At 42.5% G+C, this 236,951-nt stretch overlaps 9 protein-coding genes, 1 long non-coding RNA gene and 3 other non-coding genes across 30 annotated transcripts; 8 read left to right on the plus strand and 5 right to left on the minus strand.

Annotated features, from left to right (window-relative positions):
- Positions 1-14,605: 14,605 nt before the first annotated feature.
- On the plus strand, positions 14,606-25,276 carry LOC133261812 (T-cell surface glycoprotein CD3 epsilon chain). The gene is made up of 8 exons (XM_061440482.1): positions 14,606-14,706; positions 14,819-14,927; positions 17,023-17,040; positions 21,804-21,821; positions 22,247-22,468; positions 23,308-23,475; positions 23,819-23,865; positions 24,606-25,276. The coding sequence occupies exons 2-8, from the start codon at positions 14,879-14,881 to the stop codon at positions 24,660-24,662; spliced, it is 579 nt and encodes a 192-aa protein (XP_061296466.1). The 5' UTR covers positions 14,606-14,706; positions 14,819-14,878; the 3' UTR covers positions 24,663-25,276.
- Positions 25,277-28,693: 3,417 nt separating this feature from the next.
- LOC133261815 (T-cell surface glycoprotein CD3 delta chain) lies at positions 28,694-33,835 on the minus strand. Its single transcript, XM_061440485.1, has 5 exons — positions 33,639-33,835; positions 31,680-31,889; positions 31,128-31,259; positions 30,814-30,857; positions 28,694-30,578 (listed from the first exon to the last, which is right to left on the minus strand). Exons 1-5 carry the CDS (start codon positions 33,691-33,693, stop codon positions 30,513-30,515), a joined length of 507 nt encoding a protein of 168 aa, XP_061296469.1. The 5' UTR covers positions 33,694-33,835; the 3' UTR covers positions 28,694-30,512.
- Positions 33,836-35,678: 1,843 nt separating this feature from the next.
- Positions 35,679-47,448, plus strand: LOC133261814 (T-cell surface glycoprotein CD3 gamma chain). Its single transcript, XM_061440484.1, has 7 exons — positions 35,679-35,813; positions 39,243-39,266; positions 39,968-40,183; positions 40,735-40,866; positions 41,962-42,005; positions 42,786-42,853; positions 46,674-47,448. The coding sequence occupies exons 1-6, from the start codon at positions 35,753-35,755 to the stop codon at positions 42,834-42,836; spliced, it is 528 nt and encodes a 175-aa protein (XP_061296468.1). The 5' UTR covers positions 35,679-35,752; the 3' UTR covers positions 42,837-42,853; positions 46,674-47,448.
- Positions 47,449-49,896: 2,448 nt separating this feature from the next.
- On the plus strand, positions 49,897-92,789 carry UBE4A (ubiquitination factor E4A). Of its 2 annotated transcripts, XM_061440473.1 has the most exons (21): positions 49,897-50,001; positions 59,974-60,135; positions 64,583-64,756; positions 65,367-65,479; positions 66,927-67,079; positions 67,578-67,737; positions 67,957-68,159; positions 68,494-68,685; positions 69,628-69,961; positions 71,017-71,137; positions 72,907-73,211; positions 74,768-74,900; positions 76,232-76,419; positions 78,590-78,690; positions 78,800-78,913; positions 80,383-80,557; positions 86,006-86,186; positions 86,663-86,810; positions 87,902-88,059; positions 88,607-88,666; positions 89,791-89,879. In XM_061440473.1, the coding sequence occupies exons 2-20, from the start codon at positions 60,015-60,017 to the stop codon at positions 88,653-88,655; spliced, it is 3,123 nt and encodes a 1,040-aa protein (XP_061296457.1). In that variant the 5' UTR covers positions 49,897-50,001; positions 59,974-60,014; the 3' UTR covers positions 88,656-88,666; positions 89,791-89,879. The 2 variants fall into 2 exon arrangements, with proteins under 2 accessions (XP_061296457.1, XP_061296456.1); XM_061440472.1 differs by lacking the exon at positions 88,607-88,666 and having other exon boundaries at positions 89,791-92,789.
- LOC133227216 (U6 spliceosomal RNA) lies at positions 56,566-56,672 on the minus strand. Its single transcript, XR_009729768.1, has one exon. It is a non-coding gene; the product is annotated as a U6 spliceosomal RNA (small nuclear RNA).
- Positions 92,790-94,801: 2,012 nt separating the features above from the next.
- Positions 94,802-103,336, plus strand: ATP5MG (ATP synthase membrane subunit g). Its single transcript, XM_061440487.1, has 3 exons — positions 94,802-95,336; positions 101,569-101,729; positions 103,134-103,336. Exons 1-3 carry the CDS (start codon positions 95,285-95,287, stop codon positions 103,230-103,232), a joined length of 312 nt encoding a protein of 103 aa, XP_061296471.1. The 5' UTR covers positions 94,802-95,284; the 3' UTR covers positions 103,233-103,336.
- A 3,062-nt stretch (positions 103,337-106,398) lies between these two features.
- LOC133261817 (uncharacterized) lies at positions 106,399-121,249 on the plus strand. The gene is made up of 4 exons (XR_009741142.1): positions 106,399-113,935; positions 114,628-114,732; positions 116,171-116,293; positions 120,504-121,249. It is a non-coding gene; the product is annotated as an uncharacterized LOC133261817 (long non-coding RNA).
- A 4,171-nt stretch (positions 121,250-125,420) lies between these two features.
- Positions 125,421-203,541, plus strand: KMT2A (lysine methyltransferase 2A). 11 transcript variants are annotated; one of them, XM_061440467.1, is made up of 38 exons: positions 125,421-126,100; positions 128,198-128,296; positions 151,136-151,205; positions 154,035-156,688; positions 157,979-158,156; positions 159,009-159,243; positions 160,753-160,817; positions 161,450-161,827; positions 162,153-162,226; positions 163,203-163,334; positions 164,467-164,580; positions 168,252-168,398; positions 168,781-168,876; positions 169,084-169,204; positions 170,713-170,835; positions 171,268-171,452; positions 173,779-173,952; positions 174,631-174,741; positions 175,041-175,114; positions 175,717-175,910; positions 176,265-176,371; positions 177,215-177,352; positions 178,370-178,528; positions 178,779-178,896; positions 179,016-179,094; positions 180,154-180,314; positions 181,540-181,725; positions 181,939-184,757; positions 185,328-186,175; positions 186,855-186,935; positions 187,833-187,897; positions 189,137-189,307; positions 190,218-190,292; positions 195,660-195,838; positions 195,995-196,098; positions 197,403-197,486; positions 197,961-198,090; positions 198,554-203,541. In XM_061440467.1, the coding sequence occupies exons 1-38, from the start codon at positions 125,669-125,671 to the stop codon at positions 198,827-198,829; spliced, it is 11,436 nt and encodes a 3,811-aa protein (XP_061296451.1). In that variant the 5' UTR covers positions 125,421-125,668; the 3' UTR covers positions 198,830-203,541. The 11 variants fall into 11 exon arrangements, with proteins under 11 accessions (XP_061296451.1, XP_061296445.1, XP_061296446.1 ...); XM_061440469.1 differs by having other exon boundaries at positions 125,423-126,100; positions 154,035-154,358; positions 156,552-156,688; positions 181,939-186,175; XM_061440461.1 differs by having other exon boundaries at positions 125,422-126,100; positions 175,720-175,910; positions 181,939-186,175.
- On the minus strand, positions 146,701-146,774 carry TRNAE-UUC (transfer RNA glutamic acid (anticodon UUC)). The gene has a single exon. It is a non-coding gene; the product is annotated as a tRNA-Glu (tRNA).
- LOC133227236 (small nucleolar RNA SNORA70) lies at positions 169,886-170,019 on the minus strand. The gene has a single exon (XR_009729786.1). It is a non-coding gene; the product is annotated as a small nucleolar RNA SNORA70 (small nucleolar RNA).
- A 98-nt stretch (positions 203,542-203,639) lies between the features above and the next one.
- On the plus strand, positions 203,640-208,580 carry TTC36 (tetratricopeptide repeat domain 36). Its single transcript, XM_061440483.1, has 3 exons — positions 203,640-204,339; positions 205,285-205,473; positions 208,253-208,580. Exons 1-3 carry the CDS (start codon positions 204,225-204,227, stop codon positions 208,513-208,515), a joined length of 567 nt encoding a protein of 188 aa, XP_061296467.1. The 5' UTR covers positions 203,640-204,224; the 3' UTR covers positions 208,516-208,580.
- TMEM25 (transmembrane protein 25) lies at positions 208,539-213,238 on the plus strand. Of its 5 annotated transcripts, XM_061440474.1 has the most exons (9): positions 208,539-208,799; positions 209,347-209,440; positions 209,682-209,993; positions 210,423-210,713; positions 210,916-211,047; positions 211,348-211,378; positions 211,532-211,632; positions 211,772-211,858; positions 211,998-213,238. In XM_061440474.1, the coding sequence occupies exons 1-9, from the start codon at positions 208,539-208,541 to the stop codon at positions 212,069-212,071; spliced, it is 1,383 nt and encodes a 460-aa protein (XP_061296458.1). In that variant the 3' UTR covers positions 212,072-213,238. The 5 variants fall into 5 exon arrangements, with proteins under 5 accessions (XP_061296458.1, XP_061296460.1, XP_061296461.1 ...); XM_061440475.1 differs by lacking the exon at positions 208,539-208,799 and having other exon boundaries at positions 208,806-209,440; positions 209,665-209,993; XM_061440476.1 differs by lacking the exons at positions 211,772-211,858; positions 211,998-213,238 and having other exon boundaries at positions 211,503-211,632.
- Positions 213,239-215,526: 2,288 nt separating this feature from the next.
- Positions 215,527-229,823, minus strand: IFT46 (intraflagellar transport 46). 3 transcript variants are annotated; one of them, XR_009741141.1, is made up of 13 exons: positions 229,663-229,823; positions 228,638-228,734; positions 227,925-228,004; positions 224,648-224,778; positions 223,034-223,108; positions 222,784-222,877; positions 222,256-222,384; positions 221,055-221,176; positions 220,623-220,689; positions 217,221-217,281; positions 216,852-216,937; positions 215,851-216,147; positions 215,527-215,667 (listed from the first exon to the last, which is right to left on the minus strand). XR_009741141.1 is itself a non-coding variant. In XM_061440481.1 (12 exons), the coding sequence occupies exons 3-12, from the start codon at positions 227,967-227,969 to the stop codon at positions 215,608-215,610; spliced, it is 870 nt and encodes a 289-aa protein (XP_061296465.1). In that variant the 5' UTR covers positions 227,970-228,004; positions 228,638-228,734; positions 229,663-229,823; the 3' UTR covers positions 215,527-215,607. The 3 variants fall into 3 exon arrangements, 2 of the variants coding, with proteins under 2 accessions (XP_061296465.1, XP_061296464.1); XM_061440481.1 differs by lacking the exon at positions 215,851-216,147; XM_061440480.1 differs by lacking the exon at positions 215,527-215,667 and having other exon boundaries at positions 215,669-216,147.
- Positions 229,824-236,951: the final 7,128 nt, after the last annotated feature.

A 236,951-nucleotide genomic window follows, 5' to 3' on the forward strand; every position in this document is an offset into this window, starting at 1 on the left:
TTTTACAAATAAATGGGGTTAAACATGACAAAGTTAACACACATGTGGTACTTATCCCCTTTAACTTCTGAAACCCTGCTAAAATGGCATATACCCATAAAAAACAAGGAGAATATGAAGATAACAGCAGATAGGAAGTGGAACAAAAGTTCAGAAGCTGAAAAACCAGTAAATGGGTGGCCAATCACTTATCATGCCACCCCCAAAATTAAATTTCTTCCAGAGTATTGGAAGAAATAAAATACTACTTAAGTCATTCATTGAGGCCAGCATAACCCCCATACAAAAATCAAAGACACTATAACAAATAAATTTCAAGCCTAATTCACTAATGAAAATAGAGGAAAAATCCCAAACAAAATATTAGCAAATTGAATCGAACCAAGTTTTAAAAAAGAAGAAGAGGGAGAAAGAGGGAGGGAAGGAGGAAGGAAGGAACCACTACAAAATAGAATTTATCTAGTCATATGGGCAGACCATTCAAGATGGCTATTCTCTTGCTCTCTGTACATCTGTTCGACCAGTCCCTGCTTCACTGTCATGACTATCCAATCCTCTTAATTATAGGGCTTAACTAGTCCCTGGTAACTGAGCCCACCTAGTGTCAGTCTCCCTATAAATGGTGGCCTCCTTCTCCCACAACTCCGCTCACCCCTGCAGGAGTAAAAACTGCTGTGTTCTCACCACTTGCTGCACATGGTGGGATGTGGCCCCACGTCTGTTTTCATAAGCTCCCCTGTCCAATACACCCCTGATGTCTCTGTCACTGTCTCCAGGCTTTCTTTGGTCTCAAGGCCAGGCAACTACAAGGTTTATCAGCCTGTGGGGTACAGCCCAACATGAGTTATATAACAATGGCTTAATGTTAGAAAATCTACAAATGTAATTCACCATATAAACAGGTTAAGAGAAAAACCACATGAGCAGCTCAATAGAAGCAGAAAAAGCGTAAATAAAATCCCATGTCTGTGCAGGATAAAAACTCTTCGTAAACTGGAACAAGATAGGAATTCCTTAACCTGATAAACAGTAACTACTAAAATCCTTCAGCAAATATTATCCTAACAGCAGATTCATTTCCAAATTAAGACCTGAGAAGAATGCCCAGTGTCCCTATTTTTATTTCATGTTGTATCAGAGACCCTACCCAGCACAGTACAACAAGGAAAACAAATTAGAAGCTTACAGAGCAAAAAAAAAAGAACTAAGCTGTAATTGTTTGAAGATGACACAATTTTCCATAATACCAAAACAAAATATAAACAAATGATTAGGAATAACAGAATTTAGAAATGAAATAGATATAAGATTAATATACATACTATTAGGAAACACTTCTATACCCCAACAATTAACAAAAAACAGCTTAAAAAAGACTTTATAATCTCTAAAAATATTGAATACTATATTGTACGCCTGAAACTATTATTTTAAATCAACTACACTTCAATTTTAAAAAAGATACCACTTACCATAGTCTCAGAGTATATTCAACAAAAAGCTAACTCCCCAAAAAATATAACCTAGATAGAGGAAATTATAAAACATTCTTAAGAGGCATTTTGGGGCTTCCCTGGTGGCTCAGCAGTAAAGAATATGCCTGGAACACAGGAGACATGGGTTTGATCCCTAGGTTGGGAAGAATCCCTAGAGAAGGAAATGTATTCACTCATCCACTTCAGTATTCTTGCCTGGGAAATCCCATGGACAAGTGAGACTGGTGGGCTACAGTCTATGGGGTTGTAAGAGTTGGCCATGCCTTAGCAACTAAACCACCACCACCAAGAGACATTTCAAAATAAATAAATGGAAAGCTATACCATGTTCATGTATTCAAAGACTTAATATTATAAAAATACCAATTCTCCCCAAATTGATCTACAAATCTATTTCATTTTCTAACAAAATTCTGGACGGATTTTTCATGAAACTATTAATGACTCCAAATTTATATGAAAAAGTAAAAGGCCCCAAACAAGACACTTATGAAAAGAACAGAGCTTAGAGCTTACTCTATCAGATGCCAGGATTTTAATAAAGTTATAAAAAGTAAGATAATGTGGTTGGAGAAATGTCAAAACCACAATGAGATATCACCTCACATCCGTTAGGATGGCTATCATCAGAAAGACCACAGGTGACAAATGTTGGAGAGGATGTGGAGAAAAAAGAACTCTTTTACACCGTTGGTGGGAATATATATTGGTGCAGCCACTGTGGGGAAACGTATGGAGGTTCCTCAAAAAACTAAAAATAAAACTACAATATAATCCAGAAATTCTACTCCTGGGTATATATTAAAGAAAATTAAAACATTAATTTGAAAAGATACATACACCCAGTGTTCATAGCAGCATTATTTACAATAGCCAAGATAAGGAAGCAACCTAAGCGTCCATCAATGGATGAATGGATAAAAGAGACGTAACATATGTACACAATGGAATACTATGCTAAGTCACTGCAGTCGTGTCTGACTCTGTGCGACCCCATAGACAGCAGCCCACCAGGCTCCCCCGTCCCTGGGATTCTCCAGGCAAGAACACTAGAGTGGATTGCCATTTCCTTCTCCAATGCATGAAAGTGAAAAGTGAAAGGGAAGTCACTCAGTCGTGTCCGACTCTGAGCGACCCCATAGACTGCAGCCTACCAGACTCCCCCGTCCCTGGGATTTTCCAGGCAAGAGTACTGGAGTGGGGTGCCATTGCCTTCTCCAAATGGAATACTACTCAGACATAAAAAAGGATGAAATTTTGCCATTTGCAACAACATGGATGGACATGGAGGGTATTATCCTCAATGAAAAAAGTCAGAGAAAGACGAATAATGTATGTTATCACTTATATGTGGAATCTAAAAACTAAAACAAACTAGTGAATATAACAAACAAGGAACAGGCTCACAGATATAGAAAACAAACTAGTGGCTACTAGGGAGGAAGGGGAAGGGTAGAGAGGCATGAAATGGATAGGGGATAAAGAAGTACAAACTACTACGTGTAAAGTACGTAAGCCACAAGGATATACCGCAGGACGTAGGGCATGCAGCCAGTATTTTATAATAACTGTGAATGGAGTATAACCTTTAAAAATTGTGAATCACTATGTTGCACACCTAAAGTTTATGCAATATTGTTAGTCAACTCTACCTCAATTTTTAAAAAGAGAGAAAACAATAAAGATGATGTGGTATTCATGTGGGGATGGAAAAATTAACCGGTGAAACAATCATAGGCCATTAGTTAGACCTTTACACATATGAAACTTTGGAATATAATACAGGTAACATGTCAAAAAAGTGGGGAAAGGTCAGACTATTAAAAACATGGAGCTTGGGCTTCTCTGGTGGTCCAGTGGTTAAGAATCTGCCTTTCAATCCAAGGGAAACCAGTTCAGTCCCTTGTCTGGGAAGATCTCACACTGACGCAGGGCAACTAAGCCCATGCACCACAACTATGGAGCCTATGGGCCCTAGAACCTGTATTTTGCAATAAGAGAAGCCACCACACTGAGAAGCCTGAGCACCGCAACTAGAGAGTAGCCCCCACTCACCACAACTAGAGAAAGCCTGCATGAAGCAATGACAACCCAGCACAGCCAAAATAAATCAATCAAGACATTTTTTAAAAATATGGAGCTTGGGACTTCACTGGTGGTCCAGTGCTAAGACTTGGTAATTCTAATGCAGAGGACTGGGGTTCAATCAGAGAAGTCAGAGTATTCAGAAATAAAGGAAAACAGTCAAGCAAAACAATGATAGTTTAGCCATTAAACAAAGTCAAGGACCTTTAGCTCCTCTTCAAGGGCTATAGATAATATTCTGTACCGTATCCTTTGAGCTGTTTTGCAGATACTGAAACCCCCACCAGGTGGAAAGAGTTAACCGTATGTTAACCACAGCACATAGACCCCAGACTGGTTGAAACCAGAAGGTTGATGATGTTGACTCCTAGTAACCTCACCACCAGCAAAACAGAAGAATATCTACAACCTGATCACATACCCGACAATCTCCCTCCCTCACCTTGTCTTTTAAAACCTTTCCCTGAAAGCCATCAGGGAGTTCAGGTCTTTTAAGCATTAGCTGCCTGACTTCTTGCTTGACCCTGTACAATAAACAGTGTACTGTACTTCACTACAACTCAGTGTCAATAGGCTGGCTTCACTCAGCATGGGCGAGCAGACACAAGTTTGATTCAGTAACACTAAGACCTTTGTTACACCAGCTGCCTACCTATTCCTTCAACAAAGTGTTGGACAGGGAAACACTATTTTACAGGACACAGTATTTTACAGTGGTCTAGAAGAGAGAAGAAAAGTAAATGGCAATTATAATGAGTGCTGTGTTGAGGAGTATTGCCTAACCTAATTTTTTGTTTGGGGTTCAGGGCACACTTCCCAGAGGCTGATGCATCTTGTTGAAATCTGAAGCCTGAGTATGAGCTGACCTAGATGAGGGTGAATTTCCTAGGCAGAAAACCCAAGAGTACATAGTGGCTTGGAAGTAAGAAAAATAAAAAGCATGAAGTGGTTAGGCATCTATTAATAATTTAGTACAGCAAAAGCATGAAAAAGGAGAAAGAAATAGAGGGCTAGATAAAGCTGGAAAGAGAATCAGGGACAAAATTCCTTTCCCACTCTCAGCACCATCCCAGGGCTTTATAATTATCCTGAGAATGATGGGTGTTTCGAACTTCAGGAAGCAGTGTGACAAAATCACACTTTTTAGTATGTTTTAACTTCACTCTCACTGTCTTACAGAGAATGGATTAGTGGGATCAAGCATGGAGGCAGAAAGACCACCATTGCAATAACTGAGTGAGACTCAAAAGATTAATCCAATCCTCCTCCTCCTGTTCCCCAGCCTGAAGGGTTCTCTAGACTGGCCATGAAAGGGGGCCACTGCATGACTTCAAAAGCATAGACAATAAAAGTGAAACAGATAAATTGGACTATATCAAAATTTAAAGCTGTGCATCCAGTTTCACAATAGCACAAAAAGGCAGCATATGGAATGGGAGAAAATATTTGTAAATCCTATGTCTGATAAGGGATTAACATCTAGAATATATAAACAACTATAGCTTTTTTAAAAAGCCCAATTAAAGAATGAGCAAACAGACCTCCCTGGTGGTCCATTGGTTAAGAATTGCCTGGCAATGCAGGAAACACAATTTCAATCCCTAGTCCGGGAAGATCCCACATGTCACAGAGCAACTACGTCCGTGCACCACAACTATTGCACTTGTGCTCTAGAGCCCGGGAGCCACAACTGCTGAGCCCATGTGTCATAGCTACTGAAGCCTGCATGCCCTAGAGTCGGTGCTCTGCAGCAAGAGAACCCACAGCAATGAGAAGCCGGAATACCAAAACTACAGAGTAGCCCCCACTTGCCACAGCTAGAGAAAGCCTGCACAGCAACAGACCCAGCACAGCCAAAAATAAATAAATAAAATTTATAATAAAATAGCTTTTTAAAAATGAGCAAAGGATTTGAATGGACATTTTTCCCAAGAAGATATAAAATGGCCAACAAGCCCGTGAAAAAATACTCAACATCACTAATTATCAAGGAAAGGTAAATCAAAACTACAATGAGATACCACTTCATACCCTATTGCCTTAATGGTCTGGGAACAAGTGACGAGAATGAAGACAGAACATGAAATCTGGTGCAATGATTCAGGGGACCTGCAGCCTCTCTTGGACAGAGGTGCAGAGCCCACTCTGAGTCCAGCTTTTATTCCTAAATGCAGACTACAAGAATTTCTTTAATCTTATCTTTCTCAAGACATACGCTGTTTTAATCATGTACTCCTTAATGTCATGGATTACACTGACATAGTCCAGATCTCCTTGGTTTTTACCCTAGGCTGTTCCCTTCCAGGCTAGTCTCAGGAGCAATCAGCAAGTGTGTAGGCAGCGTTCATGCCTGGCGCTGACCTGGTGTTCCAAAGTCCATACTTTCATGATCCCAGTCATACTCCCTTCTGGATCTGGCCTTGAGGTTTGTAACAAGGCTATTATTCTAAGAAAAACATGAAAGATAATCATTAGCATAGTTTCTTAATGGATGCTGTTTTTCCAGATTCTACTTCTATGGAATTTCTCAAGGCTGGGAAAGTACATTATTAGGAATTCCCACTACAATAGACATTAGGTTGACTATTATCAAAAGAAGAGAAAGCAAGTGCTGATAAATATGTGGAGAAATTGGAAGCTTATGCACTGTTGGAGAGAATGTAAAATGGTGCAACTGCTGGGGAAAATAATATATGAGGTCTTCAAAAATATTAAATACATAATTACCATATGATCCATCGATTCCACTTCTAGGTACAGACACAAAAGAATTGAAAGCAGTGTCTTGAAGAGAGATTTGAATACCCATGTTAACAGCAGCATCATTCGTAGTAGCCAAAAGGGTGAAAGCAAGCCAAGAGACCATCAGCAGATGAATAGATACACAAAACATGGTACATACATAGAATAATTATTCAGTCCAAATCTTGAGGACATTATGCTAATGAATTAAGCTAGTTCCAAAGAATCAAATACTATGTGATTTCACCTAAATGAGAAAGTCAAATTCATAGAGACAGACAACAGAATGGTGGTTGTCATGGGCTGACGAGAGAAGGAAATGGGGAGTTGTTGTTTAATGAATATAGAGTTTCTGTTTTGCAAGACGAAAAGACTTTGGGGGAGAAGGAAACGGCAACCCACTCCAGAATTCTTGCCTGGAGAATCCCAGGGATGGGGGAGTCTGGTGGGCTGCCATCTATGGGGTCGCACAGAGTCGGACACGACTGAAGCAACTTAGCAGCAATATAAAATTAAAAAGTTAAAAAAAATAAATGGTAAATTGCATTGGAATAAAAGAAACTTGCATTTTAGCAACAAAGAAAGAAATATATGAATACATATTTTAAGATATGTTGTGTTTTAAAAAGAAAATACAAAAGAATAAAGGGAGAAAGGTGGTGTCATGGCTAAGAATCCACCTGCTATTATGGGAGATGCAAGAGACGAGGGTTCCACCCCTGGGTCAGGAAGATCCTGGAGGAGGAAATGGCACCCTACTTCAGTATGCTTGCCTGGAGAATTCCATGGACAGAGGAGCCTGGCAGGTTACAGTCCCCGGGGTAGCAAAGTTTCAGACATGACTGAGCACAGCACATACATAAAGGGATAAATAGTGACAGCCGTGGGTGACAGAGATCTGAAAAGTCCTCTAAGAAGATATTTGAATAACAGCTAATGATGAAAAAGACCTAGTATACACACACACACACACACACACCATGGAGATTATTACAAAAAAAGGGAAGTTTTGCAATAAATATGTAAGTGTTCCCTCATTCATTTAGGAAGCATTTACATAATAACTCCTAGATGCTGTAATTCAAATAATACAGTAAATTCTTGAAGCTCTTATTGTGTCTTGGTCTAATGAGCATTCTTATCAAGCTTTAATATTAACAGCAGTACCGGGAGCTGCGAGTTGAGTTGGGTGCAGCAGTTTTTCTTCATTAAGAACAAGTCTCCTGCTCATTAGGAAGAGGTAGGTGGTTGCCTCTGTTCCACTCCTGTTTTTTTCTGTATCTTTCTGCTGCTTGTCCTTATTATGCAGAGACTTATATAATCTTTGTGAAACTTTTTCTGTGCCCAGTCACCTCACTGATGGGACACCTCTGCCCTTTGCACTCTTTTCATACCTTTTCCACCTCCTGCACATTTTGAATTGTATGCAGTTCCTGCAATTTCAATAGTCTTTCTTGTATACTTTCAGTTTCCTGTAGAATGTACCTCATTAACTTGTCTTTTCCTCAATGTCATCATCTGTTTTTATGTTATGACCTATTTTTAAACAACCTTTTAATTTTAGAGTAGTTTTAGATTGACAAAAAGTTGTGAAGGTAATAAAGAGAGTACTTATATAACCCACAACAATTTCCCTCATATAATTAGCATATTGCATTGTTCAGTTCAACTCAGTTCAGTTCAGTTGCTCAGTCGTGTCCAACTCTTTGCGACCCCATGAATCACAGCACACCAGGCCTCCCTGTCCATCACCAACTCCGAGTTCACTCAAACTCATGTCCATCGAGTTGGTAATGCCATCCAGCCATCTCATTCTCTGTTGTCCCCTTTTCCTCCTTCCCCCAATCCCTCCCAGCATCAGGGTCTTTTCCAATGAGTCAACTCTTCGCATGAGGTGGCCAAAGTATTGGAGTTTCAGCTTTAGCATTGTACAATATGTTAATTATAGGGGAACAAAAAAAAGAAAAAAAAAAAAGAAAAGACTTTGGGGACTGGTTGTACAATACAAATGTACTTAACACTACTGAACTGTTCACTTAAAAGTAGCTAAGATGGGGACTTCCCTGGTAGTCCAGTAGGTTACGACTGCATTTCAGTGCTTCCACTGAAAGGGGTATGGATTCAGTCTCTGGTCAGGGAACTAAGATCACGCATGCCTCATCCCCAACCCCCCAAAAAAGTTAAGATGGTAAATTTTATGTTATGTATGTTTACCATAAATTTTTAAATTAATCCTCAAAAATAAAAAATGAGAACACTGCTTAGGGACTGCGAATTTGCTAGAACAGAGATGGAGACCATTTGGGAAGCCAGAGGGAAGAACAGACCTAAGAGACTCCCAGGAAACAGAGTGGAGTCCTAGACCAGTCTAGTGGCTGTGGTGCAGACTGAGTGAGGGCAAAGTTCAGAAAAGTAGAGACATTTCATTCCGAGCATCCAGTTCAGTTCAGTCGCTCAGTCGTGCCCGACTCTTTGCGACTGCATGGACTGCAGCACACCAGGCCTCCCTGTCCATCACCAACTCCCAGAGTTTACTCAAACTCATGACCATTGAGTTGGTGATGCCATCCAACCATCTCATCCTCTGTCGTCCCCTTCTCCTCCCACCTTCAATCTTTCCCAGCATCATTTCAAATGAGTCAGCTCTTCGCATGAGGTGGCCAAAGTATTGGAGTTTCAGCTTCAGCATCAGTCCTTCCAATGAATATTCAGGACTGATCTCCTTTAGGATGGACTGGTTGGATCTCCTTGCAGTCCAAGGGACTGTCAAGAGTCTTCTCCAACACCACAGTTCAAAAGTATCAATTCTTCAGCACTCAGCTTTCTTTATAGTCCAACTCTCAAACCCATACATTACTACTGGAAAAACATTAGCCTTGACTAGACAGACCTTTGTTGGCAAAGTAATGCCTCTGCTTTTTAATATGCTGTCTAAGGTGGTCATAACTTTTCTTCCAAGGAGTAAGTGTCTTTTAATTTCATGGCTGCAGTCACCATCTGCAGTGATTTTGGAGCATTCATGTGACCACATTGCTGATTTCCTAGTCAACTGTTGCCTCCTTCTGTTCAGTTTGAGAGGGAACTGGAGACTGGGTTCTATAAACACAGATGGAAGAAAGCTCTTAAATGGTGACTCTCAATTAAGATGGTACTGTTCTCTAGAGGGTATTTTGGAAATGTGTGTGGTTGTTTGTGTGGGATGCTAGAGGCCTTTAGCCAACCAAATGCTGGCATCTTGCCGTGCAGAGAACAGGTCAGCAAAACAAAAAAATTGTCCTACATATGACTTTCCAATGGCCCAAGGGATGTAGCAGTTGGCAGTAGGCAAAAAAATAATTCACTCTCCCAGCAGGATAAATTTCTCCTTACCATCAGGAGGAGTCAGGGCTGCAGGGAGCAGGGAGAATACATGTAGAAACCGAGGGCTCACAGCCTGAGAAGGCCATGCCAACAAGGGGCTCAGGCTCCCCACTATGTCTTCCCTTAGATTAGCAGAAGTGCTATTAACATCTAAGGCCAGGAGCAGTCTAGAATGAGTAACAAAGAAGGGAGATTATGATGATCAGATGGGGCCCCTAGAACAGCTGTAGTGGGGACCTAACTCTTCTTTCACAAGCTTCTCCAGAAAAAGAGATCAACCAGAATCCTGAAAACATTGATTAAAGAATGGCGTGAAGTTATTATACAGCAAGTGGATAAGCAGGCCGAGGGGTGACCTGCATGGATGCCGCGTGATGCTGCCCACATTCCCGCTTGAGGACCACTTACTCACCCATCTGCTGGGATTGTGTCCTCTGAGAGCTCACAGCAGAGCCCTCTCACAGGCCTTGTTCTCAGCGGAAGCAGCTGCAACACCCGAGTTCACACCTCTCTGGAAATAATTCATACTGAAAACTAGATGATATGCCTATGGCCTCAATTCAGGACTGCTCTAATGGGTCACACTGTTAACAAGTCCAAGCTTGTACCTCTCATTGCATGCATGCTAAGTCACTTCCAACTCTCTGCAACCCTATGGACTGTAGGTTTCTCTGTCCATGGGCTTCTCCAGGCAAGAATATGGATTGGGTTGCCATGCCTTCCTCCAAGGGATCTTCCTGACCCAGGGACTGAACCCACATCTCTTAGGTCTCCTACATTGGCAAGCAGGTTCTTTACCACTAGTGCCACCTCATGTGTGTGTGTGTTAGTTGCTTAGTTGTGTCCAACTCTTTGCGACTCCATGGACTGTAGCTGCCAGGTTCCTCTGTCCATGAAATTCTCCAGGCAAGACTACTGGAGTGGGTTGCCATTTCTTTCTCCAAGGGAACTTCCCGACTCAGGGATTGAACCTGGTTCTCCCGCATTGCAGGCAGATTCTTTACCATCTGAGCCACCACAGAGATACCAGAAAGCCACCTCATGACAGACCAATAAATCGAGAGAGGAGTTATGGAGGCAAGGAATAGCTATTTCATTGGAAAAGCCATAAGACTGAGAAGATGGCAGGTTAGCATCCCAAAGAACCATCTTCCCAAAGGGGAGAATGTAAAGTTCTGGTTCCAGCCAGAGTCAGGAGAGATTGTGTTAATTTCTTCCTTCCTGCAGTCATTCACAGGTGAACCTGGTCAGGATGTTTCCTATGAGCTGAACAAAGGTATTTCATGTTAACTCTCATTACCTGGGAGCCAGGGTTCCCAGCGATGAGCCATTATGTATAATTTAACTTATAGGTAACATTCCTTTAGTGATTAACTCATTATAGAATTGAGGCTCTTCCCTATTACAACACAATCTTAGCCTGGTATCTCCCCTTGGTTTGGCTGAACTCTCATTGTAGTTCCCCTTCTCCCTTGGCCAACCCCACTTCCTTCCCTGACCAGAGCTGTTCCTGTGCTTCCCTCTGTGAGCCACCTGCACACAAATCTCCATCTCAGTTTGTTTCCCAGAGAACCCAAATGATGACAGCTCACATTTAGAGATAAGAAGGTAACCACCAGAAAAACAGTTTACAAAGTTGAAAGTGGTTTTCTCTAGGGAGAGGAATAGGGCCAAGACAAGGTGAGTCAGGAGACGGTTGTATGTACTCTTCTGTGCTCTTCCTTCGTCCGTAACATGCATATATTACTTCCACAATTAATTTTTTCATTTAAAAGTTTTTAAAGAATTTGATGCTGTCATCCTCCTGTTTTAAACTCTTCGATCACTTCCCGTTACCCTTAAAATAATCCTTAAGAATCTTTTGGGATGAATTGGGAGAGTAGCATTGATATATATACACTATTGTATGTAAAATAGATAGCTAGTGGGAAGCTGCTGTAGAGCACAGGGCAGCCTGGCACTCTGTGATGACCTAGAGGGGTGGGATGGGAGGTGGGAGGGAGGCCCCAGAGGGAGGGGATGTATGTATACATATAGCTGATTCACTTAGTTGTACGGCAGAAACTAACACAATATTGTAAGCGATCATCCTCCAGTTAAAAATTTTTTAAAAAAGAATCTTTAACAAGGCTTGCAAATTCCTCTCCATCTGGCCCCTGCCGAGTTTCCAGTTCCATTTCTTACCTTCTGCTACTTGCCTTTCTGAGTTTCCGGTTTCTTGAATGGGTCTCTCTTCCTCATTCCCAGGCCCCAGACATGCTGCTCCCTCTTGTCTGGAATACTTTCCTTGTCCTCCCCCATTCCTGGTTCACTCCAGGCCTCCAGCAGGTTTCAGCTTAGATGCCGCCCTCAGAAGGGAGACCTTCCCTACCCCCAGACTACATTAGGCCTTCCTTCTATCACTCCCACAGCCCCTGTATTTCCTCTTTCTCAGCATCAATCTCCGAAATAATCGGCTTAAGTCCATATTTCCTTTCATCTTCCATGAGGCCTATCTATCTTGTGACTGTTCTATTACTAGCACCCAGCACATACTATAGCCAAGTAGATATCAAATATTTACTAATTCAATGAATATCACCAAAATATTTTTGAGGACCCCAACTCTGTAATCTGTGACAACTTAGATAACCTATCTGAGCCTCAGTTTACTCAAGCATAAAATGAGGATGAAAATCATACCTGTCTTAGAGGGTCATTTTTCGCTTGTGTTGAGGCCACACCCTAACCCTAATGTCTACCTTGTTGTTGTTTAGTTGATAAGTCACATCCGACCCTTGGCGACCCCATGGACTATAGCTGGCCAGGCTCCTCTGTCCATGGGAATTCCCAGGCAAGAATACTAGAATGGGTTGCCAATTCTTTCTTCAAGAGTTCTTTCCGACCCAGGGATGGAACCCACATCTTCTGTATTGGCAAGCAGATTCTTTACCACTAAGCCATCAGGGAAACCCTGATATCTACTCCAGAAGTTTGTTTTTTGTTTGTTTGTGTTTGTTTGCTTTGGGGCCATGCCACTCAGGATGTGGAATCTTAGCTCCTGACCAGGGATCTATCCTGTGCCCCTGAATTGGGAGTACAGAGTCTTAACCACTGGACTGCCAAGGAAGTCCTTAGAGAACTGTTGGTTAAAGCCCTTAGCACAGTGCCTGGCACCGTAACCATTTGATTGATGCATACTCAAAAATTAAGAAAGACCATAACCAATCTCAAAGAAAGGCAATGCCAAAGAATGCTCAAACTACCGCACAATTGCACTCCTCTCACACACTAGTAAAGTAATGCTCAAAATTCTCCAAGCCAGGCTTCAGCAATCTGTGAACCGTGAACTTCCTGATGTTCAAGCTGGTTTTAGAAAAGGCAGAGGAACCAGAGATCAAATTGCCAACATCTCTGGATCATGGAAAAAGCAAGACAGTTCCAGAGAAACATCTATTTCTGCTTTATTGACTATGCCAAAGCCTTTGACTGTGTGGATCACAATAAACTGTGGGAAATCCTGAAAGAGATGGGAATACCAGACCACCTGACCTGCCTCTTGAGAAATTTGTACGCAGGTCAGGAAGCAACAGTTCGAACTGGACATGGAACAACAGACTGGTTCCAAATAGGAAAAGGAGTACGTCAAGGCTGTATATTGTCACCTGCTTATCTAACTTTTATGCAGAGTACATAATGAGAAACGCTGGGCTGGAAGAAACACAAGCTGGAATCAAGATTGCTGGGAGAAATATCAATAACCTCAGATATGCAGATGACACCACCCTTATGGCAGAAAGTGAAGAGGAACTCAAAAGCCTCTTGATGAAAGTGAAAGAGGAGAGTGAAAAAGTTGGCTTAAAGCTCAACATTCAGAAAACGAAGATCATGGCATCCGGTCCCATCACTTCATGGGAAATAGATGGGGAAACAGTGGAAACAGTGTCAGACTTAATTTTTCTGGGCTCCAAAATCACTGCAGATGGTGACTGCAGCCATGAAATTAAAAGACGCTTACTCCTTGGAAGGAAAGTTATGACCAACCTAGATAGCATATTCAAAAGCAGAGACATTACTTTGCCAACAAAGGTCCATCTAGTCAAGGCTATGGTTTTTCCTGTGGTCATGTATGGATGTGAGAGCTGGACTGTGAAGAAGGCTGAGTGCCAAAGAATTGATGCTTTTGAACTGTGGTGTTGGAGAAGACTCTTGAGAGTCCCTTGGACTGCAAGGAGATCCAACCAGTCCATTCTGAAGGAGATCAGCCCTGGGATTTCTTTGGAAGGAATGATGCTAAAGCTGAAACTCCAGTACTTTGGCCACCTCATGCGAAGAGTTGACTCATTGGAAAAGACTCTGATGCTGGGAGGGATTTGGGGGCAAGAGGAGAAGGGGACGACAGAGGATGAGATGGCTGGATGGCATCACTGACTCGATGGACGTGAGTCTGAGTGAACTCCGAGAGTTGGTGCTGGACAGGGAGGCCTGGCGTGCTGCGATTCATGGGGTCGCAAAGAGTCGGACATGACTGAGCGACTGATCTGATCTGATCTGATAACCGTTTATACTCACATCAGCAGATTCTAAGACTGTCACTCTTTACCCTTTCCAATGCCGAATATTACATTTAAAAAATATTTTTGTAAATATTACAGGCAAAAAAAGAATGGCATCTCATGGTTTTAAATCAACATATATTTTCAAACCAACACCTTGGCCCAAGCCACGTATGCCATAAAGAAAGCAACTCTTTGGTGCTCCTCTCTCTTCCTGTCACAGCTTGTGTGGTGAGGAGGGGTATCTGAGAAGGGAGCCCCCAGTGTGCCAAGGCCTGGGCAGCTGAGTTGCAGGTATTTTTTCACAGCACCTCAGGTCTCCCTCATCCAGTGGGAGGACACGGGGCCCAACTCTCCCCAGCCAACCCAGGTGGCTGCCTCCGTCTCAAACGTAGAACCCTTCAGGCCCAGAGGCCCCTTCACACTTCCTGTGTGGAGTTCAGAAACCCGCCTCCCCTCCCAGCCGTAGGTGCCTGCTTCAGAAAATGGTGAGTCTCTCTCTTACAAAGCCCCCTTTTTCATCCCAGCATTGGGAGCAATGGCCCCAGGGTCCTCAACTCCAGCAGGGGTTTTGAAAAAGTCCTCTGGTTTCTTTTTCAGAAGTTGTGAGCCAACTGGCCTCCGCCATCTTAGGTAGAGTGAGCGTCCAGTGAGGGAAGGATGCAGTCGGGGAATCTCTGGCGAGCTCTGGGACTCTGCCTCTTATTAGGTGAGTAGGATGGAATGAAAAGATGGGTGTTTCTCCAGACCATGGAAGGCTCACTGCCTAACCTGGTACTGCCCAGGATATCAAGGAGCCTCATTTTCTAGAAAATGTAAGGAAATGTTTGTGCAGTGTTAGCACAGGGAACGAGGGCTAGGCTAGTGTGTTCCCAGAAGACCTTTCAGAGAACAGCTAAAGGAAAGCAGTTGAGGTGATCATATCTACTGAAAGCAAGGAGATCTTTGTGCCTCCGAGAAAAACCTCGTTCTGTCAGTGAACAGCCCAGCCCTTGTGAACTAACACAAAGGAGGTTAGAGGAGTTAGCCTTCACTGTTTATTGCGAGGAGAATAGATAGTTGATCCCAAACTCTGCACCAACTATACAGCAAGCTTAGTATCTGAGACAATGAAGCACTTCATAATTTCCAGTCCTTTTCAGTTGACCAAGTGCTTTCGATTACTTTAGTCCTGTTGGAAGGAAGGTGGAATATAAATTGATAAGTAACTAAGAGGCTTTCCATAGCTCATATCAGACAAAGATTTTTTTTCTTTTAAGGTTGCTGTAGTAAACAGCACTCAGTAAGAGTGCCAGATACCATGCTACAAAAAAGGTCTTCACCTGTGTTAACTACTTTAATCTTTACCTCCACCTTGGAAGGTAAACGTTATATGTATCCTGTTTCAGTGGTCCCCAGCCTTTTTGGCACCAGGGACCAGTCTCGTAGAAGATGATTTTGCCACGGACTGGGGTGGGGGGTTCATTTCAGTATGTTTCAAGCACACCTCATTTATTGTGCAGTTTGTTTCTAATCTAATGCTGCCACTGATCTGACGAAGGTACCCATCTGTGGCCCAGAGGCTGGGGACCTCCGCCCTATTTTACAGATGTGAAAAACTAGTACTCAAAGAAGTTCAATAGCTTGTTTAAAACCACAGTTAGTAAGTGCTGAAGCTGATCTGGGAACTCAGAACTGCCTACAACCTGCGCTCTTAATGATGGCACGATGTGAGGCCAAATAGCTCATGAGGGTTTTATTTTAGAAATCTAGAAAACACTATCACAGCTGGGGCTTGCATCTCAGAGCTATAGCCATGGCGTCTCCACTTCCTGCTTCATCTTGGGTTTCTCTAGCTTGAGCGTGCACACGAGTCACCGGGGAATCTTGTTAAATTTCAACTTCTGCTTCAGTGGGTCTGGAGTGGGGCTGCCCTTCTGCCTTTATAATGAGCTCTCTGGCTCATTTGTCTCCTACCAGGGAACATGTGGAGTGTCAAGGGGCAGAGTGTGATTCCTCAAGGCATTGGGTTACAGCCCCATAGTATATACTGTGCTCTGCAGAGGGAGAGAGAGGGAATACCAAAGACCCAACCACCCCTAGAGGTTTGGCCTCATGAGAATGTGCCCAGGCTGCTCTGGTTATGGTGAGTGGGAGGGGTGTTTCATCCAATATACAGGCTGTTGATAAAATAGGTACACATGAAACTTGAAGGCGATGTCAGGGAAACTGGTCATTACAGAGAATCCGGATTACTGCTGAGTGCAGGGACTCTGGAGGACCCAGTGGAAATATGATCGGACTCTTCAATGCACAGGCGCTAGCTAATGAGTAATTGGTTTCAAGTATTCTCATCTCTGTCTCAAGTAGAAAACAAATGGAAAAACCGAACTATCAGACTAGCAGGAGTCAGAGACGGAACAAGAATCTCAATCTTTGCACCTAACCCAGAGCTTGTTTTTCTTCCACAGTCAAGAGATTTCTTTTTAAAATGGAGGCTCGGCTGCAAAACTCTCCCGCTATTTCTCCGTCTCCCCAGAAGCACCCCTCAACATTTTCTAACATCTGTTTGTCAAATGCTGTGTGTTCATGTTTAACGCTAGGTGCTTCCTTCTTCTGTCTCATCCCAAACGGACCAGAAACCCCGGGTCAGTACCCAGAAGTCCATATCACTCACTGGGTATAGGCTTAACTGTGATCCAGAAATGGGTGGGAAGGACTGCAGATGCTCAGAAATGGTCAGACTAGACTATAGAACTTTCTCTGCTTGGAATTTCAGTCACTCACAACATTTACTAACTCTTTTCTTCTTATTTATTTTCTAGTTGGTGCTTGGGCACAAGGTGAGTTATGCTTTTTCTTTCCTTGTTATCAAATCAGCCCATCTGTTTTATATTTATGAATGTTTTCACTAGACCTCCTACAGAGACCAATAAAAGGGGTTTCTCTCATCTTCTCCTTTGCCTTTTCGCCATAAGTCTAGGGATAGTTCTAGCCAAGAGGAGGAATACAACAGAGATCATAGGAAATAATGAGTGTTAACTATTCAGAAGAAAAGAATTGAGCCAACTAAAACAATGCCAAGTTTTTGTTTCCTATTTGATGTGAGTTTTTTTGTGGAGGATTTGTGGCTTGAATGCATGCCTAGAGATGCACTAAATAGGCCTCTGGGGCAGCATTTGAGTCCACATTCAGTATTACATGTCCAGGGACTTCCCAGTGGTCTAATGGTTAAGACTCTGCACTTCCAATGTGTGGGGGGCATAGGTTCCATTCCTGGTCAGGGCAATAAGATTCCACATGCTGTGGGGTATGACCAAAAAGTAAAAAAAAAAAAAAAAAAGAAGAAGAATGACACGTCCAAATACTCTGAAAGTGTGTGTGTGTGTGCATGTGTGTTCATGTGTGCACATGCATATGAGTGTGCCTGGCCTGGACTTACCTCCTCAGTCATAGCAGAGAGGCAGGAATATCCCAGTATTGGAAGGCTTTCTCTTCAGTCAGCTCCTCCAAATTGAGTGAACCAATTTTGTGTTAAAAGGCAGGCACTGGGCCAGTCTCCATTACGTAGCCTTAATCTGCCTAAATTGTAGTGTCCTTAGAATCCTTTTTAAAAAATATATCATGGAGAATGTGTTAATGTTACCTTACTGACAGATGGGATATGTTGAGAGCCCTGATAAACTCCAGAAAAACTAATCTCTTCTGCATGCTATTGGTCATTTGGGGTTGGTTTTTGTTTATCGTTTAATTTATGCCCAATACAGATCTTCCTTTTTTGCTAGCTTTATTGGAATACAGTTGACATATAACATGGTATAAGTTTAAGGGGTACAATGTAATAATTTTATGCTTGCCTGCTAAGTCACTTCAGTCATGTCCAACTCTTTGCAACGCTAAGGACTGTAGCCTGCCAGGCTCCTCTATCCATGGGATTCTCCAGGCAAGAATTCTGGAGTGGGTTGCCATTTCCTCCTCAAGGGGATCTTCCTGACCCAGGAACAGAACCCATATCTCTATGTCTTCTGTATTGGCAGGTGGGTTCTTTACCACTAGTGCCAATTGTATTTTTAATTTTATAAATATATTTTTATATTTATGTATCGAATAGACATTATATTCAAAATGATTACTTAGGACCCTTTTTTTATAACTAATTAGCCACCAGGTTTTTTTAATGTAGAATATGAAAGAGTTTTTCCATATGCAGCCATGGAAAATTTAAATGTCCATTGTTTTCTGAAGATTGAGGGAAGAGTCCTAACCCAAGGTGGAAGGGTCTGATCTTATTAGCTGATAGAAGTGTTCCGAATAGTTTCTTTTTCAGATTCAGAAGAAATTGGTAAGAGGATTTTCGCTCTGTACAACTTCCTTTCAAATGTGGATCAAAATGATCATGACATGTCACAGTAATAAATACTAAGAGCCAGAACCATTAGAGAGAAAATATAATTATCTTTCAATAGAATCTGTATGAGATGTGCCTATGTTTGTTGCTAACTGTCAGGTCCGATTACAGCTGAGTGATGTGTATTCCTGAGCATCCATTCAGGAAAGAATATATATGCGGGTGTGGGTTGGAATTTTTGTGTATATCATGAATTCATTGAAGGCCAAAACAACACCTTATTTACTTGGCCAGATACACATGGGCTTCCCAGGTGGCTCAAACGGTAAAGAAACCACCTGCAATGCAGGAGACCTGGTTTTGATCCCTGGGTCAGGAAGATTCCCCTGGAGAAGGGCATGGTAACCCACTCCAGTATTCTTGCCTGGAGAATCCCATGGACAGAGGAGCCCAGTGGGCTACAGTCCATGGGATCACAGAGTCGGACACGACTGAGCCACTAACACTTTACTTTTACTTCTAATACACATGGTAGGTGCTCAATGTGTGTGTGTGTGTGTGTGTGTGTGAACAGGTGCTCAATACCTGTTTTTTAAATGAATAAATGATCATGCATATGACTGCATCACTAATTCCTTCCCCCTCAAGAAGCTGAAGGTCTTTGGAATTCCCTGGAAGTCCAGCAGTTAGAACTTCATACTTTCACTGTTGAGGGCCTGGGTTCAATCCCTGGTCAAGGAACTAAGATCCCACAAGCCACATGGTTCGGCAAAAAAAAAAAAAAAAGAAAGCTGATGGTCTTATTTGAAAGATAAATAATTGATAATGTAGTCTGTTTCCTGCTATGAGTAAAGAGTAAAATAAAATATAAAGAGAAGAGCGGCCAACTCTACAAAGGATATAGTTGGGAAAAGCTCCCCAGGGGAGGTGATTCTTGAGTTGAGTTTTAAAGAGTAACCTTATTTATGAGGAACAATATCTCAGGCAGTGAAGAAGGTTGTGGAGTGTGAAGCTAAGAGTCTAACTCTGAAACTAGAGCATCATAGCCTGGCTCAACTTCTTACTTGCTGAGTGTCTGAATAATTTTCTTAACTTCTCTGTGCCATAGCATTATTACATGTGAAATATAAATAATAATGATACCTAGCTTGTGAAGTTGTTATGAGGATTGATTGATTTACTTAGAATATCATCTGATGGGCGGAAAGCAGTTGGTAGAGTTTAGCTATCATTATACGGGAAATATGCAGACTAAATAATAAGCATTATAGTTTACTAAGTATACATGTTCTAGGTATTGCCCTTAATATTCTACCTGAATTTTGTCACATAATTCTCCTAACATCCTCACTCTACAGATAAGAAAACCAAGACTTAGAAAATAAATATATTGTCCAATCAGAGATATAAATATAAATGCATATTTATCTGATGCTGAAATTCATTTTTTTTTTAAATATTTATTTGGCTACACCAGGCCTTACTTGCAGTTTGTGGGATCTAGTTCCCTGACCAGGGGTCTAACCCAGCCCCCTGCACAGGGAGCACAGAGTCTTAGCCACTGGACCACCAGGAAAGTCCCTGAAACTCATTCTTTTAATCATTATGAACATGTACAAAATTTTTGTGAGCATATGTCCTGTTTCTAAGTATAGACATCTAAGGGAATTTCCTGGTGGTCCAGTGGTTAAGACTCTGTGCTTCCACTGCAGGGACCATGGGTTCGATCCCTGGTTGAGGAACTGAAATCCCACATGCCATGGAGCACAGCCAAATAATAATAATAAAACAAGTGCTTCTAAGCATAGACATCTACGCCCTCGTATGAGATTGTATTGGTCTGCGCTTCACTACTGAATTTATGCCAAAAAGAGTTGTGAGCAATTTCTTTCACATTGCTTTTCCAAACAAACATACCATGCAGAGTGAAACTTCTATTTACTTCTATATTATTTTATGATTTCTAGTTTAATATTTCTAAGAAATATCAATGCTGAAAAATTATTTCCAAGTCAAAATATTACAGATGATCTACTGTCATTATACTCAACTCCCCATTATTAGTAGATAGGTAAACCTGCAGAATGACTTTACATTCCATATGATCTCAGCTGGAGTGCTGACTAAGCAAGTGGGTCAGTACTCTGCTCTGTTCTCCATTAGCAGGACCCCCAGAAGGAAAGAAAGAAAGTAAAAAACATTTTTCTTGAGCATCTGCAATGCACCATCCATTTTCGGTTTCATAATCCATTTAGTTCTCACAAATACCTTGTGAGGTAGATGTTTTATCTGTTTCCCAGATGAAGAAACTGAAGCTCAGAGAAGTTAAATGATTTTCCCTTGGTCACACAGCCTAAAGCAGATCTGGGATTCAAACATAGGGTTTCTGACTCAGTCCAGCGTTCTGTCCCCATAGCACACTGTAGCAAAACACCCCCAACAGAGAGAGCGGTACCTCTGAGCGTCACGCTCTGCTCTTCCAACTGTTATATATTCAGGCTCAAGCATAGCCCAGTGCTGCCTAGGGTCCCAGCCACAGGTCTTCCAGGAAACCAGGGTCTCCCCATCCCTATTTCCTAGGGCAAAATTACCTACTCTGGGGAATTTGGCTGGATCCCCAAATTTTATTAGTGGATTTCAGTTGTCCACACCAATAGTTCCAACATATATAACTAAGAGTTGATTGCACTGAGATATAATTTAAAATACTGTCACTTTTTATTAGAAGAATTATTTCTTTAAAATGTATACAGAACTTCACATAGTTTAAGGGTAATAACATGAAAGTGGCATGGAATAAGAAGAAAGATATTTGATCTCTACTATGAGGGTTTCTGTTAGTTATAAGAAAGAACTTCTGAATAACGAAAAACAGATGAGTATAAGAATCAGTGATTCAAAGAAATGAAGGTCTTCATCTCTGAGAAGGATATGATATCCTTTTCATATCTATCTGGAATATGGCCCTTGCTAATGCAAGAGAATAAGTTTGAAGACGTCTAGAATTTTTCAGCTTTAGGATTCTAAGACTTTTTGAGCTTTACATGCTGATACATTCTCTGTTTGATACACCTGAGTTGTGTCTATGAGCATATCTCTTAGGCCAGGTACATAACTCATCTTCAAGACATGGGGCTCCCAAAAAATTCTCTGGGAATTCTTAGAGACAGTGTCTAACTCCACTCAAAATTTTTTACCCACAATTTAAACTTCAACCAAGGTTATTTTCTTACCATTCTTTCCTTTTTTCATTTTCAGATGCTGATGAACAGAAACGTAAGTTTTTCAGTCTCTTACGCCTGCCCTATCAATGATGCAGATCTGTGGTTGGGAAGAAGCACCTGATTGAGGGAGATTAACCCCAAGAACTGAGGCCCTCCCAACATTTCTAACTCCCCATTTTAGAAACATTACAAATAAGGACTTCTATAGATTTTCTTTATTTTCACCCTCTCCTTCCAAGTCCCCATGTCCATGCCTAAACTCTGAAGTCATCTTCAGGAGGTTCTCTAGGGCCCCTTCTCCTGCGTCTCTCCTCTTTCATATCCTTTAGCCAACAGAGTCGCCTTTTGACAAGAAAATCTGAGATCTAGGATGTCAGATGACTTTCTGCATTTGGTTGCTTCTTTGGCTACTAACTTGCCTTAAATGTTACTGGTTTCTCTTTTTAAATTTCCCTTCTCTTCTCTCCCATTCCCCAGCATATGAAGTCTCCATCTCTGGAAACACTGTTGAGCTGACATGCCCTAGAGAGTTTGAAGGTGAAATACATTGGAAACAAAATGATGAACAAATGAAAGGCTATACTGGGAAACAGCTGTTACTGGAAAACTTTTCAGAAACGGATAACAGTGGTTATTATCAGTGCTACATGTCCGAAGGCAACAAGGAGGCCGCACACACGCTGTACCTGAAAGCAAGAGGTAATACAGGTCTTCAGAGCAAGCTCTACTAGACTCTTCAGGGAGGATATTTTAAAATCGCATTCTCAGGATTTCCCCTTACCCAACTTACAGTTCCCTGGCAACTTTGTGCTTCCCCTGTACTCAATCCAAGACTATCTGGGGCCACACATCATCAGTGTTTTCTGAAATATAGATTAAACATCAATATAGGGCTGATAGGGTAACCTTAGCACTAGATCCAAAACAACTTCCCAAGAGACAGGACTGGGTATCCTGTCTGCATTACATCCTGTCCAGAAAATATGGAACCCCAATATTATCTGATGCTTTATCCAGACATGAATTCTTCAGGATTTGCAAAAAGGACTCAAAGCTACTCTATGAAAATGTCATAAACTAAGGCATAATCATAAACAATAATGACAGCTAACAATCAATGAATGCTTACTAAGTTTCAAGCACTATATCAAACACTTGCCTGGGCATTTCATATAATCCTCTTACCAAGTATATGGGTTCAGTGCTATTTTACTTCCATTTTATATATGAGGAAACAGAAGCTTTGCAGGTTCAACACACATTTCCAAATTCTCACAACTAGTGAGTCATGTAGCTGGGCTTTGAACCCAGGACTGTCTGACTGACTCCAGAGTCTCTACCCATGAACACCACACTTCGTTTGTTGTTATAAAGGTGCTGAAGCAGCCTGGGGGCAGAGGGAGGGGTGTCTGGCCACGGCAGGTACGTGAGTACTAAAGGTCGAGAACGAGCTTCATTTGTTCCTTCCTCATCTCCGGTGTCCTGTGTCTTCCTTTCTGGGGGATTTCTCTTCTTCTCCCCCGACCCCTGCCTCACAGTGTGTCAGAACTGCATGGAGGTGAATCTGATGGAGGTGGCCACAATCATCGTGGTTGACATCTGTGTCACTCTGGGCTTGCTGCTGCTGGTGTATTACTGGAGCAAGAGCCGAAAGGCCAAAGCCTCGCCTATGACGAGAGGAGCGGGTGCTGGCGGTAGGCCTCGGGGTAAGATCACGGAGGAGATGCCCACCAAGGAGGGGATGTCTGGCCTGGACCAGGTCAAGACAGCTTCTCTAGAACAGTCATGGTATGGCCAAGATCTTGACACAGAATGTCCCATCTCAGATTACTCAGAAACCATGGAAGGACCTTGAGCAGAGGTCACAAAATGATAAGAACTGTGTAGGGTCATCAGAGATGGGATGGAAAAAAGGCAAAGAAAAATAGCAGCTGGAGCAGAAAAAACTGAGAAGTAGAGGGGAGTTCGCCATCCTGGATTTGGGTCTCATTTTCACGAGATTGGTGTGTCCTCTTGGAAATGAATCGTTTTCCCTTCCCTCCTTTGCAGGACAAAACAAGGGGAGGCCACCCCCTGTACCCAATCCAGACTATGAGGTAATGAGGGACACAGTGGGGGAGGGGAATTTCTAGGGGAGAAAGGGACAGGTGGGACTGTCCACCTGGCCTGTCAGACACTTCAAGGCCCCTCCTTCAGGGCTCCAGGACAACCCACAATGTGCCCGCCTCTATCATGGTAGAACGCGGTCATCTCAAAGGCTGCAGGGTTCCCACAGCCACAAGCAGTGGGGGTGGCGGTGTCACTCCTCTTTCTCTGGTTTATTCATTAATTAGCTCAGGAGCAGCCATGGGGAATACCATACACCCAACTCAAACACCATAAACTCGTGACTGCCATCCCACCAGCATGTACCTACCAGCTGATCTGGCAAGTAAAGAGTTACTGCCTGACACGGCAGAGAATCACCAGGACTGTTCTAATTGATCGGTGTGTATGCACCACCAATGGTTAAATATTTTGCATGTCACACCTGGAAAAACTCAACAAATATTTACTGAGCACCAGTCAAGCATGTGGCATTTACTTTTGCATGAGTGACTTCACTTAATTCTGACAAAAGCCCTAAGAAGTGGTCCTTTAGTTTCCCATTTTTGAGATGGGAAAACTAAGGTTCACAGGAGGTGACCAGATCAATTCTCTTACCAGTTGAGCCCACCTCCTGCCTCCTAGCCTAGGATCTTCCCATTGCTCTAAAGCTAATTCTGCAGAAGCCCTTCTTTCTCAGGAATGACTTCCTCCCACCCTGCTGACCACCCGCTCTCTATTCCACCTCTAGCCCATCCGGAAAGGCCAGCGGGACCTGTATGCTGGCCTGAATCAGAGAGGCGTCTGACAACTCCTGACACCATCTCCCACTGACCCAGGTCTGCCTCCTCTCCAGGCCTGCCACTCCCTGTTTGTTCCCTGGGCAAATCTTGGACCCCGCAGGAGAACTGTTCCTCTGCCTTGTGGGAAGCTTCCACCCTCAGCCTTGTCCCCACGGCCTCCTTCCTGCCTTCTCTGCTGGCGCCCAGTCCAAGGATATTGCTGCCTTATTATCCTTTGAAACATCACAACTACTCACCCCTTCACACCTGGTTGGCCTTCTTGTCAGGATATTTATTTCCGTTCTTCACCCCACCCTGCCCCCATTTGTTCCTTCCCCAGTGGATATTACTATTCCCCTTGGTTCCCTCTTTCTCTTGCAGAGAAATTGCCCCATCCCTAACTATTCCACCTACCTTTCTCTGTTTCTAGCTCTCTGTTTGGAAACCCTTGGTGGGAATGGACTGGGTAAATGCTGGCAGAGGTCCTGCCCTGTTCACAGACCCCAACCCAGAGCTCGTTCTGTGCCCCCTCCCTCCCTGTCTCCACTGCAGACTCCTAGATGGTCATTTGTAGCTCCATGAATGTGCTAAATTCCTTGTCAGCTGAGAAAGAAAAGAAATAAAGTGTATTTGGCTGAAAGAGTTGCTGTCCCTCTTTTCTGGGAAGCCCTCAGGCTGTCTTGTTTCCTGAACAACACAGGTCCTCCCTACCTTTGACTGTATTCCTAGCTATGACCTCAAATGCAAGTACTACCTGTTTCCACAACTGGAACAGGCCTTACCTGAAGCTCTCTTTGAAAAGGGCATCAGGGAATAAATCAAAGAGGGGCAGGGGGTGGGGGTGGATATAGCGAAAGGGAAGGAGGCAGAGAGGAAAGAAATGAAGATGGAAAAGAAAAAGAAGGGAGGGAGGGAAGGGAAGGAGGGAAGAGAGAAAGAAAGAAAGACAGGGAGAAAAATAATCATTTGACTAATCCCTTTTGGAGAAAAACAGCAAGAATAACAAAGAGTGCCTGATGAATGCTCCGTTCAGAAAACGGGTGAGACAGAAATAAAGGTCTTAAAAGGCAGATGAAGGCAGCGGAAAGAAAAGAGGAGGTGAAGGGGTGTGTGTCAGCGGGTGTTGGGATGTGGGGGAGGGGAATACAGATTTCCACGCTGCCTCGAGAAGGAAGCCCCTCCGAGGAGAGGAGGAGCCGCCCGGGTGCTGGGGGAGGGGAGGGAGGAGGTGGAGGTGCGGCAGAGCAGGGATCTCTGCCTCTGCTGCAAGAAGTAGTGCAAGGCAGCCAGAAGCCGGCTGTGGTCTAGCCGCCCGGATGTGGGCTGCGCTCTGAGTGAGGGTGATGGGAGCAGAGCAGCAGGGCCCATGTGGGAGGGCTTCCTTTTCGACCTCCCAGGGCACATGCTCAGCTTGCAAAGGGCCTTCACAGGAGCACTGAGGCTCTCTCAGCCCAGTTCAAATCAGCCGGCTTTCTGCACTCAGAAAACCCTGCTGACCACAGGACTATTTAAGAGTGTGACCACGACTCAGAAAAGTCCTCTGTGGTTTGCAGACCCCCATATACTGTACACATTCACCCTCGGTCTTGTGGCTGCTGTTTCTGTTTACTGGCCTGCGTTGAAGTTACGTCTGTCCTTGTAAGCAGCACTTAGGCTCAAAAGGAATCTCCATGACGTTGACCGTGACTAGCTGCTGATCAGCAGGCTGGTCCAAGGGTGGTAGTTCTGTCCCAGGTGCATATGATGGTGCCCACCAAGGGAGGTGTGGCTCAGCATAGTGAATGCAATAATAGCGAACATTTAGGAAGCATTTCCTCTGCTCTAGGAGAAGGCAATGGCACCCCACTCCAGTACTCTTGCCTGGAAAATCCCATGGACAGAGGAGCCTGGTAGGCTGCAGTCCATGAGGTCGCAGAGTCGAATAGGACTGAGCAGCTTCACTTTCACTTTTCACTTTCATGCATTGGAGAAGGTAATGGCAACCCACTCCAGTGTTCTTGCCTGGAGAATCCCAGGGGCAGGGGAGCCTGGTGGGCTGCCGTCCATGGGGTCACACAGAGTCAGGCACGACTGAACTGACTTAGCAGCAGCAGCAGCAGAAATTGTGCTTGAGGGCTTCTCTGGTGTCTCAGTGGAAAAGAATCCACCTGCCAATGTGGGAGACTTAGGTTCGATCCCTGGGTCAGGAAGATCCCCTGGAGAAGGAAATGGCAACCCACTCAGGTATTCTTGCCTGGAAAATCCCATGGACAGAAGAGCTTGACAGGCTACAGTCCATGGAGTCACGAAAGAGTTGGGCACGACTTAGTGACGAAACAACAACAACAGAAATCGTGCTTAGCACTCTATAAGAGTTACCTTGTTTCATCCTGTGACAACTGAGAAGATAGATGTTGTCTTTATTTTACAGATGAGGATATGGGGCTCAAAGAGGTGAAGTTACTCACCCAAAGTGCATAGTCAGTCAGGGACAGAGCTGGAATTAGCAACCCAGGCTGTCCAACTCCTATGCTTCCAACAGGTACCCAGTGCTGACTGTGATCATTAGAAACACTTTCCATTTTCCTGACTTAAAAATTCTGTATTGAATTGCTTAGGTATTCCTCCTATGAGCGCTTTTCTAATCATTCATGTGACAGACCAGCACTCTGCTAAGTACTAAAAGGAAACAAATGGATTCTGTTTTTAGGGAGTTTACAATTATGTAAGAGAGGCCAACTATGCAAAAAACAACAGAACAAATGTGAGTTTGCATAGGAGTACTACAGATGGTATTATCAGTGTTCCTAAGAAGTACTGGGAGAATCGAGGTGGTCGGCGAAAGCTCCACAGAGAGGGGGAGACTTGAGCTGGGTCTTGAAGGGAAGGATAGATAGAATCTGAAGACAAAAGAGAAGGTATTCCACCCACTAGGAAGAAATAGAGAACCGAAATAGCCCTTTAGCTAGTAAATAAATTGAATTAAGATTAAAACACTTAAGGATAAATCTGACCAAAAAACGTGTTCACGGGGGCTTCCCTGGTGGCTCAGTGGTAAAGAATCAGCCTGCCAATGCAGGAGACAGGGCTTCGATCCCTGATCCAGGAAGATTCCGTGTGCCTCGGAGCAACAAAGCCCGTCCACCACAACTCTTGAGCCTGTGCTTTAGAGCCCAGGAGCCGCAGCTACAGAGCCCACGTGCTGCAGCTACTGAAGTCTTCACGCCCTACAGCCTGTGCTCCTCAACGAGAGAAGCCACTGCAACTAGAGTAGCCCCTGCTCAACATAACTAGAGAACTAGAGAAAAGCCCCTGCAGCAACAAAGAGCCAGGTCAGCCAAAAAAAATAAAATTATTTTTAAAAAGGAGATCTGCCTTCTAATTTATAAAAAAGATGTGTTCATGGATTGGAAGACTCCATATCACTAGGATATCTGTTCGCACCAAACTGATCAATAAATTTGAACCAATCCTGATCAAATTCTCAGTAGGCATTCTGTAGTAACTGAGAAGCCAATTCATATGGGACTGAAAAGAGAAGAGTTAGACTACTTTCTTTAAAAATTTTATCCCAGCCATTCCACTCTTGAGTACTTATCCAATAGAAATAAGAGTGTATGTCCTTGTATGTATGACCTATATAATGACTTATATATGAATGTTCATAGAAACTTAATTGTTATAGCCAAAACAAAGAACCACTCAAAAGACAATCAAGGGGTGAATGGATAAACAGCTTGTGGTATATCCATTCAATGGAATACTACTAACATTAGAAAGGAATGAGCTATTAATAGATGCAACAAGATGATGAACCTCAAAATAATTGTGCTGAATGTAAGGAGCCAGACCAAAAAGGGGTATATATTATATTATTTCACTTAACATAAAACTCTAGAAAATTGGAAACTGACCTATATGACAGAAAGCTATTCAGTAGTTGCCTGGAGGATAAACGGCTAAGGGAAAATCTGCATGCAAAAGGTCACCAGAAAACTGTCTAGAGTGTTGAGTAGGTTCATACTTACCAAGCATGATGATGTTTCACAAATGTATACGTATGCCAAAGCTTATGAAATTTCACACTTTAAATATATGTAGTTTATTCATCGCACTTTACTTCAATAAAGCTATGTTTTAAAAGCACACAAAAAGGGAGGGAGCTGAAGGGACCCAAGTTTCCAGAAGGGCTCAGGTGAATGTCAGTGTTTCTCAACCCTGTCTTCACATTTGAATCACCTGAGGCACAATATAATCAGACTGTCTGAGGGTGGCACACAGGCATCAGGACTTCGAAAGCTCCCCAGGAGATCCAATGTCCAGCAAATGTTGAGAACTGGTGAGTAATAGAGGGGGGATGTAAGGGTATATGAGGCGCATAGGGTCAGAGGAGGTGTGCAGTGCATGGGAAGGACATGAGCATCGGTGCAGTGCAAGCCATGGAAGCCTTGCCCAGGGAGGACAGATCCTGTGTAAAAGAGGGATCTAGGGCTAGGACTTCAGCAGAGGGTATAAAGGGAAGGAATAACTCATAACCATGAATGAAGCATGTGTAAATTGGAAGTTCATTCAGTCTCTAACAAAGTCAGAGTTTGTATGTATGTCAAGGAGATAGGGAAGAATTATCCAGATCTCTGGCTATGTGGTTGTTAATAATTTTCTCTTTTGGGAACCCTGGCCTAAGAAACCCCCGCTCTCATTAAACTGCCCTGAAGTTCCTTGAATTACTCTTATACAGAGAATAGAAAGAGGGTTTCCCACCCATGGTAGACAGGAAAGGGCATAAAGGACACAAAAGAAGAAGTGGCTTCAATTCTTCCCTAAACCAGAGAGTCTTTGAATTGGAGCTGCTTCAGAATTACCTGGGGACCCAAGCATGTTCCCAAGTGGGACCCAAGTGTGTATTTTTGATTTTTTTGATTTTTTTTCAAGTTGTGCTTACAATTTTTTTTTTTTTGGCTTTGCAGTATGCAGGATCTTAGTTCCCAGCCAGGGATTGAACCCAGGCCCCCTGCATTGGAAGTGCAGAATCTTAACCACTGGACTGCCAGGGAAGGCACTGTATTTTTAAAATAAATCCCAAAGTTTCAGAACAACTACTAACCCAATGGCTAAAGATGACATCTATTGAAAATATCCCAATTCCCCACCCAGTCTCAGACTCCAGCTTTCCAAGTGGGTGGAAAAAGATCATATGTTTTAACTGATGAAGAGTTTCTGATGCCAGTTTATTATGCAGAAGGCAAGGTGGAGCAGGGACAGGTTCTGGGGAAAGAAAACAGAATGGTACCTTCTATACAGGGAAATGGGTACTAAAGAGGCCTTGACTGAAACTTCCTCATAGTTGGTAGCCACAAGTCCACATGGGGTCATAAAGCCCCTTAGCAGAAGTGGGACTTTGTCATACACATTCTCAGAGCCTTGATTAGGAGTGATTCTCCAGGGCCCTCGATGTCTCTGCTACCTCTGCTTGTGATGTCATGGAAACTTCTATGTGGCCTGTGTGTACATAAAGACAGCAGCCTGTCCTCGCCTGTGGTGAGGAAGTCAAAGCTGTAGAAGGATTGTAACAGGGGACTAGAGCCAAGAGAGTGCAGCAGGGCTGGTCCTGCATCCAGGGAGCCCACCAGTGGGACAGAAACACCAGTGGGTCAGGATATGGTGAGAGGTCACCCATCACACAGTCCATGGGGGGCAGAGGACGCAAGTCATGAAAGAAGGACACAGGTGGGCAGTGAGGGCAAGGGCCCAGCCAGGTCAGGGCCACTCCCACGGCATGCCCAGGAACCTTCAAAAATCCAGGCGCCTGCTAAGCAGAGGAGGACATCTTTCTTGGCTGAGCAAGGAGAGAAGGTCCAGTTGATAACTGATGGGCCTAGAAGCCACCAACATCAGGTTCATTTGTTCCGAGCCCACTTATCACCAAGACGACTGTACTGAGCATCATTGCGCTCTCGAAGGGGCTAAGAGATGAGAAGGGGGAACAGGGAGGCAGGGTCAGAACTCTCCCATGGGGAATCCCAGCAGACCCCAGAGATGAGAGCTCCTGGGACTCCCCAGTGATGAATTCCCCACTAGGACCTTCTCTCTCTCTCTCTCTCTCACACACACACACACACACACGTTAAACTTAGTGTCAGGCTCTCCATCCCCACTCACTCCTACCCCCATTCTCATCTTTCTCCCCTCAGGGCTCACCTGGTAGAGTTGGTCATTCCCCATCAGAGCTTGAGTGTCAGCAGCTAGAAGAACCAGAGAAAAAGGGTCAGCAAAAGCCAAAGAGGTGGCACAGGGAGGCCCATGAATGCTGCCGGGGGACTGCAGCTACAAACACCCTCAGAAGTCTGCATGAGCTTTGTGGGTACCCAAGTGCTGTCAGTAACCAGTTGTAGAAATCCTTAGGAGATTGCAATGGTGACGCCCAGATGAGGCACAACCCAATGCCAGCCCCATTCCTTAGCAGGTATACACACACAACCACAACATATACATGCTCAGTCCCTTCCACCTACCCCTGGAGAATCTTCCAGTCTCATGTCCAGCAAAGCAGTAGACACCCAAAGCAAGGAGCACAGTGGCAATGATGTCGGTGATGATCATGCCTGCCAGGGTGGCTGTGTCCAGCTCCACACAGTTCTGGCACACTGTGGGGGAAGGGAGGCCAGAAGAGAAGGGGAGGGTCTTCAAGATCAGGGAACCATGCCTCTTAGGGCAGCCCTAGGAGCTCTCATGTCAAGACCCAAACTTGGAAAAAGAGCCTTGCTCCATCCACTTTTAACCTTCAGTCCAAGAAGTAGTCTCAGGTTTGTAGGAACTTTAAAAAGGCAGTAGGCCAACCACGCTCCAGACTAAGCCCCTACTGCTTGGGTCACAAGACTACTATTGCTCTTTTACCATTAAGCTCTTTCCCACTCAAGGCTTCAAAATCTGGTTCATATCCTTACAAGAGCAAGCCAGTTTGTTGAGAGCACAGATGGGTACACTGGAGCTCCCTCCAGCAAGGAAGTTCCCATGTCCAGAAGCCCCCACCTATTCCACCCCCAAAGGATCCTGGAAGCACATACTTCGATAGTATACTTGCAGAATAAGTTGTTGGGTGTTTTCACCACACTGATACATTCCTCTTGGGTCCTGGATACGTTTTCCTAAGTCCCGAGTTTTATTATTGCCTGACACCTCTTGTCCTTCTGTTCCTTGTAGCAATGTGATGCTGGAATTGCATTCCAACATTACTTTGTCCTCAGGTTCCAGCACTTTTAGAATGCGGGGATTCACTAAGAAAAAAAAAAAAAAAAAAATACCACGACTGGAGCCAGCTCTTTAGTCTGCACCAGACCACTGTTCTGCTGAGGCTCATTACTTAAGAAGGACCACTATCCAAGTCTAGAACAGTTCGAGGTTTCTGCTGAGAGAGACGGAAGTCACAAGAGAAAGGCTTCAGCAGGCACCCCACAAACTGCCAAGGCCAAGAAGGACACAGAGGGGGGTGGTAGGGAGGTCCAAGAGGGAGGGGACATATATATGCATATAGGTGATTCTCTTCATCGTACAACAGAAACTAAGACAGCATTGTAAAGAAATTATCCTCCATTTAAAAAAAGAGAGAAGGACATGATGTAATCCAAACAGAGGACAGGCCCTGATGAACACAGAGCAAAAAAGGAAATCATGGAGTCGGGTTAATCCAAAACCTTCATGGAAATGTGTTCAGATCATTGAATAGAAGTAGCAAGGGAGCCCAGAATGCTAAAACACCCAAGAGATATTGAAAGGCAGAAGAATGGTTCTCAATTGGAGATGTCCACATTATTTTTCTCTAAGAAAACCTCTAATTCTACTTCCCAGTCACCTGCCACACTCCAACATCAACTTCTCATATTCTTTCCCTCCTCCTCACTCATGGTCAACCACTGCCCAGAGAATGGTACTACCAAAGCCTTTCCCAGGGCCAGTGATGGCTGGGGATAGGAGCGAAGCTAATATGAATTACCACTCCAGTGGTCCAAAAGGGGACCTAAGGCAAATCCCATGTAAAGATTTTTAGTTGTTCTGTCTATGCCTGGGGGAGAGGGTCAGAAAAAAATTTTTTTTATTGAATCCTTTCTTGGGGCTCCACACAAGTCAAGTCTTGTGGGGAGTTTAAGGGCTGGATGTATGCACAGCATCTTTTTAGGACCGCTGAATTGCTATGACTGAGAATATCTCCACAGCCCACAGAGGCACTGGAATGTGTATCTCCAATCCCAGGGAAAAGTGGAATCTACATTGTCCCTGAGATTCATAGTCAGTTACCAATTTGGATAGAAGAGCATCTTTTAGAAAATCCCCCACAGAGCCATTCCTTGTGCCTGTCAAGAAAGCATGCATATATTCTCAGGGAGACACACGAACATCAGATGTTCCACATCATACACTCATGTCTTCCTTGGGGATCCATTTCCAGTGGAAATCCTGGATCTCCCAAAGAAGCTGACTACTAAGGTAACCACTCATCCCGGTTTGCCTGGAACTGAGGGAATTCCTGGAACATCAGACTATCAGTTTTAAAACCATGCAAACTGGGCTGAGTGCATCATGCTATCACCCCAAATCCGCCCTCACTCCTGCTCAGCCGCAATTAAACTTCTCTCTTATAGCATTCCCCTGAGTGCTGGGCCATGGCCCCAGGTGGTGATGTATGGTGTCCACATGACCTGGAGTCCTGGACCCCGGAGGCTATCTACCCTAGACGGAACAAAGCTCCCAGTACCAGCCCTAGGCTCAGGTGCACATCTGCTACAAAACTTCCTATAGACCTCTGGCCTGAGGTCTTCAGAGAGACATTGAAGGCCAAGATGCCGTCCTAGTTAGTCAGTCAAAGCCAAAAGAGCCTGTGCTTCCCAGACCCTGTGTTACATCCCAACACGGCCCTCCTTGACAACACCGGAGTACTGAGGCGCTTTCGAATGGACCTCATTCCAGGTGGTAATGTCCCTCTCAGGTCCCTTCCCCACGATGCCCCGGTGCACTCGGAGAAGCCTTACCTTGGGAGAGAAGGGCAGCCAGTATCAGGCAAGAGAGAAACCTGCTGTGCTCCATCTCCCAGCAGAATTCATCCAGGAGACAGACACAGGTCACAGACTATCAGCCGGGGTTAAAGCCGCCTTTCCCCAACTGACTCATGGGTACCCGGAAAAAGTAAAGGGTGGGGGAGGAACTAGAAAACGCCTATTTCTCTGTCTGCTCTTGGTGACAGGAGCGGCTGGGGTAGAGGTAGGCTGGGGGTGGGGTAGGAAAGAAGCAGCTGCAAATCACTCTCTCTCAGAGTATGGAGTGTGGGGGTGGGGTAGAAGCTGGAAGCAGAGGCTATGGAAAAGGATGCTGGGACTTCTAGGAAGTAGAAGGAGATTCAGGGTGTCCTTTCTTGAGTTGCTGACGAAAAATAAGAAACTAAGTTCCTGCCGTCTATGGAGTCGCACAGAGTCGGACACGACTGAAGCGACTTAGCAGCAGCGGCAGCAGCAAGTTCCTGTCAGCAACATCATTACATTTACTCACCATCTGAAAACTGCCACTTCTCAAAACCCTTGAAAGAAGATGTGAATCCCATTCTATAAGCCAGACCAGCTAGGTTTCTTCCTTTTCTGATCTTTCCTGGGACCCTGCCCAAGCTCCTTCTTGGGCCTCCTGAGGTACCAGACTAAGTAGCTTCTTATCAGCGGGAGGTTGGCCTTTGGGGGCCCCCTAATGAGAGATTTGCATTCTGGCTCCAATACTGTCTACCTGCTGCATCTGCGCCAGTCACAGAATTCTCCAGAGACTAATTCCCTCAGTATCATGAAAAGAATTCAAACAGAATCTTTTATTGTGCCTGACACTTCATAGGACTTCCCTGTAGCTCAAACTGTAAAGAATCTGCCTGCAATGCAGGAGGCCTGGGTTCGATCCCTGGGTCGGGAAGATCCTCCGGAGAAGGGAATGGCAATCCATTGCAGTATTCTTGCTTGGAGAACCTCATAGACAGAGAAGCATGGAGGACAACAGTTCGTGGGGTTGCAAAGAGTCGGACATGACTGAGCAACTAACCACTTAATACTGACACTTCACATGTGCTAAGTAAGAGTTATTAATAACAATATGATTGGGACTTCCCTTATGGTCCAGTGGCTAAGACTCCCAATGCAGGGGCCCTGGGTTCGGTCCCTGGTCAGGAAACTAAATCCCACACACCACAGCTAAGAGTTCACATGCCACAAAGAAGACCAAAGATTCCACGTGCTGCAACTAAGATCTGCACAACCAAATAAATAAATAAATATTAAAAATAATAATAGCAATATGATTAACTCTCAGGCACAACTGAGCTTCCCCAGGAGACAAATGGACTTTTTCCCTTTGGGATATGGAGATCCAAAACTGCTGCAGTTAGATCATTCTTTACCCAAGGGTAGAGATTGTACATGCCTTGCTGGCTTTTGTTTTCCAAACACCTGACAAGAGCTCTGTATGTTTTCCTTGATTCACTGGCTAACTGGCTGAGGGGCCTGAGATCCTGGGAATTCAGCTGAGGCCCCTGTCCCTGGAAATGCATTTCCTGTCCTGGAGGAATAATCCTACCTATTCCCTTCCAGGCAGGCACCACTTTGATGATCTCATCTTCAAAGAGCAGTGGAAAAAAATCCCTGGACTGAGGTGGCTCTCTGTTCAGAGCTCCAGCCCTAAGCACCTAAGGGTTCACAGCTATGTTCATCAGTTCTAACAACAGCTATCAATAGGCAACAACTGGCTGAGCTCCGAGTAACAGATGATGGCGGAAGTGTTTATCCTCCTCATGAAGAAAGGGGCCCAGGACACCTTCCACCCCGCACCCAAGGGCGCTTTCTGTATAAGCTGAGTCTCTAAGATGGAAATCCAGCACTCTGTCCCGCTCCCTCTCCTCCACCTCCCACGCTCCTCTCCCCAACGGAAAGTCAGAGGCATCTGCACCTGCAGCCCTCCTGAGCCCTGCCCCCACCCACTGCCCACATTAGCAGCCCAGGGTGGAGGCTCACAGGGGCCCCAGCCCTAAGGATGCTGGGCGGGGCCAGGCTAGCTGCTAGCACAGGCTGACTGGCTGCTGGCTGCTGCAGGCCGCTCAGTGCTTCTGCGGAGAACAGAGATGGATATGGAGCAGGGGAAGCGTCTGGCTGGCCTCATCCTGGCTGTCTTTCTTCTTCAAGGTAAGGGTCCGCTAGGGGGTCTGACAGCCTGGAGAAGGGCTCAAGGGAAGAAGCCCATCACCAGGGGGACAAGAGTATTGGGATCCCCTAACCTTGAGATGTCACCCTAAAGTTCAAAGAAGGAAGGGCAAAAATGAAGTTTCTCTGCTAGAGAGAAGCAGTGTTCCATGGGAGAGGTGGAGTGCTTGTCTCTTAAGAAATCAAAACAGAGGACTTAACTGACTTGAGAGAGGACCCGGATGCCACCATCTTAGGTTTGAATGTAGCCCAAAGGGCACAGGCCAGGAGCCTGAAGAGAAACAGTTTGTATTCCTTAACTCAGAGCTCCGGCTAGGAGTAGACTTATAGAGCCTTCACTTACTCGGTTGGTCAGCTGGTCAACAAATATGTGTGAGGTCAATCCTAGTATGTATCAGGCTAGGAGAACATAAAGGTAAATAATAACCTTCTGCCCCCCATGAGCTCATAGTCTGATTGCAGTGATAAGTTTAAACATTTCCAGACTGAGTATAACGCACAGTATAGGGTACTTGTATGAATATTCTTTTGGAAATACAGTAGGAAGTGGATGAACTGGCTCGATGCCTGGAATATGGACTCTAGACATTGAAAGTTGTTGACATCATTCAAGTATTATGCGACATGTGAGGAAGAGGAGGCCGAAGATGGAACTGTGAGGATATCGCTGTTAAGGAAAGTTAGAGGAAAAAAATGTCAGGAAAGAGATAAAGGAATGATCAAAGAGGTGAAATAATCAGGTGAGTGAAATTCCATAGAAACAAAGGGAGTAGAGAACTTCCAGGAGAGAATCACCAAAAGTATGAAATGCTAAAGATACATCCACTGATAGAAGAATATATTTAAAAGTTTAAGTCTGTGGGAGTTGGCAAAACAAAGGTCATGGATGACTTAAAAGAGTTTAAGTGAGGTAGTGTGAGTCACACAGAGTCGGACACGACTGAAGCGACTTAGCAGCAGCAGTGTGAGTGGAAGCCAAGTGGAAATGAGTAGAAAGTGGAGGGCAAGGGGGGGAAAGAGCAGCAAGTGTAAAATGTTCTTTAAAGAAGTTTGGATGAGAAGGCTGGAGAGGTTGAGTGGTAAGTGGAGAAGTAGCAGACTCTAAGAAGAAATGTGTGTGTGTGTGAAAGAAACTTGAGCACATTTCCAAGCTAAAGGAGAAGACAGTGAGTAGAGGGAGGCCCTGGAACTGATACTGAAGGCTGCAGTCAAGAGTGGGATCAAGGGCACAGAGCACAAGGCAATCTCCGCCTCTGAGACTAGAAGAGAGGAAGCGCAGATGGCTCCAGCCTTAGAGACGCTTGTGGATGGAAAAGAAGCTGAAGAAGAAAGAGCCATTATGGCATCCATGTTTTCAGTGAACTAAGTGGGCAGCAGTGTAACCCGCTAAAATTGAGCTGGGTGATGACTGAGTGGGGGACTAGAAGAGATGTTGGAGTTTAGACTTATTTCTGAGAGGAATAGAGAAAGAGCCAACTGAAGACAACACAGAGTTAGGGGCAGTGTTGAAAGCTTGTGTAGCAGCTATTTCTGTAGAGCAAAAAAAAGGCTTGGACTGAGCCATAGAAACCTGAGTTCTGTGTGCAGCTCAGTCACCAATGAGCCAGGTGAACTTGGCAATGCCTCCTCCTCTGGGCTCAGTTCTCTCAGCCATCAACCTAGGAAATTTAGCTACATGAGTTCTCAAGTCCTAGAAGAACTAGAATTCAGATAATCAAAATTTTAAATGTCAGCAATCAATCGTACTGTCTTTTCTATGGTATCAGGATTAGAATGAGAGGACTCTTTGTTTCTCTCACAGTGACCAGGTTGCTGGGGAGAAGAGCTAGTTAGAAATCTGCTTAATTCTTTGCCTTGCTTTTTTTTTTTTTTTTCATTTATCCATTCATACTTTCATTCAAAATATAGAATGCTCCTACCATGTTTCAGGCACTGTGCTAAGCGGTATTCAGAAACAGTTCAGTTCAACTCTGTGTGAAGTTCTAAGACTGCTATCTTCTCTGTCAAGCTTTCCCTGTCCCTCACCCTTGGCCAAAATCAATAGTTTCTACCCCCTTCCATGTGCATTTATACAAGTACTAAATGATAATTTATAAGTACTACTACATTTATTACATTTGTGGGTTATTTTCCACTTCATTGTAAACTCTTTAGAAGCAACAACTAATATTTGTATCACCACCCTTTTCTTCCATAATCCTTATTCATGTCAGGCACATAATAGTGATCGGTAAGTGTTTGGATTAAATCCAACTGAATTGAACTCCAGTGTTGGCTCTCTATAGTATGTCTAGCATGCAACTCTACTATTCTGAGTTTTGAGACAGATTTGAGGGCTATTTAGTGGCTAACTCCTTCAGGACATTGAGGATTTACACACACACACACACACACACAAAAATGGATCACCAAAGCTGAACATTATAGAAGTAATTCTGCTCTAAAAGACTTTAGCTAGTATACACTCAATCTTTTCCAAGGCTTTAGCTGCTAAAGGAGCAGAGCATCCCACGCTGTACAGGCAATACCCTTACATATAGTGCAATACAATCGCGCAGTGCTCATCATCCAGAGTTGGGATCAGACCCCAAAGGTAAAGGGCACAGTCCCCAAAAAGACTACCCTCACTTTAAAAGGCAGGCACTGGTTCAGGGATCCTCAGACCACCCACACTTCTGATGAACTGCCTACAAATCTGGAGAATTCCCAAGAACCCCCTCAGAATTTGCTAGAACAGCTCACAGAACTCAGGAAAGTCCTATACTCACTAGTACAGTTTCATTATTAAAAAAAAAAATTAGATCTAGACAAATAAAGAGACACATAGAGTGAAGTCTGGGGTTCCTGAACACAGAGGTTCCATGCTTTTTCCTTCCAGAATTAAAATACATCAACCTCCTGGCATGTTGATATGTTTACCAACTAGGAAGTGCCACTAAGTTTTTCTTGGGATTTCATCACATAGGCATGATTGATTGAATCATTGATCATGTGACTGAACTCAATATCCACTCCCTCCTCCACCTCCTAGAGCTCAAAGTCCCAATTCTCTAAACACATGTTTGGTCTTGACCTGTCTCATCCTGAGTCATCTCTTTAACATAAATTCATGTGTGATCCAAGGGTCCACCAAGAATCACAAAGGCAATCCTATCATTCATAAAATTCCAAGGGTTGAGAAACTCCCTCCAAGAAGCCCAGAACAAAGACTAGACAAATTCCTTATTATACAACACCCTAAATTCAGTTTGGTGGTTTAGGCTACCATCCAGGGAAATAAGTATAGATACTGTCACTCACATAGATTAGGCTCTCTCTCTTCATCTTGGCCTCAAATGACTGTGGAAATGATACATCAGGAGATCTGAAGGACTCCATGCCCAGCTGATCCTCTGTCTTCTGTCTCTACAGGTACTATGGCCCATGTGAAAGAAGGTAGGGGAAATGTCTTCTTTCTATCATCAAACTGGGGAAATTCATGGAAATATGGCCTCTCACAACAGCAGTCCTATAGGAGCAAGTGAACAGCTTAGAAGGGATGGGATGATAAAGGATAGAGAGCAAACCCTTCCATTGTTAACCAAATCAGTGGCCAGTCTTGATCTCCCTGGGTTTCCTAGAGCTAAACAATTAATTGTCTGGTGCTTGGAGGAGAAACGGGTCCCTAGCAGCTAGGCATTACTCAAAGCACCACCTACGAATCAACAGCATTGGCTTCACCTGGGAGCGTGTTAGAAATGCCAACTCTCGATGCTTTCCCCGGAGAAGGCAATGGCACCCCACTCCAGTACTCTTGCCTGGAAAATCCCATGGATGGAGGGGCCTGGTGGGCTGCAGTCCGTGGGGTCGCTAGGAGTCGGACACGACTGAGCGACTTCACTTTCACTTTTCACTTTCATTCATTGGAGAAAGAAATGGCAACCCACTCCAGTGTTCTTGCCTGGAGAATCCCAGGGATGGGGGAGCCTGGTGGGCTGCCGTCTATGGGGTCGCACAGAGTCAGACACGACTGAAGCGACTTAGCAGCACTATTGAATAGAACCTGGAATTCTAACCAGATTCCCATGTGAATCATGTGTGCCCCGAGACAAGGAGAATTTCAGAGGCAAGATCTTAACAGGCATTTCCTTTTTCAGTAAAAGTGGATGACAATCGAGAAGATGGTTCCGTAATTCTGATTTGTGTCACGAATGACACAACGATCACATGGCTTAAAGATGTGGAACAAATAGGTTCTGGAGACACAAAGAAAAATACTTGGAATCTTGGAAGCAGTACCAAAGACCCTCGAGGAATATATAAATGTGAAGGATCAAATAACCAATCAAAATCACTCCAAATATATTATAGAAGTACGTATCCCCTTTGGTTTGCTTATGTGAAATTAAGCAGTACTGGGTGCTCTGGTGAGCTTCTTGTCTGGGGTGGGTATAGACATAGATGCTAAACAGTAATGTAAGAATCAGCTTTCTTAAGCTCAGCTTACTTTTAATTTAACAAAGCAGTTCCTCCAACATTTTGAAAAAGCGTAGCCTGTCTTATAAAGCCTGGCTCACCTGTATGTAGGCCCCACTGCTTGGAGGAGTCAGCAGTTTATATAAACCAAGTTAAGATAGGTAAAGGAGACAGGGGAGATTACAAGTTGAGCGACTGTAGCATGGAGAATGGGATATGGTCTTCCTTTTATTTCAATAGTTGCTGGTAGTAAAACCACATGGATTTCCCCTGGACTCCTGCACAATAGAGGAACATGAAAAAGCATTGAGTTCTTAGTCCAAGGATCTTCCAGGCAATATCCTTGCCATACCACCCACAGAGAGGCCTGCTGCCCTGGACAGAAATATTATCTCAAGAGAAAAAAATCCAGAGTTGAAGGAATTCTTGTCCTTCCCTCTCCCCACAGTGTGTCAGAACTGCATTGAACTGAATCCATCTACTGTGGCTGGCTTTATCTTCACTGAAATCGTCAGCATTTTCCTCCTTGCTGTTGGGGTCTATTTCATTGCTGGACAGGAAGGAGTTCGCCAGTCAAGAGGTAAAAGAATGTTCTCAGGGACTTCCCTGGTGGTCCAGTAGCTAAGACTCTGAGCTCCCAGAGTTTGATCCACAGTCAGGCAACTAGATCCCATATGCCACAAGTAAGACCTGGCGCAGTCAAATACATCAAAAAACAAAACAAAATAATGTTCTTAGATGAAAGCTGAGGCTATCTGGGACCCTCAGCCTCCTTCCTACCAAAAGAGACCCAATAGAAGAGGCTGGGTTGGCAAGTGTTGCTGATGAGCATGGTCCAGTGAGGCTCTGACTCTGAAGGCAGGAGGAAAAGGACACTTGGTGTTTTCATAGCATATTTGCCTGTTTCAAGATACAACTCTATCTGACTTCTCCTCTGTACTTTTAAAAAAATTACTCATTGTTTACTTAATTTTATCTATTTATTTTTGGCTGTGGGTCTTCATTGCTGCATGCAGGCTTTTGGTAGTTGTGGCAGGCAGGGCTGCTCTTCGTTGCAGTGCGAGGCCTTCTCATTGCAGTGGCTTCTCTAGCTGCAGAGCATGGGCTCTGGGCACAGAGGCTCAGTAGTTGCGGCTCACAGGCTTAGTTGCTCAGTGGCATGTGTGATCTTCCCAGACCAGGGATCAAAACTGTGTCCCCTGCACTTACAGATGGATTCTTAACCACTGGACGACCAGGGAAGTCCCTGTCCTCTGTACTTTAAAAAAATCTCTTTATATAAGTAAAATCTGCATTCACAAAAGTGCATGAATCACATATATACAGCTCAAAATTTTTTTTAACAAAGCAAACACACACATGCATTCAGCACCAAGTTAAAGAAAGTAAATTAATCCTTGGGGTCACTTCCAGCCTCTACCTAGTCCCCAAAGCAACCATTCTCCTGACTTCTAACAACATTGACTCATTCTCCCTGGTTTTGATCCTTATGTAAATAGACTCACACATTAAGTACTCTTGTGTGTGGCTTCTTTCACTCAACAATATGCTTGTGAGATCCATCCATAATGTGGTGTGTAGATGTAGTTCACAAATTCTTGTTGCTATTCAGTACTCCAGTTTATTATTCATTCTGTCTTGTTTATGTGTACATTTTGTTTATTTTTTTGTGCAGCTTCAGACAAGCAGACGCTGTTGAACAATGACCAGCTCTACCAGGTACATGAATATGAAATGAAAGAGACAGTGCTAGTTAGTAGTGGTAAAATTTTGGAACGGGGGTGGGGTGGGCAAGTTATTTGGAAGTTACTATGTACACAAAAACTGCTTAGGACATAACAGACAATGGCATCGTTATCCCTTTGGGTAGAATGGACGAAACAAAGAGAATGGTCCGGAGAGACTGAGGTAAGGATCTAGTGAGAAAAGCTGAAGAACATACTGAGAGGGCCACACAGAGAAGCCAGATGCAGCGCCTTCCTCCATCCTTGTCCTCTTCTGCCCCCAGGACCATGAAGAAACCACTCCAAAACCTTGAACTTAAGCACTCAATAAGTATGCATCAGTAGAAAACAAAGTTATGGTTACCAGGGAGTAAAGTGGGGAGGAATAAACTGGAATATTGGGATTGACATTTACACACTGCCATATCTAAAATAGACAACTAATAAGAACTTGCTGTATAGCACAGGGAACTCCACTCAGTACTCTGTGATGGCCAAATGGGAAAGAATCTTAAAAAAAGAGAAGTGGATATATGCATAACTGACTCACTTTGCTGATACCTGAAACTAACACAACATTGTAAATCAACTATATTCTAATAAAACTTAAATATTAAAAAAATGACAAAAAGCACAAATATGTATACCTGAAGAACGGTGAAAAAAATTAGACATTGGAAGTAAAAGCTAAAAAATTTTATAAAATTTTTTAAATTAAAAAATAAATACATATCAAATTAATTCATAGAGGATGATGATAAAATGTCCTTTGTAGCCCCTTAAGGAACGGGAAGATGACCAATACAGCCACCTGAGGAAGAACTGAACCCAAGACTCAGAGAGGTATGTCTTTCTACACTAATTCTAAGGAAGTACCTTTGCATTACCTGCCCTCCCAACTACTGCCAAGCCTATCTCCTTTCCCCAAGCAGCTATAAGGACGGGAGGGTAGGGATAGTTGACTGATCATTCGGAGGGGGAGGGGGATGACTCTCCTGTGCATTGTAGGATTTATAGCAGCATCCCTGGCCTCTCTCCACCAGATGCCAGTAGCACCCCCAAGTCCTGACAACAAAAATATCTCCACATACTGCAAATATCCCCTCGGGAACAAAGTCGCCCTTAGTTAAGAATCTCTGATCTATAATTCTCAAGCCATTACTAAGCATAGTAGAAAACTTTTGTATACATATATATAAATAATATGTTTGTGCTGTGTGTGCTTATTTGCTCAGTCGTGTCCAACTTTTTGTAACCCCATAGACTGTAGCCCACCTGGCTTCTCTGTCCAACGGGATTCTCCAGACAAGAATACTGGAGTGGGTTGCCATGCCCTCCTCCAGGGGATCTTCCCAACCCAGGGATTGAACCCAGATCTCCCACATTGCAGGCAGATTCTTTACCATCTGAGCCACCAGGGAAGCCCAAGTAATAACCTATAACAGAAAATAATTTCAAAAGTAATATTTGTGTATGTGTATAACTGAATCACCTTGCTGTGCACCTGAAACGTTGTAAGGCAACTATACTTCAATAAAATATATATATATATTAGGGGGAAAAAAAGAATCACTGACCTATATTAATCTTCCAATCAATCAGAAGTTCTGATTCAATCAAACAGAAACTTCAATCAGGGAAACAGGGCCCAAGCAATATTTGATTTTCTGAACCAATTGCATTTTTTTTAAATCCAGGTGTTTTCCCTTCTATCCAGTTCTCAGAAACAAAGCAATACATTTTGGAGCAATCCTAGCAGAGAAATTTTCAGCCCTAAATCTAGACTTCCCAAAGGTGACTAATGGAGAAGAAAGGCCATCAGAGCAAATTTGGGTTTCTCTCAAAGTAAAAGCAAAATTTGTATTAACTGGGTAACTGGGTGCCTGGAGAAGGCAGCAGAGGATGAGATGGTTAAATAGCATCTCCAATTCAATGGACATGAACTTGAGCAAACTTGGAGATGGTGGAGGACAGCGAAGCCTGCCTTGCTGCAGTCCATAGGGTTGCAAAGAGTCAGACACAGCTCAGTGACTGAACTCATATGGTGTTTCAGGAGCGCCACCTATTGGAAGTAATTTTTCTAGAAAAGGAAAATGAAAAGGGCAAACAACCTCCTTTATTTGAATATCTTTTTTTACACTTTTATTTACTTTCAGTGTAAGTCATAATTCACATTGTTTAAATACGCAGTGAAAGGTCTCCCTCTCACTCCCTACCCAGCCATCCAGTTGCCTTCTCCAGAGGCAAACAATAATACTAGTTTCCAGAAATTAGTGTGGACCTAACAGAAACAGAAGATATTAAGAAGAGGTGGCAAGAATACACAGAAGAACTATACAAAAAAGATCTTCATGATTCAGATAACCACAATGGTTTGATCACTCACCTAGAGCCAGACATCTTGGAATGTGAAGTCAAGTGGTCCTAAGGAAGCATCACTATGAACAAAGCTAGTGGAGGTGATGGAATTCCAGTTGAGCTATTTCAAATCCTAGAAGATAATGCTGTTAAAGTACTGCACTCAATATACCAAGAAATATGGAAAACTCAGCAGTGGTCACAGGACTGGAAAAGATCAGTGTTCATTCCAATCCTAAAGAAAGGCAATGCCAAAGAATGTTCAAACTACCGCACAACTGCACTCATTTCATATGCTATTGAAGTAATGTTCAAAATTCTCCAAGCAAGGCTTCAATTGTACATGAACTGAGAACTTCCAGATGTTCAAGCTGGATTTAGAAAAGGCAGAGGAAACAGAGATCAAATTGCCAGCTTCCATTGGATCATAGAAAAAGCAAGAGAGTTCCAGAAAATAAAACATCTACTTCTGCTTCATGGACTATGCTAAAGCCTTTGACTGTGTGGATCACAACAAACTGTGGAAAACTCTTCAAGAGATGGGAATACCAGACGACCTTACCTGCCTCCTGCAAAACCTGTATGCAGGTCAAGAAGCAACAGTTAGAACCAGACATGGAACAAAGGACTGGTTCAAAATTGGGAAGGAGTTCGTCAAGGCTATATATTGTCACCCTGCTTATTTAATTTCTATGCAGAGTACATCATATGAAAAGCTGGGCTGGATGAAGTACAAGCTGGAATCACCATTGCAAGGAGATATCCATAACCTCAGATATGCAGATGACACCACCCTTACGGCAGAAAGCAAAGAGGAATTGAAGAGCCTCTTGATGAAAGTGAAAGAGGAGAGCAAAAAAAACTGGCTTAGAACTCAACATTCAAAAAATTAAGATCATGGCATCCAATTCCATCACTTCATGGCAAATAGATGGAGAAACAATGGAAACAGTGATAGACTTTATTTTCTTGGGCTCCAAAATCACTGCAGATGGTGACTGCAGCCATGAAATTAAAAGACACTTGCTCCTTAGAAGGAAAGCTATGACAAACCTAGACAGCATATTTAAAAGCAGAGACAAAGCAAAGACCTTTACCAACAAAGGTCTAGCAAATCTATGGTTTTTCCAGTAGTCAAGTATGGATGTGAGAGTTGGACCGTAAAGAAGGCTGAGCACCAAAGAATTGATGCTTTTGAACTGGTGTTGGAGAAGACTCTTGAGAGTCCCCTGGACTGCAAGGAGATCAAACCAGTCAATCTTAAAGGAAATCAATCCTGAATATTCATTGCAAGGACTGATGCTGAAGCTGAAGCTCCAGTACTTTGGCCACCTGATGCAAAAAGCCGACTCATTAGAAAAAACCCTATTCTGGGAAAGATTGAAGGCAGGAGGAAGAGATGATAGAGGATGAGATGGTTGGATGGCATCATGGAATCAATAGACATGATTTTGAACAAGCTCTGAGAGATGGTGAAGGACAGGGAAGCCTGGCGTGCTGCAGTCCATGGAGTTGCAAAGAGTCAGACATGACTGAGCGACTGAACAATAACAATACAGTCTTACAAGATATATAAAATACTCTATGTTGGAGATATTCTAGGCATATATAAGCAAATGCCAAGTGCGCATTATTCTCCCCATATTTTTCACACAAATGTTGTCTTATACATCTTGCACTTCTCAAGATTTTATTCTACTCAATAAAATCTGAAGACTACTTCATACCAACATATAAAGGAGCTCCTTTTTAAAAAATATAGCCACTTTGTACAGATCCCCTATAATTTTCTCAACTAGTCCTCTACTGATGGACGTTTAAGTTGGTTCTTTTGCTCTTACAATGCCACAATGACTGTAGAAATGTCATTTTTAAAAATTGTAGTAGTCATAGTTGCTCAGTCATGTCCAACTCATGATCCCATGGACTCTAGCCCTCCAGGCTCCTCTGTCCATGGATTCTCCAGGCAAGAATACTGGAGTAGGTAGCCATTCCCTTCTCCAGGGTATCTTCCAGACCCAGGGATCAAATTGGGTCTCCTGCTTTGCAGGCAGACTGCCATCTGAGCCACCAAGGAAGCTCTTAAAAATTGTACTGAGGTATAATTTTCATGCTATAAAATCACTCACCTTACATGATTTCACCTGTTCCAAGTAATTTTTAGCAAATTTTCCCAGTTGTACAACCATCACCATAATCCAGATTTAGACCATTTCCATCAGTCTCTTAAGGTTTCTTGTGCTGTTTTTGTGGGCTTCCCTCACAGCTCAGTCAGCAATCACTAATCTCTTTTCTGTCTCTTTAGATTTGCCTTTTCTGGAAAAATGGAATCATACGATACACTGTTCTGGACATTCTCGTGCCAAGTCTTCATGTGGACATATGTTTTCATTTCTCTGGATTGCTACCTAGGAGTGAAGGATTGCTGGGTGGTATGGTAAATTTATCTATAACAGTTTAAGAAACTGCCAAAGTGTTTGCCAAACTGGCTGTTTCATTTTACATTCCCACCAGCGATAAGTGATTGGGGTTCCTCTTTCTCCTCATCCTCACAAATGTTTGTTACTATCTTTTTTAGTATAGCCATTCTAGGGGATGTAAAACAGTATCTTATTATGGCTTTAATTTACATTCTCTAATGACTAACAATGTTGAACATCTTTTCATGTGCTTATTGGCTATTCTCATCATATCTTTAGGGAAGCGTGTATTCAAAACTTTTAAAATTCAGTTATTTGTTTTTCTTCTTACTATTGAATTGTAAAAGTTTTTATATATTTTCAAATACAAGTCTTTTAACAGATATATGATTTGCAAATATATCTACCAGTCTATGACTCATCTTTTCATTTTCTTAATGGTGTCTTTTGAAATGCAAATGTTTTTAATTTTGCTGAAATCTGTTTTACCCTTTTTTTTTTTCTTTTATGGATTGTGTGCTTGGTGTCATGTCTAAGAAATCCTTGCCAAACCCAAGATCACAAAGATGTTTTTATAGTTTTAGTTCTAACAATAAATATTATGTTGAACATTAAGACTATTTGTAACAAATACAAATAAATGCAATTGCAGGACCATAATGTATTTTCACCTGTCATTTAATGAAATAGTACCAAATTGCACTTCACAGAGCTTGGACCAATACATAATTCTAAAGAGTTCCTATTGTTTCATACACAATCCAAAAATGCACTACTAAGCTTTTTCAACTTTGTAAATAAGATGAGTTAAAATGGTATCTTGGCTTAATTTTAATTTGCATTTTTCTAATTAAAAATGGGAGTGAATCATTTGCTTTTCCTGCTCATGAAATATAGGCTCATATCCTTTGATCGTCTTATTGACTTGCAACAATCCTTTACATATTTGGGAAACTAGACCTTTTGTTTACAATATTAGTTGCAAAAATTTTCACAGTGTTGTTATTTGGGTTTTGACTTTACATATGGTTGGTTTTCTACACACGTTTTACAAACATTTGCATGTAGTAGAATTCACTGTTCTTTTATGGCTTCTAGGTTGTTTCATATTTTAAAATGCCTTCTCCCATTCTAAGAATATTCTTTTAAAACTTTTCTTCCATTAATTCCTCTAGCATTTTCCAGGTTTATATATTTAAATCTCTGATCCATCTTAGACTAATTTAATCCAAGGTGTAAAGGTCTAATATATTGGCTAACTTTTAAATCACACAGCTACCCACTTACTCTGGAACTATTTATTGAAAAATCCATCTTGTGCACATTGATTTTAAATGCTCCACTCTCACCAGATTGTAAGCTCCAAAAAGGAAGACTTGTTTTTTTTCCTTCCACTACTGTAGCTTGAGAAGCTAAAACGATGCTAGAACATAATAGGCACTCTAAGATTCCTCAACATTTGGTGTGTACATGTTCATGTCTCTGTGTGTGTGTGTGTGTTAAAATAAAGTAAAACATCATTTTAACCATTTTTAAGTGTACTATTCAATGGCATTAAGTACATTCAAAATGTTGTGCAGCCATCAGCACTCTCATTTTCATAACTTTTTCATTATACTGAAGAAACACTCTACCTATTAAAAGATAATTCCCTATTCCTCCCTCTCCCCAGTCCCTGATAACCTCTATTTAACTTTCTGTCTTTATGAATTTGCCTACTCTAGGTACCACACATAAGTAGAGGCATATAGTATTTGTCCTTTTGTGTCTGGCTTATTTCACTTAGCATGATGTTCTCAAGGTTCATTCATGTTGTAGCATGTATCAGAATTTCCTTCCCTTTTAAGGTTTAATAATTATCACATGTATGTATGTGCCATATTCTGTATGTGCATTCCTCTGTCAATGGAAATTTGGGTTGTTTCCACCTTCTGCCACCCACTCCAGTGTTCTTGCCTGGAGAATCCCAGGGACGGGGGAGCCTGGTGGGCTGCTGTCTATGGGGTCACACAGAGTTGGACACGACTGAAGCGACTTAGCAGCAGCAGCAGCACCTTCTGCCTAATACAAATGATGTTGCTATGAACAGTGCTGTACAAATAACTATTTGTTTGTTTATAAATAAAAAAAACTATTTATTTGTATTTAGCCAGAAGTAGAATTGCAGCATCACATGATAATTCTGTTTAACTCTTTAAGGAACACCAAACTTTTTCTGAAGTACTCCAGTAGTTTACATTCACAAGGGTCCCTCTCTCACCACGTCCTCACCAAGACTTATTTTCTTTTTATTTTTTCACAATCACCTTCCTAAGAGGGATGAGGTGGTACTTCATTGTAGTCTTGACTTGCACTTCTCTAATGATTAGTGACATTGAGCACCTCTTCATGGGCTTATTGGCTATTTGCATATCTTCTATATAATAATATTTATTCAAGCCCATTGTCCATTCTTTAATCAAGTTGTTTGAGGTTTTATTGTTGAGTTATATTCTTTTTAATATAACTGGATATAATTTTTTAAATCAGTAATGTGATTTACAGATACTTTCCATCACTCTAGGTATTGTCTTTTCACTTGCACTTGAAAAGTATGCTCCATTTTTTCCCTCTGTGTAACTTCAAAGTACCCTTGAGGATCTGCATCCTCTTCACCTGACAAACAGGAAAACTGCAACTCAATCAAAGCATATTTGAACACGCTGCCTGGCACCTAATAAGAGCTCACAAGTTTCAGTTAATGCTACTGTTGCTTCACAGACAAAAATGATCTATGAAGAATCATAGAAGGTGTTTCAGTAAGGCATATCGGTGGGAAAAATAGCAGAAGTCCGTAGAAGCCTTAGCAGCGCCAGGGTTCACCACCTCATAGCTATTGCCGATACATAGGTTTTCCAGGCCCGTTTACTCCTACCAACCTCCAAAACACCCCTCTGCCAGCTCAACGCGACCCGCCCCGAACATAACTAACCCCAAGGCCGCTTCCGGCCGCTTCCGCCCGGCAGCAGCCAGTTAGTGCATGCGCTGTGGGAATGTTTGCGCGCCCGCTCCCAGCACAGGGCGACACACCCAGCTTCCGGCGCCCGGATGAGATTGCACAAGGCTTGGCGCCTAATCATGACGTCAGCTCCGGTTGCCTTGCTGAATCGGAAGTGGGAGCTCTTCGGCCGCTGAGACTCTGTTGTGTCGTCGCTGCTGGCCTTTCAGGCTTTGGTAAGAGAGGGTATAGCTGGAGGGGAGGGGATCGTTGAGTCTGCAGTGGGACTTTTTTTTTCTCCTAGTCGGATACCAGTCCAAATCTCTGCACGCTTACCTCCTCCAAATTCTGTCCTTTCCTGAACACTGGCTCTCCTTCATGAACTTCGACCCTGTCTGGTTTGGGAACCCCTTACAGTGCTCCTGTTTCTGGCATTTCTGCCCCTCGTTGCCATTCCGCTCCTGGAAAAGGCCAGAATCCTGGCCTTGCATTATCTTTGGCGTTCTTTCTCTAGAACGTGCGCCTAGTGGGTAGGTCTCCCTGTGCGCCGCGAATCCCTTATGGAACCTGGGGGGATAAAATATAAAGAGTAGACAACAGATACCCTGGTACCAAAGAAGAGAAAATTAAACTTGGGTACCTGTAGTCAAACCAGTTGAATCCATATGGCAAGGTGTTGACATTTGTTAAGGCAAGTGATCATTCACCCCTCAAAACTCTCCTGTTACTCTGCTTCTTGCTTCCTCAACATTTGGGTTTAGAGGACACTGCTAAAATTAAGTAACCGAGCGCAGAAGCTTATATTTGATGGGTATTCTCTTTGGAATCAGCTTTTCACTCCAAGAATAAGGATATGTATGTTTAGTCTCACTGCCATAGGCTGTTTTGGTCTCACATGGGAGCCCTCATAGAAAATGGGACCCAGGGCCTTCCCTGGTGATCCAGCGGCTAAGACTCTGTGCTCCCAATGCAGGGGGCCAGGGTTCAATCCCTGGTCAGGGAACTTGATCCTATATGCTGCAGCTAAGGCCAGGAACAGCCAAATAAATAAATAAGATAAATAAATATTTTTTAAAAATGGAAGGAATGCTGTCTGCTTTGTGAGTTGATGAGATCCTTCTAGTTTGATGTAACGGAAGGATCTGTTGGCACGTAGAGGCCTGAAAGGATTATTGGGTGGAGCATGTAACGGTGAAATCATTTTTACAATTTCTTCTTCGGTTTGATCTATGTATTACTCGGGGCTTCCCAAGTGGTGCCGTGGTAAAGAATCCACCTGCTAATGCAGGCAGGCTCAGGAGACTCGGGTTCCATCCGTGCCTTGGGAAGGTCCGCTGGGGTAGGAAATGGCAACCCACTCCAGTATTCTTGCCTGGAAAATTCCATGGACAGAGGATCTGGATGGGCTACAGGCCACGGGGTCCCAGAGTGAGACACAGCTGGGCAGCCGTGCGATTGCATGCACACACACGTATTACTCGCCAGGAAAGAAACCTTGTGGAGTATGATTTAAAAAAGCTTGATTTTGACAGTCTCATTTTTGTGAAGTATTCCAAGTATTTCTGTTTAAAAGCAATACCAAATTTGATGTTAAAACATTTATGTGGTCATCTCTTTAAAGGCTGACAGTGCCCCCTTGAGAGGATTAGCCATATTCTTTATAAACAAAAGATTAACTCAGGCGAGGGCAAAAAGATTATATAGGACTGGAGGTAGACAACTTTTATAAATGTAGAGCCTTGCAGCACATCTATCAGAAATGTGTTTTTAAAGGGGATGTATTGGGGGAATTCCCTGGCAGTCCCGTGGTTAGGACTCTGCACTTTCATTGCCAAGGGCCCAGATTCAATCCCTGGTTGGAGAATCAAGATCCTGCAAGCCTCACGGCCAAAAGTAAATAAATAAATAAAGAGGATGTATTTTTAAAATCAAATCCAAAAACTTCTAAGAATTGGTAGATGTGTCATGCCAAAGGCTGACGACAAGATAGTGCTTTATCTTTGTATGGTAGTTGAAAGGAGATTATAAATTCCCAGTGATATTGAATATTAAACAATATCAAGGTTCCATTTTATCAGACCTTTCTTTTGGAGTGGGTCACATCTGGGTGCTCTTTTTACATTTGTGAGATCCTTGACCAAATCTAAACTGACATCCCTACAAAGGTTCCATCAAATGATCAGTCCTCCCTTTTCGTGTAAAACTTTCCTGGTTGCACAGTTAGCTCTTTTTCCATGAAAATAGTTGTTGCACAGATTTGAAGTACATATGAGAAAGATGAGCTTAATGAGGTAGGCAAAGCTCTTTTTATCTTTCATCATGGATGACAGCAGAGATTTATTTCCATTCTCTGTTCTACACGTGCTGAGATAACAAAGGGCCACAAGTGCCTGGCCTGATACCTTGACCTTCCACTGCAACCCAAGACAAACAGTAAAACCCTTACCTTAAAGTAGGATTATGGGTGCTGCTATTGATTACAAGAAGGTCAGGAGTAATTACATGTAAGATTGACTCATTTGATGCATGTTTGGGATTTTGTGTTTATGGAATATACCAGACACAAGAAAAAAATAATTAGGTATGAGCCTGTACTCAGCTTGCTTACCTTCTAGTAAAAAAGAAGATCTACATTAGAAATACAATGTAGAAAGTTATAAGTCCTGTTGATATAGATAAAATGTCATGGGAAGCTAATTTTTGTGGACCATTTTAAGTCTTTATGGAATTTGTTGCAGTATTGCTTCTGTTTTATATTTTGTTTTTTACTGTGAGGCATGTGGGATCTTAGCTCCCAGACCAGGGAGGACAAGGAATTGAACCTACACCCCCTGCATTGGGAGGTGAAGTCCTAACCACTGGGTTACCAGGGAAGTCTTAAGCTAGCTTTATGTAATGTGACAGTGTAGTATTGAGAAAGGAGGAAATAATGCCATTTATGATGATAAATCCTCTTTATGTCTCTTGATAGTCTTAGAGCCCATATGTGTCCTACATGCTAATTCTTGGCTTTTGATTTCCTTCCTTTCTGCATGGTGCAGATGATGCATCTCCTTTGTACTAATCTGAACTCTTTTCAGTTGTATTTTTAAAAACCCATTTGAACTGGCTCCCACAGTGTAGGGAAATCTACTGGCTTTTTTATACCTGAGAAGGCTCTCTTTCCATCTCACATGTCTTTTCCTGCATGTTGGTTTAGTTTTAGGCTAGGCCTTCTCTAGATGGTGGAAAGACAGCAACTCCAGGTTCCTGTCTTACGGCCTAGCAACCTAAGCAGGAAAAATAAAAAGAGTTCCCTTTTCTGTTGATTTAGCCAAAGGTCTGAAGCTAGTGTTCATTGATTCTTTTAGGTTGGTGCAAAAGTAATTGCAGTTTCTGCATTGTTGAAGTTTACCATTTGATATTGGAATACATTCTTAAATATGGTTATGTGATACATCATTTTAATGTGCATTTCTCCCTTAATTTTTTTTGCTAATGACTTATTACTTGCTATTTATTTATATTTATTTTAGACTATGTAAATGATGTTAGACAAAAGCAAATTCGAGCGATTTTCTTATGCGAGTTCAAAATGGGTTGTAAAGCAGTGGAGACAACTCGAAACATCAAACTCATTTGGCCCAGGAACTAATAAATGTACAATGCAGTGGTGGTTCAAGTTTTGCAAAGGAGTTGAGAGCCTTGAAGATGAGCGTAGTGGCCAGCCGTCAGAAGTTACAGCAACCTATTGAGAGGATGATCAAAGCTGATACTCTTACAACTACATGTTTTAAGAAGTTGCCACAGAACTCAGTGCTGACCATTCTGTGGTCATTCAGCATTTGAAACGAATTGGAAAGTTGAAAAGTTTCATGAGCTGACCACAAATCAAAAAAGTCGTCCTTTTGGAATGTCGTCTTCTCTTATTCTATGCAACAACAACGAACCATTTCTCGATCAGATTGTGACATGCAACAAAAAGTGGATTTTATATGACAACCAGTGACATCCAACTCGGGTTGCACTGAGAGGAAGCACCAGAGCACTTCCCAAAGCCAAACCTGCACCCAAAAAAAGGTCATGGTCACTGTTTTGTGGTCTGCTACCAGCCTGATCCACTACAGCTTTCTAAATTCCAGAGAAACCATTATATCTGAGAAGTATGCTCAGCAGATCGATGAGATACACCAAAACCTGCAATGCCTGCGTCAACAGAAAAGGCCCAGTTCTCCACAACAGCTCCCAACAACACATCACATAACCAACGATTCGAAAGTTAAATGAATTGGGCTATGAAGTTTTTGTTTTGTTTTTTTTAATTGAAGGATAATTGCTTTACAGAATTGTGTTGTTTTCTGTCAAACCTTAACGTGAATCAGCCATAGGTATGCATATGTCCCCTCCCTCTTAAACCTCCCTCCCATCTCCCTTCCCATCCCACCCCTCTAGGTTGATGCAGAGCCCCTGTTTGAGTTCCCTGAGACATACAGCAAATTCCCATTGGCTATCTATTTTACGTATGGTAATGTAAGTTTCCATGTTACTCTCTCCTCCCCTCTCCCCATGTCCATAAGTCTGTTCTCTATGTCTGTTTCTCCATTGCTGCCCTGCAAATAAATCTTTGGTACCATCCTTCTGCTGCTGCTGCTGCTAAGTCGCTTCAGTCATGTCCGACTCTGTGCAACCCCATAGACAGCCTCCCACCAGGCTCCCCCGTCCCTGGGATTCTCCAGGCAAGAACACTGGAGTGGGTTGCCATTTCCTTCTCCAATGCATGAAAGTGAAAAGTGAAAGTGAAGTCACTCAGTCATGTCCGACTCTTGTTGACTCCATGGACTGCAGCCTACCAGGCTCCTCCATCCATGGGATTTTCCAGGCAAGAGTACTGGAGTGGGGTGCCATTGCCTTCTCCGACCATCCTTCTAGATTCCATATATATGCATTAGTAAACAGTACTTATCTTTCTTTTTCTGATTTACTTCACTCTGTATAATAGGCTCTAGGTTCATTCACCTCATTAGAACTGACTCAAATGTGTTCTTTTTTATGCCCGAGTAATAGTCCATTGTGTATATGTATCACAACTTCTTTATCCATTCATCTGTCAGTGGACATCTAGGTTGCTTCCGTGTTCTAGCTATTGTAAATAGTGCTGCAGTGAACATTGGGGTACATGTGTCTTTTTCACTTTTGGTCTCCTCAGGGTGTATGCCTAGGAGTGGGAGTGCTGGGTCATAGGGTAGTTTTATTCCTAGTTTTTTAAGGAATCTCCATACTGTCTTCTGTAGTAGCTGTATCAATTTACATTCCCACCACAGTGCAAGAAGTTTTGCCTCATCCACCATATTCACCTGACCTCACACCAACCTACTAGCACTTCTTCAAGCATCTCGACAACTTTTTTTTTTTTTTAAACTTTACAAATTGTATTAGTTTTGCCAAATATCAAAATGAATCTGCCATAGGTATACATATGTTCCCCATCCTGAACCCTCCTCCCTCCTCCCTCCCCATACCATCCCTCTGGGTCGTCCCAGTGCACCAGCCCCAAGCATCCAGTATCGTGCATCGAACCTGGACTGGCAACTCGTTTCATACATGATATTATACATGTTTCAATGCCATTCTCCCAAATCTTCCCACCCTCTCCCTCTCCCACAGAGTCCATAAGACTGTTCTATACATCAGTGTCTCTTTTGCTGTCTCGTACACAGGGTTATTGTTAGCATCTTTCTAAATTCCATATATATCCATTAGTATACTGTATTGGTGTTTTTCTTTCTGGCTTACTTCACTCTGTATAATAGGCTCCAGTTTCATCCACCTCATTAGAACTGATTCAAATGTATTCTTTTTAATGGCTGAGTAATACTCCATTGTGTATATGTACCACAGCTTTCTTTATCCATTCATCTGCTAATGGACATCTAGGTTGCTTCCATGTCCTGGCTATTATAAATAGTGCTGCGATGAACTTTGGGGTACACGTGTCTCTTTCCCTTCGGGTTTCCTCAGTGTGTACGCCCAGCAGTGGGATTGCTGGATCATAAGGCAATTCTATTTCCAGTTTTCTAAGGAATCTCCACACTGTTCTCCATAGTGGCTGTACTAGTTTGCATTCCCACCAACAGTGTAAAAGGGTTCCCTTTTCTCCACACCCTCTCCAGCATTTATTGCTTGTAGACTTTTGGATCACAGCCATTCTGACTGGTGTGAAATGGTACCTCATAGTGGTTTTGATTTGCATTTCTCTGATAATGAGTGATGTTGAACATCTTATCATGTGTTTGTTAGCCATCTGTATGTCTTCTTTGGAGAAATGTCTATTTAGTTCTTTGGCCCATTTTTTGATTGGGTCGTTTATTTTTCTGGAGTTGAGCTGTAGGAGTTGCTTGTATATTTTTGAGATTAGTTGTTTGTCAGTTGCTTCATTTGCTATTTTCTCCCATTCTGAAGGCTGTCTTTTCACCTTGCTAATAGTTTCCTTTGATGTGCAGAAGCTTTTAAGTTTAATTAGGTCCCATTTGTTTATTTTTGCTTTTATTTCCAATATTCTGGGAGGTGGGTCATAGAGGATCCTGCTGTGATGTATGTCAGAGAGTGTTTTGCCTATGTTCTCCTCTAGGAGTTTTATAGTTTCTGGTCTTACGTTTAGATCTTTAATCCATTTTGAGTTTATTTTTGTGTATGGTGTTAGAAAGTGTTCTGGTTTCATTCTTTTACAAGTGGTTGACCAGATTTCCTAGCACCACTTGTTAAAGAGATTGTCTTTAATCCATTGTATATTCTTGCCTCCTTTGTCAAAGATAAGGTGTCCAAAAAATATGGAACGCTTCACAAATTTGCATGTCATCCTTACGCAGGGGCCATGTTAATCTTCTCTGTATCACTCCAATTTTAGTATATGTGCTGCCGAAGCGAGCACTCGACAACTTTTTGCAAGGAAAACATTTCCACAACCTGCAGGATGCAGAAAATGCTTCCCAAGAGTTCATCGAATCCTGAAGCATTTATGCCACAGGGACAAACATTTATTTCTTGTTGGCAAAAATGTGTTGATTGTAATGGTTCCTATTTTAATTAATAAAGATGTATTAGAGCCTAGTTATAATGATACAAAATTCATGGTCTGAAACCTCAATTACCTTTGCACCAATCTAATAACAGGCCTTGCTAGAGAATCAGTGCCCACTCCTGAATCAGTCCCTTTGGCTAGAGACTGCTGTATTCTTTTTGGCCAAGCCAGATTCATATGCCCATTCCTAGAGCTAATGGGCGAGCTCATCCCTTCTGAACACATGGACTGGGAGCAGAGTGGATCCTCAAAGGAAAACTGGGGGTGTCATGTTGAAAAGAAATTGATATTTTGGAGACAGAAAAATAAAAAGAGCTCACTACACTTTTTGCATTCTTCTGGGTACCTCAGGATAGAGGTAGGGTGGTGGTCAGCTAACAGTGACACAATTCTTGGTGCTTCTATGTGAATTAAGGGAAATAAGTAAGGGCAGTGCCAAAGAATGTTCAAACTACCATACAGTTGCGCTCATTTCACATGCTAGCAAGGTAATGCTCAAATCCTTCAAGCTAGGCTTCCACAGTACGTGAGCTGAGAACTTCCAGAAGTACAAGCTGGATTTAGAAAAGGCAGAGGAAACAGAGATCAAATTGCCAACTTCCTTTGGATCATAGAAGAAGCAAGGGAATTCCAGAAAAACATCTGTTTCATTGACTGTGCTAAAGCCTTTGACTGTGGATCACAACTGTGGAAAACTCTTCAAGAGATGGGAATACCAGACCACCTTACCTGTCTCGTGCAAAACCTGTGTGCAGGTCAAGAAGCAACAGTTAGAACTGTCATGAAACAAAGGACTGGTTCAAAATTGGGAAAGGAATACGTCAAAGCTGTATATTGTCACCCTGCTTATTTTACTGCTATGCAGAGTACATCATGGGAATCGCCAGGCTGGATGAAGCACAAGTTGGGATCAAGATTGCTGGGAGAAATATCAGGAACCTCAGATATGCAGATGACACCACCCAAGGGCAGAAAGCGAAGAAGAATTGAAGAGCATCTTGATTAAGGTGAACAAAGAGGGTAAAAAAGCTGGCTTAAAACTCAGCATTCAAAAAACAAAGATCATGGCGTCTGATCCCATTACTTCATGGCAAATAGATGAGGGAAAATTGGAAACAGTGACAGATTTTATTTTCCTGGGCTCCAAAATCACTGCAGATGGTGACTGCAGCCATGAAATTAAAAGACACTTGCTCCTTGGAAGAAAAGCTATGACAAACCTAGACAGCATATTAAAAAACAGAGATATCACTTTGCTGACAAAGGTCCATATATTCAAAGCTGTGATTATTCCAGTAGCAATGTATGGATGTGAGAGTTAGACTGTAAAGAAGGCTGAGCGCCAAAGAATTGATGTTTTCAAACTGTGGTCCTGGAGAAGATTGAGGGTTCCTTGGATAGGAGGGAGATAAACCAGGCAATCTTAAAGGAGATCATCCCTGAATTTTCATTGGAAGGGCTGATGCTGAAGCTGAAACTCCAATACTTTGGCCACCTGTTGGAAAAAATCAACTCATTGGAAAACACCCTGTTGCTGGGAAAGGTTAAGAACAGGAGGATAAGGGGGCAACAGAGGATGATCTGGATGGATGGCATCACGGAATCAATGGACATGAGTTTGAGCAAACACCGGGAGATAGTGATGAACAGGGAAGCCTGGTGTGCTGCAGTCCCTGGAGTCACAGAGTCAGACACAACCTAGCGACTGAACAACACTGCAGTGTTTAAAGGGAAGGAAAGACCTCGCAAGGATTGTTAACTCCAATTTTATGCTGTCTTTCTTTTTTGCATGATTAAGCTCAACTAAACTATACATAATAAAAAGTAAAATATATAGAGCAACATCTAACCTTTGAGTTCTTTGAAGTAGTCAAGACTAGCAGCATGCTGAGACGAGACTAGACTGTCATTACAGCTCAGTAACCATTAGCTTTTAGGCAGAAAGCTCAACAGAGGAGCACGAAGCAACAGGTAGAGATGCCTCAGCACTGTCCAAAAAAAAAAGTGTTACAGTCTCTCTCCAAAAAAGAGTAACTTTTCAACTTGTATTAGCTTTTGTTAGTGTGATTCCGTAAGGAGTCTTACCTCAATTAAAGGTAAACCAAATGTTCTTTTTGCCTCCTGCCTTGTATCCCTGACCCCACTCCTTCTAAGAACCTCTGTCCTTGTAGCAGTTCAGCATCCTCGTGAGCAGAATATTCATACCCTTTGTCTCTTCTCACCCTTTTCAGGGTTGTATTTCTATGCTGTGGGCTTAAAATTTCAAAAGGGGAGAAAGCCTTTCAGGGAGCTCTGCTCATCCCATTATACCCCTGAGTCCCCTTGGCGCTTGGATGAGGAAATTTTATCAGAAGAGTGCAAATGCAGGCTCAGTCAGCTCCTCTAAATACCTTTGAGGTATATATCTATTTCATATTACACAGCAGGAATTGTGTTTCTTCAGTATTGTCAAAACCATATAAACAGGGAAGGTTAAATGTAGAATTAAGCAAAGACCATTTAGTTCTTGGAGGAAGAAACATCAGTAGTCATAAGCCAGGAAGTAGAGATGGATTGTTTAATATAGATTTAAAACCCATGGTATGCTGCTAATCTGATTCCTATCCTGGTTTGCAATTCCACTTCTGACATATAGGCTTCCATTTAGTTTCTGTGTAGCTGAGGAGTTCCTGGCTCCAACCCTTAAGTCACAGAAGCCTGAGCAAGCACAAGCACCACTTTATGCTCATGCTGAATGAGAACTAGTCAACCAGCCTAGAGATTTATGGGAAATTTTTGTCATGTTTAAGTGCTACTTTGTTGTTACAACTAGTAGCTCAGTTTCCTCTTTGACTTTAATAATCCTCTCTATTTAACCTATTTTTTTTTAAAGGTATAGCAAATAGAACATGTCAACAGATAAATGCATTCCTGAGCATCTTTTAAGTTTCTTGGTTTTAGCCACCCCCAAATCAGGCCAGCTTGTCCAGTTGGTCGGTTTGTAACCATTTTGCCAAAAATGCCTTGAATCTTGGAACAAAAGTTGGCAAGTCTTACCCAAAGCCTTTTAAAATGTACCATAGTCAAGGAATGGGAAAAGAAACAACAATGATTTTATCACAACTGTTGTGTTATCTGCCCTTCCACGTCTTAATACCTGTCCTTTCTATAGCCCCTCCCCCTAGGTCTGGATGGAGGATACTTTAAAGTGAAATGACAGACCAGGAGAATAACAACAACATCTCAAGTAACCCCTTTGCTGCTCTTTTTGGCTCCTTGGCTGATGCCAAACAGTTTGCAGCAATCCAAAAAGAGCAGCTGAAGCAGCAGTCTGGTAAGTGGAGGAGCCAGTAGCAGTGGATGAGATGACCTAGAATGGGGTCTTCCCAAATTAAATATCCTTTGGGTCCTTAATTGCAACTGGAATTTATATTTAGGGCAGAAGTTGGCATTTTGTTCATATTTGTTGTTTGTTTGGTTTGGGGGACTTCTCCTTGTCCTATCCCTGGCTTAAAAAGACCAGAGAACAGGTGGTTCTGGAATAACAGATGCCCATCATGCTCCCAAAGCTGTCAAGCTTTCTTGTTTTACAAATCACCTAGCGAAAGATTCTTAACAAAGATGCTAAATTTTTTTTAACATAAGAAACAGGTTATAGTTGTAGGTGTGGGAAACAAGTCACATGCAGCTGTAGACAGCAGGTGTGTTAAAGGAAGACTTAGAGCCTTCTAGCCTATAGAGAAATGAGGTTTGTTCTTAAGCCCAGTGCTTCAGAGTCTATCTCAAGTAAAATGCTTTTTCATTACACTTTCATAGCTTACTGCTTTTAGAACAGACTTGTAGGAAGATCTGATCCTTACCCTTCATGTGAAAAAAATTAGGACAATATCTCACTAATCAGAAAAGTGATTTTCCTCATCTGGGACCAAAGTAAAGATCAAGTCTAGCTTCCGCCCTATAGGTAATATATGAACTAGAAGAATTAGGATGCTATTTCCCAAATATATTAGTTTTCTGAGCGTATACACAAACTTTCAGGCCAGAAATTGCTCCCTTTCTCCTCCCTCCAAAAAAGATGTGTTTTTATTTTTAGGAAAGGAGAAACATTTATACTTTGCCTTTATTGTGTTTATTTCAGAAGTGTTCAGATATGTATACTACTGTGTACATATGGCCTTACTCTCTGATTAGGATTGAAGAAAAAGGAAGTGAGAGCAAGACAGATGAGTAGTAGACAGAGACAGATGAAACAGAAGAAATACATGTAATGCTGACCTTTTAACGTGATGGAAAGAGGCAGCTCTGAGTCTCAGTCTCTGAAAACTTTCCCAGATTTCTAAAATATAGGCTCAGAATGGGAACCCTTGGATTAGGAGATTGAAAAGTGTGGAATTGGGAAAATAAGGAAATGAGAAATTTTAAGTATGTGGTTGAGGAAAGTTTTGGTAATCAGCGCTTGTCACTCTTGGAATTCAGAGGAGACCTTAATGGTATAGGAACAGAGCAACTGAACACTCATCCTTCTGGCCATAAACAGACGTAAGGCTGGCTAGGATTGGGAGCATTGCAGTGGGAACAAGTCAGGTGCATGCCCTTCTGTTACTATTTTGGCACCTCATTGTCTTAGTTTGTTTACACTGAGTTTGCCAGGTCACCAGGTCTAACCTGTTTTCCTCCAGCAGTTAGTACTCTAGCAAAACCTTTGACCTCCTGTATTGAGCTTCACTTTTGCTCAGTTCACCACACTGAAGCAACTCTTGCACCTGAGAATTTTGCCCAGACTTTCAGAGTAACCATTTTATCAGCAAAGGAAAATGCAGATACAGGCTTGCATGTGCCTTTTAGTGAGCAACACTACTTATACACCCCTTTAGCATCAGCACCATTCTGAGAAGCTCTCTTTTAAGTTGCTTTATAAAAAAGTAAAAGGATTCTATCAATAAGAAAAAAATAACTAATTGAAAATGGGGACAATTTATATATACTCAAATTACTTTAAAAAATCCAATCTAGCTAATCATTAGAGAAATGCCCATTAAGACAACAATTAGATAGTTTTAGTCTGTGCAGTTTGTGAAGCTTTAAACAGGCACTCTCTCATACACTGGTGCTGCTGTTAGTTGCCAGGTTGTGTCTGACTCTTTGTGACCATGGACTGTAGCCCACTAAGCTCCTCTGTCCAGGGATTTTCCAGGCAAGATTACTAGAGTGGGTTGCCATTTCGTTCTCTAGGAGAAGATCTCCAGGGGATCTTCCTGACCCAGGGATCAAACCCTAGTCTCATGCTTTGCAGGTGGATTTTTTACCACTGAGTACTGGTGAAGCCCCATATACTCGTAGCCATGTAAATTGTAGTGGTTTTGGTTTTCTTTTTTGCTGCATGAGGTCCAGCTGCACAGAATCTTTAGCTGTGGCATGTGGGATCTCCTGGAGAAGGAAATGGCAACCTACTCCAGTATTCTTACCTGGGAAATCCCATGGACAGAGGAGCCTGACAGGCTACCATCCTTGGGGGTCACAAAGAGTCAGACGTGACTTAGGGACTAAACAAAAACAACAAATGTGGGATCTAGTTCACTAACCAGGGATTAAACCCTGGCCCCCTGCATTGGGAGCATCTCAGCCACTAGAGCACCAGGGAAATCCCAGAGTAGTCTTTCTTAAAGTAATTTGGTAATACATATATGTTAACTTTTAAATATTCAGGCTTTTTAATCCAGCAGTTCTGCTTCTGTGAATTTATCCTACAGAAGTACTTATACAGGTGCACAAAAATAATAAGTTATATGTGGTATAGTGTTGTTTGAAATCATGGGAAATTGGAAACAATACAAATGTCCATCAGTTGAGAAGTCGCTACATAGATCACATTGTATGCATTCAGTGTAATACAGGGCAGCTATTGAAAAGAATGAGGTTGGCTTATAAATGACCTAACAGAGAGGTGTTGGTGCTGATTAAGTTTAAAAGGCAAGGGAATTTCCTGGCAGTCCAGTGGTTATATCTCTGCTTTCACTGCCAAGGACCTACGTTTGATCCCTGGTGAGGGAACTAAGATCCCACAAGCCAAGCATCACAGCCAAAAATAGATAAATAAAAATTTAAAAATAAGAAAAACGTGTTCTCTTAAAATCAGGGAAAAGCCATATATTTAATATAAGTAAAGGCTTATTGATCTATTAGATAATTCTTTGCTCACTAGGATTCTTTTTTTTTTTTTTAATTTTATTTTATTTTTAAACTTTACATAATTGTATTAGTTTTGCCAAATATCAAAATGAATCCGCCACAGGCATACATGTGTTCCCCATCCTGAACCCTCCTCCCTCCTCCCTCCCCACACCACCCCTCTGGGTCGTCCCAGTGCACCAGCCCCTCACTAGGATTCTTTAGGGAAGATAGTGTTGCTACTTTTGGCATTATGGAATACAATTAATTATGAGTAGAAAAAATAAAACTTAGTTTTTGAAATATGGTAGATTTTATAACCAGGGATTTCAGAATTCTGTACTTAAGATGTTTCCTGATACAACTCAATGGCAAAAACCGCCAAACAATCCAATTTAAAAATGGGCAGAGGATCTGAATGAACGTTTTTCCAAAGATGACATATAGATGGTCAACATCTGCATGAAAAAGTGCTCAACATCATTAATTGGGGCAATGTAAATCAAAACCACACATGCTTGTTAGAATGGTTATTATCAAAAAGACAAGAAATAATGTGTTGGCAAGGATGTGGAGAAAAGGGTACCCTTGTGCACTGTTGGTAGGATTTTAAGTTGGTTCAGCCACTGTGGAAAATATCGGCATGGAGGTTCCTAAAAAAATTAAATATAAAGCTACCATTTGATCTAGCAATTCTACCTCTGGGTATTTATCCAAAGAAAACAGAAACACTAATTGGAGAAGATATATGCACCCCCATGTTCATTGCAGCATTATTCAGGTGGACAGTAGATGGGCCTTAAGGGCATTGTGTGAGGCAAATAAGTCAGAGAAAGACAAATACCATATGATCTCACTTATATTGGAATATTTAAAAAGAAAAAAAAAACCAGGCAGACTAGATTTGGGCTTGCCAGAGGCAGGGGTTGGGGGTGACAAAATGGGTGTGAAGACTTCCAAAAGGTACAAACTCCCAGTAATAAAACAGTCATAAGGATGCAGTGAACAGCATGGTGACTGTAGTTAACAATACTGTATTACATGAGTGTTTGAACGTTGCTAAGAAAGTAGATCTTAAAAGTTCTTACCATAAGAAAAAAAATTGTAGCTATTTATGGTGACATAGGGGCTTCCCAGGTGGCGCTAGTGTAAAAAATCTACCTGCCAATGCAGGAGACACAAGAGGACGTGGGTTCAGTCCCTGGGTTGGGAAGATCTCCTGAGGGAGGGCATGGCAACCCACTCCAGTACTCTTGTCTGCAGAATCTCATGGACAGAGGAACCTGACGGGCTACACAGTCCATGGGGTCACAAAGAGTTGGACACAATTGAAGTGACTTAGCAAACACGCATGTACCGTGACAGATGTTAACCTGATTTATCGTGATCATTTAACAATGTATACAAATATTGTAATGTTGTACACCTGGAATGAATATATGTCAATGATACCTTAATTAAAAAAAAAAAACAAGATGTTGACTGACTTGAGATGTTCACTAATAAGTTAACATCCAAAATTAACCTCCCCCACTTGGTGACATTTATCATGTATACTTGGTTTTCTCTTAAAGAGAGGATTGTAACTGTTAATGACTTACATTTTCTGGCAGATGAACTCCCAGCCAGCCCAGATGACTCGGATAATAGTGTGTCAGAGAGCCTGGATGAATTTGATTACTCTGTGGCTGAGATCAGCCGCTCATTCCGTTCACAGCAGGAAATATGTGAGCAACTCAACATCAATCACATGATCCAAAGGATCTTCCTCATCACTCTGGACAACAGTGAGTTACAGATTTGCAGCCAGTGGATTCACTACTCTGCCTTTCCTGCTTGGGCTAAGGATTCAGTCTTAGAAACTTACTGTATCTGATGGTTAAACAAACCAACCAAACTCCCAGGAACACAGGGTTTATTTATATTTTCCAGGAAGCTTTTGTTAAAGCAGTATTTTGACAAACATACAACTTTCATTTCTGTTTTGATTCTGACTGGACCATGTAGCTTCTGCTGCCTTTTCTACTTTAAAAAGGGTGATGGGCATGGTAGCCAAGTCTGTTTACTTCTCAGAGGTGATCTAAACATTTTGATGCAAGCCCCAAGAAGATTTAGATAATGTTTCCCCTCTGTGCACTGTCTGTAGTTAAACCCCCAAACTACTCCTGATGTCTGGGATTTACTCTTTAAATGTCATGATGTTAGGTTTATAACAAAGCACGTGCTCTTTGGGGTTGGGGTGGGGGGGTTAAATCTGTAGATACTGTTCTATGTGTCAAGATCACTCTGATATTACCTGAGTCAAACTTCGGATTCGAGAGAAATGCTGTCAAGATCAGTTGTCTGTGTAAGGCAGAAGCATTATTCTTAACCTATCAGACTAAAACCATTTCTCAGGTGACCCAAGCCTGAAAAGTGGGAATGGCATCCCCAGCCGGTGTGTGTATTTGGAAGAAATGGCAGTAGACCTGGAAGATCAAGACTGGCTTGATATGAACAACGTAGAGCAGGTACCATTCTTCCATTCCTTACATGTGCCTTCAGTAAAAATGAGCCATGCAGCTGAATTCTGCTCTCCATTCTCCAACCATGGCTTTCTTAGCTCTGTCTCTTACACTGTCTGTGTTGTCCCTCTTTTGGATGTGCTCATCTACCCATGGTCCCATGTCCAAATCTACCCATCCTGCAAGACACAGTTAACAAGTCATCCCGTTTACAAAGTTTCACCAGGTATAAGTTGTTATTTTCTCTCTGGGCACTTACAGTGATCTCTTGCATCTCTTATAAGAATTGTCTCTTTCCATCCCAAGTTGTGGCTTTTCTATGTACCTCTCTTCTCTCTCCCATAGACACTTAACTTATTGAGGCCAAGGCCCCTCTCTTTCTTTATATCTTTTTCAAAATCAAAACTACATTCTACCTTACAAGTGCTTAATTAATATTAAATGGATGAAAGTTTAGTAGGGAAGACACTTGACAACTTGTAGTTTAACTTCATACGTTTAAACTGTCTATATAAAGTCTGAATGAAATCAGCAATCATGAAGAGTAGTAGATTTCACATATAAGTTTAATCTCTCATTCTCCACACTATTCAACAAATATTCTTTTAATGCTTACTCTGTGCTTGGGGCTATGCTAGACACTTAAGCTTGCTTTAGGATAATGATATAAACAATTAAATTTGTATACATAATTTCTTTTAATTGAGGGATAATTGCCTTACAATGTTGTGTTGGTTTCTGCTATACGACAGTATGAATCATCTGTAAGTATTATATATATATATCCCCTTCCTCTTGAGCCTTCTCACCAACCCTCCGCATCCCACCTCTCTGAAACTGAGCTGAACTCCCTGTGTTACACAGCAGCTTCCACTAGCGTTTTATTTCACACACAGCAGTATTATGTTAGTGCTACTCTCTCAATTCACCCCACTTTCCCCTTCCCTCCCCTGTGTCCACAAGTTCATTCTCTATGTCTGCATCTATACTCCTGCCCTTTTTTCCCTTTTACATTCTGTGATTCTCATAATTACCTGTGTCAAAATTATCTTTTATGTCTTGATGTTCTAAAACTAACTTTGCAGTGGACAGGGATGGAGGCAGATAAATCAGGAGTTTGCAATTAACAGATACACACTACTGTATACAAAATAGATAAACAACAGAGACCAACTGTATAGCACAGGGAACTACATTCAATATCTTATAATACCTATAATAGAAAAGAATCTGAAAAAGAATAGATATGTATGTGTGTGTGTAACTAAATCACTTTCCTGTATACCTGAAACTAACACAACATTGTAAATCAACTATACTTCAGTAAAAAAATAAAATGTAAAAATAAATAAAAATTTAAAAATTATTTATGTAAAATAAATAAAAATGTAATGCAAAGTTACATTAACTTTGCAGTGATTTAGTATTCTCATTTATTTATTTTTCCTAATAGGCTGTCTTCACTCGCTTATTACTTCAAGATCCAGGCAACCACTTGATTAACATGACTTCTTCTACAACATTGAATCTCTCTGCTGATCGAGATGCAGGGGAGAAGCACATTTTTTGTTACCTTTATTCCTGCTTTCAAAGAGCCAAGGAAGAGGTAAAGGAATCATTGCCATTAAGTACTCTTGGGTATGATGTAACCCAGAGGATTGGATCAATGTCTTTTATATTAATTTGTATACATCACAGTGTATCTGAAACTGGATATCAGAGGTCCTGTTAGTTTGTTTTCTGAAGTTTTAATCTCTCCTTTTCTGTGGCTTGGGGTCTTCCCATTCCCCAGTTAACAAATGCCTCTTATTATTCTTTCTACAAATGTCTTTAAAAAATCACACCTTTATAAAAAAAAAAATCTGATAAATTCATTTCTACTGAGGTGTGTATAACAGAGTAGACTAAGCTTGATCACTTCCAGCAATAGAATTTCTAAGAGGTGATTCCTTAACCCAAGGAATGAACTCTCATGGCTTTTCAAGCATCCATACCAAAGCCCTATTGTTTTGAGACACAGTGTCTTTCCCCTTCTGTTTGCTGTATCTGCCTTTGTGCCAGGTCACAGAGCTAGCATCTTCCCTCTCTTTGTTGCTGTTTCCAGATTACCAAAGTTCCAGAGAACCTGCTACCCTTTGCAGTACAGTGCAGGAACCTCACTGTGTCCAATACCCGAACAGTCCTCCTCACCCCAGAGATCTATGTTGACCAAAACATCCACGAGCAGCTGGTAGATTTGATGGTGGAAGCCATCCTAGGAGGCCGTGAGTACATAAGCAAAATCTGTGAGCATCTGCATTTGATTTCTGTAACATTCCTCTGATTGCATTAAAAAGCCTCAGAGGCACTATGGTTCCAGCATAAATGAATAAAATGGGTTTCAATACCAGTAGAATTATCAAAAGTTCAGCAAAGTAAAGAGTTGTGTGTAAAGGCATATAGAAATTCCTTTGGCCTCCTCTCTCTTGTTTGTCTTCCATCAGATTTTGAAAGTGTAGCTGAGTTTCTGGATGAGGTCATCGAAGCTTTGATACTAGATGAGGAAGTTCGAACATTTCCAGAAGTCATGATTCCAGTGTTTGACATTTTATCGAGCCGAATCAAAGATCTAGAACTCTGCCAGATTCTACTGTACGCGTATCTGGACATTCTTCTCTATTTCACTAAGCAGAAGGATATGGCCAAGGTAGGTCTGAAAGTTCACATGTGTTCAGTTGAGTTGGAAGCTTATGCTTCCCTGTCCTGAGGGCACTGTAATATTACCTATTGTATAAGAAAGGTACATTGGTTGTTACATAGTCTTTTTTTGTTTTGTTTTGTTTTGGCTATGCTATGTGGCTTGTGGGATCTTAGTTCCCCAATCAGGGATCGAACCCACGTCCCCTGCATTGGCAGATCCTTAACCACTGGACCACCAGGGAAGTCCTGGTTGCTGTATAGTCCTAACTCTTTGAAGCTCTCTCACCCCATCACTTACCTCATCATACAGACAATTGACTAGGACTTGTCTTTTCCTACAGGTTTTTGTAGACTACATTCAGCCCAAGGATCCAAGTAATGGACAGATGTACCAGAAGACCTTGCTAGGAGTAATCTTGAATATCTCCTGCTTATTAAAGACACCGGGAGTCATAGAAAATCATGGCTACTTCCTGAACCCATCTCGTTCCAGTCCCCAGGAGATCAAAGTACAAGAGGCCAACATTCATCAGGTGGAGCTGTTTCCTGGTGCATTCCAGTCCCCAATCTCTTAAGTATTGTTTCCTCAGGAAGCAAATGCAGACAAGGCTACTTGAGCCTTTTGGGAAAGCAGATTGATCTGGGTGACTCTCTACGTAATCGTGTAAAGAAATGGCCCTCTTTTTAGCGTGCGCTAAGAGCAGAGGACAGACCCTTGTTTGGTTCAGAATGAGCTGCTACTATTCTTTGCCCTGTGTTGTAGCACAGTCACCTGCTCTCAATTCTCATTTTCCTCACCAAGGTATTTCTTAAAACTTCAGGTCCTAAAATCTTCTGAATGAACTCCAGCTTAAAAGCCAAATCGTTTTCCTTTTCCTCCTTTCCCCTGTGTCATCTCTGTTTGGGCTTCCTAGCATAAATTATATGGTATAAGTCTGGCCAACATACGGCAATCAGTGGTTGAACTGGGGGCAGTTTAAATCTGCCATCATCACACCTTTCTAAAGCAGAGGTTGGCAAATTATAGCAGTGGTCAAATCCAGCCTGCCGCCTTTTTTTGTAAGTAGTTGTATTGAACCTAGACATATTTCTGTGTATTGTTTATGGCTTGACTTTATGCCGCAGTGGTAGAGTTGAATAGGTGCTACAGAGACCATATGGCATGCAAAGCCAAAAATAGTTATCATCTGGCCTTCAGAAGAGAAAGTTTACCAGCCCCTACTCTGCCCCTACTCTAAAGCTATGTAAATGCTAGCTGTAGTTTGGCAGCTCATCAGGAAGACTTACACATGCCCAGAATTATTATTACTTTTTTTAAATCAGAATGGTGGGGGGCAGGGTAAGGCACAGGGAGAGTAAGGGAAAGATCAGGATTCATGTATTTTTGGAAATTGCCAGTGGCTAAGGTTTGAGAGTAACAAATATTAGGATTGTGCAACTGGAATGTTCTGTGGTTGTGTTTTCTGGTTAAACAGTTCATGGCTCGGTACCATGAAAAGATCTACCAGATGCTGAAGAACCTACTCCAGCTCTCTCCAGAAACCAAACACTGTATCTTGTCCTGGCTCGGAAACTGTTTGCATGCAAACGCAGGCCGCACCAAGATTTGGGCCAATCAGATGCCAGAAATCTTCTTCCAAATGTATGCCTCGGATGCCTTCTTTCTGAATCTGGGTGCTGCTCTCCTGAAGCTATGCCAGCCATTTTGCAAACCCAGATCCTCTCGGCTCCTCACCTTTAATCCTACTTACTGTGCCCTGAAGGAGTTGAATGATGAAGAACGAAAAATTAAAAATGTACACATGAGAGGTAGGGGGGAGCTGGTCTTCTCAAAACTGTGTGTGTGTAACATAAGGCCTTCACTTGCATATCCTTTTCCACAAAGGTCCCTCATTCTCAAAGAAGATAAGGCAAAAAGAAAAGCCATTATAAATTTTTAAAAGGCAGACTTTTAAAAACTGATAGTTTTAGATGTTATGCTTTACTGAGACCTTCTCTCTGAATTTGGCAGACTTGGATATTCACTCATTCATTCATTCTTAGGAAAATGAATAAAGGACAGTCCCTGTCCTTTTTGAACTCAAAGGCTCCAAAAGGAGGCAGATATGTTAACAGATCATCATAATACGGTCTAGGGCTAGGAATCCAGAGAAGGGAGTAAATGATGAATTCTGCAGAAGGTGGAGGTCTTCATAGTTGAGTCTTGAAAAATGTGTTGGGTTTATCAAGCAAAGGAATCCCTTTTATAGAGGAAATAACTGTGAAGGTACAGAGCTGTGAAACAACTAAGAACAGTGGGAAGCTCCACATGGCTAGAACATGGGGTAGCTGGGGGAAGGGGTATGGAAACTGGCAGGAAATAAGCCTGGGGAGAAAGAATGTTGAAGCCAAATTGGAGAAAACTCAAATAATACAGAGAAGTGAAAAGAAGGAAATAAACCACTCTTAGTTCTACCACTGAGAATGAATCACTCTTAATTATTATGTACTTCCTCCCAGTTTTTTAGCTCTTCTAATTATAAAAATAACACATGCTCAAAAGCAAATAATCTTATATACAAAAAAGCACAAAATAGTAACAAATGATTACCTATCTCCTGGAAAAATCTACAGTGCTGTCTATCATTCCTTTTAATATTTGGTGATTTCATGACCAAGCTAAAAAGATTTAACTGCATTGCTATAGACAGAAGCTAAAAGACATTTTTAGACCAAGAGAGTAGGAATGTTACAAGATCTGTTTTTAAGAAGATATTACTCAGTTCACTGGAAGCAGGATGGAAGTTGAACTAGAATAAGGGGACACTGGAGCCAAGATAGATGTCTATGGCAAGACATTTACTCTTCCTTTTCATTTCTTTGAGGTTTGGACAAAGAGACCTGTTTGATTCCAGCTGTACAGGAGCCAAAGTTTCCCCAGAACTACAACCTTGTAACAGAGAACCTTGTCCTGACAGAGTACACCTTGTACTTGGGATTTCACAGGTAGCTCCTCTGATGTCATTAGGAAAGAACTGTTTGGTTGTGTTGATATCAGAAGGTTAAAAGTGAGTATTATAATAATCTCACTTTATTCTGAAGGCTTACATTAGGATCTAAAAGGAAAAGGCATTATACGCATTAATCTGTGTCTAGATCAACTGGCTTTATCCATGTACCTTGAATTTATTTTATATTTTTGACCTGTTAAACTTTTTTTATTAAAGATACAGTATATAAATATAGTGTAAAGATACACTATATATTTCTTTTGATCTGCACATTTTTAAATCACTATCTTCCTTTTGTCATCCCCACAAGTGGAATTTTCCTTTAATATTTCACATTCTGCTCTTCAATTTTCATTACTTACTATGCCTGATGAAAAAAGAGAAAGCTTTATTCTGTGGTATAGAGAGACAAAATTGACAAAAAGAAGTGTTTTAAGAGATTTCAGAACGATCATAAAAATCTGTGTATCAAAGAGGATTCTGGATGTGTGAAAATTTGAAAGCTAAGGTGTGTAACTTCCGAAAATGGTCTGGTTCTGGCTAACCGCATGTCGTTCTATGATTTTTTTTTCCCTGCTCTGATTTAGCTGAATTTGACGAACATTTTATAAATAAGGGGGAAAATAGCTACTCACTCATAGTTATAGCCTATAGGAAGGCATATTGAGGACAGCAATTTTTAATGCCTTTTTGGGAAACTTAAAATGACATAGCATTTTTCAAAGCTCATCAGATTTTTCAAAAAATGAAATTATATCTTTACTAGAGATTACTTTCTGTCTCTGTCATTGATATTTTAAATGAGACAGTAGATAACAACTTACCATGTATTTATTAACCTATTAAAACGGAAAGTGAAAGTCATCTAGTTTCTCATTATTGGCTAGCTAACACTAGACATCGTCCACGGGGCCAGAGAGAATGAGTTTGGACTGTACATGCAGACACAACTCTCCATGACATTGAACTCTGGGTCTTCCTTTCATTAGAGAACATTTGGATGACCCTTTTTGAAGACTCATTTAATTTTTATTGACCATCCGAGAACTGGAAGCTGCTGTTAGGTTGCATTCCAGGTGGCTTCTGGTTTACATGTGGTCATTGCTAATCTGGGACGTGCCTGGTGGCTCAATCTATAAAGAATCTGCCTGCAGTGCAGGAGACCTGGGTTTGATCCCTGGGTCAGGAAGATCCCCTGGAGAAGGAAATGGTAACCCACTCCAGTATTCTTGCCTGGGAAATCCCAAGGACAGAGAAGCCTTGCAGACCTCATTCCATGGGGTTGCAGAAGTCGGACACAACTTAGTGACTAAACCACTACTACCATCACCACCACTGCTAATCTGGACTCCATTCTCACCAGCTTTAGTTCTCTACTAACCATGAAAAGACTGTCCATATACCCACATCCAACTACAATCATTGCCCTTGGGTGGTGTCAAACTATCTTGTACCTTGCCTAATCATTATATATCGTACATAATAAAAGCCCAGTCTACACCCTGCTCAGCCAAGCCACTATTCTTTGGATAGTGCATTTCAGCCAAAGGCAACTAACTATATGTTGAATAACATTTTTCCAGTGCTCTGTTCCCAGCCCGATCCTGTCAGTAACTTTTGTGATATCTGTGTCATCACAACTGCAGCCCTACATCCTAAAAGGGAAGAATAAATACGTGAGGATTTGTTTTTCAGAAACAGTCTGTACTTAGCCATCTGTGTGTGAGCCTTCTGACCCAGTCTCTTCTGCTTTCTTGAGGGCAGGTTGCATGATCAGATGGTAAAAATCAACCAGAATCTCCATCGGCTGCAGGTAGCCTGGCGGGACGCTCAGCAAAGTTCCAGCCCTGCTGCTGACAACCTCCGGGAGCAGTTTGAACGACTGATGACCGTCTATCTTTCTACCAAGACGGCCATGACTGAGCCGCAGATGCTACAAAACTGCCTAAACTTGCAGGTGTCCATGGCTGTTCTCCTGGTTCAGCTGGCCATAGGCAACGAGGGCTCACAGCTGATGGAGCTGACTTTTCCTTTGCCAGATGGCTACAGTTCTTTGGCTTACGTGCCAGGTGAGCTGGCTGTCCCTTGGGAACTTCCTATTTATAGCCATCTGAGTTTAACTGGGTCACTTTGAAAGTATAATACACAAAATATCCTACCTTAGCTATCATTCAGCTGTTTTTGGAGAAACAACTCAAACTTGTAGATAATGTCTGTGGTCAGAGCCTGGGAGAACTGACAGCTGGTTCCTCAGTTATGTTGCCACTGCTCTGCAGATCAGAAAATAGTCTTCAGAGGGTGAAGTGCAGTCAGGGTTTTCTGAGCTGTTAGTTTCTATCATTAATATAGTTTGTTATTCAACTTATAAATTTATCTGTCTAACCCTCCCCCCTGTGCTAGTCTTTAGGGGAAAAAAGTCATCTCCTCTTGGTTAACCCAGAACGGAGAGTGTGTATGTCTGTTGAGAGGTCAGCAGATATTGTCCATCAAATTTAGGTTACATTTTTTTTCTTTAATTTTTATTTTATCTTGGAATATAGTTGATTTACAATATTGTGTTGGTTCCAGGTGTACAGCAAAATGATTCAGTTATATATATACATACATACATTCTTTTTCAGATTTTTTTTCCATATAATTGGAAAATTTGAGAAATTTCCTGTGCTATAGTAGGTCCTTGTTGACCTACTGTATAGCACAGGACCTATACAGTATGTCCTACATACATATAGTAGTATGTATGTGTTAATCCCAAACTCCTCATTTATCCGCTTGCACTTCTTTTCCCCTTGGTACAGGTTACATGCTTTTAATCCCTGTACTAGTCATTTATTGCTGAGTAACAGATTACCCCAAACATAGCAACTTCAAACAACAAACATTATTACACACAGTTCCCTCAGGTCAGCAATCCAGGATCAGCTTAGCTACATGGTCCAAGTTGCAGCCAGGCTATCCACCAGGGCCATAGGAATCTGAAGACTTGACCAGGGCTGGAGGATCTGCTTACAAGCCGTCATGTGGTTGCTGGCAGATCGCAGTTGCTTGCTGGCTTCTTTTCCAGGCCACACAGGACTCTCTTTAGTAACTATTCATGGTATGGCAGCTGTCGTCTCTCAGATCAGGGGAAAAAATGGAAGCTGTAGGCTTTTATAACCTAATTATGGAAATGACATGCCATCATCTCTGGAGTAGTGGAGGAGGAGATATACAAGGGCATAAATACAAGAAGGCTAGGATCAGCGGAGCACCCCAGAGACTGATGACCATAGTCATCTAATGTTTTCATCTCTATTCAAGATTCTTCATCTGAAGGGTTATTTTAACTCACAGTTAACCTTGAGTGTGGAAATATATATCCATCAGTGTACTTTCTTAAACTGCACTGGTATGTTAACGTTTTATATCTCTACTGTTCTTCAATTTACTTGGATAAAACTAAAAATTGCCTTACATTCAAAGGAGATTCTGCATTTTTTTTAACTTATCATCCTTCCTAGTACCTGTAAAACATTTGGGGTTCTTGTAAACCTTCACTAAGTAGAGTAAAAGAGAAGAATATAAATATTGCTTAATACAGAGAGTCAGATGTTTGGCTAATTCCAGTGAAAATTTTCTTTCTCAGAATTTTTTGCAGATAACTTGGGTGATTTCCTCATTTTTCTCCGTCGCTTTGCCGATGACATCTTGGAGACATCGGCAGATTCCTTGGAACATGTCCTTCATTTTATCACCATTTTCACTGGAAGCATAGAAAGGTGAAGTGCTGAAAGCGTGGCTCTGTCACAGTGCAGAGCTGTGAAACATTCAGAAGACTTCTAAGCCAAGAAATAAACAAGCCTGACTCATAAGGGGTTGCCTTCAGAAGTTGTGTTAACATTAATGAATCACCTGACTATCCTTATGAGTAGCCCAAAATCCCATACTTGAGAGGCATAATAAACAAAGGACTTTGCCCACAGAGAATTTGAACCTGCATATAAGGTACCAGATGGGAATTCCCCTGCTAGTCCCTGGTTAAAATACTTAACCTTCATGCCAGAGAACTTGCCAGGCGCTGATGATCTTCTAATATCTGATAACAAAGTTTGCTCTACAGTCCTGAATTGGATGAGCAGTAAACTTGGGTAAATGCTCTCTGATCTCAAGACTTACATTCACAGCTTCTAGTCCTCTTTCCCGGAGAAGGCGATGGCACACCACTCCAGTACTCTTGCCTGGAAAATCCCATGGACGGAGGAGCCTGGTAGGCTGCAGTCCATGGAGTCAACAAGAGTCGGACATGACTGAGTGACTTCACTTTCACTTTTCACTTTCATGCATTGGAGAAGGAAATGGCAACCCACTCCAGTGTTCTTGCCTGGAGAATCCCAGGGACGGGGGAGCCTGGTGGGCTGCCGTCTATGGGGTCGCACAGAGTCGGACACGACTGAAGCGACTTAGCAGCAGCAGCAGCAGCAGTCCTCTTTCCCAAAGGAAGATGCTCACTGACCTCCTGTAGAGTTGCTTCTCTGATTTCCTGGTGGTGGTAGACCAAAGGAAACAATGTGTACGTAAGTGAGAATTTTCTGCACAGAGCCACAGTCCCCTGAGCCGTGTAGGGGAGATGTAGATAGAACCCACTCCTCCACTGAACTGAACGGGCCTAGTGAGAAATTCTAAACCAACAAGTGTTAGGCACACCTGGTATGCATTGTAAATAATGTAGAATAATTAATTATATCCTGGTCCTTACCCCCAGAAAGCCTGGAAAGGCAAGTTTATCCCAGGTGAAGCTGTCAGAGAATAGTAAACAGTAAGTAATACATTATTAAAGAGAAATAAACAGAAAGGCAAAGCATTAAATAAAAACTTACATACTCACCCTCATGATTGGTAAGCTGTGATCTTAAGAACTGAATGGTATACTCTGCATATCCCCAAGAAAGTGACAGACTCAAAACTGCTCAGTACTGTTTTCTCCTGTAACTCTCTCTACAGATATTATATGATGATATGATGTTTTGATTCCTCATGTGGAGAAAAACAAGTTATAAATTTGGGAGTAAAGTTTTCTGCTTGCTCAGTTTGCTTTCTGTCCTATTCATAGGATGAAGAATCCCCACCTAAGGGCCAAACTGGCTGAGGTGTTGGAAGCAGTGATGCCCCACATGGATCAGACCCCAAATCCTTTAGTATCCAGTGTCTTCCACCGGAAACGTGTGTTCTGCAACTTTCCCTATGCATCCCACCTTGCAGAAGCTCTCATCAAGGTCTTTGTGGACATTGAGTTTACAGGTAAAGCAATCTAGAACCAAGAAGCTAATGCATTGCTTAATCAGTTTTTAAATGGAAAATACCATAAGCCATCATTTACTGAATATCTACCATGTGCTACCTGATGCTAAGTGCTTTTTTCAGTGTTTCCTTGTCACCACCTTGTCAAAATTTCCTTGTCAAAAATACAGGAAAGTTTTACTGTATTATCCCTGTTTCCCTGTGAAGACATGGATACTTAAAAAAGATTATTTGTTTATGTCATACAACTAAGTGGTAGAATCAGATCTATCTCACTTTAAAAAAGAAAGACATATACTCTTAATAACTTTACTGTATTTTTTGATGGACTTCCCTGGTGGCTCAGACAGTAAAGTGTCCGCCTACAATGTGGGAGACCAGGTTCGATCCCTGGGTTGGGAAGATTCCCCTGGAGAAGGAAATGGCAACCCACTCCAGTACTCTTGCCTAGAAAATCCCATGGATGGAGAATTCTGGTAGTCTACAGTCCATGGGGTCGCAAAGAGTCGGACACGACTGATGGCTGTCCAGTTAAAACCTGAGTCTGTATATTTTTCTTGCCTCAAAATGACAGAATGGTGAAGAGTAAGACAGTGTACTGATTGACGTATTCTTTTACCTTGTCCAGACAGTCTTAACTCACCTAGTTTGTTAGATTAAGAATAACAGCAGGAAACATTGCCTAATTTCTCTCATGGCCTTTTGAGCTCTAACCTTGAGATGCTGTGTTTGAGTTAAGCATTACCCCATCTCAAGCAGTAAACAAGATAGCAAAGCAGTTATTTAAGACCCCTTTAAAGGGAGTGTCCTACCATCTGGTGATAAATACAGTTAACATTAAAGAGAGATTTAGCATTTTACTGACTGCTTTTCTGTATTAGAATTTGGACTTCGTTACTTGCTCACCTCTGAGACTTCGTTTCCTCATTTATAAAATGGGGTTGAAGTGATGATTGAGATAGTATATGTAAATTTTAATTTTATATATATACATATATATATATATATAAAAGAAGTTTCACAGTGAACATTGCAATTATTTTATGGCCACTACAACTCTTTGGTTGTAATACTAGAGGATGAATTATAAAATAATAATTATTTATTTGGCTGCTCAGGGTCTTAGTTGTGGCTTGCAGGATCTTCAGTCTTTGTTGTGGCGTGTGGAATCTTTAGTTGCAGCACGCAAACTCTTAACTGAGGCATGTGGGATCTAGTTCCCTGACCAAGGAATGAACCTGGGCTCCCTGCCTTGGGAATGCAGAGTCTTAGCAGTGGGCCACCAGGGAAATCCCGAGGGTGAATTATAATAACTTTTATTTTCTGAGAAAATAGAAGTTGAAAAAGATTTAAGAGACTTGCATTAAGTGGACCCAGAAGGAAAACCGAAGTCTTCTGACTCCAAATCCCACACTCCTCCTTTATTATTATGACCCAGCCTGTAGAGCTCTAGTGGTACCTTTGGCATGTCAAAAGCTGTACAAGCCTCAGATTTTCAGCTCCTGGCCTGATTTTTCAGAGTAATCAGGACCCAGTTGGCCCCAGAGCTGGGATGTTATCCATGAAGAATGTGGGGATTACTTCGTGGCCCATGCTGCACGTGGCTGTCACTGCCACAATGGCTAGCTCAGAGGCCTCATTCCGAGTCAGATAAGCACTCTATGTTTGGATGTGAAAGCATTTGTTTGCTTTGGCTTTTATTTTGCAGCTCAGTCCTCATCCTTTTCTGAGGTCTGTATCCTTTATATCTGTCTCCCTCTTGTTCTGTCGATAAGGAAATAAGTAAACACTTGGCTACAACTCTAGATCTTTATAAACTCCCAGGACTGGCTTTACCAGTATCCTTAACACATTCAGAATTTTCTAAAAATGGCTACACATAGACATAGTGCTTCCCCAGTGGCTCAGAGATAAAGAATCCACCTGCCAGTGCAGGAGACACAGGTTCAGTCCCTGGGTCAGGAAGATCCGTTGGAGAGAGGAAATGTCAACCCACTCCATCTTTCTTGCCTGGGAAATCCTATGGACAGAAGAGCCTGGTGGGCTACAGTATGTGGGGTCGCAAAGAGTTAGACAGGATTGATATCCATCTGTCCGCACATAGACATAAGCTCATATTCTTTCTCTAATGGCACTGGCTTTGCTGATGTTTTGCTCTACCTTACTCCAGGAGACCCCCATCAGTTTGAGCAGAAGTTTAATTACCGCCGCCCCATGTATCCCATCCTCAAGTACATGTGGGGAACAGATACCTATCGAGAGAGCATTAAGGTGAGAGTGTTTTTGTTGAAACCAAAACTGAGTTATCTTCGCTGCAGATAAGCCCCAGTGGGCTGTGATTCAAGACTAAACTGGTTTTCTCTTGGGCTGGGTCTTACAGGATTTGGCTGACTATGCCTCTAAGAATTTAGAAGCCATGAATCCCCCACTCTTCCTCCGCTTTCTTAACCTGCTAATGAATGATGCCATCTTCCTTCTGGATGAAGCCATACAGGTAAAACAAACAGATTTAACTGCTCTTATACCATCATACATACTTTTTACCTCTTAGTCATAACAGAGCAATCCTCATGCCCCAAGCACCTGTCTTGGACACCAAAATTTTGAAAGTAGTAATTACTGCCAACCTTGCCGTTTTAATTTGATAGATATTCTTCCATTAGAGACCAAGATCAAGGGTCATCGAAGCCTTACGAGCTAGGATGAGATTTTGGCAGAGTGGAAAAGAAAGTGTGAAAAAAGGCCAGACTGGCCCAACTAATCAGTCCAGCACTACAGAAAGAAATCAGAGAATCTTCATTCAGTTAGTGACTTTCAGCTTTCTTCCATTGCAAGACATTGGTAACAGTGACCAACTAAAGCAATGGTCCTTACCCCTCTTTCCTAAAAGACTCTGACTTTTATGCCACTATTTGAAAAAAGTCTCTGGTTTGGGTAATTTTTTTCACATAGAGACTCCAAATCATCAGTATTTTTCGTTTGTACACTGCTTCCCAAATCTTTAGCTCTATCTGAAACATGAGTTTTACTACATACACCAGAGGCCACTCAGCTCCTTCAGCTTAACCATCTCTTGTGGAGCTGCTACTTGCTCCTATAAAAATTCCCTTTATCTGCAACAGGTGTAAGACAGGGCAGTGACCCAGAGGGAGACAGAGCAGGTAAGTCATGAGGGTAGCCTGTCGGATAGCCCACACTGGCCTCGTGTTGATTAGCGGTCTCCCAGTAACTTGTATTTAAATTGTGAAAAAATGCTTCTGCTTTGATCATAATCCCATACTTGAAGATTTTTAGATCTGTTGCCTTAGAAAACAAGTCCTGTAATAAATAGACCTTTCTCGGCAAAAGCTATATAACAGAACAGATGACACAGATGGCATCTCCATGGGACTATAAGCATAACATGCTTGCTGCAACAGCAAGAGTGATGAGAAGTAGAGGGTTTTAAATATTTATGGTTCTCCTTCCAGACATCTTGCATATTTGATAGAGCTTTGTTTTTTCATAAGCAGTTTTGGGGGGTGGTTTTGTTTTCCTTCTTTCAGGACGGGGTCAACCTTTTTTCCCTGTAGCCTGTTTGCTTTTATCAATGTTTCATATACTGTTTATCCTCCTTTCTGTTTCATAGACTATAATATTTCCAGGGGAATAACCCATTACTCTCCCCAGACTGAAACAATGTTTCCACAGTTTCTTTTTTAAAAAAATTTTTAAAGGCTGTGCCATGCGGCATGTAGGATCTTAGTTTCCAAACCAGGAACCCATGGAAGCACAGAAACTTAAACAATGGACCACCAGGGAAATCTCTCCACAATTTCTTTTTAAACTTAATAGTCTCCTGTCTCTTCTGTAGTCCTTGGTTTTCCCAGCTTAGTGGACTAGATTTTAAATAGGACCTCTTAAATCTCATCTTCCTTTCAATACGCTTTGTCCTCTGATCCATTCCACCTCTGCTTTCTGTAGTATTTGAGCAAGATAAAGATTCAGCAAATTGAGAAGGACCGAGGTGAATGGGACAATCTGACTCCAGAAGCCCGCCGAGAGAAGGAGGCAGGCCTACAGATGTTTGGACAGTTAGCACGTTTCCATAACATCATGTCCAATGAAACAATCGGTACCCTTGCGTTTCTGACATCAGGTAAAGACACAACACACTGCTTTCCCCAAAAATGCAGTGGTTAAGATCTGCTTCAGTTGAGGGATCAGCCCCACTGAGGCTCTGGTGACCGTATCCTCCTCCACAGTCTGAGAGGAAGTGAATCACTAGAGAAGCTTCAGAAAGAATGTTGCCCATTGTTGACATGGAAATGAGGAAATGGTCACCCTCACACAGCTTCCAGAAGGCATGTTAGTGTCATTTTTCTTGAGGACAACATAGCCATATAAATATATCTGGGGATGTTTGTGTTAACTTGAAAAAATATCCTTGAACTCTTGTTAAATGTGGTAGATCAGAGACATTTATCTCCACTCCCTCTGTAGCTCCACTGTCCAGTTCAGTAGCCACTCACAACATGAGTCTGTCAAGCATTTAAACTGCAGCTAGTCAGAAATGAGATGTGCTGTAAGTAGAAAATACACACTGCAAAACTTTGTATCTAAAAGTAAAAACTTCCATTAATAATTTATATTGGTTATATATGAAATGGGGGCATCCCTAGTGGCTCTGATGGTAAAGAATCTCCCTGCAATGCAGGAGACCTGCGTTGGGAATATCCCCTGGAGAATCCCACTCCGGTATTCTTGTCTGGAAAATTGTGGACAGAGGAGCCTGGCGGGCTACAATCCATGAGGTCAGAGTTAAACACAACTGAGTGACTAAGCACACACACACACACATGAAATGACAACTAGGGATCACCAGGCATTTGAGAAAATCCTCTTAACACAAATAATAGCTGAAAACGCCCTCAGATATCTTTATAAGTCTCAGAGGGATGAAAGAAGATACAGCATACCTAAGACAAGAACAAAGAGGCAGTACCAGAGATTATCCAAGGAACAAGTTGAAAAAATACAACTTCAGAAATTTTGAAAAGTCAGTAGGACAGTTAGAAAATAAATTCAAGGAACTCTTCAACAAAAGCAGAACAGGAAAAAAAAAAAAAAAGGTGGAAATTAGAAGAGAAGAAAATATCAATCTAGAAAGTCTCAAAAGAGAAAAATGAAAGGGAGCGAAGAAATAATACCCTCCAAATTCCCCAAAACTAAGAGGTTCTAAATCAAAAGGAGCCCCCAAGTGCCCAACACAGGGAATCTTCAAGACCCCCACACTAAGGTATATCATTGAGGTATTTTAGAAAATCAGGGTAAAGAGGAGATTTTAAAAGGTCCCCAAGATGGAAATAAAAGCAAAAATAAACAAATGGGACCTGATTAACCTTAAAAGCTTCTGCACATCAAAGGAAACTATTACCAAGGTGAAAAGACAGCCTTCAGAATGGGAGAAAATAATAGCAAATGAAACAACCAACAAACAACTAATCTCAAAAATATACAAGCAACTCCTACAGCTCAACTCCAGAAAAATAAACGACCCAATCAAAAAATGGGTCAAAGAACTAAATAGACATTTCTCCAAAGAAGACATACAGATGGCTAACAAACACATGAAAAGATGCTCAACATCACTCATTATCAGAGAAATGCAAATCAAAACCACTATGAGGTACCATTTCACGCCAGTCAGAATGGCTGTGATCCAAAAGTCTACAAATAATAAATGCTGGAGAGGGTCTGGAGAAAAGGGAACCCTCTTACACTGTTGGTGGGAATGCAAACTAGTACAGCCACTATGGAGAACAGTGTGGAGATTCCTTAAAAAACTGGAAATAGAACTGCCTTATGATCCAGCAATCCCACTGCTGGGCATACACACTGAGGAAACCCGAAGGGAAAGAGACACGTGTACCCCAATGTTCATCGCAGCACTGTTTATAATAGCCAGGACATGGAAGCAACCTAGATGTCCATCAGCAGATGAATGGATAAGAAAGCTGTGGTACATATACACAATGGAGTATTACTCAGCCATTAAAAAGAATACATTTGAATCAGTTCTAATGAGGTGGATGAAACTGGAGCCTATTATACAGAGTGAAGTAAGCCAGAAGGAAAAACACCAATACAGTATACTAACGCATATATATGGAATTTAGAAAGATGGTAACAATAACCCGGTGTACGAGACAGCAAAAGAGACACTGATGTATAGAACAGTCTTATGGACTCTGGGAGAGGGAGAGGGTGGGAAGATTTGGGAGAATGGCATAGAAACATGTAAAACATCATGTAAGAAACGAGTTGCCAGTCCAAGTTCAATGCATGATACTGGATGCTTGGGGCTAGTGCACTGGGACGACCCAGAGGGATGGTATGGGGAGGGAGGAGGGAGGAGGGTTCAGGATGGGGAATACATGTATACCTGTGGCGGATTCATTTTGATATTTGGCAAAACTAATATAATTATGTAAAGTTTAAAAATAAAACAAAATTAGAAAAAAAAAAAAGGTCCCCAAGAAAAATCAGGTAATGTGCAATGGTTTAAGCGTCAAAATGTCTTCGAATATCACAACAGTGACATTTGAAGCTGTAACACAGTTCTGATGGAAAATTATCTTTTCAGCCTAGAATTCTATAGCCAGCCAAACCGTCAATCCTGTTTGAGGGTAAATGTAAGGAAATTTTCAGAGGTGATGATATCAAATTTACTTCCAGTGTACCCTTTCTTGAGAAGCTACAGAGAGATAAACATACTCCATCAAAATGAAGGAGGAAAGTGGAATCCCATAAGAGAGATGCAAAGGAAGTTCCCAGGCTGATGGTGGAGGTAGCTTGTGTGACCACCACACTATAGGCCTATAAAATTGGAGTCCAGATTGGAGTGATGAATGGAAACTTCCAAAAAACATCTCTGAAAACTGTTTTTTAGAATTCTGCATTTCTGGTGGAGAATTTAGAAAGATTTAATGATAGGTACTCTGAAAGTAAGCAAAAAAATGATTAAAATTTTTATTAAAAGTATACCCACTCAGCTCACTAGAGAGGAAATGGCAACCCACTCCAATATTCTTGCCTAGAGAATCCTGTGGACAGAGGAGCCTGGTGGGCTGCTGTCCATAGGCTTGCACAGTTGGACATGACTGAAGCGACTCAGCATGCATGCCTGCCTTGGAGAAGAAAATGGCAACCCACTCCAGTATTCTTGCCTGGAGAATCCCAGGGACAGAGGAGCCTGGTGGGCTGCAGTCTATGGGGTTGCACAGAGTCAGACACAACCCCAGCGACTTAGCAGCAGCAGCACTGTCCGCTGAAACAAGTTACAGAACAAAGAGGCCTCTACCCCAATTCCCAAGAAGTATCTTGAGTATGAAGTCTCTGAGTTGGGAGTTGTTAGGGGAAACACATTGACTGAAACTGCCTACCCTGGCCAGGCACCATAGTAGCAATTAGCGTGAGTTATTTTATGACAGGAGGTCCTGGTAAGGAGCATGGAACTAAACTACCACCAACCGGAAGAATTTGAGAAAGGTCAAAAGGAGATGCCACGTGCCCTACCCCCTCCAAGAATCCTTCTCCCTGGCATCCATCTTGGCTAAGCAATGCATGTGCCACCAGGAAGGACCCTGAGTCAGAATGATGGGCCAGAGAAAACCCAGGAACTAATCTCATCACCATAAAACCTGAGACTATGAGCCACATGGCAGAGCAGTCGTCCTGGGTTCCCTTACCCTCCTGCTCTCCACCCATGCACCCCTTTCCAATTATCTTGCTATATCAGCAAAAAAAAGGTATGTATGTATATATGTGTATATATATATATATAATTATTACTTTATATAATTTTTAGAATACTGTGTGGCTCTGTTGTAAGTGATATCTTCACGCTCTTAATGAAAAATTAAATTATTTCTCCAAAGATCTGTTTATATATTAGGGAAATTTATATTAGGAGAAGAGGGACAAGAATATGAACTAAACTCTCACCAGTAGTAGAGTCAATATATAATGACTAAAATGGAAAAATTAAGAACCAGCAATACTAAACAAGCTGTACTCTACTTGGCTTGTTGCACTTGGCATGTATGTATTTTGGAATTAGTGACCTAGCAGTCAGTTTCTTACAAATTTGTTATAGGATATAATAAGTCTAAAAGGTGTATGTATACACACTGAAGTTCATTAATTAGTATAATACTTTTAACAGGAAAATATTTAAAACAATCATAATATCCAGCAACAAAGATAGAGTAAATAAATAATTCATGCTGCAATCATATTGGTGGTTGTTGCTGCTGCTGCTGCTGCTGCTAAGTCGCTTCAGTTGTGTCCGACTCTGTGCAACCCCATAGACGGCAGCCCACCAGGCTCCCCCGTCCCTGGGATTCTCCAGGCAAGAAGACTGGAGTGGGTTGCCATTTCCTTCTCCAATACATGAAAGTGAAAAGTGAAAGTGAAGTCGCTCAGTCATGTCCGACCCTTCGAGACCCCATGGACTGCAGCCCACCAGGCTCCTCCATCCATGGGATTTTCCAGGCAAGAGTACTGGAGTGGGATGCCATTAAGGGTATAAATCATCACTGTCGTATAGTACCTTATATGATTGTTGTTTATTTGCTGTATCATGTCCAACTCTTTACCGCCAATGTAGCCAACAAGGCTCCTCTGTCCATGGGATTTCCCAGCCAAGAATACTAGAGTGGGTTGCCATTTCCTTTTCCAGGGGATCTTCCCAACCCAGGGATCAAACTCACCTCTCCTGCTTAGGAGGCAGATTCTTTTCCACTGAGCCACCTGGGAAGCCGACTTTATGTGATAGAAATGTGTAAATCTATACTGTCCAATACTACCACTACTGGCCACACGTGACCATTGAACACTTGCTATGTGGCTAGTGTACCTGAGAAACTGGAGTGTTCTACTTAGTTTTGGTTATTTTAAATAGCCACATGTGGCTCGTGGCTGCCATGTTGGACAGCACAGGAACCTATAAATGAAAGATATTTATGATACTGTTAATGAAAAAAGTATATATGATAATCACTTTGTTTTAAAAATGTATGTGTGTGTAAATATGGACAGAAAAGCTAGGACATATTAGCAAAATGTAACTAGTGTTTACTCTGAGTGGTTGTTTTTGTATTTTGTTTGCTTTGCTTATCTAATATTTTCTAATATTACTGCAGTGAAAATGTATTTCAAAAAAAGCAGTCCCCAGAGGTCTCTAAGTAAAACTCTCTGCCATGCTATGCTAAGTCACTTCAGTCGTGTCCAACTCTGTGCGACCCCATAGATGGCAGCCACCAGGCTCCCCGTCCCTGGGATTCTCCAGGCAAGAACACTGGAGTGGGTTGCCATTTCCTTCTCCAATGCATGAAAGTGAAAAGTGAAAGTGAAGTCGCTCAGTCGTGTCTGACTCTTAGCGACCCCATGGACTGCAGCCTACCAGGCTCCTCCATCCATGGGATTTTCCAGGCAAAAGTACTGGAGTGGGGTGCCATTGCCTTCTCCGAGTAAAACTCTAGGACACAGTAAATTGAAGATTTCTAGTGGATTGGGTTTTCACAGGCTTTGGCTTTTTTTCCAGAGATCAAGTCCCTCTTTGTGCATCCTTTCCTGGCCGAGCGCATCATCTCCATGCTGAACTACTTCCTGCAGCACCTGGTTGGCCCCAAGATGGGGGCCTTAAAAGTCAAGGATTTCAGTGAATTTGACTTCAAACCCCAGCAGCTCGTTTCAGATATCTGCACCATCTACTTAAATCTTGGGTACCTGAGATTTAAATGGGGCAGGCCAGAGGGTTTGCTCATGTTTTAACTGGGGGTTTTGCTAATAGAATGAAATAACTAGCTGGTAATTATGTGGAAGTAGAAAAGATTTGTTTCTAGTTGGCTGACGAAGTAGTCTTCTGCAGTTTTAAATCATGAGATTTCGTATGACCTGTGGGATGTTATTTAGAATTTCCAGTATTCTGCCTTGATCTGTTCAAAGATAAACTTTACTAATTGTTTCATTGTTTGGAAAAGCAGTACTTTTTTTTTCTTTTTTTTTTAAACCAGTATATTTTTATGGTCACCGGGTACTTAATAAGACTTCTTTCCTAAAAATTAGAAGAGGTCATTCTATAACAAAAGAACATTCATGATACCTAAGTAATGGGGAACTCTGTTCCTCAAGCCCTCCGTTATTGCCCTCTTTGATCTACCCTCTGATGCTTAGTTTCTTTCTGATTCTGACCTTCCAGGGATGAGGAGAATTTCTGTGCCACTGTGCCCAAGGATGGCCGTTCCTATTCCCCAACTCTCTTTGCACAGACAGTCCGAGTCCTGAAGAAAATAAATAAGCCTGGGAATATGATTGTGGCTTTCAGCAACTTAGCAGAGAGAATCAAGGTGAGGAGGATAATTTGCTTATTAACATGTTCAATAAAAATCATGTTGTCATCTCAGCTGTTTTGCTTTTTTACCCAACTTCATGGGGGGAAAGAGCATTGTGTTGAGAAAATATAAATGAATGAATCCTCCTGGCCAGTCGATAAGTAAAACGACCATATTCTTTAATAGTAATATTCTTTTCAATACGAAGGTGAGCACAGAAAAATAAGCTTCTGCTAAAAGAAAAGAATTAACAGATTTTTAATAGGTTGTTTTTATGAAAACTTCTCTGTACAAGGTTACCAATAGATTTGAAAATCTGTGATATTAACGCAGAACTTTTTAGAATAGAATTCAAGATTGGTAGCTTCTGGTCATTGATTTTTATTGATTTTTCTCTGTTCTCTGTAAATGGCTTATATAGGAATAGCCATACATTTTAAAGATTAAAATACTATATTGTACTCAGCTAATTCTTTTGGTGGGAGCAGCCTCATTAACAATTATGAAAAAGGAAAAATTATGGCAGAGTCTAATGGAAAACCTTCCTAATTGATAACAGTCTTCCCTTCATTGAGTTACTTTTTTATTGAATTGGGCTTCATCTTTGCCTAGAGTTTAGGTAGATGGATCCCTGAGGAGCTAGAGTCATGAAGGAATCAAATGCTGAAGGCACTTTTAAATTCCTATACCTGTTTGTACCTAAAACCGGAAACTGCTTTTCATACACAGACTGCATGAATGGCTCTGTAATTATGCAAATAAGAACCCCGGCAACCTCGCATCCCCTTACAACAGAGCTGTTGTCGGAAGTATGGATGTCGTCTGTGGTGTTTTGTTTTGTTTTGTTCCCTGTTAACACTTAAACTCATTTCCAGTCATGACCACTAGCAGCTGAGCCAAACTGACTGAAGACTCAGAGTTGGGGCTAAATGTTAAATTTGCTCCTGTAACATCCATCTTGGCTTGTTTAGACCATAAAGCTAAAAATTATTCCTATCTCTGTACAGGGTTATTAATGACCCCTTAAGACTAGGGAATCGTCACAGAGCATTTTGAACTCAGCTGCTTCTGTTAATTCCCCCTAACTGGCTGGTTCTTACGCTCAGTCCCTAGCAGACCTCCAACAGCAGGAAGAGGAGACCTATGCTGATGCCTGCGATGAGTTCCTGGACCCCATCATGAGCACACTGATGTCTGACCCTGTGGTGCTGCCGTCCTCCAGAGTGACTGTGGACAGATCCACCATTGCCAGACATTTGCTCAGGTGAGCCAGCCCCCAGAAGCAGCCTCAGGAGTACACATGTACCTTTATCTGCTGTCATCTTTTTCTCCCACTGCAGTACTGTGCACCCAGTAGGTACCCCAGATTGTTCGTTTATTAACGTGCTGTGTGGAGGAGGCATTTTGGTGGAAGTGTATCACTTGAGTGTTAAGGATGTCAACATCCAATATAAGACACTCTGTTAAGAAATGCTGGCGCTAACCTTACCTCTTCTTCCTCAAGGAAATGATTCCTATCAATATTTATTAGAAAATATGTCAACCTGGAGTATAAGTTGATTGGAAATTGTGGCTCAGCTAGTAAAGAATCCACCTGCAGTGTGGGAGACCTGGGTTCAATCCCTGGATTGGGAAGATCCCCTGGAAAAGGGAAAGGCTACCCACTCCAGTATTCTGGCCTGGAGAATTCCATAGACTGTATAGTCCATGGGATTGCAAAGAGTCAGGCACGACTGAGCAACCTTCACTTTCAATTTTAGTTGTAAAAATATAAAAGACAAGTTATTTGGGTTTTTTTGTTTTTAATTCAGGTTTTACACTCATCATATGGGAGTACCGACATTCTGCTCCAGCTGTTAGACTCAGCCATGGTGACTTCAAGTTTTCCTCAGCCTACCTTCTCTAAGTACAACATTAGATAGAAATGGGTCCTGGGAGACTCTGCCTATTTAAAATGAAGTTATATAAGCTGACCAGATCTAGGGAAATAATATTTTTTAAATATTGGAAAAAAGGATGTTTTGCTTGATGGTTTGTGATTAAGCACTCACTATATGCATGATGCTGTGCTGGGCAGTATGTCTTTTCCAAAGTGTCACTGAGAATTTATATTTTTATTGTGGCTTCAGAATACAGAAAGAAGATATATTAGCCTTTAAAATATGTTATAAATCATCTTACCTGGGAGGAAGCCATAATCTGCATTAGTTGAAGAGTAGTCGGTTAACTAAATCAAGTGTCAGTCTACAAAGCTTTATCCTTTAACGTCTTATACTGTTTCAGGAGTCTGTCACTAAAACTCCAAACAGCTCTTTATGCTGACATGATTGTACAGGGTCTCTGTCTTAGGGAAATGGAATCAAATACCATCTGAAGAGTGAGGCTTTCCTGGTGGCTCAGATGGTAAAGCATCTGCCTACAATGCAGGAGCCACAGGTTCCATCCCTGGGTCAGGAAGATCCCTTGGAGAAGGGAATGGCTACCCACTCCAGTACTCTTGCCTGGAGAATTCCATGGACAGAGGAGCCTGGCAAGCTACAGTTCATGGGGTCACAAAAAGTCAGACACAACTGAGCAGCTAACACACACACACACACCCCCACACACACACCCCCCCCCCCGACACACACACACACCCCCATCTGAAGAGCATTGTTGAGATAATGTTTGTTAAGCAGAGAGACAAAGTAAGTAAATAATCTGCAAAGAAACCTCTTCCGAATCACTCTCTCTCTTATCCCATTCTTTCTAACCTCAAGCTGGCACTTGATTCAGAATCAGAGACAAAGTAAGTAAATAATCTGCAAAGAAACCTCTTCCGAATCACTCTCTCTCTTATCTCATTCTTTCTAACCTCAAGCTGGCACTTGATTCAGAATCAGAGTAATACCCTCTAGCTTCAGTCTGAGGGTGAGATGCCTAGGTGTTCTGTTTTTGGCTGAGGATGTGAGAACTTACAGAAATAACCCCGTCTCCTTTTTTCTCTTTGTCCCAGTGACCAAACAGATCCCTTTAACCGTAGTCCCCTCACCATGGACCAGATCCGGCCAAACACAGAACTAAAAGAAAAAATTCAACGGTGGCTCGCAGAGAGGAAACAACAACAGAAGGAGCAACTTGAATAAATACTATGACCTAAGCAAACCAAAAACCAACCCCAGAGTGTAGATAAACAGTTGTGGTTTCTCTCTTTCTGGTTCTCTTCCTTTCCTTTTTCTTGACTTTTATTTTTTACTTTTTTTCCCCTTTACTGAATTAGAGAACTGCTCTTGCTCAAATTATGATAATTAAAATTCCTAAGAACTTTACAATGCACCTAGCTTACAGGAAATTATACTTCTTATAGCATCACCACATTTAGAAATCACTAATTTTTACCTTTTGTTATCTCTTCCTGTTCCTTCTCCCTTTTCCTTCCTTAAATTATATTAACTTCAGCTATTAAAACCTCCCGCCTCCTTACTATTTCTTCTCCAAGAACTGCTCAAACATCTTTGGTGAGCACTGCTTTTAAGTATATGATATCACATATTTCAGTGACAGCTGGTATCAGAAAGTCCTGTGTTATCAAGGTACTTACTAGTCTTCATGACCCAGACTTCAGCCCCTTTCCTTGTTACAGCTCTACACTGTTACAGAATAACTTTTTATATAAAAGCAGATACCTTGATGTTTGAGTAGATTTTTTTAATAAGATGACAGATGAGATGAAAATAGGAATCTTATGCAACTTCGGTGGGTAGCTCTCAGTTTTGTGTTCTCTTCTAACTCAGAGATGCCTTGGAGGGCAAACACTCCTCCGTGGAGTTGTCATTACACAGGAAACTTAGCCCTATGATATTTTTAGGAGGATTGGTAGAACAAATTTGCAGTTTTGACACTTTATTCAGAAAACTCCAAGGTGAAAAAAGAAGGCTGTTGGGGCCCTTTTTATTTACTGGAAATCAAGGACCAGGCTTGTGTAGAAAAGTTAGGCAACAAATATTGTAACCAATGAGACATGTCATTTCAAGACACTAATATCAGCAGTGTATCTGTGTGTATATATATATACACACACACACCATGTACTTTTTTATATTGGCCTAGTGTAATACAGAGAACCACTTTATATTGTCTCTTCCGTGGTAAGATGTATGCAGTATGTGGCCGTGTTTACTAACATTTACTCTAGACAGAATTCTGAGACTGTAAAATGTATATAGTTCATGTTCGTTTGGACTTATGACCTGATAAGAGCTGCTTCTAACTCAGCCTTAGGTCATCAATTAACAGAATAGGAATTTGAGCACAACCGTGTCCACAAGCCATTTTAAATATCCACTTAGCCCTAAATAGTTATTTAGCAGGTGGATGGGCCCCTCACTTTACAAGTTGAGCTTGAGCTCCCTACTAAATCGTGCAGCTTAACATGCCGAGTAAGTCTCATTCCCCTATGGACTGTCTATACCAGTATCCCTCTAAACCCGAAAGTACAACTAGCAAGAGTGATATGATCTAGAAGTAGAGGTCATTGCTTCACTTCAAGGACATTATTGTTAACCATAGCCTCTTTCAAATAAGACGGTAGTTTTATGGTAATCCAATACAAGTTGTTATAAGCAGTCCTTGATGTGTTTTTGATGGTTCCAGCAGGAAACTCTGAAGTTAGAGGGCATCCCACACTAGATAAAAAATAGATGTTGCCTGTCAACTGTGCTTATAACTGAAAAAGGCAGTCCAGGACTCTCACAAATACTAGAACGTATGCTACTAAATCAGTGTGTTCCCTGGGCCTCTAAGGCACAGGTTGACAGGATTTGTTTATTTTCTGAAAATGAGCTTCATTTCCTATTTATTATCTTCTACTTCTCTGAGAATGAACTGTATAAAATAAGCTTCAGTCTACTTGCATTTATCTTCTAAACCCAATCAAATAGGATATTTTTACTTTTAAAAGAAGTGAGGAAAAGACCAGAGTTTTATAGGAGAAAGGAAGGAAAAAACGGGCACAAAACCTCAGAAGGCAGCTGTTCCCAGCAGCTTTCTAGTTAACAACCTAATGCTGCCTCTTGTATCTGTGTCTGTATTCCACTTCTGTATTAAGTCTTCAGATTGTAAGTCTTTTCTGGCAATTTTTTTTAAAGCTCTTTTCCTGAAACTTTTTATGAGTGGCTGTGGCACCATGAATGCTGCTGAATATCTTTTAACTCATCACAAAGGCAAGTGCATAGCTTAAGGCCACTGTGGGTAAGGAAACCAAGTGTCCTCTGTGCCTTTTTCCTTTCCTTGACATAATTCAAGAACATCGCAAAAATGAGACTAAAACATTCTCATCTTGGTACATGGTGCATATGGACACTTGGAAGCTTAAAGAGGGGTGGTGGTATCTAGAACTCAGAAGCAAGCTCTAAATCTATTAGAGCAGACTTTCTGACATACCTAGCTTTATGTGTTGACTTTGCTAGAGTATGATAGAAAAATGAAGACTCTTTAATCAGCTCTAGTATTGCTTACTAAGAGGGTAATACTAAACTTGGAAAATTATTTAAGTAGGCTTTATCAAGCAATCTGGATTTGTTTGTTTTTAATATAGTTTTTAATGGATATGTGAAAACCGAAAGAAACTTAAAAGGTTTTTTTTTTTTAATGGTGCAGGTGAAGGTGCCAGTTGCTATTTGGTATCACACTCTACAAAAGCTTCATTACTTTATTTGATGCTGGTTGCTAAGCAGCCATTGCACAGAGCATAAGTCTACTGGGTGCCTTTACAAGCCAGAGGCTGATGCTGCACTGTTGATGTCGTGTGAGGAAATAATGCACATGCTCTAACTGGTAAACAGGAAAAAGAACCTGGAAACAAAGAAAATGAACAAAATGACAAAAAGATTGATTGAAATAAAACTTGATCAACATAACTATTTTGAAACATTCCAGGAAGGTTACTTCTTGTCAAACTTGCCTGGGGGTGTTTGTTCAAAGCTTGTATTTAATAAATGAACATCTGACTTAAAACCTTTGTTATCATTTCCTTTATTACAGTATTAAAAATCTAGGAGCAGTTTCAGAAATCCCTCTGAAAATTTACAGGGCTCTCAACATTACTTTTTTTAAAAAGTGGTAACAAATGTCTGGCCTGGCTGACCTAACCTGACTTACCAGGCCTCGAGACCCTGGAGTTATCTTCAGATGAGTCTCGGGGCATGTGTTTTCCTAAGCAGATCACTTTTGGCTTCACTTTTTTTCATCTGGCCTAAAGCCCAGGTCTTTTTTTTTTTTTTTTTGCCTTGGCCACACTGCAGCATGTGGAATCTCGGTTTGCTAACCAGGGATTGAACCCTTGCCCCTTGCATTGGAAGCTCAGAGTCTTAACCACTGGACTACCAGGGAAGTCCCCCAGGTCCTTCATTCTAATCATTCACTATCAAGTTCCACTTTCTTGCCCCTTGTTTCGGTACCCCTGCTATGCAAAACCTCAGCCCAGATTAACCCAAGCATTCCCCTCTGCTCCAGTATCCCAGCCAGACTACTGTTGGAGATAAATAACACCATCTTTAGAGTGGTACAACCGAAGACTTGTCACTAATGTTCCCTAACGACCCTTCTGTGTGTCCTTAACTTCAACAGCTAGTCCAAATTTCAACCTCTTAAATTTTCTCCCACCCTCCCCCTTGCCCTTCACACTCGGGTGACCTTGCCTTCTACTTCATAGCCTGCAGAATTTCCACTTTCAAAACTTCATCATCCCATCTGTGGAAAAGGTCCCAAGACTCCAAGGCTAATCACTCCAACTTTACTTCGGTCTCATTCAGAATCTTCTCAATCCCACTTCTCCATCTTCAATCTCCATTGATTTCCTATCACTCATATTTGGTTTTCTGACCATTATCCCTTTATAGCCATATTTCTTCACTCATTCACTCTGGCTTCTATCCTAATTGTTTGAACCTGCTCTAGTTAATGTTTCTATATAGCTACGTTAATTTTTTTTTGTATTTTATTTTATTTTTAAACTTTACATAATTGTATTAGTTTTGCCAAATATCAAAATGAATCCGCCACAGGTATACATATGTTCCCCATCCTGAACCCTCCTCCCTCCCCATACCATCCCTCTGGGTCGTCCCAGTGCACTAGCCCCAAGTATCCAGTATCGTGCATCGAACCTGGACTGGCAACTCGTTTCTTACATGATATTTTACATGTTTCTATGCCATTCTCCCAAATCTTCCCACCCTCTCCCTCTCCCACAGAGTCCATAAGACTCTTCTATACATCAGTGTCTCTTTTGCTGTCTCGTACACCGGGTTATTGTTACCATCTTTCTAAATTCCATATATATGCGTTAGTATACTGTATTGGTGTTGTTCCTTCTGGCTTACTTCACTCTAGAGTACTAGGCAACTGAATCACTCCTTTGCTGAAGCACTGTCCTGACTCCTTGATAGCACTCTGATTTTTCATTTCACCTCTAACTATTCCATCAGAGTTTTACTTCTATTTACGCTTCCCCGGGTACATTACTTATTCTATTTTCTTCATCGAAGGTCACATCCCTACGTGTATCTTTTCTTCCAGTCATAATAACCGCAAAGTTCAGCTCTATAGTACATAGCTATTCCATTGTATATCAACCCAAGGATCCCTTCCTCTAAGAAATCTTCCCACATCAGCACCACACATAATCCTGTACTAATGCCTCTTCTGTTTCCATTGCCACCTTTTCAAATCCCAACGCTGCCACTCAATAGCTCTGTAGCCATTTATTTACCAATGCCGGTCTTAAGTGAGGCCACACAGGCTTTCTTTAAATTCCAAAAAAGCTGACAGACTGGAGGCCCTAGGTAAATGTGATTTTGTCCCTTGTATCTGCACAGTTCCTTGCGGCTGGTTAGGGAATTAGGGGAACTGGATTCCAATCCTGATACAGGAGTCAAGGGAGAAAGGGATTACAAAAGGTCAACTAAAGGCAATGGGCTGAGTCAGGTGACAAGTTGTGGCGCCTGCTCCGCCCCTAACTTTACGTGTCTGGTCTAGGACCCTCTCTGCCTTTGTAAGACGAGTACGTTGGCCTAGAAAAACTGCAGCGGTGCCTTCCGGCCCTAACTCGTCTCGTTCTCTCAAAAAAGCTGCAGACCTACCCCAAACACCCGAGGTCTGCGCCTCGGGCTGCCCGGGAGGCGCACGGCGCATGCGCATTCCCTCCTCGTGCCGGCCTCCCGGACCTCTGCGAGCGGCTGCCCAGAGAAATGCCTGCTTCTCCGCGGAACTCCGTTGTATTTTACGTGCTCTCTGATCTCATCTTCTCGTACCCACTTTCTCCTCTGTGACTAAAGAAAAGAAACTGGCCCACTGGATGCCGGAAAGACAGTGGGACACCTAAATATCTCGTACCGGCGCGGAAAGGGGAGGCCTGACCTTGGAAGCGGACCGGGGTCCTGAGGCAGGTCCTTCCAGGCCGGTGACATTCAGCCGGCCAGTCGGGGTGACGGGCTCTCCGTCCTAGGACCATGGCCCAGTTTGTCCGTAACCTCGCGGAAAAGGCCCCGGCGCTGGTCAACGGTGAGCGGGGGCGTCAGCCAGCCGGCACGGGTAGCCGGGCAGGCGCCGGGGAGGCCTGCGAGGGCCGGAGGAGAGGACTCGAGCGGCCGGAGGGAGCCGCCGCTGGCCGGGCCTGAAGTGAGGAGGGAGGGGTGGGGTGAGGTGAGGGAGAAGACAGATTTACGGTTCTTTTCTACCTTTCCGCTGGCCAGGCCTGCGGCTTGGGTTCTCTCTGCTACCCAGAGGTTCTGAACTCTGACCGCGACCGTGAGGGGAGGGAATGTGCAGACAGCCGGGGTTGCCCATCTGCAGCCGCCATGACGCCCTTCGACCTCCAGGAGGAGGAATACGGAAGGGATGGCTTTTTTGCGAGAGCGAGGGAGACGGCGGGCAGAAACACGTGAAAGCGTGGAAATAACGGTCCCATCCTCTTGTCTGCTTCTCACTGGAGTATTTGGAAGGCTGCAGAATTTCTAAGGATGGATGACCTTCGAAACATTGCCTTTGCTTTTTATTTTGACCAGATACTGAAATGCTTCCCCTTTAAGGAAATTTTTAGGTGGAACTGAGCATTACGGTCGAGTATTCCTGCTCCGGTAAACACAGAAAGGGATATGTGTAAACAGTAATGTTTATTATCACTGCTTAGCGTTCGTGGGGATACTCTGAAAAAGCTGAATGCGTCCTTCACGGGTGGAACGCTGTATTGGAGAACAACCCTGAATAGTCATACCCCAGAATGGTAGTCTTCTCAGTAAATATTTCATGTCTGCAAGCTGTTCATTTTATCCCCCAAATGAGATCACTTAAGTAGACGGAAGCTTCTTCGCTATGTGCTGTATGTGCTGTATTCTAGTAAGTGGTTGAAACACAGATCTCTGAATGGCTTTCGCTCAGATTTGATTATGGAAGTAAATAGAATGAATTTTTTAATACGTGTGAATTTTTGAACCTATTTTACTGCGATCGGTATTTTCTTATTCATTGTCTCCTCCGTTTTCTTCATCAGCAGTGGAACAATGAGTTACTGAAGGCCTGACAGTGTCAGATACTATAAATACTTGATCCTCTCCTACAGAAACCCATGGTCCACTACTATTACTATCAGTTTACACACTTTACCAAAGAACTTACGTTTGCAACTTGACTAAGATAAAGCTCTACTTTTTTACATAATACAAGGAGAAGTAGTAGTGGCTTCATTATTTGGACTTTATGGATGATTTGAGGCTAATATTTATAATCACAAATTTCAGATGGATTTTTTACCCTCCTTCCATGGCTTTCACTGGAGAGGGCAATGGCAACCCACTCCAGTATTTTTGCCTGGAGAATCCCATAGACGGAGGAGCCTGATGAGCTACAGTCCACGGATCAGGTCGCAAAGAATCAGACACGACTGAGCGACTTCACTTTCACTTTCCATGGCTTTCACATCTTTTTGGTGGAGCATCTTGGGGAATTGCAAACTAATTTTAATAATAATTTACAAAAAGAAAAGTAATGTGAAGATAATTTTAATTGTGAGCTATATCAACCATTTCCTCTATTATTATGAATAATTTAAAGATAAGCGTTGTTATCCTTTCAGAAGTACTCAGGAGAACTCAACTGGGCCAGAATGTTAAAGTGGAGCTGCTTTGTCACTTAACTCTATGGTATTAATGTTAAATGTCTAAAAAAATTACTGATTTTATCTGTTAATTCTCCTGGAGGACAAAGAAGCTTACAAAAATAAGTAATTTTTTTGATCGGACTTCCCCAAAAAAGATCATAGAGTCTGGGGATTTTTGTTTTTATTTTTTTTCCTACTTACTAAACTTGAGACTTTATTTGGATTTCACCAGCTTTTCCAGTTAATCTCTTTATGTTCCAGGAGCCAATACAGGGTACTGCAGTGCAATGAGTTGTCAGTCTCCCTAGTCTCCTGTGTATGTGACAGTTTCCCAATCTTTCCTTACCTTTCATGACCTTGACAGTCTCAAGGTATTTATGTAGGTCTCTGTCTAGGTATCTGTCCTATAAAGATGTTCCGCGATTTGGATTTGTCTGGTGTTCTTGTCATAATGAGTCTGGAGCTATGGATTTTTTTTCTTTTTTCTCTTTTTCTTTTTTTGTCTGTACCTCGTGGCTTGGGGGAATCTTAGTTCCGAGACCAGGGAGACCTGCGCCCCCTGCAGAGGAAACGTGGCATCTTGATCACTAAGCCCCCAGGGAAGCTCCATGGAGCTATGGATTTTGAGAAAGAATACCACAGACGCGAAGCCCCCTAATCACATGTCAGGATGCATCAACAAGTGATATCCGTACGTGCTCACTAGTGCAGTTAGCTCTCACCACTTGGTTAAGGCAGTTTCACTAAGTTTCTCCTAAAGGTACTATTTTTTCCTTTCCATACTCTGTTCTTTAGAAAAAAGTAACTAAATTGGGGGAGGCAGAGTCAGGATTCTATCTCCTCTAGGAGGGAATATCTACATATATTTAAATAGAATTTCTTCTGTGAGAAAGATATGTCTGTTCCCCGTTAGTTAATATTTGTTCAGTCCATACTGTATGGACTCAGGTACATTTATTTCATACCTTGTACCTCCAGTAGTACATTATTTATTTTGTTGCTCAGGTTGTTCCAGCTTTGGCCATTGAGAACCCTGTCAGTTTGGCACTTCTGCCCCTTTGACATCCCCCTGTACTTTCCAGTACTGTGAGATAATTGCAGCTTTTTCTCCTGCCATGCCAAATGACCTGTAGGATCTTAATTCCCCTACAGGGATTGAACCTGGGCCCCATCAAGCACTGAGTCCTGACATCTGGACTGCCAGGAAATTTCCCAGACTCATGTATTTCCTGCCCCAGCCTTAGAATTTGCCCTTTCTCCAAGGACCCCTAGTTCCTTTTATTGGACAATTGCATTTTGAAGCTAAGATCTAGATACTGGGTATGTTCCTTGCTACTCGACTGTGTTAATCACCCTTTACTCACAGAATATAAGTTCTAAGACCGCTGACAGATGTCTAAAACTACAGATAGTACTAAATGTTAGTTTTTTCCTATAATACCTATGATAAATTTTAATCTATAAATTAGGCACAGTAAGAGATTAACAACAATAATAAACTAGAACAATTGTAATAAAATACTGTGATAAAGGGCTTCAGGGCTTCAAGCCACAGGAATTCCCTTGTGGCTCAGGAGGTAAAGAATCCACCTGCAGTGTGGGAGACCTGGGTTCTATCCCTGGGTCAGGATTATCCCCTGGAGAAGGAAATGGCAACCCAATCCAGTATTGCTGGGAAATACCATGGACAGAGGAGCATGGCAGGCTACAGTGCATGGGGTCGAAGAGTCAAACACGACTGAGTGACTAACACTGCAATAAAAGTTATGTGGACATGGGCTCTCTCTCTCAAAATATCTTTTTGTACTGAGGCAGTGGCACCCCACTCCAGTACTCTTGCCTGGAAAATCCCATTGGTGGAGGAGCCTGGTGGGCTGCAGTCCATGGAGTCGCTAAGAGTCGGACACGACTGAGCAACTTCACTTTCACTTTTCACTTTCATGCATTGGAGAAGGAAATGGCAACCCACTCCAGTGTTCTTGCCTGGAGAATCCCAGGGACAGGGGAGCCTGGTGGGCTGCCGTCTATGGGGTTCCACAGAGTCAGACACGACTGAAGCAACTTAGCAGCAGCAGCAGCACCCTTCTTGTGAGTGAGATGTTATGTGTATGTGATGGGATGAGGTGAGGAGCATGATGTAGGCATTGTGATGTCACATTAGAATGGAGCAGCATGAGATTCCATCATACTTAAGGCATACAATTTAAAACTTAGAGATTATTTCTGAAATTTTCCACGTAATATTTACAGACAGTAAAACTAGAAAGCAAAATCACAGATAAGGGGGGATGGCTGTACTAGAATATCATTGCCTGTAGGCCCTGACAGTGGACAAGGAGGTATCTGTATATAGGTATTTCTCTACTAATAAGAAAATTACATGCCAGTAAAATTATCACAAGTTGAGAATATTGTAAGTTGAAAATGGATGTGTTACACCTATTCCGCCAAACATCGTAACTTAGCCTAGCCTACCTTAATCTTGGAATACTTAGATTAGCCTACAGTTCAGCAGAATCCCCTACCATAAGGCCTGTTTTTATTTAAAAAAAAAATCTGATTATCTTATGGAATTTATTGAGTACTGTATTGAAAGTGAAAAAACAGAATGTGTGTTGGTTGTTTACCCCCATAACACATGACTGACTGTCAACTGCAGCTTGCTGCCAGTACCCAGCATTGAAATAGCATTACAAGAAAGCATGGTACCCCTGTGGCTAGCCTGGGAAAAGATGAAAATTCAAGATTCATTTTTACTGATTGTGTATCACTTTCACGTTGTAAATTGAACCATCTGAAATTGGGGACCATCTGTATACTCACCCATGGGTGTGTAGACACACACAGTTGATCATTGAACAATGTGGGGGTTAGGGACACTGACCCCCATGCAATTGAAAATCCTAATATAACTTTACAGTTGGCCCTCCATATCCACAGTTGCACATCCATTCATTCAACTAACCTCAGATTATGAAATACCGTATTACATATTTATTGAAAAACATCCACATATAAGTGGACCCACACAGTTCAAACACATGTTGTTGAAAGGTCAACTGTAATTGTTTCTATATCGATCCACCTGTATATCAACTAAACATGAATTCATACTGAATGTCTCCAACTCTAATCCAGTACCACTGGATATGTTTTTCCCTCATCTAAAACTCCTCTATTTTAGTAAGAAACCTAGCTGCCATCATCCACCATTCATTGACATTTTTGTTCATCCCTTGTATACATGTAAAAGCAGTCTCAAACTTTTTAACCTATGCTCCCTGAGAAGCAAATTTACTAACTTAAGTACAGTGTTTGTATGCATTGTACTGATTTGTTTGTATTTTTTAAGAGTATTATATCTGTGTGTTGAAGATAATTTTTTTTTCCAAGTGTTTCAGTAATTTTATTTTATTTTTTTATTTTATTTTTAAACTACATAATTGTATTAGTTTTGCCAAATATCAAAATGAATCCATCACAGGTATACATGTGCTCCCCATCCTGAACCCTCCTCCCTCCCCATACCATCCCTCTGGGTCGTCCCAGTGCACCAGCCCCAAGCATCCAGTATCGTGCATCGAACCTGAAGACAGTTTGTTGACTGTTAAGACTTTGTTCTCCTTGATAACACCATTTTACAGGCATTGGCAGTTCTATTTAGAATTCTCTCTTAGAGCTTTGTGTTTGCTTGAAGATTTACCCATGGCCCTAAGCCAGAGGATGATGGAAATAGTAATTTTAAGAGTAGCGAAATATCTAAATACAGGCAGTTAATAATAGGGGAAGTGCCAGGAGCTTTGGATTATCAGTCTTTGAACAGCAGACACTTGATGGATGCTTATGTATTTGTGCAGTTTTTATTATGCTGTCTTGTAATTTTTTATGTGAAATACCTTTCTCCTCCTGAATCACTATCATAGTCTCCCATCTAACCTCATTAAAAATCTTTTTTTTTCCTGCAATAGTAAATACTGTTTACTATTACTGAGGAATTTCAGTTTAATAACAGATTCAAGTTTTGGCTGTTCCTAACAATACATGTAGGTTTTATTTTTACTATTTGTGGTATTTTGAAGGAAGAGCAGCTGTGCTTTTGTTAATCCAGCACATTGATGAGGATACCCAAAATGGGTACTAATTGGTATAATTCCATCTGGATTTGTGGCCAATATTGTGACAAGTTTTAATCTTATTCCTAAGGGTGCCATTCTACTTAGTTTCTTCCCTCCCCTTCACCACTTCCCCCCAATTTTTTGTCTCTACAGGAAAATATGGTTACATTGCTGCTCTTTTCTTGTTTTTGAATCCAACTCTAGTAACTTTGTAGTTAACTAGATTTGCCATTAATAAATGAAGTACCAGTATTCTGGTACTGGCCACTGGTGAGGTCCTGGCATAATTGGATGTGCTTATAGCTGCCTGCTTGACTGAACTGGCTTGTGACACAGGTGTTCTGTATCTTTAAAAGCCTCTGGTTACCAGGGAGCAGCTTTGACTTTTCACACCGGGTGCACATTTGGTATAAGCAGTGAATGAATGTGATGCATGAATAAATATTTGTGTCCAGCCCACACATCTGCTTCTTTCGGTCTCTAGTGAGTTCATCCTGGTGTTTTGTTTTGTTTTGTTTTCCAGCTGCTGTGACTTACTCGAAGCCTCGATTGGCCACGTTTTGGTACTATGCCAAGGTTGAGCTGGTTCCTCCAACCCCTGCTGAGATCCCTACAGCAATTCAGAGCTTGAAAAAAATTATCAACAGTGCTAAAACCGGTAGCTTCAAACAGCTCACTGTTAAGGTAACTATGGGCTAAATGAAAACGTATGTGCGTACAGAAAATGTCTTCCCTTGGGATTTCTCTGATTGTTTTGATTAATATATGTATTTTTCAGTGAGGCTGGGACCAGCATAATGAGAGATGATCTCTTTTTTGACTGCAGAGAAAGATATTTACCTTTCTAACTTTGTCATCTGGGTTGAAATAATTGGACTGTTTTATGTCTTATATTCTTAATAATTTTATAATGAAGAAGTGGTTTTTTACTGGGTAGCTTTTTTTTGTTTCCTATTTGGGGTTAGTGCATTAAAATAGGATGACTTGCTTTGTTGATTCTGTACTTTTTTGTCTGTAGTCCTAAAACTTTCCCCAATTTGGCCAAAAGATTTCTTGGACTATATCACAATCAGGTAACTAACACTCATGGGACATAAAAACACCAAAACCTAGAAGCATATGATATGAAAAGTGGAGATAAAATCTAAAGACCATAAAATTAGAATTTGCAGGCTTCCTTGGCAGACTGATGGTTAAAACTCCATACTCCCAGTGTCGGATGCACAGATTCGATTCCTGATCAGGAAACTAAGATCCCATATGCCTCTCGGCACACTCCCCCCACCACCATCCCCCCAAAAAAGAATTGGAACTGGGATTTTATGTTTGCTTGATCTAAGCACAGGATACAAAAAGCCGAAATAAATTATTGCTGACTTTAGAACCTGCGTTCTAGAAAATATATTTGTTTTTCAAGAGATTTCCAGTATTTCTGGTTTCATTTGAAGGGGAAAATTCACTTCCACGTGCTAAAAGAAAAAGGCCCGATTTTGTTGTGGAAAGATTTTGTTTTTCAACTTGAGTTTCAAGATCCATATTTGTGCTTGTATGAAACACTGTTTTCTGTAACTGTGTACATTTTCTGAAACTGAGTAACTGCTGAATACCTGGAAAGAATTAAACCAAATAATAAATGAATAAAAATGATGTCTAAAGGGAAAGAGAGAATACTTCATCTTGCAACAGATTTTCTTTGGCCAGACAGAAATGTCTGTTCAGAGACTTGCCTTCCTATAGCCATCCTTTCATATGAATGCCCTTTCTAAATGTGGCAGCTATTTCCAGGATGTGGGTTGTTTCAGGGCTCATAAAGTGTCTCATAAACTAATAATGAAAGGGTTAAGTCAGTTCAGGTCTTCAAAGAATGCTTTGAAAGAATTTATAAGCTCTGGACTACTTACCTTACATAATTGAAAGTTCAAGGGTTCTCAGCAGTTAAAGTTAACATCAGTAATTCTTGACTTTGACTAAAACTGCCCTCTAATTTGAATAGCAACCTTATATTCTCTGTCACTTAATCCTGGAAAAGAATAGTTTTAAATATATAAGGAAAAAAAAGTACATTAAAATTTGTGCTTCTTTTTTCAGGAAGCTCTACTGAATGGTTTGGTGGCCACTGAGGTGTGGATGTGGTTTTATGTTGGCGAGATCATAGGCAAGCGTGGCATCATTGGCTATGATGTTTGAAGACCAATTTTTAACATGTGATTATATTTGCTTTATTATTCAAGTGTTCTTGGACCACGTGTGAGCAGACTGCTATTTGAATAAAATAAGACAATGTGTCAGAATCAGTGTTTCTCTATCACACGCTACATGGAAGGTCACAGTTTCTCTTGACATTAAGTTGGTTTGTCTTTCGCTTTAATATATTAATACGGTTCTAAATGCATGCCTTTGCTTAGCCTGCAATTGGAAAAGATATATATGAGTACACCAACCTGGTACCTGTATAAATGAGGTTAACTTTATTCTGAAAGCTTGAAATAAATGATATTTAAGCTTTATTTCTAGAAAAGCTGGGGGGGAAGGCTTTGAGAAAATGAGAACTTGCTCCAGTAGGCGAAATAATACCATGTGCCAAGCATGATACAGTTAAATCACGTAGCATTAAGAATACAATTTGGGCTGTTTTTCTTTGCAAAAATCAGAGAAAGATCCCTTTGACAACACCTTATTATCAGCTTGAATATAGGCTCCCAAAAGAACAGCATGATGATAATCTGTATATCTTTGTAACATCTTTAACATTAGGACAGAGTGAATGAGAGCAATAACGTATTTTTCATCTGATTTTGATATTTGTTATATTATTAATCTGTCCAGTTTTTAAGGACCTATCTTCGCAGAAATGAAATATCCTGTAGGTATTTAACAGAGTTATGATTTAGCACTGTCCTTGGGTCTAAATAGTATATTATGTCCTGAAATAAATGTAAGTGATTGGTATAAGTCTGTCATCTTGAGCCATTTTATTGAGGATTGGGAATGATTTAATCATTCGTTGGCATTTCCTGGGGTTCTTACCATCTATGAATAGCTCACTGGTACATTTCTGAATCTGTGGTGACTCTTTTGCAGCCACTGCACAACATGGAATAGCAGCTGTTGATAACCAAAAGATGATTGCCTGTTGGAAAAGCATGGCACAGAGTATAGTATTAATCCTTTAACAGTATTGAACCTTTATCCAGTCAATCCCAAATTCACCAGCTGGCTCAGAATGCTGCTGCTTCAGCCAGTAAAGGGCACAGCTTTTCTTCATGATAGGCAAGAACTCTCCACAGAGACACTGCTACTCTGAACTGTGAGATAATGCCTAGCTTGCTGCAGGTGGTCAAAACTGAAACTACCTCTTTTCAAAAGCATTCAGTAACTTAAAATATGCATAGCAGAAGACTAAGAAAACCCTACTACAATAATGGTGATTTTCATGAGTTTCTCTAGTGCATGTGTGAGTGAGTAGTGCAATTAATTTTTTTTTAATATAAAGGTATTATGTGGTCCGCTGGCACTAGTAAGAACCTACAGAGTGTAGTTGATTCATGATATGTAATGTGATTTTGTTTTGACCACATGGTCACACCAGAAAGTCCTCAAAATAAATATTTACTACTCACTTCACTACTACTTCCTCCTCCTTTGCCATCTGGCATACCTCTGGTGTGTGGTGGCTAACAGTGTATGTACAGCATTCTCTTGTGTTAAAATAGCAGTGGACTCCATGAAGCAGCCATTTCTGCAGGCCTGTTGATTTTGACCTCCTAAACCCCAAATGTCTTGCCTCGTAGCACAGAACCGTTCAGGCTGTCTTTGACTGAAGTTTTTTGTGTCAGGTTTTTGCTGTTGGCAACTTCAGTGTACTTCAGATATTTATGGTGCACCTCCTAAATGCAGGTATGCTGAATGGTCGAAACATTCATGAACAAGACTGTTGACTGTTTCACAGAGCTTGGTCTGGTTACTCTAAGTTACCCTCTAAGTTGGGGTAACGTGTGGTGTTCTATAATGAAGAAAGTGCAAGGTGTGAATGGAAGAGTTCAACCCAGAGTCCCAAAGAAAGGGAGGCTGTCAGAGGACCTAATATCTAAAGTAAACCAGAAAAGTAAGAACCAAGAAAAATGGAACAAGTATACTGAGCAGGTAAAACAGTCTTGCAAAACTAGTGAATGAGAGAAGATCTGGTGCATTTGAGGTTCTGAGCACAGTACAGCTGACTCCAATTACAGAGATAGTGAAGTGAGACCAGAGATAGTGGGGAACATATCATATTTGTATAGCACTATCTCATTTAGCCCTCAGCTTTCCTCTGAGGCATGTGGCATAAATGGTAGATCTACTTAAGAAGTCAGGAACTAAGCATCAGAAACACTTGGTGATTTGGCTAGGATCCCATAATCAATGGGACCACAGTTGGGCTCCAGGGGTGAACCCACGTAGTCTCTGCCCCTCCTTTACTCTTTACATACTTCCTCCGTTGAATCACAGTTCCATTCTGTGTTGTACATCCTCAGTCCTTTGCCCTGCTATCAAACTGTTAAGCTTTTTTATCCCATTAGATGTCAGGCTACTTAATCTTATGTAAAGTGATACCTAGTTTTGTGAGACTTAATATTTCCTAATTAGTGTGGTTTTCATTTCTACTGAAATATAATTGGGTATGACCATGATCACTTTTCAGATGAATACAATAGCACTTCCACCAGAGATTCCCTTACCAGGCCTGTTTGCCAAATGAAAGGCCCTGATACTATTAAAATACTGATAAAATACATGCCAGGCCTTTAGCCTTGACAATATGCCTTAGCCTTGCTTTAATCTCATTGTGCTACCAATCAGGGTTTCAGCCACAGTTTCTAACCAGTCCCCATAAGGCTCGAAGCTTTAATTTTCAGATTATGTACCCATTGCCCCTGATTGTCATGGTTTTCTACCACTCACCAGGCCGCTCTATATTTCTTGGTAATTTTTTTCTCCTGACTGTATGTCACTCTACAAGACTATTTCTGTCTTAATTCTGGGTAATTTCAACATACACATGGATCAGTAGTTTTCAGAGAAAGGAAACATAGAAATTTAAAATTCTCAGGCCCTACCTAGAACCTAGGTGTGGGATCTGGCAATCTGTTTCAACTGGCTCTCTGTAATTTTTGATGCATGCTAAAGTTTGACATAACTGATGCTTCCAACAAACTATCCTCAGTTCCCTTAAAAAGTCCAACAGTTATGTCTTCACCTGCCTTGGGCACTCATTCCTGTCATTACCAAGAAATTCAACCAGTCCATAGTTCCAGTTTCACACATCCTTTTCTCTGATCACCTGTTACTTATCTTTCCAGCCCATTCCCACATCCTTTTCTCTGATCACCTGTTACTTATCTTTCCAGCCTATTCCCTCTAATAGCCCAACTATTAATTTGGAGTCACCGTGACCATCAATAAATTGACACCTCCCTCACACTTGATGTCCTCTTTTCCTTCCTTACCCAGTTTATTTATATTCCATAGTCTTTTCAGGATCTCTGTCTTAAACCCTGAACTGCCTTGCCTCTCATTTTGTTGTATTCATTTGCCAAAACCACATCCTTGGCCAAATCCGCTTAGTCTTAGTCTGTACTTGCGCCCGTGTAGCTGAGTGCAGCTGGAGGAAACAGCCAAGGTGGCTAGCCTCACTATATTCATGATCAAAACCTTAAGAAGGCGCTTAGTGCTACCAGACAACCACACTGTTTCTCTGGGCTGCGATTTGTGTCAGCTGATGACCTGGCTTGCTACTTCACTAAGAAAACCGAAACAATTGGAGAACTTCCATTGACCCACAGCATCATCTCACATAGCGCTATCTGCACTCATAAGTATTCTTTACCTTGCCTAGATCATGCTCCTTTTTAAAGCCAGTCCCTCTATTCAAGGTCTGTGCTGCTATCATTTCTGCCCTTTTCCTACATCATTAGTTTCTCCCCCTATTCTGTTATTCCTAAGAGTGTATATATATATTATCTAACCCATTTTTTTTTTTTTTTTACAAAATTAGCCCCTCTTTGCAGCAAAACACCTCAAAAGTTATCAGTATTCAATATCTCCAAATCCTTTTCTCCCTTCAACCCATTCCAATCCAGCACTTATTCCTACTCCTCCACTGAAACAGCTCTGACACATTAAATGGGTCACTTCTCAATCCTCACTTCATTTGATCTTTCAGTAAAATTGGCCTCAGCTATTTCCTCCTGCTTGATGCACTCTCTGATAGACTCCAGAGCTTTCTTTTGGCCTTCCTCCTTCCTTGCTTTTTGCTCACTTTTCCAGTTCCTTTTCTGGTCTCCTTTCCTTTGAACTATTCCAAACATCAGGCTCAGTTCTCCCTGTGCACGCCCACCCCTCCCCGCCATCATTCCATTAAAAACTTCCCTTAAAGGGAGATCTCATCTAGGCTTAGGGTTTGACACATTAACTGACAACTCTCCAATTTATAGCTCTAGCCTATACCTCTCCTCTGAACTCTAGGCTTATATGCCTCTCCACCTCCACTTGGGTGTTTAATAGACACTCAATATATCCAAACTGAACTCCTGATTTTCTTCCCCATTCCCACCCCAAACCAGCTCCACAGTTTTCTCCCTCTTAGCTGATGGCAGCTCTGTCCTTCAGGTTGCCAAGGCTAAAGACCTTTGGAGTCATCCCTGATTCCTGTCTTTGATGTTCCACATCAATCCTTCAAGAAGTCCTATTGGTTCTACCTTCAAAATATGTCTGTCTCTTACAACCTCCACTGCTAACACCAAAGTGCTGTCCTCTCACGGGGACTGCTGAAATGCCCTTATACATGGCCTCCCACTTCCAAAATTCCTGTCTGTGGTCCATTCTTTACTTCAGGCAAAGTGATCTTATCAAAAGGTAAGTCAGATTATGTCACTCCTCTGCTCAGAATACTTCAGTGGTTCCTGCCTTGCTCAGATTCAAAGCTAAATCTGAGTAGGCTTACAGTAGGCTACAAGGCCCAACAAGATCTGGCTTTCACCTCCCTCCACCTTCTTTCTCATGCTGCTCCACTGGCCCCCTTGCGCTTTAAACATACCAGGCAACTCCTGCCTTAGCACTACTGATTACTTAGCTTGAAATGCTCTCCCTCAAGGTATTCCCGGGGCTGGCTTCCTCGCCTCACTCAGTATTTTCAGTGTGAGCTTCCCCAAACATCCTAATTACAATTGCCAGAAACCTCCCTCCAAATACCCCTCTCCTGCCCTGCCTTTTTCCAAAAATTTCAACTTCTAACATTCCACATGATTTACTGGTTTGTTATGTTTATTGATTTACCTAGCTAAAATAAATGCAAACCCCAAAAGGCCAGAAATTTTTAAAAATCTATTTTGTTCACTGATACATCCCAAGTTTCAAGTACATAGTCACTCAATACAGATGTGATGAATAATTTAATTTATCCATTAATGAATATGTACCTTTATAAATTCTATTCCCTCTGCCTTTATCCTCTTTCTACCTGTATATCTCTGTTGTACTTCGAGAAGTCTTTTCTGATTTTTGTAAACTGCTTCCCTTTGTCCTCCTATTGGGCCTCTTAACAGCACACAGCATTGTACCCTAATGACACATTTAACATTTGTTATTCCCATTGCTAAACTATAAGCTTTTTAAGGAAGGTACAGTGTCTAATTCAGCTTTGTAATCCTAGTCTATCACATTGTCTATCTGGCTTGTATATCATAGGTTTTCAAACAGTAAATCAGCAAACTCTAAGTTACTGTGTTTGGTGCTAGGTTGATAAACAGCAGAGTTTAGTGGCAGTTTGCCACAGAGGGAGATGCAGGCCTGGGGGACTCATTTCCTGAAAGCCTGCAGGCTCAGACTGCTACAAAGCTGATGCCAGCTGAGTCACTCCTGCATCTCAACCTCTAACTCTGAACCTCAGAGGTTTGGACCTCTGATTAGCAGACCTTCACTACCAAGCAAGGTTAATTTAACCCAGGGCTGCCTTCTCATAAGGCCTCGGAGGGAAGAGTGAGAGTGTGGCAGCAGAAGCTCCTTTACAGAAGACCTAGCCTGAAATCTGAAAATCCTAGAAACTCCTTCGGCATTGATCATCTTAACTCCCTCTTTCTCTGCCACGCCTGCCTTTCAGGATTTATGTCCTTCATAGAGCTGAAAGAAGCACATCATACCTAAGTTTGTAGCACCATACTCTTCCTGATAGGATTTACACACGCAGACCATGAAAGGATTTTTATAGGAATTATATGTTGAACTCATGGCACAAAGTAAAAAAGTTTAGAGCCTTGAAGTTGTAATACATTCCAGTGTTGTCAAGTCCAAAAGCAATTAAAACACTGTTGGATGCTTTTTGAATTACAGCCTCCTTGTTAAAATGGCTATTGTTTCCCCTAAGGATCACTTACATTTTTACCTTGACGTCATCTCACTTTAGGTCTCAAGAGGGTAAGGAAGTTAATAGAACAAGTGAATAGATATAGTTCTGAGATAACAGTGAATTCCAACGTGATGGTAGAAAAATGGTTACCATTTCTAATGACCTTTCAGGTGGAGGCATAGAAAGAAAGCCATATAAGCCCAGGATTTTTGTTTTTGTTTTTAAAGTAATGTTAGCCAAGTAAATATTATCAGCAGTGATGTTTTGATCATCATTGCCTTACTTTGAATCCTGTTATGATTTCATCTGAATATTGAATATTTCTAGTAGAAGGATGCCTTATTGCATGATAGCCACGTTACTGCTACATGAGGGAAACTAATTTCCACTTCACTGGAGGCTCCAAATTTCACCCCACTGCACTGAAGGTAAACACTCGAGCCAAATGGCCCTGGATTTGAGACCCTGGAGTTTGTTTACTCCACCATCACCATCTGGCCCCCCATCAACCCATCCCAGAAGAAAGCTGCCTCTGAAGACTGAGAAGCAAGGCTCTCAAAGCAGTCTATGGGAAGGCCTCCATAAAGGACACATCAGCAGCAAAACTCTTTCTTTTCTCTTAAAATGGCATCTATCGCTGCATGTTTTCCTTATTTGCCGGCCTCAGCTAAGGCAAAGGCCTTATGCAAGTTGGCAGAAGCCCCTTAGCTTAGAAGTTTTTAAACAAAATTTTGCTCTCCTCACTTTTCAGTGTAGAATGAAATGAAGTGGAACCGTTGGCCAGAGATGAGTGAATCAGGGTTAGAGAACTGGAATGCAGGACCTGATTCCTGGTTTCCTAACTCTTAACTACATCCTCTCTATGCTCGGATATTTAAACCGGTTATTGCACTGTGAGGGCAGGAATGGGAGAGGGGGATGGTTTGCTTTTTATGTGTTTATTCACAAACTTACATCTGAACTCTAACTCATGAGTTATGTGAGGCACTATGTGAGTTTCACTAGACACTTCAACTTCAGCAGGAACAAGTAATGATTCATAATGTATCATTTGTTTTAGAGTCCCATAATTTTTCCTGGGTCTTAAGCAGTAGGATTTTCTAGATGTCACTAGACAGAACTCCGAGAAGAGAATAGGGCTAAAGAGAAAATGCTAAATGCTAATCCTAATTATTTTAAAAGTCAAATTAACCAGTGATCCTTTAACTACCAGGTCTCTACCCATAATGTTTCAAAATAAATTTCCAGTTTTTAAACTTGATATATAACTGCACCCATTAGAGATATTAATAAATGCAGCTTTTAAAGCAGGCTTACATTTTTGTGTCACAGGTTATGACGTCTTTGCCTTGTGCAGTGATGGCTGTGTTCTCATGCTTTTGCTTGTTTGGTTTTTTACCTTAATTATCTACCAAAAGATATACAGTGGGTATTTTTTTAAGTCTAGGAATAAATTAAGCATAATGCTTGCATTGTACTATAGAGTAAAAAACATATCAAAACAGCCTTACTCAACCTGCCTTGAAAAAAAATTACCTTTGGGACATCTTCCAGGACAGTCATGATTGCTGGAGAGAAAATAACCAAATGTTTGTGACTCAAAAGGCTTCTTCAAGTGACAATAAATTCTAGTCTTTCAGTGCTAACATCTTCAATTGTGGAAATTGATCTCAGAATTCAGGAATTGGTAGCTTCCAGCTCCTTTGAGAATATCCCTCAATCAACAAGTTGTCCATCTAGCTAAGGGACAGCTTCCTAGAATTAAGACTGAAGAACCTAGGTTATAATTAACTCAGACTTCCTCCTCTTGTACCTTGGCCATGACCTTAATCCTCACCTAAAGTTTCCATCCCATCTACGGATAAAATTTGTTCTTATTTAGACCAACTGAATTCTAGTCTTGTGTGTTAAGATGGGTTAGCATTGGTGACTGAAAGGAATCCTAAACCAATTTCAGACCATTTAGTTAGGTTTTAAGCATGTCTCAAGAAAAGATAGACATCTCAGTGGGAGGATAACATTGTTCAGTTTTACCCTCTTTCTGCCTGTAGTTAAAAAAATAAAAATTATATGGTAATGTTAAGTCTAGTGAATTTTTTCAAAGTAGTTCTGGAGACAAGCAAAATGTTTTTAATACTAGGAACTTCAGCCTTGATAATACACAGAAGATATTAAAAGATGATAAAATGAGAAGGGTTTTGGAATTTAGCAGCGTTCAACTGCATGGATTTAAAGTCATTTAAGTGAGACTCAGTAGGTCCACTGACTTACCTAAAGACCTCAAAGACTTTTATATTACGTGATCCCCTTGGCTCTTACAACTTCACAAGAGGTTAGGTTTATGGGATAGAGAAGAGAATCCAGTGTTTGGTAGGTATGCAAGTTGAGATTCAAAGAAACTGTTATGCACCTCTGTTCACACGCAAGTCTTCAAGAAAAGAGGAATGACTTATCTACTACATTCAGAAAAAAATAGAAACTATCTAGCACAGACGCCTTCAGTTTCCTCCCCCTCTTCAGCTGATCTATTTCTAATTATACTCTTCCCTCCTTTCTCCTCCTGGAGGAGAACATTTAAAACATTCTGTCCGAAACAATCCTTCTACCTTTGCGCTTGATGCTCTGCCTTTCCACGCTTCAGCTGAAGAGACCCACCCATTCCCCATTTTCAGTTGTTTCATTTATTTGTTCAACAAACATGTATTACACTCTTGTCATTAAGTGCTTGAGATACCGAAAATAAAAGACACACTTCCTACCTTCAAAGAGCTCAAAGGGAAGCAGTAGCAAAATAAACAATTACAGATCACACAATTATGATACACCATGTAAAGATCAGTGATAGAAGTCTGCATATTATGCTATGGTTGCGTACACAAGAGAGGTTGAAGAAGGCTGGGGTGGAGGGCGTGGCACCTGAGATGGCTCTAGAAGTTAGATACCGAAAGGGGAAACAAGGACTTTTTAGACAGAGGGAATAACATGCACCAAAGCGTGATCGTAGGAGAGAATTTAAAGTCCATAAGACAGGAACAAAAGGAATAGATGTGCTGGAGGCAAGGGGTGAGGGGAAAGTTAGACCAAATAACAAAGGATCATGAAGATGATAAGAATTATTAAAGTATTCTAAGGATGGAAGTAATATGGTCAGATTTGCATTTAAGAAAGATCAGTCTTCTATCAGAGGGTGATTAGACTGGGAACTAATTGCAGTTATCCTGAAGAGAAATGAGCAATTGGGAGTGCACAGTGGTGTAATTAGTGGAGGCTATACAGAAAGAGGCATACTTTGGGGTAAACAGGAATTTAGTTTAAGGACATACAAGTGAAGATGCCTGACCAAGTGTTGGTTCTGTGTGTCTGAAATTAAAAAGAGTGATTAGTGCTGGAGATGTAAATTTGGAAGTGACAAGCACAGGGTGGGGGGACTGGGGCCTGGCTAATGAGATGAGATTGCTTAGGAAGACTGAGTAAGCTCCAGAAGTTGAAGGCAGATGATTCTGCAGCTTTTGTTTATTGCTATACCCCCAGCACCTACAACTTGCGCCAGGTATGTAGTCAGCATTCAGTATTTGAATAAATGAATGAAATAATGAAAAGAGTTCATTATTTGAATAATGAGAACATAACTCTGAGAAACGTCACCATTTAGGGGTGGACAGAGAAAAGAAGCCACCGAAGGGATTTGAGATAGCAAGGTTAGAGAAGTAGGAGGAAAAGCAGAAGGAGAGTGTGAGAGGAAGCGAGCTTCCAGAAGTTCAGCAATGCTGCAAAAGACCAGGTACAACAAGAACTACAAAGTCTCCATGAGTTTTAGCAACTAGAAGGTCATGGGAGTTTATGATGGCAGTGGTTTCAATGCAGGTGGTGAGTGGGCAGATGATAGTGTTTGTAGAGTATGTGGAAGATAGGAAGGAAGTGAGGCTATGAATGTAGGTGATCTTTTCAGAAACTTGGCAGCATCTTCATTAAGCAGTTTTTCTTTCCTTTTTCATTGATACTACTCCTCAAGCTACAGATCTTAAAAACAAAAAACAACAAGAAAAAATACTTTCCCTTTAATCATTCTCAACTTATTGACCTATCTTTCTTTACACTTCTTAAGTGAATGGAAGTATGTGACTGTATCTTGAATCCTCTTTCTTCTGTTAATTCTCCTAGCATTTCTCCTTTCTTTATTTTCTGACCTAGGCAGCCCTTGCAGTGTATCACTCTATAATGAATATATATATATATATAATTCGCTTATTCATTTATTTATCTATTCATCCTTGTTTCTCCTCTTTCTCTCACTCCCTATATTTAATACATCAAGAAATCCTGTGTACATGCTAAGTTGCTTTAGTTGTGTCTTACTCTTTGAAGCCCTATGGACTGTGGTCTGCCAGGCTCCTCTGTTCATGGGATTCTCCAGGCAAGAATACTGGAGTAGGATGCCACGCCTTCCCAAGGGACCTTCCTGACCCAGGGACTGAACCCAAATTTCTTATATCTCTTGCATTGGCAGGTAGGTTCTTTACCACTAGTGTCACCTGGGAAGCCCCCCTCAAACCCTTACTCTAGCTTCAAAATATATCTGGAGTCTGCTCATTTCTCATCACCTCCACATTACCTCCCAAGGCCAAGACTCCATCACCTCTCACTTGGACCGCAGCAGTCACCTGCCAGCAGACCTCCCCACCTTCACCCTTGCCTCTCTATTGTCTATTCTTACACCAACAACCAAAGTGATCCTTTCAAGTATAAATTGACTATTTGGTCAGTCTACTGTGAAGAACCCTCCAGTAGCACATCATCTCACTTTAATTCTCTGTGGGATCTGAAGCACCCCCTCGCCCATTACTTGGCACAACTCGTTTCTCCCACTGTTCCTGTCATTGACCTTACTCCAGCCACAGTGGCCTCTTTGTTGTCCCAAACCCACTCCACCTCAGGCCATCTGCATTTTTCAGTTTATACTCAGAACACTCTTCCCACAGACATCATTTAGTTTACCCTCTCACTTCCTCAGCACACTGTTCAAATAAATAGCCCCTTAACCCAAAGGTCTCCACTGGCCAGCCTTCATACACAATTGCACCTTAGTCTCTCCCGGTTCTCCACCCTCTTCATCCTACTTACACAGCACTTGTCACCAGTTGACTTACGATGGTGACTTGTACGATGGTGACTTGTTTGTTGTCTGTTTCTTTCCACTAGAGTCTGAGCACCTACAAACAGTCCCTACCAAGAGCACCTCCCTTAGAGAAGCGGAGACAAAGATAACCAAGAAACTATTCCTGCCCTTGAGGAACCCACACTTCAGTGAGTCATCCAACCTAACAAGTAATTAGAATGGAAATACTCAAAGCAGTCTGGATGCCAGAGTTAGGCCTCGGGGAGCAGTGCGGTTTGGGGTAGCAGTTCGGGTGCTCTCCCGCCGGGGTAGTAGTTACAACCATGAGTTCACTCTAAGAGAATGTGAGAAACAAAAAGCACTCAGGAGACACCAGCGTCTAACGGGTGAAGGACAGAGGAAGCAGCCATGAAGAAGATGTGAAGACAGGCTGGAAGAATGGAAGAAAGATAAGAAGAGGAGCTCACTGAGGTTGCAGCTACTATTAATATTTTATCTTTCTAGAATATTACTGGAGAAGGTGATGGTACCCCACTCCAGTACTCTTGCCTGGAAAATCCCATGGATGAAGGAGCCTGGTAGGCTGCAGTCCATGGGGCCGCTAAGAGTCGGGCACGACTGAGCGACTTCACTTTCACTTTTCATTTCATGCATTGGAGAAGGAAATGGCAACCCACTCCAGTGTTCTTGCCTGGAGAATCCCAGACACGGGGGAGCCTGGTGGGCTGCTGTCTATGGGGTCGCACAGAGTCGGACACAACTGAAGCGACTTAGCAGCAGCAGCAGAATATTACTAACAATTATAGCAGTGAACAAAATTATTAGCAATTTGCTGGGAACTTCCTGGTGGTTCAATGGTTAGGACTTGGCACTTTCATTGCTGGGACCCAGGTTCAATTCCCTGGTCGGGGAACTAAGATCCCACAAGCCAAGTAGTGTGGCCAAAAAAAAAAAAAAATTGCTACATGCCATTACTGTTCTAAGCATGTTCCATATTTTCACACATTAAAACTCACAACAATCCAGGAAGTTAGGCACTAGTATGGCCCTGTTTTACAAGGAGGGAATATTTTCACTTATCCAAGGGTACCCACCTACTGAGAAATAAAGATTAGAACCCAAATTGTTTGAGCTTGTACTCTTTTTTAAAAAACAAAATATTTATTTATTTTAAAATTTATTTGGATGCCCCGGTCTTAGTTGGGGGCATGTGGGATCTAGTTCCCTGACCAGGAACCGAACCCTGACCCTCTACATTGGGAGAGTGGAGTCTTAGCCACTGGACCACCAGGGAAATCCTGAGCTTGCACTCTTAATCACTATGTTGTTATCCATAATATGATACTATGCCAGGTGTATATGCCTTTTCCTATTTTATTGAGTACATATAGGTCAGGTACTGTTTTAGGCATGGGCTTCCCTGGTGGCTCAGACGATAAAGAATCTGCCTACATGGAGACGCACGTTCAATCCCTGGGTCAGCAAGATCCCCTAGAGAAGGAAATGCCAACCCACTCCAGTATTCTTGCCTGGGAAATCCCATGGACAGAGGAGCCTGGCGGGCTACATACAGTCCATGGGGTCACAAAGAGTCGGACATGACTGAGTGACTTTTCATTGTTCTAGGCTGTGGATACAGAGCAGTGAAGTGGACCAGGTCCCTCCCTTCACAGAGTGCATGTCCTTGTGGGGGAGACTGATGTGAAACAAGTCCGGAGATACAAGTGCTGTGAAGAAACACAAAATAGGGTAAGGTATCATGAATGACAGTGGTAGCCTCTCTGAGAAGGTGACATTTAAATAGAGGTCTGAGGAAGTGAGCAAGTGAGCCAAGAGGATATCTGAGGGAAGAACATTCCAGGCAGAGGGAACAGCCAGTGCAGAAGCCTTAAGGTGTGGGTGTGCCGGTGTGTTCCAGGAACTGCAAGGAGGTCAGAGCAGCAGGAGCAGAGTGAACTAGAGTGGGAGATAAGGTTGGAAAGATACAGAAAGGCTTCCAGGACGTATGGTTAAGTGAAAAAGATTAAGGGATAAGCATAGTACATAGTTTGTATGGTATAATCAATCACATTGAGTAAAAAAGAATGTGAGTGTGTCCGTGTGTACATCCATACAGATAAATGAATAAATATATATTTGTTTATATTCTGAAGTAATAGACAAACTTAAAAGGGTGATTCCTTTCTGAGGAAAGGAAAGGATATTTACACTTCTTATTTTATACTCTTTCCTATTGTTTGAAAAATTTTACCATGTGTATGTTACTTTTATAATAACCATAATAATAGCTAAAAAAGAAATAAACTCTTAACCAGGTGTTAAGGGGATCCAGCTAAAATCCTCTTTCCCTTTATGGCTGAGCCTCTCCAAAGTTGCCTCCACCAGCTTCTTGCCCTCTGCCTGTTCTCTTCGACCAAACACAGTCCGACTCCAGACTCTCATCTTCCTTGGGCTCACCTGTGACTTCCCTGGCGCCATAAGGAACACTCTTCAGTCCTTTTGCTTTTGGACCCCTCTGCTACGTTTGACATTGTTTATAGCTCCTCTGTTTGAAGCTCCTTCTCCCTTGGCTTCCCTCTTGCCCTCTTTTACTCACAGATCATTCTTTTTTTTTATATATTTCATTTTTGAATTATTATATATATATATATATATTTGGCTCTGCTGTACAACATGTGGGATCTTAGTTCCCTCTGTAGTGGAAGCATGGAGTCAACCACTGCACCTCTAGAGAAGTCCCACCCTGAGCGTCCTTTCTCAGTCTCGTTCCACTGGCTACTCTTTGTTAGCTTACCCAATAGGAAGATAGGTTTCTTCTGATTCGATTCTTGACCCATCTGCCTCTGTGTGCCACACACACCCTTCTGTGTGGTCTCATTCCTGCCCATAGTTTCAGCAACCCTCTTCATACTTCCAAGTCCCAGATCTGTATGTTTAGATTTTTCTCCTGAGCTCTAGTCTACGATTCCAACTGCCTATTAGACAACTCCACCTGCAGATCTCACAGGATATCAAACTCCACTGTTCTAAAACCAAGCTTCTCTGGTGGCTCAGTGGTAAAGAATCCACCCGCCAATGTAGCAGACAGGGGTTCAATCCCTGACCTGGGAGGATCCCACTTGCTGCGGAGCAACTAAGCCTGTGAGCTACAAAGAAGAGTAGCCCCCTCCTCACTGCAATGAGAGAAAAGCCCACACAGCAACAAAGACCCAGCACAACCCAAAATAAAAGTAAATAAACTTATTTTAAAAATAAATAAATAAAACCAAGCTCATCATCTGCAAGCAAAAATACCTTCCTCCTCCTGTTGTCCTTATCTTAGTTGGTGGTATCACCACCTGCTGGATTGACCCAGCTGACAACCTGAGACAAACCCCTTTTTCATCCTCTAGATCAAAATGGACACCAAAAGTCATTCTATCTGCTAAGTAGCTCCAGAAGCTGTGCTCATTTCTGTTATGTTCACTACCTAGGCACGCTTCATCTGGACTACTACGTGTGGACAAATGAGTCTGAAGCCATGGGAAGAGGTCAGAAATATCATCACTTCATCTTCTACCTCTAGTTTCAAGATCAGCCTGCTTCCTTACACCCAGTTGCCAAGTGATGTGGCACAAATTCCATCATATCAGTCCCTGTTTAAAATCTATCCATTTCCCCCTAATCTTCCTAGAATAAATTCCAAACTCCTTAATATGATCTTACCAGTCATTTTTTTTTTATGGCCATGCCTCATGGGTTGTGGGATCTTATTTCCCCAACCAAGGATTGAACCTGGGCCCTCAGCAGTGAAAGCGTGGAGTCCTAACCACTGGACCACCAGGTAATTCCCTGGCCAGTCATTTTTTGACACTGCCTCATGTACCTAATGTGTGGGCAATACTGAAGCCTTGTTTCTCAAAGGCCTCTTTCCTTTTCAAGTTTCTGTGGAATTTTTGTAATATAGCATCTTTGTACCTCCAGATCTAACATAATACCTGGTACAAAGTAGATGTTCAGTACATGCTCATTGAATAAAGATGCGCACAGAGGTTGAAGGTAAGAAACCAATCAGAAAAAGAGAAAGAAAGAAAGAAAGAAACCAATCAGAAGACGACTTTGTTGTTGTTGTTCAGTTGCCAGGTCTTGTCCCACTCTTTGCAATCCCAGGGACTGCAGCACGCCAGGTTCCTCTGTCCTCCACTGTCTCCCCGAGTTTGCTCGAATTCATGTTCACTGAGTCAGTAATGCTATCTAGCCATCTCATCCTCTGCCACCTCCCTTCTTTTGCCTTTAATCGTTCCCAGCATCAGCGTCTTTTCCATTGAGTCAGTTCTCATCAGCTGGTCAAAGTGGCCAGAAGAGTACTATATAAGAGTACAAGTTAGAGGTGACCAGGAAGAAAGGGAAAGGAAACGCTTTAGTGCAACATTTCCTTCAAGGTTCAACAGGGTGAAGTGGTAATTATCAAATAGGAATTATTCCTATCATCTTTCTCTCTTTGAGAGATGCACACTTTGATACTCACTTTGTACAATTTCAGATGGAGACAATGTAGCTGATTTTAAATAAAATGTATTTTTATAAAAATCCAGGACATGCAACTCTGACAAAATAAAACACTTTGGGTATAAATCCCAAGGTCCAAGAGTGAAGCTGGGAAGGGTCATTTATTCCACAAACATTAACTGAGCTGATATAGACACTACTCAGCATAGGGGATACAAAGCAAAGCAATATGCAGTGCCTGTTCCCAAAGAGCTCAAGGCTCCCGAATTATCCAGTCTTTGCCTTTGGCCAAGACTACAGCCTAATCCTTTACAGAAAGCTAGCTGCTCATGCTGGGGCAATTATTTAAAGTCCTTTTAGTCATAGATGCAGCTATACTTACTTTTTCTGGAATGGAAATTCATGAAAGGGGCAGTAGCGAAATGTAATCACTGCCTCCTTAATGCATAGGCGCCTTCACAGAAGGCTCCCCTGGTGGCTCAGACTGTAAAGAATCTGCCCGCAATGCAGGAGACCTGAGTTCTATCCCTGAGTCCAGAAGATTCCCTGGAGGAGGGAATGACAACCCATAGAAGAGTAATGGACTTGGCCCTTCCTTCACCAAAGAAAGCAACATCTAAGGATTCTGAACTGTCCGCCATTCAGTGATGATCAAGTCTTCCTATGGGCAAGTCTGAATGACCCAGCTACCATTCTTTTCTTAGTTCCAGGACTTTGGGGACAACTAACACAATGTTTTCCATTGGGGACCTGTTTGGAGAAAGGAAATTGCTTATTTGAGAGGAGGTATATTCACCAGTGACTAAGAAAGTGTTTCTATCTGAATGAGAGAGAATACACTTTACTTGGATTAGGTCATTCAGTCTTCATTGATATTCTTATTTTGCAGATTAGGAAATTGAGGCATCATGAGCCTAGGTGCCCGGTTCAAGATCACAAAACTACAACTACTGAATCTGAGCATACGATTGTTGTTGTTCAGTCGCTCAGTCATGTCTGTTTGTGACCTCATGGACTGCAGTAAGCCAGGCTTCCCTGTCCTTCACTGTCTCCCAGAGTTTGCTTAAATTCGTGTCCATTGAATCGGTGATGCCATCCTACCACGTCACTTTCTATTGCCCGCCTTCTCCTCCTGCCTTCAGTCTTTCCCAGTATCAGGGTCTTTTCCAATTAGTCGGCTCTTAGCATCATGTGGCCAAAGCATTGGAGCTTCAGTTTCAGCATCAGTTCTTCCAATGAATATTCCAGGTTGATTTCCTTTTAAGACTGACTTGTTTGATCTCCTCATTGTCCAAGGGACTCTCAAGAGTCTTCTCTAGCACCACAATTTGAAAGCATCAATTCTTTGGTGCTCAGCCTTCTTTATGGTCCAACTCTCATATCCATACATGAGTACTGGAAAAACTATAGCTTTGACTATAATGACCTTTGTCAGCAAAGTAATGTGTCTCCTTTTTAATCTGCCATCTAGGTTTGTGGTGACTTTTCTTCCAAGGAGCAAGCGTCTTTTAATTTCATGTCTGCAATCACCATCTGCAGTGATTTTGGAGCTCAAGAAAATAAAATTTGCCACTGTTTCTCCTTTCCTCCCATCCATTTGCCACGGAACTGGATGCCATGTTCTTTGTTTTTTGAATGTTGAGTTTAAAGCCAGGTTTTTCACTCTCCTCTTTCATCCTCATCAAGAGGCTCTTTAGTTACTCTTCACTTTCTGCCATTAGAGTGGTAGGAGTAAGAATTACATGTGTGCTAAGTTGATTGAGTCATGTCCGACTCTTCGGGACACCATGGACTGCAACCTGCCAGTATCCTCTGTCCATGGGATTCTCCAGGCAAGAACACTGGAGTGGGTTGCCATGCTCTCCTCTAGAGGATCTTTCAACCCAGGGATTGAACCCATGTCTCTTAAGACTACTGCCTTAGCAGGTGAGTTCTTTACCTCTAGAGCAACCTGGGAACCCTGGGAGTATGAATTAGTACAATCTTAACAAGGGGGCAACTCAGTCTTTACAGGGGACAATGTGGCAACATTTATCAAAATTATAAGTGTACATACCTTTTGACCTAGCAATTCCACTTCTAGAAATTATACTACAGACATAGTTACACATTTGCAAAATAAGATATGTTCAAGGTTGTACACTGCAGGATTGTTTGAAAGTTTGGAAATAACTTGTGTACACTAACAGAGAACTAGTTAAATAAATTATGCTTCATCTATTCCACACAGCCCCCTTCAAGAATAAGGAAATGCTGTCTACTGATCAGAATGATTTCTAAGATTTCTAAGCAGGATCCAGGAAATGGGTTTGATAGTCTTTCATTTGTGGAAAAACGTCTATATGTATTTGCTTGTATAGGTATAGACTATCTTTTGAAGAATATACAAGAGATTGATAACCTTAGTTGCCACTAAGAAAGGATAAGGTATGACTGTGGGAGGGAAGTGGAGGGAAGTTAAGAGTAGAGTGAAAACTTCTTTAAATTTGTAACCATATGTATATATTAGGTATTCAAGAAAAATAAACTGAATTAAAATTTAAAATAAAAAATAATAAAGCACATGCAGTTTACAGTAACTTATGAGTAAGGCATAGAATGTCTTCTTTTAAAAAATACATTCACATTGTTGGGACTTCCCTGGTGGTCCAGTGGCTAAGATTCTGTGCTTCCAATGCAGGGGGCCTGGGTTTGATCCCTGGGCAGGGAACTAGATTCCACATGCTGCAACTAAGATCCTGTGTGCCACAACTAAGACCTGGTACAGCAAAAAAAAAAAAAAAAAAAATATATATGTATATACAGTCACATTGGTGTGCAGCTATTACCACATCCATCACCGTAACTCGTTCCATATTATAAATCTGAAACTCTACCAATTAAACAATAACACCCCATTTTCCTCTCACTCCATCCTCTGGCAACCATTCTACTTTGTCTTTACGTTTTTGACTACCCTAAGTATCTCATATAAGTGTGTGTGCTGTCACTTCAGTTGTGTCTGACTCTGTGCAACCCTATGGACTGTAGCCCATCAGACTCCTCTGTCCATGGGATTCTCCAGGCAAGAATACTGGAATGGGTTGCCATGTCCTTTTCCAGGGGATCTTCCTGATCAGGGATCAAACCCATATCTCCTATGTCTCCTATACTGGCAGGCAGGTTCTTTACCACTAGTGCCACCTGGGAGTGAAGTGAAAGTTGCTCATTCTTTGTAACCCCATGGACTATACAGTCCATGGAATTCTCCAGGCCAGAATACTGGAGTGGGTAGTCTTTCCCTTCTCCAGGGTATTGAACCCAGGTCTTCCACATTGCAGGCAGATTCTTTACCAGCTGAGTCACCAGGGAAGCTCAAGAATACTGGAGTGGGTAGCCACTCCACCACTCGGTGTACCCGAACCTTCTCTAGTGGATCTTCCCAACCCAGGAATCAAACCCGGGTCTCCTGCATTGCAGGCAGATTCTGTACCAACTGAGCTATCAGGGAAGCCACCTGGGAAGCCCCATATAAATGGAATCACAATATTTATCTTTTTATGATTGATTGATTTTATTTAGCATAATGTCCTCAAGATTCATCCATCTTGTAACATATTTCAGAACTCCCTTTCTTTTTTAAGGCCAAATAATATTCTATTGTATGAGCATACCACATTTTGGTAATCCATTCATTAGTTGATGAATACTGGGTTTGTGTCCATGTTTTGGCTATTGTGAATAATGCTGCCATGAACATGGGTATACAAATACTTCCTCAAGACTGTGGTTTCAAGTTTTAGGGGGGTATATACCCAGAAGTGGAATTGCTGGAGTAATTCTTTTTTTCCAAGGAACCACCATACTGTTTTCCACAATGGTGGCACCATTTTATATTCCTGCTTACAGTGCACAAAGGTTCCAATTTCTCCACATCTTCACCAACATTTGTTTTCCATTTAAAAAATAATAATAGTCATCCTAATGAGTGTGAGGTAACATAGTATGTCTCTCGGGGAATCAGCAGTATGGTTAGACCCCAGTGAGATTTAGTTTTGCACTTACTTACTAGCCTTGTGATTTTGGACAATACACCAGTTTCCCCATTCATCAAATCAGAATTATCTCGGAGGGTTGGTGAGAACTGAAAGTGCATAAAGTACTCAGGCTCACAGAAAGCACTCGACAGATGTTATTGTTTCTGCCTTAAGAGCTCCAACAATAAACCAAATTCTGACTTGCTCGTGCTCCTTTTGGACTAGTCAGGAGGCAAAGAGACAAATCAGATGATTTTATCAAGTTTTCTACTTGGAGGCTTGAGTCTGAGGACTTAACACAATCTTCAGGGACATTCTTCCTTCCTGCTGTCCCCACTGAACCTGCAGACCTCCCACCTGTGCGCTAAGAAGTATGTTTGAAATGAAGAGGTTACTCAGAACCCAGCAGGTTTATGTATTCTCAGGGGTGGAGGACGGGAAGAAATCCTGTTGACACAGTTTTGTAAAGCCTGTCACTCAGTCCCCTGCCTATTACCTCTATAGACCGTTATGCATATTAAAGAAGGGGGGGCGGCAAATACAAAAGAAAAATAAGCGAGAGAGAGTGAGAGGGGGAACAAATCAGGATGCTTGCGGGAATCCACGTGGTCGCCAATCTGTAACTGATCAGAGCAGCGACACTGAAGCAAAACCCCCAGCGCCTAACGCTAAATATATTGCAATGGAGAAACCGTCCACAATGGGGTGTCTATGTCCTTCGCAGAGTCCTGGGGCTGCCGTTTAAGAGACCCTTCCCCTGCTCCCACCCTTTTTGCACCTAGTAAACCACGCGATGTAACAACGGAATCTGGTTCTGTGTGTGCGCTCTGTGTGTGTGCGCTTTGCAAACCATCTGGGCTCCATCCTGCGCGGTTGGAACCACGATCGATCCGGGACGAGTTGGGGGAGTTGAAGCTTGCCTGTGTCTCCTCCCTTTCTCCGCTCCTCTAGGCCCCCACCCCATCGTTCGCTCAGCACAAACGTTTCGCGGGTGGAGGGACGTACGTTTTCAGCACCAGGAGGCCGTGGACCTTCTCTGGAGGCGTGCAGAGCACCCTCCAGAGGGCCAGAGCTGATTGCAACCTGCTCACCACGACCCTCCCCCTCCTCCCCAAATTCACCGCCCCAGGCTGTTATATTACTGGCCGGGCGCCGTACGGGTGCGGGAGTCCAGGAAGGCTGCGTGACCTTCCAGCGAACTCCACCTCGGCCGGGGGTTTGGGGGGGTGGGGATGGAGGCTGCCCCGGGGCCTGCAGGCTGCATATCGATCCCCCAGCCTCAGCCAACGCAAGTTCTCCCAGTACAAACCCCTCCCTCCCTTCTGTGCTTTCCCATCCTTGCAGGCTTCTAACGCCTAGCTTGAGGCGCCCTCCCTTCTTTCCCGCAATAAAGTAAACGGGGTGGATATGCATCCCCCGCCCTAACCCTCCTCCTTCCCCCTCCCCCCTCTGCCCACTAACCCCGCGCATAGAGCTCGCCGCCGGCGGGCCCCTTTCCACCCAGTGTATCATAATGCCCAACGCTCTTCTCCTCCCCCTCTCTTAATCAGAAACGTGCTCGCGAGCCCCCCTCCCTCCGCGTGCATATATTAGGGTCTGCTTTGCATGCAGCGGCAGGCAGAGAACGGAGGAAGAAGGGGCGGGGGCGCTTTTGCCCGCCTCTTCCCTCCAGGCCCCGTTAGCCACCCAGTTTCAGCTTCGTTGTAACGCCGCCTCGTTAGCGGAGCACGCCGGGGCCCCAGTGCCCGGGCGGGAGAAACAGTCCAACTCTGTGCAGAAGGGCACCCAAACCAGACGTTCCCCATCCCCGAGTGCACAGTAGGAAGAGGAGGTGGCGAGAGCCCGAACCACTCGGTGTACGCATTTTGCAGAGAGCTCCAGCATGAAAATGGGAGGGGCTCTTTTAAAAATTTTTTTTATTTTTTAAAGCGCATTCATTGAGGGCCTTCCTATTTTGCATAGAGTAAACTGGGCAACAATTCCGTCTTGCCTGTAGCACAATAAGGGCTCTTTTATTCTAGAAGTGTTAAATCCGGGCTAACCCATCTCGCATCCGTGCCTCGAGGCGGAGAAGGCGCACTCTTCCCCGGCCCGGCAGCCGCGTTAGACTGGAAGCGGCTCTCGCGGGCGGTTCGATTCCCAGCGCATCCCGGGAACGTGTGTAATCGGCCTCTCGGCTCTCGAGGCTGCGGGCGGTGTGGCTCCCTCCGCCTCCATCCACCCCGTAGCCCTCGCCCCTCCCCCTCTCCCCGGAACCCGCGCTCCGCGTCGGGCTCCTGGGCTTCCTTCCCCCCGCCTTCTCCCGAGTCTGCCGCTCCCGGAGGGCGGGGCACGCAGTTATCCAGGTTGCGGGGCGGGAGGGCGGGCGGCAGGCTGCGGCCCGGGCCTCGGGATGGCATAGCGGCGGCCCGGCGTCGGCAGGGCGTGCCTGAGCCCGCTATACAGCTCGCTGGGCCGGCTGGCGCGGCCCGGCGCTCGGCATAGCGGCGGCGGCCTGCTGGCGGCCGGGCGGCGCCGGGCGGCCCAGGCAGGTTCCGGGGCCCGCGGCCCCCCCCCTCGGCCTCCCCGCCCCCCTGTGTTGTCGCCTCTCCCTCTCGCTGCTTCACTTCACGGGGCGAACATGGCGCACAGCTGTCGGTGGCGCTTCCCCGCCCGACCCGGGACCACCGGGGGTGGCGGCGGCGGGGGGCGCCGGGGCCTAGGGGGCGCCCCGCGGCAACGCGTCCCGGCCCTGCTGCTTCCCCCCGGGCCTCCGGTCGGCGGCGGCGGCCCCGGGGCGCCCCCCTCCCCCCCGGCTGTGGCGGCCGCGGCGGCGGCGGCGGGAAGCGGCGGGGCCGGGGTTCCAGGGGGAGCGGCCGCCGCCTCAGCAGCCTCCTCGTCGTCCGCCTCGTCTTCGTCTTCGTCATCGTCCTCAGCCTCCTCCGGGCCGGCCCTGCTCCGGGTGGGCCCGGGCTTCGACGCGGCGCTGCAGGTCTCGGCCGCCATCGGCACCAACCTGCGCCGGTTCCGGGCCGTGTTTGGGGAGAGCGGCGGGGGAGGCGGCAGCGGAGAGGTAAGGGGGCGAGGAACCCCCCAGGTCCGGGGTCTCGACCCTCTGCGGATCCCCCCTCCCCTCCCCCATCCGGGATTGTGGAGCATCCCAATTCGGGGACCATCCCTGGGTCCCTGACCCGGGGCAGACGGCCCTCCCATCTCGGGTCCCCCATACCGGGGTGCAGACCCCAAGGCCCCCCCACCCCGGGGTTCGGACCCATCTGGCCGAGGGCCTTTGCCCCCGACCCTCCTTGCCCTGACCCTTCCCCAAATCCTTTGGCACAGACCCCCCTCCCGGGTTTCCCATCCCGGGACTGAACCCCTCCTCCCTTTCACAGATTACCTCATCCGAGCAAGATTCCTCCCTCCCTCCCTTCCTAGAGACTTGATCCCGCCACATCCCCGCCTCCCTCTCTGGGCAGATGTTTTACTCCTGGGGCAGTTTTCCTCTCGGGCATCTCTCGGGTGATGGCCTCATCCAAAGCCACGTTCTTCTCCCACCCTTGGGGATCGGTGTCCCTTCCAGCACCTTGCTTCCGAAGACCTGGTGAACCCTCGCCCGGTCCCCGGGCCAGGTTCCTACACCAGCAGCCACTCCCCCTTCCCTCACCTCCACCCGCGCCCCCCCCCTACCCACCCACAGCAGAGAGGTCCTCCCGTCATCCCGCCCCACCCCACCGGGAAAAAGCTACTTTCCTCTCCACCTTTCTCCCTTTGCCTCCTTTCCCTCTGAAGATAACGGTGATCTCTTCGTACAGCAGTCTGTTTCCCCCCATCTTACAGAGCTGCAGTTTCTAGCCTACGGGTAGCAGGGGCTTACACTACCTTCACTCCACCCTTTCCCTCCTTTAGAATGAAGGGTTAGTGGCATCTTTGCGGGGGGAAAATAGTCCACTGTCCCTCAGGCTCAGAGAAGAGCAGCTCTCCACCATTTCCCCTGGAGAGGAGGCAGGCTTTCCCCTCCAGCTCTGGGGAAGGGGGCCCCCGTGAGGGGAGGTGTTTGTGGGGGACTTGGGCAGCATCCTCCCAGGGGAAGCAGCTGCTGCTCTCCTACCCCACCCACTGTGCCTGAGAGCACGCAGTCTCTAGCCCTAGCTCCCTCCCGCCCTTCTTTTCTCCGTCATTTCATTATTGATCCACCTTTTCCTAGGCCAATCCTGGGGCTTGGAAGGGGTGGGGGAAGCAGGGTTGGGGTGAGGAGAGTAGATAAGGGACAGTTTTACTGGTGGCTGCTTCTGGTGGAGAGAAAGAGGGTTATGAAGAGCTTATGAAGCAAAGTTATCCTTGGAAGGAGTTAGGGCTCTCTCTGATTTGTTTTAAGGGGGACCCAGGGAGGATGAAGGGTCTCGAGCTTTGCTCTTTCCACATTAGTATCGGGAGGAGAATGGGGAGGCTTTGGTAGGCATTATTCGGCCCCCTTCAGCCAAAAGGAAAGTTGCCCTGGGAAGGGAAGTTGAGTTCAGGTTCAGCCAGTGGCGTTGCGCATTTGTTTTCCATTGGGTGCAAAAGGGGGAGTTTGAATTGGAGGGAAAGGGGCAGAATGGCATGGAGGGGGGTGCTAGAAGGAGGAAGAGCAGCTGCTTGGGGCTGAAGCTGAGTGGGTAGGGGGTTGCTGCTCTGGAGTGCTCTTGATTGAAACAGAAAGGGAAAGATAACAACGAGCCGTTTCCTGCGTGCTCTGCCGTTGGTGCACACAAAATATCCTGGGCAAACCCCTGGTCCCCTATTGTGCCCTGCACCCCTTTAGATCTACGGAAAGATCCTGGGAGGAAGGGGAGGGAGGAGATCCCAGGGACCCTGGCCCCTCCTTTCAAGGAGCTGGCATTTTTTAGTTGTTAGTCTTCCTGCCTCCTTTTTTAAATCGTTTCTAAGGCAGCATGATGAGGAGACTGACAACAACCCGCCTTCTGACAGAGCAAGGAGGACATGATGGGGGCGTGTTCCTTGCTCTCTAGCTAGCTGCAGCGTCCCTCTTCCCTGCCTCTCTCTGCTCTCTCTCCACCTCCTTTTCCCAGCCTTCAGAAGGCAGCTGCAGTCAGCAGGGTTGTTTGAGACTATTTATTGGTTGCTGTAGATTATTATTTTTTTTTGAAAGGCCAATTCTGTATTTTTTAAGCTAACAACACAGATCCCATGTAGTTGGAGAACCAAAGGCCTCATACATGACAAAAAGACTGAACCGTTCAGGTTACTTGCATGGAGTTGGTGCTTAAATGTGAGTTGATTTTGCTTTTTTAAAAGATACAGCAGCAAAAAAAAAAAAAAAAAAATAGACTTACTGACATTTCATTTACCTTCTTATTTTCAAAACTGAGACTTGCCTGGTTATATGTAGAATTTTAGCCCATGTATACTTGAGTATAATAAGAACGTCTCTATTAGGAGAAGTTAGTCTATTTTTAAGGGGATCCTGAGAAGCATTTTCTTCTTGTTTAGCATGCTTGTATATTTTGTATTGAAGGACCAAGTACTTGTTCACATTCCAAATGTTATCACATATTCAAAAGCAAAGTTTTATGCTGACAGCTTCCAATCATAGCTTTTCAAGAGACTGGTTAGAAAGAGAGCCACCTGGATTCAGGGACCTAATGTCTGGGCACCAGAATATTTTATCTGTTGGTCTTTGACAAGTCACCTTTAAAGTTTTAATCAGGTGCTAACATTTTCTTATCCACTGGCATTATTTTGTTTAGCATTAGTATGTAGTGTAAAACCTGTCAAAGAGTTGCAGTAATTTCAACTAAGAGCATATTAATTTTTTTTTTCTTTAAGACTTTTGCGTGAACAGTAGTTGCTACTTCAGTATGAGACGAATGGTTGACTCCTTATGTTAAACTTCAGTATTTTTTCTGAATTGGGCTAGAATGAGCTGTTGTTCCATTGGGAAGCCTTTCATGTGGTAGTTTGAGTTACTCTAGGACGGGTTAATGGTGTATATTCATGAGTACTCACTCATGGTATGGTTTAGTACTAAACCATAGTGGTTACAGCCTTGGACCTGGTTGTTTTCAGTGTAGAAACCAAGAGTTTTGTTAGAGAGACTTAACAAATCAATGATAAAAGTTCCAAAAAGGAGGTTTAGGGTTTCCCTGGGCTAACACGAAGTTCTAAGGGTTGTTTCTCAGAAGTTGCTCACAGATCTGCATCAAGCCCTTTCTGGTTCATGAAGGCATAGATTGTGATCCAGAGTGATTCTGGCCTCTTTATATTTTGGTTCGCTTTAACTGAATAATGACTATAATTTCTCCATAACAAAAGCGCACTCATTGAACTGCTAAGTTCAAGTGGTTGAAAGATGACAGAACTTCCAGGTCAGTTCCCGCCTGCAGCTCCTGTAGCTCCGGGTTTGTCCCTTACTGCCACACGTTCTGAACTTCCCTGGGGACTGAATCTCTCTCTGAGTAATAACTACATGTAAGAGTTTTTCATGACCAAATTCTGTCAGATGGGATTATTTTTTTAAAAAATCTACATAGTGTTGCTGGTCTCCTGTTGGGGCTTTCTTTGTGACAATTGTGAAATAGAATTAATTTGAGTTTTATTTGATTGTGCACTGTAAGAAATCTCAGCGGTCTGCTTTTTTGCTTCCCTCTGCCCTGAATGGTGTCAGGGTCCTACTTTTTGAGGATTGTCTCAGGTGGTGTTTATGTGAGTCTACTTTGCCATCTAAATATACATAGTTCAGCATTCTCTGTTGATTAGAATTGGGACTTTTTAATATGAATCCCTCAATGGTCCACTTATCAGCATGTAGTCTTTGTTTATTACCTTCATACTCCAGTTACTGTTCATACCACCTCACAAAAGGTTAAAAGCAGTATTTCCATTCTGATTGAACATGGCAGACTTTGATCAGCTATAAATGGAAACTGAATCACAACATTGTTATGTATTTGTCTTTATTCTTGAAATGGCAGTTTAGTTCAGGTAGCCCCAGGTGGGCTCTTGAGTGGGGATTAGAAAAGATGTAGTTGTGGAGTGGGAGAGCATCTGTGATTTTTTTTTTTTAATGGTCTCTGGGTATATGTGCCAAGAGTGGAAGTTGCTCTTTCATTGCCCTCACAGCTAATCCTGAGCTGGGCAGAAGGAAAGTGAAGCAGAGAACAGGTGGGCTAGAAGAAACCCCTCCGAGTGGAAGTCGGTAGACATGACATGAGTCCTCGTACTCATCTCTTTCACTCACCAGTCTGGACAATTTCACTTTTAATCTGAAACTTCCGACCTGTAAAATGAGAAGGTTGGGCCACATGTCAGTTCAGGAATCTTTTCTGCTCCAGTATTCTCATTCCTTTCTGTTATATTAATTATTTGCTCAGGTCAGAACTTATTCTTAATTTTTTTTAAGAGTCAGAGTCAGTGAACCTGTTTGGTAATTTTTAATATCAGAGTGTACATTAGCCCATTTAACTGCCATTTAACTGCCATTATTATTGGGAAGAGAAATTTGAACTCGGTAGGAAAGTTTTCTTTGTATGGACAAGATGTAAGAACTCTATGGGGAAAGTTCTTAGCTGAAGTTGACCAATTTCATTTATGAGAAAAATGAAGATACAATTTTGAGTATAACTCATTTTCTGATATTTAGACGCCCTCTTGTTTGGCTAGATTTGTTTCTATGTTTTCAATATTGTTGATTCTTGACTGTCCGAAAAGAAGTTATTTTCAGTCTAGGTTGTATATTCTTTTAGGTGTATGAGCTTTTAAATGGAAAAAAAAAATTCAAGACACTAATGTATTTATAAGTCCAAAGTGATGGTGCCCACATTGCAGGGAGTAGCTGTTAATAGGCTCAGAAACATACTCTGGTTTTTACTGAGCATCCCAAATGCAACCTTTAGAACTTTTCTTCACCTCTCACTGAAAGGCATATCACTTGTCTCCACCTTTGCTTTCCATCTAATTATCTTAAGGCACTTGCTCTTGTAGGAAATTGTTGGGTCACAAAACAGTGATTGATCTTGACTGGAAGTTGAGAAAACACTCATCTTGACTCCCCTCCCATGTCTGCTCACCTGGTATCCGGCCTTCCACAGAGCAGCCGGACAGACTTACTACCTACTGCCTTCCTTGCCCTGTGGCTAAAGGGGGTGGGTAGCCCTGCTATGCTTGCTCTGAGGCAAAACAGACTGCACTGCCTCTCTCTCCTTTGGAGACTCACTGTTTTAATTGTAGGTCTCCTAATTAAGATCTCTTTGTGCCTGCCCACATTCCACTAGTGTTGGCACAGAACTTCAGCTTCCTTCTAGCACTTAACTGAAGGCCTTCAGTCAGGCCTTTTGTGAACATCTTGTCTCTTTCCATTCTTCTTCTGCCAAGGTGGAGAGCCCAGCGGCGGAGACCTATGAGACTGGGGGAAGCTTTGTGACTGTCACTACTTTGGGAGGAATTTATTCTTGGATTGCTGGGATGGGACCTTCTTTTGTTTGCATATGTTATTTTCAGGAATTAAGAAAGGTTAAATTACTAATGAGTCTGACATGCGATACCTACATTTAAGTCAGATTCTTAACCCTGTAGGCACTAGTGGGAAGGAGGAAGCTAAAGAGTTTACTATTAAAAGTATTTGTTTGGGTCTTATCTACACTGGTTTAAAGCTTGGTGAACAAAATCTTATGGAGTAAATCACGGACTTGGGCTTTCTGTGGTTTCGAAGATGATCAATCAAATGAAATGATTAAATTGTATCAGATTTTTAAAAAAATACTTATTTTTATTTATTTATTTGGCTGGTCCAGGGCTTAGTTGCAGCACATAGGATTTTTAGTTGCTGTGTGTGGGATCTAGTTCCCTGACCAGGGATTGAAACCAGACCCCCTGGATTGGGAGCTCCGAGTCTTAACCACTAGACTACCAGGGAAGCCCACTGTATCAGATTTTAAAACATGGAGTTAACTTTGATATTTGAATTAACTTTTTTGATTAGAAAAGATTTCCGGAGGGTCTCGAAATTGTTGAGTTAATTAAGAATACTCTTGTGAGTCTCCAGTATCTCTTGAGAAGATCAGGAATTGGCTAGGCTTCTAGAGTAGTTTCAGAATAAGGGAAAGTAATTTTTCTGGAAAATGTAGTTTTACTCTAGGTCCTACTGTGTAAGTGCTCACAATACAGTCCTTTATATGTGGCATGTTAGAGGAACTGCAGTCTTTATTAAGAAAAAGGAATCTTGACTCCTTCACCTGGATCCAGATGGTTTCATTGATCACATCGGTATAAGATGGACAAAGGGCTACTTTTTTGTTGTTATTGTCATTTCCTTGGTTGTGAAGAAGGCCTGAAAGAAGGAAGTTCGGGATCTTTATGGCATGCATGAAATAAAGCTGGAGGCCTGTGCTCTTACACCTGAGTGGGTGGTTTTATGGCCTAATGCTCTAATTGCTGGCATTTATGACAGTGTGGATGCAACTGGCCCTGTGGCTGAGGTGGATTATGTTGGGAATAGGGAGAGAAAAGGGGTCCTTTTGTTAGCCTTTTCATTTTCGCCCTCAATAAGTTCTCTGAGAAAGCCCTGAGGAAATACAGAGACACTTGGACTGAGGGAATGACATCCCATAAAATGGTTCTTTACGTTTTTAAAATAGATGAGCTGCTTTTCTTGACCTATCCAAAGAAATCCATACCACCACTGTTAAATATTTCAATGAGCTTTGTACCTTGTCAGGTTACACTCCAGGGGAAGCCAACCAGGAGAAGGTTGGAGGCACTGCCAGGCATTTGCTTCTAAAAAGCAAGATATTTGAAAGAAGAATTCTGTTGTGTGAATTTTATTGTAGTTGTTTTGGATGATGTAAATCCTCTTGTAAGCTGAGTCTGAAACTTCTTAGAGGCCGAACTTGCTTTAACTTTTTAGATGTTGAATATAACTATTCTGATGTGTTTTAGTTTTAAGGAAACAGTTGAAGATATAAATGTAAGAGTTAGTTGGCAGTTTTCTGTGCTGTGTATGAAAATTCCCCTTTTCTTTGAAATGAGTAGTTGTTTTTCTATTTGACAAATAGACTGAAGGGATTTCCCCAGCTCTTTTACCTTTAATTATCACTACAGGAGTGCCTTGTGTGGCACCAGTGGGTAGGATCTATTCAACTGGCATTTATTTCTGGAGTTGGAGTTTTTTCCCCATATATTTTATCTGTTTTCTTGCATTTCTTTTTTTGTGTTTGGTTGGAATATTTGAGTGTAGACGTTTTGATGCCTTTCATCAGTAAGAGCTATGAACCTTTCTAACATTTGGACTGTTTCAGAGAGATCCAACCCTTACAATCCACACTTTGCTGAAGCATCATTGTTTCATTCTCATTTTACAGCATCAAAGTAATTGTGGCTTTCTGTCTTGAATTAGGGGAATAATATTACTTGTAAGGAGTGTTTTAGACAACCTTTTTAAAATGAAGCTCTCCTTTGTACTCTCTCAGTTCTAAAAACTGGGGAGTAGTTAATCACACATATCTGTAATAAGTATCTACACCTCGAGGAATAAATATTTACACATGCTTGTATTCAACCTCTGTCCATCCATGATTATTGACTGATTTTTTAGATCAAACATAAACATACAACATTGTCCCTAGATTATTGCCTTTAATTATAAGCAGTAAAACCATGTGGATAGCATCTCTTTAAGCTTAGTTAATGAGGAAATCCTTTTGTAATCTCTCCAGCAAGGATTTTTTATTCATGCATGTATAAATACCTTTACAAAGGAAAGGTAGAATCTTATTATCTAATCTGTAATTGTGTGAGATAGTATAGCACAGTAATTAGGAGCTATTAAGACCATGAGCTCTGGATTTAGACTGGCTGGGTTCAAATCTTGGCTCAGCCATTTAGTAGCTGAATGACTTTGGAAAACTTTCTTAACCTCTCCATGCTTCAGTTTTTTCATTTGTAAATTAGTGGTAATTGTGCTTCATAAGATTACTGTGAGGCTTAATTGAAATTATTATGCATGCAAAGTATTTAGCACTTTGCCTGGTACATAGCAATCTTTCATTATTATTAGGACTCAGATTTAAAGGACAGGAGTGCTTCTTTTCCCACCAAGATAACAGGTTCTTATTACTTTGAGGTATACATATATATGTGTGTACATATATATCTATTCGAGTGCTATAATCTTGATTTAAGAATGTTCTTGCTTTTGATATAGGTGTCAAGTTCATCACTAAGCTAGGTGGAACCAAACTGAAGCCAGCCACACATCTTGCTAACAGTGGGTACCATTGGTATCTAACTAGAATATAATTAGAGATAAGGCAAAAAGCGAGAAAAAAAACAAGACAGTAAATAGGCAGGTAGGTAACCAAGGAAGGCATTGCCTTCATGAGTTGCATAATTATCAGGCCAAGGCAGCTGTATTGGGGTTGCTACTCTTGGTCTGTATAACTGGTGTTGCTTATCTTTTCGAGTATGAGTACATGGTGATTTCCTGAAACAACTCTGAGGCTCTTCAGGGTGCTTGGCCCCCAGGTTCAGATTCATTAGTCTGTACTTGGTAACTGTTTGACATTTGTTCTCAAGTTTCAGCTTAAGGAGAGTAAGTTTAGGCCTATGGAGATCAATGCAACTACAGTTTATTTACAGAAAAAATGCTAAATTATAGGCTGGAACTTAAACTTGAGACATAAAAATAACCACAAGTAGAATAGTCAAAAAATAAATTAAGCTTTAAGAGTCGTTCATAGAGGATAGTATGCTTAAGGAGGAAAAATATAGTTTTATCTCACTTAAAAAATAGGTTTGCTAAAATACCTGATATACTATTTTTTTTTTTTTTACAGATGAAAAAAACCAAGGTACAGACATGTTAAATAGATTTCCTTAAGTTTTGCGGCTAGTAAGTGACAGATAGTGAAAATCGTTCAGTTATGTCTGACTCTTTGCGACCCCATGGACTATAGAGTCCATGGAATTCTCCAGGCCAGAATACTGGAGTGGGTAGTCTTTCCCTTCTCCAGGGGATCTTCCCAACCCAGGGATTGAACGCAGGTCTCCCACATTGCAGGTGGATTCTTTACCAGCCGAGCCACCAGAGAAGCCTGTAAGTGATGGAGCTAGAATTCAAATCCAGACCTGTAACTATTTGAAGGCTCATTCATGCTCTTTGCGCTGTGCTACCTTCTGTCCCTTTCTCTTCCCACCCCATCCAGTCACTTTCTGGGGCTTGTCTGTGATACTGTTGTAGTGTTTCTTTAATCTGTCACTGTTTTTCTGTTTTTATCATCCTACTTTAAATTTCCATTACCTTGGCATGGATTATAATCGTAATCTCCTAACTGGTCTCTCTGCTTTCCTTTTCACTGTATATACAGTGTTGCCAGTGGTTTTCTTAAATACAGATCTGATTCTGTCACTTTATTCCTAAAACTCTTTGACTTCTCACTGAATGTAAAATAAGATTTAAAATTCCCAGCCCTTCATAATCTAGCTGGCCTACATTCCTACATTTTGAACATTATCTCCTGAACACACATTTTCACTTAATGTGCTTCAGCCACATTGAGCTACCAGTCTGTTAGGTGTTCTCCGCAGTGTTTGTGCCTGCCTTTATACATCTGCTAATGCCTCTCCTTTGCCTTACAGCATTTTCCCATCTTGACCTGCCTCTGACTTATTCATCTCTCATGGCTCAGTTCAGATCCCACTCTTCGTGAAGCTTTCAAGATACCACTACTATCTGAAATTCAGCTTTTCCTTTTCTGTTTTCTTAGTGTTCTTTATCCTCCCCTTAAAGAATTCACTCCAGGATACTTTCTGTTGTACATACTTTTGATTGTGTCTGTCTTTCCCCCATTAGATTATGATTTCCTTAACACATGGACCATTTCTAGTCATCATTTGTGTTTTATGTTGTTTACAATGGTGACTTTTCATTTAGAAGGTGACCAGTGAATGTTGAATTGAAAATTTGTTATACATACAACTTCTAGAAATACTTCGTAAGGATATATTGCCTAAGGTATTATGTTGTTCAAGACTATTAGGATAGTTCTGAAGCTAACTTAAGTACAGCAAAAGAAAGTCCAAGAGCCATCAGAGGACACGTTTGTAAAAGTAGTGGTCGGGGCTTTAGAAGTGATGTCGAGGAATCTGGATGGGGTGGTATCATCTTTAAATAGATAATGCTGGCACTGGTCACCCCCTTACTGGAGTGTTGTTTCCATTTCTAGGTTCCTCAACTTAAAGGGATGAGGAGACCTTGGAGACCGTTCCGAGGAGACTCAAAAGATGATTATATGATTGGAAGTCAGTCCTGTGAGGAAAGGTTGAGAGAATGAAAGGTTAAGAGGCAACTTAATAACTCTTCAAAAAACATGAATGGATCCATTATTAGGAATGGTAACCAGCTGTTTTCCAGCTCCACTGATGCTCAAATGAGAGTAAAATAGGTTTAAATTGAAGCAAAGGATAGTTGTGTAAAGATCTTGATGCTAATGATAATTTTCATGATAATGATGGTGAAAAGATTACTGAAATAATTTTATGATCTTCTCTGGAGGTGAATTTTGAAGTACAGTCTTACATATGTGTAAAATGACTTCTCAAGCCACCTTCTCACTCTCTGAATCAATAATTTTTTTTATTCAGATCCTGGAGGGTGTGGATCATGTTCTATACTTTTTAATATTCCCCAAGGGGTCCTAGGGTCTCACTGGCTCCCTGAGACGTATTTTATTTGAATTGTCAGTTTATGGCAATAATTAACTTTCAGTAGCAAGCTCTAGAGAAAGGTCTTTATGAAATGATTTTATAGTGGTTTTATAGGAGAATAAAAACTTGGTAAATGGAGCTAAGAGGGAAATCTTAAAGTCAAGAGAAACTAGGGGAGATAGTAGTTCTGGTCTCAATATAGGAAGCAAATATTTATAGCTTTTATATCCATTTTCAGTTGTAGTCTAAAGAGATGTGCTGCAGAATATTCCTTGTTAAGGGTATCACTGCTTATGGATGCATTATAACAAGTGCTTTGTATATCGTTTCCAGTCTAATAAGGTTGGCTTCATGTGAATGAGGATTACAAAGGCCTCTGACCCTTGGCTTTTGAGGCCGGGAGGAGGGCTTGCATTACTCAGAATGAAACCTTTTTAAATATGTTGGGTTGCAAAAAGCATTTCCGGCACAGTCAGAATGAAAACTTTGAATTGGGATTATTCATATAGATTACCAAGAGTCTGGGCAGAACTGATATTAACACCAGCTCTTTTTCCTGCTAGCTTTTAGTCCCACAACCTTGAGTGGGTTACTGAAGGTTTAGGACTTTGGAATTTAGTACTGGAATTGTGTATAAACTCCTTCTTGTAGGTAAATTGATACTAGGTTTATTTAAGGTTATCTGGCCTTAAGTGATAAAAATGTAATGAGTAGTTTCTAAGTTTCATGTAGAATGCTGTCCACTGTTAACCAGACCATCTCAAAATGACTGGAGTTCAGAGTTGAAGCTGGATTGTTGCAGGGATTCTGCAAGTGGTGGCAAAGTGAATAGTGGCTTGATTACCGAATTGTAAAATTGGTGCCATCTGAGAAACTGGGAATTGGAAATATAAGAGAGTCCTACTTTTCCTGTGGGGTTTCCCTGGTGGCTCAGCGGTAAGAATCTGCCTGCCAATGCAGGAGACTTGGGTTCAGTCCCTGGGTCAGAAGATCTCCTGGAGAAGGAAATGGCAACCTGTTCCAGTGTTCTTGCCTGGGAAATCCATGGACAGAAGAGCGTGGCGGACTGTAGTCCACGGGTTTGCAAAAGAGTCAGAGATGACGTAGTGACTAAACAACAGTTTTCTCTGTAACTTTTAGTTGCTTATCATAAAGGTATAAATTAAGAAAGCAAGAGTTTACAAAAGCAAAGAATACTTCTTATGATTGTCTATTCATTCTCCTTGAGAGATTCCAGTGTTAGAGTAATAAAATACCAGGGACTTTTTTGTTTTAGTGAGTTGATGCCACATAAACTTTAGTGAGCTTCTCAGAATGTGACGATAAACTTCCAAATATGATGTAGAAGTCAGCTGGTTTTTTAAGATAATAAGAACACAAAATTTCCAAATTCATACACTGAACATTAATCTTCAAAAATGTTAGGTCATATTCTGTTGACTGATTTGGTAGCTTTGTTGTTTTGCCAAAGATAATGTTTACTTTTGTGTCCGAATTCACTTTGTTCCTTTAGAAAACTGACTCTTTGTAGAGATAACTCTATTTACCTTTAGAGGAAAGAAAGTTGTGAACTCCTCAGTGTTACTTTAGTTGTTGTTGGTCATTCAACAGCCCAGAAGGAAAGATGCAATCTGACTTTTACACCAAGATCAGAACAACAAGCTGGAAGAAAAAAAAAATGAAATATTCTGGTAGAAATTTATAATTGAATGAACATACACCTCAAAATGAAGTTAACTATTGGAAGTTGGCCTATGGAGGACCAGAACTTCTTGTAATAAAAAGAACCATCTCTGAAAACAGTGTTGGTGTTTGTTTGTTTAATTTTTCCAGGCGTTCAAGTGGATCTAGTCATTTTGTGGTACTTCCCTGTTAAACAAAGAAGAAACCCTGTCATTGTGTTGATTAATTTAATGTCTACAGTATATCAGTTAAGTGGGCTTTATTTCTTCTACTTCAGCAAGTAGACAAACCAGTTCAGACTTGGAACCTAGAAGACTGAAAGTCTTTAATTTTTGTTTGTTCTGTTTTGGGTTTGTTTTGTTTTTAAAGATCCTGCAAAGTAATTTGGAGCATTGCCAAGAATCTGTATAGCTTACTATCTGATGTAGTGGGTTCATTTTGTCTTTTGTCTTTTTTTTTTTTTTTCAAAGATGCTGAGCTGCTTTATGTTTGCTTCTTTTTCCAGAGCAGGATGGGTGGAGCTCACCTGTCTCGTGCTGTTTTGAGCATCTCTGCTTCTTGCTCCTGTTGATAAGGAGTGAGGATAAGGAGACAGTTCTTTCTCTAATTACAAAGTGGGTAGCATTTGTGTTTTGTAGGTAACAGTGCTAGGTAGAATTGAATTAAATATTTGAAAACGGTTTCATTCCTGCGTAGGTGAAAACTTAACCAACTGTCGTTACTGAGGGACAGTGTATTACTGTCTTTGCACTCTTTAATCCTAGGTGACTTTTGGGGGTTCAGTATCAGATAGAGAACATATTTAAAACAGTTGAAATCTCTTCCTTTGTGTTACACATTCAAACAGCCATAATTCTCTTTGATGCACCAAGAGCCAGAGAGAATCTGGCCTTGGCCCTGCCACTGCCAGTTTGTTGACGAGAGATGATGATGTCAGTTCAATAACCGTATACATCTCTCAGCTGGTTGGATTTCAGAAACCATCTTGGCTTAAGAAGTTTATCTCCTGATATTTGTGTATTTGACTATGCTTGAATATTTTATACTCTTATAAATTCAGTCAAATTATTGTTACACTCACATTTGGAAATAATTTACAAGTGTCACTATATAGTTTTCTTTTACAAATGATGAACAGCTTGTAAAGAGGCTTATCTTCCCCCCAGTGGCATTCATAAACATAGCACTCTACAAAGTAAGAGATAGCAACTTAGCTATCTTAGCTATTTTTCTAAGAATGTCTTATGTACCGGGCAGATAACCAAGTGTTGGGGCATTAGCCCTGAATAAGTCTCTTCCTTCATGAAACTTACATTTAATTCCTCTTTACCAAGCTTGGCTTAAAATATAGCATGAATATAAGTACTAAAATTATAATACCTTGCAAGATACTTTGGATATTGGTCATTTGAAGGTTGAAGCTCTCGAAGCTAATATTAACAGAATTGTTCTTGGGAGCAATTCAAGTAGTAGTCTTTATTTACTGATTCTTGAGTGTCAGTTGTACCCCGTGTGTTTATAGCTTCCTTTCCCCTCCTGTTAAAAGGAACTGAAGCACACGGACTTCCCAGGTGGTGCAGTGGTAAAGAATCTGATGCCAATGCAGGAGACTCGAGGGGTGTGGGTTCAGTCCCTGGGCGGGGAAGATCCCTTGAAGTTAGGAAATGCAACCCACTCCAGTATTCTTGCCTGGAAAATTTTATGGACAGAGGACCCTGGTGGGCTACAGTCCATGGGGTTGCAAAGAGTCAGACACAACTGAGTGAGCGTGCACACACACAGTCACTAGCACATCTTTCATTGCCTTCTACAGCTGAAGAAGTGTCACTCTCCACTTGTACCCTGGATTTCATCCCCTCTCATCTACTCAGAGTAGGGTCATTCCTGCAGTTATCCCTTCCTCTCCCTCCTCCATCGGCAGTTTCAGCCTCATCAACATATAAAACTGTTTAACTGACTTAAATAGTTCTTTTAAAAAACCGTGGACCCCCACATCCTTTCCCAGCCACTCCCCGCTTTTCCGTTCCCTTTCACAATAAAATTCCTTGAAAGTGCGATGTGTATTTGCAGGTGCCACTTTCTCACCTCTCAGCCACTCCTCATCCCGTGCTGTTTGGCTTTTATTTATCCTCATGACTCTGAAATTGCTCCTATCAAAATCCTCAAGGGCGTCTCTCTTGCCAGATTGAATAGCTAATTTCTCAGTCCTCCTCCTATTCAACTTTGGGCACCTTTTGAACCAGCTGACCACTCCTGTCTTGAAACACTCCTTTCTTGGGTTCTGTCACACCACACTTTTCAATTTTTTTTCATCAGTTACTAATTTTCAGTATTCTCTATGGCTTCCTTCCATTGCTTAACTCACCTGAATGTTGGAGTCACCTAGGAGTCTGCCTTTGGCCACCTTCTTCATCTGTGCACTTTCCTAGATGACCTCATCCAGGCCTTATCTGTATGCAGAGGACTCCTAAATCTTTGTCTCTAACCGTTGACTACTTCTTGGAGTCCCAGACCTATATTTCTAGCTGCCTGTTTGACACTCCATCTGCATAATAAGAATAAGCGTGATTAGCATTTACTGAGTGTTTGTGGTACGCTGGGCAGTATTCTGAGTTCTTCACAGGTATTATCTCACCTAATCATGCCCATCCGCTGCGGTAGCCACTATTATTCCCCGACAAGGAAATGGGTATCCATTGAAGTGCTTGGATATCTAGTAGGTATCTTACACTTCCCATGTCCAGAAAGTCTTGATTTTCTCCTTTCTCCTTGTTTCAGAATGACTCTGCTATTTACCCAATTGCTTGGGTCTAACATATAGGAGTTATCCTTGATTTCTCCCTATATTCATATTCCAAATAACCCATCAGGAAAATCTGTATTACCTTCAGAATACCTTAAATGCAACTTCCTCTCATTCATTCTTCCAGCACAAGAAGTCTTAGCCATTACAATCTTTTGGCTGGACTATTCCCTTATCTCCTTGCTTGTGTTTTTACCTCACTAAGTTTGTTCTTCACATGGTAACTGTGGATTCCAAATGTAAATCCATTAGTTCTTACTATTCCCTCCTTTACACCTGTGGGTGTCTCTTCCCCATCTTCTCTCCCCCAACTGCTTGAGTAAATCCAGGTTCCTTCTCCTGTCCTGCAAAGCTGTGCGTGGTCTGGCCTCTGGTCGGGTCTGCTTCTCCAGCACCACCTCTTCTCATCTCTCTCCCTCTGCTCCACTGCCACACTGGCCTTGTGGTCTGTCATCCGTGTCATGATCGTTGTTGTCTGTGGGCCTTTGCACTTACTATCTAGCGAGAAAACTGTGTCATCTAGATCTTTATACGGCTGTCTTTTTCTCATCATTTAGGTCTAAACCAGGGTTCAGCCAGTTTTTTCTGCAAAGGGCTGAATGGTCTCTGTTGCCAGACTCCGCTCTGCTGTTGTAGTCTAAAGAACAGCCATAGACGATACAGAAACTGTGACACAAGGGCCTGTGTGCCAATAAAACTTTTATTTGTGCACCATGAAATTTGGATTTCATATAATTTTCATGTGCATGATTCTTCGGATTTTTTAACCATATCAGTCAGTTCAGTTAAGTTGCTCAGTCATGTCCAGCTCTTTGCGACACATGGACTACATGCAGCACGCCAGGCCTCCCTGTTCATCACCAACTCCCGGAGTTTACTCAAACTCATGTCCATTGAGTTGGTGATGCCATCCAGCCATCTCATCCTCTGTCGTCCCCTTCTCCTCCTGCCTTCAATCTTTCCCAGCATCAGGGTATTTTCAAATGAGTCACTTCTTTGCATCAGGTGGCCAAAGTATTGGTTTCAGCTTCAGCATCAGTCTTTCCAATGAATATTCAGGACTGATTTCCTTAGGGTGGACTGGTTGGATCTCCTTGCAGTCCAAGGGACTCTCAAGAGTCTTCTCAAACACCACAGTTCAAAAGCATCAATTCTTCAGTGCTCAGCTATCTTTATAGTCCAACTCTCACATCCATATATGACTACTGGAAAAACCATAGCTTTGACTAGATGGGCCTTTGTTGGCAAAGTAATGTCTCTGCTTTTTAATAAGCTGTCTAGGTTGGTCATAACTTTTCTTCCAAGTAGCAAGCGTCTTTTAATTTCATGGCTGCAGTCACCATCTGCAGTGATTCTGGAGCCCAAGAAAATAAAGTCTGACACTGTTTCCACTGTTTCCCATCTATTTGCCATGAAGTGATGGGACCAGATGCCATGATCTTAGTTTTCTTAATGTCAAGTTTTAAGCCAACTTTTTCACTCTCCTCTTTTGCTTTCATCAAGAGGCCCTTTAGTTCATCGCTTTCTGCCATAAGGGTGGTGTCATCTACATATCTGAGGTTATTGATATTTCTCCCGGCAATCTTGATTCCAGCTTGTGCTTCTTCCAGCCCAGCGTTTCTCATGATGTACTCTGCATATAAGTTAAATAAGCATGGTAACAATATACAGCCTTGATGTACTCCTTTCCTGATTTGGAGTCAGTCTGTTGTTCCATGTCCAGTTCTAGCTGTTGCTTCTTGACCCAAGTATAGATTTCTCAAAAGGCAGGTCAGGTGGTCTGGTATTCCCATCTCTTGAAGAATTTCCCACAGTTTGTTGTGATGCACACAGTCAAAGGCTTTGGCATAATTAATAAAGCAGAAGTAGATGTTTTTTGGGACTCTCTTGCTTTTTCGATGATTCAGCAGATGTTGGCAATTTGATCTCTGGTTCCTGTCTTTTTTCAATCCAGCTTGAACATCTGGAAGTTCACAGTTCACATTACTGTTGAAGCCTTGCTTGGAGAATTTTGAGTGTTACTTTGCTAGCATGTGAGATGAGTGCAATTGTGCAGTAGTTTGAGCATTCTTTGGCATTGCCTTTCTTTGGGATTGGAATGAAAACTGAACTTTCAGTCCAGTCCTATGGCCACTGCTGAGTTTTCCAAATTTGCTGGCATATAGAGTGCAGCACTTTGACAGCATCATCTTTTAGGACTTGAAATGGCTCAACTGGAATTCCATCACCTCTACTAGCTTTGTTCATAGTGATGCTTCCTAAGGCCCACTTGACTTCACATTCCAGGATGTCTGGCTCTAGGTGAGTGATCACACCATCGTGATTATCTGGGTCGTGAAGATCTTTTTTGTACAGTTCTTCTGTGTATTCTTGCCACCTCTTCTTAGTATCTTCTGCTTCTGTTAGGTCCATACCATTTCTGTCCTTTATTGTGCCCATCTTTGCATGAAATGTTCCCTTGGTATCTCTAATTTTCTTGAATAGATCTTTAGTCTTTCCCATTCTATCGTTTTCCTCTATTTCTTTGCATTGATCACTGAGGAAGGCTTTCTTTTTTTTTAAACTATATAAAAAATGTTTAAAAAGCATTCTTAGTTCATGGACTGAACAAACCAGGGGGCAGGCTAGATTTGGACTGTGGCCAACAGTTTGCCAGTTTTTGGAAAACTGTCACTTTAGAAAAACATTTCCTGACCGTCCGAGTGAAAATAACTTCCACAGGTAACCCCTCATCAATCTTGAGTGCCCTCCTTTTCTTGTTATATATTTATTTTCTCATGGGTCAGAAATTTTGTCAGTTCTTCACCTGTGTATCTTTAGCATCTCAAACAGTGTTTATTGACAATATAATACTTGCTGGAATGACTGAATACCAATCACATTTGAATATTAACTGTAGACTGCCAGCTATCTGGTCTCCCTTTATTCAGTCTCTTTCCTACTCTAATTTCATATGTATAAATTTAAATAGCCTATCAAGAAGAGACAAATTTCAGAGTTATACTTTTTCTACATTTGAGACTCAAAAGTAGCTCCTACTCTTTAGTGGCTGAATTTTGACCATACCATTCTAGAATTAACAAGGTTCTGATAGTTCATTTATCTTTGATCTTGGCCCTGCTGTGGCTACCCCTTTCTAACCAAATCAGTTTTTATAAGTCTTTGCATCTTATTTCCTATTTCTCTCCACTACCCCATCCCATTTATTCTAAGTCAGCCTTGTTCCATGATTTATTTCCTTCAGAGCAGCATGCTAAAAAACTTTTGTGGATTGAGAGCCTCTTTGAGAATCTGAAGAAATTTGTGTCTCTCCGTCTGCCAGATGCCCATGTAAACAAGTTTTGCCTGTGATTTCAGAGAAATCTCTAAGCTTTCTCTTGCTTGTCAACTTGTCCACTGCTCATTGCACGCTTAGCCTCTTTACTGATGGGAGAGAACTCCCCTCCACTGCACTTTGTCTTCATTTCCTCTCAGAGTCCACCCCGCCTTCGCATCCCTTTTCCATCTATTGCTGATTTGCTGTTGAGAAATTTCAGCCTCTCCCTGACTACTGTGTCCTCCTTAAGCAAATGAACACAACAGCTCAAAAAGTCATCCTCGCAGGCGCGTCCCTGCGTTGTGTCCATTCTCTCCTTTCCTGTGTAATTGAGTTTTTTTCAAAAGAGTAGTCTATACTCATTTCTGCTGTAGTCACTTTCCAGTCACACCTCCACCCGCTGCACTTGGGCTCCTCCTACCTCTAACACTGCCCTGGACCTCAGAAAGGTCGTAGGTGACCTCCCAATTTTGATAACCTCTGTACACGTTTCAGTCCTTCCCCAGCTCTGCCATCCTTGATGTGTGTTCTTCTCTTGACTGTTACTTACTTAGATACAAGATTGTTCTCCTTGGCTATTCCATCTCTTTCTCTTCCCTAAGATTCCCTTTCCCCTGTAGGTGAAGAGTGGGTATTCCCTGGGAACTCGCCATGGGTCCCCCTTTTCTCTCTGTATTCTCTCCCTAGGTGACTGCATTTATATGTACAGTTTCAACATTCATAAATTCACTGAATCAGATGCATTTCCTCCAGATGGTTCTATCTAACAACTTGGACAGACATTTCACATTCAGTTGTCTAAAGTGATTTCCCTTCCTCCTCATAGAAACTTCTTTCTTTAGTCCCAGTCTTACAGATATCACCATAAACTTGCACGTCTTTGCAGATAACCCTTCATATTAAAGCCATGTTCGTTTTGCCTCCTAGCCGTCTATGTAATCTGTGCTTCTCCTCAATCCCCAGTGCCACTGCAGTCATTTTATAACTGTTCTTACTGCCTCTGGCTTTAAAGGTAATCTCTGCTTCCCCACTGCTGTCATAGTGATCTTTTGAAAATATAAATCTAATCATGCTTCTCTCCTGCCCGAAAATGTTACTGATGAGCTGGAGCCATCAGGATGAGGCCTGTACTTCCTTGAAGAGAGACTTCAAACTCATAAAGGCATTTAAGACCTTTCATGATTTGCCTCGGCCTTTTTGCCCTTCAACATCTTATGCCTCTTTCCCACGTCGGCGAGGGCCTCAGCTCTGCTGAACTGTGTGTAATTTCACTCCATGCCATGCTCTTTTGTACCTCTGTCCTTTGTATGTGTTACTCTCTCTGCCTGCAGTATCTCCCTTCAACCCTAATTTATTATCCTTCAGAAATTGGAGTAAGCTTTTCATCCTTTCTGCAGTGGTTTTCCTGGCTCTTCTCCTTGACTGAGTGAGTCACCTTTCTGCTGTGCTTTCATATTCATTCCTCTGGCATGTGTATTCCTCTGGCATGGCAGGAAACACACTGCATTCCATTAAGTTTTAAAAATCTTTCATTTATTTTTAACATTTAAAAAATTAGAGTATAGTTGCTGTATAGTACTAAGTTACAGGTGTACAATATAATGATTCATAATTTTTAAGGGTTATACTACTCCATTCCTAGTTATTATACAATATTGGCTACTTATTCCATTGATTGAAAGATCTGTTTGTCACAGACTAGCAGATCCTTGAAGGCAGAAACTGTCTTTTATCTCTATATTCATCCCTTAACCCAGAAACGGGCTTATATATATATTTTAATGAATGAATGGGTGAGTGAATTGGTTTAATCTCTCCTACTAGCCTAGAATCCCATGGATAGAGGAGCCTGGTAGACTACAGTCCATGGGGTCGCAAGAGTCAGACATGACTTAGCAACTAAACTACCACCACCAGCCTGAGGTCAATCTCCCTGTGTATTCTTTTTTTTTTTCCCCCCAAGGTTTACTTGATTCTTTATTTTATTTTTGGCTGCATTGGGTCTTGTTGCCACGAACAGGTTTTCTCCAGTTGTGGCGAGCTGGGGCTCCTCTTCCTTGGTGCGCACAGGCTTCTCATTTCTGTGGTTTCTCTTGTTGCAGAGCATGGGCTCTACGGCTCAGGGACTCAATAGTTGTGGTATGCAGGGTTAGTTGCCCCTCGGATGTGGGATCTTCCTGGACGAGGGATTGAACCTGGGCCCTCGGCAGTGAAAGTGCCAAGTCCTAACCACTGGACCACCAGGGAATTGTAGCCGGTGACACACAGAGAAATGTGGCAGAAGAAGTGATAACTAACGGGGATAAATTCCCGAAGGAGAAGTGTTACTCTTTAACTAGAGCTACTGAGATGCACTGTATGCCTCCTTGATGTATCTTCATCTTCTTTAGTTCTTAGTAATTTTCTTAGTTCTGTGGCCTCATATGATGGAACCACATATGATGATATCAAAAATTATAAGCCTTCAAAACAAGGAATTTCAAACAGTTAGGTGTCAGGGTGCTTTTGATACAGTCTGTGGTTATGGATGTTATTTGTGAGTTGATCCATCAGTAAAACCTTTGTAGTTGAAGAAATTTGGTATTTTTAAACCCAAAAGAGTAAACATTTTGGAGACAGAAGGGTGCTAAGTTACCTGCCACCTAGTTCAGTGCTCTGGAGTGCTGAGGAATCTCACAAGAAAAGAAAGGAGCAATGAACAGGCACCCAAAACCTTATTAACTGAAGGCCAGATGTGCCCAAGCTTGTTTATTAGAGTAGTATTCAAAATAATCTCAACATAAAATTGGGAGATGGGAAAACTCCAGGTGAGTGATTTCTGCTCTAAGGTAAATCAGGAGGAATTTAGGGAAGGAGATAAAATCTAGGCATTTTAGTTGGGAGTAGAGAGGAAAAACACATCAGCCTCTATCAGTTGCAAGTTAGATCAGATATCACTGGTATTCCTAGGAACTGTGTCACATCTAATCACCGCAGATGATTTAGGTCTCGATTACTTAAACTCTCTCCGATTTCTAATGCTGGAGTGGTGCCTAGAACAACACTGAGGCATGGAGATAGACATTGCCATCCTTCGGAAGAATTTTGAAATGTGTTGAATGTTTCTCCATGAACCTAATACTAATACAAGAGGAAGAATGAACTATTCTAAGATTTAAGCCAGTTTTTTAATTCCAGAGTATGAATTACTAGTAATTTATCCTTCACCAACATTTGAAAGGATTTTGAAAGGAAGACTGAGATTGGGCACCTGCCTATCTCCCTTAGATACTTCTTGGGAGCAGAGTCATCATGTCTTACTCCTCTTTGCATCAGGAATAGATAGTGTATAAATGGTTTTTGAATGAATGGACAAGTAAAAGAAATAGTGCTTTGTTTGCAAAATTGTCCTAGTAGTACATAATTCCTTGAAATATAGAACTTCATGTATTTTTCTAAAATGTCTTCATCATTACATTTTATATGTAAACATTATTGTCTGTAATACTTATTTTGGGTTTACTTAGGTTCTCCTGTGGAAAATATTCTTTATCGCTTCATCACAAATATAAGAGCCATTAAAGGATTAAAATCCTGCCATTAACATAAAATAAAAATCCTCAAATGTTAGGATATTTATGGGTAATGTAGAATTTGCTTTTAAAGATATGTTTGGAAGTTCTCAAATAACCCCTAGAGATAAGGGTGGGGGTAATAAATTCTACACGCTTATTATTTTAGAATTAACTTTCACTTAGGAAATGACATTAGCTTCATTGCATTCCTAATCTCTGGAAGCTAAATATGATTTAAGGGCTTAGCTTGGCAAGGGTATTTTTCTATCTTTGGTGGTAAGGAAAGGATAACAATTTTGATGATCTATTCTCCAAGGACATCATTATCCAGAAGGAATAGGTTTGTTGCCTCTTGCCTATACTTTGTCTTGGAATGCTGTGCTCATCAGAGAAAGCCAGAGTGAAAAGTGTAGCTGGCTGTTTGGGCCCAGTTTCCAGAAATACTTGGTCCCGTGTAGCCTGGTGTCTCCCGTTTCCTCTTTTCAGGGCTCTCCAGGCTTATGATGCCGTAGTGCCGAGTGAAAGAAAGTGAAAGTGTTAGTCACTCATTGTGTACAGCTCTTTGGCCGCCAACCCCCCCCCCCCCCCACCATGGACTGTCACCCTACAGGCTTCTCTGACCGTGGAATTCTCCAGGCAAAAATACTGAAGTCAGTTGCCTTTCCCTTCTCTAGGGGATCTTCCCGACCCAGGGATTGAACCCTGGTCTCTCCCGCGTTGCAGGCAGAGTCTTTATCATCTGAGCCACCATGGATTTAATTGCAGCTCCTCTTAGTTATCTTTTTGTAGACATTTGGACTTAGTCTTTTGATTTCTAGGCAAGTCTGATTCCCTGGAAAGCCAGCACTGTTACCTTGTTTACTGCATCTTCCAGGAACTGAAGAGTTTAAAGTGGGTTATGGGAGAGACTGGAGAGGCAGAAAGAACTTCACTTGTAGCACCTTTTTGCAGGATTTTTTCTCCCAATGCTTTCTCAGCTTGGGGGACTTGTATATGGAATTGGAATTTCACAGTTAGTGGACCAGAGCTCTTTAACATAACAATGATGGCTTTTGTTTTTGACTAAACTGTCTGGATTGTTTAAACAATGGGTGCTTATGTTTTTAAGTGTGCTTCAAGAAGTCAACCTGTCAATATATTTCAAGTGAAAAGAAAGTTCTTGGATAGAAGGAAAGTCAGTCTTTTCTTATTCCAACTACAAGGCCACAGAGAAAGAGTTAATGCTTTCTGTCATTTTGGGAAGTACTTGGAAACTTTAAACATTGGCAGTTAGTTTAATGACTGCTTGACAGCTCTGTAGTACTCTGTTTTGGAGTAGATTGAATTAGGGTTGTACAGTTACATATTGTGAAAGTTTAAATATAGAACATAGCTATGTGAATCTCATGTTTCTTTTAAAGATTAATCATCTTTCGTTATTTCTGCTTTGGTTACTTTGCCTGTTGGTTAGTGTGTGTATAGTTGGTAGAACTCTCTTGTTGCAACACTCTCAGAGCATAGAATTTATGCATTTAGCAGTGTAGTCCCCTGGTAAGTGTTAGGAAATCCCCAGATGTCTTTGTGAAATGCATAGACTACCAGGTTGTTCCATAAGGATAATGCCGGAAAAGAATGAATTAAATCAGAAACTTTAAGGATTTGAAAATGGGCTTCATGTTACTTTAATAGTAGCTGAAAAAATTTATCGAATTTTGTAGTATAGATAATTTATTGGATTCCTCCAAATATTTTCTAGTTTTAGATTGTGGCCATTATGGTACAAAGTTCTTTGTAACTAACTGTATGGTCTTGGGTAAGTCATCTGGCCTTCTGGAGCTTCAGTTTCTAAAATCACATCAGTAATAACTATAATGTGGATGCCACATTATAGTTTTCTGAGTGATTTTACATAAATTACATAATTTCCATAAATTATTTCATTTATTCCTTGTAACACTGCAATAAATAAAGACATTGAGACCTCAGACTAACCCTTCCCTCTCTTCAGTGGTGCCATGCATCCACAAACAAGAGTCGAACTGGTCCCCTCTCAAAGTGGGGGGGCTTTAACTGTTCGAATTTAATTTGGGGATTATCAGTATCAGTTGGAGGTACCAGAAAATCTGTCTTTAATTCCTTAATTTGTTCTTTTATGTGGATTTTGTTTCTAGCATCTGAAATTATCTTTCTCGTCTCTTTCTAGAAAGAACTCTTAGTCTCTGAATTGGTGAATGTCTATTAATCAAGTTGTTTAAATGGACCGTGTTTCTTGAGAATTTGTTCAAAATTGGTTAAATCCTTAGTATTTTTTTTAAGTAGGTTAAAAGTTGGAGGGAAAGAAAAGTTTTTGCCTTTTGCCTTCTCTAAGTACAACTGAAATTAAAGTGCTTTCTTTCTTCAGCTATCCTTGGATGCATTTCACCCTTTATGTGGTCAATTCACCATCCTTTCACAAATGCTGCTGCCCACCATTAAGTCTCTTATCACAGGGCATTTAAAAATAATGCCATAAAATGCATGTTGAGAATCTTTGGATCTCAAATGTATAGAAATCACATCTAAATGTCAATTCCTGAGTTAAGGAACTGACGATTTTGGCAATTTCAGTCTCTTAGTATTTAGTAGACAAGAGATTATGGTACTGTAGGTTGTTCCTTATGTGTCTGTAAGCTTTACTTGTTGAAAATATTTTTTATTGGGGCTGTGTATTTCTGCCATTGTACTGATTTGCTTACTTGAGTTACAGTCATCCTTTAATTGTTTTGGGCTGTATCTATAGGTTGAAATTTAGGACTGTCCCCTGTGTACTGTGCACCAAAGGTGACTTATCAATGTTCAGTTATTACACAGCTCCTGTATGTCTGTATTGAAGCCATATGGCTGGGTTTATTTATTTCAGTATTAAGTTATTTTATAATAAAATATCTATAGGAATGATGATGTTTGATATATAGAGGCTAAATTTTCCAAATTCATGTGTGTCTCCTCTGGGCATTCCTTTGGGATATGTTCAGATTTATGGGTTGTTGTTGTTTTTTTTTTCCCTGATTTTAAAATAATTTTCCTTTGTTGTAGGATGAGCAGTTCTTAGGTTTTGGCTCAGATGAAGAAGTCAGAGTACGAAGTCCCACAAGGTCTCCTTCAGGTATGACCCTTTAAACACATGACACCTTGAAGTTTTGTTTGTTAAGAGACTGTGACTTCCCCTTGCCTTCTCTGCATGTAAAAGGTGGTCTTAGATTTCTTTTGGAGAAATTGCTCCCTTTCCCTCACACTAAGTAGGAAGTGGCTTTATGAACTAGCACTCTTTATGGGGCTCCTCTCTGTTAGGTCACTTGTGGTTTATCTTTAATTATGCTTCTCTATGGGAACCACCTGTGGCATGGGGCTAGGTTTCTCTCGAATACTTATAAAACTTGGTAAGCAAAAATGAAGGTTACCTACTAATGATAGCATCCTCAGATTTATGCATTTTGAATTGTACAGATAATTTGACCGTTGTTTTAAACAGATGAAATTTGGTCTACTTTTGTCAAAGAACTAAAAACAAAATATTGGCACTCTATGAAACTGTTTTACCTGATCCTTGAAAAACTATGTTAAAGAAAATAAAAATGACATGGGTGTTTCCATTTATTAACAATATTTGCCATTGTTCTCACCAAGAAAATATCTAGAATGAGTTGAAATTCTAGACTTAACAGCAGTTTCCTGCGAGATGATCCTCAGTGGAAATAACATCTAATGGCTTGCAGAATTCTGTTCTGTATAAGAGAGGGAGATAGATCTTATGATGAAAAAAAATTCCCCATTTGTGCCGCCATTCTGACTTCTTGTATGGTTGTCTTTGAGTTTATGTGGGTAGACAGGCTAGTTAAATATGATGTTAGCTGTGCTTTTGGTTCTTGTCATTGACGTTTGTGATTGTTATCATTTGCATTTCATTCAAGAGTCATCATGTACTATATAGTAATCTAACTCAAACAGTACGTTAACAATTTTTCCTTTCCCAAGTGGTGATAGTATTGCTATTCTAGCTGGAAGGACTTAACCATTAGTATTCCTGTACCTGTGCCATTTAGAGAGTAGCAGTTTTCTCTTTTAAGATGTGATAAAATCTTTTTTTTTTTAAGGTGTGATAAAATCTTAAAACTTCATATCAGAAGGTGATTTTAGAGATTGTCTAGTCTAACCCTTCACTTACAGATAACAAAATGAGGCCAGGAAAAGACACGCTGAGCAGTTACTTCTGACTTATGAGTTCTTTGAGTATATTGAGGATTAAGGAAGTTAGCAGCAGAGTTGGACTTTTCTCTGTTGTGCATTTTCCTACTTGTCCACCAAAAGTTTCTTGTAAAAGATGGATTGAAGAGGTTTTCAGAATTAATAAAGGCCTGTGAGTGGCCACATTCAGATTTACCAAGATTATAAGGAATCTTGTGATGTACATCTGGGTAGAGTTTAATTTGTTGATTCACAACCCTTGATGGTTTCCTCTTGTTTTTTTTCCCTTGGCTGTCAGTGTATCTTGAATAGTCTTTTTTTTTTTTTTTTTTAATTTAAAAAACCCATCTATATACATTATTATTTTAAAGAAATGAAGCATAGTTTTTCTGCTGTCCCCCAGTCCATTTTGTTGTAATTTGTTGTAATTAGTATATACTGAGAACAGATATGTGAATCCTTAATCTGTTAAGAGAAGTCTCAAGTTAATTGGTGAGGAAAGCATTTATATTTAGAAAGCTCAACAATCAGACTTTTGTCGATTTCTGTTCTGTTAGGAAGCCGGTTCCATAGTCTAAAATGTTCATCATAATGGCATAAATCTCTTCTGGTGCCTGTTAGGGGAAGTTTTAACCTCAGAAGAATGTTGAGTCATATAAAACATTGAAAAGTCATGAGAGAAGAGATGTGACAGACGAGGCAACTCTTATTTATACATTTAGAAAGTACAGACAATACAAAGAATTTTAGGGAGTTCCCTGGTGGCCTAGTGGTTAGGATTCTGGGCTTTCATTGCTGTGACCAGAGTTCGGTTCCTGGTCAGGAAACTGAGACCCCTCAGCAACACCCCCTCCCACCCAAAAGAAAAGAATTTTAGAAAACTTTGGTTTTCTGAAGACTCTTAATACGTAGCAAATTGAGTTGATTAAAAGTTGGCAGATTCCTTTTATTTAGAATAGAAGAAATCTGATTTAAATAGTCAGTTTGCTCTTGACATCAATTATAATTAAATCTTTTTTGTAATTTAAGACTGGTTCAAGAACCTATAGGTAGGGGAGTAGATTAACGGATATCTCATGCCATTTCACTGATTAGTTCACCTGCCACTGAGTTCAATGATCTTTTTCTGATGTCTCATGAATGAATATTTTTCTTTTCAGTGAAACTTTCTTAACTTAATTTGGCAAAGCAGATTGAAAATATAGCTGAGCAGCCTGTAGAAATTGGTGTGGTGTATTATTGTAGCCTATGGAAGTTGGTATATTATTGATTGGAGAGCACCTTGTTCATATTTATTAAAGCCAAAATTCTGAGTTGAAAAAAATGGGATGACTTTACTATAAATGTGTTCTCAAATGTTACTCTTGATGACTAGAATATGGAAAAGGTCATACAGTTTTTTTAAAACAGATTTTTTTTTTTTAATTCAGAAAAAAAGCCTTGTTCACCTAAAGATGTGGGAAAATTAGTTTTGTATATTAACTGCTCAGTTGAAAACCTCTTTGATTATCTTAGTTTTTCTATCAAAAAAGGAGTTAAGGGTTCTTTTAGGTAGAATGTTATTTACTTGATTTATTTAAGGCTGGTTTTTGGTGAAAAGAAACTAAGCACAATAAAGATGTTTTATTGACTGATTAAACCCAGATAGAGTTCAGTACAGAATGACTTTTGCTAAATTATCTTCAGTTTAGTTAAGACCTAAACTGCAAAGCTAAATATATGCTCTTCATTGTTTAATTTCTATACACAGTTAAAACTAGTCCTCGAAAACCTCGCGGGAGACCTAGAAGTGGCTCTGACCGAAATTCAGCTCTCCTCTCAGACCCATCTGTGTTCTCCCCTCTAAATAAATCAGAGACCAAATCTGGAGATAAGATCAAGAAGAGAGATTCTAAAAGTATAGAAAAGAAGAGAGGAAGACCTCCCACCTTCCCTGGAGTAAAACTCAAAATAACACACGGAAAGGACATTTCCGAGTTACCAAAGGGAAACAAAGAAGATAGCCTGAAGAAAATGAAGCGCACGCCTTCTGCTACATTTCAGCAAGCCACAAAGATTAAAAAATTAAGAGCAGGTAAACTCTCTCCTCTCAAGTCCAAGTTTAAGACAGGGAAGCTTCAAATAGGAAGGAAGGGGGTACAGATTGTACGCCGGCGAGGACGGCCTCCATCAACAGAAAGGATAAAGACCCCTTCAGGTCTCCTCATTAACTCTGAACTGGAAAAGCCCCAGAAGGTCCGGAAAGACAAGGAAGGAACACCTCCACTCACAAAAGAAGATAAGACAGTAGTCAGACAAAGCCCTCGAAGGATTAAGCCGGTTAGGATTATTCCTTCTTCTAAAAGGACAGATGCAACAATTGCTAAGCAGCTCTTGCAGAGGGCGAAAAAGGGGGCTCAAAAGAAGATCGAGAAAGAAGCAGCTCAGCTGCAAGGAAGAAAGGTGAAGACACAGGTCAAAAACATCCGACAGTTCATTATGCCTGTTGTCAGTGCCATCTCCTCGCGGATCATCAAAACCCCTCGGCGGTTCATAGAGGATGAAGATTATGACCCTCCAATTAAAATTGCCCGACTGGAGTCTACACCGAACAGTAGATTCAGTGCCACATCCTGTGGATCTTCTGAAAAATCAAGTGCAGCATCTCAGCACTCCTCTCAAATGTCTTCAGACTCCTCCCGATCCAGTAGCCCCAGTGTCGATACCTCCACGGATTCTCAGGCCTCTGAGGAGATTCAGGTCCTTCCTGAAGAGCGGAGCGATACCCCCGAAGTCCATACGCCACTGCCTATTTCCCAGTCCCCAGAAGATGACAGCAGTGACCGGAGAAGCAGAAGGTATTCGGTGTCGGAGAGAAGTTTCGGATCCAGAACCACGAAAAAATTATCCACTCTGCAAAGTGCCCCCCAGCAGCAGACCTCTTCCTCGCCCCCTCCACCCCTGCTGACTCCACCGCCCCCACTGCAGCCAGCCTCCAGTATCTCTGACCACACACCTTGGCTCATGCCTCCAACCATCCCCTTAGCATCACCATTTTTGCCTACTTCCGCCGCTCCCATGCAAGGGAAGCGAAAATCTATTTTGCGGGAACCGACGTTTAGGTGGACTTCTCTAAAGCACTCTAGGTCAGAGCCACAGTACTTTTCCTCAGCAAAGTATGCCAAAGAAGGTCTTATTCGCAAACCAATCTTTGATAATTTCCGCCCCCCTCCACTCACTCCTGAGGATGTCGGCTTCGCGTCCGGGTTTTCTACGTCTGGTCCTGCTGCTTCAGCCCGATTGTTTTCACCTCTCCATTCTGGAACAAGGTTCGATATGCACAAAAGGAGCCCGCTTCTGAGAGCGCCGAGGTTTACTCCGAGTGAGGCTCACTCTAGGATATTTGAGTCTGTAACCTTGCCTAGTAATCGAACTTCTGCTGGCACATCTTCTTCAGGAGTATCTAACAGGAAAAGGAAAAGAAAGGTGTTTAGCCCTATTCGATCCGAACCAAGATCTCCTTCTCACTCTATGAGGACAAGAAGTGGAAGGCTTAGCACTTCTGAGCTGTCACCTCTCACCCCACCGTCTTCTGTCTCCTCCTCGTTAAGCATTTCTGTTGGTCCTCTTGCCACTAGTGCCTTAAACCCAACTTTTACTTTTCCTTCTCATTCCCTGACTCAGTCTGGGGAATCTGCAGAGAAAAACCAGAGACCAAGGAAGCAGACTAGTGCTCCAGCAGAGCCATTTTCATCCAGTAGTCCCACTCCTCTCTTCCCTTGGTTCACCCCAGGCTCCCAGACTGAACGAGGGAGAAATAAAGACAAGGCCCCCGAGGAGCTGTCCAAAGAGCGAGATGCTGACAAGAGCGTGGAGAAGGACAAGAGTAGAGAGAGAGACCGGGAGAGAGAAAAGGAGAATAAGCGGGAGTCCAAGAAAGAGAAAAGGAAAAAGGGATCAGAAATTCAGAGTAGCTCGGCTTTGTATCCTATGGGTAGAGTTTCCAAAGAGAAGGCTGTTGGTGAAGATGTGGCTACTTCATCTTCTGCCAAAAAAGCAACCGGGCGGAAGAAGTCTTCATCACTCGATTCTGGGACTGATATTGCTTCTGTGACTCTTGGGGATACGACAGCTGTCAAAACCAAAATACTTATAAAGAAAGGGAGAGGAAATCTGGAAAAAAGCAACTTGGACCTCGGCCCAACTACCCCATCCCTGGAGAAGGAGAAAACCCTCTGCCTTTCCACTCCTTCATCTAGCACTGTTAAACATTCCACTTCCTCCATAGGCTCCATGTTGGCTCAGGCAGACAAGCTTCCAATGACTGACAAGAGGGTTGCCAGCCTCCTAAAAAAGGCCAAAGCCCAGCTCTGCAAGATTGAGAAGAGTAAGAGTCTTAAACAAACTGACCAGCCCAAAGCACAGGTACTCTTTTCCATCTTGCCTGTTAAAATCAACAGTTTCTCGAGCCGCTTCTAGGAGCAGGTTTGAGGCTGTTTCAGTTAACATCCAATTATGGGAATCAGGAAAAGATGGTGGCATTTGCAGTGGTCCTTTAAGAACAGATAGGATTTTGATAGGTAGAAAATGATAGAGGAAAATTTAAAGAGGAAGAACAGTGTAGATAGAGACAGAAAAGTATAAAATATATGGGAAGAGCAGGGAATAGCTGGACTGCTTCATGAAGGCAAGTGATGAACTAAGACCCAGAGGTGCATGGGGCCATATTACATCGAATGCCAAGTTGTTTGTACTTAATGGGTTTGGTGTGATGGAATCTCACTTAATTTTGAAGGTACATTTTTGCAGTCTAATTGTTTTACTGTTGTTTGCTATAGAAAACAGGGAGGGGGGGAATCTTTTCCCCTGAGTAGTGAGTGACTAGAACAGTAGGTAACAGGTGTCTGGAGAATTCATATGAGAAACACTTAGCCTCAAGTTGTGGTACAGAAAAGCTGTACAATTCAGTTAGTTAAGATGATGACAAACAGATCTTTGTAAAGAGCAGCACTTTTTTATTTTTTTACAAAATGAGCTAGACACTGGCCTTTTATGAGAAAACCTGCCAATCTTTAGATTGTTTTTTAAAATGGTCATGTAGTAGTTGCATGCTTATATTGACACATCAAGGTTAAAATGACCACAAACTTAGGCTCTAATATAATTCAGTGTAGTGGCACACTTACATTTAGTAATTCTACCATTTGGGAGGTCTAGCAGGAATATGATGAGACTTCTGACACCATTTTGGATGTTTTTGGTTAACCTCCTAGTGATAGGAGCTGCAGCTCCCTAAAATGTGAGACATTTCTGTTTGGAGCTGTGGCCTTTTATGCCTCCATTTGTAAGTTATTTCCCCCTACTTCTCTGCTGATCAGAGAAACAGTCTGTTGTTTGATACGCTCTATTTAAACGAGACTGAACTCCTTGATAATACAGACTGGCAGCTTGAATTTTTTTGAGGGGAATTTTAAAGTAGTATAATTGGGAATAGAAGCTTAGTTGATTTCTGTTTTTTTATTAGAATCCTTTTCTGCCAATTTTAGAAGTAGGTGATTTCTATGTATTGATATGGCATATCAGCTGGGGATAACTAGAGTTGTATATGTTGACTCTAGACTATAATAAGTTAATCAACTATACCTTGGCTTCATTCAATTTTGTTTTCAACACAGATGGTTGTTATTGTTTGTTCTGGGCTTGCCTTCCTCTCAGGGTCAAGAAAGTGACTCCTCGGAGACCTCTGTGCGAGGACCCCGGATTAAACATGTCTGCAGAAGAGCTGCTGTTGCCCTTGGCCGAAAACGAGCTGTGTTTCCTGATGACATGCCCACCCTGAGTGCCTTACCATGGGAAGAACGAGAAAAGATTTTGTCTTCCATGGGAAATGATGGTAGGTTGGGGATGACCTTGGGTTTGTGTGCTGATCATCCTGCGGGTACGTAGTGGGCTCTGCACAGCATTGTATATTAGGCTGGGCCCCCCAGGAACCAGATGTCAATGGGAGGATTGACCAGGTAAAGATCTTATTAGAGGAAATGCCTGAAATACGGGGAGGGAGTTGGGAAAGCTTGGGGGAGCTGTCAGCCTACTCTGTAGGTCTGACCCTAGTAAAGGAGAGTGGAAAGGAAGGCCTGGCAGAATCTTCCTGGAGGCCGTGCAGTTGGAGACAGCTCAGCAAGGCTGTCAGGGAGAACACGGACTGTCAGGAAGTCTCATGTCCCCTCGGAGCAGGGCCTACCTTAGTGTCACTGCCATACTCATCACAGACTGAGAGCAGCCCTTGTGGTGAGTGTGGCCTCTGTACCCCTGGATTTCAGAGTGCCACAGCTGGGGCCCGTGGTCAGTTATGCTGTCTGTGGTTGGAGGTCCTAAGACATATTCTCATGGTTTTATATCGTACCTAAACTCTGGGTGACTGCTGAAATGAAATTTAGAGGTTAGAGTCTTCAGAAGCCTTCAGTTCATATTCTTGACTTTTGGTCACACTGTATTTTGTTTTCAGTGTTTGGATTTCTGCTGTTGTCAAGCTGCAAGTTGTAGGCATTTAGAAACTTTTAAGTAATTACTTAAAACAGGCTCTGAGTTCTGCATATGACTATTATAGTGAATTTCATTTCTGGTGTTCCAGTTAAAAGAAGGTTTGAATGTGTATACTGACATCAGTAGGTTGTGAGAATCTCCCCTCTGCTCACGGGAAGGAACCAGATACTCCCTCAGAGCTGATGACGCATTCCTTTAACAGACAAGTCATCGATCGCTGGCTCAGAAGATGCTGAACCTCTTGCTCCACCCATCAAACCAATTAAGCCTGTCACCAGAAACAAGGCGCCTCAGGAACCTCCGGTGAAGAAGGGACGGCGATCCAGGCGGTGCGGGCAGTGTCCCGGCTGCCAGGTGCCTGAGGACTGTGGTGTTTGCACTAACTGCTTGGATAAGCCCAAATTTGGTGGCCGCAACATAAAGAAGCAGTGCTGCAAGTGAGTGCACGTCCCCCCGGGGGGCTGGCCTTGGCTGCTGTCCTGGCCTGTCGCAGAGAAAACGCGTCCCAACACCCGGTGTGCTTGTGCTGAGTCTCTTCGAGTTGCACAATGAGTTGCACAGTTGGACTTTGTGCTGTGCTAGGTTTGGGTCGCGCTTAAATAAGAAAACCTTGGGGGCAGTGCTGGGAACCCTCTATATTTGTTCAGGTCAATCAGGTAGCCCTTAGCCACATGGCTGGTTAGCACCTAAAACGTGTTTGGTGTGACTGAGGAACGACACTTAAAATTTTCATTTAATTTTAAACTTAGCCACATGCGCCTAGAGCTACCATTTATCCGAGCAGTTCTGATGGGTTACTACTTAAATGCTGACAAATTTAGGCATAGTATTTGTTAGGTCAGCTGAAATTACCTTTTTGGCATTCAGGAAATATTGGTGACATCAGTCTCTCTGCTGTCTAACTCTCAGAATGTTTTCATGCCTGTGGAAGCCTCTCCCACCCTGCACACAGCTTGCAGAAACTTCGTTCCCTGACCAGGAACTGAACCCGGGCCATGGCAGTGAGAGTGGAAGTCCTAACCACTGGACTGCCAGGGAATTTTCTGGAAGTTTTGATTACTCTACCTTTTCCCTCTTTTTTAGTCAGTTGTAAAAGCACTTTATACTCTCTGGGATAATTTGTTTAAAATGGATCCAGAGGGTTGCATAAACAGAAATTTTGGTGTCTGAATATCTCATCAGGTGCCTGGCACCAGGAATAGATATTATCCATAAATATTTGCTGAATGAATGAATAACATAAATGATTTATATAAAATATACTTGGGAAAAATGCTGCATTATTTACTTAAGGTGAGACAGTTTCTAGGACAGACTAGGTAGTTCTGGGCTTTGGTGTAGTCTGGCCCTGAGCAAGAATCTTGTCTTGGTCCCCTTAGTGGAAAGAAGTGAGACAGTTCACAGATCAACAAAAAAGGTGCATGATAGCAAGATAAACTTGCATTAAAATAGGCATTGCAGTGGATTCAGTTTAATTTTAGATTTCAAATTGAGTTTCATTAAGTTGAGGACTGAATTATATATATCCAAGCCCTAAGACAGACCCTGTAGCATTATAGTGGTAGACAAAGGATTTGTTGGGTAGTTTCAGTCCATTTTACATTCAGATTACTATGAATATTAATCTCATAAGAAAGCAGAACTAATTTGACTACAAGAAATAATGACTGATCGTTTTATGTGGTGCTAGTCAGTACTGGGAAGCAAGATATTTGAGTCCCATTTCAAAAATAAATTGATAATTTCTCCTTTAAATTTTCGAGGTGGGTTAAATTGCTGACCAAAGGATTCAGAGACTTGGATTTAATCTAAATAATGAGCAGTCCTTTTTTCAACTCCCAGAATGACCCTGGATAAAGTTTAACTGATTCTTGCCCTCAACTGAACACTTGTTTCAGTTGCTTCTCCTAAATGAAGTTTGCTTAAGGTATTCCTTGTTATTCTAGGATGCGAAAATGTCAGAATCTACAATGGATGCCTTCCAAAGCCTACCTTCAGAAGCAAGCAAAAGGTAGTGTTATAAAAAGATTGTTTCCAAAATGCTTCCTGCTTTAATGTCATGTAGTTGTGTATACCTAGTGTAAAGAGAACACGAGATTCTTTTCAAGAACTGCTCTTTCCCAGGGTGGTTGTTGAAGCTGGGTGATAGGTACATGAATGTTCATTTTACTGTTCCTTGGAATATGTTTGAAAATTTCCTTAATAAAAATTTTTAAAAAATCATATAAAATTACATTATGTTTCATTTCCTTAAAGTACTAAAAGTATACCGATTTGACTTGCCAACTTGGCATTAACTTTCTTGAGCCTTTCAGGGTCAATGTTAGCTGTAGGAAACTCAGACTAAGATTTTTACATTCCTATACTTATATTTTATTTATTTTTATCATCATTATTTATTTAAATAATGCTGGGCCTTCTTTGTGGCACTTGAGCTAGAGAATTCTAGCGCCCGTATCATGAGGACTTCTCTGGTCGCAGCGTGTGGGCTTAGTTGTGGCATGTGGAATCTTAGGGATCAAACCCAAGCCTCCTGCATTGGTAGTGCAGTCTTATCCACTGGACTGCCAGGGAAGTCCTTTTACTTATATTTGCAATAAATTTTCTCGTGTAAAAAATCTTGCTTTCTGCACCCCCCTCCAGCTGTGAAAAAGAAAGAGAAGAAATCTAAGACCAGTGAAAAGAAGGAGAGCAAAGAGAGCAGCGCTGTGAAGAACTCGGTGGACTCCAGTCAGAAATCTACCCCATCGGCAAGAGAGGATCCTGCCCCTAAGAAAAGCAACAGTGACCCTCCTCCCCGCAAATCCGTGGAGGACAAGAGTGAGGAAGGGAACACCGCCACCCCAGGACCTGAGGCCAAGCACGTGGCCACGCCCGCTTCCAGGAAGTCCAGCAAGCAGGTCTCCCAGCCGGCACCAGCCATCCCCCCACAACCCCCCAGCACAGCACCACCGAGAAAAGAAGTTCCCAAGACCACTCCCAGTGAGCCCAAGAAAAAGCCACCTCCACCTCCAGAGTCAGGTGAGTGAGGACGGCAGATGGAGCAACCAACACAGGACACTGGAGTCTTAAACAGCATCTGGAAACCTGAAGTGTCTGTTTTTAAGTCTTCGGTACAGGAAAATTAGCTCTCTTCTAACTGTTAAATGATAATAAAAAATAGAAGCGAAAACCAGTTAAGTTGGGGATACTGTGTTAATTTCCCATTTAAAGCCTAGAGTTTAAATAGTTTTTTGTTTTTTCTAATGCCCCCTTCCTCACAGGGCCATCAGTCCTAGAGTCATCATTGCTATTTAACATTAACTGTTGAGTGGCATCTGACTGCAATTTATTTTGAATCCTTTAGGTCCAGAGCAAAGCAAGCAGAAAAAAGTGGCTCCTCGCCCAAGTATTCCTGTAAAACAAAAGCCAAAAGAAAAGGTGAGGAGAGATTTGTTTTCTCTGCTATTTCTCAAGCATGGGTTCTGTTCTGGAAGGTGGCCCAGTCCTGAACAATTACAGGATTGAGTGATACTGCATTTTTGCTTCTATGTAGATGGCAGTGGAGTTTCTTAAAATTAGCATACTTCAGGTTTAAGCTTTAGCTCCCTTTTCTCCCCCTGGTTGTTTTCCCTTTCTTCGTAACCCCACATGCTTATGTGTACATTACAGGCTGCTTAGTACAATTTTTTCCCCCCTCAACCTCCTTTAGCAGTATTTGTCTATAACAATCACCATTCTCTGTGTCCACTATTTTTATTTTATTATGTGGAGACAGGTCTTTAAGAATCTTCTGATTCTTTCTGTGCCCCCATAATGGTGTGCATGCACATCTAGGCCAACGCTTTGGAGCACATGGGCAGCACTGAAAAGAGAGGCAAATGCCAAGCTCTTATTAAGTCGTGCTCCAGAGTCATTGTCTGTTTCTAACTGTGATGATGAAGCATGGTTCTGCTGCAAATTTGAAATCACTGATGATCACAGAGCTGGGAAAATTGTCTTGAATCTCATAGGCAGGTTACACAGATGTGGAGCGATCAGCTCCAGATTTGATGTGTGCAACTCCAAAGATCTAGAACAGTGGCAGAATAACCTGCTCCCTTCTCATCAGCGTGGCTTCATTGTACTGACAAGCCTCAGCAGGCATCATGGACCACAAGGAAGCAAGACGAAGATGCATGAGAGTGAAAATCCTGGCATGTTTTTTCCAGGGATATAATACATACGTGCCAGTAAAATGCCTCAGTGGGGGTGGGGGGGAAACTGAAGATTGCTTCTCTGTCTCTATAGGATACTTAAATGGGAAGCATGTTTTCCAGAACTAGTAGTACGGTTTGTTGTTTGCGTTGTTATCTGTTGTGAGAGTGAAGGCAAGCCGGATGTGGATTTGTTCTTTATCTGTCTTCTGTCCCTGCAGGAGAAACCACCTCCGGTCAATAAGCAGGAAAATGCAGGCACTTTGAACATCCTCAGCACTCTCTCCAATGGCAATAGCTCTAAGCAGAAAGTTCCAGCAGATGGAGTCCACAGGATCAGAGTGGACTTTAAGGTAAAAGTGTTCCGTGACCACAGAGTATATCGAGTACTATGGACTTTATGCACTTATTTTAATTTTTGTCCTTTTGGCTGTCTTTATTGCTGCATGCAGGCATTCTCTAGTTGGCGGAGAGCGGGCTACTCTCTAGTTGTGGTACACGGGCCTCTCACTGTGGTGGCTTCTCTTGTGGAGCACAGGCTCTAGGCGCACAGGCCTCAGTGTTTGTGGCACAGGGGCTCATTAGTTGTGACTTACGGGCCCTGGAGTATCTAGGCTTCAATATCTGTGGGGCATGGGCTTCATTGCTCTGTGGCATGTGGAATTTTCCCGGACCAAAGATTGAACCCATGTCCCCTTCATTGGCAGGCACATGCTTAACTACCCTGCCACCAGGGGAAGTCCAAGTGTTGTGGACTTTAAATCAGGAAAATGATGTTACCTGGAGAAGGAAATGGCAACCCACTCCAGTATTATTGCCTGGGAAATCCCATGGACAGAGGAGCCTGGTGGGCTACAATACATGGGGTCACAAAGAGTCGGATACAACTGAGTGACTAACACACACACACACACAATTGCCTTACAATGGTGTGTTAGTTTCTGCTGTGCAACAGTGTGAATCAGCTGTGTGTATTCATATATCCCTTCCCTCTTGAGCCTCCCTCCCACTCCTCTAGGTCCTTGCCGGGGGCAGTGTGGGTGGGTGAAGACCTGCCATTAATAGATGGGTTCAAGTGTGTAAGAGCTCTGGTCACTTGTTACCAGGTCAGTCTGTGAACTGACTAGAGGGCAGAGGCATGGAGACAGCCCTGCCCATCTTGAGCTCTAAAGTGCATTTTGATGAGAACCGTGTCTGAGGAAGTGATTGTTTCACATAGAAATTATCAAACCATGATGATCACTTGAATAAGCCAAACTCTAAGGGAAATCTAGTCCCAGCACATTTTTGCATTGTGGTTAACAGGTGATCCTTTTAAGAGATTGTGTTTGAGATTTAAAAGTTTCAAAGCAGCAGTTTTGAACTCATTGAAATGAAGTATTCTTGACGTTTTGGTGTCTCTCTCTTTTTCTGCTTTTCATCCTTATTTTCCATGTAGTGTTGTGTCATATGGCTCTTGTAAATGATCTTTCTCTCTCTCCACAGGAGGATTGTGAAGCAGAAAATGTGTGGGAGATGGGAGGCTTAGGAATCTTGACCTCTGTCCCTATAACACCCAGGGTAGTTTGCTTTCTCTGTGCCAGTAGTGGCCACGTAGAGGTAAGATCTCCTGCTTCTTGGTACGCCAGACAGTATGAGAGATTATTTTGCTATGATGAAACAAATCATTATATTCTGTTTTGTTGGTTTATAGCAGGCACTATACCCTGTTTAAACCAGCAATTTAAATGTTTTTGTTTTTTAGAAATTTCAGAAAGGAGTCTGCTTTTTTTTTTTTTCCCAGAAAATACTTTATTTATTTATTTTTTTTTATCCTCTTTATTTTTTTTAAATTTTATTTTATTTTTTAAACTTTACATAATTGTATTAGTTTTGCCAAATATTGAAATGAATCCGCCACAGGTATACAAAAGGAGTCTGCTTTTTATTAGAGTAGCAGTTACTGAGTGTGAAAGTTTTAACTGTTTCATTTCTTATAATATAGAGTTCTGATTTTTCTTCTAGGTATCCAAACAAATGATAAATGCTTTTCTAGAAAAAGAGTTGCTCTTGGTAGTCATTTTATAGTTTTGAATAGCAAAACTACCTTGTCTGTAAAGAGCTCTCAGCAATTAATAAGAAAAAGGAGTAACACCCAGTTTAAAAAAATAGTCTAAAGACAGGAATATATAATTCACAAAATGAGAAGTAAAAACATGGTGTGCGGGGAATGTCAAACTTTCCTATTACCATACACTGTAAATTAAAACATGATAAAAAGGATCAAGTGTAAATGGAGACTTCCTGTTTCTGAAAATCTAGTTAGAATCTTTCTGAGAAGATTGTTTGGAAATATGTATTTGTCTTTAGAATGGATATACCCTCTAACCCAGCACTTGCACTCCAGGCATTTATCTTGAGGATATAATTAGGTAACCCGGCAAATACGTATAGGTATGTATATATGTGTTTCTATATGTATACATGTTTGTATGTACATATGATAAACAGAAGGGCTTATTTCAGTATTTATGATAATGAATAATTGGAGACAACTCCAGAAGTTATCAATAAGGGGCTGCTACCTTGGTTCGGAGAAGGCAATGGCACCCCACTCCAGTACTCTTGCCTGGAAAATCCCATGGACGGAGGAGCCTGGTGGGCTGCAGTCTATGGGGTCGCTAAGAGTCGGACACGACTGAGCGACTTCACTTTCACTTTTCACTTTCATGCATTGGAGAAGGAAATGGCAACCCACTCCATGTTCTTGCCTGGAGAATCCCAGGGACGGGGGAGCCTGGTGGGCTGCTGTCTCTGGGGTCGCACGGAGTCGGACACGACTGAAGTGACTTAGCAGCAGCAGCACCTTGGTTAAAATAATTATAAGACACGCATATAATGGCAAATATGAAGTCCTTAAGATAATATAGGTTCATATTGACATGGAAAGATGTCCATGACACAGCACTGAGTTAAAAGAGCAGGTCACAAAATAGTATGTAAAGCACAATCCCATTTTGGTTTGGAAAAATGTTTTTGAAATATATACATAGGAAGAATTCTGAACGATTTACACCAAAATCTTAAGCATGTAGTCGGATTATTGGTGACTTTTATTATTTTCTTTATTTTTTTGAGTGTTTTCGCAGTGAGTATTTGCCACGTGTACAATAAAAGAGAAAAAGATAGCACAGTTCTAAATAGGAAAGAGTAATATTTTCATTCATGTAATTCTCAATTCCTGAATACCTCCTTAGCTTATTATCTCATATGTATTCTGAGGTCATAAAACCCAAAGCCAAGTTGTAACCAGATGTTAAACAATCACTGGCTAAGAGATTCAGTCCTGCCCACTTGCTATTTTAAATTATGCATTAGCAATATTACAAATTATTGCCTGGTATTCATTCTTTGGGCTTCCCTGGTGGCTCAGATGGTAAGGAATCTGCCTGCAATACAGGAGACCTGGGTTCGATCTCTGGGTTGGGAATATCTCCTGGAGAAGGGCATGGCAACTCACTCTAGCATTCTTGCCTGGAGAATCCGCATGGATAGAGGAGCCGGGCAGGCTCTAATCCATGAGACTGCAAAGAGTCAGACATGACTGAGTGACTAAGCACAGCACAGCACAGCACATTCATTCTTTGCTTCCCTGGTGGCTCAGTGGTAAAGAATCTGACTGCCAATGCAAGAGATGCAGGTTTAATCCCTGTTCTAGGAAGATCCCCTGGAGAAGGAAGTGGCAACCTGCCTCCAGTATTCTTATTTGGAAAACCTTCTGGACAGAGGATCCTGGCAGGCTACAGTCCATGGGGTCGCAAAAGAGTCAGACAGAACTCAGCGACTGAATAACATCAATTCATTCTTTAAGGAAATATTTTCTTAGTGCCTGTTACAAACAATATATTGTTCTAAGTGCTGAGTTTGCTTTAGATAGCATTGAAACTAAGACTATTCAATCTGTAAGTGCCAGGCATCTACTGTATCTCTTTTCCTACTTAATCTAAGGCTTTGCATGCACACACATGCTCCCCACAGGAATAACTTACTTTTGTAACACCAGTACTTCAGCTTCTGTGTTAAAACAGGTTGCTTTTTTCCCCAGAGTATAATTGCTCAAATTTAAATTGTATAGCTGTGCATAGCAGTCCCACAGGATTCCTAAAAACTGAATTAGCAAATGAACAGCCCACTGCCCACACTGTGCTCCTAAAGCACAACCAGTAATTGGTGAGCTCTCCCACCATTGAAACCTTTTCTACTGACATGATTTCAGATTTACAGAAAAGCTGCAAGAGTGGTACAAAGAATTTCCATATACCCTCTACCTGGATTCTCCAAACATTAATATTTTTAATTTACCTTATCCTTTTCTCTTTGTATATGTATTTTACAGAATAAGAAATAAAATGTATATGTTTTACATGTAGACATTTTTTCTTAAATTTAAGAGTAAGTTGCAGACATAGGCCCTTTTAAAAACCTCTAAATATTACATGGTGTATTTCCAAGGACATCCTCTTATATAATCACAGTATAATTATCAAAATCAGCAAATTAACATTGGTATATTACAGTTATCTAAGTAGACTTTATAGTTTTGGCCCACTAATTCTTTCATGGCAAAAGAAAATTATGAGTCACCCTCATTTGAATTTTTGAAAATCCCTGTTTCAGAATGAGAATAACATGTTTCTAAAATAAGAGATGGGAAGGACAAACCAGAACTTACAGTTGTTTAGAAGGTTGTAGAAAACTTTTAAAACCCTCCCTATGTCCCTGTATGACAGTCTTTTACATTGCCTTAGTGCTTTATTGATAACTTCTTTTATGATACTTAGCACATTCTATTAAATTTTTAGATTATATATCTATTTAATTATTCTATTTTATTTAAAAGTATTTATTTATTTAGTTGCACCGGGTCTTAGTTACAGCATGCAGGATTTTTTAGTTGTGGTACGTGAACTCTTAGTTGTGGCACGTGGGATCTAGTTCCCTGACCAAGGATGGAACCTGGGCCCCCTGCCTTGCAAGTGCAGAGTCTTAGCCTCTGGACCGCCGGGGAAGTCCCCACTTGGTTATTTTATAATTTTATTATTATTGCTTTAGTCCTCGGAAACTCCTGCAGTTCCCAGTATTCTGCTTTTTTTAACATAATCACTGCTTAGTGAACATATTGAATAAAAAGTATATACTACTGGACTTGTAAAGGTCAAGATAAGCAGGTAGGATTTGGTTGGTATTTCTGCATGGTATTTGATAACCTCTGTGCTCCTGTCTTACCCTAGTTTGTGTATTGCCAAGTCTGTTGTGAGCCCTTCCACAAGTTTTGTCTGGAGGAGAATGAGCGCCCTCTGGAGGACCAGCTGGAAAACTGGTGTTGTCGCCGCTGCAAGTTCTGTCATGTCTGTGGGAGGCAGCATCAGGCTGCAAAGGTACAAAGCTGGTGATGGAGTCACTTAGCGTATTACTCTCTCTCTCCATTTCTGCCTTTTAATTTAGAATTTTGTGTCTATATTTTTTCTCTCTAGGCTTAGTCTGGTTTGACTATTTAACCCAGTGTAGTCATTTGCCATCAATATAGCAGAAAATGTGATATTTGATAAAATCCTCAAACCTGCTTCATCAAAATGTTTATCACTGAGTACCTTTGGCAGGAAATAAATCCCTATGCCTTGAGAGTAATTTATGAGGAAGTTTAAACTGTTACAGTGATGTGCTGGATTTACCTGAGAAGTATGAAATGGGGTACTAAGTGGTAGGTGTTCACTGGAGGTGAGATGACATCCACCGTTTTGCTCTCTTATTTTCCTACAGCAGCTGCTGGAGTGTAACAAGTGCCGAAACAGCTATCACCCTGAGTGCCTGGGACCAAATTACCCCACCAAACCCACAAAGAAAAAGAAGGTTTGGGTGAGTACACACAAGGTGAACTTTGAGGAATTGTCCTGGGGCCAGGCTGTCGGGCTTGCACAAGGTGTAAGAGGAATATGCTGCTTGAGGGAAGAGGAGCCGTTCCAGTCGAGAAGTCAACTCTGGAAATGGATTTTTTAAAGATCTTCTTAAATAAGAAGAGATATTAAAAATAAGAAGTTCCGATTGACTTTCCATCTCTTCCAGATCTGTACGAAGTGTGTTCGCTGCAAGAGCTGTGGATCTACGACTCCCGGCAAAGGGTGGGATGCACAGTGGTCTCACGATTTCTCACTGTGCCATGATTGTGCCAAACTCTTTGCTAAAGGTAACTCAGAAAAGCTAGCTTAGTCAACTTTTAGAGGTTGTTCTTAGCGTTTGGGAGGTGAAGTGGACACTGCAGTGGAAGGACCATTCTTGTCAAGGATGCCGTTTAGACACATTTCCTGAGTTTCTGGTCTTGCTCTTTTCTTGACACACGGAATTGTAGCAACTAAAAAGGTTTTCTTATCTTTTGGGGTGTGAATTAAGGAGATTTTTTTTTTGACAGGAAAGTTGGATTTACTGGTGGGCATGAGTAAGGATGGGACACCACCAAGGCTGTCATGCATGCAAGACTCGCCACTTATCCAAGGGGCCACAATTAGGGATGTATTTGACCCACCCCCACCACAGCCATCTGGGATAAGCTGCTTTTGAGGAAGAAGAGCCATTCAGTTGAGAAACAGAAAAACATTTGGAACCATGCTTTCAAATTCATCCCTGTAACACTTAATAAATCCCTGCTTCTTAGAGACGTGGCTCTTTTGGCAGCCAGGGTACTTGAACTTGGCCCTGCAGAGGGCCTCAATCACAGGCTTCTTGTTCTGCAGCTTGGTGCAGATGGACATTATAATTGGCCAATGTGGACCCTGGGCACTGTGCCTTGGGGCTCTCCAGAGGCTCCTGATACAGTTGTCTGGAGCATGGATTGGGAACAACATGCCAGTCATGAAAGTCCACTGGAAAGGGCTGTCTCTAAGATCCTTTAGGGCAACCTGTACAGGTAACAGACTACCTATACCACCAAGGAGGCTGCTGTGTGCAGCCATCGCACACTGGGCCCCCATGGGAGAAGAGCACAGTCTGCTTAATTGGCTGCAAAGGGGACTGTTAATAGTAACTCACCACAAAGAAATGCTCTAAAGCATTACTTCCCAAAGTGAGGTAAATATACATTTGATTGTTTCAGAAATGATTTTAGGTGATACCGAGCCCAGGATTTTAACAGTTGTGTTAGAAAAAGATTATAGGCAATACATTAAACTGACTTAGGATAATAATGATACAAAGTTCACTGTTGAAGTTACTTAAATTAAGCAAATCAACATTGTATATTAAGTAAAAATAATAGGGGATACACAGATAAAACAAACTGATGAAGATTGTATACTTTTCTGAATTTTAGGAAACACTGCTCTAAACTCTAATGTAAAAGCACTAGGAATAAGGGAGAAGTATAAATTAAGTGCGTCTTTTACCTTCTCTTTTTTAAAAAACTTAAACATTTCTTTGGAATGTTTAAGAGAGAGAGTTCTGTCTTCCATTCTTTTTCTATTATGTTATCTATAAAAGGCTACCTTGTGACCTTTAAAAATGGGTCTAAAGAAGAGAACTAGTGGAATATTCTGTGAGCTCAGAATAATCCTGACACATTACACATGTGTGAACATTTCATGGTAGATGCAGGCTGGCATTTGTAAGTAGTTTCAGAAGCAGACTGTGGTGGCTTACATTTTAGATCAGATTGACCATATGTTAGTCAAGGGCCTGCTGAAAACTTTGCTTTGCTTTCAGGAAACTTCTGCCCTCTCTGTGATAAGTGTTATGATGATGATGACTATGAGAGTAAGATGATGCAGTGTGGGAAATGTGATCGATGGGTCCATTCCAAATGTGAGAATCTTTCAGGTACAGAAGGTTGGAGTCTTTTTTATTACAATTTCCTTCTTTCTTGGTACACTGCACTAGTAGCCCCAAAGTACTATAAATATAACACTGCATAACATTACAGTAGTGCTGTTACTTGAAGTCTTTTTAAGTTTATTTTTTGGTCTCTAAAATAAGATCATTGTATTAGATTGTGTTCATTTACCTTGAACACGTTCTTTAAAATACTTAAATGTTGTCCTTTGTGGATACCATAACCTGTTGGCTCTCCAGTAGCTGAATCCTGAGTTAGTGGTAATACTGTCCCTTTGGAGATCAGTACATAGGAGTTCTTAGGGGGTGTGAGAGACTTAATAACGTTTCTAACATACAGCCTGATGTTAAGTTCAGTGGAATAACTTCCTCTTTTCCCCCTCTTCCACTCTGAGAGCACCTTGTCACAGTAGGTTTTTGTCTCCCCAGATGAGATGTATGAGATTCTGTCTAATCTGCCAGAGAGTGTGGCCTACACGTGTGTGAACTGCACAGAGCGGCACCCTGCGGAGTGGCGACTGGCCCTTGAGAAAGAGCTCCAGATCTCGCTGAAGCAAGTACTGACAGCCTTGTTGAACTCTCGGACCACCAGCCACCTGCTGCGCTACCGACAGGTAGGCCCAGGTGTCGTTCTGTATCCTGAGAACTTGCTCTTTGGTTGTTTTGACCTCATTGTGGAATGTGTTGGTTGTTGTGCCTGTGTGCTTCTTAATTTGTTTTCTTTTGTTTCATTCTTCATTTAGATTTGTAGAGTTCCTTGTTTTGGCCTTTGGCCAGTAAGAAAAACTTCAGCACCAAGAGTAAAATGCTTCTCTGGGGTAAAAAGAAGGAAGGGGCCATGTCTCTTTCAAAAGTCTTGTTGTAGTAATACGAAATCTGAACTTTGTATTCTGAAGGCTACGGGGAGTCCATGAAGGACTTCACTCAAAAGAGTAACCTGATGAGAGTTACTTTTTCAGTTCAGTTCAGTTCAGTTCAATTAAGTTGCTCAGTCATGACACCATAGACTGCAGCATGCCAGGCCTCCTTGTCCATCACCAACTCCTGGAGTTTACTCAAACTCGTGTCCATTGAGTCGGTGATGCCATCCAACCATCTCATCCTCTGTTGCTCCCTTCTCCTGCCTTCAATCTTGCCCAGCATCAGAGTCTTTTCAGATGAGTCAGTTCTTCGCATCAGGTGGCCAGAGTATTGGAGTTTCAGCTTCAGCATCAGTCCTTCCAATGAATATTCAGGACTGATTTCCTTTGGGATGGACTGGTTGGATCTCCTTGCAGTCCAAGGGACTCTGAAGAGTCTTCTCCAACACCACAGTTCAAAAGCATCATTTCTTCGGCGGTCAGCTTTCTTTATAGTCCAACTCTCACATCCATACATAACTACTGGAAAAACCATAGCTTTGACTAGATGGACCTTTGTTGGCAAAGTAATGTCTCTGCTTTTTAATATGCTGTCTAGGTTGCTTTTTAGAGGAGGGAAAAAAATACCTGTAACAATGACTTGAGTGAGACAGAAGATTGGCGAGGACTGAGCGTAGAGGTGGGAGCCATGGTTGGGAAGCAGGTATAGTGCTTTAGGTTAGAGGGAGCAGGGTGGTGACCTGATGTACGAGGGTGGTAGTGGGACCAGAGGCCCTTTGGCTCCAGGACAGTTCCAGGTCTCCTCAGGACACAATTTGAAAATCAGTATGTTTTGTCCATTCAAGTCATGAATTATACATAAATTTGTCATTGGGAACACAGGTATAACGTTGGAAGAACCACATAGCTAACTTTAACTCAGAGCTAAGCCGCTGCTCTCTCTTTTTTAAAAATAATTTTATGTATTTATTTATTGTTGGCTCTGCTGGGTCTTTACCGCTTCATGGGCTTTTCTGTGATTTAGCAAACAGGGGCTGCTCTCTAGTTGTGATGCACAGGCTTCTCATTGAAGTGGGTTCTCTTACGGTGGAGCACGGGCTCTAGACACGCAGGTTTCAGTAGCTGCAGCACGTGGGCTCAGTAGTTGTGGCTTTCCATTCTAGAACACAGGCTCAATAGTTGTGCATAGGCTTAGTTGCTCCGTGGCATGTAGGATCTTACCAGTCCATGGATTGAACCCGTGTCTCCTGCATTGGCAGGTGGATTCTTCACCACCAAGCCACCAGGGAAATCCTGCTTTATCTTTTAATAAACTCTATTTTTTAAATAGGAAATTAGTTGCTGTCTTACTCAAAAGCAAGTAGACGGTTTCTGTTTCTTCATACTAGGTTGGGAGTTACCAAGCAAAGCTCCTAAGTTAGCTAGCCAAGCTATTAGATAGCTGGCTCATTTTTAACTTTCCTTTTCTATTGTTTGAGAAATCTCTGATTATTTTCAAGTTCTTTGGGTTTTTATAATATGCATCATCCAGTTGGTGTTCAACTGCTAAATCGTGTCCGACTCTTTGCCACCCCATGGACTGCAGCACGCCAGGCTTCTCTGTCCTTCACTGTCTCCTGGAGTTTGCTCAAATTCATGTCCATTGAGTCAGTGGATGCTATCTAACCATCTTGCCCTCTGCCACCCCCTTCTCCTTTGGCCTTCAATCTCCCAGCATCAGGGTCTTTTCCAATGAGTCAACTCTTCACATCAGGTGGCCAAAGTATTCGAGCTTCAGCGTCAGTCCTTCCAATGAATATTCAGTGTTGATTCCTTTAGGATTGACTGGTTTGATCTCCTCAAGAGTCTTACCCAGCACCACAAGTCGAAAGCATCAATTCTTTGGTGCTCGGCCTTCTTTATGGTTCACCTCTCAGATCCGTACATGAATACTGGAAAAACCGTAGCTTTGACTATACAGACCTTTGTCAGCAAAGTGATGTCTTTGCTTTTCCAGTCTCTATTCATTTTTTAAATAGAATTTCCATGGGTATACCTCATTTTCAGTGTTAGATAAAATAAACATATTTCCTGACAACAGGCTGCCAAACCTCCAGACTTAAATCCTGAGACAGAGGAGAGTATACCTTCTCGTAGCTCCCCAGAAGGACCTGATCCACCAGTGCTCACTGAGGTCAGCAAACAGGAAGATCAACAGCCTTTAGATCTGGAAGGAGTCAAGAGGAAAATGGACCAAGGGAACTACACATCTGTGGTATGTCTATACAGCAAACTACCCAAATTTCCAGTGCCAGTTTAGCTTCCTGAGTCTTTCTAGGGGTGAGGCTGGATGTTAGCACTAAAAGACAATTTATTAGCATTAAAAAATAAAAATATGTGTGTTGTTTTAGTTCTGTGTTTTGGAAGATGGGTTATGATAGAGAGGGTATTGTCTTTTGATTTGACTTTCATCTGAGTTTTTTTAAAGTTATTTTTATATTAACACTGTTTATGCAGAAATGCTAATGTGAAGATAACGGGTTTGCCTCTTATGAGATACACCTGAATAATGTGTCTTTTTACATTGGATGTTTATTTGAAGATAGAAGTCTTTTAATTTTATGGTTTGAAGAATGTGTAGGAAATGATTGTCTGTTGTCTCATATCCATTGTTCATTTGTTTATTCATTTCAGTCTAAGTGAAAAATCATGGCCCAGTATGGATAACTTACCATTATACAGCTAACTTATTTGCATTCTTGCCTTATTAGTCTGGCATCTCCTGATTGCTGCAAGTTAACTATGAACTAAATCCCAGAGGCCTCCACTAAAGAGAAATGATACCATATTATATTAGGGTGTCCGTTTTCTGTTGGATCTCTTTGCTGGATGAGGAAGTGATTTTGAGAGCATACTATTCTATGAATAATTAATACTTTGTTTTTGTATACAGTTGGAGTTCAGCGACGATATCGTGAAGATCATTCAAGCAGCCATTAATTCAGATGGAGGGCAGCCAGAGATTAAAAAAGCCAACAGCATGGTCAAGTCCTTCTTTATTCGGGTGAATGATATTAATAGTTCATGTCTTTGATACTTAATCTGTGAGTTGTTACCCCAGGAACAGAACAGACTTGTTCTTGTCTGTGTTTTGCTTTGCCATGTGTATAAATTATTTTGGTTTAATTAGTTCCTCTGATTTTTTGGGAGGAGATTGGTGAGGTCCCAGAGAGGATGGACTTTCTCTTGGTGTGGCCTGAAATCATCCTTATATTGACAAAGAAGCTGATGTGAAGTTGTTAGTTTTTATGTGCTTTCCAAATGAATGGTCACATGCTTATATTTTGTTTATTTCTCTGTTAGCAAATGGAACGTGTTTTTCCATGGTTCAGTGTCAAAAAGTCCAGGTTTTGGGAGCCAAATAAAGTATCAAGCAAGTGAGTAAATTCAGTTATTACTTTTTTTTCTCCTCATCAGAGATCTGAGTTTTCTTAAATTTTTAGATTGAGGTTTTATTTTAGACTCGATTTTATTATTGAAGATTAATCAGTTGAATGCCTTTTTATTGCTGGTTTAGAGACAACATTTACTGTTTATTGTAATCTGTTGCCCTTTTATTCTTTATGTATTTGTTATGTTTTAGGGAACTTGTGGCATATGTACAGTACATGTCCTATATATATATATATCCTAGTAATTGGGCTAATTATAACTACGTTCTATTTTATTTGCTTCAAATGATGCTCTCAGCGGTTTCTGATTCTCCATATTTAACCTTAAACTTTTATTTATTCCAGTAAATCCTTTTGATTTTCAGGGTTATCATTTGTTTCTAGAAGTTTAACCAAGAGTCACAATACATCAGGATTTTATTTTTAAAAATAATAAAGTCCTGTGTAGGCAGTTTCCAAATTCTGTGATTTGTTCTTATATACTGCACAGTCTCAAGACCTGATGATATCAAGAATTTGACTGTTTTGTTCAGTGTTGGGTATCTTGTAGGAGTTCAATAAATACTTGTTGAATCGATTGTTTCCAGCAGTGGGATGTTACCAAACGCAGTGCTTCCACCTTCACTTGACCATAATTATGCTCAGTGGCAGGAGCGAGAGGAAAACAGCCACACTGAGCAGCCTCCTTTAATGAAGAAAATCATTCCAGCTCCCAAACCTAAAGGGCCTGGAGAACCAGACTCACCAACTCCTCTGCATCCTCCTACACCACCAATTTTGAGTAAGACATCAAATGAAGACATATTATCCATTTCTAAGTGCAAATGATTGACTTTGTGAATCTAAATTTAATGTAATTCCATACTGGGAAACTTTCAGGTGATCCTTAAAGGTAATAAAATCATTTTTGTTTCACTTGGAATGTTACCAAAGAATTGATACAAGTATCAGTTTCTGTTACAATGTATTCATTGTATTCATTTCTGTTACAATGTAACAGAAAGCAGATAGTAAGATAGCATTACTTTGAAAGTGTTTCATAGGCTATAGACTATTTAAGCTATATTGTTTTCTTTTTTACTGGTAATCAGACATGGAGTTAACAGTTTTAACTGGATGTCTTTTGGGTTCCAAGGTACTGATAGGAGTCGAGAAGATAGTCCGGAACTGAACCCACCCCCAGGCATAGAAGATAACAGACAGTGTGCATTGTGTTTGACGTATGGTGACGACAGTGCTAATGTAAGTACCTTGGTGCACTGAGTTGTGCTTAATAGACTAACCCATGATGAACTATTTCTGTCTAAACTTGGTGACCAGTTTAGACTTTTTATTTAATGAATAAAATGAATATTTGTCACTTAGTTTGTGGTACTTAGGATTTTTTTCTATAACTGATTTACTTGATTTAAAAGATGACTTACCTTATATTAATATGCTGATTTCTCATAAACGTCTATAGGCAGTTTCTCAAAAAAGACTTTTATGAGAGTCAATAGAATAGAAGTTCCACGTTAAATAACTGTGTCTAATGTAGTTAGCAATGTGGTTAAGATTCCTAGTTCTGACAGATTGCCTGGATTCACTTCTGTGCTTGGCCGCCTACTTGTTGACCTTGGCAAGGAGCTTAACCTCTGACCCTCAGTTTCATTTTTTAAATAAGGATAGTAATTCTTACCTCAGAATGGTTATGAAGATTAAAGGAAATAATGTATGTAAAGCCTTTTGTAGGGCCTGCCTGGCACATAGTAAGCTTATAATTTTTTTAAAAAACATTTTTAATGCAAGCTGAGAGAACTGGCTTTGAAAAATGGTTTTAAAGAAGTCAATGGGCACTTCTATAAACTTAACACATTGCTTAGTTTTAAATTCTTTATGTTTATAAACTATTTCTAGTCTATGGAAAAGGTAAAGAGTTGAAAAGTGAAAAGAAACTTTGAATTGTGATTTTTGTTCTCACCCATGAGTTAAAGACTTTGAATTGATTTACTGAAGTTATCCTGACTCAGGTAAAGCCAATACCAAGGAAAACCCTATTTGATGTTACATTCTTTAAAGAAAAAAGGAAATCTCTTTGTTTCATAGGATGCTGGCCGTTTGCTTTACATTGGCCAGAATGAATGGACACATGTAAATTGCGCTCTGTGGTCAGCAGAAGTGTTTGAAGACGATGATGGATCACTAAAGAATGTGCATATGGCTGTGATCAGGGGCAAGCAGCTGGTAAGAACTTGTGGGTGAATGTCACGGGGACTCCCTCTCAGTTTCCAGATGTTCTTTCTGAGGCTCAGTGCTGCCTCGCTGATGTTTCTCTTGGTTTCTTCAGAATGGTTTAGCCAGCAGCAAATATTGGTGTGCATTGTAGGCAGATTGCTATTCTGACCCTTGGAAGATGGGTGCAAAAGAAATAGGAAATAGTCTTATCTGGTTAGAGAGATAATTCAGATGCTCAGGAAAGGTATTCATTTAAGTGGTTTAGACAAAATGACCTCAAAGGTTCCAGTTGAATCAGCACTCTGAGGCTTCTTAGGATAAACCCGCAAAGTACATATACAAAGAGGGGCTGTGGAAAATGATTAGTAGCAGCTGAGAGTAAGCAGAAAAGGCCATGAAGGAGTAGAATTTTTAAAGCTGTGTTTTGAAGGAGGGGAGAAAATGAAGGATTATCAGAAAGCAACAAAAATAGCACATGCATAAGAAACATAAGTAAAATGTGTGGAGGGCACAAAGCAAAAGTCTTCCCTGGAGAGGAACCCAGATTGTGACTGTGACAGAATGAGGTGGCAACATACAGCCTGGCTGAAGAAAATCTTTGCATCATATAAATTCATCAATTAAGCCTACTAATTAAGAACCACTATGTTTCTGACTAGTATAATCGTTCTAGAACTGAGTTCTTTTGGCTATAATAGCTTTCTTCCAAGATAATGTTTTTAACAATGATGTTCAGAGTTTCGTTTTCTCTGAATCAGTTGTGCATCTTAGAAAAACCTGTTTTGATCCAAGTTCTAAAGCAAATCATCATATTTAAATTTAATCATTCTAGGCCCCATGGGCTGTGGGAAAGAAAGGATTTATAGAGGAGGCTTTATGGCTCATATCACTTCTCTGTAATTCAGCAGATTACAATAACAAAATGAACTGTGGGAAACCCAGAATGGGGTGACTCTGTAGAGAAGATGGAGAATGGCTAAAACATCTGAAAGTCTGACTCAGGCTCTGTTCTTTCTGGATTGTTAGAGATGTGAATTCTGCCAAAAGCCAGGAGCCACTGTGGGTTGCTGCCTTACATCCTGCACCAGCAACTATCACTTCATGTGTTCCCGAGCCAAGAACTGTGTGTTTCTGGATGATAAAAAAGTGTATTGCCAACGACATCGGGATTTGATCAAAGGCGAGGTGAGCTTTAGTTGCTTTTTGAGTTCTCTGGGAAAAGAGGCTGAAGATATTAATAGCAAGGTGGTGAGCTGTATTACACCTTCCTACTAGGTGCTCCTAGAATCACCTTCTCTTGGGAGAATTATCAAAGGCCCTGCTAGTGAAACAGAAGAGTGATTTAGAGATACGCCTTGTCTTTCCCGCTGAGTCAATATCCTGAGAATAGTGTATAAAGGGAGAGCCTAACAGCTACCCTGGCCTTTCATTTAAGGTGGTTCCTGAGAATGGATTTGAAGTTTTTAGAAGAGTGTTTGTGGACTTTGAAGGAATCAGCTTGAGAAGGAAGTTTCTCAATGGATTAGAACCAGAAAATATCCACATGATGATTGGTAGGACATGGGCCTTGGTTGTCGGGGAGGCTGGCTGTGTCATTGAGGTACTTAAATCTTCAGTTACAAAGTGGGCCTTCTCATAGTCACCTCTAATCAGTTCTTCTTTCCTTACTCAGGCTCCATGACAATTGACTGCTTAGGGATTCTGAATGATCTCTCTGACTGTGAGGATAAGCTCTTTCCTATTGGATATCAGTAAGTAACTCTGTGGAGAGAAGACAGCAGCCCTACCACATGAATGCCCTGAGGCAGTAAGTGGGTCATCTGATGTAGAGCCATACTTGTTAGCAGGTTTTAAGTAATTGCTTTTTTTTTGTTTGCAACATCTTGTAGATTGAGACTCAGGTATCGTTTTATGTCGGCTAGATCCAATTGTAGAAGGAAAGAATTGACATAATTTCAGAATCATTTCCAAATAAAACCTAGAAAACACCAGGTCAGTCTCTTTTAAGAATCCACTAAATTCCATTCACCTCAGTTCATAAGTCCAGTTGTTGTCAGGCATCAAACACCTTATGCCTCTGTCCTCCTTTTACATCTTACATTTTATCGGTGCTTCTGAAAATATAAACCCCCACAATAACAATCAGATTCTTCATTAAGAATTTATAGTAACAATTTGCTCCCACAGGCAGCAAATTGTCTAAACCTGTAGCAAACTGGCAATATAAATTTAAAATTCCCTTTCTCTCTCTTCCCCTTTGGAGTCTCATTTGTTCTATGTATATGCCAGTTTATTCTGCATTTCAGTTCTTTCAGCAGTCTCTGCTCCACGTCTAGCTGGCAGCCTTTTGTGTAAAGCAGTAGGGTCCACCAGCATCTAGCTGATTTAAAGCAGTTACGTTTCTCTTGTGTCATGGGGCTTTCCTTGCAAAGGAAACATGTCAGGTGTGATCTTTCCTCACTTGTATACATTGTGGGCCAGTTATCCCTTCCTGAAGGCCCACAACTATGTCTTGTAATAGTTAGTGGGGTTTTTTTTCTTTGCATTTTAGGATATTTTACTAATTTTTCCCCTGCTTACAACACAATAAAAAAATTTGATGCTGTTTTCAAGGGGCCAGAAAAAAAAATCAAGAACTTCAAAAAACTCAGAAAACCCTAACTAGGGGACTCTCTAATAAGAATCCATGAAAGAAAGCTAAATTCTGTAAATGCAGGAGGCCAGGGAACCTTGGCTGAGAAGAGGTTTTGACAGCCTCGGTACCTGCGTCTGTGCGCTCACTGACGGTGATCGTGGCCATCTGCGTGCAGGTGTTCTCGGGTGTACTGGAGCACCACGGACGCCCGCAAGCGCTGCGTGTACACGTGCAAGATCGTCGAGTGCCGTCCCCCGGTAGTGGAGCCAGATATCAACAGCACTGTTGAACATGATGAAAACAGGACCATCGCTCACAGTCCACCGTCTTTTGCAGGTTACTCTTTAAAAAATGTTTTATTGGAATGTAATTGCTTTATAATATTGTATTAGTTTCTGCCATACATGAAAGTGAAATCAGTTATAGGTATACATATATCCCCCATCTTTTTTTAGATTTCCTTCCTATTTAGATCACCACAGAGCATTAAGTAGAGTTCCTGTGTTATACAGTAGGTTTTTATTAGTTATCTCTTTTATATATAGTAGTGTATATATGTCAATCCCAATTTCCCAATTCATCCCATGCCCTTCCCCCTTTGGTTTGTTCTCTACCTCTGTGTCTCTATTTGTGCTTTGCAAATAAATTTATTTGTGCCATTTTTCTAGATTCCACATATAAGTGATACAATATTTGTTTTTCTCTTTCTGACTTACTTCACTTAGTGTGACAGTCTCTAGGTCTATCCACATCTCTGTAAATGGTACAGTTTCATTCCATTTTAACGGCTGAGTAATGTTCTATTGTATATATGTACTATATTTTCTTTATCCATTCCTCTGTTGGTGGATACTTAGGTGGCTTCCATATCCTGACTACGTAAATAGTGCTGTAGTGAACACTGGTGCACATATCTTTTTGAACTATGGTTTTTATCAGGTATTTGCCCAGGAGTAGGATTTCTGGGTCATATGATAGTTCTGTTTTTTGTTCTTTGAGGAACCTCCATACTGTTTTCCATAGTGGCTGTACCAATTTATATTCCCACCAACAGTGTAGGAGTGTTCCCTTTTCTCCATATCCTCTCCAGCATTTATTGTTTGTAGATTTTCTGATGATGGCTATTATGACCAGTGTGAGGTGATATCTCGTTGTAGTTTTGATTTGTATTTCTCTGATGGTTAGTGATGCTGAGCATCTTTTCATATGTGTGTTTGCCATCGGTGTGTCTTTGGAGAAATGCCTGTTTGTTTGTTTTGGTACTGAGCATCATGAACTGTTTGTGTATTTTGGAGATTAATACCTTATCAAGTTGCTTCATTTGGAAATATTTTCTCCTATTCTGAGGATTGTCTTTTCATTTTATTTGCAAAAAAGTTGGAAGTTGAATTTGATTTGGAGGAATACTGTGATTGAAGGATAGGGAAAAGGCATTGCTTTGTAAGGTGGCATTTGTTTCTGTTTTGGTATTTATCTAATAGCTGGCTTTTTCTTGACTCATTTGTTTGATTTTTTTTTTTAATTAAACTTTTTTAGTTAGAGTTTTTATTTCTTGCCACAGAAATTTCACCCAAGGAAAGTCAAAACACAGCAGAAATTGTAAGTCCTCCATCACCAGATCGACCTCCTCATTCCCAAACCTCTGGTTCCTGTTTCTACCACGTCATCTCAAAGGTCCCTAGGATTCGAACACCCAGCTATTCTCCAACACAGAGATCTCCTGGCTGTAGACCACTGCCTTCTGCAGGTAAAGGACTTCACTGACCTACTCGACCCAACAAGGTCAGCTCAAGATTAGTTTGTAATTCTTTCAGGAAACTTTATCTTAATGATGTTTGCCAATTGAAAATGTTGATTTTCTGTTACCTGTTAACATACATAGCCAAGTCATTGAAACCAGAGACTGCAACACATTTATCCTATCTGTAATAGATTTTGTTACTTTTTCTCTTTCATTTAGGAAGCCCTACCCCAACCACTCATGAAATAGTCACAGTGGGTGACCCTTTACTCTCCTCTGGACTTCGAAGCATTGGCTCCAGGCGTCACAGTACTTCTTCCTTGTCACCCCAGCGGTCTAAGCTCCGGATAATGTCTCCGATGAGAACTGGGAGCACTTACTCCAGGAACAGTGTCTCCTCTGTCTCCACCACAGGGGCCACTGCGGATCTGGAGTCAAGTGCCAAAGCGGTCGATCATGTCTTAGGGCCACTGAATTCTAATGCTAATTTAGGGCAGAACACTCCCACCTCTTCAAATTTGCAAAGGACAGCGGTTACTGTGGGCACTAAAACCAGTCACTTGGATGGCTCTTCATCTTTAGAAACGAAGCATTCCAGTGCTTCAGACTTGACATCCAAGAGCTCCTCTTTGAAGGGAGAGAAGACCAAAATGCCGAGTTCCAAGAACTCAGAGGGATCGGCCCATAATGTTGGTTACCCTGGCATTCCGAAACTGGCTCCGCAGGTTCATAATGCAACAGCTGGAGAATTAAATGTTAATAAAATGGGCACTTTTGCTGACCTTTCTTCAGTGCCATTTTCTTCTAAAGAGGGCCTCCCCTTCCCACCACTCCATTTGAGAGGGCAGAGAAACGAGCGAGACCAACAGACAAATGGCAACCAGTCAGCAAACCCCAATCCCGATGAAGATGCTGAAGTCAAAACCTTGAAGCTGTCTGGAGTGAGCAGCAGATCATCCATTATCAATGAACACGTGGGAGCCAGCTCCAGAGATAGGAGACAGAAAGGGAAAAAATCTTGTAAAGAAACTTTCAAAGAAAAGCATTCCAGTAAACCTTTCTTGGAACCTGGTCAGGTGGCAACTGGTGAGGAAGGAAACCTAAAGCCAGAGTTTGTTGATGAAATGTTGACTCCTGATTTCATGGGGCAACGATCATGTAATAATGTTTCTTCTGAGAAGACTGGGGACAAAGTCCATCCTATTCCAGGAGTCCCCAAAGCTCCATCCATGCAAGTGGAAGGATCTGCAAAGGAATTACAGACACCCCGGAAACGCACAGTTAAAGTAACACTGACACCTCTAAAAATGGAGAGTGAGGGTCAGTCCAAGAACACCCTGAAAGAAAGTAGTCCCGTTTCCCCTTTGCAGATAGAGTCTGTGTCTCCAACAGAACCAGTTTCTGCCTCAGAAAGCCCAGGAGATGGTCCTGTGGCCCAACCAAGCCCCAATAATACGTCATCCCAGGATTCTCAAAGTAACAACTATCAGAATCTTCCAGTACAGGACAGAAACCTGATGCTTCCGGATGGCCCCAAACCTCAGGAAGATGGCTCTTTCAAGAGGAGATACCCCCGCCGCAGTGCCCGGGCACGCTCTAACATGTTCTTTGGGCTCACCCCACTCTATGGAGTAAGGTCCTATGGCGAAGAAGACATTCCATTTTACAGCAGCTCAACTGGGAAGAAGCGAGGCAAGAGGTCCGCTGAAGGACAGGTGGACGGGGCAGACGACCTGAGCACTTCAGATGAAGACGACTTATACTATTACAACTTCTCTAGGACAGTGATTTCTTCAGGTGGAGAGGAACGGCTGACACCCCATAATTTATTTCGGGAGGAAGAACAGTGTGATCTTCCAAAAATCTCACAGTTGGATGGCATCGACGATGGGACAGAGAGTGATACCAGCGTCACAGCCACAACTCGGAAGAGCAGCCAGATTCCAAAAAGAAACAGTAAAGAAAACGGAACAGAGAACTTGAAGATGGATCGGCCTGAAGACACTGGGGAAAAGGAACATGTCATTAAGAGCTCAGTTGGCCACAAGAATGAGCCAAAGGTAGATAACTGCCACGCCGTGAGCAGAGTGAAAGCACAGGGGCAGGACTCCCTGGAGGCTCAGCTCAGCTCGCTGGAGTCGAGCCGCAGGGTCCACACAAGCACCCCTTCAGATAAAAACTTGCTGGACACCTATAACACCGAGCTCCTGAAGTCAGATTCGGATAACAACAACAGTGACGACTGTGGGAACATCCTGCCCTCGGACATTATGGACTTTGTCCTAAAGAATACTCCGTCCATGCAGGCTTTGGGTGAGAGCCCAGAGTCCTCTTCGTCAGAACTCCTCAACCTTGGTGAAGGCTTGGGTCTTGACAGCAATCGTGAAAAAGACATGGGTCTTTTTGAAGTGTTTTCCCAGCAGTTGCCAACGACAGAGCCTGTGGACAGTAGTGTCTCTTCCTCCATCTCAGCGGAGGAGCAGTTTGAGTTGCCCTTAGAGCTGCCATCAGATCTCTCCGTCCTGACCACCCGGAGTCCCACGGTCCCTAGCCAGAACTCCAGTAGGCTAGCCGTGATCTCAGACTCAGGAGAGAAGAGAGTAACCATCACAGAAAAAGCTTCCTCTGAAGGCGACTCCTCCCTGCTGAGTCCAGGAGTAGATCCCAGTCCCGAGGGCCACATGACTCCCGACCACTTTATCCAGGGTCACATGGATGCGGACCATATCTCCAGCCCTCCCTGTGGCTCTGTGGAGCAAGGTCATGGCAACAATCAGGACTTAACTAGAAACAGCAACACCCCTGGCCTTCAGGTACCCGTTTCCCCTACCGTTCCCATCCAGAATCAGAAATACGCGCCCAACTCCACTGACAGCCCTGGCCCGTCTCAGATTTCCAATGCCGCTGTCCAGACCACTCCGCCCCACCTGAAGCCAGCCACTGAGAAACTCATTGTTGTTAACCAGAACATGCAGCCACTCTACGTCCTCCAAACCCTTCCGAATGGAGTGACCCAGAAAATCCAGCTGACCTCGTCTGTAAGTTCAGCACCCAGTGTGATGGAGACAAACACGTCCGTGTTGGGCCCCATGGGAAGTGGTCTCACCCTCACCACAGGACTCAACCCGAACCTGCCAGCCTCTCAGTCGTTGTTCCCTCCTGCTACCAAAGGCTTGCTCCCCATGTCTCATCACCAGCACTTACATTCCTTCCCCGCCGCTACTCAGAGTAGCTTCCCCCCCAACATCAGCAGTCCTTCGGGCCTACTCATCGGGGTTCAGCCTTCTCCAGACCCCCAGCTTTTGGTTTCAGAAGCCAGCCAGAGGACAGACCTCAGTACCACGGTAGCCACTCCATCCTCTGGACTCAAGAAAAGACCCATATCTCGCCTGCAGACCCGAAAGAATAAGAAACTTGCCCCCTCTAGTACCCCTTCCAACATTGCCCCTTCAGACGTGGTTTCCAACATGACACTGATTAACTTCACTCCCTCCCAACTTCCGAATCATCCCAATCTCTTAGACTTGGGGTCACTGAATACTTCATCTCACCGAACTGTCCCCAACATCATAAAAAGGTCTAAATCTGGCATTATGTATTTTGAACAGGCACCCCTGCTACCGCAGAGTGTGGGGGGGACCACTGCCCCGGCGGCAGGCACTGCCACCATAAGCCAGGATACCAGCCACCTCACGACAGGGCCCGTGTCTGGCCTGGCCTCCGGTTCCTCCGTCCTGAACGTTGTATCCATGCAAACTACCACCGCCCCCACAAGTAGTGCATCTGTTCCAGGACACGTCGCGTTAACCAACCCCAGGTTGCTGGGTACCCCGGATATCGGCTCCATAAGCAATCTTCTAATCAAAGCCAGCCAGCAGAGCCTGGGGATTCAAGACCAGCCTGTGGCTTTACCGCCAAGTTCAGGAATGTTTCCACCACTGGGGACGTCACAGACTCCCTCCACGGGCGCGATGACGGCTGCACCCAGCATCTGTGTGCTCCCCTCTACCCAGACAGCGGGTGTCACAGCTGCTTCGCCTTCTGGGGAAGCAGAAGAACACTATCAGCTCCACCATGTGAACCAGCTCCTCGCCAGCAAAACTGGGGTTCTCTCTTCCCAACGGGATCTTGATTCTGCTCCAGGATCCCAGGGATCCAGCTTTACCCAGACAGTAGATGCTCCTAATCCCATGGGCCTGGAGCAGAACAAGGCTTTACCCTCAGCTATGCAAGCCAGCTCAGCCTCTCCAGGGGGTTCCCCATCCTCCGGACAGCGGTCAGCGAGTCCCTCAGTGCCGGGGCCCACAAAACCCAAACCAAAAATCAAACGGATTCAGCTGCCTTTGGACAAAGGGAGTGGCAAGAAGCACAAAGTTTCCCACTTGCGGACCAGTTCTTCTGAAGCACACATTCCAGACCAAGAAGCCAACACGACACCCCAGACCTCAGTCACAGGGTGAGAGATTGCGGACCTTGGCTCCGCGGGGTCTGAGGGATTTCGTGCTCTGGCTTAGAGGCTGTTGAAGTGGTCTTCTGGGAGGGACACGCCTCTGCCCAAGTTGCTTTACTCAGGTTTTCTGGGCTTTTTTTTTCTTTCTCACAGTGGTAGTTTATAGAGTAATATTTAGTTCCATTCATGGCAGTTTGTCCCTTGAACAGAACCACATCTTTAATCACTCTCTGCTCTGATTTAGAACAGTGCTACTGTTTGCTCATGTTTCTTTTTGCTGAGGCTCAGTTAGGAGACTAAGGGATGATTATTCCTGTCTGGAGGGCAAAACCACCTGTTGGAGATCCTCCTGGTGTCCTTTTCTGAAACATTATTATTAAGATATACGTAAAGTACACAAATGAATTTTTACCTAGGTATGCACCCACAAGGCTGCCATTTCGATCATAATATAAGATATTCCTAGTGTTCCAGAAGGCCGCAGAAGGCCACGGTGCCCTCCCTTCAGTCAGTGCCCCCTCCTCACTGGCTGGTTAGACATACTGACCTGTATCACCACAGGTTAGTTTTCCCAGCCCATACATTTTATGTGATCCTGGTGGAGTCATTTCTTTAGACTGACCTCCATGTTGGGTACATATTTACTCTTGTTTTTCCTGAAGAGATCCAAACGATTCTGTTCCAGGACTCCAGGAGCAGAGGCTGAGCAGCAGGATACAGCTAGTGTGGAGCAGTCACCACAGAAGGAGTGTGGGCAGCCTGCAGCGTGAGTACAAAACTTAGTTCCCTAAGATGAAACCCTCAGCTCTGTCCACCTCATTTTAGAAAACAGTCCTTCCTGATTTGTATTGATTTTTTTTTAAATGGAATTAATACATGCTTGTTAAAAAACAACAACATAGAATTACTTAAATAGTAGATGAAGATTCCACATTCATCCTGCTTACCCCTTTCCCAGTTTATTGCCTAGAGGTAATCATTGCTTGTAATTTGTTTTCATTCATGCCAACATTTCTGTGCATATTGATTTACAGGGTGTATGTATGAATGTGTACATACCTTTTTACATAAAATGAATAATGCTGTACATACCATTCTGTACTTGTTTGCTTTGCCTAATTATATTGTATTGTATACATATTTCTATGCCACTTCATTTTTTAATGACTGTCTCCAGGTCCATTGTGTAGACACTACAGTAATTTAACTAGTCTCCTGTTGATCTCCATCTGGATTGTTTGCACAATTTATTTAATTTTAAAAAGTGAAAATTGGTGTGGATTACTGGCTCATGCAGCCTGATTTTGTTTTTAATTAAACCAGCTAGCTCACTTAAGCAACTCCAGAACTGCTTCTAACGAGTGTCTTTTTTTTTTTTTTTCTGACACTTAAGGGTATGAGAAGAATTTCAAGAACACAATCTACAGTTCCAAAAGCAGAAACTTAATGTCAGTGTTTGGGGAAGAATCTCTCAAAAGATAGTTGATGTTGTGTATCATACAGTAGTGTGGTGGTGTATCCATTCGGCAGGTTGTACACAAAGCATCCTGTGGTTCATGTCTGGTGTAACTGACAGCCGAATGGCAGGTTATTGACAGTTTTTATCTTTGAATTGAAGAACTCGCTGGCGTTGCATCTCCTGTTTGGTTTTCTTTTCATGTAGGCAAGTGGCTGCTCTTCCTGAGATTCAGACAACACAGAATCCAGCACATGAACCAGAAAATTCAGGTATGTGGGTGGGTAACATGTTAGAATTTCAAAGCCAGAAGCACTGTAAGAATCACCTTGGGACTTCTCCAGTGGTTGAGACTCCGTGCTCTCAATGCAGGGGGCCCTGGTTCAGTCGCTAGTCAGGGAACTCTGTAGATACCACACGACGCAGCTAAGACCTCACAGGCCACAACTAAAGATCCCGCACGTCACAACCAAGACCCCGCACAGCCAAATAAATAGCTAAATGTTAAAAAAAAAAACCTCCTTCTCCACCTACTGATTTTCTAGATTAAAGGAAAAAGAAGTCAAAACTCTAAAAAACTGGGTCATTGACCAAAGGACAGCAGACTAAGACGTACACTGTAAAGACTCGACTGCCCTGCTTGTTGTAACAGCAGTGTGGCTGAAACAGCTCACAAGGAGCTGCCCTCAGCCTTTACTTGTCACTAGTGAAAACCAAGAACCACTCTTATTATATAATATAGCCAGATACATCTCCTTAGCACTTCCATCTGTCCTGATACATTTCATTGATAAACAAGTAGTTACTTGAAGACTAGAGAGCTCTGGATATAAGTCTTTGCCGTTTTCCATTGAGGGGATTCCTGGAAGAAAACCAGGTAGAGAAAATGCTTAGGCGTAAGGTTTGGGCAGTAGTCACATTCTGCTTATTTGCTGATTCCTGGAGGGGATTGACACATTTCTGTGTCAGTGGGCAGTATGAGAGGTGGTGGCTGAGTGCAGACTCTGGAGCCATGTAGGTGGAAATCCCAGCTTTACCACATTCGCTGTACGAACTTGGATTCCTTGACCTCTCTCCATCTCAGTTTTCTCACCTTTAAAATTAAGATAATAATGACACCTGCCTCACTGGATTGTTCCGAGGTTTATCTGAGTTAATTTAGAAAATTCCTGGAAGCATTCCTCACACATGTTAACCATTGTTATTTTTTAGCTTTGACTGTATTGAAGGCAATTACTTAGTGTAAAACAGTTAGATTGTGATTATAGAAACTCACTAGAGAGACAGTATAACTTCACATAAAAATATGTGTGTATATTCTTGTTTTTGTCATTTTCTAGCTCTAACCTCAGGCAAGCTGCTCCGCTTCTTTGAGCCTCAGGTGTGTTATCTGTAAATGGGAATGATGAAGCCAGCTGTGAAATGTTGTTAGGCTTAGAGATGACGTGTGTAAAGGACTCAGTATGTGTGTGCTGTGGCATCCACTCTGGCCCCCATTTTCTCCCTCACAGAACCTAAAACGGCAGAAGAGGAAGAAAGTAATTTCAGCTCTCCACTGATGCTTTGGCTCCAGCAAGAACAGAAGCGGAAAGAAAGCATTGCTGAGAAAAAGCCCAAGAAAGGACTTGTTTTTGAAATTTCAAGTGATGATGGCTTTCAGATATGCGCAGAAAGTATTGAAGGTGCGTGGGTTACGTTAGGTCGGCTGACAGCGCAGGCTCTGTCAGCCGGGGCTGCACTTCATCTGTAGGAGCGCCATCTATGCGGGCAGCTCCGCATATGACAGAGTGAACTGGAGACACCAGAAGGCAAGAGGCCCCTAGTTAGAGTATTGCTGCAGTAGAGATGTCAGGTAAGAAAGTCCACTTCTGGAAGGAGAGGAAAGCAAAGGAGGGAAGAACGGACACATTCATGACTGCTTGGATGTAAAGGGCAGAGAGAGATGAGTCAAAGATGACTGAAGATTCAGGCCTGGGTGACTAAAAAAAGTGATCTGTAAAGCGAACAAAAAAAAATAAGAGTGCAAGTTCTATGTAAGATGTATTACATGCAGAGCGTGGGAAGAGAGATCACAGACTCAAGTTAGAGGTGGAAGGGATTGTGAAGGTTTTCTGGTTAAACCCCTTAATTATAAGGAGCTGAGAGGTTGTGATCTTCCCACAGTCCTGGTTAACCATTGCTGCTGTTATTGTGTTGGTTAGGGGTACAGGGAGCAGAGTTCATACCACATATTCAGGTTTGGGACCTGAACTACTCTCTAGGGAAGTGAGTGCTTGGGGATCAGGGGTCATTTTCAGAAGACAGGCATCTCCTCACTGCTTTTGCATCCTTTGTAATAGAAAGGAGCCCTGCTGGGTGGGACACCTTCCCAGCATTCTTATTCAGTGAACTGATTTAAACTAAGAAAACAACACAAAGCTGATTTAGCAGGGGATATTTTCACTACATTGGTATTGAGATGTTTGACTGAATATCTTAAAAAAACAAAAACAACTTCTTATTTTAATTGCAGTATAATCAACTACCAGTGTTGTGGTAGTTTCAGGTCCATCGCAGAGCGACACTTAAACCGAGTATCTTACCTCCTTACAGATGCCTGGAAGTCGCTGACAGACAAAGTCCAGGAGGCTCGGTCCAACGCCCGCCTGAAGCAGCTCTCATTTGCAGGTAATGCTACAGAGGTCATCTTCCGCCTGTTTCAGTATCCTCTGGTAGCTTGTAACTCTAAGCTACAGGGGTGGTTCTACCCCCCCCCAAAAAAATCATCCTCCTTTTTTAAAAAAAATCATTTTTCACACTTTATTGAGATATAAACCGTATACTACACAGTTTACCCATTTAAAGCATATAAATCAGTGGCTTTTAGTGTTTTCACAGAGCTGTGCAAGCCATCACTACTGTATAATTGCAGAACATTTTCATCATCCCTACAAGAAACCCCATACCCATTAGCGGTCATGCCTCAGCCCCAGCCCCTGGCAGCCACTCCTCTGCTCTGTCTCTGGATGCACCTACTCATACATTTCCTGCAGAAATGAATCATACAGGTCATAGCCTCTTGTGCCTGGCTGCTTTCGTTTAATATAATTCTTTCAAGATTTCTCTACTGTAACATCACCTCAGTACTTTATTCCTTTTTTACAATTTTTATTGTAGTAAAATACACATAACAAAATTTTTAAATTAGAAATACTTTAAAATTATTTGTAAGTATACACTTCAGTGGATTAAATACAGCCACCTTGTTGTGCAGCCCTTGCCACCATCCATCTCTCTAACTTTTCTTCATCTTATTCGTTTATTTATGTTTTTGGCCGCACCAGATCTTCGTAGCTGTGTGTGGGCTTTCTCTAGTGGCGAGTGGGGGCTGCTCTCTGGGTGCGGTGCACGGGCTGCTCATCGTGGTGGCTTCTCTTGTGGAGCAAGCTCTGGGGCGCGCGGCTTCACTAGTGGTGGCGCGTGGGCTTAGCTGCCCTGCAGCATGTGGAGTTTTTTCAAACCAGAGATTGAACCCATGTCCCCTGCATTGGCCAGCGGACTCTTTAAACCACTGAACCACTAGGGAAGTCCATGTAACTTTTCATCTTGTAAAACTGAAACTCTATATCCATTAACCATTGACTCCCTATTCTCCCCTTCCTACAACTTCTGGTACCCACCATTATTCTTTCTTTCCATCTTTGTGATTTTAACTATTTGAAGCACCTCATGTGAGTGTCCTCTTGTGCCTGGCTTAGTGCACTCAGCATAATGTCCTCCAGGTGCATCCTTGCATGTTGCAGAACTTCTTTTTTCAGGCTGAATATTATTCCATTTAATGTATATTACATTTACTTGATCAATTGATCCATCAGTGGGCACTCAGATTGCTTCCCAGTTTTTGATAATTTGAATAATTCTGCTATTAACATGTGTGTACAGTGATCTCTTCAAGACTTTGCTTTCAGTTCTCTTGGATATATACCCAGAAGTAGAATTGCTGGATCTTACAGTGATTCTATTTTTAATTTTATGAAAAACTGCCAAACTCTTTTCTACAGTGTCTATATCATTTTACATTCCCACCAGTGATACACAAAAGTTCCAATTTTTCCACGTCCTCACCAATACTTGTTGTTTTCTGTACATTTCCCTAATCACTTGAGATGTTGAGCATCTTTTCTTTTGCTTATCAGCCATCTATATATCTTCTTTAGAGAAATGTTTATTCAAGTCCTTTGTTTCTTCGTAAGGTGTTTTTTTGTTTGTTGTTGAGTTTCATAAGTTCTGTATATTAAGGATAATAATTCCTTATCAGATATGTAATTTGCAAATATTTTCTTTCATTCTGTGGGCTGCCTTCTTTTTTACTTTGGGGATAGCGTCTTTTTTGTTTTTTAGATCGGTGAGGGAGATATTTTGGGGGCAACAAAATATGGTTCATAGATTCTGCTCTGTCCAACTGTGGTGGTCATTGGGTGAACTATAATTAAAATTTTTTATATGGCCTCTTCCCAGGGTCACTCTGAACTAAATATTGATGATACATGTAAGATTCTGCTCCTGGGAGTGGAACAGCTGGGTCTGTGGTGACTCTGTACTTAGCTTTATGGGGAACTGCCAAACTGGTTTTCCAGTGTGGCATCACCATTCTACATTTCCACCAGCAATATACAGTGATTCCAATACCCATATCCTTGTCAACACTTGTTAGTGTCTGTCTTTTTGATCATAGACATCTTAGTGAGTATGAAATGATGTCTCATTGTGTTTTTGTTACACTTTCTTTTTAAAGTTGAAATAGATTCATTGGTATTAGATTTCAAATTAAATTTAGGCAGTATAAAAATATATCACACAGTTTCAAGCACAATTACAGATTTTAATTAATCTAGGGTGGAAGAAAACCTTCCATTCACTCTGGCTGTTCTGTATCTAGCCACCTCTCTAACAATCTCTTTTCAAATTGGTCCTAGAAAGGAAAATGAATGAGTACCTAGAGGAATTTTCTTTATAATATTTTTGTTTAAAGAGGGAAGAGAGGACAGAGAAAAACAAATATATGATATCACTTATGAATGTGCTGTGAACATGTGAAGAAGTTTCTTAGCCGTGTCTGACATTTTGCAACCCCATGGACTGTAGCCCACCAGGCTCATCTGTCCATGGGATCCAGGCAAGAATACCAGAGTGGGTTGCCATTTCCTTCTTCAGGGGATCTTCCCAACTCAGGGATCGAACCCACATCTCTTAGGTCTCCTGCATTTCAGGCCAGTTCTTTACTAGTAGTGCCACCATGTGGAATCTAAAAAAAAAAAAATGATACAAATGAACTTATCTTCAAAATAGAAATAGACCCACAGACACAGAGCTTCCCAGGTGACGCTAGTGGTAAAGCACCCACCTGCTATTGCAGGAAATGCTGGATTGGGAAGACCCCCTGGAGTAGGGCATGGCAACCCACTCCAGTATTCTTGCCTAGAGAATCCCATGGACAGAGGAGCCTGGCAGGCTACAGTCCATAAGGTCACAAAGGGTCGGACATGACTAAAGCAACTTAGCAAACACAGACATAGAAAACAAAGTAGCAGATGCTGGGAGTGAACCACACTGATCTCTGTGTTCCATAGTCCAGAGCCTGTCCATCAGTCTCCATCTCCCAGGCTACTGCCTGGTCCTTGTCCCCACACGCTTATATTCTAGAGGCAGCTGTCAGCGCTCTGAAGAAGATAAAATGGAGTGACGAAAGACTCTGACACAAGGGTAGGTACTTGGTGGCAGGGAGTCTTTTCTAGATCGAGTGGTCAGGAAAGGCGTCTCTTGAGGTGACATTAAAACTGAGACCTTCCAGTCTCAGGTACCTTCCAGTTATGTTCACCTTTGTTTTCCCAAGATTCTTTCTGCCACAGTGGATAGAACGAATGTGGGTGATAGAGCAGGTGATCAGGAAATATTTGTTGGATGAGTAAGCGAATCGCCCACGAGAGACTAGGTTGTTCCCACAGTATCCTACACATGTGTCCTGTATCCTACACATTTATCTGGTTGCTTTCACATTACGAGGTTTGTATACGTAATATATCTCCCTCTGCCAAGGGCTCCTTGAGACCAGGCACCATGCATAACTCATCTTTCTTTTCCTGTTATTGACACAATGTCTAATCTCATTGTAAGCCCTCTAGTAAATGCAGAGTTAAACACTCAGACTAAACCTTAAAATGCATTTTGTGAAAATACCCATAAGTATCTTTTTAATGGCTTTTTCTGTCAGAATGTACAGGTATCTAAAACTCCTAGGAAGAAATTCTTGGGGAAAATCAGTGTTTTTAGAGGAAAAAAGTGGTACTCGCCTGGCAGTTCAGTGGCTAAGACTCTGTGCTCCCAGTGCGGGGAGTCCAGCTTTGATCCCTGGTCAGAAACTGGATACCACATGCTGCAGCCAAGAGTTTGCCTGCTGCAACTAAAAATCCCTCGTGCCACAGTGAAGACTGAAGATCCCACGTGCTGTAACTACGACCTGGTGCAGCCCAATAAATAAATACATACATTTAAAATGTTTGTCATTGCCTTTTATGGCTTGAGCTCTTATATTGTCAACTTGTGTTTTATACTTGTATAGGTTGAGTTATAATCAGAACAATAAATTTTGGTAACGACAACCCTGTATGCGAGACAGCAAAGGAGACACAGATGTATGGAACAGTCTTTTGGACTCTGTGGGAGAGGGAGGGGGGTGATGATTTGGGAGAATGGCATTAAAACATGTATAATATCATATAAGAAAAAAAAAAAAGAACAATAATTTTATCATAAGAATGTTGCTTATCTGGAGACTTAACTTTCTGCTTGCTTCTAAAACCAAATTATATCCCTTAGAAATTCTCTTAAGTGGAAATTAGGCATCTAATAATAATTTTTCCCTTTTTAGAAAAATTATCCAAGATGTAAAATTTTACAAGTTGAAAAAACTAACTACCACAATAACAAATTCAAAGGTAGGATGAGGTTCCACCTCCTAGAAGTGATTGTTAACATTTAAACACAGATATCCTTTGAGACATAACATAAGGCCCCAAAATTACACTAGGGTTACATCTCTAAAAATATGCTTTATATTTAAGCAATGTGTCCGTTGGAATTACATGTATTCCATCGGAATTACATGTGTTCTAGCACAGTTAGGCCTGTGAAATATATATCTTGTCTACAACAGATACCATTATTATTTTGTTATCTATTAATAATACCAAAACCAATCATTGTAAATGAAATAATACTGTTTACTTAATTAGCTATTTGCTAGTGTTAAAAAGAGGGATGGCAGTTATTACTCTGACCCATTTGTTAATGGAGGAAGACAATAATTTCAGAAAGCATTTGACCATCTATGCCAGCAGACTTACATAAATGTTGTTTTTATAAAATAAAAAGAAATAAGTGCTCATTAATGAATTAAGACTTAGAGTAAAACAAAGTGGCTGTTGTGTGTTTCTCCATTCATTCACCATAATAACATGGAAGAGAGTTCTGTGTTAGGGTTTACCAACATTCCTTATAAATTTTAGTGAGGTGCCTGTGTGTATGTGTATGAACTTATAGAATCCAGGTGCTCCATTAGCTATAAACAAAAATGGAATCATTTTTGTTACACAGTCCAAGGTTCAAATCCTGTCACACTAGCTAGGTTACCTTAGGTGTGAATCTAGATTTACTTTCCTTGAGATGAGGCTAGTAATTCCTGCCTCATCTCATAATTCATGGTCATTATGCCCGTGTAATGAAATAACACAGCATTTCCCATGTACATAGGAACATAGAAAGGAACATAGTCCAGAATTTGATGGCATGCTTTTTTTTCTGTCACAAGTGTTTTCCATATGGATCTGTAGCCACATTATTATTTTGGCTACCTAATGCTCATTTCTAGCTCGTCTTTATATAATTCACTCTTGAGCAGCCTCTGGCAGAGTTGTTCCCTAGCTTAGGCATTTCTGTGGTTGTATGTGGCTTCTGTTGGCTGGGCTCCTCACTACCCTGGTGCCTTCAATCCTACAGGTGTGAACGGTTTGCGGATGCTGGGGATTCTCCATGACGCTGTTGTATTCCTGATTGAGCAACTGTCTGGTGCCAAGCACTGTAGGAATTACAAATTCCGTTTCCACAAACCAGAGGAGGCCAATGAGCCCCCACTGAACCCTCACGGCTCAGCCAGGGCTGAAGTCCACCTGAGGCAAGTTCTGTTCTTGTCCTTAAGCAATTTGGGGTCCTGATTTTATTGTCTACTGGTGTATTTTCCCACTTAACCTCTGAGACTTCCTGTTAACACTGTCCTTCGCTGGCTCTACTAAACTGTCTCTCTAAACATATCTTAATCTTTTGGCTCCAGGAAGTCAGCCTTTGACATGTTTAACTTCCTGGCTTCTAAACACCGGCAGCCTCCTGAGTACAACCCCAATGACGAGGAAGAGGAGGAGGTGCAGCTGAAGTCAGCTCGGTAAGTCTGGAGTGGAGTGGGGTCACCAGAAATACTCTTTGCGAGTGAACGATACCATTTGCAGCAATGTGGATGGACCTAGAGATTATAGTCAGTGAAGCGAGAAAGAGGCAGACACCGTACGATAGCATTTATATTACGTGGGGTCTAAAAGACAATACAAATGAACTTATTTTACTAAACAGAAACAGACTTACGGACATGGAAAACAAACTTACAGTTACCAAAAGGGAAAGGCAGCTGCTGCTGCTGCTGTCGCTTCAGTCGTGTCCAACTCTGTGCGACCCCATAGACGGCCTCCCACCAGGCTCCCCTGTCCCTGGGATTCTCCAGGCAAGAACACTGGAGTCAGTTGCCATTTCCTGCTCCAGTGCATGAAAGTGAAAAGTGAAAGTGAAGTCACTCAGTCTTATCTGACTCTTAGCGACCCCATGGACTGCAGCCTACCAGGCTCCTCTGTCTATGGGATTTTCCAAAGAGGGCAGGGATAAATTAGGAGTCTGGGATTAACAGATCCAAACTACTACTACTATATATAAATAGGTAAACAGTAAGGTCCTACCATATAGCACAGGGAACCATATTCAATCCTGTAATAAACCATAAAGGAAAAGAATATGTAAAAGAATATAAAGTAAAATCACTTTGCTATACACCAGAAATTAATACAGCATTGTAAATCAACTATATTAAAAAATAAAAAAGAAATACTCTTTGCTTCCCTCTTTCCAGTTTTGCTTGGATCAGAATATCCCAAATAATATTTAAGAAGAGGAATATAGTTTGTGTTGAAGTAGCAGTAACTGGCTAGCAAAGAGAGAGGACTATGTTAACAGAGGAGAAACTCAAATAACTAAAAGATGTATATTTTATTCAACTGTGGTATACTCTGTCAGCTTTGGGCGTACCACCGTAGACTTCATATATAACATAGTATAGGCATAATTTTATATGGTGGGCTTCCCTCATGGCTCAGTAGTAAAGAATCCATCTGCCAATCCAGGAGCCTCGGGTTTGATCCCTGGGTCAGAAGGATCCCCTGGAATAGGAAAATGGCACCCCACTCCAGTATTCTTGCCTGGGAAATCCCATGGACAGAGGAGCCTGGCGGGCTACAGTCCATGAGATCACAAAAGAGTGGGACATGACTTAGCAACTAAGCAATGATACATTTTTATAAGGCAGTTGTTATACTTAGCATTGAACACACAGTGTAGTCATATGTTCTAGGACTGTTCGATCCAAGACTCAAAACTGATGATTTCCTAAAGAGAATTTATTAATAACGAGCCTTCTTTCTTTAGGAGGGCAACTAGTATGGATCTACCAATGCCCATGCGTTTCCGGCACTTAAAAAAGACTTCTAAGGAGGCAGTTGGTGTCTACAGGTATGGTGAAAATTATAGAAAGAATTCTAGAAAACTAATGAAGTTTTCCAAAATCAAAGTGGACCAAATGCTGAAGTCACCTCCTTCATTCAGCAAGTGAGGTTTCTATCAGTATTGCTAATTGAACCTGTTGTCCTGGGATCCTGGAGCTCCTTATGTTGAACAAGGAATTTAACACAGTGAGCATTAATGTACTGCTACTTCTAGTGAGTTACGGAATGGAGAAATCTTTAATCCTTGGCCATTTGTTAGAATGATTAGTATATTCACTCAGATCAGGTGGGTCCAGTTTTTCTTTCCCAAGTATCTGTCTCTCCTGGAGAAATGGAGGCCGATAGATTCTATTAAATAGAACCAATAGAAATAGAGACCAATAAATCTCTTCATAGACCTGAAGATTTTATTCATGTATTCACACATTTAACCTTATTTGCAGAATCGGCAGCTGATGTCTTTTCCATCTTTATGTCCTAGGTCTCCCATCCACGGCCGGGGTCTTTTTTGTAAGAGAAACATTGATGCAGGTGAGATGGTGATTGAGTATGCTGGCAACGTCATCCGTTCCATCCAGACTGACAAGCGAGAGAAGTACTATGACAGCAAGGTGAGTCCCACACTTGTACTCTCCAGTTCTTTCGTTATAGAAGGGGCCATCACCTACAAAGATGGTCCCTAGATCCCAGAGAAATTAGTATATTTTATTAATTAGACACTGGTTTTTATTACATTTTAACATCTCTGAATTTGTGGTGGGCCCAGTCCACTGTAGGGATTAGCACACAAAGATACTCTTTGAAGATTTGTCTGAATGGATCCCAGGATCGAAAGCACATTGTGACACAAGCTGTAGGTTTCTCCTGCCATAGGTTTCTCTTGTGGAGACGTTAATAAACCTGTGGTCCAGTGCCCATAATCTAGGAATTTCTCATGGAAGCATCCTGAAAGATGCAAGAAATCCAGAAATTTTACCAGAAGGAACTTTGTTCGTCAGTGGCTAAGATCACATCAGAAAACGGTTCTGTGTTGTCCAGCCTGAGCCAGGCTCTTCTCTGTCCTCCTTCCTGCAGGGCATCGGCTGCTACATGTTCCGGATCGATGACTCTGAGGTGGTGGACGCCACCATGCACGGGAACGCCGCCCGCTTCATCAACCACTCATGTGAGCCCAACTGCTACTCTCGGGTCATCAACATCGACGGGCAGAAGCACATTGTCATCTTCGCCATGCGCAAGATCTACCGAGGGGAGGAACTCACTTACGACTATAAATTCCCCATTGAGGACGCCAGCAACAAGCTCCCCTGCAACTGTGGTGCCAAGAAATGCCGGAAGTTCCTAAACTAAAGCTGCTCTTCTCCCCAGTGTCGGAGTACTAGGACCCAGGGCCTCCACAGTGATGCCGAAGGCCTTTGCCAGCAGCCAGGTATTCCAGGATTGAGCGGGCACAGTTGAGGGGCCTCTGTGACGGCTGGGCTCCCTTGGGTCCCATATTCACATTCTACATGTGATCGTAGTCCTGGAGAGAGATGAGGTCTAGAAGAAAAGATCCGCGATCGGCTTTCTACTGGGGCCCCTCTGATTGTGTGCCGTTAAAAAGTGGGGAAGGGGTCCCTAGCAGACTTGCCTGGAAGGAGCCTGTAGAGAGTTAGTTGTGTAGGGAGATTGGCCTGAGCACCTCCTCAGAAGTTGCCATCCTCGTCTTGGCGTTTCCCAAGCACTGTAAGCGAGGGGTCAGGCGCAGCCCTGGTGCGGGGTTGGTTGGAGACCTGACAGTTTGCCAGCCCGGCCCAGCCTGTAGCCATGTGTTGAACAAAGAGAGACGGTCTGGTGGTTTTCCCTACTATCCTCCCAGTTGAGAGTTCCCTTCTGGTTGGGAGACAGGATTCTTAGCACCTTTGGTGTCAAAAGCTGTCTTGGGGTTGTGCCAATTCATTACCAAACATTGAGCCTGTGGGCTTTAAGTGGGAGTGTTAACCCCCATGAGCCTTATCTCAGTCAGTCACCTTCCTAGACAATAGGAGCGGCTTCCCTCTCATTCCTTCTCTTCACTCCACTTTCTCGTTTCCCCATTCTGCATCCCACCGCTTTCCCGTTCTCTCTGGGTGGTAGGGGAGAGTGACTCCCTGTGTAAGAACACTCCCTGTTGGGCATAGGATGTGCCTACAAGACGTTCCCTGAGCCTGTAAGCACTCCCAGTGGGAAAGTGGACAGGAGCCATTGGCCGTAACCAGACAGAATTTGGAGATGTTTTCATAAAGCTCCACTGAGAGTTTTAAAGAAATATATGTAGAAGAAGAAGATTATTTAAATAGGATTTGAATCATGCAACAGTCAGAGTTTCACAACCAGGATGACCCCTGGGTCCCATTCCTAGGACATGGTAACTTTATTTTCCCCTTGTTAAGACATAGGAAGACTTAATTTTTAAATGGTCAGTGTCCAGTTGAAGGCAGAACACTAATCAGATTTCAAGGCCCAAAACTTGGGGACTAGACCACCTTGTATCGAGGGACCTCTGCCACCTGTGCAAAATCTGTGGCTAAAGCAAATGAAATGAAATGACACTACTGCCCTGATTACTCCTTAGGATGTGGTCAAAACAGCATCAAATGTTTCTTCTCTTCTCTTCCCCAAGACGGTTCCTGAACCTGTTAAATTAAGTCATTGGATTTTACTCGGTTCTGTTTACAGTTTACTATTTAAGGTTTTATAAATGTAAATATATTTTGTATATTTTTCTATGAGAAGCACTTCATAGGGAGAAGCACTTATGACAAGGCTATTTTTTAAACCGCGGTATTATCCTAATTTAAAAGAAGATCGGTTTTTAATAATTTTTTATTTTCATAGGATGAAGTTAGAGAAAATATTCAGCTGTACACACAAAGTCTGGTTTTTCCTGCCCAACTTCCCCCTGGAAGGTGTCCTTTTCGTTGTTTAATGTGTAGCTTGTTTGTGCCCTGTTGACATAAACGTTTCCTGGGTTTGCTCTTTGACAATAAGTGGAAAAGGAAGGTGCCCCCAGCTCCATCGGGCCACTCCCCTCCTTCTCCAGTCAAAGCTCCTGAATGGCTGCGGTAGGATCTCGACACAGCAGTTCCTTCTCCTCTTGCCTGCCTCTCTCCCTCCTTCCTGGCACAGCCCAGTGCTGAGAGGTGAGCGCCAGCACTTCCTGTCTTTCCTCCTTCGGAGTTAGCAACCAAGCTGAATGGCAACCTGATGTTTTCCATCACCATCTGCCTCGTAGGTCACCTCGTCCCTCTCTCTCTGCCCACCAAGTCCTCACGCCTGCAAAGACCCCCTGGGTCCCCCCCATGCCCTCTTTTGGGGCAGCTCGTTGAAACTGAAGCACAGTCTGACCACTCACGATAATGCAGATGCTCCTCGGCCTCTGTCAGCCACGAGGTTTCAGAGCAGCGTAGTCCAGTGGAGGGCAGGGCGCCTCTTCTCACCACAAGAAGCCCATTCCTCCAGAAGGAAGTCTAGCAAAGCAATACGACTCAGCCCAGCGCTCTCTGCCCCGGGACTCACGGCTCTGCTGTGCCTTCCACCCTGGGCTCCCTGTTCTTCCGTGACCTTAATTAAGAACTTTGGTGGCTCTGCTGGAACACTGTCACTGTTTTCTCTGTTGTGCAGGGAACCCAGCACTGTGGCCAGGATGGCAGAGACTCCCTGTCATCTCAGAGAAGTGCCAGCAGGGGCCTGGGGCAAAGCAGTCTGCCCAGACCTCACCTCCCTTCCTCCTTTTGCCCGTGAACAAGATACAGTGGCCCAAGGGGTTCCACTGGTGTCTGGTTTCCTTTATTATTGCACTGTGTGAGGTTTTTTTGTATATCCTTTTATTCCTTTTTCTTTTTCTTTTTTTTTAAAGAAAAAAAAAAAACCTTAAGCTGCATTTGTTACTGAAATGATTAATGCACTGACGGGTCATGAATTCACCTTGAGGAAGACCCAAAGGCCAGTCGGGAGTGGGGGAAACTCAGCTCAGTAGACCTAGTGACTGCCCTGCTAGGCCGTGCTGTACTGTGAGCCCCCTCCTCATCTCTTTCTACCAACCCCAAACCCTGAGGCCAGGGGAGGAAGCCCCCGCTTCCTTCTCCTGCCAGCTGCAGATGGTTTGCCTTGCCTTTCCACTCCCTAACTGTCAACCACAGAAATGAGGAGTTCCTCCTAGATCTCAGCCTTGAGTCCATTGCCAAAATTCAGCGTACCTGCCAGCAACTTGGGGATTAAGCTAAGGTTTTCCCTGCAAGAGGGAAAGAAGGCGGGAAAAAACAAAACAAAACCGGCATAGCTATCTCCGAGACACCTCTGAGTCTGTTGTGAAAGTGACCAAGGGAATCTCCGCACAAAAGTGCAGACTGAGGAACTGTGGTGGGTTGTTCCCAAGAATCCCCCAAGGGGCACCCCAAATCCCTAAGGAGTCACAGCTGCAAACCTGGTCAGTTCTCAGTGAGAGAGCCAGCTCACTTACAGCTTTGCTGCTAGAACCTGTTGTGGCTGCATTTCCTGGTGGCCAGTGACAACTGTGTAACCAGAGGAGCTGCATGGCGCTGACCTTTTGGCCGGAACTTGGTCCCTTTGGCTCCCCGTTACCGTCCGCCACCTCCAGCCCAGCCCCTCCTGTTTTTAGACCAATAACCAGAATCAAGGGGGAAGCCCTGGCAGCTATATATATATATATATATATATATATATATAAAAGTTTTCAACCAGACTCCTTTGCCGGGATCCACTCTGCCACCCCGCTTGCCTCTGTCAAACCCCTGGGCCAATGCTGTGAGCACCATGCAGCTCCCTTGATTTAAAAAAAAAAAAAATACAACAACAACAAAAAAACAACAAAAAAAAACCTTCTAATGAATGTATCTTTCTAAAGGACTGACATTCAATCAAATATCTGAAAATACTAAAGGTCAAAACCTTGTCAGATGTTAAGTTTGATTTGGGATTTTTTTTTTTTTTAATAGAAATCAAGTTATGGGTTTTTTGGTGTTTGTTTTTTTTTTTTTTAAAGGAAAAGCGGGTCATTGCAAAGGGCTGGGTGTAATTTTATGTTTCGTTTCCTTCATTTTAAAGCAATACAAGGTTATTGAGCAGATGGTTTTGTGCCGAATCATGAATACCAGTCAAGTCTCACACTCTGAAACCTTGCAACTTTTTTGTTTTGGTTTTCAAATAAATATAAATATGATATATATAGGAACTAATATAGTAATGCACCATGTAACAAAGCCTAGTTCAGTCCATGGCTTTTAATTCTCTTAACACTATAGATAAGGATTGTGTTACAGTTGCTAGTAGTGGCAGGAAATTGTCAGTCTGGCGCTCCTCTGATCCCCCACATGGGAGGAGACTCCAGCTCTAAGGGGATGGCAAAACAGTCCATCCCCGGGATCAGAGAGAAATGCAGAAATGGTGTCACCTGGGTTTTTTCTGCCTGTGAATGTTGCCAGTCAGTACCTGTACTCCTTGTTTCTCTATTTTTGGTTATGAATGTTGGGGTTACCACCTGCATTTAGGGGAAAATTGTGTTCTGTGCTTTCCTGGTATCTTGTTCCGAGGTACTCTAGTTCTGTCTTTCAACCAAGAAAATAGACTTGTGGTGTTTCTTTTATTGAACTTTTAACAGTCTCTTTAGTAAATACAGGTAGTTGAATAATTGTTTCAAAAGCTCAACAGATGACAAGCTTCTTTTCTAGGAATAAGACATTTCTTGACAACTTTATCATGTATAACAGATCTTTCGGTTTGTTTTTTTTTTCCCTTGTGTTCTTCCAAGCTTCTGGTTAGAGAAAAAGAAAAAAAAAAAAAAAGGAAAAAAATGTGTCTAAAGTCCATCAGTGTTAACTCCCTGTGACAGGGAAGAAGGAAAATACTTTAATAGTTCAAAAAATAATAATGCTGAAAGCTGTCTACGAAAGACTGAATGTAAAAGTAAAAAGTGTACATAGTTGTAAAAAAAAAAAGGAGTTTTTAAACATGTTTATTTTCTATGCACTTTTTTTTATTTAAGTGATAGTTTAATTAATAAACATGTCAAGTTTATTGCTGCACATGGTTGAACTTTCTTTTGGCTTTGGCTGAGGTGGGAGGGCCATGGGCCATGACCTGATTACAAAATCCCTTCCACAATCCTTTCTTTTAAGGTGGAATCTTGAAATCATTCCCTTCTGTCAGGCCTCACTCTATACTGCTTCTCTTAATCATATTTTCTTCTCTTATTTATCAGTGATGTATATTTGGGACCTAATTAACTCTGGATGTGAGGAAGGGGTCAAGAGAACAAAAGAATAGTTCCTTTACTTCCTACAAATACCCCATCTTCATCCACAGGCAGTCAGGCATTGGCTTCTAACAATTTCTTCCTAAATCTGTGAGTATAAAGAAAGTATTTCAGGGAGATGGACAGTACCCTTTCTCTTGGCTCCACTCCACCTTAAAGCTGAAATGGGATTTACTTTTTCTGTTTCTCCCTCAGACTGGGGTGGGGGTAGAGAAGCAGTTAAGAAATATTTGTAAATATTTGGCCAAGCCAGGGTCACTGTCCCCAGGCTGAAGGGGGTTGAGTTTACACTCCAGCCGAAGACTGGACAACACTCCTCTTAGGGGCTGGTCCTCAAACAGACCTCTTCCCTCTGGATCAGGTAGAGGCTTAAAACTAGCAAGAGGCTCGGCCCTGAGCCCTTTTTCCTTTCCCTCATTGTGAGTCACCTTTTTGATCTGGGAGTTGAATACCATGGGGACTCCAAATGATCAGGCCGTCTTGCAGGCCATCTTCAACCCTGACTCCCCGTTTGGAGATATTGTTGGGTTGGACCTGGGAGAAGAAGCAGAGAAGGAAGTAGACGAAGGTGAGTATTTGACCTTGGAATCCAGCTTTCCACATTGGCTGGTCTGCTACCTTGCTGGGGTGGCAGAAGTAGGTGGTCTTACAAGGCTCCTTGTTCCCCGACACTTGGATGATGACTGCTGATCCTCAGTGCACTGATGGAAGCTTGGCAAGAGTCACTGTGCCCAGAGGAAAAAGCCAGGATTTGTACTCCATCCTGCCCCAAGTTTAACTGTGGTGGCGGGGAGCAGGGCCATGTGAAATTCACACACCTTTGTCAGAACAGAGGGTATCACCCTCCATAGCATGGAAGACAGAAACAGGGCAGCAGGTAGCTCAGCTAACCAGTTTCAACTAAGCAAGCATTCAGTGTTACCTTTAAATGCCAAGCCCTGAGCTGATGCTTCCAGATTGAATGTGCTCACTGGCTTTTCCACTGGCCCCTAAGAGGGACTGTCACCGTCCCAAAGTTTTGATGCTCTTTCTTTCTAAAGGAGCAAAGCCTACGTCTTAATGAAACTTTAGGCTGAAAAGCTGAGGGAAACATTGGAAATGGTTTTCATGACCCTGCATCCTGGAGGCCTTCCTGTTGGAAGCAATGCAGTAGAACAAACTAGGGACAGACTAAGGAGTCGGAAAGACCTTGGTTCCAGTCCAATCTGTGCAACTTCTGGGGGGTGTGACCTTCAACCAGTGATTTAGCTACAGGCTAGAGAGTTTGGTTTTCATTCTCTTGGCACAGGGGAGCCAACTAAGGCCACTCTCCAGGCCTCTTTGGAACTAAGCAGTGCCAGGGCTCTGCCTCAGTGACCTCTGCTCCCCCTGCCCCAAACACTGCACCTGATTGTAGTGACCTACACCCTGCCTGGTCAGCCCTGGCTCATGTCCCAGGTTCCCAAAGCACACGGGGACTGTTGCTTCCTGCTGCCAACCACACAGCTGTCTCCTGGCTCCCTCCCTGGCACAGGTGAAGTTTTTCCGCGAGCACAGCTGGAACAGTCCAAGGCCCTGGAGCTGCAGGCGGTGATCGCAGCTGAGGCTGGCGACCTCAGCACAGCCCTGGAGAGGTTTGGCCAAGCCATCAACCTATTGCCTGAGAGGGCCTCAGCCTACAATAACCGAGCCCAGGCCCGGCGTCTCCAAGGAGATGTGGCAGGTGAGGGAGGGTCCCTGGAGTCTGTGCAGGGGGTCTAGGAGGACACAGACCAGAGATGGTGTGGCCGTGGGGCTTGGACATGGAGTGTGGGAAGTCACCGAGCTCCTCTGGAACCTACGTTCCTCCTCACAAGAGATACATTATGGGCCCTGCTAATCTCTTGGGGATATTGTGAGTCAGAGAGACTACAGTCTGTTTATGTACAACATTTAATGAGAGCCTATATTGTAGCAGTGGTCTAGGTGCTGAGGACTCACAGCAATTACTATGTGCCAGGCATTAAGCACCTGTATGTATTTTCTTAACGGTAACTTTATTCTCCTACTTTCTAAATCTGTTAACCAACATCGTGCTGTACAAGATGCATCTTGTCTTTCCTCTTTAATCACGGATTCAGAGATTGTGTTTTTTGGGTTGTTTTTTTTTTTTTTTTTTGGTTTGCACTGGGTCTTTGCTGTGGCACATGGAAGGGGCTTTTCTATTAGTAGTTTGGTACACAGGCTTAGTTGCCCCATGGCATGTGGGATCTTAGTTCCCTGACCAGGGATCAAACCCAGCCCCTGCATTGGAAGGGGACTGAACCGCTTGGGAAGTCCTGTTTTAAAAATAATAATAATAAAGGTTTTTTAAATTTATTTCTTTTTTGGCCATACCCTGTGGCATATGGGATCTTAGTTCCCTGACCAGAGATCAAACTCATTCCCCCTGCAGTGGAAGTGCAGAGTCTTAACCACTGGACCACCAGGGAAGTCCCCTGACTGAGCACTTTACATTTTAGTTGTCATTTGTTTAGCCCTCATGACAACACTAAAAAGGCTCATGCTCTTGTTGTCTCCATTTGGCAGATGATACACTGAATCTTGGAAGTTAAGTAAAATAGCTTGCTAGTCATATAGCTGAGAAATGGCAAAGCTGGGATTTGGTTCAGGTGGCAGAGCTTAATCCCCATGTGATACTGCTTTTCGTGAGGCTCAGCTTAGAGGGCAGGACAGACACACAAATCTCATACCCACATAACAAGCTGAGATGGTTCAGCTTGGGGTCTGCTTCTGAGGGGTGAGTTTTGAAGACGAGTAGGAGTTAGCTGGTTGGAGGGCAGCAAGTGGGAGAAGGCATGGCCTGTAGAAGTCCAGAAGTCACGGACAGGAACAGGGAGCTTCAGATCTCTACTCTGGCTGGAAAGGGAGGGTTGGAAGGATGGAGTCTCTTCAGAGCCTGGAGAGGTAAACAGAGGCCAAGAGAGTAAGGAACTAGTAATATGAGACTGAGATCGGACTCTGTCTTGAAAACACCAGGAATTACTGAAAAGTAAACCACAGAAGCGTAGTACGGAACTACTAGGGAACTCGTGGTAGTGGAGGTGTTCCTGGGGCCAGGAATGCCAGGCTGGGGAGGTTGGACTCCATTCTGAGAATATCCAAGGGCCCCTTTCCCAGGCTTGTCTGCCACCAGTTTGGCAGAGCAGGGCCATAAAGCCTGCTGAGGAAAGCCTATAGACCAGAACCCCAGAGAGCATCCAAGGGGTTTCTGCCTGGAGGCCTTCAATTCCTCCAGTTCAGCTCCTCTGAGGGAAATCAACAAATGCTGTGATTCAAGAGCTTCTCAACCAGTTAGGGTGGGGAGCAGAGCCCCTGCTGCGTTCTAACAGGGACCAAAATCTAGTGGACCAGGGAGATCGGCCTTGGTGTAGGATGCTGCTGGCACTCCCCTAGCGCCCTGCCCTGACAGGCTCTATAGACTAGAAGACAGGAGTGAATGGAAGCAGAGCCCAGAACAAATGCAGCTCGGGGGACCTACAGTGGGTACCAACTGGCTGCCTGAGGCTGAGTTCAGAGCTCTGATGCCTAAGAAGCCAAGTATTTATGAGGGTGACAAAAGTGCTGCAGGCCAGCTCTGGCTCCAAGACCTCCTTCAAAGAAAACTAGATACAAGATAAGGAAAACCATGGAAATAAAGAATAAGGAGAGGCAGGCGGTAGAGAACACAGGTGAGAGGAGCTATTTTAAGGCATATAGTGGCAAAGAGGAGAGAAAAGTCTTGAAAAGTTAGAGAAGAATGTCTCTGGTGATCCAGTTGCTAAGACTATGTGCTCCCAATGCACAGGACCCAGGTTCAATCCCTGGTGAGAGAATTAGATCCCACGTGCTACAACTAAGACCGGGCACAGCCAAATAAATACATAAAAATACATATTAAAAGGGAAAAAAACGTTAGCAAGGGACTTCCCTGGTGGTCCAGACACTGCACTTCCACTGAAGGCGCACGGGTTCAATCTCTGGTCAGGGAATTAAGATCTCAAATGCCGCCTGGTGCAACCAAAAGGAAAACAACAACAACAACAACAAAAAAACAGACTTTATTGTGTAAGAAATGGTTGTCGGTTAATACTAATGCTTTTGGACCCTGGGATTCAGAGTCAGTCACCTGGCACAGGGTAGAATTTTAATAATGTATGTGTGGAAGAAACCACCTGCTTTGTGCCCGGCAACAGGAGCAGATTCGTAATACAGTGACCACCCCTGTTTTGATGTATCAGATGGTGGAAAATAACACGGACAAGGTGAGGCCTGGACTTCAGTCCCAACTCTGCCACTAACTGTGCAGTCTAGGCTGAGTTTTGCCCACTCTTTCAGTCTTATCTCTGTGTAACGGGAATAACAATCCCGATCTCGAGGGTCGTGTGTGGGCCCAATGTAAATGGCTGAGCCCCGGAGCCTGCACTCAGGGCCGGATCTTGCTGGCCGCGGCCCTGACCCCTGCCCATCCGTCCGTCCCGCAGGCGCCCTGGAGGACCTGGAGCGCGCGCTGGCGCTGAGCGGCGGCCGGGGTCGCACCGCCCGCCAGGGCTTTGTGCAGCGCGGGCTCGTGGCGCGGCTGCAGGGCCGGGACGACGACGCCCGCAGAGACTTCGAGCGGGCGGCGCGGCTGGGCAGCCCGTTTGCGCGCCGCCAGCTGGTGCTGCTCAACCCGTACGCGGCTCTGTGCAACCGCATGCTGGCCGACGTGATGGGGCAGTTGCGCCGGCCCCGCGACGAGCGCTGAGCGGGAGGGCAAGGAGTTGGGAGATGCGCCAGCAACCAATAAAACTGTCGGTTCGCCCAACCCCAGCCTGTGTCCGCGTCCGCTCGCCATCCCTCTCAGGGATGGGCGCTCAAGGGTCCCCTGCGCGCGAGGCGGCCCCGGATCAGCAGCCCTGGAAGAAGGGCCCGTCGGGCCGAGATCGGGCATCGATTAGCCCTGCCTGGCGCAGCCCCGGCCCCTGCGGCGGACTGCGGTGCTCCGCAGGCCTGAGCAGTCGCTCCGGCTGCGCTCGGGGAGTGAGCCAGGTGAGCCGCCCAGGAAGGCTGGGCGGAGGCGGGAGCGGGGATGCTTTTCTATCCCTGCGTCCTGGATCACCTTTTCTTCGGCCCAAATCCGGAGGATGGGAAGAGGGGTGTAGATGGGGGAGGGAAGCGGGCAGGAGAAAACCGGGGTTGGGAGAAAGACGGTCCCTTTTGGAAAGAGGCGCGTATACCCGAGTGTCTGCGTGTGTGTGTGTGCGTGTGCGTGCGTGTGTGTGGTGTATTTTGGCCTGGTGCGGGCTGCACGGTTGCTGGTTGTTTCTGTGTACCTGCGAGCATGTGCCTGTTTGTTCCTTGGAGTCAGAGCTCAATTCTGCGCCCGCAGGGTGTACAGGTATGTGCCAGCCTGGGTTTGGACCTTGGGGCTTGATGATCATTGCGTCTTTGCCTTCACCACTGTGGGTCATTCTACATTTGCGTTTCCGTGCATGGTTCATTTTTGTTTCTGAGAGTAAATTCCTGGAGGAGTTACTAAAGCTTGCCTGCTCTCACCTGGATACTAACATTGAGGCCCGCCCCCTTCTCTCGGCAGCCTGGGGCCCAGGCCTGGGCCACCATGGCACTGCCTGCATGGCCAGCTACCCTCCCGCACACACTTCTGCTCCTGCCGGCCCTTCTGAGCTCAGGTACACCCCTGTTCATCCCTTGGCATGTGTTTATGGGGTCAAGTCCCTGTCTCTCCCCTCCTTGCCTGCATCTTCAGTTTGGGTCCCACTTTAGGCACCAGAACTGGGCTCTCCTCATCCACCTACCAAGCTCCAGCCAGTCCCTGGTGAGAGAACCCAGGTCCCTCTGGAACTGGACCTCACCCGGGTCACAACAGCACTAACCCTCCACCAGCTCTCCCCAGACTCCACTATGTTCTAGGCTGGGGGGAGCTGGCGCCACAAATTGATGGTCAGACCTGGGCAGAGCGGGCACTTCGAGAGAATGAACGCCATGCCTTCACCTGCCGGGTGGCAGGGGGACTTGGCACCCCTCGATTGGCCTGGTACCTGGATGGACAGCTGCAGGAGGCCAGCACCTCAAGACTGCTGAGTGTGGGCAGGGAGGCCTTCTCTGGCGGCACCAGCACTTTCACTGTCACTGCCCAGCGGGCCCAGCATGAACTCAACTGCTCCCTGCAGGACCCAGGCAGTGGCCAGTCAGCCAATGCGTCCGTCATCCTCAATGTGCAATGTGAGTGCCCCTTGGGTGGACAGAGAAGAGTTCTCTGCACAGGGACCCCTAACAGCCACCAGGCAGGCAGTTTGCTAGGATGTTTTAACACTTAAGCACTTTGCAAATATTAACTCACTTTATTCTCACAACAATCCTATGAGTTAGTTACTATTGTCCCCATTTTATAAATCAGAAAACTGAGGCACAGAGAAGTTAAGCAATCTGCCCAGGTCATAGAGCTGGTAAGTAGCCGAGTCAGGATTCTGGACATTTGGTTCTAGTGTTTATGCCCTTATGAAATGCTACCTCTGGCAGACCCAGCCATCCTTTTTCCTGGTGCCCCCTAAGGAGAGGTCCAGGCCCCTGGCTCCCTTCTGGGTTTGGGAAGAAAGGGCAAGGCAAGCAAGGGGCTGTGGTGGGAACATAGTGGTCTCTGCTTTGCACCAGTTAAGCCGGAGATTGCTCAGGTTGGGGCAAAGTACCAGGAAGCTCAGGGCCCGGGCCTTCTGGTCATCCTCTTTGCCCTCGTGCGTGCCAACCCGCCTGCCAACGTGACCTGGATTGACCAGGATGGGCCAGTGACTGTCAACACCTCGGACTTCCTGGTGCTGGATGCCCAGAACTACCCCTGGCTCACCAACCACACCGTGCAGCTGCAGCTCCGCAGCCTGCCACACAACCTCTCAGTGGTGGCCACAAACGACGTGGGTGTCACCAGTTCCTCGCTTCCAGCCCCAGGTGAGCACTGCCAGCCACGGGCCCAGCAGAGCCTCGGGTGGGTGTAGGGTCATGGTACAGAAATGGGAAGACTTGTCTTTTGGGTAAGTTCTCATGAAAGCTGTCCCCAGCCACCTTGGGCAAAGAGGACAGAGTAGGGACCTGTGGTGTCTTCAAGTCAGGGGTCATGCCCACTTGGAACTAACCAGAGGACCACCTGCAGGGCTCCTGGCCACCCGGGTGGAAGTGCCACTGCTGGGCATCGTTGTGGCTGGAGGGCTTGCCCTAGGCACCCTGGTGGGGTTCAGCACTTTGGTGGCCTGCCTGGTCTGCAGGAAAGAGAAGAAGACCAAAGGTAAGGCCAAAGCAAGGCAGGTACAGAGGATGCTGGGAGCATGGAGATGAGGTCAGGGGTGGGGGGGAGGGCACGGGCAGGACTGGAGCTGGGCAGGTCTCTAAGAAGTGGTAGGACAGGTCTTCCTGGGTGTGCCTATGGTTTAGACACATACGTCCCAGGGAGCGCGCTGGGCACTGAGAACCCAGTCTGGTCATCTGAGAGGCCCCTTGCCTGAGGGACCTGGGCCTGAGAGGGCAGGAGGCAGAGCCCAGAGTGGGTGGGCGCACTGAGACAGTGCTGTGGTTTCTCTCTCCTCAGGCCCCTCCCGGCGCCCATCCCTGATCTCTAGGTAACTCTCCTGGGGCTGCGTGGAGGGGCCACATGGAGAGGCGGCATGGGGACAGGCGGGATCCTGGGCTTTCTGGTGGCTCTGGAATGGCCTCCAAGCAGGAATGTGTGCCCACTGGTGCCAGGGCCCATCCGGGCCTTTGTCCTCCTGTAGTGACTCCAACAACCTGAAAGTCAGCAACGTGCGCCTGCCACGCGAGAACATGTCCCTCCCGTCCAACCTTCAGCTCAATGACCTCGCTCCAGGCTGCAGAGGTACACCCAGCAAGCTGTTTGCCCCAGCTTTATCTTCAGAGGTGCTTCTGAGAAAAAAAGAGACGCTGGACCTTAGGAGGCCTAGGCCCCATCGGGCACATGCCTCATCCCGGGCACCACCCCCTCTGCCACCCCACAGGGAAACCAGCGGACCGGCAGACGGCTCAGGACAACAGCCGGCCAGACCTTCTGGACCCGGAGCCTGGTGGCCTCCTCACCAGCCGAGGTAGGGAAAGCGGCCGCTGCCCTGCTCCCTTGCCCTCCCATGTGTGCCAAAGGCCCATAAGTCCCCAAGAGCAGAGAGTGGTCTCCCATCTTCCAAGAAATGAGGGTGACTGAGTCTCCTGGGATCTCTGACCCCACAGGTTTCATCCGCCTTCCAATGCTGGGCTACATTTACCGGGTGTCCAGTGTGAGCAGTGATGAAATCTGGCTCTGAGATGTGGCCAAGACAGAGGGTACCTTCTCGGCCCCTGGGCATCTTCCTGGTCCTCGTCCAAGGCATCCTCTGCCTGGCCATGTTGCCAATGGGAAGAGGCCATGCCTCTGCCACTCTTGCTTGCCTGGGGGCATGGGTGTTCTTGGCCAGGCTGCTGGCTGGACCTGGACCTGTTCTGACTCCAGTTGGGGGCCTGCATGACTGCCTGGGCCCAGGTGTGCCTGGAGGTCAGCCAGCATCTAAGTGTGGCATGGCCGTGCCGGCTTGGGCCAGCTCTGCCCCGCACCAGTGCTCCTCAGCACCATGTATAGCAGGCATGGGGCATGCCTGGTTGGGGGGCGGGGGGCCCTGCACGTCCTGGATTTCCTTCACATGCTATGCAGCTTTGTTCCCTCAGGGAAAATTTAGGACCCTGCTAGCTCTACAGAACCAACCTGCCCTTTCCACACGAACCCACCCCTGATCCAGGGGTGCTGGCGAAGCACAGACCAGTCCTTTTTGCTGCATCTCTCTGCCCCTCTGTGCCCACCCCCTCTTGGGTATCATAGGTTATACGCTGGATGTTCTTCACTGGGCATTAGACTTCCCCACTGGCCTGGGCCCTAGTGGTGTCAGAGCCTGGTTTTAGCACAAGTCAGGAGACGATAGGGAGTTGAGAAGTCTGGTGCCTCCAGTACTGCATGTAGCCATGCGTTGTTTTCTTACAGGGGTAGCACTTTAAGCACATCTCCTGGGAAGGGAGTGACTGGGCCCCTGGGCCCTGCCTGTGGCTTTCCCAAGTTTGGCCTTTTTATGATTCACTGTGAGTGCCCTGAGCCCTTGGGGTTGACGGGTTTCTGCTCAAAATATCTCCCCCTTCCGTGGGAGCCTAGCCCTGACCTCCCCATCAGCAGGAAACTGTTCTTGTCCCATCCTCCATTCTTTAGGGGATGGTCACAGTAGCACATAATTTGACAGTGCTGGAAACCTTAGGGAGACATGGGAAAGGGGGGGAGATCATGTATCCCAGAACAACCTAAGTTCACTGTTGAAAAGCAACAGATTGCAAATCAATAGCATGCAAAAGTATATTTGTCCCTTGTTGATACCTTTATAATTTTTCTTGATACTGCCAAGGACAGTGCTGAGCACACAGTAGGTTCAATAAACTTGACTGAGTGAATGTTACATGTCTGTTTCATTCCTTCAAAAAAAAATTTTTTTTTAATTCTCCATTTATCTCTGCTCTAATCTTTATTTCCTTCCTTCCACTAGCATTGAGTTTAGTTTGTTGTAATTCCTCGGGTTGTAAAGCCAGACTGAGTACTTAAATTTACTGCTTTATTTGGCTGTGCCTGGTCTTACGGAGGAGCCTGGTAGTCTGCAGTCCATGGGGTCTCTAAGAGTCTGGCACGACTGAGCGACTTCACTTTCACTTTTCACTTTCATGCATTGGAGAAGGAAATGGCAACCCACTCCAGTGTTCTTGCCTGGAGAATCCCAGGGACGGGGGAGCCTGGTGGGCTGCCGTCTCTCGGGTCGCACAGAGTCAGACATGACTGAAGCGACATAGCAGCAGCAGCAGCAGCAGCAGCAGCCACTGGACCACAAGGGAAGTCCCTTGAGTACTTTTTTAATGTAAGCATTTATAACTATGAATTGCCTCTGAGCACTGCTTTTGCTGTAGCATGTAAGTTTTGGAATGTTGTGTTTTTGTTCTCACTTATCTCTAAGTATTTTCCAATTTCCCTTGATTTCTTTGCCCCATTGGGTGAGCATCGTTTAACTTCTGCAGAATTTTTCAGTTTTCCTTGTTATTGATTTCTAACTGCTCTTCGTGGTGGTCTGAGAAAGCACTTTGTGTGCTGTCTACCTTTTACAACCTGTTGAGAATTTGTGCCCTAACACATGTTCCATCCTGGAACATGTCCCACGTGCACTTAGGTGCATTCTCTGCTGTTGGCTAGAGTTCTGTTTATGTCTATTAGAACTAGTTGGTTTATTGTGCAGTTCAGGCTATTTCCTTACTTATCTTCAGTCTGGGTGTTCTATCCCTTATTGAGAGTGTCTTGCTATTATTGTAAAACTCTTTCTCCCTTCAGTTGTCAACTTCACCTCATATATTCTTAGAGTCTGTTATTAGGTGTGTAAATGTTTATAATTGTATCTTCTTGCTGTATTGTATGTTCCTACTTTATTTCATGGATGTGGTATTTCCTCATCTCTCTTTGACAGTGGTTCTCAAATTTGTCTGCATATTGAAATAATCTGAGGCGCTTAAAAAAGGCTGTGATTTTATTAGTCTGGTGTATTGTCTGGGAGAGGAAACTTATCTTTAGAAGATCTCCAGTTGATTCTAATATGCAACTAAATTTAAGAACTACTTCTCTATGAATATAATAATTAAAAAAATTTAGTTTCTCTGATTTTCTTTGCTATATTTTGGCCTTTTTCTGGGTTTCTTCAAATGCCTAGAGACTGTACATTCCTGTTTAAGAATGAGCGCTGCAAGCATGCCTCTGTGTATACACACAGACACATATATACACACAAGGGGAGGCACCCCAGCGCTGAACACAAGTTGATGGGTAGGTAGGGGGACCGAGACATTTGCTTAGATTACCCCATCAATATCTTTAGGTCTTTTCTCTTAGGCTGCTTGGGACTCTTCCAATATCCTGCTTTGGAGGGATAAGCCTGGAAGAGGGCTGAGAGTGTCACCACTCATTCCTCTATTTTATCCTCTTATTTTAAATGTGGCCCCTTATTCCTGTCCTCAGAGTTGCTTAATATTCTCATGGCCATTATCCACCCAGCTGCTCAAGCCCAAAAACTTGCAAGTCGTCCTTGATTTCTTCTCTTCCATGCCCCACATCCACTCTATCACCAAGTTCTGTTGGTTCCACCTCTGCTGGTTATCTGTTTTCTTACCCCACACCCTCCCTTCTGTACTCTATGCTGACCAGTTTTCCAGATTCCCTTGCCAGCTGTTAATTTCTGCCAGTGGGAAGCACTTGGCAAAGCAGGAGAGGGTGGGAGAAAGGAGGGTGGCTGTGTCCTGGGAAGAGGGGCTGTGGGCCTGCTCGGCAGTCCTGACCCCAGTGGCAACTCTCATTTCCAACCCCCGCAGTGCATGCTAAACCCTTGTTCCTTCAGCACCCTCCATTCTCCCTTTTGTTTCTTCAGGCACTTTTGTAACCAGTTGCCCGTGTTTACCATCCTTTGTTAGGATTTGTCTTCCTGAGTAGAATTTAGCTGATATAACCTTCAGAAAACTTCCCCAATCTGTCCACCTCTACCACTGCCACCCTACTCCAAGACCCCATCCTCTTTCACCTGGGTGGCTGCAGTAGCTAGGCTCCCTGAGACCACAGCTGGACAGTCTGGGGCCAGACAGGCAGGCAGCACTACTTGGTGGGAGACTCCCAGGAAAAATAGGTTCTGAGAGAAAAATGTTTGCCCTCTACTGCCAACCCTGAAGGATTGGGGTTTGATTTTATTTCTGAAGGTGGATTTGCTTAAACTGCAAGTCACTGAATGCCTCTAGGCCGAGTTTCTCATCTCTGCCTACGGTCAGTCTGCCTTCTCTCTTCTGTGTTAAAGGACAGCAGGGTAACCTGAAAGATAAGAGCATTTTATTTGTAAAACCTTTGCCAATTGACTTTGAGCATGAAAGAAAATAATCCTATTGCTATCTCAAAAAGAACATCTTTTCAGCCTTCCTCCCATCCTGGGCATCCTGGGGCCCCAGGAATTCCAGTGCTTCTAGCTCAAATCCCCACAGTGGTGTCAATGCGTACTTCCCGTGTGAAGGAGCCCTGAAACAGGCACTAGCCATTTGATGACCGCGAGCAGTGCTCTCTGGCAGAAACCGTAGTAGCGCGTGCGCCATGCCCGAGTCAGTGTGAGGCAGGCAAGGCTGCCAGGAGGCTGACGCTGACCCCTCCTCAGCTGGGGCAGAGGAGCTGGCGCAGCCGTGAAGCAGCCACATGGGAGGTGTCTCAGCTGAAGGTTAACGTCTCGGCATCTCCAGCCTGGGAGTTGGAATTGGATGGAGGGGTGAATGCTGTCTTGCCTTCAGCTAGAGCTTTAAAATGCTGTGAGGAGAAAGGAGAGGGAATATGGAGGATTTGGGGATATGCTAGTTATGACACTTTATTAAGAACTAACCTCTGCATAGGGCTTCCCAGGTGACTCTAGTGGTAAAGAACCTGCCTGCCAATGCAGGAGATGTAAGAGACATGGGTTTGATCCCTGGGTCGGGAAGATCCCCTGGAAGAGGGCATAGCAACCCATCTAGTATTCTTGCCTGGAGAACCCCATAGCCAGAGGAGCCTTGTGGGCTACAGTCCATGGGGTCGCAAAGAGCTGGACACAACTAAAGCAACTTAGCACATACAACCTCTTTACAACTCTTTAAGCTCCATTCTTCTCCCAATTCTACTTCTAAAACAATTCCTTGGTATTGTCTTTGAAAAGTAGCTAGAAATGTGCCCTGCCTCCTTCAAACATGAACCCCCTTTTTCCTATGCTTCCTGCTTCCATTCATTAGGCCACTTAATTCTGTAAGACTGAGTGTCCACTGTAGATCCTCACCTACCCTAAGGCCCACATGGGTTCTATTTCCCCTTCCTTTACAAGCCCCATCCCTGCCTGCTTCACAGTTCCCTCCGTTACGGGGAGGGCAATGATAACTCCAGGCAGAGACCTCCACCATTGTCACAGGCAGAATCACAGCAGGTTGAGGACACTGGCGGCAGCAGTCACTACAGCTGAAGTCAATCTCTAGTGCTGGTCTTACCTGTGAGTTCTTGAATTCCGAGTAGAGGGAAAAGAGCAGATGGAGGGACTGAATTCGACTCTTGTAGACAGGGATGTCTAGGATAGCTGAAATCGAGAACTCCCATGAGCAGAAACAAAAATCTGGGAATATGGGGCATTTCTGTTTAGGTGGCTAGTCCCTTCCCAGATGGAATGTGTTACTGTAACTCTAGGGGTTAAATACCCAGCAGGTAGTCACAAAAACCCAACCACCACCCTCAAGTGCTGCCAAACAGCATAACTGGCTTAAAGAAAAGGCTGTAATTCAGAGTAAAAAAGCCTTTTCAACAGCCCACAGTGAATTTATCCAAAGACGGGGGGCGGCCAAGAAAGGGACGGGAGGGCTTACCACAGATCATATCAATGTACTCTGCCAGGCTGCAATCAATCTCTGCTGTGGGCAGGCTCACCTAGGAGAGGCACGGGACAGACCCAAATCAAAGGCTGACATTTCAGCGGTCCTAGCATCATTCCCTTTATCTGAAGGAAAAGAGCTCCGAGCATGAGGGGTGTGATGGGCTGAATTGTGTCCTCCTCAAATTTATATGCTAAAGTCTTGACCCCAAGTGTGTCAGGTGGTGTATTTGGAGATACTGTCATAAAAGAGATGAGTTAAAATGAGGCCATTAGGATGAGCCCTAATCCAGAGCGACTGGAACCCTTATAGAAGGAAATCAGGACACAGACACACAGAGAGGAAGGCCACATGGAGACACAGGGAGGAGACGGCCAAGGGGAGAGGCTCTGGAAGAACTCAGCGCTGTGGACAGTTTGATGTCCAACTTCCAGTGGTGTGAAAAAATAAATTTCTTTTGCTTAAGCCACCCAGTCTGTGGTACTGTGTTACGGCAGCCTGAGCAATAATACAATTTTTTTTTTTCCTGATCAGTAAAATGGAATTGGTTATACTCATTAACCACTGAAATAGCAGAAGATATAATAGGGCTAAAATATTTTATAAGTAAAATACACTGCCATGCAGTCTTCCTGTATTTGTGAAGAAGAAACTGGACCCAGGTTATGGGCAAGTATTTATAGTTACTTGGAGTTACAAGGCCTAATGGTCCTTGGACACCACAGGAACAGAAAAAGTGACATGATATCTCAGATGACAGGCTCCAGATCAAAACCAGTTCATACTGTACGTTTAAAAACCATTAGCATCTTAAAAACTTTTTGTTCTCTTTTTATAAAAATCAGGGTGTAATTTTATAAAAATCAGCTTCTGCAATTTCCTTTTTCCAACATATAATTGATACTTCTCTGTATCAGAGCAAAATAAGGCCAAATGATTCCTCAGGTGAGTATTTCACTGACTGGATGTACCACAATCTATTCAGTTCCCTAGTCAGACATTTTTTCCTCAGCTACAGCTTTAAAATGCTGTGATAAAAGAGATTGTTTTCAAATTCTTTGCTTTTTTACAGTAACTTCTCAATAAACATATACCCCCCCAAAACTGTCTTCATTAGCTTACATTTTAGTAGAGAGAAACAAAAAACAAAATAAGGTATATAATATGTCAGAAGGTAAGTACTATGGAGAAAAAGCAGGTAAAGAGCTTGGGGAACATGGGGTAGCAGTTTTAAATACCATGACCAGGAAGGATCTGTTACCATCTTTGCTCAATTTTCTTGATATGTAAGAGCTCTTTGGGCTTCCCTGGTGGCTCCGCGGTAAAGAATCTGCCTGCGATGCAGAAGCCTCAGGAGACGCAGGTTCGATCTCTTAGCACACATGCAAAAGCTCTTTGCTTGGATAGTAATGTTGTCACATATATATGTAAGTAACTTCTTGATCCATCACTTGTTTTTTCAGCCATGCCATTCAGGAGCTTAGTTTCTGGGACAGGGATTGAACCTAGCCTTTGGGAGTGAAAGTGTGAAGCCCTAACCACTGGACAGCCAGGGAGTTCCCAGTCCATCATATTTTAAACTTTGTTTATGGTAACTATTAGAATTTTTTATTTGTATGAGTCTATAAACTGTCACATTTTCCACATGACTTTTAAGATTCTTATTACACAAAGAAATACTTCACCATCCCAACAGTAGTAAGTATTGGGTTGGCCAAAAGATTTGTTTGGGTTTTCCCATAACATCATACAGGAAAACCCGAACGAACCTTTTGGACAACTGAATATTTCTCCTATATAAAAAAAATGGTACTTGTAATAGCTTTATTTTTACTTCATTGTTTAACTCATTTGGAATTCACGTATGCATATGGTTGGGGCTTTCCTGGTGGCTCAGTGGTAAAGAATCTGCCTGCAATGCAGAGACTCAGGTTCAATCCCTGGGTCGGGAAGATCCCCTGGAGGAGAGCATGGCAAGCCACTCTAGTACTCTTGCCTGGAGAATCCCCACGGACAGAGGACCCTGGCGGGCTACAGTCCATGAGGTCTCACGGAGTCTGACACAACTAAAGCAACTAAGCAGCGGCAGCAGCATGCATATGGCTGAGGCATAGATCTATTTTTCTCAAGTGACTGGTCAGTAATCTCATCACAACCCATTCTACCTGTAATCATTTAACCATCTTTCTTGGGCATGCTTGATGGTCCAGTGGTTAAAATTCTGTTTCTACTGCAGGGGGTGTGGGTTTGATCCCTGGTGGGGGAACTAAGGTCTTCATGCTGTGAGGCATGGCCAAAAAAAAAGAGTAAAATAACCATCTTTCTTATACAGCAAATTTCCACATTTATGTGGGTTTTTTCTGCATTGTCTATGTGCTGCTGATCTAGCTCTATTCCTAACCAGAACATTATTATTTACTATAGCTCTATAATTTTCTACTGTCTGATAGGGCAAATCCTCCATCATTTTTTCCCTGAAATTTTAATTAGACTTGAAAGTTGACTCTCTCAGATAACCTTTGTTACAAACATTTCAATTTCTAAAAAACAATGCAGTTGAAATCCGAACTGCAAGGGCAGCCCACTGCATGGCGCACTGGGGCAAGTGCTGGTGCCTCCCAGGAGCGTGGTTTGACTCCTCGTTCACTGCGACCTAGTGCTGCCCTCCACTCAAGGTGTATAATTTGCTTCGAAAAGGTCTTGACAGTTTATGAAATATATTCCTGGGCACTTTTTAAAAATTTAGGATCATTAGGAATGGGACATCAGCTACTCAAAACAGGACATATGCCTCTGTGGAAAGGGTAAGTCCACAGTGGTAATACTTTAGGTACATACATTCACCAAAAGTTACATGTTCAAAGCAATAGTATAATAATATTACAGAGTAATTTATAACAGCTCAAATCTGTAAACTACTCAATGGCTATCACAGAATGGATAAATAAATTGTCCTATATTCAAACAATGGAATACCATAATTAGAATAAATGTATAACCACAATCTAAGAAACAATATGGATAAATCTCTACATTGATGAACAATACAGATAAGCAAATAAACAAGACACAAAGGAACATGATTAGATTTAGATAAAATACAAAACAGGCAAACCTAATCTGTGCTGTTAGAAGTCAGGATGGTAGTTAAGTTGGGAGATAGAAGCCTGAGGGGGCTTCCAGGATGCCAGCAGTGTTCTGGTTTTTTTGATCTGATGTGTTGGCTACACAAAGGTATTTGGTTGGTGAAAATTGATCAACACTTAACGTGTTTGTTTCCAATTTTATATTATACATAAATTTAAAAGTTAATGATAATAGTAATACAAGAAGAGAGAAACTATGGTCCCTAGAATGAATGCCACACTTTCTAAGCTCCTGCTACCTTCCACTCACCTTTCCCAAAAGTTCTTCAAACTCTGGAGACCACTCCTGCATCAGTGTGTCAATATCGGGCATAGGCCTAGAATTATAGCGGCAAGGGTGAACAGAAAACATGGGCTGGTATCAGCAATCTTTGCATCATGATATTCTAGGCTGAAGGGAGGTTCTCAGCCTGGGCACATTAGGATTTCAAGAGAACACAGACTGAGTGGGCCACACTTACCCAAGACCTAGGGTTTGGAGAAGCTGGCTAAGTAAAAATACCAGGTAAACCATAATCTTTATGTCTGCAATCTTAGCCAGTAGCGGCCAGGATCCATAGGTCCTGACGTTGATATATTTCAAATATGTCCCAATCTTGGCACCTCCTCCTCAGAAGCAATGACTTCCTAGGTGGTGAAGATTACCATGGGTTACTATGGTGAAGAATGTGCTATTTCTTACCTGGTATAGTGCACAGTTGCAGGGGGCTTGGAACGGTGTAACTCAGAGATGCTCTCAATCCATGTGTCAATGGCTTTGGGATTCTTTTCTGCATCTTCCAGGCTCTTTACTTTCATATGTTGCTAGAAAAACAACAGGAAAGCCAGACTGACGGCAATGAAGTAGCTCCCTTGTCTTCACAGAGAAGCTCATCATATGCTGCTATTTCATATTCGAGGTAACTGATGAAAAGGGAAGCTTGCCAGTAGCCAAATGAAGATTATAGAAAACCCTGTTAAAGTCTTCTGGAGCCAGGGGAAAGGGGCAAGTCAACAGGATAGGAATGATCACAATGAGAGATCATTTAAACCTAGTAGGATGGCTAGAATAAAAAAGACAATACCAAGTGTTGGTGAGGATGTGGAGAAATTGGAACTCTCATTCATTGCTGATGGGACTATAAATTGATTCAACCACTTTGGAAAAGAGTTTAGCAGTTCCTCAAAATATTAAATAGTTTCCATATGGACCAGTAACCCTACTTTTACCTATACCCAAGACAAATAACAATATATGTCCGTGCAAAAACATGTACCTGTTCCTAGAAGCATAATAGAAGTGGGATTAACAGGTAAATGCATAGATACAGTGTGATATATCCATACAATGGAGCATTATTCAGCCATAAAAAAGGGAATGCGTAGTGACCAGGGTTTAGGAGCAGGGGGAATGAGGAGAGGAGTGACTACTAATGGGTATAGGGTTTCTTTCTGTTTGTTTTTGTTTCTGTGTTTTGGCTGCACTGAGTAGCTTATAGAATTGTAGTTCTCTGATCAGGGATTGAACCGGGCCCACAGCAGTGCTGAGCCCTAACCACCTAGTGGGGTAATTCCCCACTAGGGAATTACCAAGGGGTTTCTTTTTGGAATATGAAAATGTTCTTAAATAATGGTGATGGTTGCATTAGCTCCGTGAATATACTAAAAATCACTGAACTAAAAAAAATAAATAAATAAAAATAAAAATCACTGAACTGTACAATTTTAAAAGGTGAATTTCACAATAATTACATTATGTTTTAATACAACTGTTATCTAAAAAATAGGGCTGGCTGAAATCATAGCCATCCCTTTTACAGGGAGTAAGTCGACTGTTCAAATATTAGCGAGGCTTCTACTCTCAGCCCCCTTGAGCTGGGGCCTGTGCTAGGCCAGTAGCTTACTGTGATGTTGTGCTGTTTGGAATTCTCTGTTAACCACAGTGAGAGCACTGTAGGGTCTGACTGCTTTGTTGAAGGCTCATCCAATACCAATAGGCCAAGGTTGTCAGGCTTTCCATCAGGACGTGGAACCTGGAAAGGAGAAAGGTAAGAACATGAAAAGGCACACTTGTTTTCAAGAAGCTAAGGAAGAACTTTTCTGGTCATTACTATTACTAGTATTAAAAAGCATGCCTATATATCATGCTGTACCAAAATACTATCTAGAAAAAAAACACATGACCTTAAATATAAAGCTGAAGTTATGGATAATTAGGAGGCAAATATACGACAAATTTTTAACACATAATGAGATAATTATTTACCTATTAGCAATGAGTATAATTTCGAGTTGAGAGCAAGTTAAGAATTCCAGTGAAATGAAGAATATATACTAAGGTAGTTATTGTTAGTCAAGGAAATTAGTTTAACTGTTAGAGTAATAGAGGGGTTAGAAGAAACACCTAAGGAGTCATTTTAGGACGTTCTGACCTTTAAGAATGCATCAATATCCCCAACCGCTGGGATGAAATCAGGAATGAAAGGCTTCAGTTTGTGGTCCAGGTCAATCAACTGTGGTGTATACCTAGGAGATATTGCCATGAGAAGGTGGAGACCGTCAGTGAAACTTATTTTATTATTCAGAATGAAAAAAACCTAAGGGGAATGGTCATGTTTCAGATAAGAGGAAGGCAAGGGCAAGGCAGGGCTAGGGGTTGTGGTGGGAGGTCCTAGTACTCACCTGCTGATGTACTGGAAGAGCTCCTTAACCTCAGCAGAAACTGGCAAATGCTCATAGTCTGCAGGATCGTACGCCCTGGGGAAAGGAAACCACGGCTCAAGGTGGCCAGAGAAGAGTGGGGGTTGCTGAGTCCTGGTTCAGCACAGAGCATGTGACTCTAAACCTAGTTTCTGCTCCACCCACATGTGCCTCTTCTGAGTGGCTTGCAAGGCAACTTTAAAACTGATTATAATCAGCTCTCAGTTATCTCTGACAATGAAGAAAAACAAGTACAGAAAATCCAAAACATAATCTTGAAAAATTTTAGAGTGTAGCAGAAATTGTTTTCCTTTTTTCTTTTTAAATGAAGGGGATAAAGAGAAAAGATAGAATGAGATCTTAATTTCTGACATGAAAATGGTTTGTCTCAAGAAAAAGGAGTTTTTACAAAGATGTTTTTCAGTGTTATTTGTAAAAGTAAAAAATTGGAAACAAATAAAATGTCTAACGCTTGAGAGATAGGTCAAGCTGGACACTGCAGTTATTGAAAGGTACTTGCATTAATACATGAAATGTATACAGTTAAAAGAAATAGTAGAGTGCATATTAATGACTATAATTAAGTAAAATGTAATGAATTGACAGGGCTTCCCAGATGGCTCAATGGGAAAGAATCCACCTGCCAATGCAGGAGATGCAGGTTCGATCCCTGGGTTGAGAAGATCCCCTAGGGAAGGAAATGGCAACCCACCCCAGTGTTCTTTCCTGGAAAATCCTATGGACAGAGGAGCCTGGAGTCTGTGGGGTCACAAAAGAGTTGGACATGAATGAGTGACTAAACAACCATGAATTGACAAAGTATATAAGTGACTTGGAAAGTGATTTAAGGTTCTTCTGGGGAGAGTTGCTTAAGAAAAAAACTAAATAGATTACTTAAAGTTTACCTTTCCCCAGATTATAATTTATGGAAGCAGGATCATGAGGTAAACTGCAAAGCATGAAAAGTCAGGCTGCTATTAAACACTTGCCTAATTTACTTAGTGTCTACCTGCATGTGAATAATTAAAATGTAACTATTTTTATTTTTATTAAACTACTTCATTGAATAAGTGATGCATGCACATGATAGGAAATAAAAGGTACAAAATGTATACAGTGGAAAGTTATGCTCCCCTCCCAAGAGTAATCAGTATTATGAGTTCCTAGTGTTGCCTAGAGACAGCTTATGTAGTATCTGTTTGATACACATGCTAGCACAACACAAAGACTTCTATACCTTTTTAAAATGTAACAATGTCCCTTGAAGATTGTTCTTTACCACCACATAATTATCTTCTCTTCCTTAAAATGTGAACTCCCTGGAGTCAGAGACCATCAGATAAATTGACTCAGCAAATCCTCATGAAATCCCTGAGCCCACAGATGTTTCAAACAGTGCAAGTGACATCATAGTGACATCACAGGACTCAGGCAGTGGAGCCAGAGAAGAAGGAACACTCATTATGTTGGGTTTCTGAGCATCTGATAACCCTAGAGAAGATCAAAAGAGCTGCTAGAAGTTCACTTCTCACTGACATCCTCCTGTCCAGTGTTTGGAAGGAAGAGTTTCCTCCTTTGCGAGGGTGCTCTCCTTACCCTTCCAAAGGGGCCCCATGCTCTTCATCATCATCATCAGAATCAGTTTCAGATGAGTCATCATCGTCGTCATCATCATCGTTCTCACTAAAGCCCCGCTGAGGCGTCAGCTGTGAGGTCTTCTTCTTCTCCTGAGACAAAGCAGGGTAGGCATAGAAAGCTCCCGGTTAGGAGAAATTGGGGAGAAGGAAATTGCAACCCACTCCAGTATTCTTGCCCGGAAAATCCCATTGACAGAGGAGCCTGGTGGGCTACAGTCCACAGGGTCACAAGAGGCAGACACGACTTGCTGACTAAACCACCACCACCAGCAGTGTACTTTTGCCCAGTTCTCACCTAGTGCTGTAACAAGAACCCTCCCACTTGGCACCAATTCACTGGAAAGAGAAGGAAGCCCTCCCCAGAAGGGCCCCAAGAACCTTCTTCGCTCCTTCTTAGCTACTGAGTCCCCACTTTCTATAACCATAGTCATCTGTGTGTGGCTTGGGTATACTTTATTCAGTACATCTCTCTTTTACCTCTCACTTAGGAGATCCTGAGAACTCTGCATAAACTTTATCCAGTCAGCTTCAGCTCTAAAACTGAGGGACTTCTGAAGAAGAACTCTAAATAGTTATTTTGGGAGGAAATAGGGGGAAGATGAAGTGGGGAAGACACATTTTAGGGGATCTTAATACTCACAAAGATCACAGGGAGGAAACCTAGTATTTAATTTGCAAGACTGCCCAGGGGAAGCTGCTTATAACCAAGGAAGAAAAATCGTACTCAACCCTGTGCCTGGATTCTGTCCAGCAGTTCCAGAGACTGTGCATTTTCCTTTGCATTCAATGGGTATCTGACCTACTCATGGTCTCCCTTCCTTCCCCAACAAGTTAAATAAAATAACTGTACCTTATATCTCAAGATAGTCATGTATGGATGTGAGAGTTGGACTACAAAGAAAGCTGCTTTCTTTAAAGAATTGATGCTTTTGAACTGTGGTGTTGGAGAAGACTCTTGAGAGTCCCTTGGACTGCAAGGAGATCAAATCAGTCAGTCCTAAAGGAAATCATCCTGAATATTCATTGGAAGGACTGATGCTGAAGCTGAAACTCCAATACGTTGGCCACCTGATGTGAAGATCTGACTCACTGGAAAAGACCCTGATGCGGGGAAAGACTGAAGGCAGGAGAAGGGGATGACAGAGGATGAGATGGTTGTGTGGCATCACTGACTTGATGGACATGAGTTTGAGCAAGCTTTGGGAGTTTGTGATGGACAGGGAAGCCTGGTGTGCTGCAGTCCATGAGAAGGGGTCTGGTGGTGCTTGGGCTTGCCAGGGCAGTTGGGATGGGGGTCCCTGTCTTTGCCTCTAGGGCCTGGAGCCTGTGGTACGCCTTCACTTAGGATCTGAAAGGTGGCCAACTGGCCCCCTTTAAAAATGGGTTTTCAAGCTCAGTTTCCATATGGCTTATACTGAGGTTAAGAGATATTTGGTTCTAGTTTTAAAAATTATTTAACAATTCTTTTAAAGTGGCTTCTGACATATAAAACTGTGACAATATTATAGGACATCTTAAAAAAAAAAAAAACAACTTTTGGTTACATTTTCCTCTAAGCATAACACAGATTTATTATACATCAACAAAAATGTATTTTTATTTTATTTTATTTTTAAACTTTACATAATTGTATTAGTTTTGCCAAATATCAAAATGAATCCGCCACAGGTATACATGTGGACAAAAATGTATTTTAACTAATATGTAACATATGGTATAGATGACAGTTGCAGAAATTGTCTTACTGGTATACAGTTGGTAAGGATCTCCCATAGTGTTCTTTACTAATTCAAAATCTGCCCAAATTATTCTTGGGTCACATGGGAAGCAGTCTGGCAAGGGAAGATTTTTAAGAATATTGTCAGCTTAAAGATTATTCAAAAGTGGATCCTTTTTACTGATTCTGGGTGTATATTAAATTGGAAAGATAAATGAGCCTTTAATATTGACTATATCATGTGAAGATGAAAAATTCAGGATGAATACACAAAATTAGGAGGTCAATTTAGGAAAATTGTTCACTTTTGTCTGCTTCTTCAAAGTAGTGCTTTGCAAAATCTCTGACCTAAGGCAGAAGACTTTATATACCAGACAAAAGGCCAAAAAATTACTTTGTAGGTGAGATGTCAAACAGCACATAGTCACAAAGCAGAGCTATTTCAAAACATTACATTTTAGACTTCCTACGAAATCCATCTCTCTCACTGTAGCTTTCTGCATTACTTCGAATATTCTCCTTCACTTGAGTCCTCAAAACTCCTATTCTTGGAGGATAATTAAAGCATAGGCATTGGACAATGTGCTAAGGCTAACCACAAGGGCTATTAGGCAGTGCACATATGCAAATTTAAGGCCCCGTCCATCTAGAGTGGAGAAGGCAATGGCAACCCACTCCAGTATTCTTGCCTGGCAAATCCCATGGACGGAGGAGCCTGGTGGGCTGCAGTCCATGGGGTCGCTAGGAGTTGGACACGACTGAGCGACTTCCCTTTCACTTTTCACTTTCATGCATTGGAGAAGGCAATGGCAACCCACTCCAGTGTTCTTGCCTGGAGAATCCCAGGGATGGGGGAGCCTGGTGGGCTGCTGTCTCTGGGGTCGCACATAGTCGGACATGACTGAAGCGACTTAGCAGCAGTAGCAGCCATCTAGAGCTGTAGGCATTTTCTCATCTCTCTTTCAGAAATGGTGATTCTCTTGGTTCATAAAATAACAATAAGTGACATCTGGGCCTTAAGACTTCAAAATTAAAGTCTCTCTTTCACAAAATACTGGCAGTATCACAAGTGTTGACAATGAACAAAGGCCAGGACCAGTCATTTCAAACTTGCTTTATCATAAGAATTATTTGCAGTGCTTGCTCAAATATATTTACATTTTCAGGTTTTTATCTTCAAGAATCCAATTAGGTAGTGCTGGGTGGGGACCGGTCATTTTTTTTTTTTTTTCCCGTAAGTACCCCAGTTGATTAAATGACCAGAAAAGTTTCAGAAACCCCGGACTGTGTTATATGAAATTTCTTGCCAAAAAGTCAGCTATAACAATAATCTTTATTCCTGAAGGAGAATCACAGTCTTAAGGCTCTTGGCCGTTGACTGTTCTCCATGAGCTTAAAGACACCTAACCAGTAGTGGTGAGTATTCAAGAAATGTTTGCTACTGAACTGGTGTCACTTTAAATTAGCTACAAAATACACAAAGCAGCAATTTCACAAGAAGTTGTGGATTATACTGCACCTTGTTATTTTCATCTTCATACTCATCACTGCTGTTATCAGCCATAGTCTTGTTAGAAAGATGCGAGGAACAAGGAACTCCTTAGAAGAAAAGTTTTCCCATTAGGTTTTTGTTAAAATGATTTTTAAAGACAGATATTTTTCATTTATAATATTTTATGCTCTAACCATTTTATGGAACAGGATTGATAAGAATAGCTAACTGAAAGATAGGAAACTGAATTCTAGCATGGCTCTGTCAATTCAAGATACACTTACTAAGTATTATTATGCTTAAGGCATTGGGTTAGACATTATATTAATACTAACTGATTATCTGCCATTACACAAATAGCATAAAATCTGCCCTTAGTTTATTGTTGAAATAAAGTCAGTAACGAGTGAAGCAAAAGGAGTGCTGGATTTATAGTCAGAAGACTCAGTTTAAAGGACAACTCTATCATGTGGACAAAACAATTCAACCTCTCTGGGTGTCAGTAGTCCCACCTCTCAATGGGGTCAGTAATATTTGTCACTCAGGATTGTTGCAAGGATCAATCAAAAAAACTTTATGTGGAAGGATAGGACCTAGTTCCTGGTATATAATAGTCACCAATATGAATCTGAATCAGGTTTTTACTTTACAAATTTTGGTTTATTTTTAATAACCAGTGATTTACAATTGCAAAACAAAAAACAACCATTTCTCTTCTTTCCTCTTAATGCCTCTCTTACCTTTGTGTTTCGTGGTTGGAGTATAAACACTTGCAACCTCTTCAGAGTCGTTAATCTCTAGACGCTCATCATACGTCTGGTTTTCAACAATCTTGGTCTAAGCAAAAGGAAGTATGACTACATAGCTTCTATCACGGGACATTAAGCAGTCTTTGGAGCGGTGGATTCCAAACCAGCAATGGTTCCTCTTCCTTACCCAAGACATCAGTTTTACCTGAAACGTTTACCCCCCAGGTGGCTTAGACGATAAAGAATCTGCCTGCCAATGCAGGAGACACAGGTTCGATCCCTGGGTCAGGAAGCTCCCCTAGAGGAAGGCATGGCAACCCACTCCAGTATTCTTGCCTGGAGAATCCCATGGACAGAAAAGCCAGGCGGGCTACAGTCCATGGGGTCGCAAAGAGTCGGACACGAGTGAGCGACTAACACTTCCACTTCACCCCCCACTCAAAGTTTCCTTCAGGCTTCTTGGCTGCATTTTGCTTAAGTCATTTTGCTGCAGCTCTTATTTAGGGACTGCTGGCAGGCTGCCTGGGGAACCAGGGAATCGAGGAGAGAAACGACAGCCAGTGTCTGCAGCAGGTACCCAAAGCTGCTAAGATACGCGCGCGAGGGCAATACAGCATCCCTCTGTAGATAATGGCTCTCTCCTCGGGTTCGGTCAGTGTCCCAGTGCTGCCAGCGTTTCTCAGGGGAGGCTGTGGAGGTTCTAGAAAAAGTTCTGTCTCTCGGGTTACCTGGCGGGGTGGGGGAGGGGCGTTCCGCAAAGCGAGGGTAAACTCGGCTCTTGGTCCCATCCAATAATCCTGAAAGCCATCACCCTTATCCCCACCATCCCACCCTCGTCTTGTAGGTCGGATCCCACTTAAGTTTGTCGGGGGGTAAATGAAACAAAGATTGGCGACGGCGTGAAGGAAGAGGGGAGAGAATATTTGTCAAGAAGACGGGAAAAGGTTTAAGAGGTTGGGAAGAGGGAACGGGAGTCCTTCCTATTCCTCTTGGGAGGGAGAAAGAGTACGAATTACCTGTAGCCCCTCTGAATCCGTCTCGTCTATATGGAAAGAACCCCAGCCTAGGACTGGGGTTTCACTCCAATCTGAGGCCTGGCCACTTCTACTTAGAAGACAGCCACGGCTTCTACACGGATCAACTAGCCTGTTATCAGTTGCTAAGGAAAAAAAAAAGGAAAAATCGCGAGACTTTCCTCCACTCTCGTGAGATCCTCTCCACTCCAGCGCGTTACGTCTCTTCCAGCGAAGGCTCAAAGGAATCAGATCCAGAGGGGCTCGGATCCTGTTTGGCTAGTTTCAAGAAATACGTCTGTGGCGGCATCTAGCGTCGGGGAGCGGCAAAGCTGACGGCTGAATCAAGGCAATGGCATCCCACTCCAGTACTCTTGCCTGGAAAATCCCATGGACGGGGGAGCCTGGTAGGCTGCAGTCCATGGGGTCGCGAAGAGTCGGATACGACTGAGCGACTTCACTTTCACTTTTCACTTTCATGCATTGGAGAAGGAAATGGCAACCCACTCCAGTGTTCTTGCCTGGAGAATCCCAGGGACAGGGGAGCCTGCTGGGCTGCCGACTATGGGGTCGCACAGAGTCGGACACGACTGAAACGACTTAGCAGCAGAGTTAGCCTTCCCATACGGAAATAAGGTGTGTATTTTCTTCCCAGATCAAGGATCACTGGGCTGCAATTCCTGCTAAATCAGTCCAGACAGACTTTAGGCAAACTCGGAAGTTTGCTTAAATTCCCACACTTTGTACGACCTTTTATAGCCTTTATATTACATTATTGGAGAAGGAAATGGCAACCCACTCAAGTGTTCTTGCCTGGAGAATCCCAGGGACGGGGGAGCCTGGTGGGCTGCCGTCTATGGGGTAGCACAGAGTCAGACCCCACTGAAGTGACTTAGCAGCAGCATTACATTATAGTTCTTTCTTACCCTCCATTGTTTCCCATTGCATTGGATATACTTACAGTACTAACAAATTATTATTTATCTGAGATTAAAATTTAACTAATTCTATTGCATTTTTATCTCAAGAAGACTGGACTTCATTAGGGAAGGGTCTGTGTCCAATTATTTTTTAAGCTTTTCATAGCATCAGTGCATTGCTTAGATTCAGTTTAGTCAGTTCAGTAGCTCAGCGGTGTCCGACTCTTGGCCACCCCATGAACCGCAGCAAGCCAGGCCTCCCTGTCCATCACCAACTCCTGGAGTTTACCTAAACCCATGTCCATTGAGTCGGTGATGCCATCCAACCATCTCATCCTCTGTCGTCCCCTTTTCCTCCTGCCCTTAATCTTTCCCAGCATCAGGGTCTTTTTCAGTGAGTCAGCTCTTCGCATCAGGTGGCCAAAGTATTGGAGTTTCAGCTTTAGCATCAGTCCTTCCAATGAACACCCAGGACTGATCTCCTTTAGGATGGACTGGTTGGATCTCCTTTCAGTCCAAGGGACTCTCAAGAGTTTTCTCCAACACCACAGTTCAAAAGCATCAATTCTTCGGCACTCAGCTTTCCTTATAGTCCAACTCTCACATCCATACATGCTGCTGCTGCTAAGTCGCTTCAGTCATGTCCGACTCTGTGCGACCCCATAGATGGCAGCTCACCAGGCTCCACCGTCCCTGGGATTCTCCAGGCAAGAACACTGGAGTGGGTTGCCATTTCCTTCTCCAATGCATGAAAGTGAAAAGTGAAAGGGAAGTCGCTCAGTCCTGTCCGACTCTTCGCAACCCCTTGGAGTCCAGCCTACCAGGCTCCTCCGTCCATGGGATTTCCAGGCAAGTATACTGGAGTGGGTTGCCATTGCCTTCTCCCATTCATACATGACTACTGGAAAAACCATAGCCTTGACTAAACAGACCTTTGTTGACACAGTAATGTCTCAGCTATTTAATATGCTCCCTAGCTTGGTCATAACTTTTCTTTCAAGGAGTCACTTCATTCAGTTCACTCACTCAGTCGTGTCCAACTCTTTGCGACCCTATGACTTGCAGCACGCCAGGCCTCCCTGTCCATCACCAACTCCCAGAGTTCACCCAAACCCATGCCCATGTCCATCAAGTCGATGATGCCATCCAGCCATCTCATCCTCTGTCATCCCCTTCTCCTCCTGCTCCCAATCCCTCCCAGCATCAGAGTCTTTTCCAATGAGTCAACTCTTCGCATGAGGTGGCCAAAGTATTGGAGTTTCAGCTTTAGCATCAGTCCTTCCAAAGAACACCCAGGGCTGATCTCCTTTAGAATGGACTGGTTGGATCCCCTGGCAGTCCAAGGGACTCTCAAGAGTCTTCTCCAACACCACAGTTCAAAAGCATCAATTCTTCGGCACTCAGCTTTCTTCACAGTCCAACTCTCACATCCATACATGACCACAGGAAAAACCATAGCCTTGACTAGACGGACCTTTGTTGGCAAAGTAATGTCTCTGCTTTTGAATATGCTATCTAGGTTGCACATAACTTTCCTTCCAAGGAGTAAGCGTCTTTTCATTTCATGGCTGCAATCACCATCTGTAGTGATTTTGGAGCCCCAAAAAATAAAGTCTGACACTGTTTCCACTGTTTCCCCATCTATTTCCCATGAAGTGATGGGACCAGATGCCATGATCTTAGTTTTCTGAATGTTGAGCTTTAAACCAACTTTTTCACTCTGCTCTTTCACTTTCATCAAGAAGCTTTTTAGTTCCTCTTCACTTTCTGCCATAAGGGTGTTGTCATCTGCATATCTGAAGTTATTGATATTTCTCCCGGCAATCTTGATTCCAGCTTGTGCTTCTTCCAGCCCAGCGTTTCTCATGATGTACTCTGCATATAAGTTAAATAAGTGTCTTTTAATTTCATGGCTGCAGTCACCATCTGCAGTGATTTTGGAGCCCCAAAAAATAAAGTCAGCTACTGTTTCCCCTGTTTCCCCATCTATTTGCCATGAAGTGATGGGACCTGATGCCATGATCTTAGTTTTCCGAATGTTGAGCTTTAAGCCAACTTTTTCACTCTCCTCTTTCACTTTCATCAAGAGGCTCTTTAGTTCTTCACTTTCTGCCATAAGGGTGGTGTCATCTGCATATCTGGGTTATTGATATTTCTCCTGGCAATCTTGATTCCAGCTTGTGCTTCATCTAACTGGGCATTTTGCATGATGTACTCTGCACATAAGTTAAATAAGCAGGGTGACATTATACAGTCTTGACATACTCCTTTTCCTATTTGGAACTAGTCTGTTGTTCCATGTCCAGTTCTAACTCTTGCTTCCTGACTTGCATACAGGTTTCTCAAGAGGCAGGTCAGGTGGTCTGGTATTCCCATCTCCTTCAGAATTTCCTACAGTTTATTGTGATCCACACAGTCAAAGGCTTTGGCATAGTCAATAAAGCAGAAACATCTAATCAAAAAAGATGTTTTTCTGTAACTCTCTTGCTTTTTTGATTAGGTTCTTTCAAAATGCTCATTGAGTGGATGAATGAAGGAATGAGTGAATGAAAATGTAAGGAACAAGTATTTAAAAATTACAGACATAGTTAATTTGGGGAGTCAGAGGGAGAGAAACAAAATAAAAGAATTTTGGAAATTTGTTCATGAAAACCTGCCAGAGGAAAGCAAAAAGTTATTTTCCTTTGAAAAGGAAAACCAGAGACACCTCTTCTGAGACACTTCTGGTTAAAAAGGGAACTACAAAACAAAAAAAATATTTTGTCGTGTTATGGTTAACAATAATGGGTATGTATTGTTGGGCACTTAATATATAGGAACACTTAGAGTAGATAATCTTATTTATTAAGATGTTCTCTAACTTCATAACTTTATGAGGTAAGTGTTACTGTCAATATATAAATTGGGTAATTGACGTTTAGGAGAATTAAAAAAACTTGCCTGAAGTCACCCAGGCAGTAAGGGTGAAAATGGGTCAGTCTAATTCCCAAGTCTCTGCTTTTAATCATCATGACATAGTGCCTCTGAGGTTCTCTTCGGAAGGATGCTTACACAGGTGCTTCTATTCTGCAGTTTCAGCTAATTTCATATTTTCAAAGAACCAGCATCTATTGATTTTTGTGAACATCAGCAGTCTATATTAAAGGCCCCTGGAAGTTGCCATTTAAAGCAATAATTCTAGGCAGAATTTTTACTTTTTTAAATTAAGAATTTGTTCACCTTTTTAGACTCACAGACAAAGAGAAAAGACTTGTGGTTGCCAAGGGGAAGGAGGGTGGAGAAGGGATGAATTGGGAGTCTGGGATTAGCAGATGCAAACTATTATATATAGAATGGAGAAATAGCAAAGTATACTCTGTAACACAGGGACCTATATTCAATGTCCTGTAATAAACCATAATGGAAAAGAATATGAAAAAGAGTATATAAGCATATCTGTGTCATTTTGTTGTACACCAGAAATTAAAACAACATTGTCTATCAACTACATTTCAATAAAATAAAATAAAATTTTTTTAAAGAATGTGCTCATCTTTAAAAGAAATTTTGTGCTTTTAACTAAAGATTACTGTTTGATATAGTTTTCATTCCAATCCCAGAGAAAGGCAATGCCAAAGAATGCTCAAACTACTGCACAACTGCACTCATCTCACACCCTGGTAAAGTAAAGCTCAGAAATTCTCCAAGCCAGGCTTCAGAAATACGTGAACCATGAACTTCCAGATGTTCAAGCTCGTTTTAGAAAAGGCAGAGGAACCAGAGATCAAATGCCAACATCCTCTGGATCATTGAAGAAGGAAGAGAGTTCCAGAAAAAGATCTATTTCTGCTTTATTGACTGTGCCAAAACCTTTGACTGTGTGGATCACAATAAACTGTGGAAAATTCTGAAAGACATGGGAATACCAGACCACCTGACCTGCCTCTTGAGAAACCTGTATGCAAGTCAGGAAGCAAGAGTTAGAACTGGACATGGAACAACAGACTGGTTCCAAATAGGAAAAGGAGTACGTCAAGACTGTATACTGTCACCCTGCTTATTTAACTTATGTGCAGAGTACATCATGCAAAATGCCCAGTTAGATGAAGCACAAGCTGGAATCAAGATTGCTGGGAGAAATATCAATAACCCAGATATGCAGATGACACCACCATTATGGCAGAAAGTGAAGAAGAACTAAAGAGCCTCTTGATGAAAGTGAAAGAGGAGAGTGAAAAAGTTGGCTTAAAGCTCAACATTCAGAAAACTAAGATCATGGCATCAGGTCCCATCACTTTATGGCAAATAGATGTGGAAACAGTGGCTGACTTTATTTTTGGGGCTCCAAAATCACTGCAGATGGTGATTGCAGCCATGAAATTAAAAGACACTTACTCTTTGGAGGAAAGTTATGACCAACGTAGACAGCATATTCAAAAGCAGAGACATTACTTTGTCAACAAAGGTCTGTCTAGTCAAGGCTATGGTTTTTCCAGGGGTCATGTATGGATGTGAGAGTTGGACTGTGAAGAAAGCTGAGCGCCGAAGAATTTATGCTTTTGAACTGTGGTGTTGGAGAAGACTCTTGAGAGTCCCTTGGACTGCAAGGAGATCCAACCAGTCCATCCTTAAGGAGATCAGTTCTGGGTGTTCATTGGAAGGACTGATGTTGAAGCTGAAACTCCAATACTTAGGCCACCTGACGCGAAGAGCTGACTCATTTGAAAAGACCTTGAGAAAAAAAAAAAAAAAGAAAAGACTTTGATGCTGGGAAAGATTGAGGGTAGGAGGAGAAGGGGACGACAGAGGATGAGATGGTTGGATGGCATTACCAAGTCAATGGACATGGGTTTGGGTAAACTCCAGGAGTTGGTGATGGACAAGGAGGCCTGGTGTACTGCGGTTCATGGGGTCTCAAAGAGTTGGCCACGACTGAGTGACTGAACTGATATACCCTTCCAGACATTTAAAGTTGAAAAGTTTTTGTTTTATTAAGATTCTTCTAGAAAGCCATTGGAAATGAAATTGAAATAAATAAGAGTGAGAATTCGAAAATGCAGTATTCAAGGGTGCAGGCTGTGAAGATGAGCACCCTTCGTTGGAATCCTGGCTTGGCTACTTTCTAGTCCTGAGACCTGTGGTAAAATGTACCTTTCTGTACCTTGGTTTCCCCACTTGCAAAAGGGAGGCATTAAATGGTACATATCTCAGAGAAATCTTGTGAGGATTAAGTGAGATAATCTGTGTGAAGATTTTGAAGTAAGCCTGGTACATTGTAACTGTTCAATAAACATTAAGGAATACACAGGAGATACAGAGAGGCAGTGTGACGTTAACGAGAAAAACTGAGTTTGAATCCTGGCTCTACCACTTGCTGGCTGTATTAATTGGGACAGATGCTTAACTTCTTTGATCCTCAGCGTCCTTATTGGGATTGTTGTTTACAAGGGTTAGAGATAATGTGTGTAAAGTATCTGATACAAAATAAACACCCAATAAAATTATTGTAGCAATAATGAATAAAGAGTTAAGCTACTAACATGGGGTAAAATAATACAGGGAAGAACCCCTGAATCACCTATAATGTGTAAAGTGTGACATTTGTCAGGGAAAAACACCAATACAATCAGAAGGCCAGATTTGAATAATTTCTTTTATAGAACTAGAACTTTAGATAGTTTCTTAAACTTATCATTTTCTTCATTTACAAAATGGACATAAGTACAGTAACTGCCCTGCTTTCTACACATTTTTTAAAAAAAGATATAATTTACCATAACAATCACCTTTTGAAGGTGTACAATTCAGTGGTGTTTAGTGTATTCACAAAATTGTGTCACCACCACTTCTATCTAATTCTAGAAAATTTTCATCACTCCAAAAAACAAACCTTGGGACTTCTCTGGCAGTCCAGTGGTTAAGACTCCATGCTTCCAAAGCAGGGGACACAGGTTCTATCCCTGGTGGGGGAACTAAGATCCCCCATGCCTCTAGGCGCAGCCAAGAAAAAGAGCAAAAACCAAATCTCATTCTCTGTTTCTCTCCTCCTCCAGTCCCTTGCAGCCCTACTTTCTGTCTCTATGTATTTGTATGTTCTGAACAATTTATATAAACTGAGTCATGTAAGATGTGGTTTTTTGTAACTGGCATTTTTCACTTGACGTAATACTTTCAAGGTTCATCCATGTTGTGCCATATATCAATACTTTATTCCTTTTTGTGACTAACATTCCATTGAGTAGATATACTACATTTTGTTATTCACTCATCAATTGATGGGACGGTTGGACTGTCTCCTTTTTTTTACTATTATGAATAATGCTTGTATGAACATTAGAATACAAATTTGTGTGTGGACATATACTTTTTTTTTTTTTGGTTGTGCTGGCTGTT

The sequence above is a fragment of the Bos javanicus genome, chromosome 15 (assembly GCF_032452875.1).
Source record: "Bos javanicus breed banteng chromosome 15, ARS-OSU_banteng_1.0, whole genome shotgun sequence".
Taxonomy (NCBI): domain Eukaryota; kingdom Metazoa; phylum Chordata; class Mammalia; order Artiodactyla; family Bovidae; genus Bos; species Bos javanicus.

What these genes read in the sequence shown, in the direction of transcription:
- LOC133261812 (XM_061440482.1), top strand. Translation starts at nt 14,879, where the DNA reads ATGCAGTCGGGGAATCTCTGGCGAGCTCTGGGACTCTGCCTCTTATTA. An exon ending in TGCTGGCGGTAGGCCTCGGG is followed by an intron (nt 23,476 to 23,818) that starts GTAAGATCACGG and finishes CCTCCTTTGCAG; the next exon opens with GACAAAACAAGGGGAGGCCA. An exon ending in TACCCAATCCAGACTATGAG is followed by an intron (nt 23,866 to 24,605) that starts GTAATGAGGGAC and finishes TTCCACCTCTAG; the next exon opens with CCCATCCGGAAAGGCCAGCG.
- LOC133261815 (XM_061440485.1), bottom strand. Translation starts at nt 33,693, where the DNA reads ATGGAGCACAGCAGGTTTCTCTCTTGCCTGATACTGGCTGCCCTTCTC. An exon ending in GGCTGCCCTTCTCTCCCAAG is followed by an intron (nt 31,890 to 33,638) that starts GTAAGGCTTCTC and finishes TTTTTTTCTTAG; the next exon opens with TGAATCCCCGCATTCTAAAA. An exon ending in GGAATGACCAACTCTACCAG is followed by an intron (nt 30,579 to 30,813) that starts GTGAGCCCTGAG and finishes CTCATCTCTTAG; the next exon opens with CCCCTTCGAGAGCGCAATGA.
- LOC133261814 (XM_061440484.1), top strand. Translation starts at nt 35,753, where the DNA reads ATGGATATGGAGCAGGGGAAGCGTCTGGCTGGCCTCATCCTGGCTGTC. An exon ending in GGCTGTCTTTCTTCTTCAAG is followed by an intron (nt 35,814 to 39,242) that starts GTAAGGGTCCGC and finishes CTGTCTCTACAG; the next exon opens with GTACTATGGCCCATGTGAAA. An exon ending in TATGGCCCATGTGAAAGAAG is followed by an intron (nt 39,267 to 39,967) that starts GTAGGGGAAATG and finishes TTCCTTTTTCAG; the next exon opens with TAAAAGTGGATGACAATCGA.
- UBE4A (XM_061440472.1), top strand. Translation starts at nt 60,015, where the DNA reads ATGACAGACCAGGAGAATAACAACAACATCTCAAGTAACCCCTTTGCT. An exon ending in AAGAGGCCAACATTCATCAG is followed by an intron (nt 68,686 to 69,627) that starts GTGGAGCTGTTT and finishes CTGGTTAAACAG; the next exon opens with TTCATGGCTCGGTACCATGA. An exon ending in TTCACTGGAAGCATAGAAAG is followed by an intron (nt 74,901 to 76,231) that starts GTGAAGTGCTGA and finishes TCCTATTCATAG; the next exon opens with GATGAAGAATCCCCACCTAA.
- ATP5MG (XM_061440487.1), top strand. Translation starts at nt 95,285, where the DNA reads ATGGCCCAGTTTGTCCGTAACCTCGCGGAAAAGGCCCCGGCGCTGGTC. An exon ending in GGCCCCGGCGCTGGTCAACG is followed by an intron (nt 95,337 to 101,568) that starts GTGAGCGGGGGC and finishes TTTGTTTTCCAG; the next exon opens with CTGCTGTGACTTACTCGAAG. An exon ending in TCAAACAGCTCACTGTTAAG is followed by an intron (nt 101,730 to 103,133) that starts GTAACTATGGGC and finishes TTCTTTTTTCAG; the next exon opens with GAAGCTCTACTGAATGGTTT.
- KMT2A (XM_061440460.1), top strand. Translation starts at nt 125,669, where the DNA reads ATGGCGCACAGCTGTCGGTGGCGCTTCCCCGCCCGACCCGGGACCACC. An exon ending in AAGGGAACTACACATCTGTG is followed by an intron (nt 173,953 to 174,630) that starts GTATGTCTATAC and finishes TTTTGTATACAG; the next exon opens with TTGGAGTTCAGCGACGATAT. An exon ending in TAGACCACTGCCTTCTGCAG is followed by an intron (nt 181,726 to 181,938) that starts GTAAAGGACTTC and finishes TCTTTCATTTAG; the next exon opens with GAAGCCCTACCCCAACCACT.
- TTC36 (XM_061440483.1), top strand. Translation starts at nt 204,225, where the DNA reads ATGGGGACTCCAAATGATCAGGCCGTCTTGCAGGCCATCTTCAACCCT. An exon ending in AGAGAAGGAAGTAGACGAAG is followed by an intron (nt 204,340 to 205,284) that starts GTGAGTATTTGA and finishes TCCCTGGCACAG; the next exon opens with GTGAAGTTTTTCCGCGAGCA. An exon ending in TCTCCAAGGAGATGTGGCAG is followed by an intron (nt 205,474 to 208,252) that starts GTGAGGGAGGGT and finishes TCCGTCCCGCAG; the next exon opens with GCGCCCTGGAGGACCTGGAG.
- TMEM25 (XM_061440474.1), top strand. Translation starts at nt 208,539, where the DNA reads ATGCGCCAGCAACCAATAAAACTGTCGGTTCGCCCAACCCCAGCCTGT. An exon ending in GCCGGCCCTTCTGAGCTCAG is followed by an intron (nt 209,441 to 209,681) that starts GTACACCCCTGT and finishes ACTATGTTCTAG; the next exon opens with GCTGGGGGGAGCTGGCGCCA. An exon ending in TGGCCTCCTCACCAGCCGAG is followed by an intron (nt 211,859 to 211,997) that starts GTAGGGAAAGCG and finishes CTGACCCCACAG; the next exon opens with GTTTCATCCGCCTTCCAATG.
- IFT46 (XM_061440480.1), bottom strand. Translation starts at nt 227,969, where the DNA reads ATGGCTGATAACAGCAGTGATGAGTATGAAGATGAAAATAACAAG. An exon ending in CATGGGGCCCCTTTGGAAGG is followed by an intron (nt 223,109 to 224,647) that starts GTAAGGAGAGCA and finishes TCCTTTCCCCAG; the next exon opens with GGCGTACGATCCTGCAGACT. An exon ending in GTACATTGATATGATCTGTG is followed by an intron (nt 216,938 to 217,220) that starts GTAAGCCCTCCC and finishes TCTCGATTTCAG; the next exon opens with CTATCCTAGACATCCCTGTC.